We start from the raw sequence: 269,233 nt of genomic DNA, 5'->3' as shown, positions 1-269,233 counted from the left end.
AGAAATTTTAACATCAGAAATAAAGAACATACATCCTTTTCATATGTCTCTGAAAAGTTTACCAAATTACTCATGTATTAGCCACAGTGGAAATTCATAAATTATAAAAAGCAGAGATTTTACAAATGACATATGCACATCATAGGTCAATGAAACTAGAAATCAGTAAAATTGATCCTCAAATTCCCTCAACTATCTGAAAATTATGGAACACTTTTTTAAAGATTTTATTTTTTATGTGAGAGAGAGAGAAAGCAAAAGCAGGGGGAGCAGCAGAGGGAGAGGGAGAAGTAACTCCCCAATGAGCAGGGAGTCCAATGTGGGGCCCGATCCCAAGACCCTGGGATCATGATCTGAGCTGAAGGCAGACGCTTAACCAACTGAGCCACGTAGGCACCCCTATGAAACATTTTTCTTTTCTTTTTTTTAAAAGATTTTATTTATTTATTTGACAGAGAGAGACACAGTGAGAGAGGGAACACAAACAGGGGGAGTGGGAGAGGGAGAAGGAGGCTTCTGGCAGAGCAGGGAGCCTGATGTGGGGGTCGATCCCAGGACCCTGGGATCATGACCTGAGCCAAAGGCAGACGCTTAACGACTGAGCCACCCAGGCACCCCATGAAACATTTTTCTAACATAACTTCTAGATCAATGAGAAAATTGCAATTAGGATAACAGATTTTCTAGAAAATAATGAAGTGAAGAATACATCTAAAAACCTATGCATTATAGTAAAGATGTACTCAGAGGAAACATGACCTCAAATTCTTTTTTGTTAAATATTATTTTTTAAATTATTTAAATTCAATTAATTAACATATAGTGTATTATTAGTTTCAGAGGCAGAGTTCAGTGATTGATCAGTCTTATATAACACCCAGTGCTCATTACATCTATTTTTTTAAGATTTATTTATTTATTTGAGAGAGAGAGAGAGAGAATGCATGTGAGTGAGGGGAGGGGCAAAGGGACAAGGAGAGAGAATCTTAAGCAGACTCTGTGCTGAGCATGGGGCCTGACTCTGGGCTTGATCGAAAGACCCTGAGATCATGATCTGACCTGAAATCAAGAGTTGGACGCTTAACTGAGCCACCCCTGTAGAGTCTTGCTTTAAAATTTTGTTAGGTCCAGAGGAGGGTCTTGCCTCAGCAGTAGGCCAAATTTAAGTTAGTTTAAAAGCTGCTCTGGCCCTCATGAATTATGAGGTGTTCCACTCTGGCTGTGGAAAACAGGTATTCTGCCCAATCTTGGGTGAACCATGGGCACTGTTTTCTCTCATCTTTTTTAGGTGGGTCTTTTCCCCAAGCTTTTGGTAGCTTTCTTACATGCATGCACTGATTAGTATTCAGCTAAATACTCGAGGGGGGACTCTTTGCACATCTCCAGAGTTCTATATACAGTTCTCTCCCCTCCAGTACTCCACCTTCTTGGATTCTCTTGACATGAAGCTTCATCTTCTCAGTTCTGGCAATCAGTGGACAATACCCACAACCCGCCTACCTGCTCTAGGGCTGAAAACTTTTTCTAGACAGCAAGATATGGCAACAGTAGAGTTCACCTCACTTCCCATCTTTCAGAGATCATTGTCCTTCTTTGCCTGATGTTCGATGTCTTGAGTGCCATTGTTTCATATATTTTGTCTGGATTGTAGTTGTTTAAGGTGGGAGGGTATATGTATCCAAGTGAGAGGATAAATCCAACATGTAATTTCATCTTGACCAGAAGCAAAACTCCAAGTACCTCATAGAACTTTAGTGTAATTATACAATATATTTTTAGTGTAATTTAGTGTAATTCTGTAACTGAACTTGTAGTCTTTTAAATGTTAATTAGTAAGCTATGAATTAGTGATCATTATGCAATTATTAAGGGAATATATATACTTTACCTGTGGCAGTTCTCAGGGCTTATGTCCCAGAGGAGTCTCATTATAAGCTTTCACATTTCAACTAAGAAAAAAATGTACAGACAGGAATAAAGAGAAAATCCGTGACTAGAAAACAAAGGAATTCTAAACTCTCAAGATTTTCACTGAGAATGTTAAAGCTCCAAAAAGTTCAACTCAAATCTCAAGAATAAGAGCAATAATTCATTTCCCTTTGATAGTAAAGGGCTTATTTCTGGCAAAGTAAAAGTAGGGTGATTAGTTTTGAAATATGCTTTAAATCTCTCTCTGAGGTTTTGCCTTCACTTGATTAATAGAACAGACAATTTACATTAAGACACTAAAAACAGGAAATATCAAAATTTAGAGAAGGGAACAAGAAAGAATACATATCCAGTAGAGGTGCTCTCTTAATGCTGCTTGTCATTCCTTTAACCTGTTCTGTGGGAAACACCCTACCACTTGCAGTTCTACTACCTAAGAAGTCATGGCTGCCTGAATCAGAGGTGGATACCTGAATCAAGACAGTTAACTCATCTTCTGAACCAATCTGTATACAGGAAATTGAACAATGATTACTGAAGGCAGAGCCATAAAGATGCCATGAGGTGGAAATGGGGCCTTGGGAAGCAAGGCACAATTACAAAGGACAGAAACTAAGAAGATGATAGTTGCTAGAGAGTGGGGCTCAAGACTCCATAACCAATCAGACTAATCAGATAACCACCACCACAACAACTACAACTAATATTAAAAACTTGAGGGCGAGACACTAGGCTAAGTGCTTACTTTCATACTTAATTTAGTCACATAAAACCCTAAAAGAAGAATGCTATTAAATCCTAATGTTACAGATGAGAAAACCAAGACTGATGAAGATTAACTTGCCTAATATTGTGCAGATAAATTGTAGGTTCAAGATTTCAACACACGGGGTGCTTGGGTGGCTCAGTCAATTAAGCGTCTGCCTTTGGCTCAGGTCATGATCCCAGGGTCCTGGGATCGAGCCCCATGTTGGGCTCCTGGCTCAGCAGGGAGCCTGCTTCTCTCTCTCCCTCTGCCTCTCCCCCTGCCCCTACTCTCTGCTCTCTCTCTCTCTGTATCTCTGTGTCTCAGAAGAATTAAAAAAAAAAAAAAATCTTTAAAGGAAAAAAAAAAAAGATTTGAACACACAATCTAAGTCCAGAACTGGCTCCGTGGAGTAGTGATGTCTTTTTTTATTTTTTTTGAGTAGTGATGTCTTAATGATCTCTTCAGTTGGTTCCAAGCGCTTTGAGCCCTATTTTTGGACTGTCCTATACCCCACCCTTTTGGTCATAATTAATCTCTCTCTACTTCAAGTAGACTGGGTTTCCATTATTTAAAGTCAAAACTATTATTACAACCAATTTTAAAATATTTCTTTAAAATGTTGAAAAATAATGACCATTTATGGTAGCTTTCACACACTAAGAGCCTCTCCATTTTAGGACAAATCCAAATATAAGTTCACTTAAATGACAGTCTGTTGCTCTCAATAAACACTAAGTCATCCACCACAAAATGTTCATATCAAAGTGTTTTTACAGGCAAGTATATTATCAATGACACCTGTTTTTAAATACCTTGAAAGACAGGGGTGCCTGGGTGGCTCAGTGGTTAAGCATCTGCCTTCGGCTCAGGTCATGATCCCAGGGTCCTGGGATCGAGCCCCACATCAGGCTCCCTGCTCAGTGGGAAGCTTGCTTCTCCCTCTCCCACTCCCCCTGCTTGTGTTCCTCCTCTTGCTGTGTCTCTCTCTGTCAAATAAATAAATAAAATCTTTAAATACCTTGAAAGACAGAAGTCATCATTTTGGTGATTTGGGATACAAAAGTCATGCTCATGCCCCATAAAAGACAAAACTTAAAACTAACCTACACAAAAAAATTCCAATATTAAAGCTAAAACCTTATTTTGTGCTCAATTTTGTCCCATTTTATCTGGGGGGGATTAAATTTATCTCACTTAACATTAGAGAAATCTTTGGTACTTAAACCAAAATGAAAAGTGAATAAGTATTTTAATCAGTAATGTCATTGACCACCTCTGATGCAATGGACAACTCTCTTTGTCATAAAACTGGACAGTTAGTAGAGCTTTTATTTTGTTTGGTCTTCATCCCAATTGATTGAAGCAGTAATTGGTGGATTAATTTTTTAAATTAAGTACTGAATAATAAGAAGTACCATAAACATTTTAACCTCAAATGTATAAGCTTTTCTTTATTAACCTTTTGACATAGGGCCAAGACTTTTTCTTGAGAACATCCATGATGGGATTTCCATGCCATATTTTTTATATATATCTCACTGACTGTAAAACACTGTCGATAGCCCCAGTTTTAGTTTCTTTAGTGGAATAAAACTTTAAAATATTTGTGATGAAATCTAAGTGCAGAGTCTCTCCAGATTTGTGGCCTTTTTTCCAAGACTTTTATAAGTATTTTATAAGTATTGCTACCATCTAAATTGGCAACAATTTTTAAGCAAGTCATGTTTATTGATTCTTTGTAAAGCACCAAACTGAATTATCAAAGAAAATGCTCCATCCACACCTATATTTCATTAGGAAACATAACAATTAATTATCTTATATAAGTACAATGACAAGCATAGCTAGAACAATCAACTTTAGAATGGAACACCACTGCCTCTTGGAGAGCATACCACACTGGGGGTGGAGGAAATTCAGCAGGTTATAAGAGAATATCTAATGGTCTGAGTGTTTTTCGTGCTGTGGCCAAAAGTCAGTCTGTTTACAGAAGGAAGGGAGAGTAGCTCCATAGATCACTTAGCAAATGTTCTACTTCACAAATCCAAGTCAACTTTAGAGAATGAATTTTTAGAACACTGGTAGGGTCCCTCACACCCACAAAATCTTTACCACTCAAGCCATAGTAGTACCTGAACTCTACCAAAGAAATTAATTATTGAATTAAACATTATTGTGTTTTGTAATTTTTCTTCAAATAACTGAGAGAAAAAATTATTAAGCCAGTGGGGGCAAATTGCCTGTTGTTCTCCAATTCCCATTCTCCCATTCTTCCTTAGTACAGAATCTTGATTTTTAACTGGTCACCATGAGGGCCTTAACATTTTTCTCAGCTTGACAAACTTTAGACAGATTTCTTCCTGACTATAGACCCTTAACCTCTTTTTTTCTAGGGTATTTCCTTTAAAACAGTTGTAATTGCAAATTATTCTTCTGCCTCCTTTGAAATATACACAAATTCCTTAAAAGCCTCTTGGCAGTTTGATGACCCAGGGACCTGGCAACCATCTCTTTGCAATGTGAACATCAAAAGAAAATATGCCACTGTTTCCCAGTGTCCATGGGAGGGTAGAAGCTTAATTTCAGTGGGTACCTTTCTAAAGTTGTAAAACTATCCCCTGCCACAAAGATAAGAGAAAGTTGACTTTTCCTTCGAGTAAGACCAATTAATAAACACAGGTGGCCTAAGGTTACCTCTACCCAGCTTTTAAAATCTCTCCAGCTTTTTGGTTCAGTAGAGTGGAGTTCACTTTCCCTCCTTTATTGCGAGAGTCCTGAATAAAGTCTTCATTGCCTGTTTAACTTTGTCCAGTACAACGGAAGCTGAAAGCATAGCTGCAGGAACAACATTCCCCCTATAGCTTGGTGTGGCCTTCTTTGGCTCTCATTTCCTCTAGCTGGAAGAAAGACATGTTGACTGAATTTAAGCAGCAATATTAGATCACGGGAAAGAAGCCATAGGCTGGGGATGGCAGAAGAACAAGATAAGAAACGCCTCCCTCCCTCCCACGTGGAACACCACACCAACCTTGGACCAACTATCTGCAGCTTTTTCAATGTGAGAGAGAAGTTTCTGTGTTATTTAAGCCATTGTTATTTGAGCTTTCTGTTACTTGTGGGTGGACCTAATCTAGCTAATATGCCCACAAATATCTTGGTTTCAGTTTTTAGTTAACTTCTCCCCAAGAGGTAAGAAGTCATGCTAATATGACATCATGAGGTGTGCGGTGGGGGTAGCAGAGTGGAGTCCACAGACTGAATCTATTCTACACTGCTCAGAATATTCTTAGAAATGTTTAAAAAGCCAGTTTGCAGGAAGATGGGTATTAAAATTCCTCACAAATGCATAAACTTATTCCTCACCATTAAAATTTAGAATATATATATGACGATGGAAACTAAATTTGCATCATTATTAATTAATATATTCACCAATTCAGAGGACATACAATCAAAAGAATCAAATTGTGCCTTAAGGAGATCCCTTAAAATAAAATATTTGGCAAGATGTTTACAGATACTTTAAGTAAATACAAAACAACCAATTTTTAAAAGACCAACAATTAATCCCTTGGTTATTTATACTTCATTCACTCTCTAAATCTCACTATCAAATTGTTAAGGACAATATTACTGGCTGTAGTTTCAAATGTCCCGTGGATATTAGTCTGACCTAATTCACTCAACCTAGCAGGCCCTGGAAGACATGTCTCCAGCCATGATATAAATCAAGTGGCCTACGGAGTTCAACTCCAATACAGGGGAGAAGAAAGGCATGGAGAAGGGGGACAGTCAGATCCTAACCAGGCGGCAGGCCTGCAGCCTCTTGTTGTAGGGCACTTGGGTGAACAAAGAAATGAGCCCCTCTTACCAGGAGTGCTTCAGTGTCCCCTGCTCTGTAAATTTTAAACCTTGGATTACCTTAAGAAGAAAACACCTTTGCCTGCCGATTTTGTCATTCTTGCAGTCATTGCATTCAATGAGAAACAGCACATTCCTCATTTTTTTTTAAGTTATTTATTTATTTATTTGAGAGAGATCATGAGCAGGGGGCGGGGTAGAAGCAGGCTCCCTGCTGAACAGGGAGCCTGAGGTGGTACTCAATCCCAGGACCCTGGGATCATGACCGGAGCTGAAGGCAGATGCCCAACTGACTGAACCACCCAGGCGCCCACATTCCTCATCTGTAAAATCAGAATGTGCAAGGTCACTTCTGGATGCACCTTTTTTCACTGTAAATAAGTAAAATCCTATTCATCCTTTATTCCACCTCTGCAAATAAGAATGAGATCTTTGGCCTGGTTTTGACTTTCTGGGCTAAGTAATGAAGTTAGCAGAGCCTCACCTAAAGAAGAGTATAAGTCTTCACAATTAACAAAAAGAGTCTAAAAGAGATGAAGAGATATCCCCTCTCTCCTGAAGTTCCAGACAGAGATTTCTGCGTCATAAAACACATTTAAGGAGTCTGATCTGATAAGGTATTAAATTGAGAACGCTCACAAGAATATCAATCTTATTTCCTCTGTAACAAGGAGACTTGTGTGAATATTCATAACTGTTACCAACTTGTACTGTTCTTCCTATTAATATAAATTTGTCCTTGGAAGTATCAGAAAAGATTCTTGTAACACTCTGTGACGACTTTAGAGATTATTACCATACCCTGTAACAATACTAAAAGAAACTTACAGTTCTGCTTGGTTATCTCACTTGACCTGATATTATTATTGTAATTGATATCTCAGTGCTTTTAAACAACATAAATACTTGGAAGATTAGTAGGTCATATTGGAAAAGAATCACTGGCATGACAGAAAAAGTTAAAGCCTATGACAGCAGCTTTCTTGTTTTAATAAGAGATGAGTCTATCAACTTATCAGGAACAATATTTCACAAATACTGTGAAAATGGACGAATAGCCCACCTCTCTGCTGCCTACCAGTAGTATGTCTAAAATATAAGGATACAAAAGTTGAAAATAAAAGGATGAAAAAAATATAATAAGCAAATAATATAAAAGAAAGTTATACTAATGTTAGGCAAATGGACATGAAAACAGAAAGCAATACTAGAGATAAAAGGGTCACTGCAATTAATGAAGTTAACATTAACTAGGAATATTTAAGAATTCAAATTTGTATGTACGTAATACCATCTATAAAGCCAAAATTTACAGAACTACAGAGAGAAAGTATAAAAATAATAGACTTAAACACAACTTTGTCTGGAATTAATAGATTAATACACAAAAGAATCAGTAAGGCTTTGAAAGATTTGGAAAACATAGTCAATATTGACCTAATGCAAAACTTGTAAGCCGCTGTGCTCTGGCAAACTGTTATATTGTGAAAGGGTTACAAGTCAGACCGGACCTCACTGCCCCTGTTCTAGAGAGAGCTGACAGCGGGCTGGGGGTCTCCACCCTGACAGATCTGTCTCACCCAACCCCGCAACCAACCTCATTCATTTACCCCAGTAAGACATGATCAGAAAATGTTTGTGAGGAACTGGATAAAGGGCTTGTATAGAAGACTGTATTCAGCAACTGGACATTACTTTCAAGAACACATGGAACCTTTATGAAAATTATTGACCACATCCTAAGCCATAAATAAGTCTCAATATATGTCAAAGCATCAGAATTACACATATTCCTTGACAATGAAACTAAGTTAGAAATCAATTTTCAATAAGAAATACGTTTAAAAATCCATAAATTTGGAAATGATAAAACATATTTTTAAGTAACCCATGGATAAAAGAGGAAATAATTAAAGTCAAAACTGAAAGCTAGGGGCGCCTGGATGGCTCAATCGTTAAGAGTCTGCCTTCGGCTCAGGTCATGATCCCAGGGTCCTGGGATCGAGCACCGCATCGGGCTCCCTCCTCGGCAGGAAGCCTGCTTCTCCCTCTCCCACTCTCTCTCCCTGCTTGTGTTCCCTCTCTCGCTGTGTCTCACTCTGTCAAATACATAAATAAAATCTTAAAAAAAAAAAACTGAAAGCTAAATCCGAACTATAATTCCACTTCCTGTCAACTGTAGGTAAATGGAAAGCCTTGAACGCTTATGTTAGAAAAAAAAGAAGGGGTGAAAACGGAAGGGTAAAATATCAATCATAAAAAGTTGGAAAATAAATATCAATCAATCTAAACTGGAAAAAAAACACAAAGGTAAGAAGAGCAGCAGAAAGGAAAAATAGAATTAACAAAACCAAAGTTCATTCTTCAAGAAGGCCTAATACTGCCAATCTTCTAGTATCAGTGGTTTGCCACCGAGAACAGTTTTGCTCCCTGCTCGCCAACCTTTCTTTCTCATTTGGCAAAGTGTGCAAACTGTAATTGGAAATACAACCTGGGGTAGGGGGCGCTATGGGCATGTACTGGGTCCAGGCCAGAGATGCCACCAACCACTCTACTGTGCACAGGATCACCCCCAAAGCAAAGAATCATCTGACCCAACATGACAAGGTTGAGAAGCCCAGTCTCGCTGAATGGATTAAGAATAGAGAGAGGCATGAGGAAACAATATCAGGAACGCAAAGGATGTTCTCATGACCACAAATACAGAAAGAGACTTAAAAGGATAATAAGAACAAACATATGCAGACAGAAAAAAAAAAAAAAAAAAACCAGAAAAGTAGAAGATTTTGTATCACTGTGGAAGAAACTGACTCCATAGTTTCCAATCTCCCTGCGGAAAGCCAGACTCTCCTACACAGCGGAGGAAGAGTGTGGGGGAGTACACGTTGGGGGGGCATGGGGGAAACACTTACAAGAATTACAAGTGTGGGGGTGCCTGGGTGGCTCAGTCGTTAAGCGTCTGCCTTCGGCTTGGGTCATGATCCCAGGGTCCTGGGACCGAGCCCCACATTGGGCTCCCTGCTCAGCGGGGGGGCCTGCTTCTCCCTCTCCCACTCCCCCTGCTTGTGTTCCTGCTCTCGCTGTGTCTCTCTGTCAAATAAATAAATAAAATCTTTAAAAAAAAAAAGAATTGATTCTGTGGATACATTGGTATGTTCACAAGGATATTTCCACGCGACATACAGTGAGGCATCATCTGCAGTAGTGAACATTTGAAAACAAGAGGAGTCTTGTTCCTGGAGCCCTGGGACTGCCACCAAATGGAATACCATGAAGGCTCTAATGAGGAATAAGGACATGCTCTGTACATTGGTGTGGAAATGTTAACATTTTTAAAAAAACACGGTGTATAAGTGTGCATAAAGTATGCTGCCTTTTGCATAAGGCAGTCCAGGTGAAGAAATAAGAATACACATATATTTGCATTTACTTGCACTCCCTCTAGGGAGGTGGAGGGGCCTCCCAGAACATACTCAGAATTGAATTTCACACAACCTTGACAAACGAAGGCATGAAGCCAGAATTAATTTTATTTACCTGAATAAAACAATATACCTTTTCTGGTCCCAGAGTCTTGTAGAACAAATTCATCCCTTCTCTACCACAATGGTTGGTACATTAATGTTTTCAATAATTGATTGATTTTGCGTCATTTTATTTGAAGACCAGCCCTCCTTTGGAGTATGCAAATAAAAACCTCAAGAGTGAAAGAGGTTCATATTTTATCCAATCTCGTGTAGTTATTACTACCGCCTGCAGAGACCCCTAGTTAGACCGTCTGATCTACTCAGAAACATCAGCCCTAATGAATTGGGCTTCTCACAGAAATACATCACACCGTGCACTTTCTTACAACTGCCCTACTTTCCAGCAGTCTGATTCTGTACCAGAGAGTTGACATAAAGTAAACCTTTCTTGATGAAGGGTGTCAAAAGAGAAGACTTGAGTACTATAATATAGAATAAGAAATAGAATTCATCCGACATGTATTCACTTTCGCCGAAACTGAATTGTTTGCCTACAATGTGACAGGCACCGTTCTAGGCACTGGGGTTATGAAGAAGGAGGAGTCCCCACGTTCTCTGCCCTCAAGAAGCTCCGTGCAGTGCAGTACCATCCACTCTGCATTGCTGAATTACATCGAAGCCTCGGGTGCTTCCTTAGCACAAGGGGGCAGAGTCGCATTCTTCTCTCATTCTGTCTGCTGGGCAACTTGGGGTTTCATTTCTCAGGAATTTATAGCCTCGAGGTATTATTAGAGCCAGAGGGAAGGGGAAAAGGCAAAAATATGGAGCACGACCTCTTTCAAGGCTTTTGTTTAACGATTGCCCCAGATTCACCATCCCTCAGATGGCTCTGGCAATCCGTGTGCTAAGTATTAACAAAACAACATTATAAAACTTTCTAAATGTTGACATTGTTGTGTCCTGATTATTTTATTTGGCTGCGGTTTATCAATATAAGCTGTACTAAAATGGTACAAATTTCTGTCGTGAAAATTTTATTGGCCTCATTTTCTAGCGAGGATAATTAAACAAGTGAAGATAATTGGACAAATAAAGATGAGAAAAGCATGGCAATCGCTTGTCATTCTATTCTCATCAGCAGATAATTCATCTAGCTCAGACATGCTGCTATTTAATCTCTCTCCTTTCAATTTGGGTAATGTTGCACTCTAATCAGGGGAATTAAAAGCACACTCAATTATAAAGGAATGTTCCATAAGATAGAACAGAAAAAGCTGAGCTATCTCTATATGCATTTGACTTAACGACACCTGCTTATGTTTGGCAAAAGGCAAACTCTTTGACTCTACTTTTGGAGGGGTTTGATGAAAAGCAAATAAATGTTTAATACTCAATACCTTGTGTTCAATAAGGAAGAGGGAAAAATTCTGAAGAAAAGTGAAAACAAAAGCTTCTACTGAAGTTTGAAATTGGTCCCATTTCTCCAAAATTAAATATATTCATATTTAAACATTCCACTGATTCTTTGGGCTTTAGTAATTTTTTCACATTTTATCTATAATAGCTTTTTCCTTTCAGTTTTAGATATAGGGGACAACCCCCTCAAACAACATAGTAACCAGCAGCTGTTAGATGTGATAGGAATTTTCTAGGGAAGAAAATATGCTTAATTTTTTTCATCTTTTTATGTGTGTGTGTTTCGAAAGCTGCTTGTCACAGAACAGTTTGTTTACAATGTGTTTATCCTGTTATATGAAAAGTGAGAGGTTATACAATGAGTCCAGTTATGCCCTGTATGGTGGAAACAGTATTTCCCTGAATTGGGCCAGAAAACAATTCCTATGAAAAGTCCAAAATCCACACCGATTCCAAACTGCCGTCCCTTAACCTGTCATGCTGGGCTGGAGTTGGTTCTGATGTTTCTCTTTGTTTTTGTACTCTTCAAGACAGCTCAGAAAAGCACCATAGTAGGGGTACCTGGGTGGCTCAGTCATTAGGTGTCTGCCTTCGGCTCAGGTGATGATCCCAGGGTCCTGGGATCGAGCCCCATGTTGGGCTCCCTGCTCAGCAGGGAGCCTGCTTCTCCCTCTCCTGCTCCCCCGGCTTGTGTTCCCTCTCTCGCTGTCTCTCTCTTTCAAATAAAAAAATAAAATCTTGAAAGAAGAAAGAAAGAAAGAAAGAAAGAAAGAAAGAAAGAAAGAAAGAAAGAAAGAAAGAAAGAAAGAAAGAAAGAAAGAAAGAAAGAAAGAAAGAAAGAAAGAAAGGAAGAAAGAAAGGAAGAAAGAAAGAAAGACACCATAGTAGAGCCGTAATATGTGAGACATAGCACCTAAGAACTTGCAAGGGTTTTGTGGGCCCCTCCAAGATATGCAGCAAAGCAAAGGGTTTTATCTCTTTTCTGACAATGTATAAACCTAAGAGGAAAGCCTTTCTGTTTGTCTGGATTGAAATTCAATTTCATTTCAAAAATAAAAGCTGAGTTAAATGAAACTATTTGCTATTTCTTGCATAGATTCTTAAGTTCTTCAAGGAGTTCAGTCCTCTCCTGGACAGAAAGTCAAAAAGGTCAGGGATCCCTTTGATAAACGGTGAGTCATGATTTTGTTTCCACCTTTCTAATGTGTAGGCTGAGTAGCTTGTCTACAGATATCACAGTCAAAAAAAGAATTGGAGGATTTTATATTTAAATCTATAAAAATTTTTGCAAATCTACAGAGTTGCCTAGCCTATTAGAGAAGAATCTACTCCTGTCTGGGCCTCTGCCTTATCAACTTGCTGCTTTTGAGAAAACTGCCTTAGATGATTGATCCAGCAGAGGTAGTCATGTACTATACCCCTTGACCCATGGCTGACCCAAGGGTATTCCATACCTGCTGGCCTACAATGTGATCTGTTATAAGGATTTTGCCAAGGCATGATGACAATTCACTGGGCCAATCAGATTCGATCTTGTCATTTTTTTTTTTAGAAATAGAGAAAACCATATAATTGATAGAGAGTCTAGAAAGGGAGAGGCAGAAAGACACAGAGAGACAAAGAATATCAAACAAATATAGTGACACAACACTAGAACAGAGATCCATATATAAATGCATCTAGAGGAACATCTACTAGAATTTACCTTGTGTCATCAGAGCTGCTGTCAGTCAGATCATCAGAGCTTTGGCTGTTGTGAAACTGTTTCTGTCTCATAAATCCTGGATATGCAGGTAATTTCTTCATTCAACAGAAATGTATGGAGCAGTTAGTATATGCCAGGAACTGTTCATGATGTAGAAAACAGCAGTGAAATAGTGTAATGAGACAACTTGTCCCTTGTGGGGTCTACATTTGAATAAAGAGAGACAGAACATAAACCAAATAAATAACTAACTTATATGGCAGAACAGAAGAAAAATTGCTATGGAGAAAATAAAGCAGAAGAGGAGGACATGTGGGGTTGAGGGAGTGATGGATAGTTGCAGTTTTATTTTTCTTATTTGAGTATAGATGACACACAATGTTACATTAGTTTTAGGTGTAAAGCTTAGTGATTCAACAAGTTTATACAATAGGCTATGTTCACAAGTGTAGCTACCATCTATCCCATTACATCGCTACCATCATGTCATTCACTGTATTCCTTTTGCTGTGCCTTTTATTCCCATGACTTATTTACTCCATAATTAGAAGCCTGTACCTTCCTCTCACCTTCACCCATTTTCCCCAACCCTCCAACCCCTGCCCTCTGGCAACCATCAGTTTGTTCTCGGTATTTATAGGTTTGATTCTGCTTTTTGTTTGTTAATACATCTGGTTTTCATTGTTGTTGTTGCTGAAGATTCCATTTATGGGTGGGATCATATTGTATTCGCCTTTTTCAGTCTGACTTATTTCATTTAGCATAATACCCTCTAGTTCCATCCGTGTTGTCTCAAATGGCATGATCTCATCTTTTTTCTGGCTGTGTGATATTTGATATATACACACCACATCTTCCTTATCTTGACTAATGCTGCAATAAACATCGAGGTGCATATATCTATTTGAATCAGTGTTTTCATTTTCTTTGGGTAAATACTCAATAGGGGAATTATTGGATCATATGGCATTTCTATTTTTTAATTTTTCGAAGAACCTCCATACTGTTTCCCAAAGTGGTTGCAAAAATTTACATTCCCACCAGCAGTACACAAGGATTCCTTTTCCTCGGCATCCTCACCAACACTTGTTATATCTCGTCGTTTTGATTTTAGCCATTCTAACTGATGCAAGGTTCATCAGTTTCATTGTGGTTTTGATTTCCATTTCCCTGTTGATGAGTGATGTTGAGCATCTTTTCATGTGCCTATTGGCCACCTGTATGTCTTCTTTGGAAAATGGCTATTTAGGTCCCTGGCCCACTTTTTAATTGGATTATTTTTTTGGTATTGAGTTGTATAAGTTCTTTATATATTTTGGACATTAACTCTTTATTGGATATGTCTTTCGCGAATATCTTCTCCCATTTAGTAGGTTGCCTTTTTGTTTTGTTGATGGTTTCCCTTGCTGTATAAAAAGTTTTTATTTTGATGTAGCCCCAGTAGATTACCTATGCTTTTGTTTCCCTTGCCTCAGGAGACCTATCTAGAAAAATGATGCTATGGCTGATGTCAGAGAAATTACTACCTGTGCTCTCTTCTAAGGTTTTTATGATTTCACGTCTCACATTTAGATCTTTAATCCATTTTGAGTTTATTTTTGCATATGATGTTAGAAAGTGGTCCAGTTTCATTCTTTTATCAGCACCATTTATTGAAGAAACTGTCTTTTCCCCACAGTTGCAGTTTTAAACATGGTAATCAGGGAAGACCTGAGGAGGTAACATTTGAGAAAAGATTTACAGAAGATGTCAAGCTATCCATGAGGATATCCAGGGCAAGAATGTTCCAGATGAAGGAAACAGCAACTGCAATAGTCCTGAGTGGGAATGTGCCCAACACGTGAGAACAGCCCAGAGGCCACCATGGCTGCATCAGAGTGAGGGGAGGAAATGAGTCAAAAGAGGTAAAGGGGATGCAGAATGTATAGGGTTTTGTAGGCCATCATATGGATTTTGGCTCTAGTGATGCAGAGCCCTTGGAAGATTTTGAGCACAGTGATCAAACTACAGCTTTAATAGAGCCACTCTGGCTACTGTAATGAATATAAATAGTAGGGACCAAGGGGAGAAGCCATCATAAGATTACTGCAATAATTTATATGGGAGATGGTGATAGTTTGGACCACAATGGTAGCAGTGATGAAGATGAAAAGTGTTTGGATTCTGGGTATACATTTTGAGTGTGCCCATGTTCCTTTCTGAGTTATTTAGACTCTTATTTACTGAAATCAAGAAGAGAGAATTTGAATGAAAATACATTAATCAAAAAAATATACTGACTTCTGCTTCTAGGAAGATGGAGTAGACATCCTTTTCCCTGTTCCTCCTCTAAGTACAGTTAACTTCTAGGCATCATACATAAGACAAACGTAAGATCTGAAAGGTGGAGAGAAGAAACAGGCCAGCTAGGGATCGAGGGTCCCAAGGGAGTTCCCTGGGTTTTCTTTTTACCACGTATATCCCATGCTCGGAACATACAGAAGCCAGCAACCTGTAAATGCCAACAAGCACAAACAGAAAAGAAAATAAAAGGAGTGAAAGGAAAGGAAAGAAATGAAAGAGAAAAAAAAGAAAAGAAAAGAAAAAAGTCTGCTTTCTTTAGCCAAAAGACCAGGGAAGGGTCACCTTTGGGGCACAGAAAACTTTTAGACAGTAACTTCTCAAGTCCAGTCTAATTCCATAGAGAAAACTGTGGCCCGTCTCCACTCATGCAATCAAAAGTGGAGTGAGAAGTCTAGATTTCTATACTCATGAGGTTGTAAGAGACATCCCCAAACCCCCATCAAAATGGTGCCCAAAAAAGCCAAGTAAGGAGCTAGGATTTTGTCTCCTTACCACTCCAGCTGGTGATGAGGTCCACCTCCCTATTCCATGGTATCGGTGAAGATCACTTGGGGAACCTGGACTTCCATCTCTCACTCAGCCCTAATGAGGCATTCCTACCCCTCACCACTTGGGGGAGGGTCGGTGTCTGAGGAGGCTTGGCAGAGACTCAAGACATTCAGCATCACCCAGCAGTAATTAGACCAAACTCACCCTCGTATCAATGGAGACCCCAAGGGGAGCCAGAACTCTCACCTAACCCAGAAGCGATAAGGGCTCTCCACCCACCCTCAGGTGTCAATGGAGGCCAAGTGGAGAACCTAGACTTCTACCTCTACCTAGTGGTAACCAGAAAATGCCCCTCCCCCAACCCTTGCCAGGGCAGAGAGAGAGAAAACCAATTAAACAGAAGGTCAAAACAAGATCCAGAATCTCATACCATGATACAAAAATGTCCAGGTTTCATTAAAAAATCATAGTACCAAGAGCCAGGATGATTTCAGTTGAATGAAGTAAAACAAGCAATAGATGTCATCACTGAGATTAGAGTTTTTAAAGAACCTGCCATACTGTTTTCCAAAGTAACTATACTAGGTTACACCTCAATGAATCTCCAGAGAATTTTGCTGAGTTTAAAAAGCCAGTCCAAAAAGTTACATGTTGTATGATTCTGTTTATATAACATTCTTGTAATGGCAAAATTATGGGAATGGAGAACAGGTTAGTGGCTGCCAAGGGTTAAGGAAGAGGTAGCAGTTGGTGGAAAGTGGGTGGAGCTATAATTTGGCAAGATGAGAGATCCTATGTTAGCATAAATATTCTGTAGCCTGACTGTATCAATGTCAGTGTCCTGGTTGTGATACTGTATTATAATTTTCAAGATGTTATCATTGGGGAAACTGGCTAAAGGGTATTTTTCTTACAATTCCTTACAATTCTGTGTGAATCTACCATGATCTCAAAATAAAGCTGTTTAATTAATAAAAAACAAGTACTATGTGAATATCAATATGGAAAAAGAAATGAAGTGGTGGGTGGTATCCAATATGATTCCAAGTTTTGAGAAGTTGTGCTGTGCCCAATGCAAATAATTTTAATCAATTAAAAAATAAAATTTAAATATTTTCCTTCCCCCAATTTTTATTTTATTCCAGACAGTAGCAAATTTACATGATCCCACTTCCTTGTGTTTTTGCACCAATTCAATCATGCAGCCTTCACATAGACAAGGAGAGACAATAACATATACCCTTTCCAAGATCTTATAACGTATTCTGAAAGTGGCCAATGTTCTTCATGGGCACCAAACAAGTAATGGAATTACCATTGTTTATAAAATCCTGAGCTGAACGGGCCTTCCTCTCTTTCACACTCTTTGTCAAGAGTTGCAATTTTATCCTCATAATGTAATTTATTTGGTTAACACCTCCCACTGGGCTTGTAAACCCCAAGAGGGCATGCTCTGTGTCTGTCTTAGTAACTTTGCCTCCTTAGTGTCTGTCTCAGAGTCTGACAGATAACAGGTCTACAATGGACACCTAATGAACTAAAAAATACATTACTGAATGACTCTGTCTCTGCCCACTTCACCAATTCCCCTTTTCTAGCAGCACAGAGCCTCATGGACTCATCTGTCCACCTAGAGAATTCCCTGGGTAGTAGTCTTGATGCAGGCTACGGTTAGAGAGAGGTGGATTCATCTTTCTCACTTCACTTCAGTTCAAAGGGTAAGGGGTGTCCAGCTGTCCCTGAAGTGATGGATGCTACCACTGTCTTCTATTCCTGCTAGAAGTGGTTTAAAAAAAAATGAAACAAAGGGAAAAAAATGTAGTATCTACTCAGCAGGAAATAATGTAATTGTGCAAAATAACTCTGTGCCCTAGTTCATGCAATTTAGATTTGGTTAGAGATTTCCTTTTCTTTGAGCCTGCAAGGCCATTAGTCTGGTTTTCCTTAGTACTTCTTCAGTCAAAAGGTCAGCCTAACAAATCACAGAGAAGACAATTGATCTTCTACTCTAGTACCTGTATTTTAATGTTTCATGATCCCAAACACGTCACACATTCCATTGTTCTCACTTGATAGGGCCTTAGCATTTGAAATAGCTATTCAGTCAGTATACAAGGTAGACTCGCTATGACCACACTAGCTTTGTTGAAACATATTTCTGCCTTAAAATATGTCGCTGGAAATACTAACTGTTTTAATGGGCAATCTTGACCTATATAGAAAAAAATGATACATTTCCTAACTTTACTCAGAACAGGGAGCAGTGTGCAGAGCTACCTAATGTCATTTGTATAGACACCAATTGTTTTACAGAGAGGTCATTGAACTATCCGAAATATGTTCATTATGTTGGGCATTCATGGCTAAGGCACAAATTTCGCTTTTTTTTTTTTTTTCAAAACAGGGAATGTGGGAGCAAACAACAGGGAGAAACAGCAATTTCGTTTTTAATGTAGGAATTGCATTTCTTAACACAATTACCTTGATTGTCATTGTCCCCTCCAAACTTTCCACTGTGCCCCGCCTCCAAAAGCCCACTCTCCTACTTCTGGTGTTCACCTTGATCACGTGTTCTCACCCACCTCATAATGAACTAGAGGAGAGATTTAATAAAAAGAGGGGGGGGGAGATGCAGTCCGTTTAGGCCCTCAGAATTTATGACTGGATCACAAACTACCTTTACAGATTACTTCAAGAGAAACCCAAGTAATAGAAACAATATTTCAAAGTCAAACTGTTTTGCTTTCAACAGCATCCTTCTCAAATCAGTGCTGAACAAAATCACTGAACAAATTGCCATTGCTTCTTTATGTTTCATATTTTTTTTTTGCTTAACAAAAATAGAAACCATCAAAACAGACTTTCCTTCAAATAAACAGTATTGGAAAAAGATTAAAGTGACCAATCCTTCAGATGGTGATTTTATGCCTTTTCAATTTGTTTTGCGTAATTGAATTATTTGCAGTGTTCCATATCCATACTTGTATGTGGATTCTTGATCACATGGATTGTGTTATCATGAATAAAATGCCTGTATCATAAATCTCTGCCTCATTTACTTTTTTTGTTCCGTTTCAAATAAACTTGCTTTTAAAACTGAAGTCTGCCTTCGGCTCAGGTCATGATCCCAGAGTCCTGGGATGGAGCCCCACGTCCAGCTCCTGGCTCGGCGGGGAGCCTGCTTCTCCCTCTGCCTCCGCCTCTCCCCCTGCCCCTACTCTCTGCTCTCTCTCTGTGTGTCTCGAATGAATAAATATAAAAAAGAAAACAGAAACTTAAAGTCATCTTCCTATAAATTTTTCTTACTTCTTATCTTTACCATATTTAATTATAGCAAACTGTTCATATCCAAATCGCCATCATTTTTCAAGCTTAAATTTGTTTTCTTTTGTTTCATTTTTGTGACCAATATAACAAGATTAGCACTTAAAATCATGCCAAGTGAATGTCTAATCATACCTTCCTAAAGAGACAACTGGTCAGAATAAATATTTCCTGAATATTAGTTCTTGGTAGGGTTTCTAAATGTGTTGTGGGAAAAAAAATTATACTGGAAAAATACCACTGCTTATATAATCAAGAACTGGTTTAAGCCTGCCTTTGATGTTCAAATTGCCATATCTGATTTCCATGAAAAATGAAGATATATTTCAACAATGTTTTATGTAACTTAGTGGGCTGCATCTGAAGGGAAGTTGTAAATTAAGGGATCTGTAACAATATCTGATCTGAAGTATGCTACATTTTAGATAGAGAATATGAACAAGAGCAGAGGTTGTTATTATAAACTTTTAAAAAATATATTTTATTTATTTGAGAGAAAGAGAGAGTGTGTGAGAGAGAGCACGCAAGCGGGGAAGGGAAGAGCAGAGGGAGAAGGAGAAGCAAACTGCCTGCTGAGCAGGGAGCCCGACGTGGGGCAGGACCCTGAGATCATGACCTGAGCCAAAGGCAGACGTTTAACCTAATGAGCCACCCAGGCGCCCTTGTTATTATAAACTTGTTGAGAACCTTTCTTCCATTAATTGGTAGAATGAATGACAAGATACATTGTAAATGTTACAAAGCAATATAAATGACTTTTGGGAAAAATTTTCCCTGGATTTCTTTCATTCCCAGCCCACCCTGTCTTTTTTTCTGCAACCCCTCCGCTGCCATCCCTCACTCAAACCCTGGGAAATAGTATTTCCCTGCAGATTCCTGTTCCTCATTAAACAAAGTCTAGCTGACTCCATAGAATAATCATCACCACAGCCTGTAATTGGCCTTAAGGAAGAAAAAAATACACAGATTTAACCATCTCTTTGATTCCAGTGCTTGCTGGAAGCAGGCACTGCAATTAAAGAGGAAAAGGAAACGTGGAGCTAAAGAGAGGCAGGAGAGAGCAGAGAAAGACCTGCTAAGTGGGTCCATACATACAAGTATGGACTTTTCATTCATTCATTCAGAAACTGTGTGTGACTGAAACTAGTAAAACACTAAATGTTAACTAAATTGAATTTAAATTGAAAATTAAGAAAAAACGATTTGTGCAGCTACCATGTGTCAGCTGGATGATAAACCATAAGGATAGAATAAGAGAAATTAATAATCATACAAAGAAGTATAAATCAGTGACTCTAAAAGAAAAAAAAAAAAAGAAATAAAGGTTCTCATTAAGGAACTTGGGGAAGCTTCCCAAGGATAGATCATTTGAGCTAAAATCTGAAGGACGGTAATGCTGGGTAGAGAGGAGAAGAAAAATCTTTTCTAGGAGTGGGTACAGCAGGGCAAAGGCCTGGGTCACAAGGAAGCATGGTGAGTGAAGAGAAATCGAAACCACAAAGTGTCCAAGATGGTGAGAGGACAGTGGAAACAGCAGGGAAGAGGCTTGAGTCACAAGCAGAGCTGGACCATGTCCGGCTCCCAGAGCCTCGTGTTCATTATCAGTGGAGGGTTTCCAATTCCAATGACCAACGTGTTACCTCTCGCCAACATGTGCCACTGGGCTTGGACACCTTTCATGGGCAAAGGAATCATACTGATCAAAAGCTGTTTGCCCAGACCAGGAATTTCGGCTTATCAGGAATTTCGGCAGGAATTTGGATGGCAGAAGAGCTACACAAAATGCTGTGGTTCCCAAGAGTCAACTTCTATGTACTGCATGTGGTCCTGCCTTTGGGTGACTAAGGGGGGTGAACAAAACAGAGTATCTGAAAGGAGGTCTGGAGAGAAGTGATAATGCAGGAGTAACGGGTTGCTTTCTTTCCTCTTTATTTTAATATTCTTAGGAAAGTTATACAGAGACAGATTTCAGACCATTATAACAAAGAATTTCCTAAGAGTGTGGCCCAAAGCTGGGGGATTCTCAAGAAGGAAGACTGTTCTCGTGCTTGAGATGTCCTTGTATAGACTTGACAGATGGGTCAGAAGCCTCAAGCATAGACAGTGGATATTGAAATATACAGTAGCCAGTAAGTTTGCCATTCTTGATATATATATATATATATATATATATATATATATATATATATATATATATTTAAACCAGAACACTTATTGTGCAACTCATCATTGAAATCCTTTAGATGAACTGGATGCCACAACAGCAGCCCTCTTGGGGTGAGGTGTGGTTCCTTCATGGAGTCCAGGCCTGAATCTATGGCATACCATTTTTTTGTGCCTCACAAGGCCGATCCTGGTGGCATTTCGTCTCTTAGCCTTGGCCCTCCAGGGACACCTTCTGCTTCCACATTTGCCACAGGTCCACTTCTAAAGGTGGTAGGCCTTCATGTGTGTCTTATTGTGACACTTTCCAAATGATGATGGCCCCTTGGTCATCTCATTTCTGTGGCTAAGACCAAAGAGGCCAGAAGAGAAGGCATCCATCCTTGATATTCTTTATTATGCTGTGAACATTCTCCTGCATATTGGGCAACATTTGTTGCCTCGGTAGGTATGAAACAACAAAACAGTAGAAAAAAGACCCCTGATTGTCAACAACGAAGGCAAAGATCCCTGAAGGACTCAAACCATAAAATTTTTGTCCTAAACAAAATCTGGGGAATATTTGAGAATATATATGAAGAGCCAGGCTACAGTGCCCCCTATTAAATATTCTTTAGATTCTTTAGGAGGAGAAAATTTAACATAAAATCAAACTAGAAGCTAAGATTTCTGAAAATTATCTGTGTCCGACCATTTTGAGTGCCTGATCCTACCTGTAACCTGATCCAAACCCAACTTAAGCCCCTCCTTTTGTTTTTAAGATTTTATTGATTTATTTGATGGAGAGATGGAACACAAGCAGGGGGAGAAGCAGGGAGAGGGGGAAGCAGGCTCCCTGCTGAGTAAGGAGCCCAATGTGGGGCTCGATCCCAGGACCCTGGGATCATGACCTGAGCTGAAAGCAGATGCCCAACAAACTGAGCCACCCAGGCACCCCAAACCCAACTTAAACCTTGATAATAAAGGGAAAATAAAGAGCAGTGTAGCCCTCTGAAATCAGCTCCCCTCCCTCATCCAGTTCTTGAGTAGAATCTAGGAAGATGCAAGGCCCATAATTTCCCCATGTGCTAACGAGCAGTAGAGAAAACATAGTTTCCATGGCCCAAAGTGGGATGAAAGTAATCTAATATATTTAATGCTCCTGGGAAGCACTTGGATGTGGCACAGAAACTTGAAGAGGCTTTTCTATGGGGACAAAAGGCCATAGCAGTGGTTTGGGTGAAGCAACAGTTGAAGACCAGAAGGGCAAGGTCACTGGTATGTGCTGTTCACTTGTACTAATTAGTTACTATAGACATCCATTTTGATTTCTTGTGTCTGTGCCATTTTGCTTTTTAGATATTTTCAATATATTTTGATGATTATCCCTGATCACTACAGAAGTCAACTTGCTATGCGACAATACACACCTGATTCCATGTTCCTATACTGTGGCACTCAGTAAGTTTTCTAGACAGGTGAAAGAGAGAATGAAATAGAGCTCATAAATTGAATTTGCATTTCCATTACCAGAAGAATGGCAATCCCAAATGGATTTAAGTTCAGTTATAGAAAAATAATGTTGCACTCCCTACATACCTGATGGTGTGGACTGAGTCATATATATGAATGAACATTTTATACACATGTGTACACACACACACACACACACACACAAACACACACACACACCCTAAAATCTGTAGCAACATGTGGTAATGGCCATCTATGTGGATTCACCTCTTGTGACACCTGTCAATAGGAGACAGGAAGTACTAAATCAGAACTTTTTCATCTAAAACAAAAATCTCTTCCCCTTCGGAGAGGAAAAATTACTTAACTGAAAGCAAAATAAATTCAAAATATAAATATAGAGAAGTCACAATTAAAAAACACTGAGGCCAATCAACTTAAGAATTCTCCTGATAAATATCATCTAGGTGTCAGGATCAGCAAGGATGTTGTTGGTTTTATACAACATTTCCACAAAGTCACAGCCCAATTCTCACAGGCATCTCAAGCCTAATGAACTGCTCACTAGAGCACAACAGTCTAAATGCAATCCTTTTAAAAATCAACTGGAGTCCCTTCAAGTCACTGAACATTGGCAAGTTATGCCCTGCCTCAGAGCCTGGCTGTCAGAACCGTTTCAACTAAAACACATCAACGAAGCAGGTACACACATGTCTTTGTCCACATCTGGTTGGTCTCTGATGCATGCTTCTACTGTACTTCATATTTATTCTCTTACAGTTAAGTGCTGGGGGAAGAAGTAGGAGAAGAAGCTGTAAAAGTTAAAATAGGAGGCATTTGGTGAGGTTGGTATTTCAGGAGTACCGGCTGGTTGGTAGTGAGGGAGCAACAGAAAGTTGCATTCATCCATCTTGCTAATTTCACATTCAAGTTATCGACTTTGCCCTTGGAGACCACATTGTAGGGGGCAGGGCTAGGAATAAAACCCAAGTCTTTTGACTTCAAATGAAGGTAATTGCTACTCCATCAAATTGCCTTTAATCATGCTGTGCAATGTGGGATCCTGGAACTATTTTGGGAAGCCAAATAAAATGGAAACCTCACTCTGCCTGGTACATGTTTTTCACCAAATGAACTGAGAACACAAGGACAGTGGGTAAGATTAACTCAGTGGATGGCAAATCAATAAACCTACAAATAACTAAATGGACAGAGAAATTCTAATTACAGGGATTAGTGTCCAAAGAGGGGCAGGAACTTGAAAAAAATTATGTTATAACTATTAATTTCAAGTTTGTACTAAAGTATTGTTTGTTCTTTTTTTTTTTAAGATTTTATTTATTCATTTGAAAGGGAGAGAGACTGAGAGAGCACAAGCAGGGGGAGAGGCAGAGGGAGAGGGAGAAGCGTGGAAATCATGACCTGAGTGGAAGGCAGATGCTTGACCATCTGAGCCAGTCAGGCCCCCCAGTATGTTCATTCTTATACTTAGTTTCCCCTTTCTTCAGTATCCCTCTTTCATATAGATACATTTTTAAATTCAATGCAGCTTTGATCTAGCTGGAGATAGCATCAGATTCCACAGGTTAAGGGCTCAGTCCTACAAGGCTGCCTTCGCCCCCATTCAGATCCCAGTTGCAAACCCCAGGCTTTTACCTCACTGCCTACACATGGGAGATGTCAATAACCACTCCCTAGGTTCAATTAATTTGCTAGAGCCCCTTACAGAACTCAGGAAACACTTGCTTACATTTACCAGTTTCAACAGCCAGATGAAGAGAGGAGTAGGGCAAGTGTTCCACAAGGGAGCTTCTGTCCTGGTGGAGTTTGGGGCCCAGCTTTGTGGCACTCTGGAATGTTCTGGTTCCTCAAGCATGTAGCTCTCTGTCAAAGGCCCAAAACGCCATGATCTTGGGTTTTTATGGAGGTTCCATTAAATAGTCATGACTGACTAAGTCACTGGCCATTGGCTGATTCAATGTCCAGCCCCTCTCCCCTCCCCGGATGTGGGGCATGGGGGCAGGGGAGACTGAAAGTTCCAACCCTTTAATCATGTGGCTAGTCCTCCTGGCAACCAGGCCCCCCCCACCCTGGGGTGGGATCCAAAAGTTGCCTTTATTAATAGCAAGACATTCATTTCACCTTTGTGGCTCTGAAGCATCTTCAGGAGCTGGGAATGAAGAGCAAATATATCTGAGAAATCTATCTGGGTCATTTGAATGGCCAAATATATATATTTTTTATAAATCATTCTATCGCAAATCATAATAAAGCTTTCTTCACATAGCTTCTGTGATGATCAAATAGATGACAAGTGAGAAGTTTCTTTTTTTTAATTGGAATGCCCTATACAAATGCTATCACTTGTTGCTAAATTGAATTGAATCAATTCCCTTTCAAGGTATTAATTTTGCCTTCATGGAGAAGAGAAGCACTGAAATCAGTGTGTGCCTTTTTATGGCCCTTTGATTGTCATGGGAAGTCTTGTTAAAGGTGTGATGGACATTTTATCTACAACTATGAGTATATATGCATCAACATATTTCTATATCTATATGGAACCTAGCATCTCTATGACCTATTCTGACAGTCACTCAAGAAAGATTTCCATGCAGGGGAAAAGGTCAGGATAATAAACACTGTGACGACTTGTTAACAAGTTGTTAACAACTTTTTACTGCAAGACCTTTATCCCAGTGGGGAACCCAATTTTAATGAATTAAACTATGTTCTAGAGAGACTTATTTTCACCCAGTTTACAAGGAGGCTTAGCACCTAGAAGTGGCTGTAAACTCAAATGCCCAGAAAGGCTAGGCAGATGGTTTTGATTAGTGAAACTGTCTGCACATACTAAGAGAGTGGTGAAAACCAGGACAAACCGAAAAGCACATTTCTTGTAGAGCACAGAGCTGCTACTCAACAGTGGCTGATTGATTGCTGCCCCATATTTCCCCAATCTTCCAGCTTTTCAAGAGAAGATAAAAATCCAGATTTTTATGATTTTATTTCGATTTTTAAAATATACCATGAATACCATAAATAATTCAATCTAGCCCATGAACTTCCTTGGAATTCATGGCCTACTACCAACTCATACAGAGCTCCTTTCTTGACCATTTTCTGTAAGGCCATGATTAAATCTTAGTTCTTTGTGTTTTAAGACGCCCCCCCCAAATGGTGAAAGAAGGACTGTCTAGGAGGAGTCAGCATGCAGGCTGCCCATCAGCTGAGTCAGCGGTACCAACCTTGGCTACACATTGGAATCGCCTGGAAAGCTTTAAAAATACTGAACCCTGGGTCCCAATCCCAGAGATTCGAGTTCAGGTTATAGCCTGGGCAGCGGAACTTTGAACAGCTTCCCAGGAGATTCTAATATGCAGCCGGGTTGTGGTCACTAAAGTGATGGGAAATTGAGGGTTTGCCCAGAGCAGTGATTTTTGGCCACCTGCTGGGAGTACATTCTTCAGCCTGCAGTGGGAAAGTGCTGACGTCTTATGGGAATCACATCAGCAGTGGAAATAGTCTTAAGCACTTACAGATTAAAATCCTAAATAGAAAAGGATTTCTACAGTGTTTTTAGATTATAAACTTCTCTTATTTTTCAGGCAGTGCTTAAGATTTACATAGATTCTGCAAGTTTTTGTTTTTATAATACTTCATAAAAGGTGTTCTACCTTACTTTGGCATGCACTTAGCTCTCTAAAGGAGAAGTGGTTGGACACTGTCACGCATACACGAAGTAAGCCCAGGACTTTTGTAACTTCAGGATGTTATTCTCATCTGCCCAGCTTTTCTTCCCTTTTGGAAACAGAACTCCTCTCTGCTGAAGGGAACCCATTCTTTTTTTTTTTTTTTTTTAATTCCAGAACAGTTGACATACAGTGTTATATTAGTTTCAGGTATACAATAGAGTGAATCAACAGGTCCATACATTACTCAGTGCTCATCAAGATAAGTGTACTCTTAATCCCCTTCACCCATGTCACCCATCCCCCACACACCTCTGGTAACCATCTGTTTGTTTTCTATAGTTAAGAGTCAGTTTCTTGGTTTGTCTCTCTCTCTCTTTTTTTTTTTTACTTTGTTCATTTATTTTGTTTCTTAAATTCCACATATGAGTGAAATCACATGGTATTGGTCTTTCTCCCACTGGCTTATTTCACTTAGCATTATGCTCTCTAGATCCATCCATGTTATCTTGCAAATGGTGAGATTTCATTCTTTTTTTATGGCTGAATAATATTCCACATCTTCTTTATCCATCATCTATCAATGGACACTTGGGCTGCTTCCAATTTGGCTTTTGTAAATAATGCTGCAATAAACATAGATGTGCATGTATCCCTTCAAATTAGTGTTTTCATATGCTTTGTGTAAATACCCAGGCAATAGACACATGAAAAGATGCTCAATATCACTCATCATCAGGAAAATGCAAACCCAAACCACAATGAGATATCACGTTATACCTGTCAGAATGGCTGAAATCAACAACTCAAGAAACAAATGTTGGCGAGAATGTGGAGGAAAAGGAACCCTTGTACACTGTTGGTGGGAATGCAAACTGGTGCAGCCACTGTGGAAGAGAGTATGGAGGTTCCTCATAAAATTAAAAATAGAACTATCCTACAATTCAGCAATCACACTGTAGGGAACCTACTCTTAAGATTCAGATGAGGCTGATGATGGTCCCTCCCCCAACCCCACTGCCTGCCCTTCAGTATATACCAATTCAAAAAGGGTCAGTCAAGTCTTCCATCCGCCTGTCCACAGTGATTGGTGCAGGAAATGACCCAAGCAGGAAAGTCAGTCTTCCCTCAGATTTGATATACGGGTGCTAAAGGGAACGGGGAGGGAGAGAGAGAGAGACCCTCTTCCTCTGGAATGGAGAATCGTAAGAATAATTTAGGTCAAATTCATCTGTGGCCATCTATCCCAGCCTCAGGGAATGTATAGGGAATGTACAGAGACAAGCAGAGATAAGAGATCCAGAGAGCCGATAACATCCTTTGAGCCCTGTATTTAGCTGTCTGCATGTTTATGTGAAGAGTAGATTCCCTTTTCGACTGCAGCTATTTTGAGGTAGGTTTCTGCTGTTGACTACCACATTGGAATTAATCCACATCCTCTACTCCTAAACAGAGTCAGCATAAGCAGAGTCATCAATTTACACTACACCATGATACACACACCTGTTAAAATGGGACTTGGTTTAGAAGACACAAAAACAAGCTTTGTTTTCCACACCAGATTAAAATATTATCAGAAGTGAACACTCCAAGTAGAAAAATTGGCTGTATACCCATCAAACAAGACAGTAAATCTGGAGGGATCCAAGCTCTGATCAGGTCCAGCTTTACCTCATACTCAGGACCTGGGAGAGGAGCTCAGGGAGCCTTAACAGAGGCAGATATATACCCAATATGTTGTTGGTATAGTCCCTACCTTGCATGGTTAATTCTCCCCAAGCTGACCTATAAATTCATTGTAATTCTAATGGAGAATTCCAACAGTGATTTTGCAGAAATTGGCAAGCTGTTGTTACATTTTGTATGGAAATGCCAAGGGTCAAGAATAGCTGAGATAATTGCAAAGAAGGCAGATGCCAGATACCAAGACTATTGTTAACACTATAATCATTAAGGGAGTATGGAGTCAATGCAGAGATAGACAGAGCAATGAAACACAACAGAGCATCCATCTTTTTTTTTTTTTTTTTTTTACTTTTGGAACTAATTTTAAATGTATGGAAAAGTTACAAAAATAAAAGAATTCTCTTGTATCTGTTATCCCATTTCCCCTAATATTACCATCTTATGATTGAGTTTTAAAAGAAAATTTAAATTTGATATGTGCAACTGTTTCTAAGTTTTGTTTTAATTTGTGGTGGGCTTTTATTTTTCCCTGTTAGTTGTGACTTTGAAAAGTCTTTTTTGTGTTTGTTAATTAGTAATCAGTTGTACTCGTGCCTTTGTAAATTTTCTATCCTGATAAAGCCCCATTTTTGGAGTCTTGGTGTTTTTTTGTTTTTTGGTTTTTTTTGTAAATTCATCTGAACTTTTATATTTTAGATCTTTGTCACACTTGTACAAATAAATTCAACTTATTATTTGCCTTTCAGTTTTGATCCAATAGTTTAGGTGTTTTGTTTTGTTTTGTTTTAGATTTTTAAGTATTTAAAGATCTACTCATATTTTGAGAAGCATTTTGTTCTCAGTGATGGCATATTATTCTACTCTTTGAGAATATCTTTTGAATTCTGAAAAGAGCCAGAAATCATTTGTAGTCAAGTCAGGTAACCAAAGTATAGATAAAAAATATCATTTAGGTTACAAAAATGGACAAACCACAAAACAAAACCATCAGCCAGCTGTGATGATAATATGATGATAACGTCACAATTTTCTTGTGTGATCAAGAAACTACTTAAAAGTCAATTTCAAAAGCATTTTTTTAAAATGGCAGCTTCAGTTAGATGATATGAGTTCCCATGGAAACTAATTTGAAGGATAATAAAAATTATTTTCCCTTTATGACCTTTATGACATACTGAAGGGACACGTGGACTCGGGAAAGACAGCAAAGAGACTGAAGAGAGCTCTGTTGGCTCCATCACGATTGAGAAGCGTATTCATTGGCAAGTTTCACAGTTCTTCTCTTCATTCAAGAAATAGTTGTTGAGCACTTGCTGTGTGCCAGGCTCTGTCTTCAGTGTTGTATGTTAATACGCCAAGCAGCCACAAATCTTGGCCTTGTGGAATTTGTGTTCTAATGGGGAGAGGCAAAGAAAAAATAAGCAGAAAAGGGGCCGTGGGAGTGTGGGGGCAGAGAGAAGGCATATTTCTGTTGTTAAATAGGTGGTAGGGAAGACCTCACTGAGAAGGTGACAATTGAGCAACAGCTTGAAAGAGGTGAAAGAAACAGCCATATTGACATTTGGGGCAAAGCCTCCCAGGCTGAGAGAACAGCAAGAAGGACGTCCCAGTGGAGGGCTGGTGGCTGGTGTGTTTTAGAAAGAGAAAAGGGGGGCGCCTGGGTGGCTCAGTCATTAAGCATCTGTCTTCAGCTCAGGTTATGATCCCGTGGTCCTGGGATGATCCCCGCATCAGGCTCCTGCATCGCGGGAAAACTGTTTCTCCCTCTCCCACTCCCCCTGCTTGTGTTCCCTCTCTTGCTTATGTCTCTGTCAAATAAATAAATAAAATCTTAAAAAAAAGAAAGAAAGAAAGAAAGAAAGAAAGAAAGAAAGAAAGAAAGAAAGAAAGAAAGAAAGAAAGAAAGAAAGAAAGAAAGAAAGAGAAAAGGGGCCATCATGGCTGAAATTGTGTGAGTGAGGGAGAGTAGCAGCAGGCGAGGTGAGAAAGATGAGGAGAGACGAGAGGGGCAGATGAGGTAAGGATCCCATTGGGGGTTGGAATGACAGGATCTATCCTTATGCATTAGTTGGATCCCTCTGGCTGCTCTCCTGAGAGCAGACTGTGGAGGGACAGGAATGGAAGCCGGGAGACTAGGTAGGAGGTTGCTATAATAATCCGGGGGAGAGACAATGGCGGCCGAGAGCGTGCTGGTAGTGTGGGGGATGATAGTTTGGTAGAGAAAGAAGTCAAGTTCCAGATATATTTTTACTTAATATTCTCATATATATTGTTCTAAATAATACAGATTAAATGATGATCATAATATCCAAATTACATTAATGAGTTATTAGTTTTTATATTATCTGTACTATAGTATAGTTTTTTATATCACATTTCTTAAAGTGCTCATGAAAAGTGTACATGTTATAGAAATGTAAAGTTTCTGAGCAAAAAGAATGAACATACATGCTGGAGCAGCAACCAAGTATGCAGTCTCATTAGAAGATTTTTTTGCCTGAAAATGGATGAGGTCTCCTTGTCTTGTTAGGAGCATGAAGAAAATCTTAAGGTCTGTATAACTGACAGTTCGAGGGTCCATTCCCTGTGGGCACTTTAAAGATTTTGCCCATTCAGAGATAATAGTTTGTAGATAATTGTTTTCTCAGACCTCATTAGAAGGGCCAATTAAATGTGACTTGAGAACTGAAAGATTAAAGTGTCTGGGACAAGAATGTAGCCTCCCTCTGGGTCAGAATGGAAACCAGTCCCTAAGAAATAACCTTAGCTCCAGGTATCTAAGCTTTGAAAAATGCAAAAGGTTAAGGGAACAAACATGTACTAAGTATGTAACATGCCAGGCACTGCGCTAGGTGCTTACATATGTTATCTCATGTCATGTGGAAACTCAGACTTACTGGAGTAAATGATTTATCAAGGTTAGTATAGTTGAGTGAGTGATGGAAGCAGGAATTAAAATAGTGTGCATGCATACAAGTCTGTGACCTTTTTGCTATATCTTACGAATGAAGTATGCATGCGTAACTCTAGGGAACTCAAAAGGTCAATGCAAGGAGAAAGAGTATAGATGGACACTGGCCTTTTTCAGGGTGACCCTAGAGAAGGGTCTCTCATAGAAGACATGTGAATGGCTGTGGTTTTTATACCTGGCCGTGCATTAGAATCACCAGGAATGGGGTGTCTGGGTGGCTCAGATGGTTAAACATCTGCCTTCGGCTTGGGTCATGATCCCAGGGTCCTTGCTCGGTGGGGAGTCTACTTCTCCCTCTGCCCCTTCCCCACCCCCCGGCTCATGCTCTCTCTCTCTCATGCTCTCTTTCTCTATCAAATAAATAAACAAAATTTAAAAAAAAAGAATTACCAGGGATATAAATTTTTTTTATTCTGAAAAAGACTTTCAAGTGACTTCCAAGTAGGAAGTCTATCACTAGCCCACTGCTCTATGCATGATGAAGAACCACCCAGAATGAGGGGTAGAGACAAAAATAACTGGAGACAACATAGAGCCTATAGGTAGCAACCTGAAACTCATTGGCCATGAGTAAAAAAATAATAATAATAATCTGGGCTTCATGCAATTTGTATCAAATACAAACAGTTTGTTCCATAAATTTTGTTTCTAAGTAACTAATAATCTTTTTGAGGTACTGAGGTGTCATTCCCTGCATTATGGAGGTTTCATGGAATCCAAAAAAAAAAAAAAATGGAGATGGAAGGGACCTCAGAGATTTGTCCCCTCTCTGGAGAGCTGAGGAGGCCAAGACCCAGAGGGGCAAATGTCTTGTTGGAGGTCCCAGAAATCCACACGTGGTCTCAGTCCAGCGCTGACTCCATCAAGCAATTCTGCCTCCCTAAATATCTTTCTCAATGTTGTCAGTCATCCTACTGGTAAAACTTGGTATTCTCTGGCTTTTATTTGAATGTCCAATTTTGCTTACCTACAGCTATCCCCAGAAAAAACTGTATTAAAAAAGTTATTCCCTTTCCACACAGTTTTAATGATTTAGATTTCTTCAGCAAGCATAAGACCCTAGCTTGGTTTTAAATGTCAAGACTTGTCTGTATTTCATTTTCATGTTTAAAGGTTATTCTAATATAAATGGAGGGTGGGGGGTAGGCAGAGCAGCAGGCTGTCTCTAGCCCTCATGTTGTTTCTTTAATGTGCTAATCCTTCCTTTAGGTCTCTTCATTTTGCGTCTCAGTCATATATTTAATTTTAAACAAACCACTTTTCTCATTTAATTCCCCATTACATTTGTGCCAACACATTTTGGAAAGAAAAATAAAGGAAATATTTGCCCCACTTAAACCATTCTCCTGCCCCCACAGCGTACCCTTGTGATCTAAACCCAGTTCTCTATCAGCAGATATTTCTCTAGATGGAATGTTCTGTGTCCCTGCCAGAAAGAGCCAAGGCTTAATTGAAGGAGCAGCTGGTCACCAGCCACTGATTTGAAGAGAAAGAAATCATATTAGAGCTTGTTCTTATCTGGACCAGCTGCCATTCATTTCTTTTCCTCTTTTTCTTCCTTTCTTTCTCAAGACTTTGGACCAAAGATGCAGGCCATCTTCCTGATGCATCTTCAAATCTGTAGAGAGATGTAATATGACTTTAATCTCTTGGGGGGGAGTGTCAGTTTTATAAGGTTAAGATGATCAAATCTTTTAATACTTTCCATCCTTCTCTCTTTTTAAAATAGTGTCTTTCCTTCAAAGCATCAAGGCATTGTAGGAACAAAGAGAAAAATGTGTTGGAGGATGTTTGTTCTCATTAGATGGTTATAATTTTGGGTGGATCACTGCCTTTTGGTAAATGGGAGTGATAGTCTAAACATTAACCTAAGGTTGTTGAGGTTCTTCAAACACTAGGACCTACTTGTCATAAAATTCCTTACTTGAAATTTTACTCTAAAATCATTGGGAGGAAACACATGGAATTCTGTTTAAATACAAAAAAAAAAAAAAAAAAACTACCTGAAAAATAAAATAAAAAAAGTTACTGGGCAGTAGGCTCTACTTAAAGCTTATCATCCGAAGAAGGAAGGAATTTATTTAAAAATCTCTAGTTCATTCAAGTAATATGACTTTGTATGTAGATTAGGACTATTTCCTGGACCAAGATCATGTTCCTAAGCTGCAGAGGAAAGCATGGAGAAGGAACATGACCTTGAGGAGACTGACCTTAAGAGATGGAGACTTGAGGGGGGCGCCTGGGTGGCTCAGACGGTTAAGTCTCCCTCTTGATTTCGGCTCAGGTCATGATCTCAGGGTCATGAGATCAGCCTCACATTGGGCTCCACACTCAGGCAGAGTCTGTTCCAGATTCTCTCCCTCTGCCCCTCTCACTTGTTCTCTCTCTCTCAAATAAATAAATAAATCTTTAAAAAAAGAGAGAGAGAGAATGAGAGAGAGATGGAGACTTGAGGGAAAGGATGTAGTTCTGTTTTTCTGGCCTCTTTTTTTCTATCTCACCTTACCATGAATTAATCTAAATTCTTTTGTACCTGAATTTCAGACTTTTCCCCTTCTTAGGACTACGCTCAGCAAAACTATGAAGTAGATTCTATTTTATTATCTGTTTTCTTATGACAAGCAACTAGTATCTTCACAGTCTCTGTACCCGCTAACACTTTTCCCTGAGAAGCTAACAAAGGCGTACTATGTGGGCCTGCCTGCCCTGCTTACAGATGAGGCTCTTCTTTGAAAAGGGAAGGGGGTACCTCTCTTGCCTCTCCACCACAAGCCCTGGGGTCAGCAGGGGAGGCATGAGCATCAGGTAAAGTGCATGGAACAGAGACTAGAAATCTAAGAGGCAGCATCCAGGAAAAAACCAAAACCTAACCTGTGTATACTAGACAAATCAGTCATGATTCGAAAGGGGATGATGAGTGGAGAAGGTTCCAGGTAAGAGGCAACAGGGTGAGTGGAGCCTGGGGAAGCCAGATGAGAATTACAAGATTCAAAGCATAAAGTGCAAGGTGGGGCTTGTGGTAGTACAGAGCTTGGATGCTCTGAATATGGAAACTATGGGAGGCAAGGCATTCCTAAGGTGTCTACTTGGCTCACACCACCTATCCCAAATGTGCTGATAAGCTATATATGCTTGGCTCCAACTTTGTCCTTCCATATTTCACTCTGTGATGCTAGGTTGGTGTCCTACTCAGTACGCTGCTCCTTTGCCGGCTGTTTCCCTGTTAAGCTCAGCCCATAGGTGGTGCTCGAGGGACACTACCAGGCAGGGACTCCAGGAAAGTGGTATCACTTCTTTGAGTCCCAGCTGCCAGACATAAAGTGGGGATAATAGCCACACCACTGGGCCATTAGGATCAAACAAGCCCACTCCCAGCACAGTTCCAGAGCAAGTTTCAGGGCATGCAAAGAAGGGGGTGGTTGCCCACCTGAATGAGGACTGACCCTTCAGTCCATCAGGGTGCAGACTCAGTCAGGATCCAGTCAGGGAAACAGAAACCACACTGATTATTTTAACAGCATTAATATAAGGTATGAGTGAGAAAGACATTGGAGGAGTGAAAAAGCAAAGGGGGGACACTGAAGAAGGAACACAGAAATGGCTGGAAGCAGCTACCCTCCTAGGCTGGAAGAACAAAGGGAAAAGGTTGGAGTTATTAGGACATAGAAGGTTGGAAGGGGGCACTGGGACCCAGTTTTCTATGGAAAGGACACTAGGTGCCTCAGAGGAATGTGGGGGGTGGGGCATGAAATCAACTGCCACCTGCTAGGATGGGGCTGTTGCTGGGGCAAGACTGTCATGATGTTTTCCTTTTCCCTTCTACTGCTGGGAAGCTCAGAGTCCACTGTCGGCAAGTGAGTAGAAATTTGTGTCATTATGGCTGCAGTGATTTTTCTTTTTTACTTTATTGGCAATACTTTTATTTCAACATATATTGTGTACTTCTTTGCAAATCTCCTCAAAATCTTTTGGAAAACGACTGAATATTTCTATGTCCATCTAGACTACCTTCATCTGCATCTTCATCTATACATTCATCTAAAACTTCTCTACTTCCATTTATACTTCATTTCTACCTCCACGTATGCCTCGTCTATACCTCTATCCATATTTTTATCCACATCAGTAACCATGAGGGAGACAGGGCCATCCAAGTCTGTCTTTGTAGTTTCAGTTGTGTGTGTTTAGCCCAAAATCTGAATATGAAAGCATAATTAGGAAGGTCGTAACATGAAGATAGCTCCCATCTGCTCTTCAGCCTCTACTGTGTTTCCATGAGAAAGCCTTGCATTGACAGATGTACTAATGGGCCTGTGATACAGAACCCAAAACTTAAAAAGTTCTAACCCATCAAGAAATCTCATTCATCATTTCATTTTTTGGAAAGGATGTAAAAAATGAAATGTCAGAGCTATAATGTCAGGACCGTTTAAAATGTCAAGTGCTTGTTGTTGCATAGCCTGGCTGTCTCCTCTTCTGATCAAACCCCCAACTGGCATAATAATTATAGATGATGCATCGCATTTTCATGCACAACTGGACCCAGATTTATAACAAATCAGCGGAAACGTTCTCATTGCCCAGCCTGAAATTTTCTCATTTTACTATATAGCTTAAGACTTTTCCTTTGGAGCAGAACATTATTACTGATTCAAGACAGGATTCAGGGTAAAGAATACGGGAAAAAAGGGAAGAAGAAAGTTTCTCCACAGACCAGAACTCGGTCATTTATAATACAGAGATACAACAGGAGCCAAGAGGCAGCAAACACATTTGCCGAACGCATGTTAAGAAGAATATTGAAGTATGGAGACACTGCCCAGATCATCCAGTTCTATTTCAAGACTCAGATTAATTTAGGTGTGCAAGGAAACATATATGTGAGTTCTCTTTTGAACAGATATGGAGACAATCCTTCAGGTTAATCATGTTTTAATCTGCAGAGAAAGCACTAATATATAGACAGAAAAGCAACAATTCTTTTGTCTGCAATCTTTATGGAAGTCTCCATGGGACTTAAGTGATGTATTCACAAGCCAATACCAATTATAATAAAAACTTGAAATCAATAGCATGTACGTGGGAGAATTTCATTTCTTCTCAACTGAAAGTCTTGTATCCACTGGAAGTCGGAAAAGGCATTCTCACGGCTCACAGCTGCTTCATTTCCCCCTTCCCTAGATCAGTCTTCTCACGTGGTTTGAAGGAAGCCTCCCTTCTGTGTCTGACTGTTTCTCATTATAGATTACTTTCAGTACGTTGGAAAAGTCAAAGCTCTTGGAAACAATCTCCAGAAGATCCTGATCTTTTTCTGTGCCATTGATAAATTCTTCTAAAGTCAATTCTCCTAGAAAATAATAAATGAACAATTAACAAGAGGCTTTGTTCATACCAATCACTGGTGTATACAATATATTCCCTGATATTTCTCTTGATATTCTGACATTTTTTTCACCTCAACCAGACTCTAAATTCTTTGAATATCCTTATATAGAAAAGCATTCAATGGTAGGGTTGCCAATGAAAATGTAGATGACAAAAGCAAACTGTTTTTTTTTTTTTAAGAGAGAGAGAGGGAGGGAGGGAATACAAGTGGGGGTGGGGGGGGCAGAGGGAGAGAGAGAGAGAATATCTCAAGCAGGCTCCATGGCCAGCACAGAGTCTGATGCGGGGCTGAGATCATGACCTGAGCCAAAATCAAGAGTCAGATGCTTAACCAACTTAACGACCCAGGTGCTCCAAATACAAACTATTTTTAGGTTGAGAACATCAGCAATGCATTTGTGTTCACATACACATTCACGTCTCTACACAGTATTGATTATTTGACCTTTAATCTTGAAGATATGACCAAGTGATAGGAGCATGAATATTGCTAATTTCTAAGATCAGGAGGAAATGACTATGTGCAAGGCTGTTTTCAATATTCTTCTCTCAGGAAATAATTTCAGGGACTGTCCAAAGCTGTGAGGAGGGTTAAACATTTTTTTTTTTTTTAAGATTTTGTTTATTTATTTGAGAGAGTCAGAGACAGAGAGCACGAGCAGGGGGAGGGAGAAGGACAAGCAGACTCCGCACTGAGCGTGGAGCCTGACTCGCGGCTCAGTCTCAGGACCCTGAGATCATGACCTGAGCCGAAACCCAGAGTCACACACTTAACTGACTGAGCTACCCAGGCACCCCTAAAAAGGTTAAAGATTTATTCATTCCATGTATAATTATTGGACAGCCATTTTCTGATTTTTTTTTAAGTAGGCTTCATGCCCAACATGGGGCCCAATGTGGGACTTGAACTCATGACCCTGAGATCAAGACCTGAGCCGAGATCAAGAGTTGGATGCTCAACTGACTGAGCCACTCAGGCTCCCCTCTCATTTTTGATTCCTAATTTCATCAGCTTGACTTAAGCCATGGGCCCATGCTGGCGAGTCCAGGGCTATAAAATCATTGCCTTATACCCATGCACCATGGCTGCTATGTTTTGCCACTACCATCATCCTACAAGATAACTTTTCAACATTTTGAGGGGATGGAGGAGTTCTCTGCTGACTCATTTGGATTGTAGTTATGAGCTTTATGGTACACGCTGGATAGCTAGTTTGTATAAGCATACTCCAAATGCCCCTGTTAATCGCTATCTTCAAAATGTAGAGATCCCATCCTCCCTCTATATTCCCACCAAGCAGAATGTGCAGTGGAATGTGTTGTTTAGTGTTCAAGGTCAGGGGCTCTGGGGATGGCCACCTGGAGTATCTCCCCTAAAACAGTGTCCAAGTGGAAGACCTTGGTTTCCTTAGAAGTGCTGTCCATGCAAGGAGGGGAGGGGCCACTGATTGTTGCTAGGTTAAATTGCTGTAATACTAAACTTGCTGCATATAGATGCCAAAAGCAGATGCTCTGTCCAGTTGGCCACTCCTAGATTCCCTGTACATAATAAGTTCCTCTGATAAACCTATGTCTTGCCCCACATCAGGCTCCCTGCTCAACAGGGAGTCTGCTTCTCCCTCTCCTTCTCCCTCTGCCCCTCCCCCCACTCAGGCTCACTTTCTCTCTCTCTCTCTCTCTCTCAAATAAATAAAATCTTAAAAAATAATAATAACCTATGTTTTAATCATTGTCTCCAGGTCTTTTCTTTGGCCTCACTGGACCACCACCCACCCTAGGCTTAGAGTCTGCTGGGACTTGGCTGCACATGAGTGTCTTCAAGTCAAGGGGTATAGATGTAGTTCCTGATCTCAAAGCGACTGTACCAAATAGGTTTTGTGGCTAGGTAGAAGGGCAGCCAAAGATGAGTCAAGAACATTCAGTAACTAGAGAATGTATATCTGGGACAGAAAGTCAGCAGGACCTGAAATACTTTTTAGTGGATAAAGTCAAATATACAAAACACCATGATAGTGACTCAAATATAAACAAGCATGAATCATCACATTCTCGTAAGATACCTTCCCTTTGGTTTCAATGGCAAAATTCTAAAACATGCTTTTTAGAGGGAAGTTGAATCTTTGTTCCTTACGTTTTCCTTATGCCAAAGAAGTTTGTGCAAAACCCACAGGGTAGGCATGGAGTTATCTATGTCTCACAGGGAATGAAACCATGGAATGAAAAAAAAGAAAACTGAAAACTGAGAGAAAACTGAAAATGAGGAGTAGTGAGTGTGGGGTTGGGGACGGGCACATGGTGTGGAGTGGTGGGTCACAGAAACCATAAATAACAACAACAAAACAATCCTATGTTTTGCAAAGGGAAATCATAGCTGCTAAATTCCTCACACAAAAGTTTTTCAAGTTTCTAGGGACTTCACATGACCAAAAGGGAAATGAGAGTGCAGATGGGGGAACAGAAGTGCGTTTTGATTGCTCAGTTATAACACTTGTCGGTTGTCACCAGTACTGGTAGAAGGAGCTGTGTCTGAGGGTGTGGAGGGCAGAGTCACCATGTCAGGTGAAAAGCAACATCAGTTACTGGTGTGGCAAAGAGAGAAAAGATGGAATTTCTTTAAAAAACATTTTTTCTAATTGAGATAGAATTGACATATAACATTGTTTCAGTTTAAGGTATACAACATAATGATTTGATACATGTATATATCGCAACATCCATCACCTCACATAAATACACTTTACACTTTTGTTTTTCTTGTGATGAGAGCTTTCAAGTTCTACTCCCTTAGCAACTTAGAGGATGGAACTCTTCACTGTTGGTGTTTTTTACTTTTCTCAAAACCTGTGTGAACTCTGCACATTTGTTTTGTTCATGTTACCTAACCAGTTACCATAAAAAAAATTCTTTTTGAAATTAAGCCAACTTCTACCTATAGCAACTTATAACTTTTACTATTTCTATTTAAAGTACTTACCTTGAAATTTTCTTCTTTTCCCTCTAGCACTTAGCATTCATTCATTTATTCATCAAACATGTATAAAGCCCCAGCTACAAGTGCTGTTTCTTCCAACACTACGGTGCTGGAACGTGACAGGTGCTCAGAAAACGTGCTGACAAATTGCTTCCCTTTATCTGATGTTCTTAAACATTGTTTCCTAATCCCTTTTAATTTGTCTGTGGATTTATGCCCAAACAAATTAAAAGGATGGTTTCTGAATCTGTCTAGAAAGAATCGCCTATGCAGGTCTAGAAGCTTCCCCTCAAAAAATCTACCAGTAAAGAGCCAAAGCCAGTAAGAGGTGACTCAGCTGGAGATCACAGGGCTCTGAGGGATCTAAACCAATGGTTTGAGTTTGTATTATTTTGTTGTATATTTAAAGATACATTTCAGTATTTGTAGGGCACAATTCAGAAAGTACACAGTTTTATTTTTATATGTTGAAATATACATATACTCACCATTTATATCTACATGATTTAGTGTTGTTTGTTGTGTTTGCAGATACCTTCTCTCCCCCTGGGGACCCTGAAGGTCAACGCTCTCCCATCACTCCCTACTAATTTCAGAACTTCATTGATGATAGAGGCTACCTGTGGATATTTTCTTTAGCCTTGTTTTTGCAATCTGGTTATCTTGTTGATATTACTGGGTCCTGTATTTCTTCCCATTAACAGCTTTTATTTTTTTATTTTTTATTGTTATGTTAATCACCATACATTACATCATTAGTTCTGGATGTAGTGTTCCATGATTCATTGTTTGCGTATAACACCCAGTGCTCCACGCAGAACGTGCCCTCCTTAATACCTCCTTAATCATTGGGCTAACCCATCCCCCACCCCCTCCCCTCTAGAACCCTCAGTTTGTTTCTCAGAGTCCATCCTCTCTCATGGTTCGTCTCTTCCCATTAACATCTTATATTACCTTTCATAACAAAACAAAAAATGACTTCCTACCCCCCTCAAAAAAAAAAAAAAAAAGCCAAAACTTACTGTGCGTGCTCACATTATCATTTTTGCTCTAAAGAAGTCAGCCTGGTTTTAGAAGAAACCAGCCTGCCTAAAAGATTTTTTTGTCAATTCTTTTAAATTAGAACGTGGTGAAACAGTGTAGCGGCACTAGGAAATTAGCAGAGACGGGGATGGGGGATGGGTCTCAGGAGATGAGAACGAACAGATTTTCAAGGGCAGAAGCCAGGGAAGATTTTACACGACACAGTTTTGCAGTCGTAAGCAAGGTGGCACGAGCAGCATTTAGCAGCATTTTATAGCCGAGTTTTCAGGTGCAGGAGTTTCTTTTTTATACGAGAAAACCCAATCCTCCCTTCTCCCCTGGTAGTTGTGCTTCTCAGTTTGAGTCACGGTGACTCTCGGGCTTTTCACAATGTCCCTCCCGGGTAACTGCTCAATAAAATGTCTTCATGTCCCGTCCCTGTCCTCTTTCCCCCAAAATATCTGCCCAATAATCACCTCTTTCATTTCGTCTTTGGCCTTGTTCTGTCTCTTTTCACTTTCATGGTGTATTATTATGAGCCACTGAAGTCTCTCCCCTGCCCCTGCGCCATTTGGCACTGGGTTAAACCTACCCGGACACTTTCCGCGCTTGATGTTGTGAACAGATTCTACAAATCTTCCCAAACCACGTCAAGAACGACTCCTGGACGGTGCATGGTAGAACATGGTTGCTATTCTTCCTGCAGGAAAGGCTGCAGGATCCCATGCTTAATCATTTATCCTGACTTGTCTTGCTCTCCCGCCTCTTTTCATTCTTCGGTAACATTGAATATTGAACTGCAATCCTCTCTGTGATTCTCTTCAAGTTTTTCTTCCTGATGCTTTTGTTCATAATATAAGGATAAAAATAGCTTGTTGAATTATTACAATAATACATGCTCATGATATAAAACTTAAGCTCTACCAAAAAGTGTAATGAAATGAAAGAAGTCCCCTGTAGCTTCTTTCTGTCCCCCCGTTTCACTTTCCATTGGTAATTAACTCCTGCTAATCAACTGCACTTATATTTTGTGAGGTGGCAATGCATATGCACATATATGTTAATTTCCAAAATAGTCTAAACACCTTTCTTCCTACAGATAACATTGCACGTTGTGGGGCGCCTGGGTGGTTCAGTCGGTTGAGCTTCCGATTCTTGATTTCGGCTCAGGTCATGGGATCGAGCCCTGCATTGGGCTCCCTGCTCAGTGAGCAGTCTGCTTGTCCCTCTCTCCCTCTGCCCCTTCCCCCACTATTTTGTGTGCTCTCTCTCTCGCTCTCAACTAAATAAATCTTTTAAAAAAGTTGTACGTTGTACTTGTTTCTTTTTTATATCTTCCTTCACTTTTCATTACATCTTCTTACCAGACACTCATTCACCTTACAACTATTCATGGAGTAACCGCTATGTGCCAGGAAGTATGAGCCTGCAAGAAATACTGAAGTACATAAAACAGAAATAGTTCTTGCCCTCATGGAGTTTGTAGATACTCATTTTTTTATTTCCATAGCATTTATCCTGTGCCTCTCTTTTGATTAATCTTCTAACTTTGATTTGCTAACTATCATGATAATCATGTATAGAATACTTCATAGCTCTGTGTATTATTTTTGTGCCAACATATTTGATGTTAGTCATTCTGTAAACAATTTGCAGTTAAATTGGGATGTTCATATATGTTCCTAAAGTTCTATCCTGTTGTGTTGTGATCTTCTTCATCTTTGGTTTCAATATTCACTGGATTATCAGATACCAATAGTAAGCTTTCTTTTCAGTTTGAAAAAAAACTGGCACATAGTCAACACCATTCTGTTATACTTGACTGAACATCTCTATTTCTACCAAACTGATGTTTTGATAACAATGATAATCAACAATTTAAAAAATCTTATTCGAGGTATATATACTTAGGTTTGTACAAAGATGAATATACATTTTCCCCTGTGGTGCTTGCTCCCCTTTTATGTGTGAGTGAAACATTTTATTTTCCTGTGTCAAATACTGGCAAAATCCTTTTATGCTTCCACAAATATCAGCCTTCTATGTCTTCATTACTTTCTCTTGTAATGCCTTCTACTTCTCAATCGAATTGCCTTCTGGTGCTCTGGGCTGTCTTTGTCCAACAGTAGAATTTTAGCGTCCTTTTCTTGATATAGGGAATGACTCAGCTGTCTCTTGATGAGATGATAAAATGATCTCCAATAATTTGCATATAAAAGCAAATTCTATCAGTTTAGTTGTGTATATGCATTTGCCAAGAAACAGTGGCTCACTGTTGTTCCAAAATGCAGCTAGTTTATTTGATATCATCATTGTAAAGGCAATGATATACATCTTTTTTCTTAAATACAAGTTTCCATCAGAGGAAATGATTTGCATGATTAGTTCTGTAAGCTATTCCAGAAACCATAATGTATTCTCTCTCTCTTTTGACATGTTCTTCCAGGTCAAAGAGCCCATTTCCTGGTCTGCAGGTATCCTTAGTTATTGCCCAAGAAAACACCTTCACTCTTCTAGATTTGCATCCTTTTGCAACCCCCTCTTTCTTTTTCTAGGGCCTTCCAACCACATTCCCCCATTTTATTGGTTCTATTGTACTTGGTTTGTGAGGAAACTGTTTAGACAATAAGTAGTGAGTCCTGCATCATTTTCTTGTTTTCTGGAACACATTATCTGTTCCCCCACACTAATAGAAATCGAGCTCCTTCTTAAGGATACCGCAATCCTCACACTTCTCCAGTAGAGGTCGCCTTTCCTTTCCTCCCACTTCCATCCCTAGAAGCAGGATCCAGAGATATTTTCAACATTCTTGACCTGCCCTTTTGACGTTCATTGTATTACTAAGTCTTAAACATTCACAATATCCCATCTATTTCCAGGACACTTGTCCTTTAGTCAACGATTTCAGCCCCAGCCTGAAATGTTTTGTCATCTCTATTCCAATCCCTGCCATACTCCAGTACTTCTGATTAAAAATTAAAACAAAACAAAACCAGGGCGCCTGGGTGGCTCAGTTGTTAAGCGTCTGCCTTCAGCTCAGGTCATGATCCCAGGGTCCTGGGATCGAGCCCCACATCGGGCTCCCTGCCCGGTGGGAAGCCTGCTTCTCCCTCTCCCTCACTTGTGTTCCCTCTCTCGCTGTGTCTCTCTCTGTCAAATAAATAAATAAAATCTTAAAAAAAAAAAAAAAAAAAAGAACAAAACCTACAGCATTTGTCCTGTTTGGTGATCAGAATTTTCAGCTGCATATTTCAAATAAAATTTTCATTGACCTTCTAAGATCTTCCACTCTCCATTTCTCTAGTCCTTGTCTAAACTTCACTTAGTTTCCTTGTCCATTCTGGGTTTTGCAAGCTTTCACGTGAACTTATTTATTTTATCCTCGATCTATATAGACCCAAATACAGGTGATTACAACCAAATGGCTCTGATCTTGGTCAATTAGAAAATGAGCATTCTGAATTCGAAATTGAGGTGAGGCAAACTAGGACTGGGTCCTAAGAGGGAGATTGAGGCTATTGATACATTTCCAAGTGCTATTCTGAGATTTATACTCTTGTTCAGTCCTTTGGCTCATTCATAATGGCGATTTCATGTGAACTCCCTCCCAGCCTCCTCACCATCCCATCCTGCCAAACTGAGTTGCCACATTAAGACTTGGGCAAACTGCCACACTCAACATGGATGTCTACTGCCCTCTAGTGTCCATTACAAGAAGTGACCTATGGCGGGCATGTTGGTTCTGTGGAAAGTTACCTCGGATTGATGAAAACCATGGCTAGAGTCCCAGTGCCTCATATCCATCCCTTTTCCCCCCTTAAATCACTTATTAACATCATATTTTCCACAATGTCAAACTTTCCGTTTTCAAGGAACATTCCTAGATACGCTGCCTCAATCTCAAATCAATATGCTCCCTTACCAGTTTACTGAGATCAAAGCCATTTGGTGTAAGCACTCCCCCTTCTGGAATGTCTGTGTCTTCCCTTTCACTCAGCTTCTGAAGAAGTGACCTTCTCTGAGCTAAAGAGGAACCCAGATTTTAGGGTAACAATAGCAGATGGAGAAATGAGCAGACAGAGTAGAAATGTAGAAAAGGTACAAAGAACAGAAATGAAGGCAAGTACAACTCTTCCCAGAAGTGTATAGTCAAAGGGAAGGAAAAAAATCTGATAGTAGAGGAAAATCACGCAATTGAAGAAATGATTTTTATAGTATGGAAAACTTGAGTTTATTTGCAAGTTGATGAGACACCTCCAGTAGAAAGGAATAATTACTAGAACATAACCCAGAGTGGACAGCATAGTCCTTCATATCATATTCTTCCACTTTTCTTTCCTTGTACCTCCCTTTACTCTTGTTCATATATCCTGAAGTGTCAAGCATCATGAATTGAATATATGTGTGTGTGTGTGTGTGTGTGTGTGTATGGTCAATAAATACTCCATTGAATTGTACTGACTGGAGAACATTGAATTGGCCAAATTATGAAGCCCAAGTGATATCACAACTAGGATTTTCTTGAAAGGTTCATATTTTTGCCTAAATGGCATTCCCACACCCACCATCTCCTACTTTGAGATGATGGTTTAAATTAAAAAAAAAAAGAAAAAAGCCCAAGGAGAGTAATTGCCTTACCATCATTGTTTATATCGATCTTATGAAACACCAAGTTAGTAAATTCTTCAGGACTCAGAGTTTGCTGGCCATTGAGGGCTTGTACAGCCTACAAAGAGAAATCAAATCAGACAGTTCAACTTTGCTGGAAGCAAATACATTTTGTGACATTTCTACCCTCAGTGTGACAGAATTTGAGGATATGTTCATGTCATTTTGGCTGCCCAACCTGTTCTAGTTGTTAAAAATAAATAAAAAGATTATATGTCAGTTCAGGGTAATGAGATTTAGAAATTTAATTAACTGAATACAATCTGAAGTTTGATATTATATGGCACGAAGGGATCCATTCAACATATTAGGTCACAAAAGATGCAAAAAAGCCTACTGCAGAAAAAAATTGTAGCGGCCACTGTCATAAGAATTCTGGACCTAGAAAACAAACAATAATCTCAACTTCAGACCAGTCATAATTGATCTTATGGAGAAACATGAAAGGATATTCTGTAAGCATCTAAGGCTTCCCCTCCAGCTTCTGACACTGGCACCTCTGATCTTTTTTGCCCTTTTGTAGAATGATCGACTGGGAAGACAGATATGTATGCCTTGGAAGGACACTGAATTTCTCTCACATCCTGCCAGCACCTTTTCATCATAAAGGCCGTCAGGGGACCCAGAGAAAATGACATTTCCAGCTTTCCTAGAGGGAAAATTTAACCATGCTCTCCTTCTCCCCCACCTCCAGGTGATTAAATTAAATGACCAATATTTGGTGTAGAAATTCATAATAAAATGAAAGAGAGACAGAGAGAGAGAACGAGTAGTCATCTGGGAATTTGAACATAACTATCTTGACTGAACATGAAGGGATCTTTAGAAAAACCGCTGACAACATATTTCAACTGAGGGCACGGTCTGCAATAGGACTATCTCTTCTGCTGCTTCTCAAGCATTACTGAAGCTGAAGTCAGGATCAGTCAGAGCGAACAGTGGTAATGCATCACTCCTGGCCTTAGCAAGTCGAGGTCTCACAGTTAAATACAGGGGAATACTTAGAATAATGGTTACATGCATGTAGTATCCTATTAGATGAACGTTTTTAGTGTTTCTCGGTGTCTTGACAGAGGTCCCAAAAGTCTGGAAAATTTGGCTAGGCATCCAGTATTCCCACAGCCTGAAGGGATACTAGACCACATGGATACGTCATAATAAAAGATGATGCAATTTCTAGGATTTGTCTGTCACCTATCACTGGGCAATATAAGTGAGACTGAAGGATTGATGGGAAGGTTGATGAAGCCTGAAGGGGTATTCTCAGAGGGAGTCGTCAGTGTTTCCTGTGTTTTCCCTCTTCTTACAGGAGAAACATGGTTGGGGGATGGACCAGGAGGCCTGGGTTGTTTCCTTCTTTCCTCCCTCATTTAGTATGTCTGCACTTTCTCCTGCATTTTGATAATCCCCTCTCTGACCACTTCTGAGCGGGAGCCGGAGGAGGTAGGAGCGAAGGGGGAGCAGGACACCTCTGACTTGGCAGGCACTGTCATGGCTACTGACTGTCAGAGCTCTCTGGATGGCAGATGTTGGAAATCCCCTCTTTCTCTGAGACCATGCTTCCCCTCCATTACTGAGACTCCCCTGCAATTCCCTAGACGTGCATCATGCATTTTGATTCCAGCTGACCCCTCGAGGCTCCTTCTACATGTTCTGGGACTGAGTTTCTCAACACCTACACAATTGATATTGCAGACTAGACAATTCTTTCTTGTTCAGGATTGTCCTGTGCATTGGAGAATGTTTAACAGCCACCCCTGGTCTCTAAACAATGGATAGCAGTTGCACCACACCCTCCTCCACTCACTGCCCAGCTGACAACCAAAATATCTCCCAACATGGCCACATGTCCCCTGGGGGAGGAAGAGTGCAACCTCGCTCCTGGTTGAGAACCACTCTCTAGTTCTACCTCCAGCTCCCTCCCCTTCTGAGGTGCCCTCACTTTTCCAAGTGGCTCAGCTGGACAAGATCCAAGACAACTCCATGTCAACTTCCCCACCCCCCATATCTGATCTATGAAAAAACTTCCATCCCAACTAATTCTAGGCATGAAATACTTCCTAAACGGCATCCCTCCACTCCGCTGCCATGGTCTGTTTCATAATGATTTCTCAGATTCAAACACTGGAGCACAGTGTTCCCCAAACCTCCACGGTCTCCTTAAATTCCCGTGCCATGGACTTGAAGTCTCTTACCCAAGAAATCCTCTCTAATAATTCTTTTCAAAAATTCTCCTGACCATTTTATGCCTTTGAAGTGAAATTAAGATGTAAACATCTTTGTGAATTTTGCCTATAATCTAGTACTTCCTTTGGATCTTTTGATGGTTGGGCTGTATTTTATTTCAACATCCTGTTATCATGTACTGAGAGAACTTCTATTAAACAGCATGTATTATTCATTACCCTATTTTTTTCACTTGCCACCACAAACGTTTGTTGATACTCATTGTTTGTAAGTACATATTCCATTGCATTAATTTAAAACTTTCTTTTAAGTCACTTATTTTTAGTATCTTAAGTGTGATGTAAATGATAGAACTTTTATCTTTGATGATGTTAATGATTGTTTGTCCTGACCAGAAATGTTGACTCTAAAATAAACTTTTAGCCTCTTGATGCAGATTACCAAATTTCCAGGAATGTCCTATCCATTTATACTCCCTCCACAGTGTGTAAGGGTGCTCTTCTTACAGTGCCCTTCCCAGAATTAAATCTTATTCTTGTTAATTTTTATTAATTTCATTGGAGACAAGTAGTATCAATTATTAATTTCTGCCCTGTGCTCTTATTATTTCAGTTTCCTTATTTCTTTTTGTTCTCTTTTTAACACTTTAAGAAAAAAACTCAATTAGCTACTTAATATTTCTCTTTTCTTTACTCATTAACAGAAGTTACACATTTTAACTAATGAAACCTGTGCAAAAATTTCCATAAGATTTAGACAAAATCATTTTATCCTTTCGTTCCTCCTAATTCTTTTGAGAATTTGATGACCCTCTACCTCCCCCACCAAAAATGGATAACATACAAGAAAAATTTGCACTCCATTTCATGGTCTTCAAGGACTCCCAAAGGCCACAGATCCATATCCCAGGATATGAACTCTTGCTCTGAGTACTGCTTTGGAGGCATCCCCCAATATTTGTATGCTACATTACATATTTAATTTTTTTAAATAAATTCGAGTATGTTTATTTAAGAGAATATTCTAAAATTTACATGTGGTTGGGCAGTCTCTAGAGAATATTCTGGATTCCTAATTTTGTGTTGCAATATGTAATATGTATACAGAATTTCTGAATTTTAATGCTTACAAAATTCAATTACAAAGTGCATCTTAGCACTTTTTTGTGAGTTACTTGTGTGAGATTAAAGTGGAAGCAATATTAATATTATCATAATCTTAAATTCTTTGCATATGTTGGTTAACTCTACATTTGATAAATAGTTTTAAATTTTAACAGCTTTGTCCATTTGTTGAGGTGTTTAATTATAATCGTAGTTCTACCCATTTATTTTTCTTTATATTTTTGCTAATATTATACTATATATTATGTTTGTAACTCAACTCCTTCATCTATAAATGTAAGAATTTGGACCAGATCATTTCTAAGACCTCTGATTCTAATTCTGACTCTGTGTTACAAATTCACTATATCGCATTCATAATGTTTATTTTACTTCCCATTCTCACTTAGGTACAGTGTCCCATTTAATTATTTACTCTAGGATCCATTTCATCTCATACCTGATGAGAGTGATAATAAGTATTCCCAATTCCGTGATGGGGGGGTGAGATTTATAAAGGGACTCATTGAACTTTAGAGCTGGAAAGCACCTGGGATCCTTGAACTACCTATTAGAAATACTTTAGTCCAGCCCCCAGAAAGATTGATCCTCAGCTACCTTTGTTCTTAGTCCATGGCTCTTGCTATACAAACCATCTAGTATTTTAGCTGTTCCTCAGAAAACTTTCTGCACGGATGCAGACAAAAAGATAAATTGTTTTAGAATATCATGTTTATTTCATTTTTCATCTCAGTACTCTGCTACATCTGTGAATTTGGACACCAACAAGAAATGCTGGTTTGCAGGTGCACACTCAGTAACCAATAGCATAGCGAAACTTACATTGCTCCAGTGATTCCGAATGTATATCCCAAGAGTCACCAACCACATAGACAGCTGTTACCAGTTCCACAGGGAAGAAAATTACATTAACTATACAATGTCCTACAAAGTTCCTTCATTACTTCACTTACCACGAAGATGTTCAGTAGAGTCTTTTTTGTCAGTAGAACCATTTCCATCAGCATCATATAGTTTAAAATACCATTTTAATTTTTGCTCCATTTTTCCTCGTATAACTAGATTTATAGCAGCAATAAACTCTAAAAAGTCAATAAATCCATCCTATGGAAAGCAAGGTGGAAGAGGAAATCAATATCTAAGAAAAACAATTGTTTTTTATTTGAGAAGTCATGGTTCATGAGCAGGACCATTAGCACAAATTAATACAACCCACAAGATTTCAGCATAGAACTTTTCCTGGCACTTTGTTAAGCAAACAAACAAAAACATGGGTGATGTGTATAGAAATAAGTAACTTTAAATATATAGGTAAGTGTCTTTTTTAGAGAAAATATCTACTCCTTATGTCAAAAAAAAGGAAAAAGTTCTGAAATGCCATGAGGGAAGGCTGTGTCCTCACCACCAGGCATCCTACAAAGGCTGTCTTCTCCTGAATATCTTCAGGTCTTGTCATCTACCCAGGAGAAGATGAGGTACCAGTTTCTAGTAGAAAGGAATTACCAAGGAGCTAAATTCTGTACTCCTTTTTAGAGAGCCCGGTTGATCTTTTTGGAATGCTAAACTCCACGATTCCTTTTAAGTACATCATTTTCAGTATGAATCAAAATTTTTGAGCCTCTTTTCTGTAAAGGTTTTGCCATATTTAGTCAATCTTAGAAGACTGTTTTCTTTAAATTTTTTTATTATTATGTTAATCACCACACACTACATCATTAGTTTTTGATGTAGTGTTCCATGAGTCATTGTTTGTGCATAACACCCAGTGCTCCACGCAGAACGTGCCCTCTTTAATACCCATCACCAGGCTAACCCATCCCCCCACCCCCTCCCCTCTAGAACCCTCAGTTTGTTTTTCAGAGTCCATCATCTTTCATGGTTCGTCTCCCCCTCCAATTTACTCCCCTTCATTCTTCCCCTCCTGCTATCTTCTTCTTCTTTTTTTTTTCTTAACATATATTGCATTATTTGTTTCAGGGGTACAGATCTGTGATTCAACAGTCTTGCACAATTCACAGCACTCACCATAGCACATACCCTCCCCAATGTCTATCACCCAGCCACCCCACCCCTCCCACCCCCCACCACTCCAGCAACCCTCAGTTTGTTTCCTGAGATTAAGAATTCCTCATATCAGTGAGGTCATATGATACATGTCTTTTTCTGATTGACATATTTCACTCAGCATAACACCCTCCAGTTCCATCCACATCATTGCCAATGGCAAGCTCTCTGATGGCTGCATAATATTCCATTGTGTATATATACCACATCTTCTTTATCCATTCATCTGTCGATGGACATCTTGGCTCTTTCCACAGTTTGGCTATTGTGGACATTGCTGCTATAAACATTGGAGTGCACGTACCCCTTCGGATCCCTACATTTGTATCTTTGGGGTAAATACCCAGTAGTGCAATTGCTGGATCATATGGTAGCTCTATTTTCAACTTTTTGAGGAACCTCCATACCGTATTTCAGAGTGGCTGCACCAGCTTGCATTCCCACCAACACTGTAGGAGGGTTCCCCTTTCTCTGCATCCCCGCCAACATCTGTCATTTCCTGATGTTAATTTTAGCCAATCTGACTGGTGTGAAGTGGTATCTCATTGAGGTTTTGATTTGGATTTCCCTGATGCCGAGTGATGTTGAGCACTTTTTCATGTGTTTGTTGGCCATTTGGATGTCTTCTTTGGAAAAATGTCTGTTCCTGTCTTCTGCCCATTTCTTGATTGGATTATTTGTTCTTTGGGTGTTGAGTTTGATAAGTTCTTTATAGATTTTGGATACTAGCCCTTTATCTGATATGTCATTTGCAAATATTTTCTCCCATTCTGTCAGTTGTCTTTTGGTTTTGTTCACTGTTTCCTTTGCTGTGCAAAAGCTTTTTATCTTGATGAACTCCCAATATTTCATTTTTGCCCTTGCTTCCCTTGCCTTTGGCGATGTTTCTAGGAAGAAGTTGCTGCGGCTGAGGTCGAAGAGTTGCTGCCTGTGTTCTCCTTTAGGATTTTGATGGACTCCTGTCTCACATTTAGGTCTTTCAACCATTTGGAGTCTATTTTTGTGGGTGGTGTAAGGAAATGGTCCAGTTTCATTCTTCTGCATGTGGCTGTCCAATTTTCCCAACACCATTTGTTGAAGAGACTGTCTTTTTGCCATTGGACATTCTTTCCTGCTTTGTCAAAGATGAGTTGACCATAGAGTTGAGGGTCCATTTCTGGGCTCTCTAGTCTGTTCCTTTGATCTATGTGTCTGTTTTTGTGTCAGTACCATACTGTCTTGATGATGACAGCTTTGTAATAGAGCTGGAAGTCTGGAATTGTGATGCCGCCAGCTTTGCTTTTCTTTTTCAACATTTCTCTGGCTATTTGGGGTCTTTTCTGGTTCCATACAAATTTTAGGATTATTTGTTCCATTTCTTTGAAAAAAGTGGACGGATTTTGGTGGGGATTGCATTGAATGTGTAGATTGCTCTAGGTAGCATTATGGAAAAGACTGTTCAAGGCTCTCAAGCTTAGGCAGTTCCCCTCATCCTGTTTTAAACTGGTAAAACACTCCCAGTTGGAACAGAAATAGTGGGTATCATTCTTAAGACTCATACCCTTCAAACCTTGCTCAGCTAAATGCTCAACCATCTTAAGAAAGGTGACCAGCTCTAGGGAGGTGTGTGCAACCCACTCTCTGCTATGTTCCCGTGGGAGTTCAGATGCCAATGGTAGCATATTCAGCCCAAGAAAACATGCTGTCAGCTGCATTGTCCTTGGAACTTTGGAATGTAGAGTCCTAGTTACAAAACAAGATGTGACATAAAGTACTCCCTTTCCCTTGGATATAAAGGGCTTGAGAATTATCGGCCTGTAAAATGGTATGTGTTTGCTTTGAGGCTCAAGCTTTTGTGTCTAGCCTATAAGAAAAGCAAACGAAAAATCACCAGTAGTTCTGGATGTGAAGCAAAGCCTGCTTGCTGGTTAACAGCTTTTTGTTTTATTTTACTTTGCTTGTTTTGTATGGTAGACTACTACAATATCTTGGCTATTAAAAGCCAATGTGCTAATAACTATAGCATTGTCTTCAAAATGTATTATTTTTTTAAAATTCTCTATAATATATAATAAAAATATCATAAAATATTTTAAAATTTTACTACATGTATTAGATTTTTACATTTTACAGCTTAGATATCTTCACCCTATCAATAACTTTAATACTTCTTATAAGCGATAAGACTTCAACTAACAGTTTTGGAGTCTGGTTGAATGAATCTCCTGAAGGAAATTTACTCGTCTACAAAACAGCTGGTTTTACCTTTTCTCCATCAGCCTTTCTTACTGCTCGTTACCACTTCTCCATATTAATCCCTAGCCTACTATGGCTGAGAAAGGGAGATACGTTATCATAGAGTGGAAATGTATTTAAGATGACATCAAGATATCTTCCGATTTGGCAGGATATGACCATTATTTTTCGGTGACGAGACCAGCGGGTGCAGAGGATAGAAGTTGGGTAGACAGTATACAGTCAGGGCACACTGGCTCCCAGGTCTTCCTCCTGCGTCTCTTAGGGCTAACCAATCAATACAACTGTTTCCTGGGTAGTTCTTATGCGTGTTTGCCCAAAGGTTACAGAAGCATCCTCCCTGAGAAGGCTGAGTTGGCTTGCTATAAAGTTTCCATAAAAACCTTTATTTTGTGAGGGATGTTGACTTTAGAACATTTGGTATTTTATGATTAGGCACAGTGGGGAGGTGGCCCTAACTCCTTCCAAACCAGACTGTGGAAGCTCTGAGCAAACTATATCAGGAGATGAGCACAAATATTTTCATTGTATGGCTTTAAAATGGACAATCCTGTTAATCTACAACCAAAGTTGATGGTGGGTAAGGAAGGAAGCCTTTTCTACTTACACAAGTGCAGCCTTTGGCAAAATCTCCTGCAAGCAAAACATTTTCTGTCTTCATTTTAGCATTCCGTTATGTAATTAGACAAATTCTTAGCAATCTACAGCCAACACTTCTTTCCAATTATCTTTCTGGTAAGATTTGTAGAAATTTGCATCAGTGAGACAACTCTGGTGAATGTGATTTAATGGCTTGTGTTAGTGTTGGAGAGAGTTTTGGGTGATGCCTATTCTGTAAACCAGAAGATAAGGTAATTATTGCCTTTGGTTAACCTCTAGTTTTCAAGCCCAGGATGGGGAGGTGGATAAGAACGACAGAGAAGGTGAGATGTTCCTGCAAATGTGACTAGGAAGAATGCAATAAAGGATGTTGAAAGACTTTTCTTTGAGGCTATCCAAGGGAACACTGTTAAGTTCACATTGTTGTATTTGAGCCACCGGAGTCCTTGTGGCACATAGAACTGACTGGAGATGTCTGATACCGATTGGCCTTGCGCCAGAGTAGGGTTCATAAACTCCCTGCATCAAAATCACAAGGGGACAAAGAAATATGCAGACTCCTAGAGCCTGACCCCCAAAGAACACCATCAAAACTACTTGGGTTGGGGCCCAAGAGTCTGCATTTTAAAATGCTCCCCAGGGAAGTCTGATGTATCTGAAGATTTGGGAACCACAGACCTAAGCTGTTTTTCTTATAGATGTCTTTTTTTGTAGGCAATGTTATCATCTAGGTATCTGTCTAAGTGGCTGTGCTAATTGTGACTTATTCTCACTTGAATTTAAATAACCTTATTAAGACTAATTAGAAAAAAATATGACCCACATGGTTCAGTCTCAGAATGACACAGGCATACAAATCCAGCCCAGCAATCAAAAATTAATTTCAAAATAACAGCAAGTCTTTACTTTCATTTCTGGAACAAACACAAGTTGTGAGAAATGTATGGATTTCTTCACAACACCCCCTTCCTCTCCCATCTGCTCCCGCACATATGTCCTGCTGCTCAATCTTCAGCAATCTCCACTGCCCGGTGCCTTCACAGCCAGCCTGAGCATGAGAACACTTCCGCCTTTCACTCTCCCAATGTGTCTCATAATTCTGCATCAAAATCCTAAAACATTAGCTTGGCAATGGCAGGATCCTCCTTTGAGTTTGAGGGCAGGGAGGAAATTGGGCGCACACAAAGCCATTCTCATGAGCCTCAGAGAAGGAGAGTTTGGGAGCATGTGTACAAAAATCATTTGAATCCCAACATGTTTATAGATGTATACATTATGTTCTTAGGGTGGAGTGGGCTAAAGGGAAGAGTTAAACAGGGCCAAGATATGGAAGCATGACAGTTTCTCGGGCTCCAAAAGGAGTTTGGTCCATTAACACATTATGAATCATTTTGTAGAGGGGGGTGAAAACAAGAGAGAGAAAAAATATATGGAGACTTTAAATCCAAGCTTTCTCGTGGTTTCTAAAATGTATGGGAACTATAAGGCATACTTTTTACATCTATAAAGAAAGTATAAAAAGGTAAAAAATATATGACTTTTTGTTCTTTCTACCATTAAAGAGATGAAATTTTAGAAGTCTAATACATTAAAAATAAGGAAAACAAAATCTACTCTGTTCTATTCAGCAGAAAATCCACAGGTGGAATTATGTGGTCACCAGGCAAGGTTCACAACATGCCATAAATTACAGGTGCTTTCAGGATATGATCAATTTGAAATGCAGATAGAAAGTTAAATTATAAAACTTATATGCATATGAAACAATTATTTTATTATTTATTACTAAGTATAAAAGCTATAAAATATATTGTATATATATTTCAAGCACTGTGCTAGTCACTTTCCAAGCATTATCTCTAATTCTAACAGCAACCTGACAGGCAGCCTTATTATTCTTAGCTTACAGAGGAGAAAATGGATTTTCAGAGAGCCTAATAGACGACTTAAATAACAAAGTTAGGACATAGGTGGATCCAGGATTTAAATACAGTCAGCCTTACTCTAAGGCTTTTGTTCTTTGTACCACCCAGTATTTATTGCCCTCAAAACGCATTACAGCCGAATTCTTCTGGAAGAGGTGTCCGTCCATACAGATGGGACACATTCAGTGCAGCGTGTTGTTCTGGATTCACATGTGTAGACTATTTGGCAATACAGTCATATAAAGTAAGGTGACCCAATGTCTGAAGATACTGCACCTTGGTACCTGTGCTTCCTTCATACCCGGTGCTGCCCAAGGGACAGCTGGCCTGTGTGATCTGAGCTGCTTTGTCTCAGGGACACTGTGAGCCCAGAGAACTCTTGGGGCCACCACTTCCAGACCTCCCTCACCTGGCTTGCAAAACCATCTGGCTCAGCAGCACAAAAAGTGATCTCTCTCCTCTTGCCTCTCCTGCTTTTTGCTATCTTTGATGAACACTTCTGTCTATTTTGGAATCTTTAGCCCCCTCGCCCTACCCAAGGATTTAGCCTCCAGCACCCCAGAGACAATAGCCCTCCTGGCCTATGTTTCCCTGGAAATTTCCCCACCTGCCCCTCCAGGACCAGAAGCCCACACACTGGTGTAGCTAACCCTGTTGTGTCTTCACCTCCCCTCTTGGCTAGGACTCTACAGTGTCCCTTTGCTGTGCAGCTGGTGCTTGCTTTGGCTCAGCATTTCCCCCTCTTCAGGGCCTCACACCTGCATTGCAGCCCTGACTAACCCATCCATTCTCCCCACTTGGTAAAATACCCAGGTAAGATATCACCATAGATATCATCTGATATGCCAATGTGGTCCTGCCATCACTCTCCTCGAGAAACAGATATTGAAATGTCATCTCAATATATTTTGAGACATCTGCTTTGGAGTTTTGTCCCAGGGATGGAGACACAAATTTATAATCTTGGTAATGTCCTTGGGGGAACTTGGCTTCATTTCAGGGATTCAAATTGTAGAATTTCAGTTCTAGAAACAGTCCTTCATTTTGCAAATAATAGTAAAAATAACAATCATAATAACCATAATGACAATGACAACTATTTTCTTTTGAAGGAGATAGAAGTCTATTGAATACACTGCAAAGGAGCAGGGGGGCGGGACAATAAGGGAGAGGCTGTCTGCTATGAGGCAATGACGGGGGGCTGTATTTAAAGAGGGAAGGTGAGAAGGTCTGGGAACAGATGGAATTTTCCTTTTTTGGTATCTGTGTCCTGGTGTATGTAACCCATTTATTAGCTACGACTTATGGATATTTTGAGGTGGGTCCCACCTAATGGGCCTGTTTGTATCCAGCCAGGGGGTTGGGGATCACTGTGGGCCCTTCTACCTTACTCAGGTTTCCATTGTCCAAGTAGATTGGATACAAGGGGCCTCTACATTCCCCACTGACAGATCGACAAGGACAAATCTTTGGCATTTGAGTGGAGGTCTTGTCTTCAGTAGCTGCTTCATGTTGAATGAAGGGTGTAGAGATGCCCCTACCTATGGGTCAACATTGGTCAGTTGGGAATTTAATAGAGGTCATGGAAGACTGAGGCAGCTGGGTCTAGAGTTGCTAATATACGGGCGTTTCCTTGAGCAGAGAGGATCATCCACCAGCTTCAAGTTATGGCAGTGAGGGAGTCTCGACACCAGGTGGGGAGACACCAGTGTCTTGAGTCTTGAGTGCTGCTGGTGAGAAGATTTGTAGATGTCAGGCTTAAAGCATCCTTGGATGGAGTGGGAACAGGCAGCAGGACTCAGATGGGTTTTTCTGGTTTATAATTCACATGTCTCTGCTGATCCTTTTGAATGGCCCTTACAGCCATATGCACAAAGATCATCTATACGTGAGTTTTGTAGCAGTTTCTCCAAAACTGACCTCAAGTTGCCCAGCATCAGTTTCTAGGGCTTCTCTTCCAGGAAGCCTCCTCAAACGAGGACAATGACAACTATTGATGCTGATGTAAAAGTTGCTACACACACAGGCCAGGCATTGTGCTTTTCACACCTGAATTCAGTTAACCCAAAAAAGGCCCTAAATGGTATATGCCAATAAGCACAATGTCCTGGGGTCTAGTGACGCCAAGACCATAGGAACAGGATTGTTATTACAACTAGGGGTCAGACCCCATATGTTCTAGTGCACCCTCTCATTCAGGAAAACAAATAACCTGAATCCAACACAAATCTTCCAAACCCTCCCCCAGGGTAAAACTACCCCTTCTCACAGCATTAACGTTCTGCTACTTTTCACAGAATCGCTACCTGGGAAGAATTCACAAATTTCCACAGCCCCTCACCTGAAGACATTTCGATGTTTCCATTCTTTCACATGTGACACTTTCCAGTGGCATTTTACCAGCTGTGGCAAGTCAGCAGCAACACAGGAACTGAAATGTCTGCCTGGAAATGGTTGCTCAGATGGTCAGGGTAAGGAAACCGAGAGAGTTAGTATAAGCACATTGTATGATTGATCCATAATTGTCAGTGATATTTAATTTGCATTTTAGGAGCTGCAAAAAAAACTAGGTAACATAAGGACCCTTTCAATTTTGTCAAACATCTATGAATACTTTTTTAAAATAGTTTTGTGAATTTTTGAAATCTAAAAGTTATGTTCAGCATTTATGACCTAGCCCCATTTTCACCGACAGACACTTACATTAACAACAAACATAGTCTCCATCAGCCATGGAGTTTCTGGAATGTCCTGAAAAGAGACTCAGCTCTTTAAGATGAGAAATATACTGCTGGCTTGGTAGGTCGGTTCTATAACATGATCTTTACGCAGATCAAACACAGTTGTTCTTGACCACGACTGTACAGAATTCAAGTGTTCTGGGACAAAGGGTTTCTCACAGTACTTATCAAACAAGCTCACAGTTCTGAATAGGTTTCCTGGGTATCAATCAGGAAGCCCTGAGCATCTGTGCCCAGCATGTGCCCAGCTCGGTGGTGTCTGGACCACTGTGGATTAGAAGCCAGTCTCAGGTGCTCTGGGGGAAGGCAAGACAATTGTCTGAGTTGGGTCACTTCTGAATGGGCTAACTTTGGAAGAGCCACCTGCGACTATAGCAATGGCAGCCTTTTGCAAGAACTTCCTTAGGTAGCCAATGTGTCTCCTTAAGCAGTATTGTCACAGATAAAATAAAATCCAGTCTCACCCTAAGTCAGACAGCCTGTTGTCTCCTCAGGGTGTTATTTCCCGTGGAAGAGCCTGGATCCTTGTCTTTACTGAATAAAAGAGGTAAACAGAGATGGACCAGATGGTGGAGCATATAGACCTGTAGTACTTGCTTCAAGGCTGTTTCTCTACTATGATGTAACTAAAAGAACAGTCAGAGGAACTGCCTCCGAATTAATAGATTTGGACCCAGAGTCCCTTTTTTAAATGTATCCATGCTACGAAGCTCTTTGGTAGCAAAAATGGGCTTAGAGCCCAGCTTTCTAGCACTTTGACAGTGGTCTTTTTGGCATAACTGTGGTGTTCCTATCTGGATGCACAGTCAAACCACCTGGCAGTTTAAAACAAACAAAACATTGTTTTGATTCGGTGGGGCTAAGGTGGAGACCCAGCCAGGGGTCACTTTAATAACACCCCCAGGTGCTTCTAATATGGAGCCAGATTTGAGAACAACAATTCCAACAGATTTTGTTCAAATACACGAGTTACAACAGCTTACGTTTCAATGTATGTCAGCAGGCACAGTTGATGTTTTTAACGGGTAAAATTCTGTGAGAAGCTCAAGCAACATGTTGATAAGTGATGTTATACATGAAAATGTTTTGTAAATTACAAAGTGCTGACCAAAGATGAGGTGTTTTATTATCACCAACAAATGCTTCCTGAGAGCTTCTGAGTCGGTCGTTCAGAAGCAGTAGGCTCGGTCTTTCCCTTTAAGAGATTGCAGCCTTGTGGGCTAGAGTAGATGGTCATGTTTCCAGTAATGTGTCTTACGAAGAGCGGCAGTAATGGAGGTCACCCTGCAGGCCAGACAACCTGATACAGTGTCAGAAGCTGCAGGGCAGACAGGGGGTTAATGAGCGGCAGCAATTACGACACAAGTTAAAAGCCAGGTTGCCTGCTCCATTTTTCAAGGGTTCTCACACAGAGGGAAGCTAAGGAACCAACTAACCAGAGGTCACCTGTGAATTTCAAGTAGAGCCAGCGCTCCCGTGCAGCTATCCCGGGTTGAAAAGACCGTTGAAACTCGAAGATGATTCCCATTTACTTAATTTCATTCTGTGAATGGCAACCATTTGAAGGGGCCAATGTGCCCCCAAACAGCACAAATGACCATCTACAGCACTGGGGTCAGTTAAAGAAGAGAAATGGTGGGCAAGCAGCCTCTGCACCTGGAGGTACACCCTTTCAATCAGAAATCGAATTTGAGCTTGATAAAGAATAAAGTTAATCTTCACTGTTATCAGACCCGTGGGGGCTGAGATCAGAGTTAACTGCATTTTACAGATAAACGCACCATCCCTTGGTGGGCTATCGTGCACATTTTCCCAGTTTTCTCCTATGTTATTTCACATGAGCTCAGGGATAGTGTGGGCGGGCTAAGTCTTGTCTCGGTTTTAGAACTGACGACCCTGACACACAGAGGCTATCTGAGCCTTGTCCGAGATTACACACACAGTAAGGGTCAGAGCTGGGACAGGGGCCTGGCAGCCTCACCCCTCCTGTAGAGCCTCCACCGCCCTGGGGGTGGCCTGGGCTTCGTGGTACAGAGATTCACAGAAAGGCACATTAAAAATAGCAAGGAAGCTAACATTGAAGCTAAGATTTGATTTGTGAACATATTTATAGGTAAACTAGCACATATATTGTAGTAATCATCTATTAGATCCCCCAGCTTGCTACTTACCCTCACTTCTCTTTCTGTAACAGTTATCACCCACGTTTCTAAGAAATCATTTGCCTTCCCTCCTTGATTCCCAGGATTTTCTGAGGAGGTGAATTTAAATACCCTGAAAACTTGCCCTGCTGTTTTGTTTTCTCCTAGCCTTTAAACGTCCCCTAGGGCTCACAACAGCTTTTCTGGCTTAAACCATCACTCCATTTATGGCTTGAGTTCAAACCCACAAGTTCAGAGAAACCATTTTCTCTCACTTGTAGACCTCAGAGTCTTACAAGGGGCAGAGCACTTTTGATCTCGGAGCTCCCAATGGCACTCTGTTTGGATAAAGCCCAGATGCCTAGATGTGGCCCAGAGTGCCATCCATTCACCTTCACGCCTATCAGAGAGAAAGAATGTCACCGGCAGCCAGAGGGCCGAGGGCTCACTTTCTGCTCTGAGATTCTCCAGGCAAGTCACTACGGGCTTCTCGGTGCTTGGCGTGCCTCATTGCTCAGCTGTGACGTAAGAACACACGCAGTGGCAACAATGCGCTGTCCGGACATGGCAGAGACACAGGTGAGACAGCCGACATGTTTGGTCGCCAGGGTTGCTCTAGCAGTGACCCTCTGCCCTGGTGAGTTCCCCACGTACCCTCCCCTCTCCTACCTGGGAGAGAGCTGTTCTCTTCACTGAAATTCTCAACTCCTCTGTTAAAGGTGGAACACCGTAGCAATTTACGGGGCAGCCCTTGGAGTCAGACCGCCAGCATTCCAATTCTGCTGTGTCGTTTCAGAAGAGTGACTAAACCTCTCTGTGCCTCAGTGTCCTCATTGGGAAAATGGGAATGTGAATGTGAAAAATGCGAATGTGAAAAATAGTAGCTACGTATATAATATTTCTGTGAGGAATCCAATGACCGTGAAGTGCTTAAAACAGTGACTGGTACAGAAGCATTCAGTAAGTGTTAGCATTTACGGGTAATAAGTCAAGTTCTTCCCTTCTTCTAGAGTCCCAAAATGCCTCAACTTCTCCAAAAGGCCTTGCCTAATTCTACATTTTATTTTTGTTTCATCTTTGGATCCCAATAAATGTACCTTGAATAGTGCAGTCCTGCTATAGTTTGTTATGCTGCCTTATTTTATGCTTTGGGCATTTAGTCACCACATAACTTTTATCCTCAACCAGATTCTAAACTCTCTGGGGGTATAGAAAGTCATGTCTACTACCTACCTACCTACTCACCCCCATCCTCACACCACTCCAAAATGTGGGTGTGCTTTTTCTACCATGCCTGTCCTGCTGGGATAGCACTGGAGAGTCTCCTGCCCCCCATCCAGCCTGCCTGTCTAGGGAGAAGCTGGTCCATCAATCACATCCCCGCACAGGGTTTAAAACCAGCCTAGAGTAACTGAGACCCATCTAGAATCTTGCAACTAAATAGTATGCTTTGCCCTCTTCAGTCTTCGATTCTTTACTACCTTTTATTACTTGAGGAGGCATTTGCCATCCCACGAGATTCTAAACTCCTTTGAGGACAAGGAGGTGCTCAGTAAATATTTGCAAATGCAGTGGGATAATAATGGGGTGTATTGAGGATGTGACTCTTCTGCTAATCTCTTCTTTTTCTTTAGTTTATTTTTATTTATTTTTTACAAGATTTTATTTATTTGACAAAGAGAGACACAGCGAGAGAGGGGACACAAGCAGGAGGAGTGGGAGAGGGAGAAGCAGGCTTCCCGTAGAGCAGGGAGCCCAATGCGGGGCTCAATCCCAGGACCCTGGGATCATGACCTGAGCCGAAGGCAGATGCTTAACGACTGAGCCACCCAGACGCCGCTGCTAATCTCTTCTATCATCTAGCCCTCCCACAGTCAGTGAAGATTTTCGTTGCCTAAGAGTTAAGTCACTGTAGCAAAAAAGAGGAAATCAAGTTCATTCTTAGCTCCTGACTCTCAATAGTTTAAGCCATTTAGGATTCAGAGCATAAAATTTATGGCATAAACAAAAGATTGGAAAGAACACGTAATTAGAGCCAGTTTTCTCTAGTTTCTCCTGGGTCCTTCCAAACTAGATCAAGATTCCAGAGGCTGGATTCGGGAAAGAAGAGAGAATTACAAGACTCTGGGGAACGGGAATGGGGAAAGGGCACTGCTCTATGAGGTCCAAGCATGGCTGGAGGTCTGGGTGACAGGAAATATACCAGGTGGGTGTGGCGGATAGAAGAACAGAAGCACCCGTGGTTCACTCACTGGGCTTGGGAAGAAGGGCTGGATGGAGAATCTGGTCACACAGTCCTGAGCCAGCCGAGGAGGCTTCTGTGCCTAGGAGAATGAGGAAGCTCAGAAAGAACCTGACCCATGAGGCCCACCGGGCAGACAGGGGCCTTGCAAGTGGGGCAGGAGGTGAGGAGAGATGCAGTCTCAGCAAATACCAGTGTGAACAGCTGCCCCTCTGCCCCGGGTTAATGCCGATTTCGATGCACCCATGGGCTTTACCTGCAGCCCTGGGTAGGGGGAGAACTCCTTGGTAAAATGGGGGCTCAAAATGTAAATTAACTCCATTATGGAAAACTAAAGTTACATTTCCTGAATGCCTGAGTGTGTGAGCTGAAATTCTTAAAAGCTATGGGGCAGAAAAGAAATTTTAGAATTTCCCTTGAGATAATCACTCTAATTGGGAACTAGGTTAGACTTTGGAAGACATAGTGGCCCTCCTTGGGATAAATATGAAAAGAAAAGGGAGGGAAGGAGAGAGAGGAATGGAAAGGAGAAAAAAGTGCAAATATGAGTGAGGATACTCCTTTTGTCACTATTTTATTCAATCACTCAGTAAATATTTGTTCAACACCTATTTAATGCCGCCATGGTAGGTTCCTGGTCTGGGGAAGCATGCAGGATCTGAAGGGGATGATTAATGTGTTTTTATCGTTCATGTTTTGCACTGTTGTTTCACAAGGATGAATTCACGCACCACTTGCACTTAAAAAGAGAGAGGAGAGGTGCAGAGCAAATGGCAGATCTCGTGTGAAGAAAGTAGGGCAGCCAGAGTGCAAAGGTACAGGATGCACAGCAGTGCTGGGCGCTTCTCTCATGGCTGGATCTCAGCACAGCCCAAGTTAGTTCAATTTTGTCTGTATGCATAGAGCCCAGAGTGTAGGTTCATGCCTTGGATGGGAGGCAGTTTCCCAGGAACTGGGCATTTTGCATCCATCTCCAGGTGAAGCCCACGGGTGCTGAGGCAAGAACAGTGCCTTGTAGGAGCCAAGAGCCAGCAACATCATCACTTTCACAGTGTTTCTTGTTTGTGGAATATCTGTGCTGGCCCAGACCCAGCTGGAATGCTCCCCAGCCTCTCATCCACTTCGGGAGTGGGGCACCGTCCCCAGCAAATCAATGGCGCAAATGGTGGGGTGGGGGAGGGGAGGGTTAGGGGACTATTAAAGTCAAGGTGACACTGTCAGTGCCGGGAGCCCATCTAACTTCAAGTCCCGCCGTCTTACCCTGTGCGGGTTTAACACAGACCACAAGAGCCACACACTTACACCGTGTCGTACTTTTTAATTAATTAAATGAAAAGGTGTATAATGTAAAACTTTGAACTTTCTGGTTATTTTTTCTAGCCTTTATTTACATCTTTGTCATGATGGTTATTCTACTGATGTTTTAGACATTCACACATAAATTAGACATTTAGACATTAGACATTTAGACATTTTAGACCTATCAATTCTAGACATTATCTGTTTAATTTCCTGTTATAGCAAATGACAAGTATTTAGTTCTATGACCCCATATATATCCAAGTAGTGTCCTGGCACCTACTCTATCTGCTGGTGCGAGCTGATTGGTAAATTTTCAGGAAGTTTGCAGACCAACTATTAAATGGTTGGTAGGTTGAAATTGGCCATGGTGGGAGTATTTACACCATGGAAATCAGCATAGGTTACCAGGGCTTCCCCCACCCCCCCAGAGAACTAGTTATTAAACATTTCTGAGCACACCATAGTTCTTCCTCCATATTCACAATTGTAGTCAAGAATTTAATTTTAATGACTAGTACATTTTGTTCTCCGTATAGCCCGTTGGTGTACCAAAATTATGGACTTCCTTATTTTACATGGAGTTCATAACTGCCTCATCATTATCAGGCTGACACCTCCTGAAACTAATGGACAATCCAAGAAAAGTGTGACAACCAGTAATTATGCACTTACAAAGTATTTTTTGCCAAGCAAATGAATCTGAATCTATTCAAGTTTCTATGGATATGAAGAATAGACAGCTTGATAGCACTAGAAAGCTAGATAGCACAAGAAAGCAATCAACTAAATCCAAAATGCAAAACATTCTACAGAACCAATGACTCACTTTCTCCAGCAAATGAATGGCATAAATGGGGGGTGGGGGAAAGGAGATGGTTAGGGGACTATTACAGAAAAAAAACAGACTTAAGAGTCATAGCCACCCATTTCCACCTATGGACCTTGTTTGGATGCAAACTCAAATCAAGGAACGATAAAAAATATGCTTAAGAGATACACGCATCCTTATGTTTATAACAACATTATTTACAATAGCCAAGATATGGAAGCAAGAGTGTCCATTGATTGATGAATGGATAAAGATGTGATATATATATATAATTTTTTTCCTTCTTAGATTTTAGGATCTTTTTATCTCTCTTTAAAAAAATTTCTCCATGTGCACTGTAGGTTGATGTTCTATTTATTGTGCTGGGCCCTTGTGAAACATGTGTCTAATAGGTCTGGGAAATTTTTCTGGTTTGTTTTGTTATAACTACATTTTCTCTGGGCTCTTTTCCTGTGACTCTTATTCATTGGATATTAGACCCATTAATCCTAATTTAAAGATCTTATTTGAAGAAATGCTATTTGGAATGAAACAGGAAGGAAGTCAGGAAAGGTTGAAGGAGCTAACCTGACCCAGCTGAAGAAGGGTGTAAAAGAAGTTTGGACGGAAGTGTCCTAGACACTCCCGAAACCAATGGTTTGACAAAGCCACCAGGGAATCCTTGAGTCAAAGCCTGCTGACAAAGGAATCCTGTGTCTTAGAAATGGGTTAGCCTTATTATTTCTGCCTCACTCAATCATTGGTGGTAATCTAAAACCAAGCATGGACTCGATGCATGCAGTGAAGGATTTCAAAGCAATGCACCTGGGGTCCTGGTCAATTACCTTCCGGTTAGATCTGAGGTGCCAATGTCATGGCCGCTACTGTAAAGTAGGTTCTATTATCACTGCGATGTTGAATGCGTTAGTCTATGTACCGTCCCTAGAACACCATCAGACACATTTCAAGCATTAACTATGGTTAATTAACTACCGTTGAGGAGTGACAAGGAGATGCCTGCAAGGGTGTGTGATTAGCCACAGGAATTGTTATAAACCTTATGCTCTAAACTTTAGGATCTATTTATTTCTACTTGAAGCATGATTCCAACAGGTTTAGTTAACTGGAGTACATAACAAAGCCAGGTTAGAAATGACAGTGTAAAAAGAGATTGGAAGCTCATTATTATCAGAACAATCAGAAAGCTGGGAAAGGTGTGTCCGACAGCAGGGAAAGAGAAAAACAACAAAAGGCAAACACAACAAAAGCATATATTTTCATGATTTTCGGCATCAGGAAATTTAGCCCCAGCAACTTCAGTAGGCATGGGTGCTTGGTGGTATTTCAAAAATGTAACAACCAATGTTCATGATAATGACTCTGATATCAAAAAACGTTTCACCAGCACTTTGAGGAGTCAGGAAAAGTATGAAATGCATTTTAGAATGATTTCCATCCAGAATAGTTAAAACCGTAGAGAAGCTCCACAGAAAGAGTAAATCCTCCAGGATTCTGGACAGCTGATAGTTTTATCGATCTAATTAAATATATGGCTTTTTTTGTTTTCCTGTGCATAACTGCATATCATTTCACTTGATAACGAACAATCCTCACTCTTCTCATTTTACAACCTGATTCTATATCGAGATCCCCCACACTTTGTGTGGCATCCGTCATCACCGCCTAGATTCACTTGCTCACTAAGCAAACACAAAATCTCTACGGTAAATCACGAACACCAGCAGAACTTGCGAGTCATTTAAATTAAGTTCCTGGGGCGCCTGGGTGGCTCCGTTGTTAAGCATCTGCCTTCGGCTCAGGTCGTGGTCTCAGGGTCCTGAGACCGAGCCCCCGAGTCGGGCTCCCTCCTCGGCGGGAGGCCTGCTCCCTCCCTCTCCCACTCCCCCTGCCTGTGTTCCCTCTCTGCTGTGTCTCTCTGTCAAATAAATACGTAAAAATAAAAAAAAAAAGAACAACAACCACAAAAAACTTAAGCTCCTGAGGTGGGCTTGGCCAACCCCGGGCTGTCACGGAGAGGCCATTCCAATGGCGCATGCGCAGACTGCCTGGCTGACCACTGCCCCTGCCTCATTTTGACAGCACTTCTTGTTTCTACCCAGCGCTCCCTTTCCCGCGTTCCTGTTCTCACCCGGGAACCACCGACACGCAGTGCTTCCAGAAACACTGGGCTAACAACAAAATCTCTGGCCTGGGATAGGTCACCAGCTACTTGGAAGAATAATTGAGAAACCCTGACAACAGGTCATCTTCTAACCTCCCAGCAGGACTGCCGGAGCCTGAGAAGCTGCCTTCTAGAACCACAGACCTCCGCTGTGAACGAGGCGGCTTTCAGCGGGCACAGTGGGATAGCAGCCGCCACACGAAGAGCAAAACATGTAGGATGGCGGAGAGAAGGAGCTGACACACACACACATAGGCAGAGACACACAGACCACATGCCAACATGAACACAGTTCCCTGTCTGGGTCACTTCGGGCTGTTGTAACAAAAATACCATAGACTGGGTGGTTTAAAGCACTCAGAAATTTATTTCTCACAGTTCTCTAAGCGAGGAAATCCACGATCAAGGCTCAGGCTGGTTCCCGGTCTAGTGAGAGCCCACTTACTGGTTCATAGACAGCCAGTCTTCTATGTCACTCTGGGGTCTCTTTATAAGGTCACTAAGCCCATTCGTGAAGGCTCTGCCCTCATGACCTAATCACCTCCCAAAGACCTCCAAATGCTATCATATTGGTGATGCGGGAGGGAGGGGGGTTCGATTTCAACATACGAATTTGGGCGTGCGACGAATAAAAAAGGAAAGCTCATTTAGAATGGAGTCAGGATGCCAGCAGGGGGCGCTCTCAGGCCCTACCACTTCTAGTTAATTGCAGACCCACCCGGAAGAGACTGGATCTTGCCTGCGGATACTTTACTAGCCCAGCAGCAGGAAAAGAAGCGCCCCACCCCCACTCCGCAGCCGTCCAGCCCATGAGATACCATCACAATTCAGACAATGAAAAGCCGTTATACTTCAAACTCCCAGTTTACTCCAACCGACTTTTTGTTTATAAAAGTCTTCCCAATCGCACCCTTTCCTCTGTACAAGAGTGTTCCTCTCCTTTGTTCTGCAGACATGCCTGTGGTTCTGCCATAGCTTGGTTGTCCAAAATTGCAATTCTCTACTATTTCCAAATAATCCCATTTTTGCTGGTAAAAATAACTGGCAGTTTTATTTTTAAGGTTAACAGGGGGGACACAAGCATTCAGCTTATAGCCTATCTAGAACATAGTTCAACGTTAAGAACAAAAGCAGAATCTGTCTCATTTTCCCACTGATTTGTAATCTCCTTGGGGGCAGAACTGTTGTTTGTTTGCATCTACACTAAGTAAAATTTATGAGGAGGGAGACCCTGTCATGCTAAGCAGGGAGTACATCATTCATGCTTGATAACAAAGAACATGTCCTTCCTATGCTTCAGAGTCTCTTATTAAGGGTTTGTCTCCCTCTCTGGTTTCATCTTGTTTTATTCTTTCCAGGTTTTTCGTTTTGTTTTGTTTTTACTAACCAGAATCATGCTGTATGTATTGTTCTTTGATGTGCTTGTTGGAGATGTTCTCAGCCTAGCACACTCCTTTTATCCATTCTATATTCCACAGAAATAGATGTTTGGGCTGCTTCATTCTGCTGTTATAATTATGCCCACTTATGTGCACAAACTTGAGCACAGGGGGTGGAATTTGAGGGGAAGAGTGTCAATTTGAGCCCTTGGCAATCTGAGGTGAAGGCGTGTTGACTTGGCATTGAGCAGGTGGCAGGCCGTGCATGCTGACTCAGGCAGGAGGGCGGCTGGACAGTGAATTTGGGACTCACAGGCTGATGGCATCGTGTGCAACAGGGATGTGGCTGGTTTTGCTTTTAATTTTTGTTTTTCTGGGAAACTCGATCTCTCCCTCTATTCTAAATGAAAGCCTTGCTGGATAGAGTATTCTTGGCTGTAGATTTTTTCCTTTTAGCAGTTGGAATTTATCATGCTGCTCCCTTCTGGCCTGCAGAGTTGCTGCTGAAAAACCCATTGATAGCCGTATGGGGTTTCCCTTGTATGTACCTGCTTTCCTTTCTCTTGCTGCTTTTAAAATTCTCTCTTTATCACTACTTTTGGCCATCTTATTTACTTTGTGTCTTGGCACAGACCTCTTTGGTTGGGGGCTCTCTGTGCCTCCTGGATCTGGATTTCTCTTTCCTTCCCCAGATTCAGGAAGTTTTCCGCTATTATTTCTTCAGACAAATCTTCTGCCCCCTTTTCTTGCTCTTCTCCTTCTGGGATCCCTATCATGCGACTGTTAAGCTTGACAGTGTTGCTGAGTTCCCTGGGTCTATTCTCATTTTGCGTATTTTCCCCCCTCTCATCTGCTTGGCTTGATTACTTTCCATGACTCTGTCCTCCAGGTGGCTGATCCTTTCTTCTACTTCCTCTTACTTGCTATTTATTCCAGATGGGTTGCTGAAGGGGAGATGAGGGAGAGGGAATGGGGTAACTGGGTGGTGGGCATGAAGAAGGGCACATGATGGAATGAGCACTGGGTGTTGTATGTAACTGATGAATCACTGAACTCCACCTCTGAAACTAATACACTACATGTTAATTAATTGACCTTAAATTTAAAAAAAAAGGAAACCCCCAAAACAAACAAAAAACAAAACAAAAAAAACAAAAAAAAACAAAGAACATGTCCTAAAAGAAATCTGTTCCCAACATTATTACTAGAACCAAAATAGCTGTTAATTTAGCACAGGTTTCATTTTCCCCAGTTCCTGGCTATTACCTCCTTTTAAGTCATCTGCTGTTTTGGTTTGTTGTTGTTTTGTTTTTGTTTTGATTTGGAAAAGAGCTCAAAGGGCTGTGCTAGACTCCATACATCCCAATGGACAGCCAATTGTTTTAATTGTATTGAATTATCACTTCTTTCTCATCTAGTCTCACACACAACCTTCTAAAGTCATCTATTTTTCAATGAGCAATATTTCCCCTTTCCCTTTCATTCTAGATGGCATCAGCCCATTTTGAAATATACAGGTAAAAAAATAACTAAAAGGCACAAGGAAAATTAGGCAGGAAGAATTTGAGCCTGCTAGGTCAGATTGTTACTTTTTTGGCTTATTTTTTTCTATACCCAATTTTTTTCCCCTCATCTTTGTATTTTTACAAGTCTTGAAAATTAAATGTGCAGCAACTCCTCAGGAATGAGTAAATTCAAGACAATAGTTGAGTCACAATCTTTAGAAACTAAAATTTATCTGAATTTAAAGCTAAATTGTTTTGTTTTTTTCCCCCAAGTAAATTGGTCAGATATGAAAAAGTATTCCAGCAGTCCAGCTTCTGAGTACAAACAACATGTTGGCGAATTTGTATTGATTTTACCTGCCAATCTAGATGCAATCACACTTTTTAAAGCAGATTCCTGTAATTTGCTTTTCTATAAAATGTCACCAACGCATTAAATACTTTGAAAACAGTCTTTGTAAATCAATCTGCACTTATTAGATTTATTTAAACGATAGCATTAGAATTCCATGCCGAGATTTAATTTGGTGTTAAAATAACTCCCTACATGCAGAACATTTCCAAGGGCGGAGAGGCTAGTTCCCAATTACTTTCATGCCGTCAGTGCTAAATGTGTTTAATGACTCACTCACCAACAAGCTGTGGGTTCTCGGAAGAGCTCCCTGTTCGGTGAGATGCACACATTTTACCTCGGGCTATTTCGAATTTTCAAAAAGAGGACAATGCAGAACCATAGCCAAATAAAAAGTAAAGGTCTTACCTTGTTCATGTCAAAGGTATTATAGACTTGATCAACATGTTGGTTGGCCTTTGAATTCAGACCCTGCAGACCCAAGAGTGTCTTAAATTCATGCAGTGTTTGCAGGTCGGATGGATATTCCCTCATAAATTTTCTGTACCACACATAGGTCTCTTTAGCAGGAACTGCTGTCTGACCACCAGCTATGGATTTGCTATTTCCCATTGTGATTCACGGTCTTCAGCTTTTTCTCAGGTTGTTTTCATGTAAGGTTCCTACCGATTTAGTTCCTCACTCTTCACTAAAACTGGAGGCTAACATATGCCTTTAGAGAGTTACTCTAAACCTCTGACAGCTATAGGCTAAATAAGAATAGAAAGCCAGTGAGATTAACTCATCTGTACAGTTTTAAGACTAGGTCATTTATCGCTAACTGATGGGATTGCACTTACTGCCATTCAGAGATACAGTTTTCTGTGAAGAGCAGAGGCAATATTTTAAGCAAGTAATCTTTGCCATATTGTCAGCCATAAATTATGCCTACATTGTGGAGTGGGGTCTCATGGAAGGAACTCTTGAGTTGCAATCAGGAAGCCTGGGCTCAAGGTTTTGTTTGCACTTACTGCACTGAAACATTACAGGCTCAGTGTTCCCATCTGTAAAATAATAGTAAGAATATTGCCTTCACATAAATATTGTGAAGATAAATTCATATGAAAAAAATCTTAAATCACAGAAAAATTATACATCTGAGTACAGTTAAAGTGTAAAGGAGGTCTACGTCCAGACGAGGGAAATGGGTAGAAATAACCATATTAGTAGTAGTAAAAACGTTGTAGGTGCGGTAGGCAGAAAAGTGCAGCCTGCAGATAAAAGGACACAGTAAGCTGTGTCTTCAGGCATTGTTCTTATCTTTTTTTTTTTTTTTTTTTGCTGTTCCTGTCTTTTACCCATGCCCTCTGCCTGCTCCTTTTGTCCCACTCCAGTTCCCAAGCAGATCTTGTCTGAGTCAAGCCCCAATTGCAAAGGACTTGAAAATTGAGTGAATGAGCCTAAGAACTATATCCATGGTCCGGTAATGGAACTGAATTGTCCTGTGTGGTCCTCAAGCCAATCTTGCTGCCAGCTGTACAGAGGAATAACAGACTTCCATTATTTCCACCTGGGGGTCATCTGGTCCCAAGCCTGGTTCTCCTCTCCTAACCTTACTCCATTTTCCCCCCAATTCTCATATTGACTCAGTTCCTAAGTCTGGTTTCTGCCTTAGTCCCTATTCCTTAGTCCTAACTGATTACCTCTTTAAAACCCCAGGTTCCCCAAGAACTGGAGCCTTTGGGGCCTAAATGAAGTGCCTTGACAGGAGGTGGCGGTAGTTAGAGTATATAGGATTGATTTTGTTTCAAACATACCAATGTAGACTTTAAAATAGAAAAATGTTGATTCCATAATGACAGTTGAATAACAGGTGTTCAATAAGGTTATAGAAATGTGGAACTCATTCACTTGGAATGGGTATTTACCCCAAAGATACAAATGTAGGGATCTGAAGGGGTATGTGCACCCCGATGTTTGTTACTTGAATCCATTAGAGTAGATGAGATTCCTCATGTGGAGGACAAAGAAAGAAGATGAGCTGATCAGGATTCAGTCCTGATAGGAAATATAAGGAATATCCTGTTAGGATCTTCAAAGACCATTCTCTGGGGAAGTTCCTGTGCAGATTCTTTCTAAATGTCTGCCAAAAGGATGTTCAGAGGCATTGACTTCTTATCACCATTAACATTTATTAATCACCAATTTTTAGATTAAGAAAAGAATGGCTGGTGATGATGGAAGAGAAAGATAATGAAAGTTTTCAAGGGGCAAAGGAAATCTCTTGTGGAAGGAAGATTTTTGGATAAATCAAGAATACGAGGACCTGAGGCCCAGAAACTGTATTTCTTCATATAAATGATGCTTTTTTAAAAATCTGCATAATGATTACTTGCTGATACAGAAAAATATTTAAAACTATTACAGATAGTATAAGGATTCTTATATTGGATACAATATTGATATCCCAAACTCAGAAAAATATATAAAACATTAATCTGCTATAAGATAATGGGAAAAAGACTTCATTTCTAAAAGGTCAAAGAATATATCTAAATTACAATAAATTTAACCAGAATGTGCTGGACGTATATGAAGAAAAAATTTAAATGCTAATACAGGGCACCCATAAAGACCTGAACATACAGAAAACCATATTTTGGTCCCAGTAGAAAGACTTGATATTAAAAAAAGGCAATTCTACCTTAATCTATTACACCACCACACACCAAACAAAATGCAAATAAAGTTTGAGGGGTGGGTGTTGACTAAAAATGCTAATTCTAAGTCTGGATAAGAATTAAACATGCAAAGATACAAAAGAAAATTCTGAAATGTAAAATTATTGACTACCCCTACCAAAACAACATGGGTCCAACAACATGAGAAAAGTTGGAACAATCAATGAAAAGTAATAGGAAATTTTTTTTTAACTTGGCCCAAAATGCAAATAGGAATTTAACATGCCATAAAGATAGCACTGCAGATCAGTGGGGAATAGATTGGTTATTCAATGAATAGTTTTGGGACAAAACTGTATCTATCTGGAAACATAGATTTTTAGCTTACTCCCTTCACGAAAATAAATTCTAGATGAATCAAAGATTTAACAATTTAATGATGAAAGTCATTATAACAAAGTAAAATTTCCTTATACTTTTAACATTAGAATGTCCTTTCTAAGTATGACTCAAAACCAGAAAAGGAGATTAACCCCCTCCCCCCAATTTTTTAATCCCATATGGCTCAAAACACCATAAAATTTTTTTCAATAAAAAATTAGGAGATGACTTCTTGGGAAAAATGTTTGTTCATGTCTTCTGCCCCTCAAAAAGTTGAAAATAGAGCTACTATACAACCCAGCAATTGCACTACTGGGTATTTACCCCAAAGATACAAATGTAGTAATCCAAAGGCGTATGTACACCCTGATGTTTATAGCAGCAATGTCCACAATAACCAAACCATGGAAAGAGCCAAGATGTCCATCGACAGATGAATGGATAAAGAAGATGTGGTATATATATATACAATGGAATATTATGCAGTCATCAAAAGGAATGAAATCTTGCCATTTGAAATGATGTGGATGGAACTGGAGGGTATTATACTAAGAGAAATAAGTCAATCAGAGGAAGACATGTATCATATGATCTCACAGATATGAGGAATTCTTAATCTCAGGAAACAAACTGAAGGTGGCTGGAGTGGTGGGGGAGGGAGGGATGGGGTGGCTGGGTGATAGACATTGGGGAGGGTATGTGCTATGGTGAGTGCTGTGAATTGTGTAAGACTGTTGAATCACAGACCCGTACCTCTGAAACAAATAATACATTATATGTTAAAAAAAAAAAGATAGTAGGAAGGGTAAAATGAAGGGGGGGGAATTGGAGGGGGAGACAAACCATGAGAGACTACGGATTCTGAGAAACAAACAGCGTTTTAGAAGGGAGGGGGGGTGGGGGGATGGGTTAGCCTGGTGATGGGTATTAAGGAGGGCATGTACTGAATGGAGCACTGGGTGTTACATGAAAACAATGAATCATGGAACACTACATCAAAAACTAATGATGTAATGTATGGTGATTAACATAATAAAATTTAAAAAAATTAGGAGAAAATAGCCATAACACATATAATATAAAAAAGATAATTTCCCTAACATAAAAATAGTTCCTACAAATCAGTAAGAAAATACTTACCACCGGGTCATCTGGGTGGCTCAGTCGTTAAGCATCTGCCTTCAGCTCAGGTCATGATCCCAGGGTCCTGGGATCGAGCCCTGCACTGAATACCCTGCCCTCTCCCTCTGCACCCCACCTCCACTCATGCACGCTTTCTCTCTCTCTCAAATAAACAAAATCTTAAAAAAAAAAAAAAACACCAAATAGAAAAATGGAAAAAAAGCCAAATTTAAAAATTCAAATGAATTTTAAACATGAAAAGATGCTCAATCTTACACATAGCATAAGAAATATACATTAAAGCTACAAGGATATACCACTTTTTACCTACTTGGGTCAGCAACATAAAAAAAAGTTTGATAATTCACTGGGTAGGTGAAGGTGTGAGGAAACAGGCACTCATGTTGCTGTGGGAATGTATATTAATAAAATTTTTATGGAGTACTACTGGGCACTATCTATTAATAATAAAACATACATGCCCTCTGACCCAGCAATTCATCTTCTGAGATTTATTTAACATATACCTGCACGTGTGTGAAATAAACATATTTACAGAGACCTGTGCATATAAACCCAAAAGAATGGGAAAAAATCTAAGGGATCATCGGTAAGAGAATAATTAAATAAATTCTAGCATGTCCACAGAATCGAATAATAAGGAGCAGGGAAAGATAATGAGAGACTCTCCATGTACTGAGCCTGACATGGAATGATCTTAAAGGTATATTAACTGTAAAAAGCAACAAAATCTTGGATGCCATTACATTTGTATTTATACCTGTATAAGGACTTATATGGTTTTATGGACATTGATTGTTTTTGGATGGATTCATAAGTAACTAGTAAAAGCACACCTCTGGGGAGGAGTAGTTAAGTGTCCAAGACAAGGATGGGGTGCAGACTCTCCACCATACCCCATTTCACACGTTCTGAATTTTGTACTGTATGTATGTACGTAAAATTAAAATTCTACAATTCCACCAACATTAAATGTTTTATTGCTTTTTTCCAAAATGGCAGTTATTTCTAAACAAATAAAAATAATCTGTTAGCAAGGAAAATACAAAAACAACTCTTACGTATGTGTAGTATGTGTTCACACGGTCCTTAGAAGACATGTACTTGTACTAGAACTCAACAGTAGGATTATCATATAAATTGTATCTTATAGTTTTTGAGGATTTATATTTTCTACTTTACCAAGTACTGGCTGTCATGAACATAGTGTCTTTCTGTTACAACATAAGTTTTAAGAGGAGGTGATTCTGTACCCTTTGTACACTGATTTTGAAAACCACTGTTTTCTAGTTTTTATAGTCTTTTAAGTGAAAACAGAATTTAAGCCTAACTGACATTTCTGTCTTTCTTAGTAGCTCACGTGGGAATTGGAGAACTCTAGAACAGTGTCTGAAATAACAGGAAGAGTTAGGGAACCGACTGCAAATGTGCACATTGTAAATCAGTCTCTATTTCTAAAGTACACAATGTTCTTAGGATTAAACAGGACAAACCGTACAATAACAGAGTACAAAAGGAAATATGTTTTGAAAAGAATCTTTCTTTGTCTTATTAACATTTTGAAAGGGAATATCTTTTCTGACTTCTAATTTTGAGAATTACTTTCCGCTTTTTTCTAAAGGGAGACCATGTCCCACATCTGTAGTCACTTTATTTAAAGCATTCCGGAAAAGGGGATTATCTTCTTTAAGCAAAGCTTCTAAATACCTGTCAATCTGCTCCTGGTCTCCTGCTGGACTACCCTGGAAAAGAGAATCAACAATCAGAGCAGGCCAAGAAGCTGCAGGCTGCACCCCTGTAATATGGGTGGCCTCAGAACAGTCCTCCTTACGGTTCCTGCAGCAGCAAAACCCACCTTGCCCTGGAACAATGCCTTTCATCTTTTAAAATATTTTCACCTTTAACCTCATTTTGTGCACACAAGCAGTTAGGAACTTGGGTCATTTCTTTTTCTTCCTTAGTGGAGATTAGACTCAACTGGCTTTCCATCTATTTAATTACTTGTCATATTCCTAAAGCCACTCCGCCTCCACCTTGTCCTTCTCTGTAATAGACTCTCGTCTCCCCATTTTTTTTAATTTTATTTTTTTATTCTTTTGAAGATTTTATTTATTTGTCAGAGAGAGAGAGAGCGAGCACAGGCAGGGGGAGGGGCAGAGGCAGAGGGAGAAGCAGGCTCCCCACTGAGCAGGGAGCAGGATGCGGGGCTGGATCCCAGGACCCTGGGATCATGACCCGAGCTGAAGGCAGATGCTTCGTCAACTGAGCCACCCAGGCGTCACTCGTCTCCCATTTTAAAAGTTCATGCATCTGGAGTGCCTGGGGGGCTCGGAAGGTTAAATGGCTGCTTTCAGCTCAGGTCAGGTTCCCAGGGTTCTGGGAGCCCCATGTCGGGCTCCCTGCTCAGTGGGGAGTCTCCTCTCTGTCTCCCTTTGCTCCCCACCCCTCCTTGTGCTCTCTCTCTCACTCAAATAAAGAAATTCTTTAAAATAAAAGTTCATTATTCTTTAGCCTTCTAGGCAAAACAGATGAGTAGGCAGATTTTGATTTCTCTGCCGTTTCTCTTCCTCTGCAGCATCTTTACCCCCAACCCTTGGCTTGCCGCCCTCCTCTGTCTCCTTTTCTCTCCTTTCCCCCAGTTCTCTATTTGGGCAATTTCATACTCTCCTTCCCTGGGCTGCTTAGTCCAGGAACAGCTGGACAAATGCTCCCTCTTTACAGAATTAAATCTCACTCCCTCAAGCCCAGCCATGGGCTTAACCTGCTCTCCAACCTGGGCTGATGGATAAGAGAATTTTGAGAAAGGACCTTTCAGAAACAATTCCAGTTTTATGTTGTTCCCAGTCAGTGGCACCACCATCCTAGCTTCTCCATCGCTCACCCGGTTCCATCAACTGTGCTTCTGCTCGGCTCCCTCTGCCCTAGGCCTCAGACAAGGCTGGACTGTACTGAGTCCCAGCTTTGTGACTGGGGCCCTGTACCTACAGACAAGCTCACCTGATAGTCATGTTCACCTAGATTTTCAAACACTCACTGGCCCTGAGCAATGAATGCCCTGTGTGACCCCTTCTGACACTGACAGCTTTCCATCTGCTCAGTTGAGTCTAATCCTTTGACTCTGCTCTGTGCCTGGCAAACCAGACTTCCTTCTAAGGACTTCCGGCTGGTTCTGTCCCCAGCCTCTGCATGGGCCTGCTCGGTCCATCTGCTTTGGGTCCCCCTCATTTCTCATCTCTGCTCTACACCAGTGTAGTTGCTCTGGCAATCAGAGGCAGTAGAAATTGAAATTTGAAGTCAAGGATGAGAGTAAATCTATTTGGGCAAGGAGTCCTTTGAGTACCTCTCCAATGATACTAGATATACTCTACGGGCTAAAGCCCCCTTGCCTCCTTACCAAACTTTGTGAATAAAACAAATTAGTAGAACTTCTCTGGCTACTGTGCAGGAAACCCAGGGGTTTGGCATAGAAGGAAGAGCAAATCATTATTCTTTCATGTTTTTCTCCTAGCCATACTTAGATGTGCTATTATGAAAACCAATAATTTTTTTAAATTTTATTTTATTATGTTATGTTAGTCACCATACATTACATCACTAGTTCTTAATGTAGTGTTCCATGATTCATTGTTTGCATATAATACCCAGTGCTCCATTCAATACGTGCCCTCCTTAATACCCAAAAACCAGTAATTTTTATGAACTTTGATATGGAGTAGTATTCGATTTTTATGATACAGAATTTCTTTGGTCTCTCGAGTTTTTGTTAGTAGAACAACCATCATCGCTGAAACTGTACCATGGTGCCAAGCTCTGTATCAGACCTTTCACACATAAAAGCATTTGCCACCCTTTACAGCCATAAGAACCACAAGAGCTGTTGCCTAGGCCACCTAAGGCAGGGGGAGGGTGGTATCATTTTTGCTGTATACTTAAATTAAGCAGAAATATTTTCTGAGTTTCATTTTGTACTTAATAATATACAAGAAATCCCAAAGAACCCAAAAGACGTATATTTTGTGAAGGAGAAATGGATTTACCTTGAAATGTTCACAGCCAGTCGACTGGAACCCAGGTGGCCTGGCTTCAAAGCCCATGCTCATCACGCACTATCCTGATGTGTGCACGTTTCCTGGTCTCTCCCTAACTCCCTTTCCTGGGCAAGGTAACCCTCCACTCAGTCAGGGCTCTCCATGGGGCACTCAGCTCCTGCCCTCTCACCTTGTATGGCCCAGGAAGGCCCTGTCTCCTGTCCCAGACTCAGGGCCTGTGTCTGAGTACAAAATACCATGTGCTTCCTAGGCTCACTGTTGATTTCTCCATTTATTTCTAGCATCTACGGAAAGACTCTTCAACCATGGCTATACATATTTTAATTTTTTATGGATTATATCCAGCATTTCTACATGCTGTAGAAAGAAGATGGACTTTCCCTCATTAGCTCAATCCATCACAGGAGGCCTGTTCTGTATGCGTTCGTCCATCCAAACAAGATGAACAGCATACTTACACAATGTTTCCTGACCTCTCTAACCTCTCCTCAAAGACTAGAAGAGCCCATTTTTAATTATGTATTGAGATAAAAATTAAAATGCTTTGCTGACTGATAAAATTAGAAAAAATTTCCTACTGGAAATACACTGTTGAGGAGACAGGGTTGATCAAACTCTACCAACAGCACAAGCAAAAGTTCTGATTTTTGTGAGAGAGAATAACAGACCTTTTAAAAATGTTCTCATGTGTACTTTCAAAGTTCATTTATTTACGATTTCAATATCCTTATAGGGAGAGCAGGGCTATGTTAAATGACCTGACCGAAACCAGCAGGTGGATGACCTAGCTTAGTGCTCTCTCCACAAAGTACATTCCTACTACTCCAAATTTTGTTACTTACCAGCTGGAGTTTCTGCAATAGTGCGGCCAGTTTTACCCGAAGATTATTCAGTTTATCTTCAGTAATTTTTCTTTTTTCTTCACATTGTCCCAGAGATATTTCATTAACCACTCCTCTCTGATTTGTATCATAGATAATGGACTGCATTTTTCTCTTTAGTTCTCTTTCATATTGGACCATGTAAACATTCTGGATCTGGGAATGTTTTTAAAAACAGTTTTAGTATATTTTTCAAGTATTACTTTTCCCCCTAATATCAGAAAGTGATTTCATATTCCAGTTCTGCACATATGTACCAAGTGTCGACTCTACACCTGTGTATGAAATTTAAGACACGGAGACACCCTGAAGGAACCTGCAATCTGATGGAAGAGGAAGAAAGACCAGGAAAAACGTCTGATACTCCAGTAACTATGAGGATGGGAGAAGTACACCACGGTGAGCTTGGAGACCCTCACTTTGAAATGGAAAAAGAATCCAGTCGTGGTTGGAAATTTCTGCCCACCAGTGATGTCAGAGTGTAAAAGGCACAAAGGGGGTGGCTGGTAGTGACCCCCTCTCCACAGCATCAGAACTCACAGGCAATGACAGAATGGCAGGCCACACAGGGCTTTGCTGGCAGATGATGGCGTGTTATTTAGAACTCATGTCTGTAGCATCTGAAAAGCACAGAAGCTACAGTCAGAGGAATTCCCGTCCTGTCACTTTCTTTGGGTCCCTTGTCCTGATGCAAAGAATATGGTTGTTGACATACACATGTGACCCTTGCTAATTCGAGTCTTGGTTGTTTCCCACGAGTTCATGTTGTGACCAAGGCACTCACAGAGTAAAAGAGGGAATGGAGAAGCCAAACGCTCCAATTTCAAAATGACATGAATCGCTTGTGTCAACATTTGGAGAGGGCCGGGGGATATTCTGAGAAAAGAGATACAGAGCAAATCCTGTTTTGATACACGTATGAAGGTTTCTGAAATAAGGAGATTGTTGTGTTCTGATATGACTGGGCTGCTAGGAAAACTGTAAGATGGTCTCCTTTGTCTTCTGGGTCTACCCTTGCCCGCCCCCATCACCATATTCACTAATACCTACAGACCCCTCCCAGACACTGTCCTTATCAGCCCATTTAAACATCCATTTCTCCTCTTTCTATAAAATCCTTTAAACAAACAAAAACCTCTAAATATACTGAATTCCATTTAACATTCACGAACCACCTCCTAAATTCAAGGCACTGAATTTTGTTATAGGTGACACAAAGATACAGAAGATCCAGTCCTTGGCCTCAAGAAGCTTCCAGTCTATAGAATGAGATAATATAAGTATGCAAATATTGTGTCTTATGGGAGAAGGTGCAAGGTGCCCCCAAGCAAGGCACAGATATTATTAGAGTTGAGAGAGGGTACGAATTCCCCATTAAAAAGCATTAAGCTACTTAAAGTACTTGACTTTATTGGATTAATATCAGTACCTTATCCTCCAATTATTTATGCTTTTTTTAAAAATATTTTTATATATTTATTTATTTGAGGGAGAGAAAGAACGAGCAGGGGTAGGAGCAGAGGACGAGGGAAAAGCAGACTTCCTGCTGAGCCTGGCCCTCACGGACTCAATCGCAGGACCCTGATGTCATGATCTGAGCTGAGGGCAGATGCTTCACTGACTGAGCCACCCATGAGCCCTTATTTATGCTTTTCATGTGTTATTAATTAAGAGGAGTAATTGGACTCTGAATGTAAATGGGCTAAATGCCCCAATCAAAAGATACAGGGTATCAGATAAAAAACAAGACCCATCGATATGCTGTCTGCAAGAGACTCATTTTAGACCCAAGACACCTCCAGATTGAAAGTCAGGGGGTGGAAAACCATTTACCATGCTAATGGACACCAAAAGAAAGCTGGGGTGGCAATCCTTATATCAGACAAATTAGATTTTAAACCAAAGACTATAATAAGAGATGAGGAAAGACACTATATCATACCTAAAGGGTCTATCCAACAAGAAGATCTAACAATTGTAAATATCTATGCCCCTAACATGGGAGCAGCCAATTATATAAGCCAATTAATAAGAAAAGCAAAGAAACACATCAACAACAATACAATAATAGTAGGGGACTTTAACACCCTCCTCACTGAAATGGACAGATCATCTAAGCAAAAGATCAACAAGGAAATAAAGACTTTAAATGACACACTGGACCAAATGGACTTCGCAGATATATTCAGAACATTCCATCCCAAAGCAACAGAATACACATTCTTCTCTAGTGCCCATGGAACATTCTCCAGAATAGATCACATCCTAGGTCACAAATCAGGTCTCAACCAGTACCAAAAGATTGGGATCATTCCCTGCGTATTTTCGGACCACAATGCTTTGAAACTAGAACTCAATCACAAGAGGAAAGTGGGAAAGAACTCAGATACATGGAGGCTAAAGAGCATCCTACTAAAGAATGAATGGGTCAACCAGGAAATTAAAGAAGAATTTAAAAAATTCATGGAAACAAATGGAAATGAAAACACAACTGTTCAAAATCTTTGGGATGCAGCAAAGGCAGTCCTAAGAGGAAAGTATATAGCAATACAAGCCTTTCTCAAGAAACAAGAAAGGTCTCAAATACACAACCTAACCCTACACCTAAAGGAGCTGGAGAAAGAACAGCAAATAAAGCCTAAACCCAGCAGGAGAAGAGAAATAATAAAGAGCAGAGCAGAAATCAATGAAATAGAAACCAAAAGAACAGTAGAACAACAGATCAACGAAACTAGGAGCTGGTTCTTTGAAAGAATTAATAAGATTGATAAACCACTGGCCAGACTTATCAAAAAGAAAAGAGAAATGACCCAAATAAATAAAATCATGAATGAAAGAGGAGAGATCACAACCAACACCAAAGAAATACAAACAACCAGAAGAACATATTATGAGCAACTCTATGCCAACAAATTAGATACTCTGGAAGAAATGGATGCATTCCTAGAGATGTATCAACTACCAAAACTGAACCAGGAAGAAATGGAAAACCTGAACAGACCTATAACCACTAAGGAAATTGAAGCAGTCATCAAAAATCTCCCAACAAACAAGAGCCCAGGGCCAGATGGCTTCCCAGGGGAATTCTACCAAACACTTAAAGAAGAATTAGTACCTATTCTTCTGAAACTGTTCCAAAAAATAGAAATGGAAGGAAAACTTCCAAACTGGTTTTATGAGGCCACCACTACCTTGATCCCAAAACCAAAGACCCCATCAAAAAGAAGAATTACAGATCAATATCCCTGATGAACATGGATGCAAAAATTCTCACCAAAATACTAGCCAATAGGATCCAACAGTACATTAAAAGGATTATTCACCACAACCAAATGGGATTTATTCCTGGGCTGCAAGGTTGGCTCAACATCCACAAATCAACCAATGTGATACAATACATTAATAAAAGAAAGAACAAGAACCATATGATCCTCTCAATAGATGCAGAAAAAGCATTTGACAAAGTACAGCATCTTTTCTTGATCAAAACTCTTCAGAGTATAGGGATAGAGGGTACATACCTCAATATCATAAAAGCCATCTATGAAAAACCCACAGTGACTATCATTCTCAATGGGGAAAAATGGAGAGCTTTCCCGCTAAGGTCAGGAAAATGGCAGGGATGTCCACTATCACCACTGCTGTTCAACATAGTATTAGAAGTCCTAGCCTCAGCAATCAGACAACAAAAAGAAATCAAAGGCATCCAAATCGGCAAAGAAGAAGTCAAACTCTCACTCTTTGCAGATGATATGCTACTTTATGTGGAAAACCCAAAAGACTCCACCCCAAAACTGCTAGAACTCATACAGGAATTCAGTAAAGTGGCAGGATATAAAATCAATGCACAGAAATCAGTGGCATTCCTATACACCAACAACAAGAGAGAAGAAAGAGAAATTAAGGAGTTGATCTCATTTACAACTGCACCCAAAACCGTAAGATACCTAGGAATAAATCTAACCAAAGAGGCAAAGAATCTGTATTCAGAAAACTATAAAATATTCATGAAAGAAATTGAGAAAGACACAAAGAAATGGAAAAATGTTCCATGCTCATGGATTGGAAGAACAAATATTGTGAAGATGTCAATGCTACCTAGAGCAATGTACACATTTAAGGCAATCCTTATCAAAATACCATCCACTTTTTTCAAAGAAATGGAACAAATAATCCCAAAATTTGTATGGAACCAGAAAAGACCCCAAATAGCCAGAGAATGTTGAAGAAGAAAAGCAAAGCTGGTGGCATCACAATTCTGGACTTCAAGCTCTATTACAAAGCTGTCATCATCAAGACAGTATGGTACTGGCACAAAAACTGACACATAGATCAATGGAACAGAATAGAGAGCCCAGAAATGGACCCTCAACTCTATGGTCAACTCATCTTCGACAAAGCAGGAAAGAATGTCCGATGGCAAAAAGACAGTCTCTTCAACAAATGATGTTGGGAAAATGGGACAGCCACATGCAGAAGAATGAAACTGGACCATTTCCTTACACCACACACTTTAAAAATAGACTCAGAATGGTTGAAAGGCCTAAATGTGAAATAGGAGTCCATCAAAATCCTAAAGGAGAACACAAGCAGCAACCTCTTCGACCCTAGCCGCAGCAACTTCCTCCTAGAAACATTGCCAAAGGCAAGGGAAGCAAGGGCAAAAATGAACTATTGGGACTTCATCAAGATAAAAAGTTTTTGCACAGCAAAGGAAACAGTGAATAAAACCAAAAGACAACCGACAGAATGGGAGAAAATATTTGCAAATGACATATCAGATAAAGGGCTAGTGTCCAAAATCTATAAAGAACTTACCAAACTCAACACCCAAAGAACAAATAATCCAATCAAGAAATGGGCAGAAGACAGGAACAGACATTTTTCCAAAGAAGACATCCAAATGGCCAACAGACACATGAAAAAGTGCTCAGCATCTCAGTATCAGGGAAATCCAAATCAAAACCTCAATGAGACACCACCTCACACTAGTCAGAATGGCTAAAATTAACAAGTCAGGAAATGACAGATGTTGGCAGGGATGTGGAGAAAGGGGAACCCTCCTACACTGTTGGTGGAAATGCAAGCTGGTGCAGCCACTCTGGAAAACAGTATGGAGGTTCCTCAAAAAGTTGAAAATAGAGCTACCCTATGGCCCAGCAACTACACTACAGGGTATTTACCCCAAAGATACAAATGTAGTGATCCAAAGGGGTATGTGCACCCCGATGTTTATAGCAGCAATGTCCACAATAGCCAAACTGTGGAAAGAGCCAAGATGTCCATCGACAGATGAATGGATAAAGAAGAGGTGGTGTATATATATACAACGGAATATTATGCAGCCATCAAAAGGAATGAAATCCTGTTATTTGCAATGACATGGATGGAACTGGAGGGTATTATGCTAAGCGAAATAAGTCAATCAGAGAAAGACAAGTATCATATGATCTCACTGATATGAGGAATTCTTAATCTCAGGAAACAAACTGAGGGTTGCTGGAGTGGTGGGGGGTGGGAGGGATGGGGTGGCTGGGTGATAGACATTGGGGAGGGTATGTGCTATGGTGAATGCTGTGAATTTGTAAGACTGTTGAATCACAGACCTGTACCTCTGAAACAAATAATACATTATATGTTAAAAAAAAGAAGAAGATAGTAGGAAGGGGAAAATGAATGGGGGGGAATTGGAGGGGAAGACAAACCATGAGAGACTATGGACTCTGAGAAACAAACTGAGGGTTCTGGAGGGGTGGGGGTTGGGGGACGGGTTAGCCTCGTGATGGGTATTAAAGAGGGCACATATTGAATGGAGCACTGGGTGTTATATGCAAACAATGACTCATGGATCTATAACAGCATCAAAAACTAATGATATAATGTATGGTGATTAACATAATAAATTTTTTTAAAAAAAGAGGAGTATTTGAGAGCAGGAACCCAAATACCCTTCCAGAGTGGCAAACACTTGCCAATATGTGTGTATTCACAAACACATATACCCACACACACAATGTATTCCATTAAAGGTGAGACTTAATGGTGAGATTTGTGGATTGCCATGAAAGAAATCTTAGATTTTTAGAGTCTCAAACTGCCTGGACACTTGTGTGGGGACACCAAGAATTAATGCGATGCTGAAATCCTTGGCCTGCCTCTGCCAGTTCTTACCTTATTTCCCTGAGTTGTGGGCCTCATTCTTCCAGGAAAACACCAAGCTCATTCCTGCCTCAAGCCCTTCACCCTTGCTGCTTTCTCTGTTCAGTGAGTTCAAGCCCAACCTCCACAAGGCTCACTGCTTGCCTCAGGTCTGTGCTAAAACATGGCTCAGGTACCGCTTGCTCTGAAATAGGCTGCCCCTTCCCCAACATGCACCGTCACAGTCTACCCCCGGGCCCTGCACAATTATTTTATGTTTATTTACGTGTTTAGTAGCTATCATTATGTGATGTTACATTATGGTCTGTTATCTGTCTTTCCTCTAGAACGTAACCCCAATGTAAAAAAGCACTGGTTTTGTTCACCCCCTGTATTTCCCATGTGTGCCACACTGTTGGCACTAAATGCGGAGAATTAGCAGAGCAGATGTGCAGCGTTCACAGCAAAGGGGTTTTAAGCACACAGGCCAATCCTGACCTGAAATCCAGGCTATGTTCTGAGATCTTGGGGGGATACCCACTTTCAAACATCCTCAATTCAACCCACAAGAAGTTGATGACTTCTGGGCATCTGGGTGGCTCAGTTGGTTAAGCATCTGCCTTCGGCTCAGGTCATGATCCCAGGACCCTGGGATCGAGTCCGTGAGGGCCAGGCTCAGCAGGGAGTCTGCTTCTCCCTCTCCTTCTGCTCCTTCCCCTGCTCGTTCTCTCTGTCCCCCAAATAAATAAATATATAAAAATCTTTTTTAAAAAAGCATAAATAATTGGAGGATAAGTTACTGATATTAATCCATGTACTTTAAGTAGCTTAATGCTCTTTAATGGGGAATCCTGCATCGGGCTCCCTGCTCAGCAGGGAGTGTGCTTCTCCCTCTGACCCTCCCCCCTCTCATGCCCTCTCTCTCAAATAAATAAATGAAATCTTTAAATTAAAAAAAAAGCTGATGACTTCCAATTAAGGCAATAACCACCTCCTCCAGGAAGCTTCATAGATACTTCCGATGGCGGCTTTAGTCAACCCCAGGGAGTGCTGTCCCCCATGGCCAGAAGGTGGAGTAGGGTAAATAATTCAAGGAGGACAGAGTCATAGATAGCTCAGACGTCACCAGTCACACAGAGTTCTTAGTATTCAAAGCTCTAGAACTTCACAGCTTTTGCCACCTGAATGAAAGCCAAGGAACACTTTTTGATAAAAGCAATAGTAGTAAGTAAACAAACCAAGACAAGTAAAATTAAAAAGAAATCTGAAAAACAACATTATTCCTTATCAGCAATAAAAGGAACGTACTATTGATAACACTTGAATGGATGTGAAGGGCATTATGCTAAGTGAATACAGCCAATCAGAAATTGACACATACTATATGACTCCATTTCTACAGCACGACTGAAATGACAAAATGATAGAGATGGAGAACCAATTAGCGGTTGCCTGGAGCTGGGGCACTTGTTTGTGTGCAGTGTGACTATAAAGGAGAGAACCGGAAGATCTCTGTGGTGGTGGGAGTCTGGATCCTGGTTTTGGTGGTGGTTACACAAATCCACACATGCGAATAAAATGAGACACGTATTTCACCAACTTCAGTTTTGTGGTTTTGATATTCTACTATAGTTATATAATTAAGACATAAGCATTGGGAAAAATGGAAAGGTACATGAGACCTCTCTACTGTTTTGTAATTTCCTGTGTGCCTAGAATTACTTCTCAATAAAAAGTTCAGAAGGCAACACTGTTCATACAGTATGACATTAAGGATGTTTATATAGCCCACTATTTTCAAGGTCATACTTAGTCTCTCAAAGTTCACAGCTTTGTAACCAAGCAAACTATATTTCCTTCAAACACTACCAGCCGGTTTCCTGATTTATTCTTCTGCCTTTCTCAGGCTAACATTATCAAGAGGTCTCTATAAAAGGTAGCAATTTTGAGAACTTTCAAAGCTCAATGTAAAAGGACTTTTGGTTGTATTAACCTTGTAATTAGGAGTAGAGAATTGTAACAAGATGAGAGGCTTAGTTCTGCTGGTTAAACCTACTCTTGTAGAGGTATTTGAGGCAGATCAAAAATGGAATTCTTTCCAAACTCCATTAATTCAGAACAGAATTAGGATTTGAGATTTTAATTTTGTGCCTTGAATTTAAAAAGTCAGAGTTCTAGCAGCTCTGGAGCTCCAGAATCCTAACAAGTTAGCACAAAGAAAGTCTGGCCTACAAGATCTATAGATTTTTTACTCTACTTATAGGTATGTGACATGTGTTTATGTGGGCAGGCACTACAGCAGAAACAATCAATCTTGATTCAATGTACAAATGGTAGGGTCTAGATGCATTCAAAGGTACTGATTGAATGCTGGCAGGATACAGAGTTTGATAAGAAAGAATTGCTAACTTCAAGGATTCTATGATCTAGTTAAGGAGAAAATAAAATACAAGAAACAACTACAACACAGGGCGGAAAATTTAATTAATGCTAAAAAAAGTTTTAAGTTTCTCTCAGAACACAGAAAGTCAAGATTAAGTTCACATGGACAGACTGAGGAAGGCTTGAAGTGGAAGGTGACATTGACCAGACCCAACATCGGGTGGGCAGGATTTCAAGAGCCCAACTGCAGACTGGGAGAGTAGACAAGAGTGCTCTGGGGGACAGCATGGGGAAAGGCTCAGAGGTAGGCCAGTCTGGTAGACTGGAACAGTTCCATTTCGGATGGGGCAGATGGTTTGTGAGAGGAAAGAATAAAAGACGGTGGTTTAGGCAAAGTCGTATGGGACCACCTATGTGGTCACAAATCATCTACTATTAATAGTAGTTATGGAAACCAGGGCAAGGTGACCAAAGACATCCGTGACTTATCAAGGATCCTCCTGTGCTTTGATGCAGCTGTCTTTATTAAAAGTACGCAGCTTCAATCAAGTTGCATAGATCTGTCCTCTACATGGATTTCAAAAAAAATGATTTTAATAGTTTTTATAACCATCCACTTAAAATTACCAATCAATAATAAAGTCCTCATGACCAAACAGTTTCACGTTGGGGAAGTCATGTTCACAATGATTCTGTATTTTGCTTGCAACAACATCTCTGTTTCAACAGGAAGTCATGGTCTCCTGACGGTTTATCTGGCTTTGATTCTTTGAATCCCACTTGCCCTAAACATTAAGAGGATTCTACTCATCATTTCTGCTAACACGGTTCACCTTGCGTAAATACTTCCCTTATTCAGTCTGGTCTCCAAACCCAGCCACAACCTGGCTCCGTTACTGATCATACAGATACCAGAAAAATATCACTTAGGAACAGACGTGAAAGACACACATAAGCCTGGATAAACTAAGGTGCGTGACAACCTAATTCTTCGCAAATTTCTAAGTTTCATGGTGTTGAGTATTTAAGTCAGAGATCCCTAACCAGTAAATGAAGATCTATGGGAAGATCCAGGAGCCTGACTAGTAATTCTTGGAACTGGCTGCCACAGACTTCCAGTTGGGACAATTCCTGGTGGGGACACTAAACAACCTGCCCACCATGCACCCCCCCATTCCACTGTCAGCAGCCCCCCATATGCATCTCATCATGCCACATCAAGGTCTCTAGTAAGTAAACAATAATTCTTTTACACCAAAAGGCTGAGAAGCTGTGGTATACATATGGTAAGTTACACACGCAGACCCTGTCACAGGATGAAGGAGGACAGTCTGGGTAAGAGGAAGATGGAAGACAGTGATGCAGAGAACGAGCATGGAGTTGGACACGTCTGGGTTACAATCCTGAATCTGTTACTTACTTGCATCTCGACACTGGACTATTACCTTGCTGACTCTCTCGTTCCTCACTACTAACATAAGATAGTGGCATCTACCTCCCAGTGTTTTGAGGGTTAAAGAGGTATTGGCTTATACAAAAGTTTAGTTTAGTGTCTACCTCTACTGGCCCTTGATCAATCCCTGCTTTACATTCATGGATGAAAATAAGATAGTGCTAGAAATAGGATCAAAAATATATTGAATGAAAACTCTGTCTTGTAATCTAGTTAGGAAATGTGGACAAGCATGTCTTCAGGCTGAAAATGTTCAGTGACTCCTTTTCAATGGACATTATTCAGGAAATAAACTCGCTCTTCAGTTGAACAGTGATGGGAAACCTTCATTTCCATCTGTTTATCACAGTCCAGTAGGCACTCATTCAGAATCATCAGAGGCAAACATATCGACGAGGCTGTGAAATTTAGGCACATCCTACACTTCAAATACTTTGTGATGCAGCCTTTCTAAGAAGGAGTCTGGTTTAGGTTCTAATTTTCATCTCAAGTTTGTCTGGTTATATATCTTTGGGAACTTACTTCGTAGTTCTATTCCACTTATGAAACAAGAATATCCAAATCTATTCCATTCCCTACAAAAGAGATGAGGCGGTGCCCTTCCTTCTGTTTCTGCTTCCCATGATTCCAGGGGTCACCACGCACCTCCTAGTCTTTATAGGTTTGCATGTTATTTTTAGTTTTCCAGAAGATGGCTGTAAGCATAAGTACTTTTAGTAGTATTGCTTTTATAGCTACTTTTATAGTGGAAAAGTCATAAACTTAAAAAACTGTTGACAGGATACTAAAAAACAACAAACAAACAAACAAACAAAACCCCCCTGAGATATCAAACTGTCCAAAATAATTAAAAACTCTAATCTGCAAACGATTTCTGGTTTAGTCCAGTGTCTCAAGGACTTAACCTATTTCTTAAAAACACCGAGCATCATGTATTCTGTTCAAATATAGTCTACTTCCAGTGTCTCATAAGCTTTTTGCTGTGGAAACATTTGCATTTTAAAATTCAAAAAGATGTTGTTTTGTGACATCTGATATGCCACCCATTAATCTTAGTCTTGATAAGAGAATGCAAATTTGATTTCCTTCCCAACCTAACTTTTGGAAATGGGTATTATTTCTCCTTTGGAATATGGGATCATTTAGAATATAAAGGACCACATTTATAAAAAACATTAAAAAGCTTACCTGGTTGAAGCACATTCTCAGCTTTTTGTTTGTCTGCTCCGGGCATTGCTCCAGCTGTTTTTGTAAATAGTAACAGGACAGGATATTAGCTTTTAGAGAATGAGCTGTCCACAGTGGAGCTGGAACGTGCAAGTATCTAGTATAAAAAAACAATCAAAGCCTAGAACTGGCCAACATTGGTACTGGGGGCCTTTTAAGCCTGGGTCCAATTAAATTAATTAAAGTATACCTCACCTTATTCCAAAAAAAGATTAAGGCAGTTTACATAATTAATAAACAACATGGTTAAACAATTGCAGAAGAAAAAAAAAAGTGAAGGAAAAGTAAATGACAAAGATTATTCAAGAGAATGTCAAGAAGGTAGCTGGAGTCTGGGTCTCTGGAATGGGAACACCACAGAAATAGACTGGGGTACTACAGGCATATGGGATAGTATTTAAAGTCACAGACTTGTCTAGGTCACCTGGAAACAGCACTGAACAAAGAGAAGAAAATGGCCCAGCAATGGGCCCTCAAACGTGCCAACATTTAGAAACCAGACAGAGGAGGAACTGAGTTGCCAGCAGAAAAGACGGGAGGAAGGAAAGCAAGAAAATGGGAAGTGTGTTGTCACGGAGGCGACACAAAGAAAGCGGTTCAAGAAGAAAAAATTGGTCAAGTGGGTTGGGCTCTCAGAGGTCAGGTAAGATAAGAGCGACCACTGCATCTGTTAGCCTACAGGTCACTGGTGGCCTCACAACACAGTCCTAGGGAAGTAACAGAGTTGGAACCCTGGCAGGGGGGTGGGGAGGGGCAGGAGGAGGAGGTGAGGGTAGAAGGCGAGGGAGCAGAAACAATAATTATCCATTAGAAAATTAAGGGTTTCTCCCCAGGATCAGACTAAAGCATAAGTCACCTCTGTCAAATAAATTATTTGGTGTTCTTTTCACTAACAGCCTTTCCAGGTATATCCATACTCGCCACAAGCAATGCTGAGCATGAAGGCAGAGAAAGCATCCTCCCACCCTCCTGTACCCCAAGGTTCTTCTGGGCTCCAGGGAGCACCTTCTGGCAGCCCCAGGCCTGCACAGTTCACTCAGCCTCACCACAGCCTGCAGTGACTTAGAGGCCTGCAGACAGCCCGTATGAGCCCAGGTAGCTGAACAGAGTTTTCTTTCTAATCCCATATGGCACTGTCCCTGAAAGGAGGTTTGGTAAATAGAATTTTCTTCATCATTCCCTGTGATGTGTTAGTGATTTTAGTAAGACTAGTGCTCTGGGCACCTGACACGGCTGACCCACCCAGTCCTCACCTCAGCCCACCATAACGGGTGGTTGAGGAACTTGTATCCAAACAACAGAAACTCTTATTTTTGGTGTCATGGAGGGAAGTCAGGGACCATGTCCTGTTTCTTTTCATCTCTGCAACTTTCTGTTCTCAGTAAGATCTTCCCAAAGTTTATCTGAACCTTGGCCACACTGGTTTTAAATGCAGTTTGCATTCTGAGTCATCCATGTGATATAAAGATCCCCATCTTCATTCACTTAAACCATTCTAGGTCCTCCTCCCAGTAACACTTTACAATGTACCTTCAGTGAAGATTAAGGTCAGGCTATTCTGTCATTCCCTCAAAGTTCCAATAAAGCTGGCTTACCTCAAAACTTGCTGCAAGTTCCTCCACAGATGTGTAGCCAAATTCTGACGGTAGCTGATATTTAGGGAAAAAGTACCGAAGAATCTCCCTAGGAATATGAACAGAGCAGAGATGGTGATATACAGGGAGCAAGGACGAGCACTCACCTGTCAGAACTGCTGGGGGTTAAACGTCTTGGCAAAGATGAACATTCACGCCCACCAAACTGTTTTTACCCCTGTCATCAAAGTCTTCCCCAAGAAGCATAGACTGGGGAAAGGGACGTGGGCGTGGCTATAAAGAGGCAACAGGAGGAATCCTCGGGGTGAGGCGACTGTTCTGTATCTTGACTGTGTCCACGCCAACATCCTGTGATAGCGTTACCACCGGGTAAAAGTAGGTAAAGGGTACAGGGCATCTCTCTATATTATTTCTTACAACTTCTTGTGAACCGATACTTATCTTAAAATTAAAAGTTTATTTAAAAAAGAAAGGAAGAAAGAGGAAGAACAAAAGTAGAAAGAAAGGAAGGGAAAGGAAGGGAGAAAGAAAGAGAAAGAGAGAGAGAAAGAGAAAGAAAAAGAAAGAAAGGAAAGGAAAAGAAAAAAGAGAAGAGAAGAGAAAAAAGAAAAGAAATAAGAGTGAGAGGAAGGAAGGAAGCAGGCGGGCAGGCAGAAAGCAGGCACGGGCTCACAACGCCCAACCATAATCAAGCAGCCCAGGAAAGCCCTGCACCTACTTGAGTGTTCTCCTTGCAGAAAACTCAGCATTGCAAAATTTCTGAAGGAAAGACATTGTCTCCTGACATCCCCCCCCCCCCCCCGCCAAAGAAAGCCAAAGAATTCAATTCTCCAGAATAATTCCTTTCATCTGGGGCTCTGCGGCTACTCTTAGAAATCATACATGGACCCTGTTCTTTCCAAACAGTGACTGGCCATCGTTCTGACAGGTGCTTCATCTTGCCAAGAGGCAGTAGCGCCCCGCCCTTGTAGGGTGACAGTTTTCTGGGATTAGTCACCCAGATGATACATATCTCATTCCTGGGAGAATATGAAATCTAGAAATTTATAGTTACTCTATCTTAAAAGTGCATAGAGTGTTTTTGTGTTGAAGGGTTCTAAGAACCTCATGTATATCATCCAAGGGATTTACAAAACTTTTCAACTGTAAAATAATATGGCACACAAAAGATAAAATAGCTGTTTCTTACATAATTTATATTCCGAGTTTTTTAAGAATATTATGTTTTAACATTCATTTATAGTTTCAAGGAAATTCAATTCAAACATTAAAAATCCTCAGCACTACACAACGTCAACTATAACACACACATTCACACTCCTCAGAATTATTTGCCCGGTTAGTAAGAAGGTGAGTGAATTCTGGGCATTTGAGATGAGCAGAAATCAGATGGGATGGAGAACAGAGCTGCAAGTGGAGTCCCGAGCAATGGTGACCTGTGGTCACCGCTAGGGCTGGTTTGGTGGGGCAGAAGCGGGGAGAGGTCTTTTACACAAACCAGCCCCTTCTCTCTCTAACTCCAGCCTCCCTTCCCCCAACACATGGTTCGAGCCTCTCCTGAGCAACAGTCCTTGTCATGGTGGGTATAAATGCTTTGGGGTTTAGATTCAGAGCATATCAGCCATCTTCTGAGGAGGTGCTTCCAGAGAAGCAAATTTTAGGTGGTGGTAGCACTGGGTTGGGACTGAGAGAGGGTGAAGGGGCAGGCTAGGGGAGAAAAAAGTTCTGGATTAGTTCTGAATTATTCTCAACCTTGGCAATCTCTGCATCAGAATTTACACCACACATCATCTATTGTCTAAATAATTTCTCACACAAACATACTAATATTTCGAAAGCTAGATACCATTTTAAAATAAAACACAACTTTATATAAAAGTTTTACAGCTTCTGCCATGTTGTATTTTCTCAATACGCTCAAGCCCGATAGTCCCCCAGATATTCCCTGAACCCCACCACCACATAGCTTTTACCCGGTGGCCCCTGCCAGAGCCTGGCATCTGCCCCCATGCTAGGAACCCACATGTTCTTATTTCCTGGAATCCAGCCTCATGGGAATGCAGGCAGGGAAGTAAGCTTTTCTAGGACAGTGTGATGAATGCTGGGATGAGAATGGGAATGCAGCGCTATGGGCAAGGAGATGAGGGGCCCTCCCCATGATGGGGAGCCCCAGAGGAGGAGGAGGACTTAGCCAGCTGTGGGGCAGGAGGGTGGGGGCGCAGGAAGCATGCATTCCCGGCCACTGCACTACATGCTGGGGACAAGTATTTTCTGGCAAGAGTGAGCCCCCTGGTCACATTCAACCACTCTTTATAAAGTGCTGGAAGTGTACTAAGTGCTACTCTATGCTTGATATATGTAACTTCATGTCATCTTTATGGAAACTCTTTGGTTGAGGAGTTATTCTTACTTTGAGACTCTCTGGTTTCCTGATGATTAAGGACCTCTCCCCCACCCCCCGCAACAGGCCCTAGCAGGTGCACTCTCCTTTGTCTCTCTCTCCCCCAGGGTCTCTGCTTTCTGCCTTTGACTCTCTCTTCCCCAGAGCTGCTGCTAATTAGCTTTTCCCTCGGGGATTCTGTCCCATAAGACCGACAAGACAGAGGACAAATTATACAGCTCCTGCGGTCTCCAAGCACAAACACACGGACCTTCCTTTTCCTGAAAGATTAATTCAGAAAAACCTTTAGATGCTGTTAGGAAACTGTAAGACACCAAAAATGGCAGAAGCAGGGTCTGAATGTAGTTAAGAACTCTTAGAAAATTTCTTCATGTATTGTCTTGAGTCCCTTTCTTCACTGGCACCCCTTGCTGGTATCTTCTTTTGTTCCTGAGGGTGTATCAAACCTCCCTCCGCTCACAAACTTCAGGTTTCCCTTAGGACATAGTGATCCTCTAATCCAGGGAACGTGCTGCCAGGAGTGTGCCAGGAGGCGTTCAGCACCAAACTGCAGGAATAAAGTGGTGTCTGTTCACTGGTAGCCACTGAGTCAGATGGATACCGTGCACATGGGGGATTCGTGAATCACATGCCACCTTCTCAACAGGACTCTTGTCCCACAGGAACAGCCCTTCTTCCCTTGGAGCATCTACTCACAGCTCTGCTCTCAGACTTGATAATAAAATCAGGAACACGTCTTTGTTCCTCTGTCTCTCTTCTCAAGACTTTAAGAAAGAAATAGCCTAAAGATCTTCCAGAGCTGTTACTAGCATCCAGGATTATAGGAGGTCCTCGGCTAGGATGCCCATCTCAGCTGAATTCCTATAAAATCCATCCCCAAATCTGCAAGTCCAAACTGGAAGTTTTTTAAAGAGTTCAACCAGGTGAGCTACAACCCTGAGTCAGCGCTGTTTCTATCCGTGATGGCCAAGCTTGGAAGCACTGCCGCTGAGGGTCATTTCCTTTTCACTCTCCAGTCCCACTCCCTTCCCAACAGAGTAGCTTTTTATTAAGAAAAATCTCCCACTTGCATTAATACAGCTCCATTCCCTCTAGACATGAGCAGGAAAACACCGAAGTACCTGGTCATCCAGCTGCTCTTTTTAAAAAGTAACCAAGTTCACAAGCCTGGTCTTGGCTAAGAAAAAGAGCAAGCCTCTTACTTGAGGTAGCTTGAAACTCTCTTCTCCAACCCAGTAAAAAAGAGAAAGATGACGATGAACAGAAATGGCATAGCTTCATTTCGTAAAACCTGGAGTCAGATCACGTTTTTTGACAGACCCCCAACTGCTCGTGTATTTACTCTTGTGGGTTTTTTTCTTGCTTCAATAACTGGCAGCCACCTGTAACAAGGGACTTCCTTTTTAAAACTTATTTTTGATACTTTTAAAATTTAAGCTAACACAAAGCATGTTTGGGCTTTTACGGAGTTGAAATAAATGAAGTCTGCCTCATTATCAAGTCTACACACACAACAATGAACTGAAACAAGGCATCGGAGGGTTAGCAGTTCAAAGCAAGGACTGGGAGACTGTCAGGATTGAAATTCCAGCTCTACCACCCAAGAGTTATGTAATGCTGGGCAGATTACTCAACCTCCACCAACCTCAATTTTCTCATCCGTAAAATGGGGATAATAAAAATCTAATTATCAGGTTGTTGAAAGGTTTAAGTGAGTTAACATATGCAAAGCCCTTAAGACAGTGCCTGGCACACAGGAAGTGCATAATAAATACATATTATTATTGTCATTACCATTGAGAGTGACTTGAGATTTAATACTACTCTAATTTTAGGACCATCTAATACAATTTAACAGTCTGGATCTGAGTTTAGCTCATCTACCTCTGACTTAACACAACTCAGTCATACCCCATAATCTGAAAATATTTTAACATCCAGCAATACTACTCACTGCATTTTACATTAATCCCTCTCAACTTTATGAAAAGTATTCTTTGAGGGGCCCTTGGATGGCTCAGTCAGTTAAGAATCCGACTCTTGATCTCAGTTCAGGTCTTGATCTTAGGGTCATGAGTTCTAGCCCTGCACTGGGCTCCATACTGGGCATGGAGGCTACGAAAAAAAAAAAAAAGGTATTCTTTGAATACCTACTAATATACGCTAGACACGGTGTGGAAAATCCAATCTGTTTTCAAAGATGTTACTATATTTGGGGATTAAATAAACTAATACACATAAAACAAAAAGTAACATAAGTCAGGAAACACTAAACTGAGCATGATCAGGTAACGAAAATGAACAATGAAAACTACTATTTTTATTAATTTATTCCATTAACATGACATAAACAGAAGTGGCGGGACTCTACTTTGGCAGTGTGGAAAGGGATAAGGCTGAGGTCATGTCCAGAGTGAACCATGTGGAGGGAAAGGGCTCTATCGACTCTCTTTATCATGTGACAAGCCAGGCAAATCTCTTGAGGGATGGTCAGTGTAAAGCACATGCAACCCTCCACGTTCTACACAATCACAATCAGCCACAATCCTCATGCCCTGAGACATGTGAAGCCTAGTTACACAAGGAATAACACGTGGACCAGATACAGAATAGTGCAGCACAGGGGGTAAGAATAACAAAGAAGATAAGAAATCTGTTTCATCAGTGAAATGTGAGAAAACATACTACATGCTGCTAAAGGTGAAAGAGAAGATTGATAAATGAGGAGCTCATTGTGTTCCAGTTAAACTTTGTGTTCTGTACAATTCTTTTTCCACTTAATATTTTTGTAAAACAATCACCACAAAAAAATGCAAGCCAGTACCAAAAAGAGCTGATTTATTAATACATTTGGCTTTCAGAGTGTTCAGTTGATAATAGCGTGATGATTTCAAGCACCAAAAATTCTACACGTTCATTAGGGAGATGGTTTCCGGGAAATTTTAATTTTCTAGTGATGCCTAATTATAGAAGTGAATGTACTTTAATGTCTTAGTACACTCAATCACATTATCCCCTTTTTGATCGCATGTAACATTAAAATTAATAGTAATGATACACTTAAATGCAAGAACAAAGATGAGCCAAGGAAAAAATTAGGAAAATGATGATACACAGTGGCGCACCCAAACTCTGCTGCAACACCACCAGACAAGGCTCTGCAGATCTCAGTGTGGAGAACAGCGAAGGGTGTGTGTGTATGTGTGTGTGTGTGTGTGTGTGTGTTAAAATGTATACATGTATACAAACACACACATATATATATACACATACATATATACGTTTCTGTATGTATATGCACCTGTGTCTGTGTGTGTATACAGTGGTTCAGAGCACGAGACGACAAATCAGGGAGCCTCGGCTTAAACCCAGCCCTGTCCTAGTAGCTGTGTAATTGTGACTTTGGGTGTATTAGTTTCTCTAAGCTTCAGTTTCTTCATCCATTTAAAAAAAAAGAATAATATCAACCTCGTAAGTCTGTGGGAGTTGGGGGCTAAGATATACATGATACTTGGGTGAGCCTAAAATATAATAACAGCTCCAAAATGATAGCTATTATTATCAAGAAGCAATATCCCAGTCATTGGACATGTGGGCACATTCCTGTATATAATTTATTGCATACCACCCGGTGTTAGCGCTCAACTGACATGCTTGAATCTTGGAACCAGTAAGGAAAAAACCAGGATTCAAATCTACGGCTACCCTACTTCAAAACTGAGGAGCTTACGTATTACTTCTGGACAAATGCTGACAGAACTGGCTGGAGAATCCCATTCTTGAGGGACTATACCATAGACCATGTCAGTATGAGACTGAATATCCATCCAGATCACTGGATTAGTGGCCTTTTTCAACTTCATAACATCTGTACAACACTGAGGTCTGACCTGCTTCCATCCCATCCCCAGGCTAGTGGAGGCTTGCCAACTCAGGTACCAGGGCAGATTTAGTGATCAAAACTTAAATGTTAAGAAATGTAGCACTCCAGCTTCATTTCTTGGTCAACAACTTGTCTCTGGATCCCTAGTATCATTAGTGAAGATGTGCCCTGATGCAAAGTCCAAGCAGATCCACCTATGCATAAACAAGAGTGCCTCCTCCTTTCTCCTAGGGCAGGACAGATGCTGGGAGTGTGTTTTTAAGGGACAGGGGGGACCTTCATGTCCATGTATGCAGAGCCCCACAGCCCTGGATGTTGCCGCAGAAACTTCCATAAAGTCCAGGACAACTGCAGAATTGAGTTCAAGGCCTATAGTGGTTTGCAGTCTCCTTTCACACACAAGACCAAAGCCTGGGCCTGAGTGGAAGTTGTAGTTACCTTTCTCTTTGCCAACTCTCTAATTCCATTCTTTGCCAACTCTCTACTTCAGGAAGTTTTTGCAGTCGCTCACTGATTAGAAAGTCAAAGTCACAGTCCACACGGAAAATACGATTCTAGCTAGGGCATGTGGTGTGTTCTCCTTGGCCAAAAGCCTCTTACTTTACAACACAGGACACTCGCAGGCTATGAACCCTAACCAAACCAACTGGCTCCACTAATTCCGTGGTGCTCTTCCTCCCTTTCCCTCTGTTACCTATTTTAGAGCACTCTTGTGTATACTAACTTCTTTGGCTTCCTTTCATTGGTCCCTAGTTGGAAAAATTCTGATTCCTGGACTTTATTCCATCTCTGTCTGCATCCTTTGAGAACTGAGATCCAAACATCTAAATCCCTCATTTACCCTGCCCACAAATGTTAACCTCCTACACGGAGCCAGAAAGTAAAACTCAATTTCCCTCGGTAAGTTTAGTATCGAAAGCTACTTTAGTATCTAAAGTATCCAAAAGGAGACTTTTCAGAAGGCCATTACAAATGTCATGAGGGTCCTCACCAGGCAAAAATCAAAGAAATAAAAAACAAAAGAGGAAGGAATGGAGGGAGGGAGGAAGAAATTCAGTTAGAATTCTTCATAACATCCAGGAGAGAACTAACATTCCCCCATCCTGCCAGACCACGTGACAGGCCACCTGCGGACGGGCAGTTAGTGCCTGTAGTTCTATTTCAAGAGACATTTAACCTGTGGTATATCTGTAGCCGTATAGTTAGGAGACAAGTCATAAAGTCATTCTATTGACTCTTCTTGATAACTTTACCACTCCATGGGGCGGGGGGAGGAGAAAAAAGACCAGGAGTCGTCACTGCTTAGAACGTTCAACAAAACGCATGGGAATATGTTAGCAAATACCTTTACCTTAAATTAGATGCCAGTTTTCTTACAGTTTCCCTGACAGATGTGCTTTGAGAAGACTCTCTCAGTAAAGCAGCAACGTGACAATGTCCACTCACAGAGAAGCTGGTGTTGTGTCCAGGACTTGGACTTAAATCTTCCATCGGTGCACTGTGCAAAAAACAAACCGAGGCTTATGATTTCAAAGCAGGAATCGTATTAGGTACCAATGAATTCAGAAACATTAATAGATGACAAATGAAATGTTAATACACAACAAAAAGGAGAGCAAGGCCATAAATGTCATGCTAAAAACTGTCATTTAGGGAGTTATAGAAAATCCATTCTCAACTAGAAAAATTACTATTTATTCCTGACAAATCTTGTTTCAAGGTTTTTGGGGGAGCCACAATTAAACAGAATTGGCGATAATGTATTCTTTTTTTTTTTTAAGATTTTATTTGTTTATTTGACAGAGAGAGAGAGAGAGAGACACAGTGAGAGAGGGAACACAAGCAGGGGGAGTGGGAGAGGGAGAAGCAGGCTTCCCGCTGAGCAGGGAGCCCGATGCGGGGCTCGATCCCAGGACCCTGGGATCATGACCTGAGCCGGAAACGACTGAGCCACCCAGGCGCCCCGCCGTAATGTATTCTTAACAACAGTAGTCACATACTATTTGTCTCATTTGCTGAAAGAGGCTTTTAAACCAAAGCTCTATGTTAGCCTGGGGGAAGGTATATACAGAAATAAAACAAAAAGGGGCAAAGTCAGTTGAAAGAACTATTTAGTCAAGATCTAAAGGAAAAAGGGTGTTCCAGGTGAAGTGTAGTGATCCTGGGTAGAAATGAAGCAGGGCCGCTGGGGTGGAGTGTGTGGGAAACGGGGCGGGGTGGAGGGGGAGGTGGCGCTGGCGCCCTGGGCCAGGGGCGGGAACTGGAGTTTATTCTAAGCAGAGCAGGTACTACCATTGAAGGGTTTCTTGCATGGAAGCAAGGTGATCTGCTATATGTTTTAAAAGTATAACTGGCTGCAGCATGGAGAGTAACTCACAGTGAGGATGCTCAGAATCGTGCAGTGTGTTAATGAGACCCAAAGCTTTCAGTATTGTGGGAACAAAACATGTTCAGGAGGGCTGGGGGACTTGCAATTTGGGAGACAAAGCTGTGTAGGCAGGTAGGGTCAGATCACGTAGGGATTTGCCTGTCAAATAAGGAGGGGGGTTTTGTAATCCTTTCATGCTAAGTGTTAAGAGCACAGCTCTGGAGAGTTTTATATGTTCATACTGTATGGGTCATTTAAAAATTGGACAAGAGTTAATATCAAATCGAATGTGCTTCTACTGTCAACAGCTTTTTGACATTAATTCTCTTAACTTCAGCTGATATTTTATTTAAGGTTAAGAACATTATAACTAATGCTTGTCTCTTAAAGAATACTTATACAGTATCTGAAGCCTATTAACTGTAACTTCCTTTATGCTGAAATTTTATTAAAGTAGTCCTCTAAAATTTTTTTTTTTATCATTTTTTGGGGATGCTGAAAAGTCATGCTGGTGCTGGGGGATAAAAGCTAAAATGCACTACACCTGAGCACAGAGTCCTCTCTGAACCTGTTTCTCTTCCTGCCAAATAATAATAGTGCCGACCTCCAAAGGAAAGGGAAACGAAAGTGAAAATGAACTTTTGTGACTTAATCAAGATAAAAAGCTTCTGCACAGCAAAGGAAACAGTCAACAAAACAAAGAGGCAATCCACAGAATGGGAGAAGATATTTGCAAATGACACTACAGACAAAGGGCTGGTATCTAAGATCTATAAAGAACTTCTCAAACTCAACACCCAAAAAACAAATAACCAAGTCAAAAAATGGGCAGAAGACATGAACAGACACTTCTCCAAAGAAGACCTACAAATGGCTAATAGACACATGGAAAAATGTTCATCATCTTTAGCCATCAGGCAAGTTCAAATCAAAACCACATTGAGATACCACCTTCCACCAGTTAGAATGACAAAAATTGACAAGGCAAGAAACAACAAATGTTGGAGAGATTGTGGAGGAAGGGGAACTCTCTTACACGGTTGGTGGGAATGCAAGTTGGTACAGCCACTTTGGAAAACAGTGTGGAGGTTCCTCAAAAAATTAAAAATAGAGCTACCCTATGACCCAGCAATTGCACTCCTGGGTATTTACCCCAAAGACACAGATGTAGTGAAAAGAAGGACCATATGCACCCCAATGTTCATAGCAGCAATGTCCACAATAGCCAAACTGTGGAAAGAGCCAAGATGCCCTTCAACAGATGAATGGATAAAGAAGATGTGGTCCATATATACAATGGAATATTACTCAGCCATCAGGAAGGATGAATACCCAACTTTTACATCAACAGGGATGGGAATGGAGGAGATTACGCTAAGTGAAATAAGTCCCAAGCAGAGAAAGTCAATTATCATATGGTTTCACTTATTTGTGGAACATAAGGAACATCATGGAGCACATTAGGAGAAGGAAGGGGAAAGTGAAGGGGGGAGATCAGAGGGAGAGACGAACCATGAGAGACTATGGACTCTGAGAAACAAACTGAGGGTTCTAGAGGGGAGGGGCTGGGGGGATGAGTTAGCCTGGTGATGGGTATTAAGGAGGACACGTTCTGCATGGAGCACTGGGTGTTATACACAAACAATGAATCATGGATCACTACATCCAAAACTAATGATGTATTGTATGGTGACTAACCTAATAATTAAAAAAAAGAAAGAAAGAAAGAAAGAAAAGCAGTGGCAATGACCCTGGCTCCTTGACACTGTGCCTCACTTGATAGCCCTAAACCAGCTCTTTCCAGGCTTATTTTACTTCAGAGAAATAAATTTCTATTGTACTAAAATAATAATAATAATAATAATAATAATAGTGCCGACCTCACAGAGATGTGCTGAGGATTAAACAAGACATACAAAGAATTCAGCCCAACCCCTACACTTAGTTAAGTGCTCAGTAAATAGCACCTAATCATTATTGTTATTATGGTCATCTTTATCCTCACTACCACTATTAATGAGTTTGATAAGATTCTTCCACGAAGACTGTTTTAATCGGACCACAGTTCTAACATTTCATGTTGTAGATACAATTCAAAGATGATTTAAAAAAAAAGACACACACAACCTCATATAAACCTGAAAGTAACATATAATACACACACACACATATACACATACACACGCACACACACAATGTGTTTTAGTTTTCGGATGAATTTCAAACTTTAACAAATAACTCTAGGTTAAAGCACTGTCCATAAAATGGCATAGCAACAACATGGGGGAGGGTGGGGAAACTGCCTCATTTAGTCAATCAACAAATATACTAACTCTGAATCAGCTGCTATTCTGGACACTAATGACACAGAGGTGGGCAAGACAGTCCTGCTCTTGTGGAGGGAATTAGCTCCTATGAAAAAGATAGAAAATAAGCAAGCTAGAATGTAACACATTAAAAGAAACAGATGAGTCAATAAAATACTTTAAAATAGTAATAAGTACTCTGAAAAAAACCATGCTATCAGATACTAAGATCTGATAGTATCCCTATCAGGAATGGGACAGGCTATTTTGGATGGAGTACTATGGGAAGACCTCTCAGACAGCTGGAGTTATGACGAAGAAAAGATACGGCCCCCGTCCTTATAGGAAGACAGACGTTCAGATGGACAATTCCACTTGACAGTGGTGTATCAGAATACAGCTGATATTTAACAGATAATTATTTTTTAAAGATTTTATTTATTTGAGAGAGAGTGAAAGTGAGAGAGATCACAGATCTCCAGAGAGGGAGAAGCAGACTCCCTGCTGAGTGGAGAGCCCGATGTGGGGTTCGATCCCAGGACCCTGGGATCATGACCTGAGCTGAAGGCAGTCACTTAAATGACTGAGCCACCCAAGCGCCCCGAACAGATAATTATTGAAGTTGAAGGAGTTATGACCACTCTTATCACTGCGTCAGTGGCTCTCTGAAACCCCGAGTTTGCTTGTGAGAGTTGGGGGCCCCAGAGGAGAGAACACTTGAACTCGAACTTGAAGGAAAGAGTAGTAGACTGGTGTACAGCTTGCGGAGGGCAAAGGAAGCAGTGTGGACAGAGAGGCAAGTGTGATAAAACAGGACTCAAAGCAACTCAGAAATTCTGGGAAACAAAGTGGGGGCTCCAGGAAAGGCCAGGAGTGAAGGGGACTTGCGCCATGCTAAGGAGTTTGTAACTTATCCTGCAAGATATCCTGCAAGATGGGGCCATGAGGGGTTTCTGAGTAGAACAGTGAAGTGAGGGGATTTGAGTATCAGAGGGACTCCTCTGTCAGCAAGTGCAGAAAATCAAACTCCTCTCTTTTTTTCCGACACTCAATTCAATGCGCTCCTATGCAAAAAGAGCCCAAAATTTGGATTCACAGACACTGGGTCTAAAGGCCTGGAAAGCACCTTTGACAAGTTTGTCTAAGTGAGGGTAAGAGTTTGCTTCCTTGAAAACGTTCTTTCTGTTTTATTGGGCATCCAAAATATTCAGCTGATTTTATGTTAAAAGTGACAAAGTCTCATGTCAAGAAAATTCTAGCATGCAATAATTATCATAATTACATATACGTATAACAATAAGATAATGAGCCACACAAAAAAACAAGTTTCCTGATTGCATATTCACACCTTATACACATGTGACATTTTCAGTTCTTTGACTACATTACAGTAATTTGAATTAGTTGCTCGCTGTGAGTAGGAAGTTAAGCCTGTTCCATTTCATTATCCCCAAATCCTCACAAAAGAAAATAAAAAGGTTCGGGAAAAAGGTAAGAAACCTAGCCGTATTCTATTCTTTCTTGTCTCCTTTGCAAATTTGGTTCCATTCTTAATTGCCTTTGCTTGTTGCTATTATTTTCTTTCTTCTTGTATTTAAACACTGATAATTACTTTGCAACAGTATAATTGCACTCACTTGGAATTTGTGTAATTGCAGTACACTCACCTTTCCCGGTTAGATAATGAAGAGTTTCTCTTTATTTCTGGAGTATCACTGCACGGCTCCTGTTTTTCTTCAAAAGACGGACAAAATGAAGACAATCACATTTTGATGATCACACAATAACGTGAACTGAAAGAAGTGTCGACAGTTTATTAACTACTTATAGATAATTTGGCTTTGTATTCCAAACATCCTTTTGTAAAAAATGCACCAATATGTTCTTTATGCAACTTATAATAACCTTTTAATAAAGTGTGGATGGTGTATCTAATAATCCAAGAGCCTCTGTAACTTGTTTTTTTGTAAGTTCTTTTTCATGATGCTTATTACCTGTGACTGGTGTGCACGGGGTGACTGCTTGGGGCCGTCAGACTCCCTTCTCTCACCAGACTCTGCCCAGACAACCTCTTGTCTTCCCCCTAGAATCCCACTCTATTCCATTTTAGGTTCCAGTTCAAAAATATCCTAACAGATCCCAACCCCAAACATGTCTCTAGTAAAGAGTCGAACTCTAAAGCAGGAAGAGACCTGATGTCATCTAGTCAACCTTCTCACTGAGGGAATCTCATTATTGTATGTTCAGAGAGGTTAGTGATTCGTTATAGTTCACAGAAGAGTAGAAATGCTCTGACTCCTTGGACTGGTTTTAAGAGTGTCTTGGAGGCAGCAGACGCAATAAGTCAATGTGTCATTCTTCCACCTGTCTCTAGAATTCGTTGTGGTAACAGTCCACATATCTTATTCCACCAAGTAAAGCCTTGGCAACAAGTTGAGGGCCATCAAAGGCCAAGTGGAATAGCATAGCGACAAAGGAAGTTTTAATGGTGGGTGAATGGCTGAGGATCCGACTCCTTTAAGTACATATAAAAGAGAAAACACAGAGGTTTTCTAATACTGCAGGTGCCACTGGTTTTACTCACTGGCTTGCATACAAAGTGAAATTTTTTAGCCCAACGGCCAACTAATCTATAATTACAGTCATTTAAAATCATTTCACAATTTGTTCTTTCCAAACCCAGGATATTTGAAATTAAATATTAATTTTAGGATCAAAATTGTATTAATAATTTTTCCATTATGATTTGGAAATCCAACAGGCACATACTTGAAATCATGTTAATACTTTAAAACTTCTATAAAAGACTGGCTTTAAGATTAAGAAAGCCTTACAAAAGAAATCCTGATTGTGGAATTGCAAATTAACCTAATTAAGATGAGAAATAAAAAACTGTGATTTCTTAGGGACCTCACTAATGGGTTCAAATATAAAGATGTGCGTGAATGGCTGGTTATGTTACCTGAGTAACAAAGTATGAAGGGAGAGCTTACGACCAAAAGTGGGCACAGAGTGAGGCCATGGACCAATACAAGGACTGGGAATGATGAAGCCAAAAGGAGCTGAGGCTGTCAAAGAGGCTAAGAAAATCTTTAGAACTTATTTCAGAATAAGAAGAGGACCATGAAAATGATGGGCTTGCTGCTCAGGCCCAATGGTAGAATATTAAAAGAGAGAACGGTATGATAATAATAACACATAATAAAGGGGTTGGTCATAATAATGAATGGATGCTAAGAAAACAAAATTTTCTGAGTCCGGTTTGCTTACAGTTTCTCTATCCAAAGAAATCGTTTTTGGATTGAATATTATAAGATGGTAACTCTAGGTTTAGAAAAAGCTCAAGTCTCTCACTTGAGACAAAAGATGTCCCATGGGGATAAAGGAACTAATGGATGTGTCTGGCGAACTGGTCTATGGGGAATCATGAGAAGCAGGAAAAGGACTACATAATTGAAGATCGAGAACTGTCATCATAATTTTCAAAATACAGTCTGAATAAAAGAGCCCATATCAATCTACTGCAAATTTCGAAACAGAATTCAACACAGAGAGTGGTCCAAGTCTACTGCTGGAGACATCAGGCCGCGTGTGGCAGAGCTGGGGGGACTCTCCTTGGGAAGGGAGTGTCTCTTGGCTCCTCCAAAACACACGGGATCGGCGGCTCACTCTCCACCCAGCCCTCCTCCCACTTCTGGAACAACACATTTTAACTTTTAAAAATCCAAACTGCTACCAAACTTCTGATCTATATCCCACATCAGATGTGCCACGTAAGTCATACTGAAAACAATGCAAACATCACAGCTAATATAGGTAAACTGAATTTTTTTTACCTTTTTTCATAAGAGAAACTTCCTTTTTTTCTTGTTTCAATGAGACCTCAGTGTCACTTTTATCTAAAACCTGAAAAATAAGCTGTTTACTTAAAGCTGCACAAAAATATAGGCTACATTATAGGGTGCGAAATGACCTGAGTATCAGTGGCCCTATCAGAGAGAGGCCGGAAGTAGAGTTTATGCACATTATGGAGACAACCGTGCACATTGTAGAGAAGGATATTGATGTGCGTCTCCAGGAAGGTTATGTCATAATTGTCATATTTACTTTTACCATTTATCAGGATTTTTATACTTCTATCAATATTTGTAGAGGTATTTTTAAAAATCCGTATCTTATGTGGATGTAACAATGACTCCAACAAATGAGCCAGGTATTTGATTCACCAGGAGCAACCATGGAACCTGTGCTGTTTTGAGGAGGCTGATCACACCGGTGGTCGGTACAGAGCAGACATGGAGCATGAGCTCAACCTCAGTGCAATGAAAACCTTGGGGAGGTTGGGGCCTGGGGCCTAAGGCCCCACAGCATGATGGGGAAGAAGACAAGGATAGAAATGGGGAGTGTACCTGGGCCAACCAGGGGACAAGGTTGGGACACCTTGTCTTTTGATAAAATCGCAGGAGATCTGCATAAAAGGGGTTACAGAGCCTTAATGTGTTGAATGCAGGAGCCAAGAGGGCTGGTGGCCCCTGAGAGTGAGTGTGTGTGTGTGTGTGTGTGTGATGTCTGGGGTGGGTGGGCGGAAGTGGGGGTTGGAAGAGCTGGGAGGTGGGGAGAGTGGGCCATCAGAAGCCATGTCTACCTCAGCTTTGGGAGGCCTGAAGACCCATTTTGCAAGGCCCACACAAAACCAACTTACATTTTGGAAATGTATTTCTTTAGATCAGGAAAATGGACCTAGAATGTTCCCTTCGTGTATTTTGTAAGTCTGTGAGAAGGTGGGGGAACAGGCACTAAAAAACAGAAATGGAGAAGGCAGGGGTAAGACCTGACCTGACCTGAAGACCCTGCAGCATGCCCTGAGATACAACCGTGTTCCCCACTTCTACGACCTGGGGGAAGGCGCGGAGCTGTGGGTTCTCTGGAGCTTGCCCACTGTGTCTGTACCCTTCGCCTTTCAAGCCCGCTGTGCCCTGCTTAACAAACGTGGGAGGGAGAGGCGATCACCTCTCCTTTTCTCCCCTCCCAGGAAACACAGGCATATATTTTACATGGCATTCTAGAAACTGTGCTCCATCAGGAAGCAGGTTAAATGGGCACACATGTAGCCTAGCAACAAAAGACCTGTATGGCTGTCCATCACTGCTGCTTCTGTTTCACTCAAAGCCGTAACAAGGAAAGTCTCGTTAGGTAGGCGGAAATAAAACTGATGCTGGGGCGCCTGGGTGGCTCAGTCGGTTAAGCGTCTGCCTTCGGCTCAGGTCATGGTCCCAGGGTCCTGGGATCAAGCCCCGCAATGAGCTCCCTGCTCAGCAGGAAGCCTGCTTCTCCCTCTGCCCCTCACCCCGCTCTTGTGCACACACACACACACACTCTCTCTCAAATAAATAAATAAAAATCTCAAAAAAAAAAAACAAACCCTGATGCTAAGCTGCTTTGTTCATTTCAGAACAGTTTTGTACTTATACTATAAATAAATTCCTGCCCCAGAAGTAAATAAAGACCATGTATTTTTTAAAGTTCATTTTGCAAAATGACCTTACAATGTACATCTTATTTCTCTCTATCATAAAACTTACAGTTTTCTTCTAATATGCTGATACATACAGGAAATCCACATGCCTTTTTAAGTGCCTCTAACTTCGAACTAAATATTTTTTGACCAGTCTATAAGCAGCATAGACTATTTCCCCCAACAGTTAACAGCAACCACAAGATAAGCTGACAAGAGGAGCTATTTAATGCCTTTAGTTACAACCACTTTGTTGTAATCCATGATGATCCAGCTCAGAATGTGTTCCTTTTCTTTGGTAACTCTTCCTTGTGATAAAAATCAGACAAGATGGAAGCAACCAAGATTAATCAAAATGACAGCACTCTCGGTAGGGAACTTTTGTTGGTGGTGTTATTAGCACAGCCTCGTGAAATTAACCGTTTTTGCATTTTATTGTTTAGTTCTCTTTGAGCCATGCCATATAGAGGTTGTTTCCATGAGGGTGAGATGTGTCCCCTCACTCCAAAAATGGTACTTACACAAAGCTTTCCCATCTATATTGCAGGAGAGATTATTTCTTTTCCTTTCCTGTATTTTCTTTATTCTTTGGCATACAGATGTTTAAAAGATTTTGGATAAACAATTCACAGCTACAGTATTCCCTTCTAAGTAACACTGTAAATATCTGAGTTCATAGGATGCTCTTTTCTATCACAATACACTTGCGGCTTTGAAGGTCTGAATTTCTTCAAGCTGAGACAACAAGACATACAGCTGTCTTTTCAATTATACTATTTGTATATTTTGATACTGCTTACAACGCTCTTTCATATACATTACTTCATTTCATTACAGAAGTGTTCTTCAGTCTCTTAGGCTTAACTGTGTTTCATACTCTGCAGTTTGGGGATATCTCTTTCCTAAGATTTTACCTCAGTCATGAAATAGATAACACCTCCCACACAGTAAATGAGATTATAGTCAAGTTTTAACATGCGGTTTTAGATACCTTAATTAAAATTATGTTAACAATGAGCAGAGCGGGATTTGTCAGTTCTCCAAGGGCTGCAATGGATCAGCATAATATCCACAAGCTCAATTTTGTGAAGTATCTATTTAAGAGGATAAATAAATCATAAATAAGTTAGAGAGAGGGGGAAAAAACATACCACAGTCAGCCGCGTAGCACTTCTCTAATTCAGCTGTTGTTAGGGATGCGTTAAGAACTGGTTGGTATCACTTTACCTGCTTTCTTTCCTTCTATTTCTTTGCCCCTCTATCTCCACCTGTATTATTATCAAGGACCCAAAAGGGCTACCAGACCAGTAACGCCTTCCTGCCAAACTCAAAGGGCCTTTCTATTTTCACTCTTCCACAGTGAACGTTATGTTCTAGGCTCCCCTCTCTCATCCATAAATTTATTCCCTAAAATTGAGTTCCCAGTATGGGTCAGACGCTGCTCTGATAAAGAACGCAAAGTCCCGCCTTTATGGAGCTTATTTTCTAGTGAGGGAAAAATAGATGTTAAGTAAATAAAAAGATGGATATGTGATATGATGTCAGGTGACATTCAGTTCTGTGAAGAGAAGTGACACAGGTAAGAGACCAAGAACAGCCTAAATCCCCGCACCGAGCCCAGCTGCCTGTCTGGGCCTCGCTGTTCCCACCCCTCCATGTCTCCTCTCCACCCACTTCTCCACAACCACGCCAGGTGCCCTCCTCTCCCAAGGTTAGGTTTGTTTGCTGTTGATCTACTTGTTCTTCCAATTTTTTTCTAGTTTTTCTTCACACATCCTTCACTTGGGCCTTTCGTGCCAACTCTATACAGAACTGTACTCACCTCACCCTCACCCTCACGCTTCCTCCCCCTTTCCTCTGCTTTCCTTTCCTCCTGAGCACTTGCCACCATCTATCCTGCAACACAGTTTACTTATTAGGCTTGTCTGGGGTCTGGCTCCCGACTGGAATGGAAGCACCAGGAGGACAGGGAGCATTGTCTATGATCTTCTCGTGGTATCTCCAGTATCGACGACAGTAACTGACACTCAGTTTACTCACAGAATCACAGAAAGTCCTGACCAGACATGCATGTTGCTGGGGGCTGGGGGGGAGGGGAATCCAGGAATTACAAACATCCAAGGAAAAGTCAGGAAAGCAAAAATAAGCTCGGGGTGTTGGAGGCCAAGGAAGGCCAGGGTGGCCACGGTGAAGAGAAAGAAGGGATGAGTGGTAGGGGATGAGAACTCAAAAGAGGTCAAGGCCAGGTCACCTGGGGCCTTGGACGGCACAGCAAGGACGCTGAATTCTGGTCGAAGTGTGAGCAGAAGCCATTGGAGGGTTCTCAGTAGGAGAATGGCATGACCTATCTTTTGGATGAAACAGATTTTTCGACTGTGGATGCCAACAGAAGCAGTGAGATCATTTACAGGGCTATTGCTGTAGCCCTGACGAGAGATGTTGGTGAATTCGCCAGGGTGGCGGCTGTGGAGGAGATAACACAGGTATACGTTCAAAGGTTGACTGGGCAGGACTGGCTGACAGGGTGAGTGCCGGGTGTGAAAGAAGGAGAGGAATTCAGGATGCCTCCTAGGCTGGGGCCTGAGTAGCTGTGAATGGTGGTGCCATTTATTGAGATGAGGAAGCATGAAGAAGTCTCTTGCTGTTCCTTCTTCCCTTGAATTCTATAATCTTCTGGGTCCCAAATCTCCCGGGATCTTTATTTTTCTGCCCACACTTTATCCTTCAACAAACCTATTAAAATTTCAGGGGTCCAACCATTCCCCTTATGCAAACAATGGCCTGATCAGCATCACCAACCTTAACTTTCCACCTTTGCTCCAGTTTGCTTCCAACAGACTGCATGACACTTGCAGGTTTTGCTGGAACTTCAAATCTTCAGCCCCACGGGTACCCACTCCGACCCCCCGTCAGCTCTTCTCTTCCTGCTTGCAACAGCATGCCGTTCCTGGCTGCCATCTCCAAACTGCTCTCCCTGCTTCGTCTTCCATGCTCCCCTCCAGTGTCGGCTCTGCTTTCCTCCAAATGGTTCCATTTTCCTTGTCATCCTTATACTGCAATTCTTAAGCAGCAGATCCTACTTGATTTTTTGGTCTTCTTCTCCTCCGTCCAGTACAACAGCATCACCCCAACTCGATTCATTTTCCTACACAAAATCTCCATGATCCAATGTTCCTTCTCAAAACGTTCCCACAGGTCCTGACTGGTTACTACCTCAAGTACAAACTCTGTATCTGGCTTTCAAAGCCCTTCTCAATATGATTCTAAGTTATGTGAACATAATTTCAGTACTTCTTAAAAAACACCCTCTGCTCTAACCAGAAGGCTGTCCTCAGAATTCCCTGTAAGCACCTCCACACCTTGGCCCGTGCTGTTCTCTCTACGTGGTATGCCTCTCTTTCCTTCCCTCTTGTGTTTCACACCTTTCAAGACAAGTATAAGGTCTGCTCTTTCCAAAATGTCCTTTTCAGTTACTCCAGACCATACTGATTTCTTCCTTTCTCTGAAACACTATTACTAGCAAATTGCAAACAATTTTTTATTAGTATTAAGAGCCAAGCATCTTACCTATGTAGCCCAGATAAGACTGGGATCCTACAGCGGCCTTGATTCTTACATGATACTTCAGAGCAGAATTTGAAACTTGGGTCCACCTCCCCAAAACAAATCCAACGCTACAAAGCACTAATAAATGTGCAGAATTTACTAAAGACATGTATTGACAAATGGCAGACATGTTTACATAAGGCAAAAATCTATTTCAAATAACCATGAAGCACCTCTATTTCTATGTCTTCGACTGCTGGCTGCCTGCTCACCTCTCTCCGCACACTGCCCCCTCCAGCCTCTCCAATTCTGCAGTACCATGTTTTTTGGCTTCCGGGATGCCCTTCCTCCTTCCCCCAACCCCTCACATGCACCCTCCCAGCTCTCCCTTTGCTTCCACAGAACAATTTCAGTCTCTCAATTTTCATTCTTTGCTCCCATGTCCTGGCCCAACCAATAAAGGCTGAACTTGCCCTCTTCAGAATTACAGAAAATGGTGTTTAAAAATGTTTTTCATAACACAAATAATTATTTTCATTCTGTCACATATCATCACATTAATTCTCATAACAATCTTGAGAGTAGGTAAGATTATTTCCATTTTATAGATAAGAAAACAGAAGACCATAAGTTGATACAACCGGTAAGTGGCATGTAGGTCTGACTTTGAACTTGGGTCGGTCCGTCAGAGCGCAGTCTGTCAACTTTCTGTAAAATAATGTTAACAGGTGGTTTTGTAAAAATCTCTTGCAATTTTCCTGCTCCTTTAGAGCAAGGATCATATATATATATATATATATATATATTTGGTGTCTCTCAGAATCTGATATAGTATTGTTTATACATTTGTCTTAATTGGTACATGGTCGCTGGTAGTCCACACACTGGCACTTGAATATTCGGGTTCATAAGTTGCTCCCGAGATCGTCCTTTGGGTCAGGGGCTGTATCACATGCTGTCTCTGTGTCTGTTGTAAGTCTGTAAGTCCACTGGTGAGCTGATGAATTATACTGTGGAGAGTGAGTACAGCCATTTTTTCCTCTACAGCCCTTAGGGCAGCTCTGGTTTGTATCTCCTAAAGGAGTTGGCTCTACCTGTGAAATTTCTGATACTGTTAGCAACAATCACAGCATTATGCAAGTTCAGAGGCAATGGTAACATCATCAGCCAGGAAAACTTAAGAAATGGCCTGCTTTTGAAATTAAGGCAACTTCGATCATCTGAAATCATGTTCTTGCAATACCATTGCAGTTTCCCCTTAAAAAAACAATTTCTGTTAGGAATTGAAAAATGATGCGTATTTAGGGCGAATGCAGCTGATTTAGGGACTGGTTATGCGGGTTACTTGCTTTCCTTCCTTTTTTAGCCGCACTTGGGTTACTGAGTCATCTTTTAACTTCATTGTCATATAGTACTGATGCCAAAACAGAGGGCTTATAGCTGTTTTTTCTGGGGGTTGTGGTGTGGTTTGGTTTTGGCTACCACAGAGCATAGACCCAGACACTGGAGACTCATCAGCTATTCCAGGTGGCTCCCAGCTTGTCTGACATACCACAGAGACCCTGTCAGTGGCCCTAGAGATTCAGAACTGGTTGATGACTTCCCTGAGCTGGATTCAGCCTCTTTTGAAAGATGTCCCCAAAGAACTAACGAGGCATAACTGTAATAAAGGACTTCATTCTGAGACAGGAAGATGGTTCCATCCACTCATTCCTTTATTCATATGTCTTTCCTTAGCCCCACAAAGTTCCACATTCTGGGCTAGACACTGGAGGTTACATCTTTCATAGCAAATACAGAGACTCCCCTGCCAAACTCTTAAAATACATCTGTCAACGATCTGGTCATCAATTTTTTTAAAAAATATCTGCAGATTGGGAAAAATGAAATGAATCCATCTGCCAATCTGTTCCCGAGACCAGGTGCAAGCCAAAAAAAGGCCCACATGACCACAGTGGGCAAAAAGGCTCAAGTCAAGCCAACCAAAAAGGTAGTAGGGTTTCTGCTTACTAACTAAGCAGGTCTAACCCAACTTGAAGTAACCATGACGGGTGTTCTTTCACTGTCTTAGCAACCTGGGTTTGCCACTGATATTCAGAGCAGAAAAAGAAAAAAAGATTATTATATAATTCAGAAAAATGACAAATACCAGTATTTAGGAAGAAGGTAAATGTTGCTTCCTATCAGAGTCAGAAAATATGCATAATGTCAATTTGGAGCACATGATGAATAAAAGCATGCACAAGGGCAACAAAAAGTTGATACTTTTATGCTCTGACTCCAGTCTCAGAAAATTATTTCCACTCAACTCAACTTCTCTTACTGTTGGCATTGGTAATGTTATTCTCCTGGTATTCCTGAATTTTGAATCTTTCTTCAAATTGATCATTTGCTTTTCTGACCTTCTGCTATAGCCTAGCAACCTAATTTTCCCAGTCCCCTTTCAGAACAGACCCCCTAGGACATCTAGTCTGTACAGTCTCTTCCTATGGCTCATCTGGTGACATAACTTGAGACTGTTACCTCTTTGCTAGGATGCTCGATAATCTAGTCCCACTGTTTTGCTTTTATTTTTATTTCTTCTATTAAACACGGTGCAGTGCCAGTTGATCAGATGGCTTGATTTTGAGGGACACCAATGTGGTATGGGGCTCATAAGCCAAATTTTTGCCTGGAGTAAAGTTGAACTGCCAATATATCACACAGCAGTGCGCTCGAGTTTTGAACTGATCTTAGACAAACTCTTAATTATAACAGTACCACAGGGCAATGCTCTAGTAAAGCAGAACTGTAGCAACCTTCACTCAGACATTGATCCCCCTGACAGAGGCTGGTGCATCTACAGGGGGTGACCTAAAAGAATTTCTACTTCCTTCCCATCTGGGGTTAATGGGGACAAATCTGAACTTTACACATGGGTTTGGAAATGCCTGAGACAGAAAGAGTTCAGAATCAGAGAGGGCAGGGTATGTGTTTTGAACATGGAAGATGAAACTTTATTGGATAGGTCAGATTTAGGGTGGATAAGGGGAGACATGAGCTAAAGGGAAGTTAGCTTAATGTGGGCAAGGACTGTGGACTGATTTTTTAAAATAAATTCAAGACTCTTGCCCGGAGAAGGCCCATCTATGGAATTTAGGAAACCAAAGCCAAAATGCTGAACGTTATTCAATGCGGTATCTATTTGTACCTTGAAATCCTCGCCCCTGAGTAAAGTCTATCTGTGTACTCCAACCAACCTGTGTGGAATGGGCTGGGTGAACAGACACGGAGGACAGTGCAGGGAGATGGAGGATAAAGGGAAAGTCATAAGGAGACGTGGTTAAAAAAGTGGGAGGTCAAGCTCAACAGCTAGGGTTCAAGGTGACCACTTCCTGGCAGTGTGACCCTGAGCAAGTTTATTTTCCTCACCTGTAAGATGGGGATGAAAAGAGAATTTAACCCCTCAGGTTAAATTCAGAAAAATCAGATGAGATGATACACATGAAGCATAGTACCTGAATTTCATCATGGCCACAAAGAAAGAGGAAAGGCTCACCCCACTAACAGACACATACATAGGAACACACACAGAAGAATTTCCGAATAAAGTTTTACAGGGTCAGAGATAATAAATCTGGATCACATCAGTTCCCCTGAAGGTGTGGAGGGGACTGCACCCGTGCTAACGAGATCATGAGAAATAACGAAAGAAGTTTGCTGCAGTGCAAACGGATAGCCCCACACGTAATGTCTCCAAGGGTCCAACAGGGAGGCTACCTAGGGCATTTTGAAGAGGTTTAAGATGTTCTTTAAAAACTCCTCATTATTTTTACAACAGTTTTTTAATCTCTAGAAAATGCCTAGAGTTTTAACTGAGTCCCAGTTGGAGACTTCCACGGTGCCAAATGACAAGCAAGGTCTGACCAAGAACACTCTCACCGCATGGACTTTGAAAATGAATGTACTGTGCTGGCTAGAAGGCCAGGTAGAAATTAATATCAAGAAGGAAAAAAAATGCCAGAAGCAACACCAGCAAACTATGGGATCAGAAGCAACTGGAGAAAAGGAAAATGAAGCCCAGTGCCGCATGGAGGATCCAGGAGCATGTTGAGTGTGAGACATGGTGTGGAACAAAAAAGACAAACCTTAAAAATGACTAGAAAATGAGCATTATCTCAATAAGAAAAAGAAATAAAACAAAAGAATATGTTTTTCTTAAAAAATAGCTTTCAGGGGCGCCTGGGTGGCTCAGTCGTTAAACGTCTGCTTTCAGCTCGGGTCATGATCCTGGGGTCCCGGGGTCCAGGGATCGAGCCCCGCATCGGGCTCCCTGCTCCGCGGGAAGCCTGCTTCTCCCTCTCCCACTCCCCCTGCTTGTGTTCCCTCTCTCGCTGTGTCTCTCTCTGTCAAATAAGTAAATAAAAAATCTTTAAAAAAAATAGCTTTCATAGACCATAAGCCTTGGAGAGAAAAGAAAATGAAGAACATTCAGTCAAGAATGGGGCGGAATGAAAGGAGGAGGTACTTAGGAAAACAGGTCCAACTGCTGTAACCCTGAGCCACAGCAGACAAGATGATCTAGGAGAATGAATGATACCATGGCGGCAGTCACCAGCAGCGGTCAGATTCAAGAGAGATCTGAACAGCCACCAGTACTCTCATCATTTCAGGCGAAGTTGCACAACTCTCAGTAGGACAGCCCGAGGGAGTTGTGCCCGGAACTTGGAAAAGAGAAAAATGAAGTACACTACTATGAAAAAAAAAATCCATTCAAAAGGCAGACAGACAGACACGGCTAAGGAAAGAAGGCACTTAAAGGAACAGACTCGTTCCCCATTCAACGTGAGAAAGATACGCTCCTAGGAGCACAGGTGGAACAGGGCCTGGGAGCTGGGCCAGTGCCCCGTTTAGTGGTATAGCCAGTCACGTGGGTAACATCGTCACTGTCATGCTTTGGGGGGAGGGTGCCACGGCAGCCTGTCTTAGCTGGAAACCTTTTAAATATTCAGGCACATAACTCACCAGCAACCGTCAGCCCATAATTGGGCCAGCCCATGCAGGTTGGCACAAAGGGAGAGAATGCACGGTGTAAGTCAGCGTGTGCCTTCCAACTGGATGGAGGCGGTATTTATCTTTCAAATGACCCAGCTGCTATTATGATATTATACAACGGTCCCATCAGTTTGGATAATGTGAAATCATCCCTGTGATGTGGGCTTTCTTTGATGTGCTGAACCTATATTTCTCAGCCTATTACACTTGAAAATAAGGCCCTGGGTCGCAGTAAATTCACCAAAACAGTAAAAACCACCCGGTTGCAGGGACATGAGAAGTGCCCTGTGTAGTAGCTAATTCTGCTTCTTTAAGTGATAACCTCTTGCAGCACCGTTGGTCCTGAGCGCCTTCCTTCTTGAAATGAGACAGGTGTGGAGTCAGAATTAAAGCATATGTGCGCAGACACACACAACGGAAGCACCATAGGGAGACAAGAATTGGGTAGAAGGCCAGGGGTTAAGAAGAATTATTTTTAATTTATGAGTTTAAGAAAGTACAAACACTCAGAAGCAATTATTTCCTACTGGAATTACTGCAACTACAGCCAAACACAGAAATTAATGCGCATCTGTGGATAATTCATATTTATCGAAATAAACCAGGCACCCTGAGTCTGAGAACAGACTTCCCACGAGGATCAATGGGGCACGAATACATCCTAGCCCACCCCCCAACACACACACAAGTAACATAAAACTTGAGAACTATTACATAAAAAGACAACAACAATTTGAATATAAATGTCATATGTAATTTATGAAAAAGTTCTTGCTAAAAGCTGTATGCAAAGCTTAGGGAGGTGACAGAGGGAGGGCTACGTGAAAAACATGCCACCAGGATTCTAGAAAGCAGGTGGGGACTGACATGGCTCACAGGGGCAGCGACATCATGTTCTCTACAATACCAGTTGCATTTCCTCCTCCTTTCTGGTTGCTGATTAAATTTTGAGTCTTTTCCTTTTGAAAAATACTTTGGTGTTTCCTTTCTTCACATCCTGGATTTACTCGTTCCTTTTTGTCACTGTGCAGGTTTTTTCCTGCTCCCTTTCACAAATGACTCCTAGACCTTCTCAACATCCCTTCAGATGGCCTCTTAATGCAATGACAGTTTATGGAAGAAGCCATGTGATGCCTGGGAGTAAGGGGGCAGGCAGGGAACGTGGATGAGATAAAACTGGCTGGGAGTTGGTCCCTGTGGAGCTGGGAAATGGGCACACAGGAGCTGATGGTTCTATGTTTGAAATATTCCATTATGAAAAACATTTTTTTAAATAAAACCTCCGTTATTGTTATACTGTGTACCTTCTGACAATGATTTTCTGCTGATGGGCACAGACATTAGGCTGAAGTCAGAAGACATATGGTCTTTATTGGCTTGCTGGTAAATAAAACCTAATCCACAATTCCAAATAGCGTTTTGAGATACCTCACCTAAAGACAGGTACAATGAGACCAGGCCCTTTCTTCTTTGGAGCGGCAGGGGGGGGGGGGGGTGGAGAAAGAGAATGCACATGTGCACTGGGGAGGGGGGCAGAGAGTGAGGATCTTAAGCAGGCTCCACACCCAGCATGGAGCACGACGCAGGGCTCGATCTCACGACCCTAAGATCATGACCTGAGCCAAAATCAAGAGTCTGACCCTTAACTGACTGAGCCACCCCGGCAAGGCCAGGCCCCTTTCTAAATACCCTCCCATATATTATCATGTCAACAAACAGCAACCATTTAGGTGACTATAGTTATTCTTATTTAAAGTTTAGCTATAAGCTTCTTGATGGTCAAAGTAAAAAGAGAACTCTATAGTGAGCAATACAATTCATATTCTAATAAAAAGGAAGCAACAAGTAGATTTTTTCCTGACACTAAATTCTAATGTCTAAATGAAGTTTTAAATTACAGTGCAAAGAACACTAAGTAGCATAATGGACAATGTCTTTAACATGGCTTCACAGATGCAGTGTTCCTCACATGACCAGTCCTTGAGTCAATTCTTCCTAAATACCAAAGGCTTTCTTTCACACGTGCATCAGTGAGGCAAAGTGAGTCTGCTGGGATCTACAGGTCAGATACAAAACTCTCTGGTAGTGACTACCAAAGTTAGAATCAGGGGTACACCTGATTTCTTGAGCAAACAGAAATACATCTGTATTTCTTGAATAGACTTCTCTAGGGCTTTTGGCAGCGGCCTAACATAAGTCAGTTGAGAATTAGACTTTCTGGTGGGGATCCATATTATAAATTACAGAAAGGGTCATATGCTTTGGATTTGGGCATGTAGGTTTCAAGCTGACCTTCAAGTTATATACGTATACATATCATTTATATGGATTTGCATACTATTGAACTTTCTCACCATGACAACTAAAATGAAAAGCTTCATGGATTAGTAGTCAGGACATACAAATCCCAGTTCTATTTTCACTAGTTTCTATAGTCTTGGATATGTAACTAACTTTTCTGAGTCTTGTTTCTTCACCTAAAAATTAGGTTATTTAATTAAATGTTTCAGTTACTTTGAGGTACTAATATGACATGCTTCTTGAATTCCTCTAACCTTGAATTCCTCTAATCTTCATGAATGTGAATCAATCTCAAGGTGCCATTTAGCCTATGAAATTTATCTCACCAGGATTATATCTGGACAATCGCCATTGCTAGTTTCAACTTCAATCAAAGCCTGGCATTCCTGCACAAGGTTTTGACTCTGCTTCCTATTCATTTCCCAAGAAGAGGCCTATGGCAAGATATTAACAGAAAATATACAAGGGTTAGGAGAAATCACTGGTACACATTAAACCACATTTATTCAGCCTCTATTCAGTTCTGTACACAAGCAAACTTCTGTAGGATAAACAGGAAATCCAATTTCTGATCTTTGCCCTCAAGAAGTATATTATTTAGATAAGCACTTGCAAAAGTTAAGTAACAATACACAACAATAAAATAAGAGAATCATAAAGCAAATTAGATGTGAAACGAGTGCTTCAGACCATGGGCCTCACCAGTGAATCAAAGGGCTGGTAGTATTCTGCAAACGATCTCCATGAATTACTGCCCATACACTGAATAAATAACATCTCATATGGATATACACATTGCTCTTAAAATTTATGTAGATGTTGCCGTGAGGACATAAGATATTCATTCATTTCAAAATATCTATGATGGCTTTCTCTTACATAGTTCTTAATCAATAGATTCCAGGCATGCCTAGTATTACGTGAGATGTCTGTGTCATTTTTTAAAAAAGATGTCCTCATACTTGAAAAGATGGGAAACAGCGGTATGAAAAATGTATGATGCAGGCAAAGGTCTCCTTTGATTGGAATGGCTACCAGTAGACTCTCAGCTTCTCAGGAGCAAGAACTATGTCAATCTCTGAGATCTCAGCGCCTGGCCCAGCATAAATGCTTAGTATATGTGTGTTCAGTGGAATAAATTAACAAAGGACACTGAGAGAAAATTAAAGGGAATTAAAAGCTGCAGATGTAGGAAACAATAAGAATATTATTTTTACTGGGAGCCCTGCTTTCAGGAGATGGGGGGAAAGTTGTTGAGGATAAAGAAAGCGGAACCTTCTGAGAAACACAGGGTGTGATAAAAACAATTCTCTAGGAAGAATAATTAATTAATTACCTGTGTTAATAAAGCTGAACTGTGGTACATTTAAGTTAAAACATTAGCTAATTCCCAGAGCCATTGTTTTGGTTTTTTTTTAAGACTGTATATTTAAGAATTTTATTTATTTATTTTTCTTTTTATTAACATATAATGTATGATTTGTTTCAGGGGTACAGGTCTGTGATTCATCAGTCTTACACAATTCACAGCATCCAGAGCCATTGTTTTCAAGCTTTTGGAGCACATTATAAGACTGACTCGGGCATATCTGCCTTCCTAATTCCATCTACTTAGGCTATGTTAAAATTAGTAACACTTCCCAGGCCTCCTCTGGCAGTGGTAATGCCCAGTGTGCTTACTGGATAGAATATTAGAAATTTACTGCAAATAATCCTCAGGTAATTGAAAGTTTTTCAATTGCAGTTTAAAACTTGGTTAAATTCATTTTTCAAATGTTCGGGAATTCCAGAGTCTCCTGATCTATCTGCCCCAATTCTAGGTTTTTGTACAGAACATCTTCTGAAGTGAAATTATCTTGTTTTTCCAAGAGTTGACATACAACCTGTCTCCATGTCTTCACCTTCCACTTGCAGTCAGTCCATTCTAATCTCGTTTCTACCCCCTTCACTCCAACAAAAACAATAAAATTCTTTCTAAGACCATCCCTCTTACCTCTAAGTCATTAAGTAAACGGACTTTTTTAGGCCTTTCAATAGAATCTAGCCTCTCTGACTAACTCTACTTGAACTGACATTTTCCCCTCTTGGCTTTAATGAGGAAACAAGCGCCCGGTTTGCCCTCTTCCTGCCCAGTCAGTCCTTCACCATCACCGGGGCACCCTGACCCCGACAGCTAGCCATTAAGATGGTAAAATCCCTCAGGCTTCTGTCCAGTCTTTCTTCTCTTCTTACCCTTACTCCCCACTTGGCATGTCCTCTTCGAGGTGTCAAACTATGGAAAGTGATCTCCCCCCCAAAAGACCCAGCCACCTTCTAGGAGGCTCCATTTCAAAGAATGGAACCACCATCCAACCAGGTGCAAGAGCCAGAAATTCTGTAGTCCTTGCCATTTCCCTCTGCTTCTCCTTCTATACCCAATACATCGCCGACACAGGTCAGTGTCTCCTCCTCAAGACAAACACACAAGTAACAAATGCACCCACTCCTCTCTGCTTGTCTGCCATCCCCCCAGCCCCATTGGCCAGTGTTTCCCCAGGAGACCACTGTTAACAGCCCCCTGACTGCTCCACCTGCATTCACAGCAGGCATCCATACTCAGCCAACAGTCTTTTCTAAATGAAGATCTGATCACACCACTTCCTTTCAACGGTGTCCCACTGCTTTTAGGATAAATGAACCCCTTGTCAAAGCCTATAGGACCTGCATGGTTCTGGGCACTCCCTACGCACCTCACACCATAGCCCCTTTCCATCTCTCTGCCCTGCCCGAGCTTCCTTGTCTTCTTAAGGTACTCTGAATTCACCAGCATCCTTCTTTAGCACATGTCTGCATTGTCTGGAAATGCTCTTCCTCTCTTTTACCCATTTAATTGGAATTCAATCCTAAAAAATTCAGTCATCGTTTTTTCAGGATTTTTCATCACTTTTTCCCATTCAGTCCTCCCAGGAAGGGTCAAATCCCCTATTATAAGTACTCATGCCATTAAGTCATTAAAAACTGCCACAGTAGCAGTTTACATTTGTCTAATTATTGGATTGTCTGTCTCTGTGGAAGTTTAATGCAAGTAGGGACTCTATATGGGTTTGCTCACAGTTAAATCCCCGTAGTTGGCTAGCATACGGAGTGGCACATAATAGATGATTTTATACACACACACACACACACACACACACACACTAAGTGAATCTTTATAGTTAAAGTCTAAAATGTGTTATTTTAACACCTGGGCACACTTCAACTTCTCAACACTTCTATGTTTTCAGAGCATACAACCTACTCATAAAATATGTCAACAAATCCCAAATCTTGAAATTGCCCAGTTAATGAGTGGAAATCAGGCTTAAAGGAGATATGACTCTAAAATGATATAACTACCTTTTATATTATATACATGCAGTACTTTAGACACAGCAAAGGTTAAATAAATATCTTCTGAATATACGAACTTATATGTATATAATTCAAAGTAATTATGACAAATAATTCTGTCGATTGTAGACAGTTTTTTTCTATAGTCTTGAAGAAAGATTTAGGGCCCAAACTTCAAAATTACAGGGAACTGAACTTCAAATATTTTAAGAGAATGAGCTACTCAAAAATAGAATGAGAAAGGTTACCTTAGGAGGTAATAGTTTTTTGTCACTGAAGATTTTCTAGAAGAGTCTCTACACCATTTGCCAAAGATTTTACAAAAGAACACGTGAGATATTTCTGCAGTGTAACAATTGTTCAGAATAATTCCTTTTGAAAGAACCATGCCTAAAATATCTTGTCTTCCCCAATGCTTAACACAGTAACTTTACACAGGGCAAAGTTCTGTAGATATTTGCTGATCAAATTAGTTTACTGTTTTCAGAGCCTATGGCAATTTATTTGAATATTTTCTCTGGTGGCCCATCTCTACCCTTTAAGGGTAAATTTCATTTGGGGAAAAAGTAAAAAGGCATTAGAAATCAAATTTGATGAACAAGGCAGATAAACTAGGCAATGCATTTCAGCTTATACAAGATTTTAAATGGTGGTGAGATATTGTCTGTTATCACCTACCACTGAATCTGGCACGGGGTAAATGACCACTGAACTGCAGGTTTTCTTATTATTATATGCTAAATCTGAAAGCAAGTGCTCAAAAAGGAATTAAATAAGAATAATATTGTAAGAATGAAAGTGCAGTGATTCTTTTAAAAGAAACAAACTCATTTGGAAATTGTGCGGTGGTACATTCGTTAAAATCAGTCTCACCACTTAACTGTATTACCAAGATTATATCCCGTTTTCCCTGCACTACAGGGTTAAGTACCTATTGTAAAATTTGGCTAAGCATTTTTTCTATAAAGTGTTGAATGCAGAATCCTCAAGATTACAGGCTCATCCTATATGAATATGTTTCTCTTAAATACAGATTTTAAATCCTTTTCCCATACAGGCCTTCTTTGGGGCCTGTCAGTTGGTTGAGCATCACACACTGCACTGCTGTACTGATACTAGCCTCTGACATTTCCTCCAAAAGAGAATAGAGAAGAAAAAATAGAAATTGGGACCTTGTCCTGGAAACTCAGATGACAATGAGCATGCTATAATTAGAGTGCTTTAAAAACGTGAAAATGAAGCAAAACCTTTGCCCAGTGCTATTTCTGGAATAAGTGAATGACTATACATTCTGTGAATAAGAAAAGAAAAACACCTGGGACCTCTGAGCTAGACTGATGTTTGCCGGCAGGGCGGCTAGACGTCTGTGCCGTTGAGGCTTCGCTTTCTTCTGTGGAGACTTCTTCATAATTTTATCCTCTGCAACACACTCCACATCAGAGTCTGTCCCTTCTGGGTTCCTTTTCCAGCCTCTGTGGCTGACAGAAAGCTCAAAGGAGGCAAGAGATTCCTGCTTCAAGTTATCGCCCCAAGGCCTGACTTTCTGAGTTTTTGTATTTTCCTGGAATAACAAAGAACATGTTTTCATTTTTGGGGAGCCAGCTTATTTATAATTAATTATCATTTCCCTCAAAACCTTATGACATTAGGCGATACTTATTACTAAAAAACACTTTAAAAAGCAGCAGTGTGGAAAACAGGCTTTAGCAAATATCTACCACTGTAATAGCTCATTCATGAATTTCGTTCAGCAGAGGAGGCCTGAGCCAAGAAATCTTCTGATTCTGAGGACGCAGAAGACTACAGACAGAACATAGTATGCTTCCTGACTTCCTCGCAACAGAGGTTTACTTGCTTTTGGTTCCTATATGTCAAAAACCTGGTGCATATATGTCAGTAACCTGGCTAAAGGTTGGCTGGGGTATGTCAAGCCTATCATCTGCCCATTAAGAAATAAGAGTAACTAAAATTGCAGAGTTTTCCGTGTGTGTGCACTCACGTTCGTGTGTGATTGGTTTAAGTGAAAAGCCCTAAAGGTCAAAAAATATTCTCTCTAAAATTTAAATTTTAGATAATAACAGACATTGGAGGAATATAATAGGACATATAGGAAACACAAGAAACAATGTAGGAATTATATATACAACATATTTCTAGGCAAATATAAATCTATAGACTGAATCAGTCAATGTCTCTTTCTATATATATGATTACATATATACATATACACATATATAACCAAAGAAAATATGGAAAATACATTAAAATATTTAAAATGGTCATCATTATGTAATGTATGGTGACTAACATACTAAAATTAAAAAAATAATAAAAAATAAAATGGTCATTTCCAGAATGTAAAACAATGAGTGATTTAAATTTTATTTATCTCTTACTTTATTTTCTAAGTTTTTCCTAATAAACATGTATCTAATAAGACAAAAAAATAATGGCAGTTAAAAACATGTGTCAGTGCTTCACTCTCTGAACCTCATTAACCATGGTGACATTTGGCCCTTGATAAAGTCTTACCCTTCATATGGGAAACATGACACAAATGGCTAAATCCTACTTTAATTACTCACCTTAGATGCTGAAGTTTGGCAGGAAGTGGTGAATTCAGTGATCCTACTTGTTGGTATAAACTGAGGCTTTTATGGAAAAAAATCATTAGATAAATGTAAGTAAAAATAACTTTCAACTGGAATATTACAATAATCCAATAATCTTCATTTCTTAAAGGAGTTTCAAGGTTGCACACCCTCACTGGTAATTGGTTAAGGGGTCCGTTTAGACACACTGCAACAACGTTCTGATGAGTGGTGAGTGGGTAACATAAAAGAATGCAATGGTTTGTCAAAGCATTATAGATCAGACGTCTCATGAGCAATTTCAGGGAACTGCTGTATCAAACATGCCTCCAAGCCCCTGTCTGTTTTTTCTGGAGACCCTTTGTTCCCCACTTGCAGGTCCCAGCATCTGGAATGAATCCTGACCTTCAGCAATAGCTCTGTCTAGTTCAGAGCTCGGGCCAGAGCTTCAAGGGACTTTTGAGGGTAGACTGGCCTCAGCGGTATGCCTAATACCTGGATGATGCTTGTGCTCACAGGCACAGCTAGAGAGAGAGGAAGGATTTGCTCTCTCTGGAAAAGAAGTACCTTTTAGACTAATATTTTGATGTGATGATGTTCATGTTAAAATGATGAGATGTTAATGAAGTACAGCGAGAGAAGATAAAGAGTAATACAGGCCCTGCACCCCAGACTCAGGTTCATTCCCCTTGGGATGCGAGCCTGGTTAGGGGACTGCTTGGACCTCCTTAATGGTAGTACATCCATTCATATTTACTGTGCCACAAACACCCATGCGGTAACCAGCTCCGTGGCCAGATTCTCTAGGACATAAAATTTATTTTCCTCTTGTAAGTACCCTACCCCAAAAACTGGAAGTCCCAACTGATTAAGGGTTGGTTCTGCTCTCTGCCGAGAACTTTTCCAATGTGGATGGCCTGCATAGATTTTGAGATGGTGCCTTTTCCTCTGTTCTGAGACCCAAATGCCTCTTGGAACGTCCTATAAAATGCAGGTATCTTTCAAGACAATCTTTTCAAAACAATTATTTCGCTGCTATAGCTGCACCCGCCTTCAACTAGTATTTCCTAATGCATTCCCTCTCCTGACTAGTGATGTCACCAAACACCTAGACACCAAAGCTACGTTAGCTTTAGTCCAACATCACCCTCAACCCTCTCCACCTAATCAGTGATGAACGTGTGGATTTCTCCACTTAAATCTCCTTTAAATTCAAAATTTTCCCTAGCCTCATGTCACCATATTGTTTTAAGGTTTTTATCATCTCTTGATTGAACTATTTTCTATAATCTTGTTTTTCTTGCTTTCTTCCCTTCCCCCTGAACCCCCAAAGGAAAATTTCTTTATCTTCTATAACCCCATAGCATTGTTCCTTTTTAGATGTTTATGCAGATAATATATTCACATGGAATACACATTTTTTTTTTAAGATTTTATTTATTCGACAGAGAGAGTGAGAGAGTACAAGCAGGGCGGAGTAGTAGAGGGAGAGAGAGAGAGAGAAGCAGGCCTCCTGCTGAGCAGGGAGCCCGACACGGGGCTCGATTCCAGGACCCTGAGATCATGACCTGATCCAAAGGCAGACACTTAACCATCTGAGCCACCCAGGTGCCCCGGAATACACATTTTTAAAAGTATATTTTTAAAAGGCTCCTTACTACTCCATTCTTCATTTGCCCAGTTCACATTCCACTGCTATTATTTTTCTGTTTATCTTTCCAGAGATACTGTTTTAATCTCATACAGAAGCATATATAAGTAAGTTTTTCCCACCTTTTCTGAGGTAGGGAAAAATGGTAGTATATTACACATGCAGTCTGCATCTTGCTTTTACACTAAGGATACATCCTAGAGATCTTTATTAGTACTTAAAAAACTTCTTCATTTCCTTTTACAGATGCATGATATTCTAATGTATTGTTGTACAAAAATTTATTTAACCAGACCCCCTGATAAACATTTAGGTCTTCTCAATACTTTACTCTACAAAGTATTTTGTAATGACATGTAAAATAGGTAATTTTGTAAATAAGTAATTTTGTATTTGTGTATGTCTATATAATCAATTTCTAAAAGTGCAATTTCTGGATCAAAAGGTATATGCCTTTGTAATTTGGATAGACACTGTCACATTGTCTCCATCAGGCTTTTTGGTGGTTCAGCATATAGTCATCCTTGTGAATATTTCAAGAGCAGTGATAAAAAAGACATTCTCTATTTTGAGAGTAAAGAGTATATATCAATTATATATACATTATTATTATATATTATTGGCTGTTTAGATATTCCTAGGTTGAGGGCCAATTAAAGTTTCCTATTACCAGCATGACTGACTCTTTTTCCATGTATCATTTGTAGGTTTTTGCTTTATGGAACTCAACGTTAGCTGATATGAGAGATTCATAATGGATACATCTTTATTATAAACTGAAGGCTTTAGCCTAATTTAATGCCCTTCCTTGCACATTTAATGTTTTTTCCCTTGAATTCCAAATTAATGTTAGGCTGGACCCCATTTGATTTTTGTACATTTGTTTGAAATCACATGTTCAATCTTTCTGAAATGCCATTTTAGATGGGTGTCTTCTAAACAGCACAGGATCAAGGTTTGCCTTGTGATGCAACCTCAAGTTCCTTGTTCTTTATTAAGGTAAGGTTTAGGCCATTTGCATTTATTGATACCATATATGTGGTTGGTATTAGCTGTCATATTACTTATTTTGTTTTTATAATTTCTCTTAAGTTTTTAATGATACAGTCCATTTTCTTTTCTTTTGTGTGAGTACCTCTTCTGATACTATAGAGAGTTTTCCTTTTCCCCCAAGGGGCTACCATTACAATGATAATTTTATAAAACACTTATTAGTTCTTTCCATCTTCAGACAGTATCTATAAGTTTCCTACTCTGGATGATAAAATTTTTCTCTACCTTCTTTTCTTCCACTGTCCGATATTTACTGGTATTGTCTTTCTCCATATTTACATCAGTACCAAAAAGTATGCTTAAATTGCTTCAGTGATACCTCTTGATCTCTTTATAGATGAGGCAAACACATTACCTTTCACCTTCTCTCATCCATGACTTCTTTTTTTGTTAGTTGAATTATTTCTACGTTGCCAGGGAATTTACATTCAGTTTGGTACCTAAGGTTACATATGGTTTAGACTATAGTTTAACTACAGTTATAGCCTATAGTCTATAGTTAAATATAGTCAATGCCTATTTCCAGTTTTTTTGCTGTAGAATTTTCAGGTATCTCTTGGCTGGCTGAAGTTTGATCTTGTTTTCCTCTAAAAGGGATTTCTGGGTTTTTTTCCTCTTTTCAAAACTATTTGTTTGTAGGCTTTTTATTTGAGGGGTGTTGTGATGAATATAAAATTTTGGGTTTATACCTCCTTTCCTTGAAGGTCTTATAGTTCTTACTTTACTATCACCTGAGCAAAGTTTTCTGTAGAAAATTTGAAGCCAATCTGATTTTTTTGTCTCTATAAGTGATTTGATCTTTATGCCTACTCATCAAACATTTTACCTTTTTCTGTACAGTTGAGTAACTTTTCTAGTGTATGTCTTATGGCTGACTATTCTTGGGATAGTCTACGCTAAACATGCAGTGTACCGTTTCAAATATGTAGCTTCAAGATTTTTTGTTTTTAATTCAAAGTTTTCCTGATTTATACCTTTATTTTTTTAATTATTTTATTATGTTATGTTAGTCACCATACATCATTAGTTTTTAATGTAGTGATCCACGCTTCATTGTTTTCGTATAACACCCAGTGCTCCATGCAGTATGTGCCCTCCTTAATACCCATCACCAGGCTAACCCATCCCCCCACCCCCTCCCCTCTAGAACCCTCAGTTTGTTTCTCAGAGTCCATAGTCTCTCATGGTTCATCTCCTCCTCCAATTCCCCCCCTTCATTTTTCCCTTCCTTCTCCTAATGTCCTCCATGCTGTTCCTTATGTTCCACAAATAAGTGAAACCGTATGATAATTGACTTTCTCTGTTTGACTTATTTCACTTAGCATCATCTCCTCCAGTCCCATCCATGTTGATGTAAACGTTGGGTATTCATCCTTTCTGATGGCTCAGTAATATTCCATTGTATATATGGACCACATATCTTTAAAAATGTATTCTTCCCTTACTTTTTCTTTCAATATTCCAATTATGCAAATACTGAATCTCCTTTTCCTACTTCTATTATCATTTTCTTTTGTAATTATAAGAAGTCCTTCCTAATTTCTATTCATTTTACTTGCTTTTTATCCTCTATAGCAGGAGATAGATAGCAAATTTTTTTCTGTGAAGAGCTAGACAGCAAATATTTTAGACTTTGTAGACCACATAGAGTCTCTGTTACATATTCTTCTTTTTTCAATCATCCAACAATGTAAAAATCATTTTTAGCTTAAGGGCCATACATGAATAGGTAGTGGGCTAGATTTGGTCAATGGGTAATAGCTGACTCCTGCTCTATATCCCCATTGGGTTTATCAGAGTGATAATCTGCCTTTGTATTCTTTCCAGTTGTGTGATTTATTTTTTCTATTTCTTCCTTGAGTTCTACCAAATCATGTTTCATTTTCATTGTCTCAACATCTCTTCCTAAGTCCTTATATTTCTTCTTTGAGGTCTTCCTTCATAAAAATAACTTTTTTTTACTAAGTAAAAACTTGTTTCCAAATGTGTATGTAAAACTTCCTTCTGATCTGTCAACATTTCTTTTTTTACATTTCCAGCTGTACTGAGATAAAATTGACATACAGTTCATTGCACATAACTCAAGTGTACAGTTTGATACGATCTGACATATGTATAAAGTCATCATAATAATCAAGATAATGAACATATTGATCATCCCCAAAAGTTTCCTTGTGCTCCTTTGCAATCCCTCTCTACACTCCTTCCTACTCCCTGATCTTTCTCTCAATATAGAATTTTCTAGAATTTCTAGAATTTTCTAGAATTTCATTTTCTAGAATTTTCTATTAAGTGGAATCAGATAGTATGAAATTCTTTTCTGGTTTCTTTCACTAGGAAGAATTATTCTGAAATTAAACCATATTGCTATGTCAATCAACAGTTCATTCCTTTCTATTGATGGGTAGTATTCCACTGATTGGCCAGACCATAATTTGTCCTTTCACTTATTAATAGTCACTTAGGTGGCTTTCAGTTTTTGGCTATTACAAACAAAACTAATATGAGCATACAAGTTTTTGTGTAGACATATGCTTATTATGTTCATATGTGTATTTGCTTGAAGTATCTGTTCAAATAATTGCCTATTTTTAATTATGTTGTCTTCTTACTGAGTTTTTAAAATTCTTTACATATTCTAGATACATGTCTAGTGTCAGATATTGTTTTTATAAATATTTTCTCCCAGTCAGTGGCTTGCCTTTTCAATTTCTTAATTGTGTACTTTGAAAAGCAAAAGTTTTTTTTTTATTATGTTATGTCAATCACCATACATTACATCATTAGTTTTTGATGTAGTGTTCCACGATTCATTGTTTGCATATAACACCCAGTGCTCCACGCAGAACATGCCCTCCTTAATACCTCCTTAATCACTAGGCTAACCCATCTCCTCACCCCTCTCCCCTCTAGAACCTTCAGTTTGTTTCTCAGAGTCCATCGACTCTCATGGTTCATCTCCCCCTCCAATTCCCCCCCTTCATTTTTCACCTCCGGCTATCTTCTTTTTTTTTTAAAACATATAATGTATTATTTGTTTCGGAGGTACAGGTCTGTGATTCAACAGTCTTACACAATTCACAGCGCTCACCATAGCACATACCCTCCCCAATGTCTATCACCCAGCCACCCCATCCCTCCCACCCCCCACCACTCCAGCAACCCTCAGTTTGTTTCCTGAGAAAGTTTTTTAATTTTAAAGAAATCCAATTTTTCAAAACTTTTTTTAGAGCTGGTGCTTTTTGTATCATATTTAAGAAATCTTTGCCAAACCCTAGGTCACTGAAATGTCTCCCTATATTTTATTCCAGAAGGTTTATAATTTTAGCTTTTACATTTAAGCTATAGTCCATTTCAAGATAATTTCAGTACTGAGGTAAGAGTCAAGGTTCATTATTTTGGGGGATATATGGCTATCCAAGTGTTTTGGTAACATTTGTTGAAAGGTTATTTTTCCTCCCATTGAAATGTATTGGTCTCTTTACTGAAAAACAACTGAATATATATGTGTGAGTCTATTTCTGGACTCTCTATTCCACTGCTCTCTAGGTCTCTTTTTACACCAATATCACACTGTCTTGATTACTGTAGGTTTATAATAAGTCTTGACATTAGGTAGTGTCGGTCTACCAACTGTTCTATTTCAATGTTATTTTGACTACTGTTGGCACTCTATATGAATTTTAGAATGTTGGCAATTTCTACAAAAAAAATCTTGCTTGAATTTTGACTTGAGGTTGGGTTAAGTCTGTAGTCCAGTTGGGGAGAATGACATCTTAATAATATTGAATCTTCAAGCCCATGAACATAGGTTATCTCTCTGCTTACTTATTTCATGTAATTTTTTCAGCAATGTTTTATAGTTTCTAGTCTATAGGTCTTGCATATCTTTTTGTTAAATTTGTCCCTAGGTATTTCACATATTCTTTATTTTTTGACTGTATTTCCTATAGTATTTCACACCTTTTAATGCTATTGTAAATAGTATTTTTTATTTTAGTTTTTAATTGTTTGCTGCAAGTATGTAGAAACAGTTGATTTATACATACTGATTTTGTACTCTTGCACCTTTGCTAAGCTTATTTCACCAGTTTTAGTCACTTTTTTATAGATTCCATCTGATTTCCTACCTGGACTGTCACAACTAAAAAGAAAAAGTTTACCTCTTCATTTGCAATCTGAATGTCCTTTATTTCTTTTTCGTTCTTTCTTGCACTTGTCTAGAACTTCCCGTACAATGGTGAATTGAAGTGGTGAGAACAAACCTCCTTGCTTAATTCCCAATCTTAGGAGAAGAGAATTTAGTCTCTCACTGTAAGTACAATTCTAGCTGTAAGTTTTTTATAGATTGCCCTTTATCACACTGAAACACTGTTCTTCTGCTCCTGACTGGATGTGAGTTTTTATCAGAAATGGATGTGGTTGCTTCTTGTCATGTCATTTGTATTTTACTGGATTTTTTCTCTCTTTTCTTATGGAATCTTATTTTTATGTTATATATTTATATGGTACCTTGTTCATATTTCACTGGAATCTTTTTTTTTCTTTTTGTAGGATGCCTTTTTTAGCTGCTATGCTAGTTCATTTCTTAAACATATAAGAGTTAGGTTTTCCAGGACTAGCTCTTTGTCAGTTTTCTATCAGAAGGGAGGATAGGATTCTAGGCAAGTTTTTTTTTCCCCCACAAGCCAAAATTTCTTCTCATCTCTCTTTACACATACACACACACACACACAACCTCTGCAAATATGACTTTTTGAGTACTTTCATGTGCATTCCACATCACTTCTGTGAACCAGAGTAAGTCCAGTAGGGCTCCTGTTGCCTCCTAGCTAGAGCAGACAGTGGTGATCACTTCTCCATCTCCAGAAGTTCCCTTCTTCACTAAGTGTGTTTGTATTAATTCTTTAGATGTGCTATTGCTGGGCTGTTTCTTGCATTTCTCTCCCCTGCCTCCTGTGGAGTTCTTGCATTATATCTTGACAGCTTTGAGCGGCCCTGAGCAGTATTTTAGTATATGTCTCTTGGTAGGATTGAAATTTGAGTTTACATTTTTGTTGTCTGTTTTGCTTGTTGTCCTTAGAAGACTTTCAGAAAAAGAATGGGAAAATGCTAAGTCTGTATAGCCACATTTATACTAGAAGTCTCCTATTAGAACACTTTTACCTCTCTTTATTATGGTATGTATCACACTGAGAGTTATATATTAACATGTGTGTCTCTCTCAAATAGACCTTAAACTTCCAAACTCATTTTTTATCTGCGGTACCTAACACAGTGTTTAGCACTTTATAGGTACTCAGTAAGATGTTAATGATTGAAAGGATATATAGATGTCCCCAGAGCCTATGGCTCATCTATTCCCCACAACTGAAACACTGCCACAAGTATACTCTGCATACGTAATGTGACTACTTCTCCACTCCTGTTGGATTATTATCACATCTTTGAGATGCTTTGTATTAAATGCCAGTATATACTCTCCTCCAATGCTTGCATCACCCTGGGACGAGCTTTGTTCCTGACACAGCAAAATGGATTGAGCCTGGCCTAGTAACAATATATGATACAGTTCAATTATGTGGGTTTGCATCATTTTGGGTACCGGCTTAAAGATAAAGACTTTTGCTACTTAGTTTTAGTGTAATGACTTTTGACCTGTACTAATCACCCCACTAAACTAGAATTGTGGGTAAATAAAAGATTTATAAAGTCCATAAACTTTCCTCTTCTGCATTAATTTCAGAGTGGTGTTTCTACCGAACTTCACACAGTATAGAAAAACAGCAAAAATTAAAGTGACTCAACTACATTTTGAGCAGAAAAAAAACATCAATAATGACAGTCAAAGAAAACATTTTAAGGCAAGACAGAAGCCAATACCAGACACTGAGACGGCCTTCAGACATCAGGAATAATGCCTCCAGATGAAGGCAAAATTCACTTATAATGAGAAGAACACCAGCAGTAGCTGGGAGAGGAGGCCTGCAATGACAGCCGTACTGAATACATTTCCCCATATGGTTCCATAACCCAGAAAGGTTCACTACAGTCAATGAATAATTTCACTATATCTACAGTAAAGGTACACCCTATCCTTAATCATATTGGACCTGATTCTTTGACCTCTCTGAGTCCTGTTCATCTTTCCCCTTAATTTCATCACATGCTTTCCTTCACCTTGTAACTCCAGGGATTGCCCAAGGTAAGTGAACTGACACCAATCTTCCCGTCTCTTAAACCCTCTCTGGCTCTGCAGTCCTTTTACTTCCTTATAACTTACATTTCTTCTAATTCTCTCAGGATTATCAATGCTCTTCATAGCTATTGAAACTTTTATTCTCCCTCAGTTCTTGTCTCTTCTTTCACTTTATCACACCCCCTCTTGGCTTCCCTTGCATTCCCCATTCTGCCTGAGAACGACAGTTCATCACTTCAGCTGTGCTCTGCCACACCCAACATGACAAACCCCAGCCTTAAACCAATCAGATCATCGATCATTTTCCCTGTCCGCCCAGAAATTTCAGGCTGCTAAAACTTGCATAACTGTTGAACCCACACCATGAAAAATGCATTGGTCTCATCCTCTCTGGATTTATTCTTTTACTTATCGTTAGTTAGCTTCTGTGCCCCTGACAAAGGTTTTTCCAAATCTTCATTATGCCCTGTACACAAAGCTTGCCTCTCACCATCGGTCGATGGCCCTGATTCTTCTTTAGAAGAAACAAAACTAGATTAGTAGGTTTGTATGACTCCCACCGGTGACATCCCCCCCCCTCACCGTTTACCTTCTCTCCCACAGCCCCAGAGGGAAAAAATGCCCCTCCTCTTACCCTGAGTTAAACTCTCTAACTGGGTCCCACTAATCCTTCCTTCCTGTCTTTGCTGGAATCTTTCTGTACCAGTCAGGACTCATCTCTGCTGTGAAGTCTCCCCGATTTCACTGGCTCCCTTCTCCTAGTCCAGAAACACTGTCAAACCTCTCCCAACCACAAATTTACCTCAACCCTACCACCTAACACTCTAGTTACAAACTTACCTTTCTTTCTCCACTCCTTCAGTACAATTTAAAAGTAGCTTATTACTCATGGCTCCCACTTTACTTTTCATTGACCCCTCAACCCACCTAGCTTCCTCTAGGAAACTTATCTTGCTGATCTGAGCAATGGCCTTTAAGTTATAAAAACCAGTGGGATCAAGACAATGAGAAGGTAAGGCACAGACTAGAAAAAAATATTTGCAAAAGAAACATCTGATAAAAGGATGTTTATCCAAAATATACAAAATAAAAAAACCTCTTAATAGGTTTTCAATAAGAAAACAATCAAACTGATTTAAAAATAAGCCAAAGATCTTTTTTTTTTTTAAGATTTTATTTATTTATTTGAGAGAGAGAGAATGAGAGACAGAGAGCATGAGAGGGAAGAGGGTCAGAGGGAGAAGCAGACTCCCCGCTGAGCAGGGAGCCCGATGTGGGACTCGATCCCGGGACTCCAGGATCATGACCTGAGCCGAAGGCAGTCGCCCAACCAACTGAGCCACCCAGGCGCCCATAAAATAAGCCAAAGATCTTAACAGACACATCACCAAAGAAGATACACAGCTGGAAAATAAGTATACTAAAATACGCTCCACATCATAGGTCATCAGGGAAATGTAAGTTAAAACAATAATAAGACATAATAAATAAATAGCAATAATAAGATACCACTACATATCTGTTAAAATGGCCAAAATCCAAAATATTGACAACACCAAACGCTGGTAAAGATGTGGGGCAACAGGAACAATCATTCGCTGCTGGCAGGAAAGCAAATGGTACAGCCACTCTAGAAGATAGGTTGGCAGTTTCTCAGAAAGCTAAACATACTCTTACCATTTGAACAAGCAACAGCACTTCTTGGTATTTACCCAAAAGAGGTGAAGATATAGGCCCACACAAAATTCTGCACATGGATGTTTATAGCAGCTTTATCTATAACTGCCCAAACTTGGAAGTAACCAGGATCTACTTTGGTAGGTGAATGGATAAACTGGTATATCCAGACAATGAAATATTATTCAGTGATAGGAAGAAATGAGCTCTAAAGCCATGAAAAGATATGAGGAACCTTAATGCATATTACTAAGTGAAAGAAGCCAATCTGAACAGTCTAAATGCTGTATGACTCCAACTATATAACGTTCTAGAAGAGGCAAAACTATGGAGACAGTAAAAAGATCACAGGTTGCCAGGAGTTGAATGGAAAAAGATGAACGGAGCACAGAGGAAGTATTTTTACGGCAATAAATATATTCTGCATGATATTATAATGACAGATATATGTCATCGTACATCTGTTCACACCCATAAATTGTACACCAACCGTGACCCTAAGGGTCTACAGTCTTTGGGTAATCATGATGTCTCAAAGTAGGTTCATCAGCTATAACAAATGTACCACTCTGGTGAGGGATGCGAATAACAAGGGAGGCTATGCATGTGTGGGGCAGAGAATATGTGAGAAATCTCTGTATCTTCCTCTCAATTTTGTTGTGAACTTAAAATTGCTCTAAAAGAAATAATAAAGTCTTAAAACAAAATGGACTTAGTGCAATGCCCAGATCCTAATAGACACAATGGTAATATTTGCACACTTGATTTAATAATCCAGCAGAATTAAATCAATCAGATTACTGATCATTTTCCCTGTCTGCTCAGAAATTTCAGGCTGAGCTGGGGAAAGGGGAGAGACCAAAACCAAAACACTATAAAGCAAGATTAGAAAGAAAGTTTTCTGAAGCACTGAGACAAAAAGTAGGGTATTTCAGTTTTACCTATTGAAATACCTTCTGTGGAAACAGGGATGACATATAATTAGTGAACTAAAATAAATTGGCCCATGTTAAGTGTACTAAATGAAGTTGACCTTAATGAAAAACGTTACCAGTTTCTCCAAAAGTGTTCCCTTCTTAATTAGAGACAGATATTTCTACTGACAGATGCATTTCTACTAATGGATGAAGATTAGTCATGGAGCTGGCCTATACTTTTTTTAATAGTTTTTTTTAAATCATGTATATGCTTTTTTTATTTGAAAAACACATTTTTACATCTTTAATTGCATATTCTGTAAAACAGAAATCTATGTAACTGTTGATATGCTTCGAATCCAGTCTCATTTAATTAAAGAGTAGTTTCCTAACAACAGCATGTTTTTTATCATCACCATCATCTTCAGACTTCAAAGAATCATCATCACCCTAGAAAGCTTGCTAATACCAGCATTCATTTTTCTAGGACACTTATAAACTCTCCCAGAAAGACTCTTAAATTTCTTTACATGATTGGGAAGTCCTGAAAATCACAGACTGAATCAGCAAAAGCTGCATCAGATGAAGTATCTCCAGCAGCAGAAGAGCTGAGTGATCCCCAAGCTGGGAGGATTTGTGGTACATAAGAATCATCTGAGGAGTGAAGTAGAAATGCCAAGATGCCCAGGCTTCAGTCCCCAAGACTCTTGTTCAGGCAGTCCTGCAGATCCCTGGTAATCTGTGTTTTTACAAACCTGTGACATTCTCATTTAGATGACCCAGTCATCATAGAGTCACTGCCCTGGAAGGCAGGGGGTTCTCCCCTCTAATTGTATCTGTGCTTTGTGATACTAGAGAGAAAATACTTCTAGGCATGTATACCATTAGGGCTTTCTGAGCAAATTTTACTAAAACTTGAGACCTAGAATAGAAGAACCTTGGAAATTGATTTATGACTAATTAGTAGTGAGAGAGCATCTGAAGACATTACCTCCAGAGAGATTTACCTCCTTGGAGGTATATGTTTACATTTTAAGGGAAGAATGGAATTTGAGACCATGAGGACATTGCCTGGTTTATAAAGCTGGAGAAGCTAGTCTTATCTTCCCCTAGAAAGATATATTTATATTCTAAAGGGTAAGAGTAAGAATGCAGGATGCCTCCCAAAGAGCAAAGGGTTATGTGCGTATGGAGGGGAATAGGAAGGTGGCTGTCCTTCTCCTAGATAAACATCCAGATTCTTTTCTTTTCTTTCCTTTTCTTTTTTTCCTTTTTCTCAGAGTTCTTTACCAGTAGTACAAACTCTGGTATATATAGGACAACATCTAATCTGACTCATCTCATCCATTGCCTCAGGGATACAAATCAGGACAAATGCGAATCAGCACAATTATTTGCTATAATTAAATAATAATTTCCTTTGCTCCAGAAACCTCATGTTTATATTCAGAATAAAATGAACAAATACAGATATTTAAAACTTAACGGCTTATAACAAACATGGGCAATATTCACAGGTTTTAAAATTTCTATGGGTCTTTGTAAACATCTAGTTTAATCCCTTTCTTTTTATTATTTATTTGAGAGAGAGAGAGAGAGAGAGAGCGCAAGTGTGGAGGGTGGAGGGAAGAAGAGAGAGAATCCCAAGCAGGCTTCACGCTCAGCCTGGAGCCTGACGCAGGGCTCCATCTCACAACCCTGAGATCATAATCTGCATCAAAATTAAGAGCTGGATGCTCAACTGACTGAGCCACCCATGTGCCCCTAATCCCCTTCTTTTTATTGGGCTCAGGGATACTAGGATCAAGCAGGCCTGAGGTCTGCTGCCCATAAACAAGAGCTGGGACCTGCAGCTAAGGATCCTGACACCAGGCCAGCGCTGTTCACCACATTCAGCTGCCTCTACCATCTTTCAGAGTCCCCCTAAGCATCCTCCCTCCGTACCGCCTTCCAAAGAGATCACTGCCCTCCATATCTGCCTAATAGAGACAGAGCTCCTCAAAAAGAAAAATTATGATTGTTGCTAGCTATTAATTTCTCAATTTCTCCCACACTGAAGAGCTATCAATCTAAACTGAAAGTTAAGACATCAGAGTAGTTCAAACAGCTTTGAAATAAGAATCAATCTCTCCTCTCCTGTTTATGTGACTTAAGCCAAGAGAGGGACACGGCTTAATAACAGAGGGAGGGGTCTGGAGCCTGACTGTGTCAGAAGACTATGTTCTACAGTTAACATCACTCTTGGCAAGTTACTTCTCTGGGCCTCAGTTTCCTCTTCTATGAACGAGGAATCATAAAAATCATAGGACTGTATAGGGTTTCAGTGAGTTGGTACTCTTAAGGCACCTCTAACAGTGGTACATTCCAAGCAGTACTGTCATTTAATCCTTCCATTCAACGTTCTCCTTTAACTCCTCACCTACAAGAGGGAAACAAACCATAAGAGACTCTTAACTGTAAAGAACAAACTGAGGGTTGATGGAGGAATGTGGGTGGGGGATGGGCCAGATGGATGATGGGGATTAACGAGGGTACTTGTTATGATGAGCACTGGGTGTTGTATGTAAGTGAAGGACCACTGAATTCTATTCCTGAAACCAATCTTGAACTGTATGTTAACTACCTAGAATTTAAATAAAAATCTGAGGGGCACCTGCATGGCTTAGTCGGTTAAGCGTCTGCCTTCGGGCTCCTTGCTCAGCGGGAAGCCTGCTTCTCCCTCTTCTGCTCCCCCTGCTTGTGCTCTCTCTCGCTCTCTGTCTCTCTCTGTCAAGTAAATAAATAAAATCTTTTTTAAAAATTAATTTAAAAAATTTGAAAAAGAAAAAAATTAATAACATCCTCATCTACAAAATACATACAGTTAATCACTCAGGGTAGTTTTTGAATTCACCAAAATATATGTGGTTATGGAAATTTCCGGGAAGAAACTGGAGAAGAGAAGGGGATTGGAAACATGAAAAATATGCACTTATCTTTAATACACAAACCCCTGTGGAGATCACATGGCCCAGTATATGCAGAAACAAGTGGCAGATAAACCATGGAACAAATGAAGCTTTGGCTTCAAGACCCCTCCCCAACACAGGCCCCCTCCAAGGCTCTGTCCCCAACTTCATACTTAACGAATTTTGCAGTTTCTCTTTGGATGGACAAAACTGTACATACTTCAAGGTCCAAAACATCTAGATCTGCCCTTGTTAAGAAACATTTTAAGTAATACTTATTTTCAAATACCAGGAATTATTACTAATAGTCTTGGCTAGAAGACCTCCTTGAGGATTCTCTGAATAAAGGAAAGGGGATTCTAGACCATTAGAAAGAAAAGGTCATGGGCAAATAACAGTTAAGTCTCTGTGTCTGGATTAGATCCCTCAGGTCTGTCAGGAGACTGCCCTGTGTTAGAAGGTTGGGTCCGGGTGAGCAAGAGTGACGGAAGGAGCGGGGCTTAAAGTGCTCGCTGGTCAAGGACAAGGTGGAAAATAGAGATTGCGTATGAACTTCACTCGAGCCTACAGGAATTAGGACACAGGAAGGAACCAGACTCAAAGTAAGAACACGATCAGGTGGCAAAGGCTTAACAACGTTAAATCAAGAGGCACAAGTTGTGGGGTTTGACTTCAAAATCAGAACGATCAGGAAGTACAGATCCTTAAACTGAACTGAAAATGTGAAGCTCGGTCCTCAGTAAGAGGGGAGATGAGGTCTAACAAGATGAGACACGGAATTCGAGCTTCGAGGGGAAGACTCAGGAGCACCCGTGCTCAGTGATGCTCAGCGGTGCTCAGAGGCACAGTGTTCCTTTAGAAGGGACCAAGGAGTAGCCTGCTTTGGAAGGAAGCCAAATGTCTGAACCTTACTCTGAGCACTCAGGAAACGGGTCCCACTGTGCTTCCAGGGTACCAGGCAGCCTCTGGTCATCCCTAAAGAGCATGCACACTAGTGGAGAACTGGTTGTACATGCAGTTCAGGTGCCCAAGGAATTTTTATAGGGCAGAGATCTACTAGGTGTACTTGCATTGCAACCCAAATTAGTATTCCCTCCAGTGAAAAGCATTTCAGACAACACACCTGAACTTCTCCTCCCTCCATCTCTGTGGAGGTGAACAGGAATGACCGACTGACATGCAGAGTGAGGGATGTGCTGTGGCAAGACTGCTTGCCTCTGTCAAAACTGCTTCTGTCCTTCTTGGAGGACGGGCGAGTTCCCTCTGGACCCCCGTTCCTAGTGGCCCCCAGCAGCTGCCCTGGGGCCTGCTTGGGACACCCAGGAGCAGAGAGCAATGGATGGAATCTCTTGGTCCCACCCTCCAGGGCAGAACAGGGTGACTCATGGAGCCAGGAAGAAGGACTGCCCTGAGCCCCTCATACCCTGCGGGCTTCTGTTCCGGGCTGTTCTGAGGCGCCTCTAACTGCTGGCACTGGGCCAGCTTGTGCAGTAAGCCACGAACAATGCTGTTCCGGCAGGGAGTGTGACGTCTGCTCCTCAGGAGAGGATGAGTTAGAAGGTGCACATCTTCCGTGAGACATCTACTGTGCCCGACACTGAGCCAGGCATGGAAGTGGGAGGTACAGGAGAAAAAGAACACCTGATACCCACCTCTAGAAACTTCTAAAGTGCCACACAAGCTATTTGCTTCATGTCTCATTGGCTGTACTGCGACCACGGGGCCCACAAGTGTGAGTGTATTACACATTAGCCCTTTTGGAAAAACAACGCATCACTGCAGAGAAATGGGATCTTTCTCGCAAGAGTAATAAAGTATTTCAACCACAGCGAAGGTAATAGCTTCTTGTTAGACAAGGGTCTTTAGGTGTCATAAATTTTCGATCACGGCAATTTATGTAAGAAGGCTGAAAAATACTCTCGATGAATAAATATATTTTCTAAGGCATCTGTCTCTGTGGTTTACACAGATTTGAAATCTCAGCATCCTACCCAATAATGACACATTTAAAAGATTAAATTCTAAATGGGGAAGTGCATAGTCTTCATTACACAGTTGTATTCAGATATGCCACTTCAATTTGAAAAACACAGCTAGAAGTTCAGAAAGTCTTCTTTGCTCTACATTTACTGCTAAAACAACCAATGTGGGAATTGTCAGATGACACGCTCTCCTTTTCTGTGTCCACATGAGAACTGCAAAAGAACAGAATGCTATTGCTGGAAACCCTTTTCCACAGGCACGATATTTTACACAGGCTCTGCACTTGATGCAAAGACCATGAACATGACAAAAGAAATCCAAATATAGTCTCCATACTCCCATGCAAATGCCACACCTTATTCTGACCAAATATAAGAACACCTTGGTCTCTGATAATATATGCAGAAGGTGTTAAGTCTAACCTTTGCAGAGTCAACCAATTCAGTCAAATGAAAAATATTTGTTTTTGTACCTATTTTGTGAGGAGTTCTGCATAAATCAAATTATGCCTTCAATCTTGCATTCACTGTTTGGTAAATACTTATTATGTGAAAGGCCTAGGTGTTTGAGGAATGGAAAGATGAATAAAAATGGCCTCTTCTTTCTAAACATTCACAGTCTAACATAGGAGACAGAACAGTTACACGAGTAACTATCATACCAGTTAGAGAGTAAAACATGTTCTAAGAAAGACCCACTCAGGACAAAGAGAACCGGAAAGAACATGACATTTTCACAGGTAGGAAATGAGAAAAAACTTCATACAGGAATGACATTATTTTTGGATCTTGAAGAACAGGAAAAGAGACAGAGACCACTCCAGACACAATGGAAGGAACAAAGGCACTCAGAACAGCAGGGCGAAGGAGAACACACCTAAAGAATAAGGCAAGGCTCAGGAAGATTCCTGCAGAGGGGAAGACACTGCAGATGACCTTTGAACAACATACGTATTGGGACCCCAACACTTGCAGAGCTGAAAATCTGCATACAACTTTTGACTCCCCAAAAACTTGACCATTAATAGCCTATTGTGGACCGGACGACTTACTCGTAACAGTCAAACACTTATTTTGTATGTTAGATTGATTACATACTGCATTCTTATAATAAAGTAAGCTAGAGAAAAGAAAATGTTATTAATAACATCATAAGGTACATTTACAATACTGTACTGTCTTTATCGGGGGGGGGAAAATCCACAGAAGTGGACCTGCACCGTTCAAACCCGTGTTGTTCAAGGGTCCACTGTAATGCCAGAAAGGCAAATCGTAGCGGATTAGAGAGAGCCTAGACTGTAGGATAAGAAATATTAACCAGAAAGGATGAACCCAGAAAGACTCACAGGATACATAAGTGATACAGCACACACTGTAAAAGCAGGGATTATATAAATATGTACCCATTAACATTACTTCTGGAGAAATGGGTAATAGAGTAGGCTTTATTCAGGGAATCAAGTTCCGATCTGTTTTATAATGACTAAGGGCTTTAAGTGGATTTAAAGTGGTACCAAAACACCCTGAACGAGATGCACCTAAACTATGTGCCATGTGCATGATTATGACGCAATCATCCTTGTCATACAACAGAAGGTGGATGAGAATCTAAGTCGTGAGTTAACTGAGAAAAGGGCAAATTTGAGGACTGGAAAGTTCCTGGAATGCAGAGAAATTGATTTTGTAACTCTACTCTATGGTTTTAAAATTACTGTTTAGGTTTACTGAAAAACAGGATAACAATTATCCAGGTAATATGCCACTTAGTGGCTGAGCAGTCAAGAGTGGCGCAATGAAAATGAAAATGCTTCATCGTGTGGCCAGCAGGTGGCACTTGTCACTCGGTATAGAAAACAGCAGGTCTTGAGGAATGAATTTGAAATGTGGAGTGAGGAACAGATTATTCATTCATCTCTTCAGAAAGGAGAAAGACTGGGGAATGGGCTGTTTCAGAAGCACAATTTACAGAGAGGGTCTTGGGTTGCTTATCAATTACATCTTGAAATTGAGCTCTCCTATCAGGTTACCGAACTTCAGTATTTTCCTTAACAACTAGGTTTTGCAGTGTATCAGTTTGTTGCCTTTGTAAATGTTCTTAGGTCCTTTCTGTATTTACCCTTATGAGACTGTGAGCAGATCCGTGCTGAAATTAGACAAAAAGGAAACAAATTCCAACTTCACCATTTAAAAATGTGTGATTGTGATTGATTCAAGTTATTTAACATCTTTGAACTTTACTTCCCTCTTTTGCTATAACTGATGTAACTGTTCTGTTTCGGGGATTACATAAGATACCATCCGTGGAAATGACAGCTTTGGACCTAGCTACCTCATTTTCTCCTGGAGGACCAGATCTAACCACTGAGATACCTCTTTCACCAAAACAGCTCCCTGACTCACTGTAAGCACTGTCTAACCAGGGCATCAGGTAGGTGGTGCTCCTAGAAGTTAGCCACTCCACACAGCAGTAGGGCGCGTGAGGGGTGGAGAAGAGGCTGTAGCTGCCGACTTCACATACTACTACCATAATACTCTCTCTCCTACCATTATTCCGTGACTCCTGCTTGTCTGTAACACAAAGCCCAGAACCACAGAATCTAAGATCCAGAAAGGTCTTTGATGAACGTAGTCATTTCCCAGATCAGGATGCTTTCAGCCATGAAAGATGAAATACGAGAGAGTAAGAAATGGGATGTGCAGATTTAGGTCATTTTTATATTTGTTTCCCAGTCTAGTCAATGGATAAGTAAGTAGGCACTGGCAGAGGGAGGCAGAGAGAGAGAACCAGAGGGGGCAGACCATAATTCCATGGCAAGCACCTTATTATTTCCGGATATTGGGAGAACAGGCACCACCAGTAGACATGGTGAATCATGGTCACACACTAGCCAGTTCCCGATTTTCCAGTGGTATCTACCCTGCACCTGAATCATGTCTGCACTGTGCCTACAGGGCACCAATGCCCTACTTCTCTGGCTTTCCCAGCCTTGCCTGGGTTGTACTCTAACAGAGCTTCTTTTAAAAGGCAGTCAGGAAGAGAGTAAATTCACAATGAATACTGGATGGTTTTGAGTCTTGTTTCAGCATCAGGCAGCTATCACCAAAATACAGTTTTAGAATACTTTCATGGGTTATTTTTGTGAAAGGGGGATTGAGGTCACCTTCCAGAGGTCTACTAGTTAACAATTAACATATTTTATAATGAGTTACACGGTCTTTGAAAGAGAGATGTGTCACACAGATGCTGAGCCTGTTTTTTTTTAAATACGTAAGTTTAGCATGTAATTTGAAGGATTGGCACCGTGAAGGAACAAGTCAGTGCTGATCTCCAAGTCCCCTTTTATAATGTTTTTCTCACCTATAATGCCTGCCCTTTCTCCCAATAGACTTCAAGACACAAGCTAAGTGCCACCTCTTCTGTGAAGCCGTTTTTTGACTAAAGCGGCCCTCACCCTCTCTGTATAATAAACAGTTCTGGTGGTTTCAGCTGTGATCAGACAGATACTGAACTAGTATCGCGTGGCGGTGGTCACTAATTTTCAAATAGCTCTAGGCTGGGTCCATGAAAAGACTTTATTACCTGAATGCATGTTCTATTTATTGACCCAACAACTACTGAGTACATACTGCTTGCCAGGCACTGTGTAAGGTAACAGATTTACACTGAACAAAACCAAGATTATCCCTGCACTCACAGAGCTCACACCGTGGTATGAGAGTGATTCCATCTTCCCTGCAATGCCCAGCATGGGACAGACCCAAAGGCAAGTATGTGCTCAATGACCACCTTAAAATTAACTGATTGCCTGTGGTTACGGAACTCTAAACAAAGCTTTCCTTGATGACACAGAATTAGGGTCAGTTCAGGGCACTGAGTACTGGGAGTTGAAGATGCTAGGATTACCTACCTTCACAAAAGGGGGCAAGGGAGGATTCCTAGGTCCTTTGAACTGATGGGAGCTAGTCTCTAGGCAAGGACTGCTAAACTTCTTTGTTTATACGTCAAACAGACTGAATCTATAAACCTGGCTTATGAAAATCTCAACTACCAAGAAAGAAAGAATAAGCAGAACGGATGGCCCAAATGGGTTACCCCAACAGCTACCATCAAAATCTCTACCTGAGATGAATAAAATGAATAAAACACCCAATACTAAACAAACAAAAAGGTAATCAAAAACCTCGTGATTGGCACTATTACCATCCAAGGGTCAGCTCTGACCTCCATAGGAAAGAAAAAAGCATTCAGAGACTGCAATAAAGACAGAGGCATTTCAGGAGACACTGTCTGCCTTCGCAAATCTACAGGGAGTGGCAAACAAGAAGCAAAAAATCAAAGGAAGACATTCCACGTTGGAAAGATCTGACTTTACCTGCTTGTTTATTAAAGAAACTTCAGGCTGTGATATCCTTACTTCTGACCCGTGTTATCAAACCCACAACTAGAGGCTCTAAGAACTATAGAAAGTTTCACCAATCTGGGGGGGATGGGGAATGCTTAAGAGAATGTGTTTGCAAAGTGACTCTCGGTGTCTTCCCCAGAGACTCCAGACTAAAAACGAGGGTCAGGTTTCCTTGCCTGGGATCCCAAGTGGTGGCTGACTTGCATGGCAGACCCCTAGCAAAGTGGGAGGGGAAAAGAAGAAATGAGGTAGAAAAGAAAGCTGATCTTCTAAAGGCACAGGAATACACATAATAACAGTAAGGTATTAAGCCCGAGACTCTTTATTCCTGCTCCATAAGAGAATTTTCTATTCAAGTATTTCATTTCCCGACATTTACAGAGGAGTCAACACATTTGGACATATGCCGCTGACCTCCTCAAGTTCTATTTGAGGAAGCTGATAGGCTCTCCAATTCAAAATTGCTGAATTCGGGTATTAAATCTATAAAGTAAACAGAGATCTAATTACTTTATTAGTTAAGAGATTAAAACAATATTTCTGCATATCACTTTGTCTTTCCCTTGAAAATGTCATGGTTCCTTATGTTTACCGATAGTTATGTTTTATTTATAGAATTTCCTTAATAATTGAGTGACACTGACTTTCTGTATTAATAGGCTAATATTTTTTAAAAGAACAACTCTTCACCTCAAAAATCCACCCTCAGGGAGGAAGCCCAGTGAACCCAAAAGAGCCTAGCCTTTGGACACATACCGACGTACGACCCAGTCTTGACCGTGTCACCTGACAAGGCTCTCTGTGCACCTGCAGGGTGGAAACAAATCGCCCTGCTTCTCTCATGCACTGTTGTGTAGATGGGCTTAAATATGACAGGTAGCTTTTTTTTTTTTTTTTCCTTCAATTCTTCTCCCTTCCTGAGCCCCTGGGGCACTTGTACTTGTCTTAGAACAGTCCTTAGAGCCAAAATTAAAAGTGATAAAAAAGGATGGAAAAAAGAAGCTACACAATTTACAAGGGTGAAGCACATTAACTGATTCCCACACATAAAACGAACAGCTCTGGAGTTCAAGTAGTTTCTGGAAAGAATAACAGCTCACCTGTGGCTGCGGGTCTGCCAGTCGACTGTGATACCTCTGGATCGCCTCTCGAAGTTGTCTCTCTTTCTCAGTTTTTGATGGTGACACCGAGCTCATGGTGCCCAGAGGGATGGAAGGCAGGCGTTCTGCCTGATGACAACTTCACAATCAACAGGAGACATCGTCAGGAAGAAATATAAAACTATTGTCTATAAAGGATGATTTACTTCTATAAAAAGATACTCTTTATGCCTTATATCCAAAATTTGAATACAAAGGAAGAGCAGTGTATTGATGACCTGAGGTTAACACATGACGTTAAATCTCCAGTTCGTGCGGAAAAGAGCTTCAGGGGAAATGTGGAGGATGGTATATTTACAGGAATGGGAGCATATATTCATTCTTTTACAACTGCTTCATTTATCCTGCGCGATCACGAAACGAGGCCTTTTGCAAAAACGCTTTTAGATAATTGGAGCTTATCTCATTATTGCTAAACATTTTTTTTCCCCAAAAAATGTCAGGTAGGAATCTATAGGTCTCTGTAAAGGACACCAAATAATTCTGCTTCTGAAACACGTGGATCCACTGTGAAGGCTGAGTGTAAAGAGCAAGGACCCGTGGGACGGGATGCAGTGCTCAGTGACAGCCTTGCAGGTCACCGCACCCCGGGCAGCCCTTCATCACGGATTAGCCCCGTGATCCAGGGACAGCAGGTGCACATCCTTCTCTCTCCAGCTGCTGGCAGCCACTGTGCTTCCCAGGCTTACTGCTGTGCTGTTCCCACATGCTATATAACCAAGTAGAATTGTATGTAGATGCACAAAAACCAGACTGTGGATGAGAGCCTCCCTCGTTATAGTGACATAAAATACTAACGACTTTTGAAACATATGGCTCAAGAGGCTGGAGGTCCTTTTCTTCCCCCCCCCCCCCGCCCCTACTTTTGGTTCCCTGGCTATGTTCTGGGGAGCTGAGTTAGCCAAACTATCAAAAAATTGAGATATTACATTGTTTCCCTTGGTATCAAGGCTTGTCAAGGATAAGACGCTGGGCTCCCCCTGGGCGTGGCGCTGTTCAGAGTATGGCTGGGAAAGTTCCGGAGTGGAACAAAAGGTCAAGGTCAATTCTAAGAGCCTGCTTTACACACGGGTTTTTCTATTATTGACTGGAACCAAAAAGAGGGGAGAGGGACAAAGTTTGTATGAAATAAATGTGTTGTTAAGCTAGGACAGGGACAAGGAGGTTGAGCCTAGAAAGAGGACTTTCTCCCTTCCGAACCAGTGCAGGAAAAAGAGCAGACCAAACCCATGATTCCTGTTTTTCAGGACTGCAGGGCATGTTTCCCTTCCCCCTAGCAAGAGAGAAGAGTGAGGAGCTACAATCAGATTCAAATACGACTGTGAAAAAACACTTAATTCCACCCACATATGGTATTTGTTGTTACTATCACTTTAGAAAATAAGGTGGTAGAGAAACCAATCAGGGGGCATCTACGATAAATACAGCCGCCGGCGGTATGGATTCGAAGACATCTGTGGGGTGGTACCTACAAAATGAACGTTAACTTAAAAACATTGAGTTTTTATTCAGAAAAGAGAAACCTCGAGTATTTTAATAAAACACACAATCCATTCAATGATCTTTAAAGATTTTAACTTGCAATACGACCCATGGATATTTCAAACATCCTTCTCACAATTCAGACTTTTTTGGTGTGATCAAATGATCGGCATCCTTTTTACCCTGCTGCTGATCCCTATTTCCAAATGCAGATAAACGCATAGCATGGATACAGCGGAAGTATATTGATACCTATTTCTCAGGTACTATGATAAAAAATGTCTAGCCTCCCTCTGTGTTTAAAGCGGAAAAGGAAAAAATGCTCTGGTGGTCCAAAGAAGAATGGCTTCATTTTACCCCACCGGGGTGACCAGCTCGGAATAACACTACCATATTTGTCAGATGGTGCATTTTGTCACCCCATAGCATACGACTGGCATGAGGCTTCCTGAAATGTAAAAGGGGGCTTTCGGAATCTAAAAAACAAAACAAATGAATAAACAAATAAAAAGCAGAATTAGACTTATTAATACAGAGGTTGTCAGAGGGAAAGGGGTGGGAGGATGCGCAAAATGAGGGTGGGGGAACAGCTGATACAGGCTTCCGGCTGTGGAATGAACAGGTCACGGGGTAAGAGGCACAGCATCGGGAATGTAAAAGCCTCTGCGTGGTGACAGATGGGAGGTTCCCTTGCGGTGAGCGCAGCACAACATATACAGATGCTGAATCACTGTGTTGTACACCTGAAACTAATGTAACATTGTGTGTGAACTACAGTCGAATAAAGAAATTTAAAACACACACACGGGAGAGGATGCCTTCAGAGAGTGGGTGTGGTAAGGCAGAAAGAGTACAGGTTTGCATCCAAAGGCTTGGCTTCAAGTCTCAGCTCTAGGGAGGCATCCTGGACAAGTCACTGGGCCTCTCCTGGCCTCACTATTTCCCCCTCTGAGAAACGATGCAAGTTCGTATGGTTATCGTAAAGAAGAAATGAGATAACATACGTAATTGCTATGTAAGAGAAAACTGTAATTATGTTTCCTGCCTAAATTCTGGTTACACAGGCATTGTTCATCTAAATGCTGTTCACTGGCATTAACCCTGCCGACAATTGGCAATTAACTGCTGACAATAACACTATACTTTCTGTAAATACAGTCAATGCCACGTTTTACCCCATTACTCAGGCCTTCCATTCACCGAATGTTGCCTAATAACTATACTGTATTTCTCATCACTTTCATACACTGATTTTATGGGATTCTGTCCGAATCCAATGGCATAGGGTCTTGCTATTTCATGGCATGTTCTCAATGTACACACGGTCCATCCTACCATACTGAATTAGAGCTGCAATGACCTCCAATAAGGGAAGTGTCAACTCTTAAGTAATTGCCCTCATAATCAGGAGTTTTTCTTTACACGTCTCCTAAATCTCTTGCTGTCACATTAAGCATATTTTTTGTCCTAATCTTTTCAGTGGAAATGAAATACACCTGGTCAAAATCATGTCATTGTATTTCAAGAATCAAGGACTTAAATTATAAGACAACGCTGCATTTTAAGCTTCTAAGGAAAACCATCAGTTTTCTGTCGACGTGGCTAAATTTCTCTTGCCTGTCATCACCGGGGGCACTATTTGATGTGTGAAAGAGACAGAATTGATGCAGCTTTGAAACTAATTTTGCAATGCTCTGTGATCGCACCCCACCACTTTTCAGGGAGGAGAGGGTGAGAGTGTGCCAATTCACGGGCAATGGTAAGCTGGAGGTAAGGAAAACCGTAGAGGATAGAAACCAGTTCTGTGGGTCCAAGAATGCCCCAAGACTGGGCTGAGAAGTCACAGGCATATGTTAGATCTGTGGAAAGGGACCTAAATTCTCATGGCTTATAACTAAGAAGCTCCCAGTATCCAGGAACTTAGTAAACTTAGTAAACTGTCTTTCTAATGGGCTCAGCTGGACCCAGAGAAGACGCATAATGTACTAGGATTGCACCCCATTCTAAGTGATAGAAAGCCGAGTGAAAGAGAGGTTCTGTCACCTATCCAAGATCTCACAGCTAATGGAGCCAGGGGAATCAAACACAGGCAGTCTGGCCCCAGAATCAGAACTCTAAACGCTCTTCTAATGCTGCATGAAAAGTTCTTAGCTCATAGGAAGGGATCAATATTCATAACTATTCTTAATATTGAAACTAAGCCAACCCTTGGCTCTTCTGTGGGGGATACTTAAGTTTCAAGCCAGGGCTAGAACCCAGCGAGGAGTCAGAGACCTTGGCCAGTAGCCTCACGAACAGGTACCTTAGCCCCCACTGGGCTTCAATTTTCACTTCTCTAAAAAGAAGGAGTGAGGCTAGATCAGTATTTTGTAATCATGCTCCCCGGAGCTCCAGGCTTTTTAAAGAGGACAGCACAGAAATGAGAAATGGAGTCTGATTCACACACATCCCAGCTTCCAATTTAATCAGGAAAGTTCTGCATTTATCTTATGTATTTGGGGTCTGAACAAATTTTGTTTGGGGAAAATAGGTTCTGCTGAAAACCAAGAAACAAGACTAAAAACCCCTGGGCCGTGAGGAATCTAAGAGGCCTCACCACCTCTGGTATTTTCCTTAGTCTCTAAATATGGGTAACTTGGGAACTCCAGGTGGAAATGTTGGTGTGTGTTTGTGCTGTTTATTTTTTTTAATTTTCTTTTTTTTTTTTTTTTTTTTTTTAGGGCTGGATAAAAACAACCACACAGAGGTTATTACTCTAATGTCTGTATTAGCAATATTGATCCACTTATCCAGGCCAAAGAACTTAGAACAAACTCCACAGAGAAGCAATGTTTGATTCAGGGGTGCCTTCATTAAGGGGGGGATACTCATTCTTTCCCTTCCCAAGGAAAATAATGTAAGCCTAAAGGGTCTGTCATAACACTGACATGCATCAGTACTTAATCGGTCTTTTTCCTGTTTTAGTCTGAACTTCTTCCTCCAAGAGCACAAAGCAATGAAATCAATATGTGACTTAAAGAGAAAAAGCACATGGTCTAACAGGTTAGTGCCCCAGGAGACACCCTCTGGATAAGACTCCTTTACAGTAAGGCCATATGTTGTATGAAAATGAACTAGAAGGCAGAACTCCAACACTGGGTCATGGTCTCCTGCCAGTGGAAGCACAGAGCTACACATCCCAAAGTTTGCAAACAATTACACGCAGGTCTCCTTCATCTTGACGGGAAAGCACACTAATGAAGTATATTTCCACAGGTGGTAAGGAGCCAGAAAGAGTTCACAAGGATGACCGCTATTGAGCTAAAGTGTATCTATCGCTGACATTTCCAGTTTCACACAAATGCATTTTGGGAATTAAAAATAGATAACGAATTTTAGAAAACTATCAAAAACTACCTGTTTTCCAAGGGGTTAGGATTATTAGCACAAATCCAGAGGTCAAAAAATTCTTTTTCCTGGTAAGTAACAGAAGAAGGCAAGATTCTCCATTTAAGGCAAAGATCTGGTAATGAAAACAAAATCACACACAAGAAAGAGCACAGTCAGAAGTGAACATAGCAAGTAACGTGTCTGACTGCACACACCCAAACGATGATGTATCTTTCAATCCAGAGACAAGTGAATCCATAACCATGCACCTTTACATCTGATGGCACACCTAGTCTAGGATTCTACGAGCTACCCGGAGACACCACCAATGAATTGTTGTTATTAGCGTTGTTGTTATTGCTTAAGTTCTTTCCAGTTGGTTCCTGCTCCTTTCAGCCAGAAGAATGTTGGTTAGGTCCCTCCCCATCTCTTCCTGAACCACAGGAAGACTTCTAATGACTCGACTCTTCCATTTTCTCCGACCTACAATCCCTCTGTTGCCAACACTGCTTTCCATCTCCAACCACTTGACTAACATAACGAGCAAAATCAAGCTCTCTGAACCATTCACACAGTTCCTCGCTCTGCACCTCTCTCCTGCTCTTACCCCACCCTCCAGCCTACGATTTCTGACTTCTTTTTTCTATTTCCTCCTTTCATTCCTTCCCTACCTGTAGAACCAAGGCACTCCAGTCTCAAGGCTATTCTCAACTCTAATCCTGAATTCTATCCACATACACAGCTACTGGCTCTTAGGTAAACATTCTCTCTGTTCATCTAAGATCGAGGCAGTATGCACATTGGTTCAGAACACACAGTGCTGAAGTCACAGTAGTTAAGAACTGGAATAGCTCTACCAGTTACTACCTCTATGATCTTGAACAAAGTACTCCTCTATGCTTCAGTATCATCATCTGTAAAAAGAGATTAATATTAGCACTTACCTAAAGGGAACGTTGAGGATTAAATGACATAATAATGATAAAAGCCAACATTGCTAGGCATTATTTATGACGGTAAATTTTATGTGTCAGTTCGACTGGTCCATGGGTTACCCAGATATCTGGTCAAACATTATTCTGAGTGTGTCTGTGAGAGTGTTTTGGATGAGAATATTTGCACTGATAGACTCAGTAAAGATTACCCACCCTAACACGGATGGGCCTTATCCAATCAGCTGAAGTCCTGAAGAGACACAAAAAGGCTTACTGTCCTGTAAGTAAGAAGAAACTTTTCCTTCCTGACTGTCTTGAGCTGAGACATCAATTTTTTTTTTCTGCCTTCAGACTCAAACCAAAGGATCAGCTCTTCCTGAGCATCAAGCCTGTCAACATTCAGGCTGGAACATCATCACTGGGTCTCCCAGTTCTCAGGTCTTCAGACTCAAACCAGAATTCGGCCAGTGGCTCTCCTGGGTCTCCAGCTTGCTGACTGCAGGTCTCTGGACTCTTTAGCTTCCTTAATCACGTAAACCAATTTCCCAGAATTAATATCTATCCGTCCATCCTATTACTTCTGTTTCTCTAGAAAATCCTAATACACCATCCTAAGCACTTAGTAAACTTTACATGTGTTAATTCATTTTTTTTCACAAAACTGTATGATGTAACTACAAATACTAACTCCATTTCATAAGTCTGAAAACTGAGACTTAAAGAAGTTAGGGAATCTGCCCAATTTCATACAGCTTTCAGATACTGGAGATTGGATTCTGGCAGTACCTTGCACACATCAAAAACACACAGTAACTTTTAGCCTTTATTGTTATCATCCAATAGGTTGTTGCATAGAGTCATCAATTTCCTCAATTATTCCTTCTAAATGTCTGGCGTGCAGGTTCTTCTGAAATTGCACAGCCATGACTTTCTTTGGACTTTTACGATTTCTCCCCTGGCTCCTGGATGATGCCAGTAATCTCCTCACAGGTCTGACCTCAACCATTGCGCTAGCGCTCCTCCAAATCATCCTGCACTGAGCAGCCAGAACTACCTTACTACAAGTTACATATGATGCTCAGGTCCTCTTTGGACCACCCCAGGGACAAGGTGGGACAGGTGTTCCCTGGGCACTGTGTAAATAACTACTATTGTGTGCTTTTTTGTTTGCCTGGTTGCCTTCCCCCTGGATGGCACATTCCTTGCAGATAGCAGAGAATGTCTTTAATTCTCTAACCCTTTATATGGTGGCTAGAAGATGTATCGGAGGCACACAATCATAAGTGCTAAATGCTTGAATGATGTTCTCCTACTGAAAAACTGCCAAAGCCTTGTCATTACTTATCAAAGGAAAAACTCCTTACTCTGGCATTCGAGGCCCTCTAATAGGTTTACTCAACCTAAACACTCTTGTCTTTTATTACTCATTCATCATTCATCCAGTAGTCAATTACTAAGTACTATATATTTAACACAGTGCTAGGTATGAAAATAAAAAAATAACTGTGTCTATTATTCTATCACAAAAATTTTAGCTGAAGTGTACACTTGATATTAACACACATTCCCCACTACATCTCTGCCTCTCAAAATTCTACCTCGAGAGACATAGAGGAAGATGGTGGCAGAGCTGAAGGAGTACAGGCTCACCTCGTCCCACGAAGACAGCTAGATAACCATCACAACATCCTAAATACCCCAGACATAGACCTGAAGACGGGCAGGACAAACTCCACAACTAAAGGGAGAGAAACAGCCATATCGAAGAAGGTACCTCTATCATGAAGTCTGGCCTCAACTCGCACCACCTCCCTTTTATTGAAACCTCAAATAACTTTATGCCTCTTTGACCCCATTTACCTAATTTTAATCTCTATTACAAGTAGTTTCATGCATTTCTGAACCTTTCCTGGACCCTAATCTCCTTGAAAGCAAGCACCCTGTCCTACCCACCTCTGTCTCACTCACAACCCATTTTTTAGCACAATGACTTGCTATTGGGAACTCACTAAATGTTTGCTGATTGGAATGGAATTCAACACTCACCACACTGAATGATGAATGGGATGGCCATGGCTTGTCGTCTCTGATACTGAACAGAATCTAAAGATTTCTCCATGTCCTTGTCATTCTGATATCCAAATTCATTCCAAAACAATGTTAGATTTCTATTACCTTAAAAAAAAAGTAGGCAAAAAATAATAAAAGAAAATTAAATCAACAAGATCAGGATGATAAGCAAAGTTTGAGTATAAGCACATGTATATATAATATGATCTCAACTATGTAAAAACTACTACATATACAGAAATAAGAAACAAAAATATTAATATTAGTTTTCTCTGAGTATGGGTGAAATTTGTCTTCTGCTTTATACTTGCATTTTCCAAACTGTATATATATTATGATTGCAGTATTTTTATAACAAAATTAAACATAATAGTAGTTATAAAAATATATACATATTGTAACAAACTACATTGACATTTAAAACTTTTTTCTTAAATACTCCCAGAAGCAATTGTACTGATTAAACTTAAAGGCCACCCTTCAGACTATTGATACAGATATTTATCATCTTGTCTCACAGCCAGTTTCTTCGCTGTTATTTTATCTCTAGTCCCTTTCCTGCCAGTGTTTTATGCCCTACCCTTGCCCCAGATTCTAAACTCGCTCCTTGCTTAGAAACGGCACTTGTCATGGAGGACCGCTAGGAGTCCTTCGTAAGAGGCTGTGCTCCTATCCTTTGATCCAGCAATTGCGCTGCTAAGACTCTTCCCTACAAACATACAAAACAAAGACTATATATATCACAACACTGAACAGAAAAAGAAAAGAAAAGGAAACAACATAAAAACCTGAAATAGGAAACTGATAAATTCTATTTCCAAACAAGGGACACGAGGCAACCTTTAAAACAGGTTTAGAGCTAAATGCATAGTGTGTCAAGACCTCTTAGAGTTTTATAATACTTTTTTTTAAATATGAAACAAAAAGAGACAAACAAAAAGATATGAAACAGAATACCTACTATAGTCATTTTTATAATTTATAAAAAGTTTATACATATACAATTTTGATGGGTATGCCTTCCTATTCCTGAAAGGAAATAACAGAAAGTTTTAAGAGTAGATGCCATTGGAAAGAAGGAGAGAAATTGAGAAGAAGGTGGGGGGAAGACACTTCCACTTTCATTTTCAACCTTTTGAACACTTAGAATATTTTTACATGTACACGTATTACTTTAAAAACATTTTTTTTAAGGAAAAGAAACCAAGTTTACCATTCTGTCCAATATGATAACCACCAGCCACATGTGGCTACTGAGTACTTGAAAGATGGCAGATATAAAACATTTCACCAACGTACAAAGTCAAACAGTGAGAATCTAACATACACACCTTGGAAATAAAATATATGCAGTAGGGCCAGCCTTCCATCAACCTTAACATATGACTGAATAATCCATGCAAACTACAAATAAACATCCTCATACTTTACTATTCCTGTTAAAATTTAGGTTCAGAATGCTATGTGCCATTAAGACAAGCAAGGAAGGAACTCCGTCTTCAAAAAGAAGTATGAAATTGGGCCAGGCTGAAAACGGCCCTCACAAATTCCCAACTCTCCTACCTTGTCTCTTCACAAAACTCCTAGCAGCTCTCACCTCAAATTTCCCTTTGGACTCTGCTTTTTGGGCTTCTCTCAACTCAAACTCTTGGCTTTCAGCCAATTGCTCAGCATTCAGTCTTGGCCCGTCCCAGACTCTACTTCTTCACTGCACACCAGACCCTGAAATATTCTTTGGTGTTTCACAAATGGGTTTGTGAAACCTCATTCTCTGATTGCCACATGAACTACTCAGTTCTTACTATGTCAAAGTAAGAGGTGTTGCAGATTAAAGTCAGGTGGCTTGGACTGCTGTCTCTGCCACACATTAGTTGTAGAACTACTGAATTTTCTTATCATAAAGTGTTTATAAAAACTTGCCTTACAGGGTTATCATAAAGAATAAATGTGAAGGTGTATTAAAAACTATAATACTCTGAAGAAATTTAAGTTGCTTCTGTATTATATTTATCCTCTCTCTAAATATTGCTTCCCCAAGGATACTGTACCTTTTCAAAGGAGGAACTGCGCTTTATAACTTTGCATGCCCTCAACATGGAGCTCAGCATCCTGCACGTAATAAGCCCTCAAAAAAAGTTGCTCCTAATCTTGACAAAATACCTTATTAACGTGCTGTGTGGGTTAAGATGAAGGTGAAATCATGTCTCTCCATGAAACATTAACTAAACACACTTAACACAACCCACCTAACTTCTCAAACAAATATAAACTGTGAACCCCAACATAAACACCTTAAGGGCGGTAAAACTACTAGGATGTTAGAAACAGGCACATACCTCTCAAGGGTGGGATGACCTCTGCTCTGTGATCACACCACTCTTTAACGCTTACGCATTACATTTTAGTTTACTTTATGCCTATTTTTCCCTCTAGATAGTGAAATCCTTGAAGACAGTGGCTATGTTAGGATCTTGTTTTTCAGAGGCTGACACACAGAGCTTAATGTTTACTTGTAAGACTAAATAATACCAAAGAATGACTGGCTATCAAAGCAGAAGAGAGGATATTCAGTAGCCGAAATATCACGAGCAGACCTGATAAAAGATACTATACTATTCAAAGCAGGTATCAGGACAAAGAAAACAACCAGAGTTATTCACTCTGGAGGTCAGAAACAGCTTTTTCTAACTGTCAAGAGAAATTCAACTTTGTTTCTCCAGATAGAAACTACTCCAACATGCACAACTTACATGTTATTAAAACAAATTTCCAAGGACTGGCCCGGGAAGACTAGGCAGATGTTTAAGCAAGCCAGAGGGATAACAGCAGGAGGAAACATATCGTGCCAGATTCTATTTTCTTTTATGTGTTACTCAGTCTGTAGACATTTATACAAGATACCCTGAAAAAAGTTCCTCCCATATAAGGGAACCTCCACCAAGCTATCAGTGGATTTTTCAGCAGAAACCTTGTAAATCAAGAGAGTGTGGGATGATATAATCAAAGTGCTAAAAAAACAACAACAAGAACACCACCACCTGCCAACCCAGAATAATTTACCCGGCAAAGATGTCCTTCAGAAATTAAGGAGAAAAAGAATTTCCCCCAAAAACCTAGGGTTTTTCATTACCACTAGACCTACCTTACAAGAAATGCTACAGGGAATTCTTTAAGCTGAAATGAAAGGATACTAATTAGTAACTTGAAAACATGAAAATATAAAATTTACTGGTAAAGGTAAATATATAGTCAGATTCAGAATGCTCTAGTATTATAATAGTGGTGTATAAATCATTTAACCGTAGTATAAAGGTTAAGACAAAAGTATTAAAAATAAGTATAGCTATAATAATTTCATAGTGGATTTACAATATTAAAATGTGAATTCTAAATTGTGAAATAAAAAAACAAAGAATGTTTGTGGGGAAAGGGAGTAACAAGGTAGAGATTTTGTCTGAGATCAAAGTTAACCTGTCATAAGCTTAAAACAGACTGTTGTAACTAAAGCATGTTTTATGCAAGCCTCATAGTAACCACAAAGCAAAACCTAGGATAAACAAAAGTAAAGCAAAACAAACAATAAAGCAAAACAAAAGATAAAGAGACAGGATTCACAGCATTACACTACAGAAAATCATCATATTGCAAAGGAAGACAACAAGAAAGGAAGAAACAAAGGAACTAAAAAACAGCAATTAAAACAATAAGATGGCAATAATAAGTCCTTATCCATCAATAATTATGTTAAATGTAAATGGATTATATTCTCTAATCAAAAACATAAAGTGGCTGAGTGGATTAAAAAAAACAAGACCCAACTATATATTGACTATAAGATATTCACTTCAGTTTTAAGGATATAAATAAGCTCAAAATGAAGGGATGGAAAAAGATATCCTATGCAAATAGAAACTGAAAGAAAGCAAGGATAGCTATACTGGTATCAGACAAATACGCTTTAACCCAAAAAGTGCAACAAGAGACAAAGGAAGTCATTATATAATGGTAAAGGAGTCAATTCATCAAGAGGAAATAACAATTATAGATATAGATAGATAGATAGATAGATTTATATCTATCTATCTATACATCCAACATCAGAGCACCTAAATATATTAAACAAATATTGACAAATCTGAAGGCAGAAATAAATGAAAATACAATAATAGTAGGAGACTTCATTACCTCACTTTCAACAATGGATAGATTAACCAGAGAAAAATTATAAGGAAATAATGTACATGAACCATACTTTAGAGCAAATGGATCTAATAGACACACAGTATTTCACCCAGTAGCAGTAGCATACACATTCTTCTCAAACACATGTGGGACATTCTCCAGGATGGATCATGTTCGATCACAAACAAGTCTTAACAAATTGACAAATATTAAAATCATTATCAAATATCTTTTCTGACTATAGTAGTATAAACTAGAAATTAGTAATAGGAGAAAAGATGAAAAATTCAAAAACAGGTAAAAGTTAAACAATATACTCTTAAATAACCAAAGGGTCAAAGAGAAAACCAAAAGAGAAATTTAAAAATATATTGAGATAAATGAAAATAGAAACAGCATACCAAAATTTAACAGATGCAATAAAAGCAGTTCTAAGAGGAAAGTTCATAGTGATAAATATATTAAAAAACAAGAAAGATCGCAAATAAACAATCTTTCCACCTCAAGGAGCTAGAAAAAGAACAAATGAAGCCCAAACTTAGAAGAAGGAAGAAAATAGCCAATATCAGTAGAAATAAATAAAAAAGAGAACAGAAAAACAATAGAAAAGATCAATGATACTAAAAACTGCTTTTTGAAAATATAAACAAAATTGACAAACCCTTAATTAAACTAAGAAAAAGAGTGAAGACTCAAAATCAGAAACCAAAGAAGACACATTACAACTGCTACCCCAGAAATACAAAAGATAAGAGACTACTCTGAATAATGATATGCCAACAAATTGCCTAATCTAGAAGGGGTAATTTCCTAAAAACATACAAATGTATAAGACTGAATTATGAAGAAATAGAAAATCTGAAAAACCTGTAACTAGTAAGAAGATTTAATCAATAATCAAAAGTTTCCCAACAAAGAAAACCTCAGGACCAGATGGCTTCACTGGTGAATTCTATCAAACATTTAAATAACAATTAATGCCTATCCTTCTCAAACTCTTCCAAAAAATTGAAGAGGAGGGCACATTTCCAAACTCATCTTACAAAGCCAACATTATTTTGACTCCCAATCCAGATGAGGACACCACAAGAAAAGTACAGGCTAGTATCACCAATGAATACAGATGGAAAACTCCTCAAAATAATACAAGCAAATAATATTTAACAGCACACACAAAAAAAGCATCATAAGCTATGATCAAGCGGGATCTATCCCTGGATGAAATGATGGTTCAACATACACAAATCAACAAATGCAATACACCACATTAATGGAAGGAAAGATAAAAAAACATATGATCATCCCAATACATATAGAAAGGACATCTGAGGACAACTACATGCAAAAGAATGCAACTTACACCATATACAAAAAACAACTCAAAATGAATTACAAACTTAAATGTAAGACCAAAACCCATAAAACTCCTGGAAGAAAACATAGGCAGTTGCTCTTGAACATCAGTCTGAGCAGTATTTTTTTGGATCTTCTCTGGCAAAGGGCAACAAAAGCAAAAACTTAACAAAAGGGACTACATCAAACTAAACAGCTTTGCACAGCAAAGAAAACCATCAACAAAACAAAAAGGTAATCTACTGAATGGGAGAAGATATCTGCAAATGACATATAGCCAATAAGGGTTAATATCAAAAATATTCCACAAAAGATCCCAAATAGCTTTTTCCGCCATCTTGGAGTCTGTGGAGGCCTGCTGGGAACAGGACTCCTATAGCACCAAATAGTGTCTGGAAGGCTGTGGTCCAAGGCCATTTTTGCTGGCTATAAGCGGGGTCTCTAGAACCAGAGGGAGCATACAGCTCTTCTTAAAATCGAAGGTGTTTATGCTCGAGATGAAACGGAATTCTATCTAGGCAAGAGATGTGCTTATGTGTACAAAGCAAAGAACAACACAGTGACTCCTGGTGGCAAACCAAACAAAACCAGAGTAATCTGGGGAAAAGTAACTCGTGCTCATGGAAACAGTGGCATGGTTCGTGCCAAATTCCGAAGCAACCTTCCTGCTAAAGGCATTGGCCACAGAATCCGTGTGATGCTGTACCCCTCAAGGATTTAAATTTATGAAAAGTAAATAAAGGTGTAGAAAAAAAAAAAATCCCAAATAGCCAAAGCAATCTTGAAAAAGAAAACAAAGTGGGAGGCATCACAATTCTGGACTTCCAGCTACATTTCAAAGCTGTAGTCATCAAGACAATGTGGTACTGAAACAAAAAAAAAGACACATCAATCAATGGAACAGAACAGAAAACCCAGTAATGGACCCACAACTATACGATCAACTAATTTTTAACAAAGCAGGAGAGAATATCCAATGGAAAAAAAGACAGTCTCTTCAACAAATGGTGTTGGGAAAACTGGACAGCAACATGCAGAAGAATGAAACTGGACAACTTTCTTATAGCATACACAAAAACAAATTCAAAATAGATGAAAGACCTAAATGTGAGGCAGGAAACCATCAAAATCCTAGAGGAGAACACAGGCAGCAACCTCTTTGACACTGGCCATAGCAACTTCTTACTAGACACATCTCTGGAGGCAAGAGAAACAAAAGCAAACATGAACTACTGGGACTTCATCAAGATAAAAAGCTTCTGCACAGTGAAGGAAACAATCAATAAAACTAAAAGGTAGCCTACAGAATGGGAGAAGATATTTACAAATGACATATCAGATAAAGGGTTAGCATCCAGAATCTATAAAGAACTTATCAAACTCAACATCCAAAAAACAAATAATCCAATTAAGAAATGGGCAGAAGACATGAATACACATTTCTCCAAAGAAGACATCCAGATGGCCAACAGACACATGAAAAGATGCTCAACATCACTCATCATCAGGAAAATACAAATCAATACCATCTCACACCTGTCAGAATGGCTAAAATTAACACCACAGGAAACAACATATGTTGGTGAGGATGCGAAGAAAGGGGAACCCTCTTACACTGTTGGTGGGAATGGAAACTGGTGCAGCTACTCTGGAGAACAGTATGGAAGTTCCTCAAAAAGTTAAAAATAGAACTACTCTACAACCTAGCAAATGCACTACTAGGTATTTCCCCAAGGGATACAAAATTACTGATTCAAAGGGGCACTGGCATTTTATAGCATCATTATCAATAATAGCCAAACTATGGAAAGGCCCAAACGTCCACTGACTGATAAGTGGATAAAGAAGATGCAGTGTGTGTGTATATATATATATATATATATATATATATATATATATACACACAATGGAATATTACTCAGCCATATAAAAATAATGAAATCTTGCCATTTGCAAAATGTGGATGGAGCTAGAATGTGTTATGCTAAGCGAAATATGTCAGTCAGAGAAAGACAAATACCACATGACTCTACTCATATGTGGGATTTAAGAAACAAAACAGATGAACACAGGGGAAGAGAAAAAAAGGGGGAGCAAACCATAGGAGACTCTTAACTATAGAGAACAAACTGAGGGTTGCTCTAGGGTAGGTAGGCAGGGTATGGGCTAAATGGGTAATGGGTATTAAGGAGGGCACTTGTTGTGATGAGTACTGGGTGTTATGTAAGTGATGAATCACTAAATTCTACTCCTGAAACCAATATTACACTATACGTTAACTAACTAGAATTTAAATAGAACAAAACAAAAATATATAAAGAACTCACTCCGCTCAGTATTAGAAAAACCAAACTAATTAAAAAATGGGTAGATGACTTAAATACACATTTCTCCAAAGAAACACATATAGCCAACAGACACATGAAAAGATGCTCAACATCATTAATAATTAAGGAAATACAAATCAAAACCATATTAAGATATCACCTCATAACTGTCAGAATGACTATTATCAAAAAGACAAGAAATGACAAGTGTTGGTGAGGATGTGGAGAAAAGGGAGGCCTTGTGTACAGTGAGTGGGAATGCAAAATGATGCATCCACTATGGAAAAAGTATGAAGTTTCATCAAAGAACTAAAAAATAGAACTATCGTATGATCCAGCAATTACACTTCTGGGAATTTACACTAATTCGAAAAGATATATGCATCCCTATGTTCATTACAGTATTACTTACTATAGCCAGGATATGGAAACAACCTAAGTGTCCATCAACAGATGAATGGATAAAGAAAATATGGTCTACATATACAATGGAATATTACTAAACCATAAAAAAGAATGAAATTCTGTTATTTGTGACAACCTGGATGGGCCTAGATGATAGTAAGCTAAGTGAAATAAATCAGACAGAGAAAGAAAAACACCATATGATTTCACTTATATGTGAATCTAAAAAGCAAGACAAAATAGAAACAAACTCATAAATAGAGAACAATCTGGTAGTTGCCAGGGAAGATGAACAAAACAGCAGAAGAGAATTAAAAGGTACAATCTTGTAGGGGCGCCTGGGTGGCTCAGTCAGTTGAGCATCCAACTCTTGATTTTGGCTCAGGTCATGATCTCAGGGTTGTGGGATCGAGCCCCACATTGGGCTCCACGCTCAGCAGGGAGGCTGCTTGAGGTTCTCTTTCTCCATCTCCCTCTGCCTCTTCCCACTATGCCCTCTCTCTCTAAAATAAATAAATGAATCTAAATAAATAAATAAATAGTGCAAACTTCCAGTTATAAAATAATAAGACATGGGGATACAATGTGCAATATAGAGAATATAGTTAATAATATGTAACAACTTTGTGTGATGACAGATGACAGCTAGATTTATCATGGTGAGCGCTCATAATATGTATAAATGTTGAAACATGTTGTACACTTGAACTAATATAATAGTGTATGTCCACTACATGTCAATTAAAAAAAGAACACTGACAAAATTCATTATATTTTTAAGATAAAAACTCTCAATGAATTAGGTATAGAAGGAATGTACCTCAACACAATGAAGGCCATTATGTCAAGCCCACAGCTAATATCATATTTAATAATGAAAAGTTAAAAGCTTTTCTTCAAGATCAGGAAAAAGACAAGGATGTCTACCCTCATCACTTCTATTCAACATTGCACTGGAAGTTCTAGTTAGAGCAATTAGATATGAAGAAAAATAAATAGCATCCAAATCAGGAAGGAAGAAGTAAAAAAAATTCTGGTTTGCAGATGACATGACAGTATATATGGAAACCCTAAAGACTCCACCAAGAAAACTGCTAAAACTAATCAACGAATTCAGTAAAGACAAAGGATACAAAATCAACATACTAAAATCAGTTGCATTTCTGCCACTAACAATGAACTGTATGAAAGAGAAATTAGGAAAGCAATCTCATTTACAATAACATCAAAAACAGTAAAGTACTTAGGATTAAATTTAACCACAGAGATAAAAGTCCTATAGACTGAAAACAATAAGACACTGATTGAAAGAAATTGAAAAGATACCAAATAAATGGAAAGATATCCTACATTCTTGGGTTGGATGAATTAGTATTTTTTAAATGTCCATACTACTCAAGCAATCCACAGATTCAATGCAAAAGAAGTACAAAAAACAATCTCCAAATTTGTATGGAACCACAGAAGACCCTGAAAAGCTAAAACTCTCCTGAAAAAGAAGAAAAAAGCTGGAGGCATCACACTTCCTGATTTCAAAACATATTACAAAGCTATAGCAATTAAACAGTATGATAATGGCAAAAAAAAAAAAAAACAAAACAAAAAAACCAGACACATAGACCCATGGAAAAGAATAGAAAGCCCAGAAATGAACCCACTCATATATGGTCAACTAATCTTTGACAAGGGTACCAAGAACACACAATGGGGAAAGGACAGTCTCTTCAATATATGGTGCTGGAAAAATTGGATATCCACATGCAAAAATATGAAACTGGGCCCTATCTTACACCACTTATAAAATTAACTCAAAATGGATTAAAGTCTTAACTGTAAGTCCTGAAACCATAAAACTCATAGAAGAAAACAAGGAAAAAGCTTCTTGACACTGGTCTGTTTTGGATATGACATCAAAAGCACAGGTAACAAAAGCAAACAAACAATGACAAAAAAAAATCAAACAAAAAACAAGTGGGACTACATCAAACTGAAAAGCTTCTCCACAGCAAAGAAAACAATCAACAAAATGAAAAGGCAACATACAGAAGGAGGAAATATTTGCAAACCATATATCTGATAAAGGCTTAATATCTAAAATATGCAACTCACACAAGTCAACAGCAAAAAAACAAAAACAAACAAAACTTACACTCTGATAATAAAATGAGCAAAGGACCTGAATAGACCATTGGCCAAAGGTACATGAAAAGTGCTAATCATCAGGGATATGTAAGTCAAAAGCACAATATCACTTCCCACCTGGTAGGATGGCTATTATCAAAAAGAGAAGAGATAACAAGTGTTGATGAGGATGTGGAGAAAAGGGAACCATCACACACTGTTGGTGGGAATGTAAATTGGTACAACCACTATGGAAAACAGAATCAAGGTTTCTCAAAACACTAACAATAGAACTACTGTATGACCCAGATATCTTAAAGAGATACCTGCACTCTCATGCTCACTACAGCATTATTCAGAATAGCCAAGATACAGAAATATGGAACCTCTAGGTCCACTGATGGATGAATGGTTAAATATGATTAGATAATGGAATAGTATCCAGCCATAAAAAGCTGGACATCCTGCCATCTGCAACATGAATGAACCCGAAAGCCATTATACTAAGGGAAATAAGCCAGAGAAAAACAAACACTGTATGGTATCATTCATACGTAGAAATCTAAAAAAATAAAGTTGAGCTCATAGAAACAGCAAGTAGAATGGTGGTTGTCAGTGGCTGTAGGGTAGGGGATATGGGGAGATGTTGGTCAAAGGGTACAGGCTTTCAATAATAAAGTGAATAAGTTCTGAGGATCTAATGTATGGCATGGCAACTATGACTGGTAGTACTGTATTGTATACTTGAAATTTGCTAAGAGAGTGGATCTTACACATTCTACCTCCACACATATGCAAAAAGATAACTGTGTGAGGTGAAGGATGTGTTGATTAACTTGAATGTGGTTAAATATTTCACAATGTATATCAAGTCATCATGTGTACATTTTAAGTATATACCATTATTTTCTGTCAATTATATCCTAATAAAGCTGGAAAAAAATTATCTATCCCAGTCTGTCAAGAAACAGTAAAATTAATAATAATCATCCATTATATTAAGTTGGCTTTGGCTAATGGTGTGGTATGTAATTATGGACATTTGGTTATGTATGTGGCTTTAATAACTGATGTTTTGTTAATGTTTTGTTAATGTCTTGATGAGGGTTTTTAAATTGCCCTTTCATCTAGAAATCAATTAAAAGAGGTAAAATTTCAAAATTTGAAAAGTACTTGGTTTTTTATTTCATTATGTTGTTAATCACCATACATTACATCATTAGTTTTTGATGTAGTGTTCCATGATTCATTGTTTGCGTATAACACCCAGTGCTCCATGCAGAATGTGCCCTCTTTAATACCCATCACCAGGCTAACCCATCCCCCCACCCCCCTCCCCTCTAGAACCCTCAGTTTGTTTCTCAGAGTCCATAGTCTCTCATGGTTGTCTCCCCCTCCAATTCCCCCCCTTCATTTTTCCCTTCCTGCTATCTTCTTCTTCTTTTTTTAAACATTAATGTATTATTTGTTTCAGTACTTGTTTTTTTTTTAAAGATTTTATTTATTTATTTGACAGAGAGGAAACACAAGCGAGGGAGTGAGAGAGGGAGAAGCAGGCTTCCCTCTGAGCAAGGAACCCAATGTGGGGCTTGATCCCGGGACCCTGGGATCATGACCTGAGCCAAAGGCAGACGCTTAAGGACTGAGCCACCCAGGCGCCCCGAAAACTACTTGATTTTTTAAAAAATATATCTTAAATATTTCCACCCACCTATAAAGAGTACTATGAAGATAACCCAAACTTTATTAATTCCAAAATTATATTAATATCCTCAAGGTATTCTGATCTAAAATTTCAGCTTTTGTAAACAGTCAAGATTATGAAAGAATACATATCTTGAGATTTTTGCTTGAATAATCAACAAGCCTGTTAAATTAGTAGAATAATCAGGGATTGATGCACACAGAATTAAAGTCTTAGTTTCTAGAACGAGTATCTGAGAACTGAAAATTTAATTTACCGCTAGCTATATATACTTTATTCAGAAGATTCCACATGTTTAAATTAATCTGATTAATTTTTTAGGAGCCTTTTAAAACTCGGTAAAAATAATGGGAACTGCTGCAATAACTTACTAAACATTTGCCAAACACCAGTAAATAAAAGAGCAGTTTACAAAGACCCTGCCTCCTAAAAGGAGAAGAAATGCAACACCCTCCTAGATGTCAGTTTCATATCTATTCATAGAATGTATACAAAGACATCCAGGGAATCAATTAGCCAAGAGGAGAAGTAATAAAATTCAGTAATAAGTTACCAAAGCAAAGCTTTGATAGTTTCAATCAAAATAAGGAAGGCTAAAACAGTTATGAAATCAAAGTACCAGGAAAATCATAAGATGAAGGTGCTTAAATCAGGTCCCTGACTTCAGGTAGTTCTGCAACTAAATAGATGATTATAGTCTATTTTTAAAGATCTCCTGAGATAGAAATTACATATCCGTTCTCAGGGGATTATAAGTCATGCCTCCTGCTCTGTTGAAATTGTCCTGTTTATCATTACCCCTCATTCTTAGCCAAGCCAGACATCAGACCTTTCCTAAGCGGATCCATGTGTTATCACTGATCATTTATGTTTGTGATGGAGTCACTCAGTTAGAGATGGCAAACTGGTTTCAACCAACATGCCAACCCCAATCAGTTTGTAGTGAGACCTGTACACTCTTGAGGAGGATTGTGAAGCTAATGGGCACCTGATGAGAGCGGCTACAATAACCACTTCCCCAAGGACTTCAGTGCTGGTGAAGCTGCTCACAGCCCTATTCCTTCCCTCGGCTCCTGGGTGGAGTGGAGTGGGTTGGGCAAGTCACACTTCACCAGGATGGTCAGTGGCAGAAGTAGGTGAAAGGCACGGCCAGAATGTTTTCACTTCACTCTACTGTGAGCACAGCAAGCTCCAGGGCAAAGCTCCAGGAATCTGAGGAATTGGTCCAACTCCCTGGAAGTGTCAACTTCATTACCTCAACTGGCAACAGAGCATCATTTTCTCTCGTTCCGTCTCAGTGGTTTCCCAGGAGAGGCTCCTTAAGCCGCAAAATAAGTTCCAAACCACTAACCCCCCTCCCTCTACCTGAGAAAATACATGACAAAAAAATAAACTGAATTCAGGAACACTTCTGTGTGATTCTAGATTTTACTAACCAACTACATCTATACATATTGGAAAAAATGTAGCATATGTATGCATAAGGATTTTAGACAATTACTGGTAGATTCAAAGATTCCACACCATACTCTAAGGTCCCCTAGGGCTGCCTGGCTCCCAGCTCAGAAAAAGGCCATTGTGTGCACTGGGCACTAGAAGGAAGAGCGTTAGGGGCCCCATGACAACAAACCTTCAAAAACAAAACTGACGAAAGTTAGGTTTCTTCTGTGTCTTCCCTCAGGAAGAAAGAAATTTTGCTTTCTTTTTTTAGGTTATATTTTTATTTACTCATTTTCACTGCTTTTCTTTGCATACTGTCAACTTTGCTAATTCCCTCTATAATGGGGAAATTAAAATTAGACATAATAATCTAAAGCAGAGTCCTAGAGTTCTGTGTCATTATGGGCAATTGCCTAGCTGGCCAGCTCACTCTCCCAAATATCTGGGTTAGCAAAGTTTATCCTTCTACCGGGACTTACTTTATTCAGATATACACAAAACCTGAGGACTTAATGTCCTCAGAAATCTAAAGATCCAAAGTTACTTTTTTCCCCCTCATTTCCCCGACCTCATTCAGTGGCACATTCACAGTGGGGTGGGGGAAGATACAAGATGGGGACTGATCTGTCCTGGAGTCCCAGGGGCACCACACACCATGCACTACGGATGGGAGGGGGTTCCAGGGGGCTCGGTGGCTCCAGCAGAAGCCTGTGTACCAGGGAGGAGGCAGTCAGTGCCTGGGTCCCCCTACAATGGGAGGGGCTAATACGGGACTGAGGTTGAGGGGCAGGGTTGGGGGCACGAAGTGTCTGCTCCAGAGGGTCTAAGTGGCCAAGCCCTTACCCAGGGCACAAGCCCACAGGGCAGGCTGGGGGACACTCTGGATGTAGGGCTGTGCCACTCTCCCATTTCCCCTCTTGTGAGGGAAAGGAGGGTTCTGGGCTGGGCCAAGCAGCTACCCTGGCTGGCCCCATCGTGTCCTCGGCCGATCAGAATGGTGATGGCTGCTTGACAATGAAGCCTTGATATGCCAAGTGTCTTCATGACGTTGGCGATGTTCTTACAATCATCAATGCCTGTGTCTTACAGGCTGAGGCCCTAGTTCATGTCTAGAAGTCCATTCTTGGGCCAGCAGCCCATGGTGAAGCTGCAAGCCTTTTTCAGATTAATCCACTGCTTGAAGTAATCTGCCACTGGCAAACCCAAATACTGGCACTGGCCCAGGAGTGTGACTTTCAAGTCCCAGTCTCCACAGGTGACAAAAATTGACTTGACGTTTGGATGACTCTCTCCAGTACTTGCCGCAGGCTTAGCAGATTATCCACCATGCTTGAATAATCCCAGAGAGCTCTGGACAGAACGGAGTAAGCTGTGGATGCACTATGGGCTGGACATGACCAGTCTCCATGATCTGACCATTTAGCTTCAGGAGGGAGAACTCGATGATTTCCTCCATGCACTCTAACCCTGGCCGATGCAATCTACTTCTTCTGTTAATACAACTTATGTTTAATTCTGACTGCCCTGTTTCAAATTCAGTCATTAAGGTGCAACCTACTCTTCTTTACTAAGGCACACATAAGTGCACTGATAAGAGTTTTGAGGTCTTGCTTCTGGTACGGCAGGGGAAATCAGACTCTAAGAATAAGACTGTAATTCCAGACAAAAGAAGGCTCCTAGGCTTTTTAGTATTTTATTTGCAATATAGGTAAGATCCTCTGAGATATTTTAGCATGAAAATTCATTGTAGATGTAAAAAATGTCATTATCATGATAATAATACGAGTGCAGTCAGAAAGAAAAGGAAGCATAAGTACTGTTAATGGTGATAATTTCAATTACCAGGTGAAAGCAGTGTAAATGGATAAAATCTAAGAATGTGATTTTTTTTAAAAAACAGAAATCAATTCAATGAACTCCTGAACCATCCTGCTATTTGCAGAGAACTGGCATGAAGTAATGATTTTAAACAGAGTACATATTTATGCCATATAAGTCAGGTAAATGTCTATATCATTTTTATTATTTAATTTTACCTCTAATCAAGCTTTTATTCAATACAAGTTTTTTATCAGTATAGAGCTCTATGTTGTTTCTGTCAAACAGTAAAATACAAACCAACATAGGTGACCAAATGGAAGATGAAACAAGTTTTTCTTTTAGAAGTATTAAAGCTAATAAATTATAAAAATATAATAGAATCAAAAAAAATATGATAGAATCAGAATAGAAGATTTTGGGACTCCTAAGGAATCTGAGCATTGATCATTAACTGCTAATATCGTTAAAAGAGAATCGGACAACCTGACGGTAGAACACAATACTACCTATGAAACATCTTGATAAAAAACAAACGAAAAAACACCAGGTCTGAATTTGGTCAAACTGTTAATCAATTTTACCAATTTGCAGAAAAATCAACAGAATGAAGGAAACTGTTAAACCACACCCAGTAAGGCAGCGCGCAAAATTTAGAGCCTGTGAAAACTATGAAACAACCAGCCCAGTTTTTCCTACAAATAAATTGCAAGGAAAAACAAGGGAAAAAGAAATATGGGGATGGGTAAGGTGGGTGAGAAAGACCTTGAATTATATTATGACAGGAGATAATTAGAAATGTAACAACAGACTGGATATTTTATGGTATTAAGGAAGTATTGATAATTTTTTAAGTGTTATATTTGTACGGTGATTATGGTTTTTTTTTTTAAGATTTTATTTATTTGACAGAGAGAGACAGAGAGAGCAGGAACACAAGCAGAGGGAGAGGGAGAAGCAGGCTTCCCGGCGAGCAGGGAGCCCGATGTGGGGCTCGATCCCAGGACCTTGGGATCATGACCTGAGCCGAAGGCAGGCGCTTAACGACTGAGCCATCCAGGAATCCCTGTGATTATGTTTTTAAACAGAGTTCTTTCTTTTAAAAATACATGATAAATATATTTGATACAATTGTATAGTGTCTGGAATTTTCTTCATAATCTATCTAGTTGTCGAGGAGTAGGGGGAATACAGATGAAACCAGTTTTCCCAGGAGTTGAGAACTGTTGAGGTTGGATGATGGATTTACGGGTTTCATTATAATATTTTCTTTAATTCTGTCTAATTTCACAATTTCCTATATATATTAGTTTGCTAGGGCTGCCATAACAACAACAACAACAAAAACCAGACTGGGGGGCATAAACAACGGAAACTTATTTCCTCACATCATCTATTCTCTGTGCATGCCCATCCCTAGATTCTCTCTATCCAAATCTCCTCTTCTTGTAAGGACACCAGTTGGACCAGATTAGGGCTCACTCTAACGGCCTCATTTTAACTTAATCACCTTTTGAAAGGCCCTGTCTCCAAATACAGTCACTTTCTGAGGTAATAAGGGTTAAGACTAAAACATACGAATTCTGACAAAACAATTCTGTCCGTAATACCAAAATTTCAAAATAAAACATAACATATAAGGGGCGCCTGGGTGGCTCATTCAGTTAAGTGTCTGACTTCGGCTCGGGTCATGATCCCGGGGTCCTGGAACCGAGCCCTGGGTTGGCTCCGTGCTCAGCGGGGAGCCTGCTTCTCCCTCTGCCTGCCACTCCCCCTGCTCGTGCTTTCTCTCTCTCTCTCTCATATAAATAAAATCTTTTAAAAAAATAACATATAATATTGAAAATATATTTTTTAATGAAATAGAATACATAAAATCTGTAACTTCAAAGACTGAATAAAAAAAGAGATATGAATTATTTCTTGACCTGCATCTCCAAATAAACTTGTCTCATAGTCTCACCTTTTAATATTTATATAGACCTCTTCACTCAATATGTATCCCTAGCAGAAATGTTGCATTTCATTTTTCTTGCATTGCCTTTCTGAGATCTCATAGACTGAAGCACATCATAAGAGAAACAATAGTTGTCATGAGTAGCTAACTGTAGCTATTAAAGTGTTATGGACTGAATGTCTGCATCCCCACTAAATTCATATGTTGAGATTTTATCCCCAGTGTGATGGTATTTGGAAGTGGGGTCCTTAGGAGGTAATTAGGTCATGTGAGTGGAGCCCTCACGATGGAATTAGTGCCCTTCCAAGAGGCCAGAGAGCTAGCTCACTCTTGTTCTACCAGGTGAGGTTATAAGAAGTCATTAGTCTGCAAACTAGAAGACAGCTCTCACCAGAATCCGACCATACTGGGACTCTGATCTTGGACTTCCAGCCTCCAGAACCGTGAGAAAGGTATTTATGCTGTTCATTAGCCACCAGTTTACAGTATTTTGTTATAGCAGCCCAACCTAAGACGTAAAGCATTATCTAGTTTTTAAAAAACTATTCATGTAACAAAATATTATCTCTCATTTTCAAAATTACACACAAACTGAGAAATTGATGTGAGCAAGAGGACAGCCTAACTAGGAAGATTTGTAACTGATTAATTTATTTATCCAGTATCCCATTTCAATCTCACCAGAAGTCGTCAGTTGAGGGCCAAGTGCTTGATTTTTCTATTCTATGCAATAGGATTTAAATGAAATCATAGAGAAAATGCTGGCCAAACTTATCTGGAAAAACAGCATCTTAGTTAGAAGTCAATAAGAGATTCCTGAAAGGATGGGCCTAGTAAGGTGATAGCATTTAATAGGACTGAATGTATGATTCTAGTCTAGGGTCCAAAAACAATGGAAAAAAATATAAGAAATGTATGGCTTAACAAGAATACACATTAAAATTTTTATTAAGAATTTTAATTGGCAATAAGGACACTGAAAGTCAATAATGTGCTTACTGAGAGTTAATATAGCAGGTTGCATCAGTAGAATTACAACAACTTAAGAAGAAAGAGATGATGATTCCATTTTATTCAAGGCTGGGTTTCATCTGAAATTTTTATTTCTACGTGACCAGCACACTTTATAAAGTATTACATTAAAATGGCAAATATATTTAACACCCATCAAATGAAAAATAGCAACAGAACTTGGAAATGTTAGGATAAAATAAGGATGAAGAGAGACAGAAAGGTTGTCTTCAAATACCTGGGGGGCTGTCATTTGGAAAGGCTTTAGGCCTATCCTTCCTGGCCCCAAGAGGGAAAAATTTTGTTGACCTGGCTAACTCCTCCTCATCCTTCAGGAAACATCACTTCCTCAAGGAGGCCTCTCTGGCTCCTGAGCACTGGCTTCTTCTCTGTTGGGCACCAATCCTATTTCTAATTGTCAAATGGTGTTAGCCTTGCTAGACCACAAACTCCCAGAGAGGGTGGACCATGTCTGATCCATTAGCCCTATAACACGCTGTGCCTACCACAGGTGAATGAATGAAACAACGTGCGAGAAATAGATTTGACTTTGATATGGAAATGTATTTTTCTAATGCAGAGATTCACAGGCTAACTCAAGAAGTGGCAGTTTTTCTTTCACAGGAAACCCTCGTTCAGGCTTAAAATGGTGGTCCACTTGCCTGGGGCAGGAGTGGGTGAGGTAGGGATTAAAGTGTCAGGGGGGGTGACCGGCTTATATGCTTTTAGCCTCCTTGCCCCCCTGAAGCCCTATCGTTTGATTTCTGCTAGGAGAGGTTATGCTTACTACGTCCCACATTTCACTTAGCACATCAGATATATTTTGATCCATTTTAGAAAATTTTAGTAATAAATTTCTATGTAATTCCTTCTGTTCAAACCCAAATTTCATTTGATGTTTTTTTTCTATCTTTTCCTTCTCCTTCTCTCCCTACTCCAGAAAGCTGATGATCAATATTTCCACTTCACTTTAAGAATGCACAAACCTTCAGGACGCCTGGGCGGCTCAGTCGGTTAAGCATCTGCCTTCGGCTCAGGTCATGATCCCGGAGTCCCGGGATCGAGTCCCGCATCGGGCTCCCTGCTCAGCGGGGAGCCTGCTTCTCCCTCTGCCTCTCTCTCTCTCTCCCTCTCTCTGTCTCTCATGAATAAATAAAAAATAAAATCTTTAAAAAAAAAGAATGCACAAACCTTCAGGAAACATAGTAGCAGACAATGAGGTGAGGTCAGACTAAAGAGAAATACTTCTAAGGTTCTTAGCATCAACTGTGCCAAACATAAATGCAGATTTGATAAATGACACAAAGTCATTACTTCTCCATTTCCCTTTCTGTGGATTTGATTTTTACAAGGCCTCAATTTTCCATAGAAATGGATCAGATTTATAGCAAATACAAAGATTTCATCTTTTATTTATAAGGCAATAAACTACCCAAATACTTTTCATTAAAACTGTGTGCCCTATAATACTGGTTTTTAGAGTCCTAGGCAAGCATTAGATAACTTTGGTTATTCCTGTGGGAATTAATACACAAAGTCTTTGAAGGTCTCAGCACAGTTCCTGAGACTACTGATTCTGACCTTGATTACTTGATTCCATTCGTTAAGGAAGTTTTGGGATGAGGCTGTCATATATGTGAACAGATACATATGCTCGCTCTCCTATCTCACTCCCTGACTTCCTTCTTGAGGAACACCATTTGTAAAAGTACCCCCAGCCTGGAATCAATTCATAGGCAATTATAAAACTAGGAAAACAACATGGTATTAATAATAATAATTAAAATACAAACCTAACTTTTTTTTTTTTTGCTTTAAATATCTTGAGGGGGGGAAAGGACACCACACTTCTACTCAATTCAGAGAAACAATTTTTCAGTCTTGAGGTCTTTTATTTTCTTTACATTTATCATGCCATGACTTCCTAGGGATTGGGTTCCAGCAGTTCGGGTTCCTTTTCATCAGTTCTCACCAAGTGTGCTTCTCCGGGTGGGGCAGGCTGGCACTTCTGTTGACCCCAAGTACCTTTCTCTTTGGCTTCCTTCTTTTTCTGATCATTTTCCTTCACCTGCTTCAGGACGCTATCTCGGCTCCTTGAGTGTTTCATATGCTCAATGCACACATTAATTCTCTTGCCCTTAACTTGTTTGTTTACAACCATGCCAACAGCATGCTGAGTAACACTGTAGACTCTTCCAGTGTTGCCATGGTGACATTTGTGGGGCATTCCTTTTTGAACAGTGCCCATTCCCTTGATGTCCCCAGTATCACCTTTCTTGTAGATTCCCATGTATGTGGCCAAAGGAACAACACCATGTTTTCTACAAGGCCTAGAGAACATATAGTGGGTACCTCTCCTCTTTCCCTTTGTGTTGGTCATTTTTGTCGAATTACTGGAAGCTGGCATTTCCGGCCAAAAGGCCAAACCAAATTTATTTTGAATCTTAGTACATCCACTGAGAAGTTTCTGAAAAAATTAGGTTGAGATAGGGATGAGGAGTTACAAAGAGGGGGGGAAGCAGGCAAGCGACACCCAAGAGTGGAGAGTACAGTTGTTAGGAGGGCACCCCCACACGAGGAAAAAGGGCTTCAAGAGAGTCCCCCCCAGAACAGTACTCAATACGACTGTCCTGAGGAAGTGTGGGCTGGATGGAGATCATTCCTATCACCTTGAAGTTTCATGACTCTTTCTGAGGTTCCTCCTTATCGAAAGGATGAGCAAGACAAGGAAGGTCACAGAGAAAATGTGAGGAGAATGGAGAAGTCACACAACTTTCAAATGCTTAATGTTTTTTCTTTTGTACTATCTCACGCTAGCATTTCAAGGCGAGAGGGTCGATCCTTGATTTATATCTCACTCTGCTTAGCCCTCTGTTTTCCATAGCTGTAAGCACAAACTGCCAAATAAGGTACTTGTTCCTACTTTCAGTATGACTTCAGACATGTCTATGAGAAAAAAAAAAAATACATGTGGAAAAAGTCTGTCTATGCTAAGCAAGTATTACATGGATATACTCTTCAGAGCAGTGCTTCTCGAACTCAAACGTGCCTACAGATCACTGGCACTCTTGCTGACATACAGAGCGTAGGCCAGCAGGTCTGACATGCTGCGTGTCTAACGAGCTCTCAGGTGATGCTGATGCTGCTCACTCTGAGTACGTGTGAGACCAGGACATGAAAACCCCGCTTTGGCAGGGAACCCGCGCCTGCACCTTCATTCCCACTCTTTCTTTTCTCCCCCGAGTTCCTGTACTCTTTCCTGTTTCACGGCTGTAAGAAAATTTCAGTGCTGAGCTAAGTTGAGTACAAAAGAAAAGAAAATATTCTAAAATCACAACTTCAAGTAGAGCAGTAAGACTTAAGTTGTCTCAAGGGGAGAGGCATAATTTTTGATATGCATGAATTATACATACTTCATGAAAATCATCGCACAAACACAGTAGCCTATTTCTTTCCATAAATGAAGCCTTATGTCTGCATAACTTAAAGGAAGTTTATTTCATTAATGCACAGCACACCATCTCATTGTTCAGGTATCTCTGGAGAATGAAGTGGTCCGAATAAGCCGAATTTTCCAGATAACTAAAGTTTATCTTAAGTTTCTGAATATATGGGCACCCTGCTCACCTGGGAGCCTGTTTCTCCCTCTCCCTCTGCTCCTCCCCACTGCTCACGCATTTTCTCTCTCTCTCTCTCTCATCAATAAATAAATAAATAAAATTTAAAAAGGAGGGGGGCACCTAGGTGGCTCAGTCAGTTGAGCATCTTCAGCTCAGGTCATGACCCCAGCGTCCTGGGATCGAACCCTGCATGGGGCTCCCTGCTCAGCTGGAAGCCTGCTTCTCCCTCTCCCTTTGCTCCTCTCCCCTGCTCACACACTTGCAGGGTCTCATAAATAAATAAATAAGATTTTTCTTAAAAGTTTCTGAATATATTTATTTCAGTGATTTTTTAATCGAAATCTTCATTAACATATTCTAGACTTGTTAACCTTACAAAACAAGGTTTAACACACATCTACGATTATCCAGGGTCAACAATGATTATGCTACGGCATGACATAACAATGCTAGGGGAGCTTCTCAAGTCTGTATGGAACTATGTGCTCCTTCCCACACAGTAGAGTCTCGGAGTGGCCCCCTAGGCCTTCCTCAAGCAAACTTCTGCTTCCTTCCTCCATGATCAGCTCTCTTTCTACTGACTGCCCTCTCTTACAGTTTTTACTCTGTTGCTTCATTTTTCACATAATATTCTGGGAAAGATTCTGAGACTGGCTCCTTTCTCATTTCTCTTATTTATTATTATTTTTAAAAGATCTTATTTGAGAGAGAGAGAGCACTTGACAGGGAGAGGGACAAACAGACTCCCCACTGAGCAGAGAGCCCAACATGGGACTCGATCCCAGGACCCTGGGATCATGACCTGAGCCAAAGGCAGACTCTTAACCAACTGAGCCACCCAGGCATCCATATTATTATTATTTTAATAAATAAAAGGAGCTCTCTTTCAGGGCTTTGGGCTACCAGTTGCTTAAATCAGTGCAATCATTCCAGCTTAAAGAAATCACACAAGTTGACTCTCGATTAAGTATCTCTTACTGTGACCATTGAATACTCACTGATTCCGGTGTCCTTACAGTACTGGACCAAGTACTGCCCCATGACCCTTAGTAGATGATTATACTCTTGGACATTGAGAAATTCCTGCTTATTATGGGATGGCTCCATGATCTCCAAGGGTATATTAACAATTCCAACCACGCCTGCACCAAGTCTGGGAAAATACATAAATACATAAGTAAATTCTGCAAAATTTAGCTAAGGAAAAAGAAAAAGCAAATATACCTTGGTCTTTTGAAATCAGTTTTTTGTTTGTCTGTTTTTTGTTTTTTCTTTTAACAAATAAGCTGATTCACTTTGTCTAGACCATGTCAAAGTTTAACAAGTTAAAACTGTATTTTGCTACATAAAACTATGGTAATCTTAGGTATGTTTGGTCTCATAATAAAAAAAAATCTCTTAATGCACACTGTTACTAAATTAATCTGACTCCTTTTTCAAACCTAAACCTTACATGGAAATCAGGGTGGGTGGGAAGAGGAGGCCTTTTAGCATTAGAAACCTCTAACAACGTTTTGCTGAAATAAACTGACATGACCCTCTTAATGATCTGGCCAAAGAGTCACTTTCTCCATCCTCATTTCATCTGTCAGGTTGGATTTTTCCTCATCATTGCAGAGGTCTGTGGGGTGCTTAGTGAATTCTACTAAAGGAACATAGGGCTGGATTATTCTGGAAAGTAACAGGTATCTGTCAGTGACTCTGATGGATAATTTTTTTTCAGATTTTTAGCAGCTTACAATGTATGTAACTTGGATATTTCTGCTTAGTGACAAAATATTCTGGTTATTTTCCCTGTTTTGGGAATGAGTATCCAGTTATCTAGCTCTCCCAACTTCCCTTGGCAAGGCACACAAACCAAGCCTTCCCATTGCGGAGCTGCTGCCTATGATGTTTTCCACTACTTTCCCCTTCCACACTGCCCTCCCTTCACTATTCATTCTGTAAGTCTACGTTTGGGCATCATTTCTTCCAGGAAGCCTGACTCAACTTCCCCCAGTTTGGCTGACTACCCCTCCCAATGCTCCTTCTGCACCTGATACTTGCCTATATATTCATCCATCTATCCATCCATCCATCCATCCATCCATCCATAGCACCTGGCCCTATTCCAGGAACTAGGGATGCAGTATTGAACAAGAAGGTCCCTGCTTATAAAGTTCCTCTTATATTGAAGGGTAACAGGCAGTAAGGGTGACCAGATCATTTCAGATGGTGTTAAGGGGTAGGAGGAAAATAAAGCAGGTGCTGTAACACGTGAAGAGTGGTAAGGTGGAGGGGCTGATGGTAGGGGCCAACTTGAATTAGACAGTCCAGGAAGATTTTCCTATGGAGGGAACTTTAGAGTTGGTGCCTAAGTAACACGCCAGGACCAGCAGTACAGAGATCTGAGGACAGAAGGTTCAAGGCAGAGGGAGGGCAGGCGCCAGGCACTAAGGCAGGAGCGAGCTTAGGATATGTGAGAAAAAGGAAGCTGCCGGTGTAAGGAGAAGGCTTGAGAAGGTGAGTAGGGCGGGGGCTGTCACGGGCCTGGCAGAGGCCAGATCACTGGAAGACCATGGTAACCAGTTCTATTCAACATGCAGTGGGGTTTTAAGCAAGAGAGTAAACGAATTTTTTTTTAAAGATCATTCTCACTGTTTCCACAGAATATAAAAAAATATGTATTTATATACTGTCCCTTTCCCTGGATTGTAAGTTTCTTAGCAGAGGGTGGCAGGTGTTCCCCAGCTTGTCTGCAGAGCCTAGTACACTGCCTGGCACATGATACTGCAACATGAGAGCCTGCAGAATGAACAAATGAATGAACTTCTAATTCCTCAAAAGTGAGAAATAAGATGAAAAATGTTCCCTTGAGCCATTCTACTAGTCACAATTATTGTGTTTGACCCCTAAGCCATTTTACTGGTCACAATTCCCTTGTCTGACTCTCTACATAATTGATGAAAGCAGCCCGTGGAGTTTCAGACCATCAGGAAAGCACCAGAATGTATTACTCTGGAAGCCAACTAGGCTGGAGAGTGTTAATAATACATGCTCATGAAGGTACGTGGCAAGAACTCACACGTGTTAAGGGTTGTACAAAATGTTAACAGGGTTGCTTTATAAGACTATGGATTTTTTTTCCTAAAATTTCTTTATTATGCTTGTATTATTTTTAAATTGGTAAAATATTAAGAACCTAACCTGAGTAGATGGTGCTAGAAACGGTAAAACATCAAGTTGCTCAGGAAATGTACTGAAAAAATTTCCCAAAGTATGCTTTTGCCTTAGGACAGGCATGCATCTCTGCCAATATTATAAATTAGGCAGATTAATGCCTGCATTTTGATGGGAAAGGTGACCAGAGGACAGGGCACCTGCTCCCATTATGATTAATCACTCATTTAACTCCACAGACAGAATCTTACTGCAGCCTCCCTCATGCTGCCTATGCCTCTGAAAACAAAAACATACTTACAAGGACTTCAGTTTCAACTGTGGGCCCACTTTCTCATGCATTTTGATCAGGCGGTTATTACTGTAAATGAACATCCCAGCTTGGCTTCGATTTTCTATGTTCACCCCAAAGAACAAGCACAGTGTCCTGGCTTTTTTTAATTCTCTGGCATTATATTTAGAAAAGTTAAAAAAAAAGTTTTTATTAAATAAGAATATACAATTTACAAACTGCCAATAATTAAAATGGGAAGGTAAACATCAAAGAAACTATATATAAAATACCCAGGTATTTTGTTACTGGGGTCATGTTAACAGGGTTGCATTTTGTTGGTCAACATGCAATGGGGTTTTAAGCGAGAGAGTAAACTAATTTTTTTTTTAAAGATCATTCTCACTGTTTCCACAGAATATAAAAAAATATGTATTTATATACTGTCCCTTTCCCTGGATTGTAAGTTTCTTAGCAGAGGGTATGTGTTCCCCAGCTTGTCTGCAGAGCCTAGTACACTGCCTGGCACATGATCCTGCAACACAAGAGCCTGCAGAATGAACAAATGAATGAACTTCTAATTCCTCAAAAGTGAGAAATAAGATGAAAAATGTTCCCTTGAGCCATTCTACTTGTCACAATTATTGTGTTTGACCCCTAAGCCATTTTACTGGTCACAATTCCCCATGCATTTTGTTACTATATATAAACTACCCAGGGGAAATGTTACGGGCTCTAATATGTATGTACACTGCAGCATTTTTGAAATATGATGATTTGACTCTTTTAAAATTTAGTTATTTTTAACACTGGATGTGATTTCTAACTTTCAGCATGTCCTCAAGCCTCTCAATATCCTATATAGATTAGAATGTGCCAAAAGATATTCTGTAGTTTTCTCTCCTTCTCCAAAATCAAAGGTAAATCAAAGTTAATAAGGCAAGTTTACAAGAGCAACAGACATGAGCTCCTGTTTTTCGGACTCTGTCCTGTTATCTTATGTTTTATGTAAGTTTTCTATTAAAAGTGGAAAAACAGAAATTGAGACACAGAAGAATATGATAGAAACAACCGTAGTAACAGGAGGCTGCTTGGAGCCATGAAAAGTGCCTGGATGTAAGAATCGGAAAGACAGGGCGCCTGAGTGGCTCAGTTGGTTAAGCGACTGCCTTTGGCTCAGGTCATGATCCTGGAGTCCCGGGATCAAGTCCCACATCGGGCTCCCTGCTCAGCGAGGGGTCTGCTTCTCCCTCTGACCCTCTTCCCTCTCATGCTCTCTATCTCTCATTCTCTCTCTCTCAAATAAATAAATAAAATCTTTAAAAAAAGAATCGGAAAGATGGAGCTGGCTTCAAATATAAGCTCATCTCTGTAATAACCGTGTAATAACTATGAATGAGTCACTTCAACTGTCTGTCTCATCTGAAAAATGCATACCTAGCCATTTTGGATGCTGTGAGGACTAAAAGAGAGAATGTTAAGTATAAACCTGGAACACAGTAGGTGCCTCATGAGCAATGTTATTTTCCTTTCCCTATCAAGAATGCTAATATAATTCTTCCCCTCTACACATTCTGTAGCTCTCCTCATTCCACAAAAACAGCCTTTTCTTTTCAAATTTACGATAACGTGCCATTATGACTGACATAACATGCTTACTGGACTGGTTAAATACATCTATCGTTAGTGGGCAAAGAAAAAGTCCTAATAGTTCTTCTATCTAGACAGGATATACAGAGTACATTAGACTTTAAAGGAAGTTATTGACTTGGATTAACATAGTATATATATTTTTTAATTTTATTTATTTTTGAGAGAAAGAGAATAACAGAGAGAGAGAATGAGAGGGGGAGAGGGGTGAGGGTCAGAAGGAGAAGCAGACTCCCCGCTGAGCAGGGAGCCCGATGCGGACTCGATCTCAGGACTCCGGGATCATGACCTGAGCCAAAGGCAGTTGCTTAACCAACTGAGCCACCCAGGTTCCCCAACATAGTATTTATTTTTTAAGCACATACATGTTGGGTCAAATAAATACAAATCACACTTTTTCCCACATATGTATACCAAATATTAAATCCTTACTCTTCAATAAAAAAGAATACTGACTATGTAAGGGACCCCAAAACAGGGTGTTGCAGGATATTACATAATCACTCTGCAATAGTAAGTGGCATACTGATTGTCTTTAATTTTTTTTTAAAAAAAGCATTTTGGGAGCACCCAGTTGGCGCCATTGGTTTAAGCGTCCAACTCTTGGTTTCAGTTCAGGTCATGATCTCAGCGTCGTGAGATCAAGCCTGGTGTTGGGCTCTGTGCTCAGTGGGGAGTCTGCTTGAGATTTTCTCTCTCCCTCATGCTTTCTGTGTGTGTGTGTGTGTGTGTGTGTGTGTGTGTGTGTGTGTGTGTGTGTTTCTCTCAGAATCAATAAATCTTTTAAAAAAAGCAATCATAAATTAAAAAGCATTTTGTTGTAAAAGCAAGTTCATACCAACTAACTGGCATTGTTATTAATTAAATGTAGATCAATCACCTTTCATGCATATCAATGTAACTACAAATAATTCACAAACCAGATTTTTCTTTCTGAAAACTTTAAAGCGGCCTTTGCTATGGAAACAGCCCAAGCATCCATCAATTGATGAATGGATAAAGATGGAGTGTGTGTGTGTATACATATATATATATACACACACACAATGGAATACGACTCAGCCACAAAAACAGTGAAATCTTGCCATTTGCAACAGCATGGATGGATCTAGAGGGTATAATGCTAAGTGATATAAGTCAGTCAGAGAAAGACAAATACCATATGATTTCACTCATAAGTGGAATTTAAGAAACAAATGAGCAAAGGGAAAAAAAGAGAGACAAACCAAGAAACAGACTTTTAACTACAGAGAACAAACTGATGGTTACCAGAGGGGAGGGGGTGGGGGATGGGGGAAATAGGTGATGGGGATTAAGGAGGGCACCTTCTGTGATGAGCACCGGTGATGTATGGAAGTGCTGAATCACTATATTGTACACCTGAAACTAATATAACATTGTATGTTAACTAACTGGAATTTAAATAAAAACTTTTAAAAAATAAAGAGGACTTTGCTTTTTAATAAAGATTTCTATGAGATTTATTTAGTATTTATTTTTATAAATGCATAGTTAACATTTCAAATTTCAGTTTTGAGGAAAGTTATGGTTATATAGCACTCCATAGTTCACAAAAGATAATTCTGTAAACTAGTAATACTTCCTTAAAAGTATGTTTCTCAAAGTTATCCCAGTTTTCAGAGTCTGACCTTACTTAGACAACACTGAATATTCTCAGTTTAACTTCTTTAATACCCGAGCCGGAGACCAAGTCAACTTTACAAATGGAAATAATGGTTCTGTAAGTTAGGCTTGCTATTTTTATTTTAACTATAGTGATATATTTATTTGAAACATTTTCAATTTTAAATTTTAAGCAGTACTAAAAGTGAAAAGAAATGAGGACCAACCCTCCAAAGGCTTGTATCTGCCAAAGGATACAGAGAAAGTAGTCAGCTGATCCTCTGGGCAGAGTTACTTCCTCAACTGGACACTGAGCTAATTTTTCACTCTGTATTCAGAAGTTTTAACATTATGTAAACACATGTATGCACGCAAATATATATTTTATAAATACTCTCATTGATTATGTGGTTGGGGGATTTTGACCATATTATGCTTCATATAATAACATGTCATAGGCTGAGAAAGAGACGTTATCACATTAACCACCAAATCTATCTCCTCAGAAATCAGAATTTGTTTTATCAAAGTGCAGAGGATTCTGGTGAATGGAAAATCTTACATCTTACCTCTGTTTCTCTTTAAGAATCTTATGCTTTGCTTCTACATCTTCCAAAGCTTTCTGTAATACGTCCTGGAGAAGTACATTTGGTTAGGAGAGAACATAATTCTATTAAATTAATGAAAGCTGAGCTGATATTTATTATCCTATTATCCAAATGTTTCACAAGGGTAATAGTGATAGGTCACATTGCCTAATGCAATTGTACCATGGTAGACACTCAATAAATACTTGATAAATGATTCAGTTCCAGTAGCTAAGAGCCACACCAAATCCTAGCCCATGGTTCTCTTTTTGCATATATTCCAATGTTCTCTCTCTGCCTTTTAGAAAAGAGCCATTGCTCCCTGTAAGATCACACTGGCTTTCACACAAATTACACAAAAGCTTAGCAAAGTCTGACTTTTGTCTGTGAGAACAACAAAAAATGCTAAATCACGTGATCAATCACTAAAGCTTCTTCAGGAAAAACAAAGTTGCTATTAAAAACTTCTGTCAATCACCATAAAAAAAGTTCTCCTTTATATCAAGTTCCAGATACCCCGAATACTCCCCAAGCTGTCCCTTTATAGGACAGCCCAACCCTAGGCGTTCTCCCTTTCAGAGTACCTCAATATCAATGCCCACCTCTCTTTCTTATCTTGTCTTTTAATTTGATCTACTGGCTCATTCACTGCCCTATCTCTAGTATGCTCTAACCAGGAGAAAAGAAATAAGGCATTGTTATTATTTCACAAATAACAACAGATTTTTAATGTGCTCCATCCACCTGATGTGAAAGTTGGGCATCTCATTTGGTGAGTATACCACTCACTGAACATTATTCTCACTGACTTTAAAGTAAAAGCAAACGGTAAAATGATTGTTATTTCACTTCATCACATGCAACCATTCAACTGCCTCGAGAATTTAAGAGGTTGGAAGCCAAGGTCATTCTGCTTTGCTCTCTTTGCTGAGCAACAAAGCAAGGTGGTCAAAGACTTCCCCACTCCTCCTGTCAATGCACTCAGAACACAGAGCAAAGAGGCAGTGAGAGGTAAGGCTAAGGCAAGAAGAAAGCAGGGTCCTGACCCATTAGAGTCTGTTTCTCTTGTCTCTCAAATACATAAAGCCAAGGAAATTGATTTCTTCGAGACAAAATTTAAAAAACTTAAGCCTTTCTTTAAAAGTCAATAACAGTAAGATAGGTCTATGTTTACCTTAAAATAAGAATTGAAAAGAAAAAAAGTTAGAGAATTTTGGGAAAGCCATAGGGTAACTTTGGGGCATTACCAGGTGCTACTCTTTGATTTCATTCCCTATTCATGATCTTTAGATATGAGGGAGCTCTGTATCAGACACAGCCCTTGTCCTTGAAAATTCAAGGGCAAACCACAGAAAGGATTCATATACTGAGTCTGCAGAAAAGAATGAAGGAAAGGTGAAGTGAGGTATTTTTTTCTCCCTACACCTTGGTATTCCTTTATATACAAGCAAATAAAAGGTTGCTTCATAATTCACCATGGTAGAAAGCTTTTACCACATTTTTGGTAAAAGCTGGCAAACTTACAATTCATGTCCTGCAGCAATATTCTTTTCCTTAGTTGCCATACATTGTAATTAATAATAATAGTTCTTTATAACCTATCTTACTCATGGGCGTATTGCAAGGATTACAGAAAATGTTTATGAACTGTGTGGAGCAACTCATAAGAAAAGAGCTTTGTAAGCTGGAAGTACTGTTATTAATATTCATAATTATAGCACATAATTCCTAGCACCAGAAAAAAGGATGGCTTATTAGTCTTCTCCTTGCTTTCCCCATTTATTCAGGTCTGTAAGGAGCAATAATTTGAAAAGATATTTTCAAGGAAACTTGATAGGCTAGTTTTCTCTGCTAGTTTTCATTATTTTCTCCTTTTCTCTTATTACTTTTCATTTTAAAGAAATAAGCTGCGGTACTCGTCCCCACTGTTCCAAATTCACCCCACGTTGCTTATCTTTGCTCTCAGACTCAGCCTTCTCTCACTGCTGACGCTTCTCTCCTTTCTCTGCACGCCTCTGTTCTGTTTACCTGGGTGAAAATCAGCTTAAGCTTCTGAGCTTGTCTGTGTTTATAAGTTTAGGAAGTAAATGGTAAGAGACAACTGTGTGCAGGAAAAAGCAAAGGACACTTTACCATTTAAGAAGACTATGTGTCATACCTTGGCAGAAGACAAAGAAGTCCTGTCAGGCCAGTTTACTGTGATTTGTGCCTCTTTCAACACGAGTTCAGCTGGAAGCAGAAGCAAGATAATTATAACACCAGGAAATTCCTACAATTTTAAGTGAGTGTTATATATATGTACGTACACACACACACACACACACACACACACACACACACACACCCCTTATGGCTGTGACCAGTGAGAATGGCTTATAGACAATAATCCCAGAAAATCCTATATTCCTTCCATAGCTCTCACACCTGCCAGGTGGAGGCAGCCACACTGGGTTTCCTCTTAGACATTACAGTTGACAGGGCATAACTTTATACATACAAATTAAAGAGTTATGACTGAATGTTTGGCTGACTGAAAATTCTCTAAAATCCATGAAATATAGATTAAAGTTATTCCTTGCTCCTGGACCACTGGGAAAGCATGGCTTTGTCCTCATTGTGACCAAGGCGGGGGGGTGGGGGAGGGAGTAGTGAATGTGTAGAACATTCCTTCTTAAAGTACATGTAATGCTAGTCTCTAAAATGATCTAACTCAGCACCATGCCAACCAGAATTTCTTATATCAATATACATCAATCTCGTTCCAAGTGTGTACTTGGAATAATAGTAAATAATAAGATATAGCAATATATATTATAATAATAAATAACACCATAATTAAACAAAGCTAGAGATAGAAAAATGTGTTATGAAGTTCCTGAGAGGCAGAAATTTGATTAACTGTGGTCATTCCTACAATGCTAGAACAGTACATATCTCAGAATAAGTGCACATACCAATCTTGACTGCTTCTTCTGCCTTTTTAACTTCATTTTTAAATGCTCCTTTAAAAGAAGATGTGACATATAGATACTTTCTGAAAAGAAAAAAGAACATAATCAAGTCAGATTATCATTTTTAAGTACATAATACTTAGAGAATATTCTTCAGGAAGAATATATACTCAGATATATATAATTATTAAGAAAGATTCATAGAATAAGTTGCATCCAACTGATAAACCAGCAAATTTTATACCTAGGAAGAAATTCCTTGCCTTTTAATACTTGGCAATTTTGCTTTAGTAAGGGAACTTCAGGAGAGAGACAACAAAATTTCTGCCCATACAAATGTTCATTTATACATATAAAATAGGATAATTTTCTTAAAAAGAAAAATTTCTATGTAACAGATCCATTATCAAAGCTTCTAGTTAATATATATAACCCTCTTACTCAGGTCATAGACACTGGATAAACCAGTTCTCCCAGTCCCAAACAGCTATCTTTAACTAAAATGTTCAGAAACACACATTACCATTGTAAACTACCAAAACATATTTTCTACTTTATTGCTCAAGAAGCTTGTTTTCAAAGCCTGTTGCTTCAGTGAGAGCAATGGTACTCTAGAACAATCAAGGAAAAGGAATAAACAAATAAATACATTAAAAACAATTATATGTATACCTTATCTGTATACCTCATTCTGTAACTTTTGCCTTTTACCCCTATAGACCCTGGAGCTCACCATTCTCTGATACGTTCCGTGTTTAGAAAGGTTCAGCCAGAGATGGAGAGAGACCTGCAGATCATCCCTGGAAGCCAAAATGTCTTCAGACATCTAAAAAGAGGCATTTGCTCAGGCAGAGGGAGAGTCTAAATCTATATGCCCCTGGGGCACCTGGGTGGTTCAGTTGGTTAAGCATCTGACTCTTGATCTGGGCTCAGGTCATGATCTCAGGGTCTTGGGATCAAGCCCTGCATCAGGCTCACTGCTCAGTGGGAAGCCTGCTTCTCCTCTCCCTTTGCCCCTCCACCTGCTCTTGCACGTGCTCTCTTTCTCTCTCAAATAAAATCTTAAAAAAAAAAAAAAAAAGAAAGAAGTAGAAAGATAAATTCCTTTTCTTAAGTCTCTGAAGGATTTGTTGAAGTTTGTCCAGTTACCTACATGAAAAGGCTTAAATGTTAAAAAAATAAATGTCATCCTATATTCATCTACTTAGGTGGTTTAATGAACAGTTCAAGTTATAATAACTAGTCTCTTTATGACTAACTTTAATGTTCATTTCTGATGAAATTATGGTTAACCACAAGAAAGGAACACCCACAAAATCTACGGTAAAGTAATTCTCAGTTTTTTCCCTTAATTTTCTTCTAAAATGAACATTATTCATTTAAGTCATAACCAAGGTATATTCCAAATCAGTCTCTATTACACTTAGAAAACAGCAAAACCTAGGTTTTGAAGTAAAAAATTATTGGTCTCTATCTACTGGAATTACCATTTTTTTAAATCACATATTAATCACATAATTAATCTGGTATGAATCACTCATTTTAAATCATTTTTTAAATAAAGTGAAATTAAGGAGAAACTTTGAACAATGAAGTGATCCTTTAAAAATGTTATAAACTATTCAAGCATTTTATAGACTCTGTGTTTATAGCCCTAGAAAGTAAAAGTGTCACAGAAGGTACCAACTACGCATTAGTGCTTAATTTTAAACAGCAAACACCAACACAACATGTGCTTCCTTCGTAGTCTGCGTCACTGAGGCAAACTGGTCCCAGATGATCCAGAACATCTCAAATGATCTGTATACTTTCACAATTTAAACTTTACAATTGTTCATAACAATTCTAAAAAATTAACAAAGAAATATGTGTACTTGTGGAAATTCAGTGTAATGAATATGCCCATCCTCATAAGAGAAGAATTTTTGGTCAATCCGCATCCATAATCAGGAGTCTACCTCAGCTGAACACTTCTAATTTTTCCTACTGGTGGACTCTTGCCTTTAAAATAAAAATGCCTTTAAAAGCCAGAGCAATGCATGCCCTGGGGGACGAGGGAGAAAATCCATCCAGCTGTCTACTCCTCCTTCCTTGCTGCTGAGGGCAGGGGAAGGGCCTCTGGGCCTCCAGTTCCTCAGGGGTTAGAACCCTTTCCAAACCCATCTCCCAAACTTCACCTTTACTCGACACTTCTGCCCCCGATGCTCAGCTGCAGTCTTCACCCCCATATTATTTCTGCCTTCTCTCTAAACCACCACGTTCTGCCACATTTTAGGCCTTCACTCTCCCTCACCTATTTCACCTTCTACCTCCCTGTTTCCTTCCATCAGTGAAGTTGCATTCAAATATTTGATGTTCACTTTCTACATAAAACAATTTATTGAAGACTTTCTTCTGAAGAAGCTGAAAAAACATAAGGTCAATGAAAATATTGAGGGAAATGAAAACTAAAACAATATAAATGTTTTGCTCCTTAGAGTGGTAAAAATGAAAAAAAGAAAATATTGTTAATAACAAGTGTAGATTTGGAACCAGACAAAAGGGCACTTGGTGTAAGAATCTTGGGTCAACAAAACCAAAAGACGACCGACAGAATGGGAGAAGATATTTGCAAATGACATATCAGATAAAGGGCTAGTATCCAAAATCTATAAAGAACTTACCAAACTCAAAACCCAAAGAACAACTAATCCAATCAAGAAATGGGCAGAAGACAGGAACAGACATTTTTCCAAAGAAGACATCCAAAGGGCCAACAGACACATGAAAAAGTGCTCAACATCGCTCGGCATCAGGGAAATCCAAATCAAAATCTCAATGAGATACCACCTTACACCAGTCAGAATGGCTAAAATTAACAAGTTAGGAAACGACAGATGCTGGCAAGGATGCAGAGAAAGGGGAACCCTCCTACACTGTTGGTGGGAATGCAAGCTGGTGCAGCCACTCTGGAAAACAGTATGGAGGTTCCTCAAAAAGTTGAAAATAGAGCTACCCTATGACCCAGCAACTGCACTACAGGGTATTTACCCCAAAGATACAAATGTAGTGATCCGAAGGGGTACATGCACCCCGATGTTTGTAACAGCAATGTCCACAATAGCTAAACTATGGAAAGAGCCAAGATGTCCATCAACAGATGAATGGACAAAGAAGATGTGGTGTGTATATATATATATGTATATGTATATACATATATGTGGTGTGTATATATACATATGTACATACATATATATATATGTATGTATATACACACACACACTGAATATTATGCAGCCATCAAAGAAATGAAATCTTGCCATTTGCAACGACATGGATGGAACTAGAGGGTATTATGCTAAGCGAAATAAGTCAACCGGAGAAAGACATGTATCATATGACCTCACTGATTTGAGGAATTCTTAATCTCAGGAAACAAACTGAGGGTTGCTGGAGTGGTGGGGGGTGGGAGGGATGGGTTGGCTGGGTGATAGACATTGGGGAGGGTATGTGCTATGGTGAGCGCTGTGAATTGTGTAAGACTGGTGAATCACAGACCTGTACCTCTGAAACAAATAATACATTATATGTTAAAAAAAAAAAAGAAGATAGTAGGAAGGGAAAAATGAAGGGGGGGAATTGGAGGGGGAGACGAACCATGACAGACTATGGACTCTGAGAAACAAACTGAGGGTTCTAGAGGGGAGGGGGTGGAGGGATGGGTTAGCCTGGTGATGGGTATTAAAGAGGGCACGTACTGAATAGAGCACTGGGTGTTGTACGCAAACAATGAATCATGCAACATTACATCAAAAACTAATAATGTATGATGATTAACATAACATAATAAAATAAAATTTTAAAAAAGCATAAATTGGGTCTTCTTTTTGGAGGGCAAATTAATGGTGCACCCATCAAAATTAATGGTGTACCTATCTTCTAACTCAGAAATTTACTTTTGTAGTCTGTTCCATAGAAATAACGGCATATTAGCATAAATATACATCTGACCAATGATGCCCAAGCATGTCCAGTTTAGCGCTGTAACAATAAAAACTCTAAAAATCTTAAATACATACAGTAAAGCTAAATAAGCCATAGAGTACTATATAATACATTTAAATAATGACAGAGAAAGGTCTCCAAGAGATAATTTTTAAGTGAAAAGAGCAAGCTGCATATGAATTTTATGTTTTAAAAAAGAATTCTATGTATAAATGTGTTTGTGCACACACACACGTATGTATGTAAATGTGTGTAAGACAATCTGGAAGAGTAGTTATTAAACTTCTAGCAGAGGTTCCCATTTGGGGAGATTATGGATTGCTAGAGCACAGAGTGAATGAAAACTGGTAAAGGGGGATTTTAGTTATTTGATTTTTTTTCCCCAATAATCTAACTGTATTTGAATTTTTATTAATTTCACACTTTTAAGAGCAAAATAGTACTCCTCCCCCTCAAGAGAAATAAAAATATGAAAACACAGAGTAATTTTTAAGGTTTTATGTTGCAGATGTATAGAGTATAGCATAATAAAGCATTTTGAGTGACTATTTCAATCATAACCACCAGCATAAATTAGAACTTTTATTGGCATTAATATTCACATGTACAAAATTTGTGAAAGACATTTTGGCTAATACAAAATATAGCATTTTAAGTTTCTGAGTTGGTAAAACAGACTACAAGTAAAGAAAACTACAGTTCCTAACTTTTATAAAATGCAGAAAATATTAGTCCATGGTTAACTATGTTGCAGTATTCATGATCATATTTACTCCCTTTTTAAAAATTATGTGAGTTTATCTGGTTTAGTCATACTATAAAATAGTTATAGTCCTTAATTATTCATCAAAACATGTAATGAGGCATGATCAAACATTTTCTGGCCAGTATAATGTTGATAGCTAGACCTGGATGTCAAATGGACCACTCAAACTCAGTACGTCCACAACGGGTAGACAGAACCCCATTCACCATCACTGTCCCCCCTACCCAGCATCTTCCCTATCATTCCTAAGATTCTGCTCAGGCAAAAAACTTAGAAGTCATCCATGACTCCTCCTTTCCTCTCCAGTCCACATCCAAGCCATCAGCAATTCTTGCTAGCTCTGTCTTTACAGCACATCTATAATCTGAACACTCACTCCTCATGACTCCACCACTACCACTCCAGGTTAGGCCACAGTCATTTCTTACCTGGAATACAGGAATGGTAGCCTACGTCAACTCCCTTCCTCCTTTCTTCTCCCATAAAATCAGTTCTCCACTCAGCAGCCAGAATAACCTTTTTTTAAAACATAGATCAAGTAATGCTGCTTTTTCTCAAAACTCTTGACATTCTCAATGCAACCACTCCTTGCCATGCTGCTCAAGGCCCTACAGGATCTGCCCCCATCTACCTCTTCTCTTCCCCATCACCATGCTCTAGCTATACACACCTTCTTAGCCTACCTTTACACTTAACTCTCCTCTCTTCCTGGACACATCTTCCCATAAAGTTCTTGCATGACTCACCATGGTATCCACCCTCCAAGACGACCTTTAAGCATTTACCCCCCAGGATTCATGCCTTTGTGTAGTGCCCTCCCACGCTGAATCCAGGCTGGCCAGTGTGACCAAAAGAACATGGTAGAAGTGATGGTATGTGACTTTTGAAGCTAGGTTCTAAAAGATGGCAGTTTCTACTTTGTTCTCTTGAATTACTCACTCTGGTAGTAGCCTGTCCCTTTGCCATAAAAACACTCAGGAAGCTCTGTGCAGTGGCCCATTTAAAGAGGAACCAACCTGCCAGCCATGTGAGTCAGCCACCTTGGAAGCGTATCCTCTAGTTGCCCTCAAGCCTTCAGGAACCCCAGCCAAAATGTCTCAGCAACTTCATGAGGGATCCCAAGATTAAAGCACCCAACAGAACCACTCTCCAATTACTGACCTATAGAAACCGAGGAATAACTAATGGTTACTTTTATTTATAAGCCACTAAATTGAGGGGTGATATGTTACACAAGGGTAGATAACACATCCACTCTCTCAGTTTAATGAGCTCTCTGCTCAAAGGTTACTTACTTAGAACTAACCCCTTTCCTTGATTTCCCATCTAGAACAGTTATCCGACACCTCCCCTCTTAGCTCTTTATTTCCTCACCTACATTGTTTCTTTTCGTAGAACTTAGAATTGCCCATTATTTTATTCATTTTTTATTTATTGTTTGCCTATTGTTTTTTCTCCACTAGAATGTAAGCTTTATGAGGACAGGAATTTTCTGTCGTTGCTTGTGCTGAATCCCAAATGCCTACGACATTGCCTCGCATAGGGTTGTCATTCCATCCACCTGTCATTATTCATTTGTATAGCAACAACTAATGTTGAATGTTTATTTGCAAATATGTCAAAAACTGCACTGAGTATTTTCATGTTTAAAACAAAACCCATTTTTATTTCAATCCTCACCACAACCCTAAGTGGCAGAGGAATTCCCAGTGCACAGTGGGGAAGAGCCAGGCTTAAGCCATTGCCAAAAGTCCACAACTAGTAAATGAAAAAATCAAAACTCACATCCACGTTTGGCTGATCCAAATTTTGTTTGCAACTACTACCATATACCAAACATTAAATAATTAAGATTATACAAATTCATGAAGGGACACATAAGATGCACAATTTGCAAAAGAGATACTTTTAAAGTATTATTAATCTATTTAGGTGGGTGGGATGTGAGGGGGTAGGACGCATCCCCCCAAAACTGAAAGACCATCCAACAAGCATAGTAGTGCAGAGCAGTCAACAACAACCCATAAACTTAGTGTCCCTGAATAACTTAGAAAGAACAATGCTGCTCCTACGAAAGCTCAGGATGACTCCAATTCCATGTCGTTTGGGCTCCTTTCAGTGTTATGGGTCTATGGCAAAACAGTTTTAATGAAGAATGAAGATCTTCGGACACTTTAGCTCTGTCTCCTTTAAAGAGCTTTCAGAAGTGACCATTTTACATCTGTCTTTAGACCTAATGTGCAGAGATAATAATGCCTGTATAAATCTGAGAGCTATCTCTCTACTAAAGCTGAAGAATTCAAAGCCAAAGAAAATCAGTACTAAAATCAAGTAACATGGCCATATATTGTCTGTATTATACAAACAATAATTAAGACTTCAAGAAATACAGACTTACAAAACCTTTAAGTTGAAAAAGACCTGAGAAATCACCTAGCTAAAATTCTTCCAAAAGTAATAATTTCTTCTATAATCTTGACTCTTCCAGGGCAAATCTGTCCTTATCTTGGGTGGGATTACCTTCCACTGTTTAAGAGCATGAATTTTATTAATCTCATGCCACATTCAATGGCCTTCTCTGAGTTGCTATACCTCATGCCATGTGTATCTGAAGAAACTAAACTTGGTGTCCCAGACACATTAGATTAGTCTTCTGGGTATTAAATCTTCTCCTAGCTAGACCAGACTGATTGGTGTTCCACCACAGGAAGTTACATGAGCAATCAAACCCCTCCGGGTATGTCTTGTTCCCAAACTCTGTCCAGTAGGGAAGTTTTGAATTTGATGGCAGAAAACCTACTCTTAGAGAAGCAAGTGCTAGGTACAACCCGCAGACAGAGCTGAGGAAAGCCTGGCTGTATCCAGAGCAACACTGGGCTGCTATTTCTTTTCTCCAGAACACTTCTCCTGGAAGCACTGAGTCAAAGGCGGCAGTGAGGCAGGTGTCATGGCTCTGTTCACTTGACTTCTCTGAATATCCTTATACTGAACACCAATGAAAAAAGGTAATCTGTGTCTTTTCCTTGCAAAAACAACCCAACGTGGTCATCATGCTGAGCTAGACTAGCTCTATCTTCAACTTCTATCCAAACATCCAAGTTCTGCGCTCTGGAGTTCCAGCTATCACATGATAAGGCTAACACATTTTCATTCAGGCCCTCTCTCCTCCATAAAATGACGGTCAATTCCATCAATGACCCCCTACCAAGAAGTACATTTCCTGTGAGCTAGTAAATCCATGTCCCTCCCAAAGCATCCCCAACTGAACATGGCCCTCCAGACACAGTGTAAGCAGGATATGGTTTATCAGTACTATCACCATCTTGTTCCGCTAAGTTCCATGAACATTTTTATCAACTCTGTCTCACTATCAGCTTATCCTAAGCGGGTGGTCAATTAAGACATCTATGCTTTTTATTTTTTCCCATGTAAATCACTTTTAAGTCCATGCTTATACGATAGATTTTTTAAACCTAAACTCAGGTCTGTACATTAGTTATACCACATTTATCTTCAACTCTTTCATATCTTGTTTCTGTTATGCCTAATGGAAGATATTCCTCTTAGTCCAGGGTCTACTATGAATTCAAACATGTTTGTTTTTTATCCAAGTTACTGACAAAAAATATTGAACAGAATATGATCAAGGAAGGAAACCAATGATATGACACCAAAAATTCCTATCTAGTCCTCTTCTGAACTTGTTAGAGATCCTGGGATAAAAGTAGCTAAAGCAACTGTAATTTTACCCACAAGAATAAAACCCAATATTCTTTTTTCTGTTTGCTATAAAAATACAGAAAATGACTAACCACAAAGTATAGCCATGTATTCTTATAAATAATACTTCAGTGTTCATTTCTAGAAGTTTATTAGAGCCTGGGTGACTAAAGTGGACAAAGTATTTAATCACTTTTTAATAGATCAAATAGGGTCATTTCCAGCTCTTAATCTGTTCTGATGCAACCATGCGAGCTATAATGCCTTTCAGGAAAGAAAGGAAAGGAAAAAGGGAAAAGGGAAAAGGAAAAAGGAAAGGAAAGGAAAGAAAGGGTTAACCCACTAGGGATGAGATAACATGGAGGAACTGTACAATTTCTTACACAAAAATTCTGCCTCCAGAGAACCTGTGAGGGACGTTATATGCAAGTAAATTCGGCAGAGAGAGAGGTAAGCCTAAAAGATAAAGCTATAAAGGATTAAATCTGTCCACACTGTAAATACCAAATATCAGATTTGACAGTTTATCAGAATCCCAAAGGAAATTTGGCAAAGGTGCAGGCCTCCTTAAATATCTCTTATGGGACAAAATAAGCATTTGTACTATCTCTACTTCCTTGTAACATATACCTGAGAATATCACTTTGAAAGGTGAATAACAAATATACTAGAGTGGGAAAGAGCTATCACTCAATACCAGTAATTCAGGTAGATGAAATTCAATTTACTATAATTCCCTGAGAAAACAGAGACAAATCCACATTTTCCTTTGGCTTAAACCATTTTTTACCCAAACCTAAGAGAGAAATAATTTAATTTGAAAAGATCAGCTATATCGATTGATCCAGGAGACCCTTGGTACTTCCCAGAAGAATAAGACTGAAGGAAAGAATGCACCACTTTGATATGAACTGGGAAACAAGTAGAAAATTTATGAAGAAAGTCTCGGGCATGATATTCTTCACTTTTCAACTATGATCTGCACTATAATTAGAAATCAAAAGTAAAGCAAGGAGACAGTCCAAGATGGTAGCGTAGGAAGACCCTGATCACCTCCTCCCATGGATACACTGAATCTATACCTACATATAAAGCAATTTCTCCTGAAGAAGAACTGACAGCTGACTGAAACAGCTTCTGCACAACAAATACTAGAGGGACCATAGACAAAGGTTAGAGAAAGAGAGACAGTAACAATGGGAATCCCACCCCCCATGTGGCAACCTGCCGCAGGGAGGGATATCACTGAGAGGCCAGCGCACAGACTCACTCACCCTGAGGCACAGTGAGAAAAGAACAGTTTAAAGGGCAACAAGACTAAGAGTGAAGGAAATCCGTTTGCAAACCTTAGATCATCTACCAAATGGGTGGAAACTCCTGGTACTTCTCCAAGGTCATAGATACCTGGATGAGAACCCCTACACCTGGAGAGCACAAATAGAGGCAGGGTTCGGGTACTCTAGCCAGCCTACTACGGTGTGTGTCCCAGGCCCCTGGCCCATACTAGCTTCAGCCATGGGCCCCAAGGCAGCCCCAACATGGTCTGGGACCTGCCCAGCCTGTGCCTGATCCAACCACCCTGCCAAGGCAGCCCTGGCATGGCACAACCCAGCCCACAGCCTTCCAGCTGGCCTTTCAAAGCCACACCTACACAAGGCCACTACTTCAAAACCTGGAGAGGTAGCTGTTCCATATAATTCGTAGAAATAAACACAGAAAGTCAAAGAAAATGAGGAGACAAAGGAGTACATTCCAAATGAAAGAACAAGATAAAACTCCAGGAAAAAAAACTAAAAAAACAGAGATAAGTAATTTATCTGATCAAGAATTCAAAGTAATGGTCATAAAGATGCTCACTGAACTCAAGAGAAACACAGTGGGAATTTCCACAAAGAGTTGGAAAAATATAAGAAATATAAGAAAAATAAGAACCAATCAGAGCTGAAGAATATAATAACCTCAATGAAAAAATACACTAAAGGGAAGTCAACAGCAGACTAAATGATACAGAAGAATGGATCAACAAACTGAAAGACAAGATAGTAGAAACCACCCAATCAGAACAGCAAAAAGAAAAAAGAATTTTTTAAAATGAGGATAATTTTAAAAACCTCTGGGACAATATAAAGTGTACTAACATTCACATTACAGGAGGCCCAGAAGGAAAAGAGAAAGGAGCAGAAAATTATTTGAAAAAATAATGGCTGAAAACTTCCATAACCTGCGGAAGAAAGCACCGAGAGTCCCATGCAAGATGAACCCAAAGCGATTCACAGCAAGACAGATAACTAAAATGGCAAAATTTAAAGACAAAGAGAGAATGGGGAAGAATGAAGGGGAGTAAGTCGGAGGGGGAGAGGAACCATGAGAGATGATGGACTCTGAAGGACAAACTGAGGGTTCTGGGGGGGGGGGAGTGGGGGGATGGGTTAGCCTGGTGATGGGTATTAAGGAGGGCATGTTCTGCGTGGAGCACTGGGTGTTATGCACAAACAATGAATCATGGAACACTATATCAAGAACTAATGATGTGATGTATGGTGATTAACATAACAATAAAAAATAAAAAAAAAGACAAAGAGAGAATATTAAAGGCCACAAAAGAAAAACAGTCACATACAAGGGACATGCCATAAGGCTATCAGCTGCTTTTTCAGGAGAAACTTCCCACGCCAGAAGAGAGTGGCAGGATATATCTGAAGTGCTAAAAGGAAAAAACCTACAACCAAGAACACTCTACCTGGCAAGGTTATAATTCATAATTGAAGGAGAGACAAAGTGTTTCTCAGGCAAGAAAATTAAAAGAGTTCATCATCACCACTAAACTGGCCTTACAAGAAATGTTAAAGGGTTTTCCTTAAGTGTAAAAAGAAGAGACCATAACTTGAAATAAGAAAATATATGTAAGAAAAAAATCTCATTGGTAAAGGCAAATATATAGTAAAGCCGTGGATTAGCCACTTTAAAAAAACAGTATGAAGGTTAAAAGACAAAAATAGTAAAATCAACTATAACTACAAGAAGTAGTTAAGGGGATACACAAAATAAAAGATATAAAATATGCTATCAAAAACAAAACATGGGAGGTGGGTAGAAATGTAGTGCTTATAGAATGCATTCAAATTGAAGTGCCCATCAGCTTGAAATAGCTACATATATAAGTCTATATATATATATATATATATATATATATATATATGGCTTATGGTAACCATAAAACCTGCAATAGAGACACAAAAAATAAAGATAAAGGAACCAAAACATAACACTAAAGAAAACCATCAAACCACAAGGGAAGAGAGCCAAGAGAAGGAGGAAAGAACAGAGAAGAATTACAAAAATAACCAGAAAACAACTAATAAAATGGCAATAAGTACATACCTATCAATAATTGCTTTAAATGTTAATGGACTAGGGCACCTGGGTGGCTCAGCTTTAAGCATCTGCCTTCAGCTCAGGTCATGATCCCAGGGTCCTGGGATCGAGCCCTGCATCGGGCTCCCTGCTCAGAGGGAAGCCTGCTTCTCCCTCTCCCACTCCCCCTGCTTGTGTCCCCTCTCTCGCTGTGTCTCTCTCTGTCAAATAAATAAAATCTTTAAATAAATAAATAAATAAATAAATAAATAAATAAATAAATGTTAATGGACTAAATGCTCCAATCAAAAGAGAGACTGTCTGAAAAGATTAAAAAAAAAAACCAAACAAAAACATCTAAATGCAGCATACAAGAGACTCACTTCAGACCAAAAGACAGATACAAACTGAAAGTGAAGGGATGGTAAAAGATATACCATGCAAATGGAAACAAAAAGAAAACGACTATAATACTCATGTCAGAAAAATAGACTTTTAAACAAAGGCTGTGACACAAGACAAGCAAGGGCATTACATAATAATAAAGGGGGTCAACCTAAGAAGAGGGTATAACATTCGTAAATATTTATGCACCCAACACAACTGCACCTAAATATATAAAAGCAAATATTAATAGAAATAAAGGGAGAAATTGACAACAATACAGTAGTAATAGAGGACTTTAATACCCCACTTACATCGATGGACAGATCATCATTCAGAAAATCAGTTAGTAAACATTGGTCTTAAATGACGTATTAGGCCAGATGGAAAGATACAGATACAAAGAACAGATACAAAGAACATCTCATCCCAAAGAGAAGAATACACATTCTTTTCAACTGCACATAGAACACTCTCCAGGACCGATCACATTTTAGACCACAAAACAAGTCTCAATAAATTCAAGAAGACTCAAATTATATCAAGCATCTTTTCTGGTCACAAGGGTATTAACCAGAAATTAATTACAAAAAGAAAACTGACAAAACACAAAAATATGGGTCAGTGAAGAAATCAGAGAGGAAGTTTTAAAATACCTTAGGACAAATAAAAATGAAAACTCAACTCGACAACATCTACGGAATGTACCATATGTAGCTGTAAGAGGGAAGTTCACTGATACAGCCCTACCTCAAGAAACAAAAAAATCCCAAATAATCCAACTATACACCTAACGTAACTAGAAAAAGAAGAAGAAACGAAACCCAAGTTAGGGTAAGGAAGGAAATAATGAAGATCAGGGTGGAAATAACTGAAACAGAGATTTAAAAAAACAACAGAAAAGATCAGTTAAACTAAAAAGTTGCTTTGAAAAGATAAACAAAATCAATAAACCTCTAGCCGGATGTCAAAAAGAGAGGAAAAGGGTGTGAAAGAGGACCCAAATAAATAAAATCAGAAATGAAAACGGAGAAGTTATCACTGACACCACAGAAATACAAAGGATCAGAAGAGACTACAACACAAAATGATACGCCAATAAATCGGAAAACCTAGTAAAAATAAATTCCTAGAAACCCACAAACTTCCAGACTGAATCATAAAGAACAGAAAATCTGAACAGATTACAAGTAATGAAATTAAATGAATAATTTTAAAACTCTAAAAAACAAAAGTCCAGGACCAGACAGCTTCACAGGTGACTTCTACCAAACACTTAGAGTTAGTACCTATCTTTCTCAAATTATTCCAAGAAATTGAAAAGGAAGGAATGCTTCCAAATTCATTTTGTGAGGCCAGTATTACTCTGATACCAAAACCAGACAAAAACACCACCAAAAAAGAAAATTGCAGGCCAGTATATCACTGTTGAACATAGATGCAAAAGTCCTCAACAAAATATCAGCAAACCAAATTCAAAAATACATCAAAGGATCATATACCATGATCAAGTGGGATATATGCCAGGGATGCAAGGATGGTTCAATATCCACAACTCAATCAATGTAATACACCATGTTAATAAAACAAAGGATAAAAATCAGATGATCACCTCAATAGGTACAGAAAAAAGCATCTAACAAAATTCAACATCTATTTACAATAAAAATTCTCAACAAAGTGGGAAGAAACACACCTCAACATAAAAATAGGACAAACCCACAGGCAACATCATAGTTAATGGTGAAAAGGTAACATCTTTCCCTGTAAGATTAGGAACAAGACAAAGATGCCCACTCTCACCATCACTTTTATTTAACATAGTACTCGAAGTCCTAGCCACAGCAATTAGGCAAGGAAAAGAAATAAAGACATCCATATTAGAGAGAAAAAAGTAAAACTGTCACTATTTACAGGTAACATGATACTACATATAAAAAAAATAAAGAGATCACCAAAAGACTATTAGAAGTAATATATGAATTTGGTCAAGCCTCAAGATACAAAATTAACATACAGAAATTGGTTGTGTTTTAAAGGGAAAAAGAGGGAAAGAGAGAGAGACAGAGAAACAAAGAAATAGACACTTAACCATAGAGAACTGATGGTTACCGGAGTAGGGGGGGAGTTGGGTTAAATATGTGATGGGGATTAAGGAGTGCACTTCTTGTGATGAGCACTGGGTGATGTATGGAAGTGTTGAATTGCTATATTGTACACCTGAAACTAATATAACAGTCTAAAATTAATTAATTAAACAAAGAAGTTGGCTGCATTCCTATATGCTAATAATGAGCTATCGGAAAGGGAAATTAAGCAAACAATTCCATTTACAACTGCATCAAAAAGAAAAAAATACCCAGAAATAAATTTAACCAGTAAGGCACTGATGAAAGAAACTGGAGAAGACAAAAATCAATGGAAAGATATTTCAATGTCATAGACTGGAAGAATTAATATTAAAATGTTCATACCACACAAAGCAATCTACACATTCAATGCAATCCTCATCAAAATAAAAATAGCAATGACATTTTTCATAAAACTAGAACAAAGAATCCTAAAATTTGAATGGAACCACCCCAAATAGCCAAAGCAATTTTGAGGGGAAAAAAACAAGCTGGAGGTCATGCTTCCAGATTTCAAATATACTGCAAAGCTATAATAATCAGAATAGGATGGTTCTGGTATGAAAACAGACACACAGATCAATGGAAAGGAATAGAGAGCCCAGAAATAAACTCATACATATGTGGTCAATTAATCTATGATAAAAGAGGCAAGAACATACAGCAGGGAAAATACAATCTCTTCAATGAATGGTGTTGGGAAAACTGGACAGCTACATGTGAAAGAATGAACTGGATCACCATCTTATACCATACACAAACATAAATGCAAAATGGATTAAAGACTTGACCCTAAAACCTGAAACCATGGAACTCCTAGAAGAAAACATAGATGGTAAGATCTTTGGCATCGGTATTAGCAATATTATTTTAGAACAGTCTCAACAAGCAAGGGCAACAAAAGCTAAAATTAATAAATGGGTTTATATCAAACCAAAAAGATTTGTATAGTTAAGGAAGCCATGAAGAAAATGAAAAGGCAACCTACTGAATGGGAAAAGATATTTGCAAATCAAACAATGAATAACAACTTAATATCCAAAATATGTACAGAACTTATACAACTTAGTATCAAAAAAACAAAACAAAACAAAACAATAACCTGATTTAAAAATGGGTGAAGCACTTTAATAGACAATTTTCCAAAGAAGACATACAGATGGCCAACAAGCACATGGAAAGATGTTCAATATCACTACTCACCAGTGAAATGAAAATAAAAAGCACAATGAGCTATCACCTCACACCTGTCAAACTGGCTACCATCAAAAAGACAAAAAATAATGAGTGTTGGCAAAGATGTGGAGAAAAAGAACCCTTGTACACTGTTGGTAGGAATGTAAAATGGTACAGCCACTGTGCAAAACAGTATGGAGGTTCCTCAAAAAATTTAAGAAAGAGGGGCGCCTGGGTGGCTGAGTCGTTAAGCGTCTGCCTTCGGCTCAGGTCATGATCCCAGGCTCCTGGGATCGAGCCCCGCATTGGGCTCCCTGCTCCACAGGAAGCCTGCTTCTCCCTCTCCCACTTGTGTTCCCTCTCACTGTCTCTCTCTGTCAAATAAATAAAATCTTAAAAAAAATTTTAAGAAAGAATACCATACAACTCAGCAATTCCACTTCTGGGTATTTATCTGAAGAAAACAAAAACACCATTTCAAAGAGATCTATGCACCCCTGTGTTCACTGTAGCATTATTTAGAACAGCCAAGATATGGAAGCAACCTGTGTCCATCAACAGATGAATGGATAAAAACGATGTGGGGGGTGTGTACGTGCAGATGTGTATGTACGCATATACCTAAACACACACACACACACACACACACACACACACACACACACACACACACACAAACAAATGCAATATTACTCAGCCATAAAAAAAGAATGAAATCTTGCCATTTGTAAAAACATGGATGGACCTACAGGGTATTATGCTAAGTAAAATAAGTCAGACAAAGAAAGACAAAAACCATGTAATTTCATTTATATGTGAAATCTAAAAAACAAATGAACAAACAAGAGTAAACAGAAACAGATACAATAAACAAAATGTTGATGACCAGAGAAGGGACAGGTTGGGGGCAGGCAAAACAGGTGACAGGGATTAAGAGGGACAAGCTTCCACTTATAAAATAAGTAAGTCATGAGCATGTAATGTATACAATAGGGAATACAGTCAAAATATTGTAATAACTTTGTATGGTGACAGATGATAACTAGACTTATTCAGGGCATATGATAAAGAGATCTATAACTTTAATATTAATATTGAGATGAGTGATTGCAATGACATTTTTCATAAATGGAAAGCTACTTTTTCATGAAAAAAAGACAACATAACAAATGTAGGTCTATTATAAAAAGTTAGTGTGGTATAGGGGAAGAAGAAGTGAATGTGAAATGGTAAAGAATCTGAAGCCAGAATATTTGAGCTCTTGTCCAGTTGTGACATTTCCTTATCTCTGAAATGGTGATAATTAAACATGATCCACAGAGTCACTGCAAAAGTCAAACACAACAATGCATGCAAAAGGCATATATAGACAGCATACAAGCATTAAGTGTTTCTCTCAGTAGATATTAAACTCCTCAAAACCAAAACTAATCTTATCTTTCTTATGCTTTAAACCTAGCACAATCTTAGGACTCACAGAAGACTTCGATAAATGTTTTGGTGGGTAAATGAATTATCATCCAGAAACAACACACACACACACAAACACACACACACACACACACACACACACACACACACACACACACACACACACACACTGGTCTGACTGCATGTATAGTTGGGCAAGATGAATTTTATAATATGCAAATGTCAGCTTAAAAAAAGTTTATGCTGGTACAAACTTCTGGTTTTAAAATAATTAAGTCATGGGTATGTAGTGTATAGCACAGTTAACAACACTGTATCACATACTTGAAACTTGCTATGAGAGTAGATCTTAAAAGTTCTCATCACAAGAGAAATTTATAACTATATGTGGTTATGTATGTTCACTAGACTTACTATGGTATAATAAAAAATTTCATGCTAAAATATAAGTGAACCAAATTTGTGTTTGTAAATATGTTCATTCTACACATAAAATAAACCTACACATATACGTATGATTTAATAGTTCAAATATCTTGTGTAAACAGAACACATAAGTGAATTGTGATTTTTGTTTGTTTGTTTCAGATTTTATTTATTTCAGGCCTCCTGCCGAGCAGGGAGCCTGATGCGGGGCTCGATCCCAGGACCCCAGGATCATGACCTGAGCTGAAGGCAGATGCTTAACGACTGAGCCATCCAGGTGCCCCCAGAATTGTGATTTGTTTAATGGAACTTATCGCAATCAAAGCACCTAAGATTCAGTGGAGTGAAAAATAAATTCTTCCTTGGAATGATTCTTTAATTTCAGAATGTTCATGGCAGTGTGTTGCTATTATGGCCAAATATTTGTTACACATGATTACTCTTCAGCAAACCTTTCAGAAGCAGTCTGAATTTTATTTACAATAGTAAAAACCTTACTATCAAATTGTAAAAAAACCTTACTATCAAATCATTTTGACAATTTGAGGGAGAGGGGCATATTGATTTTATAAATAAAAACTCTATGAAGTTAATTGAAAGAAGATGAGTTACCTGGGTTTGTAGAGGCAGTAACATAGGTGTTTTGTTTTAACTCTTTTGGCCTGAATGAATATTCTCATCCAAGGTTCAAAATACAGAACAGATGTGTAGGCTCTGAATGACCATCTCTCTGGAAAACTAGAATAGAAAATATCAAAGGGCACACTGTAGAGGATGCACCAGCAAATCTTGCAACACTCACATACCTCATTAAGCAGGCCTTTAAATACAAAGGGCTACATAAATCACCTACCCTTTGATTAGAACTGAATTTTTGTTGGCAACTGATGCTAAGTAGACTTACACCAGCAATAGAAAATCCACTTTCCATTAAAGCTATTGGATCTGAAGGACAAAACCAAGTCAAACAAATAAAACTATCCCCCTGCTCAAACATAACAACAACAACAAAAATCTAGACCCCCATGAATAAGAAACATTCCCATGAAATTACTGTAAACAGAGAAATACAATAAAAATGTTTCATTTGCATTAGAAATTATGAACAATAAATATAAAACTTCATTCTGTAAATGCAGTTAAGTATTAAGTATTTATGGCCAACTGAGGGGAGAAGTCTGACAACCTGGTAAGTGAGAGGATAAAGGAGAAAAATGAAGGACAGAAGGGCAATAAAGTGGGAGCAGGCACAACGTAAATAGCCTTATGAAGAAAACTACCCTTGTAAAACTGCACGTTGCTGGGAAGTCACAGTGTTGCCATATACTAACTCCAGGGACCTTCTATATTAGAGGCCATTTATGAACTGTAAATCCTCTCCAATTAGACGAGAAATAAAGATCAATAACAAGCCCAGCTACGCTGAGGAAATAGCATTCTTTACCTACTGGGCTCCAGAAAAGGCTTCTCTGAAGGTCAAATAGAAAGCAGGGAGCCCTATGCCCACCATGTTAACAGTCCTACCCCAGTCCAAAGGGAGACAAAGATGATGGAAAGGAAACAGAAAGCCTGTCTAAGGCGGGACAGCTCAACCGAGTCGCAGACCACTGCCAGTTACTTCATGAGAGAGGGCAGAGCTCCAAGGAATTTACCCAATTGAAGATAAAGCCTGTAAGAAATCCAAGGATTCTGGGCTCCTGGGTGGCTCAGTCATTAAGCGTCTGCCTTCAGCTCAGGTCATGATCCCAGGGTCCTGGGATCAAGCCCCACGCTGGGCTCCCTGCTCAGCGGGAAGCCTGCTTCTCCCTCTCCTACTCCCCCTGCTTGTGTTTCCTCTCTCACTGTGTCTCTCTCTGTCTCTGTCAAATAAATAAATAAAAATCTTAAAAAAAGAAAGAAAGAAATCCAAGATCTCCTGGTTGGCCATAAGTTCCTCCAGGATTTCTTTTAATTGTTTAAAAGAAATTCTTTTCAAGTAAGACTTAGTAGAATTTCCCAATAAAAGATATAGGAAAGTATCTGGTCCGTGGATATCATTCTGTAAATACTAATGCATCTTTAGCATGGCCAGAGAGGCCATCTGCATTACGGTGTAGCACCGTAATGCTGTGGGTGACTGTGAGCACACCAGAAGCTGCACAATCAAGTAAACCCCCACCTGTTCAAAGAAAAAGGAAAAAAAAAACAAAGCTACCTTGGGACACTATAAATATTCCAAGGACTTCAAATCCTTTCTGGATCTGTTGATTAAAAATTGCCCTTAGAGCCAGTAGCTTTCTTTGACTCTCCTAAAAGCTAACACGTTTTTGTCATTTGAAAGTAAAAGTCGAAAGTAACTCAGAGCCAAGTTTGAGAATTTGAGAAATAATGACGAGAGATCAAACTGGGTTAGAAGAGTTTGGATTTAAAAATATATATACGAAAACAAAATAAGAAAACTGGTACTTCTACCATTTGATAGCTCACGTCTTGTCCTCAGCCAATAAATATCTATAGGTAAACAGTCATAGAAGGTGTGTTGGTGATCTTCAACCTCCTCTACGCTAGGAAATTCACTGGAAGGGCTCACGGGACTTAGCACAGAGTTGTACTTATGGCTAAGTTTTATCACAGTGATGCAGTAAGGATATACAGTGGATCATAACAGGGAAGACAGGTGGGGCCTGGAGGAATCCGACTGCAGCTTTCTTGTGTGTATTCCCTCTCGTGGAGGGTCAGAGCACATTCTTCCCCCACCTATGGAAATGCAGCAACATGTGTGTGATGTTTCTGCCTAGGGAAAGCCCATTAGACACAGCACTGAAGGGTTTCACTGGGAGTTGGTCAGCTAGCATGTACCAAAATTCCGGCATAAACCATACTGTTTGCATAGTCTAGATATAGTGCGCCAGCCTTATTTGTTAGGGAAAGTTTGCTATCAGTGTGGGAGACTTGACCAGCCAAGGGCCAACCTTGAGAGCAGGACTTTCTGTGGACGAAAGCCTTCCATGTTAACCCTCTTATATACACGTGCCACTTTCGAACGTTCCTAGTTATTTGTAACAAACAGAATGGCAATACGTCTTATGTTATTGTGATGTCTGTGATGGAAAGAAGACAAAAGTGGCTAAATATAAAAGCTACATATGAAATAGGTAACCCAAATATAACTTCTGAACTTCTTCATGTGATGGATAAGGTCCTTCATGATCTGGCCACCACTTAAGTCCCCAGCCCCATCACTGGCCAGCCGTAGTTAGTGTGGGCATCGAGGACCATGCTCAGGTCTCCAGATATGGGTCATGCTTTCTTATATCCAGGCCTTAGCACATTCAATTCCTTGGCCATTTTTGGTTAGCTCCTTTTCCCCCTTCACAATGCAACTTGAGATCTCCTGTCCTCCTGAAGCCTTCCCTCACTCCCCAAGACTGGGTGAATCACGTGGCTCTGGTGCTCCCCTTCTTCTGTGGCTCCCCATCACAGCACTTGCCACCTAGTGATGTCTCTGTCTTTATTTATCTGTACCCCCTTCACGTTGTAAGCCCCATGAGGCTAGCATCCTCATCAATAAATATCTGTTGAATCAATGATAATTTTTCAGGACTTCCTTGGCTTAACTTAGAATGAACAACAGGGAGTTCCCTTTACAAGAAAGACTCTTTAATGACTGATCATCTTCCATGGTGATGCTTTCAATCTTTATAAATAAAGCCATTCATTTAGCAAACTGAAATACAAATGGACTAAGTTATCTTCAAAAGATCTAAGAAAAAAATACTGTTATTCCCCACCCACCAGGAACTACTCCACATATTTTTTTTCAAGAAGTGTTCTCTTGTTTACCACTAAATGTCTTTCTTTTCTGTCTTGGACTTTACAGAAGTGCCCATATCTCTATCTTTGCCTGTATCTCTCTCTCTCTCATTTTCTGTTTAACTGGCTATAATAAACTAAAGAAAGGAAAAGAGAGTCCCGCCCAACACACACACACACACACACACACACACACACACACACACACACTCACACACGCACGGCAGATCTGGGGAAAGAAGAGTGTTTTAAGCCAGAAACTGGTTTGAAAGTTTGTGGAATAGCCTATGCAGCTGTCTCCAGCTCAGCATCTGGGTATTCTTATAAAGGCTCTAATTCTGCCTCCCACTGTGGCTGTGGCCTCATGTGGCCTCTTTCTCCTCCCAATTATGCACATTGTTCTGCTGCTGTTTTAAGGGTTGCTCTATACACAGCATATCGTGGGTAGATCGGTGGGGTCACCAATCTGTTAAGGACAGGAGAGGGGCCCAAAAGAGAGGTCCTCTGGCCAGCATCCTATCTCGTTTATCTACCAATTCAGGTTCTCTGTGGCTGGAGTCTGAGAATGTAAATATTTTAAAGCTACCCAGGTGATTCCTTTAACTCTGAAAGTTTTGAGAACCACTGCTTGATAGACCTACCAGACAAGGAAGTATGTAAGAAAGGTTGCCTGAAAGAGAGAGGCGGGTGTTTGGATGCAGGACGCCCTTTACATTTATCCACAATGTGTACACAGAAAACGGACTCCCACTGAACCGCCCTTGTAAGGTCCACAGTTGAGAGAATGACTCTAAACTCCAGGCACTAAATTAGATTCCTTTTGGAGTATCTCAGAAGTGCCATATTTTTATTCATGAAAATACTGCATATTATAACCAAAATTGTTTTCTGAATTTATTGCTAAAGTCCCTACAAAATCTCTGAGGAGTTCTTAAGGTTGAAATTAACAAAGCCTATGTTATCTTGAATATAAAGAAGTGCATAAAGGTTTTTAACTAGTTTAAATTCTGAACTATGAAGGGGCTAACCAAATTTAATCTTAGGGTGGATCATACCTAAGAGAAATGTCAACTCAAAGAGGTAATTTCAAAGAAGAGTTATAAGCTACACAAAGTAAGAAAAGTGCCTCTGTCACACCCGCGGCATAGCAAGCAGCACATTACAATTTGAAGCTATAACTTTTGATGTGTTCCCAGCCAGCTCAGTTAAGACATAAACTAGAGACATTATGGAATGCTGCCCAGTGCCTGTCAATTTAGGAACACACGGGCAACGTGGCATCTAATTTCAAAACATTACTTAGCACAAAGTTTCAACGCCATTATTCCATATTATATCACCATTCCCAGAGCTGTTTTTTAAGATGGGTTCCCCTAGCTGCCTGAGATCCTAAGCCATGATGGATTCCGGGGGTATGACAGGCCCCTTCGATGACAGCCAATTCCATGACATGCCTTTTTTAGGAGAGAGTGTGCTTTCTTGTGTTTTCTCATAAAGTTGAATACATAAAATATTCATAATGTTAAAAAGACAAGTCACAAAAGCAACATGGCACAGGGAAATCACATGTATAATAGAACAGGTGCAATGCTCACATGGTCTCAACCCCCAAAACGGGACTCAGGAAAAAATGTCAGAGGATAGATCAAGTCTTCACAATATGGAACTGAAAAGAGATTTCAAAGGTAATAGAAGCACTTTACAAAGTTTTCTAAAACTCCCTCTCCCCTCTCCAATAAAGAGCCCCAGTGATCTTCAAGGATGGAGCACAGAAGCCATGACAAAGAGCACCAGTGTCTTCTGACGAAAGTGTCTACATATCCTCAGAAAATTACCTGCACACTGGCATTCAGCTCAGTTTGTTGCCTGTTATGTATCAGACAGTGGGTTAGTTTACAGAGCACTATAATGGTAAGTGCTAGAAAGAAGTGTTGTGTTGTAGGGGAAAGCAGCATGAAGGGAACTGAAATGCACCCAGAACCTCCATGTGCCGGGTACTGTGACTATTCTAGTTCTACAACGTTCGTACTAAGCAGATGACCTTATATACAGCCTCATTTTGTAGATGAAAACGCTGACGTTCAGAGACCACAGAGAACTTATCACTAGAATGAAAGCTCTCTCAAGAGAATTCAAGCCATGTGGGGGCAGAGATATTTGTGTCTTATTCCCTCATATATCCCCGGTTTCTAAAACAGGGCCTGACACTCAGTAAGTATCCACTGAAGGAGTGAACATAAAATGAACCCATCTACAGTCAGGCAGCTACTCGGGGGGAAGAAGCAGGATTTGAGACCCGTTCTAAGCAACTACAGAGTCCATGCTTTCTCTGACGTAATGTCCAGGGATGACTGGCCTAAAGCAGGGCGCTGCAATGTGACCTGGAGCAGGAGTCAGAAGTTGGACTGGGCAGCCCCACCCCCCATAGACCCTGCCTGCCTGTGAGGCTGAGGTTCTGGTTCCTTCAGCTTAATCCACAGAACTGGACTCAAGGGTCTGGTGTCCACGTTTTCTAATTTTGTATGTACCTTACTACATACAGAAAAAGTTAATATGGCAACAGACTGCAAATGCCCCCCACCCCACCCCTGCCATCTTCAATTAACCCTCTTGTCTCTGCTGACAGACCATGCCATTATGTAAAGGACTATTTTTTAAAAAAATCAAAGACAGGCTGTGGTGCTATGGTGAGCGCTGTGAATTGTGCAAGACTGTTGAATCACAGACCTGTACCTCTGAAACAAATACATTATATATTAAAAAAAAGAAGATAGTAGGAAGGGAAAAATGAAGGGGGGGAATCGGAGGGGGAGATGAAACATGAGAGACGATGGACTCTGAGAAACAAACCGAGGGTTCTAGAGGGGAGGGGGGTGGGGGGATGGGTTAGCCTGGTGATGAGTATTAAAGAGGGCATATTCTGCATGGAGCACTGGGTGTTATACGCAAACAATGAATCATGGAACAGTACATCAAAAACTAATGATGTAATGTATGCTGATTAACATAACAATAAAAAATTTAAAAAAACTAATGATGTAATGTATGGTGATTAACATAACATAATGAAATAAAAAAAAAAAATCAAAGACAGGTTGGTAACTATGAATACATATTCGTCTCCTGCTGAAACCCAAGGAAAAATAGTAAGGAGGCCCCTGTGCCTAAAGAGGAATGGGAGAAGAAAGGAAGTCAGATATCACGCGGGATGCTGCAGAGCATTATGAAGATCTCCATTTTTCATCTGAGTGTAATGGGAAGTCATTGAGGAATCTTGTACAGAGAGTTTTTAAAAGACTGCTCTGGCTGCTACAGAGCGGCAAGGGGGACAGAGTTTTCACAGGGTGAAGGGTGGAAGCAGAGAGACCTGTGGCTTGGCAGGAGGCTTTCTATAACCCCAGGGAGACATGACAGGGGCCTGAACAAGGATCATAGCAGTAGAGGAGGTGATAAATGGTTGGGTCTGGATCTAGTTGAAGGCAGAGCCAATGTGAAATAAGCAAGTTAGAAGTGTCCTCCAAGGGTCCTCGGGACAAGAGTCCTGAGTAGGAAGAATGTTTACAAAGTCAAACCTCACAGATAGACACATTGTGCAATTTTATTTGAGGTTAAGAGAACTCCTAAAAGCTATCCAAGGGGGTAAAATTAGCAATTTATAAAATTTAGTAATCACATCTGGGTCAGACTTCTCATTAACATCATGGATTCAAGAAGTCAAATGCACAATAAGTTCTGAGGGAAACTTTTTTTTTAAGATTTTATTTATTCATTTGTCAGAGAGAATGAGAGAGAGAGAGAGAGAGAGAGAGAGAGAGAGAGAGAGAGAGAGGCAGGCAGAGGGAGAAGCAGGCTTCCCGCTGAGCAAGGAGCCCAATGTGGGACTCAATCCCAGGACCCTGGGATCATGACCTGAACTGAAGGCAGACGCTTAACCAACCAACCAACCACTCAGGTGTCCCGGAAACTTTTTTTTTTTTTTTTTTTAAGTAGGCTCCATACCCAGCGTGGAGCCCAATGCAGGGCTTGAACTCACAACCCTGAGATCAAGACCTGAACTGAGATCAAGAGTCAGACGTTTAACCTACTGAGTCACCCAGGTGCCCCTGGAAAACTATTTTTTGAATCAATGTTTCTTCATTCATTTAAACAAATACTGAGGAGGAAAGGAAAAATAAAGACACTTTTAAGATACAAAGATTCCAAAAATTTACCTCAAATGGACTTCGAAATAATTATTCAAGGATATAATCCAGCAAAGGAACTAATGAGTAAATGAAAAAGATAAAGGATGGAAGATGCTGTGGTAAGCAAAGAAAAATAATAAATCTTATAATTTAGTCTAAATATCTATGCAGGCTGTGATATAATATTGTAAAATGTTATAAAGAAATCCAAACACAATAATCAGAAAAGGTGGAACTGGTATGGGCGAAAAATAAAGCATATTAAGGCCTTGACTTATTTGTGAGATGAGATAGATATTAACTCTATACTTTGATGTGAAAACTAGTTTTAGATATGTTTATTTAAAATGTAAAGGTAATCTACGGTAAAAAAATAGAATGGAGCAAATAATTTTCAAACTACTGGAATAGAAAAAAAAAAAAAACGAACCTTCCTTCCTGGTTAAAAAAAAAAAAAAAATCACAACTCAACCAATCTCACAAAAGGGGAGAAAAAATAAGGCAGAGCAAAATTAAACAAACAAACGCAAGTGCAAACCAATGACAACAAAGAGGTAAATTAAATACAAAACATGAAATGAGAAGGCAGAGTAAGTCCAGCTATAGCAGATGTCCTAAGGGTAAACTAGATAAATTTCCTATTAAAAGATAGAAGCACTTAGACTGAGTCACAAATCTAGTTATATGCCATTTATAAGAGACAAACTGAAAATTAAACAACACTGTTGAGAATAAAGCAGTGGAAAAATATATGGTAAGAAAAGTTAATCAAAATAAAAAAAAATCTAACATAGGTTACTGTTAGACAAAAATAGAAACAAAGTTATTAGAAAGCATTAACTGGAACATAAAGGGATACTTTATATTAATAAAGGTTCACTTAAACAAAATGTGTATGTGCCATAAATCTAATGACTCAGAAACAGATACAGCAAAAATTAGAAGAAATAAATAAACATGGACAAAACCATAGACACTGTAAGATATTATTACTGTTCTCAGAAATTGAGGGATTGGTGGGGGGAAGAAATGGAAGATCTAAATAATAATAAAAAGCTTGATGTTACAGAATCTTTTTCAGAGATTCACAATTTTTCCAATGTTTTAAAACATTAGGCCACAAGAAATCTCAACAAATTTCAAAGAGCAGATATAATGCAAACTACATTCTCTGGAACAATAAAAGCATATTTGACACCACCCCCAAAAAACCTATGTACTTGTAGATTTTTTAAAATACTTTTTAAAAGTCATTCCTGAGCTAAAGAGAAAATCAAAATGGAATTTATAAATTATTTACAAATAAGCAATAATGAATAAATCCTAAAAAAAAAAAGCGGGGTGGGGGGCACCTAGGTGGCACAGTTGGTTGGGGGATCAACACTTGGTTTCAGCTCAGGTTGTAATCTCAGGGTCATAGGATTGAGCCCCGCATCGGGCTCCATACTCGAGTCTGCTACTCTCCCGCTGCTCCTCCCCCCCATTTGCTCTGTTTCTCTTTCAAATAAATAAATGAATCTTTAAAAAAAGAAAAAAGAAAGAAGCAATAATGATAGTTCTATTTTTTAAACCGGTAGAATACAGCCATAATGAGGGGGGTGGGGCTGGGAGGATGCATAAAAGCCTGTTATTTAGATTAGAAAATGAGATTGAAAATAAACTAATAAAAGATAAACCTCAAGGAAGCAGAAAAAGTAAAATAAATCCAAAGAACACAGGAGAAAATAAAGAAATATATAATTAATATAAACCTAGTAGACTTAAAAAGAACCCAAAATTATTTTGTTTTTAAAGACAGTTGAAACAATTAAATCTCTCTGGCAAAGAAAAAGAGACAGCATAATATGCAATAAAAGCAGTAAAAGTGGACACAACTATAGGATTGGGGAAAACAGAAATTTTCTAAGAATATTTTATATAAAACTCCTTATCAACAAATTCGCAAATCTAAATAAAATGAATGCTCTTATAAGAAATTATAAATGACAAATTTGACCCCAAAATTTAAAAATCTGAATAGATTAACAGTTATAGCACAATTCAAAAGTAATTAAAGTAAAAACAAAAACAAAAAAGTGATAGGACCACAGATTTTACAAAGAATTTCTACCAAACCTATAGGCAAAGACTCATTTTACATAAATACTTCCAGATCAACGAAAGAGGTGAAAAACTTCTCAACTCACTCTACCATAATCTACACACCAATACTAAATAAGGTAAGGATAATAAAAGCATAATTATAGCCCAGTCTCACATGTAAGCATAAGGGCAAAAAATATTAAATAAAATACTAGTGAAATTAACACAGTGAATACTACATCATAAACTAGTTGGGTTTATTTGAGGAATGGAAGAATGATAGTTCAATATCATGAACTTTACTAGAATAATATACTACTTTAACGGATTAAAAGAGAAAAACAAAACCAAATCACCTCAACGGATGTCAAAAAGCATTGACGAAAACTTAACACCAATTTCCTGATGTGAAAAATAAATAAAGTCACTCAATAAACTAGAAATAAAATAACTTCCTAAGTTCAACAAAAGGCATTGATTAAAAGGAATAGTAACTAGAATAAATATCATACCTAATGGTCAAAGATAAAAGAATTCCATTAGACAGAAACAAACCAAAAATCACATCTGTCATTATCACTCTTAGTTAACTAGTTAAAACAAGAAAACAGAATGAGTAATAGAAATGAAGACACAAAACCATCACTATTTGCAAATAAAGACTAAACAGAAAATCCAACTGAAAACTATTAAAATAAAAGAATTCAGTAAATGGCAAGATACAAAATCCACAAAGTCAATGGTTCTGGGAGGCCTGGGTAGCTCAGTCAGGTAAGCGTCCAACTCTTGATTTCAGCTCAGATCATGACCTCAGGGTTGTAGGATCAAGTGGAGTCGGCTTTACAGACTCTCTTCCTCTCCCAGTGCCCTTCCCCCACTCGCTCTTTCTAAAATAAATAAAATCTTAAAAAAAAAAAAGGTCAATGGTTTTCCTATCTGCACATTAACAAATAAATAATTAGAAAAAGCAATAGAGAAAAAAATCTTATTTGAGTGCCAAGAAGAGTCATAATACCTATGAACTTAACAAGAAATGTATAAGTCCTAAGAAGATATAATAATATCCAAAAATTACTGAGTATGAACTCTGTGCCAGGTAGTGGTCTAAGCACTTTTCAGTTCATACATCATGTAAGCTTCACAACAACCCCATGATATATTACTATTAACACTACTACTATTATTATTGCCATTTTTGGATGAGAAAATTGAGGCTCTGTAAGGTTAACTACCTTTCCCATATTAACACAGCTTATAGAACTATAAATTGAACTCATACAGTCTAACTATCAAAGTCTTGTTCTTAACTACTATGATACTATACAATGATGTAAAACTCCACTCAACTATATAAAAGACTGAAGAACCAAAACATAAATATGTCAGTTTTCCCCCCAATTAATCTATAAATTCAATGGACTACCAATCAAAATCCCAAGAGCATTTTTTGTAATAAAATTTGGAAAGCTGGTTTTGAAATTCATATGGAAAAGAACATCTGCAAGAACAATCATAATATTTTTAAAAAGCACAGTGAAGGAGAACTTGCCCTACCAAATAGCAAAACACATTATAAAGGCTCTAGCAATTAAAAAATTTTAATGAAGTGACAATAGAAAAAAACATATGAAAAGAAATAGGCCATCTAGAAACAGATCCATATATGACAAGAATTTAGTTTATATTAGTGATGCATCTCAAACAAGTAAGAAAGGCTGAACTATTTTTAAAATGCTATATCCATTAGAAAATATTATCTGTCCTCCCCCATGTACATGCTATGTTCAAAAAACAAATTCCAGATAGATTAAAAAGCTACAGAAATAAACTACTAATATTAAAAGAAATAAGAAAATATATTTGTTAAAGAATACCTATCTGAGTCTAGAAATGTGAAAGAAACTCATAAATATATTGCAGATTTGACCTCAAAATATCAAAAACTGCTATTAGACAAAGGACAATACTAACAATTTTAAAAGTCAAGTGGGGAGAGAGAAGGGAGGGTGTATGTATAGACTATAAAAAGGAATAGGGGGGTGCCTGGGTGGCTCAGTCCTTAAGCATCTATCTGCCTTTGGCTCAGGTCATGATCCTAGGGTCCTGGGATCGAGCCCCACGTCGGGCTCCCTGCTCTGCAGGAAGACTGGTTCTCCCTCTCTTGCTATGTCTCTCTCTGTCAAATAAATAAAATCTTAAAAAAAAAAAAAAAAAAAAGGCCCTGGGTGGCTCAGTTAAATGGGGCTGCCTTTGGCTCATGCCATATCGGGGTTCCCTGTTCAGCAGGAAGTCTGCTTCTCCTTCTGCTGCTCCTCCTGCTTGTGCTTTTTCACTCACGCTCTCTCTCCCTCTCTCAAATAAATGAATAAAATCTTTAAAAAAAGAAAAAAAAAGAAAAAGGCAACAAGAAGGATCCTTGTGCTGATGTACTGGTGGATTTGCACCAGGCTAGGTAGATTGCATCAATGTCAATATCCTGGTTGTGATATTGTACTCCAAGTTTAGCAAAGTAACAGCAATGGGGAACCTGAGCAAAGGGTACACAGGCTTTCTCTCTATTATTTCTTATAACTGCTTATGAGTCTACAATTACCTAAATACAAATTTTAATTAAAAAAAGATCAACTGCCGAGGCAGCTGGGTGGCTCAGTCAGTTAAGCAGCCAACTCTTGGTTTCGGCTCAGGTCATGATCTTGGAGTCCTGGGATCAAGGCCTGTATCAGGCTCTGCGCTCAGTGGACAGTCTGAGATTCTCTCTCTCCCTTCTCTCTGCACCTCCCTGCTGCTTGCCTGCTCTCTCTTTCTCTCTCTCAAATAAACAAAATCTTAAAAAAATATATCAGCATTGTTCAAATAGTGAAAAAGTGAAGTCAAACTAAGTTCCCATCATCAGTAAGGGAGTATTGATGTACAATATATCAATGTAAAAATAACTGAATATTATGCAAAAACTGTTATACAACAATGTATAGTAATTTATTACTTTACAGACTTTTTTAAAAAATCATTTTAAAAAATGAGGACTACAATTATCCAATAAAAGAAACCAGGATTCCTTGGAGAAATGGCTGATTGCATTACAGCAACAGAAGAAGTATAATATGAGCCTGGAACACCTTATGATGTCAGAAAATGTTTAAAAATGATGGTGATATGTCAAAAGAACACAAAAGCCAGGCTGAACCACATGCAGAAGAATGAAACTGGACCATTTCCTTACACTGTACACAAAAATAGACGCAAAATGGATGAAAGACCTAAATGTGAGACAGGAATCCATCCAAATCCTTGAGAACACAGGCAGCAACCTCTTCAACTTCAGCTGCAGCAACTTCTTGCTAGATACATCTCCAAAGGCAAAGGAAACAAAGGCAAAAATGAACTACTGGTACTTCATCAAGATAAAAGGCTCCTGCACAGCAAAGGAAACAGTCAACAAAACCAAAAGTCAACCGACAGAATGGGAGAAGATACTTGCAAATGACGTATCAGATAAAGGGCTAGTATCCAAGATCTATAAAGAACTTATCAAACTCAACACCCAAAGAACAAATAATCCAATCAAGAAATGGGCAGAAGGCATGAACAGACATTTCTCCAAAGAAGACATCCAAATGGCCAACAGACACATGAAAAAATGCTCCACATCACCTGACATCAGAGAAATACAAATCAAAACCACTATGAAATACCACCTCACACAAGTCAGAATGGCTAAAATTAACAAGTCAAGAAATGACAGATGTTGGCAAGGATGCAGAGAAAAGGGAACAGAACCTTCTTACACTGTTGGTGGGAATGCAAGCTGGTACAGCCACTCTGGAAAACAGTATGGAGGTTCCTCAAAAGTTGAAAATAGAGCTACCCTACGACCCAGCCATTGCACTACTAGGGATTTACCCCAAAGATACAAATGTAGTGATCTGAAGGGGCACATGCACCCCAATGTGTATAGCAGCAGTGTCCACAATAGCCAAACTATGGAAAGAGCCTAGATGTCCATCAAAAGATGAATGGATAAAGAAGATGTGGCATTTATATATATAATGAATAAAGAAGATGTGGTGTGTGTGTGTGTATATATATATAACTCAGCCATCAAAAAAATGAAATCTTGCCATTTGCATTAACATGGATGGAACTAGAGGGTATTATGCTAGGTGAAATAAGTCAATCAGAGAAAGACAATTATCATATGATCTCACTGGTAAGTGGAATTGGACAAACAAGGCAGAGGATCACAGGGGAAGAGAGGAAAAAAATAAAACAAAGACAAAATCATAGAGGGAGAAAAACTATAAGAGACTCTTAATCATAGGAAAAAACTGAGGGTTGCTGGAGGGGAGAGTGGTGGAGGGGCAGGGTAACTGGGTGATGGATGTTAAGGAGAGCACGTGATGTAATGAGCACTGGGTATTATAGAAGACGGATGAATCACTGACCTCTACCTCTGAAACTAATAATACACTATATGTTAATTAATTGAATTTAAATTAAAAAAAATAAAAATAAAAAAGACAGCTTGAACAGGCTCCCACTAGCCAAATCTAAGACAACTTTAGCCACAAAATACTGGTAGTGACAGATTATTACCCTTAAAATTAAAAGGAATGCATGGATCCCTACCATGTACAAAGAGAAGGAGAGGGAAAGGAAGAATGATAAAACAAGTGTGAGAGTAGCAACATCTGCGGAATCTGAGGGAAAGGTATATTGGAATTCTCTGTATTGTCTTTACAACCCTGTTGAAAAGTCTAAATTACATCAAAAGAAAAAGCTAAGAAGAAAAAAGTGTGACTTTAATAGAAACTGACAAATACTGAAAAATCTAGATGACATATTTAAAAAACCCAAGTTGCAGAATGACTTCTATAGAAGAGAGACTGGGGGGAGGGCACGCTGGGGTAGAGAATGAGAAAGCACTGTTACACTGATTGATGTATTTATGCACGTTTGAGTCGTTTTCAATCAACTCATATTTGTGTACTACAGAGGCCCACTCCACCCACTGCCCCAAAGATTACTGTCCCAGGTAGACTACAATGAAGAGTGAGAGACAGGAGAGCGTGAAGAAAACTAACACTTGGATCCAGGAGTTGGTGGCATACCTTAAATGAAATTTCAAGATCTCAGTTATGAAATTATAATTCCATGCTGGTATCCACATAAAGAATTCTATGTCCTATGAATGAAATTTAAAACATCTGAATGATAGAGTAATTCCATACCTGCTATCTACACAGACTCTCTGGGTACGGAATACAGAAGGAGAATTACAACCCTGTCAATTCTGCAGATGCCAATTGATACTGACCACATGTGAGGCATTTCATACCCTCCCCTCTATGACCTGTCACCTTCCATTTGCTCAGTGCTACTGCATTCAATCAATAGAGGACCTCTGCAAATCACTCTGATTTTAATCATCTGTGTGATTGTAACTAAAGCTTACTAACAGCCACCAGAGAAGGAGAGAACAAGTTAACCCGATTTTGTTTTGACTAATTCAAAGGAAAAAAAACAAAAACAAAAACAAAACCTGGGTAGGGGTAAAATTTGCAAAAGTTTGAGATGTGGGACTTAGTCTGGAGTTCCAAAAAATCACCACAACATAAATTAACAAACATTGTCTAAGCCGGCTCTGAAGAAACCTCTTATTTCCTGTCCTTAGTTCACTATTATTTTCATTCATATTCCATATTCTCGGCCCTTCCCTGGCCTCTTTGTTCCAAAGTCTTGACTTTCTTTTGATCTCTTACAAAGTTATTTTTCATATTGTCATCTTCCCTTTTAGGGCACTTTGCGTAAATTTAACATAGCAGATTCCTTCCCTGCAGATATAATCCACTTTCTGCATATCACCCTGCAACTATGTATGATTCTCTGGCACTCTCCACATGCCACATTCACAGATTCAAATTCTGATTTTATATATCACATGTTAAATGCAAACTTCTGCCTCATCTGATTGTGAAATTCTGAGATGACTTATCTATCTACATTTTTTTTTTTTAATTTAAGTGACAACAGGTTGTCTTTAGATTGATATTGCCAAAGCACATGCCACTGCCTGTGTACTTGAACATCACTCCTAATGAAATTTTCATGAGGTTATTGTCATCTTGCAACAAGGCCCTGCTGATGGTTGGATTACGGTTGTAGAGCCTCAGCCCAAAGCAGATAAAGGGTTTTGACTGCAAAGTTTAAAACTGATACCAAATATTCACAAGAACTATATGAAAGTCCAGACACTTTGACTCAATAGTTCCCTTCTTGGGAATTTGTCTGTAAAAAAAAAAAAAAAAAATTCTGGGGCTCCTGGGTGACTCAGTCATTAAGCATCTGCCTTTGGCTCAGGTCATGATCCCAGGGTCCTGGGATCGAGCCCCGCATCGGGCTCCCTGCTCAGCGGGGAATCTGTTTCTCCCTCTCCCTCTGCCTCTCCCCCCTGCTCATGGGGCTCTTTCTCTCTCTCTCTCTCAAATAAATCAAATCTTAAAAAAAAATTCAAAAGAATAAAAAAATCCATCTGTATGAAAATGCTTATTTCAATATTATCTATAAATAATGTGAAACACTGGGACCAATGCTACTATCCAAAAATAAATGGTTATAAAAACTATGATGAATCAATTCAATGGACTACTGTAAAACCACTTATCAAGAAATCATTATGAAATGAGACTTACCAAGACTACATAATAACTTAAAGTTCAGAAGCAAATCATAAATGAAAAAAATGAGAAATCACATTTAAAAAAACACTAGAATTGAATAACAAAAATTAAGAATTATGATATGTAAATTTTCTTTAAAAATTTTTAAAATATTGTTTCATTTTTTATTTTATAATAAATAAAACTGGAAAAAAAAGTGTCAGAAAAAAAAGCCTGAAAGCTTGAATTTTCCTATTTCTATGGAGAAAATTAAATTATTTTCAAAATCAGCAGGACCACACCATCTAAGACCAAAGGTGGAAACTGCATAGTTCCAAGGTTTGAAACTTGTTTTGAACAGAGGAAGAATACCCAGCAGCTTTAAGGGGGACACCATAACCACAAGAAAAAGAAGTGGCAAAGGAGTTGTTACATTACTAAACCACTTGTTTTTAAAACCAAGATTATGTGAACTGTTCTTGGTTAGCAGTTCAAGTCTCAGAAGTCATAAATGTAAGCACAGTCAGAAAAAGATCCGTCTTCCACTAGAGGATTCGTTCAGCTGCAAGAGTTAACGTTTTCCCAGTCCCTTAATTAAGAGGAATTGGGTGTTAATGTCAGAGCCCACTGACTTTTCAGAGGGGAAAACTATACATCATCCCCGCCCCCCAGGAGGCGCACTGCTCTCCCTCCTTGCACTATTGCGAGACTCATATCAGAAGCTATGAAATGTACAGATAGCACCCTTTCTGGAGAAATAATGTCTCCTGTACAATTCATCCTCATAAACCCTCCACCCCGTCTTAAAAAGGCCTTTCTTATGATTAAACTACAAAAAAATGTTGTTGAAAAAATCAAACAAACAAATCCAATGTGGTCCATGTTCCAAAATTAAACTATACATATCATGGATCTGATCCATTTTCTTCATTCTGTGATTAACTGTTTAAATGGCCTAAGAAGCTTCTGACTTCATTAAACAATCTGGAAACAGTAAGAACTTTTTCCCAAAGAAATTAGCTGTCAAATTATTCCTCCACTAATGTGTTTGTTTTCTGATGCTAGTGCTGAAATGCCAAGGCACTCTGACAGATAACTTTTTGAAAATTTGGGCTCAGAGCTTTTAAATAGCATGAGATATTGGTTTTGGAAGCAGCTGTTAGACAGAAGGGCAGGACCAGGGAGAAGGGGGACGTGGTAATGGAGGTGCTGGTAACAGTTCTGGGCCTCCTTTCTGATATCGGCATGTTAATGTTGCCAAAAGGGTTCCCAGCATTTGTACAACAGTAATGAGGCTGGATTTTTTTTCCAAAAGAAAAAAAAAAAACCCTCATTTCTGTGTAAATCAAGAATTATGCATTAGAATGAAATGAAGAAAAATATAAATTAGAAAAAAGTAGAAAAGATAATCTAAAAGTACATTATCAAACATTAAATTTTCTAACTGGGAAGGGCCCTTCAAATTTCACCTCAAAGGCAAAAGATAAAGAAATTCTCTGTTATGTTTATGTATTTACTTGGGTCTCAATCTCTTAATCTAAAATTGCACTGTCCAATATGGCAGCCACTGGCCAAATGTGGCTGTTGGGCCCTAGTCCAAACTGACTCGCACTATCTGTGTAAGACACACATGAGGTTTCAAGGATTTAGTAGGGAAAAAAGAGTATAAAATGTCTCATTACTATTTTTCATATTAAAATTTTACTTTACATATACCAGATTAAATAAAACATTATTAAAATTAATTTGACCTGTTTCTTGTTACTTTTCCTAATATGGCTACTAGAAAATTTAGATTTCATATAGGGTTCATATTTGTGTCTCTCATTACATTTCCACTGGACAATACCAGTATTTAATTAAAATGAATCGGAATGAATTTAATTCCTTCAAAATCCCTTCTAGCTCCAGAGTTCTGACACTAAGAGACTGTGGGCTCAAGCTGGTAAGTTTCAAATACGAAGTTATTCTGGAGAAACTTAGGTTCAGTCACTATTTCATTATTTCTCCATACTTTTCACTCATGCTCTCCAATGCTTCTTTATTCTGTTTCCTACGGATCCCTAATAGCCAAGAAAAATGAATGTGTCAATTTATTCACTTATAAACTACAAGTATGAAGTTCATAAGGTCATTCTGAATTGTCAGCTGGTCGTATTTCTTTTTGCTTCACACCATACTGATGCCCATTTTTAATGATATGTAACGGATAATGAACTCTGAGGGTTTTTTTTCAGTTTTAATATTCATAAAATAGGAGTTTTGGAATTAGAGAAGTTTAGAGGTGCTATGCCAGTGGTTCCCAAATGTGCTGCCACCTCGGAGTCACATGTGAAAAATACTGATTCCTAGGCCTGATATTGGGAGATTCTTACTCAGCAGAGTCTGGGATAAGATAAGATCCTATGCTTCTTAAGAAGCTATCCAGGTCATTCAGAGGGTCAGCCTGGTTTGGGAATCACTGGTCTAGCCTAACTTACTTCATCTGTAACTGGGATAAAATGAATTGTCCTAGAACCGAAGGACAGGGGCCTTAGACCTAGAACTAGGATGCAGAGCTCCAAAGCCGGCTCGCTGTCCTTACTGACACACATTCTGTCAAACACACACACTACTCACTCCTCAAGAGCTCCAGCCATCAGTATATCTTCTTTGTCAGTCTTGACATCCAATTCTGGTTCTCCACTAAGCAAAAGCTTCAAGTTATAAACAACCAGCAAAGTACCTAGTAGAAAAAAAGGACGTTTGACTTGTCAATACTTTAACTACACTAAATATTAGTCATGGTGCTATTATCTCATCTGTGGAATTAAGCCTACTCTAGACCAAATTTCCTTCTGTACTTCAGTAAATAATGTGCTTGGATAAGTTCCAAGATATAAGTCTCAGGGCAAATTCCACTCTCTGCCAAAGAGTTTTGAGTTTCTACATTATAGTGCTTATTCCTATTCAATTCATTGTAAGTCTCTCAATGTGGATTCTTACACTTTGGCACTTTTTCATAATTTGCTTTATGAAAATTGTTAGGAGTCTGAGCTAAATTTGTATTGTGGGTAAAGGTCTCATTAATGGAATCGATGCACAAAAGAACAAAGATGAGTTTTAAAAATTTGTACGAATATGAAGAGTTGTTTTTAGACCCCATAATAGGTGTTGTCAGACTTTTTCTGTAAAGGGCCAGATAACAAACATTTCAGGCTTTGCAGGCCAAATGGTCTCTGTCACGTTTACTCACAACTCACCTCCATCACTGTAGCATGAAAGCTGCCACAGAGAATATATAAATGAATGAGTGTGGCTGTATTCCAATAAAACTTTATTTACAAAAACAAGTATGGCTGGGTTTGACCTGCAGGCCACATTTGCTGACCCCTGCTCTAAGGCATAGCTAACAAAATAATCCAAATTCTTTACAAAACTGAGTATGGTACAAAGACAAACAGGACTGTCAGAGAAAGTAAAAGAACAGCCAATTACACCTCTCTTGGTAGTACTAAAACTCAAGAGAGAACAAACAGCACAGTGACTAAGAATGCCTATATCTAAATCCTGCATCAACCATTTACCGGTTGCAATGACCTTGGATAAATTTCCTAACCTCTTTGAACCTAATGTTTTCTAATCTCCACAATGGAGCACATGAATTATTTTGAGAATTAAATGTGTTAATTTTTATAAAGCACTTAGAAAAGTATTCAAGAAACAGTACACCCTTTAGTATTTACATGAGCATTTCACAGTTAAAAATCAACTAACAAATTAACGTTAGCTGTCCTTAAAGTATGTCACGTATAGGGGCGCCTGGGTAGCTCAGTCGGTTGAGCGTCTAACTCTTAATTTCGGTTCAGGTCATGATCGCAGGGTCGTGAGATGGAGCCCCAGATCAGGTTCTACACTGAGCATACAGCCTGCCTAAGATTCTCTCTCTCCCTCTCCTTCTGCCCCTCCCCCACAGCTTGCACATAATCTCTTTCTAAAAATAAAAAAAGGTATATCATGTACACATTAATAAGACTAATATTTATTGAATTGCCACTAGTTTTCTTCTAAAAGAAAAGGGGAAGGATGAAAAAAATCATTTTTAAACAAAATGCCACAAATTAGAGAAGAAATTTTGGAGGTAATACAAGCCAAGTCAGAAACGAATTTCTCAGAATTTCACTAAAACATTATATAAAACAAGGAGTTGCAAAAAGGAAAATGCACATAGCTTTCTCTAGAGTAGGATTCTTATTTCTAGATATGAAAGGTGGACATCTGGAGAAAGATTGGCACTGGAAAACGTTAGTAGACACAGTGCATTCTACATGTTGAGTAGAAAGCCAGTGCAGGTTGACAGAAATAAAGAACATACAGAAAGATCTGTTAATGTGGAAAATGTCCACAAAGCTTTTGCTAACTCTTTGCCTCAGAAACCTGGATTCACTGGCTTATAAACTGCTGTCTTACATACGTAAGATCATCTAATCATAGACACTACAGTAAACATCTCCTAACTCTGCTATGTAGTACAGGAATTATGGATTCCCTATGGTCACAGACTATGTCATCCTCTCTGCATCCAGTCTTCACCAAGCTCGTGCAAGTACAAGTCTTTCTCCCAGTATCAGGGACTTAGAGCTATTTGTGTTTGGATTCACTTAAGACAAAATTCATGTGGATATAATGAATAACTGCCCCCATGTGAGATCCTGCATGGTATCATAAATAGAAAAAATCTAAAAGCGTATGTAAAGTATCTTTTGAAAGACACTAAAAACAAGTACTTCTAACAAAACTTCAGAGATTTGATGATCTTACCACATTTCCCATTGATCAGATCAAACTGCTGCATCAGTTCGGCTTCATTTCTAAATGGAGAGTACTTAAAAATTATAGACAATTCTGTTGAGAATTTTTGAGGATCATCTGTGACAGATTTTCTGGTTCTTGTTAACCATGAAGGTATTGGAACAATAACCTATTAAAAAAACACACACATCAATTTACTATGAAGTACACAAATAAAAACCATCATCCTTTCATCTGATCCTAATTCAGACCATTCATCATCTAGCCAAATTACAAAACACAAAGTTAAAGGTTTATTTCCCCCTGTATGCTAGTTTTATAAGAAAAAGACACAAAACAATTATGTATACTCAGCGTTTTATATTAAAATGCTCCATTGTCGAATGTGGGGACAGATGGAATCTACTTCAGCCCCTAATGAAATACGGGTAGGACGGCAGAAGGAACAACAGTATCAGCACTTTAGAAGTTGAACAGTACATGACAGCAAATCCAGGAAAACCAATCTGAGGCCCACGCCGGAAGAACCAGCCTGTTTACAATTTGGAATACGCTAAAAGGCTCAGAGATTGATGGCATGAGTTCACGCTGGGGGTGGGATAAAGGGGGAAGTGAAATAGAAGTAGCATCCAGATCCCCATCTGGCACCAGCTCCCCCACCTCCACAGAGACTGGATGCTGCTTCTCTGGAAAGAGTACAACAAAGCATTTCTGGATTAGAGGATATGTCAGGCATAGTTGTCAGGGGGACCTGACAGTTGTCAAAGGGATTAAGGTACACATAACTGGATGCTGAGAACCCAGATCTCTTCTCTCATTTGGGTCCCAGAAAGCTGTCAGCTAGGCCTTCAGGCAGAAGACTGTAGGAGTCTTCTCTGAGAAACTGGACTAGCCCAGAAGGAAAGACATAAAGAAAATTACATTGAGGGTTTCCCAATAATCAGCTCAGCTAGGGCTCACTATTGTGACACTCATAGCTGCAAAGCGCCCCACCCCCAACCCCACCCTCTCAGAGCTTTCGATCGAAATTGTATTGGAATACTCTATTTAAAGTATTCAGGATTGACAGCCATCAGAGAAAAGCCTCTAATATGATAAATACAGACCAAATAAACAAGCACAAACAAAGCAACTCACTGGAAACAAAAACCATACAAGGAAGATGAAAATCTCAAGGGAACAGAAAAGTCAATCATTGTTAATATCTTCAGAGAGCTAAAAGGAAATATTGTATCCATGAAACAGAACTATATGTCTTTTAAAAAGAATACTGAAAGAATTTAACACACTTCTTGGAAATGAAGAATATGACTACAGAAAAATATTTATGAAAGGGTTGGAAGAATAAATGTTAGAAAATCTCCCAGAAAATAAAACACAGAAAATTGGAGAGGGCGCCTGGGTGGCTCAGTTGGTTAAGCGACTGCCTTCAGCTCAGGTCATGATCCTGGAATCCCAGGATCGAGTCCCACATTGGGCTCCCTGCTCGGCGGGGAGTCTGCTTCTCCCTCTGACCCTCTTCCCTCTCGTGCTCTCTATCTCTCATTCTCTCTCTCTCTCAAATAAATAAATAAAATCTTAAAAAAAAAAAAAAAACAAAAGAAAATTGGAGAGAAAAGACAAGAAAATTTAAGAACCAGTTCCAGGTGTCCAAGATCTAAGAACAGAAGTTGCAAAAACAGAGAAAAGAGAATATGAATGAAAGAAAATCATAAATATTACAGAAAACGTTCCCAACCTGAAGAACGTGTATTTCCAGATTGAAAATGTCCAGTAAGCAACCAGCACAATGGATGCAAACAGACCCACCCAAAAGCAAAATACTTACATCAGAACATTGAAGACAAAGAAGATTCTACTGCTTCAAAGAGTAGAAGGGGGGAAAAAAAGAGTAAGTCACACACAAGACTCAGAAATTAAAATGGCTTCAGACTTCTCAGTGACAATGCTAGAAATAAGAAGATAATGAAGCAATGGCTTCCAATTCCTGAAAGAAAATTCACTCCAACCCACAAATAACACCAAGCTAAACTATCACTGAGTGTTCAGGTAGGATAAAAATATTTTCATGCATGTGAGGTCTCAAAATACTTGACTTCTCATTCATCCTTATTAAGAAAGCTAACAGAAGACATGTTGGCCAAGGCAGATCCTGGGAGCACAGCAGAACACCAGCCGTGGACAGCAGGAGTGAGACGCAGCAAGAAGATTCCAGGGCAGAGTCTTCAGGAAGATGGGACAGAGAAGAATGGAGCAGGAGACTGGGGTTAACATAGTGATTAAGACAGAAAACCAAGCAAATACTCAGGACAGTGCTAAGTACATAGAACACTAAGGAGACAATTACTAATTCCAGGGAAAAGAAAAAATTATGCAGAAAAAGGAAAAAATTAGTTTATGACAGGATACAGTGTGAATAGTGTTTATATAGTCTTCCAACGTAAATACTGAACATTAGCATAACTAAAATGACAATGGAGCTACCTTGAGGGTAGAGAATTGGAAAGGTATGTATGTGTGAAACAAACAGATGAAATAATAATATATAAATCCTTTTATAACGAGCAATCAATACATAATACATCAAATCAAGAAGTAGTAATACAAGTATGTTATATAGAGATATGCAGGAAAATAGTGAAAAAAAATCAGCTAATATTGTTGAAAGAGATTGCCTGGGTTGAAGTAGAAATGGGAGGGGGTTGCTGGTTTTAGTTTTTTGGTTTTTTTTTTTAAAAAAAAAAAAAAAAGGAAATGGCCCATGTTAGTTAGGAAAGCTATAACCTCAGCTTTGGCCCAATTTTCCATGCCTTTACATACATAAATGGCAACATAAATGCTTAAAGCATTGCTTTTCTTTCTAACAGTCTCCCACTCAGCTACTCCCTATTGCCTACAGACTTGTTGCTTAGCCGGCCCCACCCCACTGTGGCCGGTGGGCATGCTGCACCCTTGGGGGACAGCCTCACATCCCCACTGTCCTTCCAACCCCATACTCCTGTCCAGGTCTGAGAGTTGCTGCGTACCACTTCTTTCCACATACCAGCCTTTACAGCTGCAAGTGGTACTCACTGCATAAAACCCTCATCAACCAATCGAGGCTCTCTAATCTCTCCATCCATACCATTGCTTTTGACAATTTTGTAACAGCAGAAATGCATACTCACTGAACAGCATTCTTTTTAAACACCCTCATTTTGTTAGGTATCCAATTCACAGGTGTTTGCCTATATTTCATGACCCCTTTGATGGTCAGATGATCTTCTGCTGGTTTTCTACCTTCGACAGGGTCTAACCAGTGCTGGGTCGTTCCTTAACCTGCATCTACTGTATTGAATTACACTGACATTGTGAATAGTAAAACTCAGACACTGGAAAGTAATAAAGCGTAGCTAGGTCATCAAATGGAGTTGAAATTATGGTTACTGGGGTTACAATTTTAAATCTATTTTGCACTCAGTTTCTTTAGATTTTGTATTCCAAGTCTTTTAATCCAATATTTATTTTTAAAATGATAATCCATTTATGGCACAAATGGTGGAAATGTTTTGCAGGCTCCTTCCAAAAAGGTCACTGTGCCAAAGGGAGCCTCTTATTCTGGGAGATTCGGGTACATGGATAATGAAAATAACATTCTGAAAACTGCCTTGAGTTAATAACCCACTCAAGAATGGTCAACAGGGGGGGACCTAGGTGGCTCAGTTGGTTACACACCTGATTTGGCTCAGGTCATGATCCCAGGGTCCTAGGATCGAGTCCTGCGTCGGGCTCCCTGCTCAGAGAGGAGCCTGCTTCTCCCTCTTCCTCTGCCCCTCACCCCCGCTCATGCTCACATTCGCTCTCTCTCAAATAAATAAATAAAATCTATTAAAAAAAATGCTACCCAAGAAAAATAAGTGGCCATAGATTCTTAAAAAAAAAAAAAATGGTCAACAGGACATGCCTCCAATGACCCCCCCCCAGAATGTCCAGCCACCCTCTCTCCACTTCCCAAATACATTCCTAAATTTCTAAATCATAATCAGAAAAGAACTGTTATAGACTTCACCTCCTGAGATGGTAAATGAAAACAACACTGTTACCATGGAAACCAAAGGAAAATCTCAACTCTTACCTCAGTAAGACCTTCTCTTTCACAGAATGTCTGAGAAAAAAACACACAGGTCATCGTTTCTTCCTTCTTTGTAAAAAGAATAAAGTCTTTCCCAATCCTCATGGATCCACTGTATTAAAAAACAAGAACATACTGGTTTACCTCTCAAACACTGAAAAGAAAAAACAGGCGGGCACGAATCTGCACTGTAATGAATTGTTCTTTCATAGAAGTAACTCCCCTGTTTTGCTGACCCATCACCAAAAGGGTGAAAATATTATTTTTTTTCTCAAAGTAAAGCAGATGGATTTGAACCAATCCAGCTCCATACCCTTGTTTGAGACAGGACAGCTAGAAATAAGGGGTTGTCCAGGACTCAAGAAAAGAACAATCATCTGTCCATAGCAGGTGTCACACGGGTGACGATATACCCTTGAACTCACCTTACACTGAGGCAGACTAATAAAATAATAATTATGGACACATAACTACACCTGCACTAACCTATGCTCTGAAAAACAAGAGAAACATAGAGATTCAAGGAAGCTCTGAAGTACAGGGCTTCTGCTTCCTGAGAGACGATTCATCCCCGATGTGAGAATTAAATTTACAAATGTAAAGATTCAAGTCAGTTATCGGTATGGAAATCCCAAAACAAGGCAGGACTCTCCAGTTTATATATATGTTTTGAGCTTTACAAACCTGATCATTCTGTATAAGATTGCCTTTAAATAAATATTTTTCCCAGTATCAATAATACATGCCTTAAAGGAAAAAAAAAAATTCTCACCTTTTAAGACCATTACCATATTGCCCAATAAACTTCAAGGTTGATGACCGTTTCTTGGATGTTCCGAAGTAAATGATATCTGAAGCTTCCTCTATAATTGACAAAGACATATAGGTGGTTAGAAATTATGAATCATTGGGTGCCTGGGTGACTCAGTTGGTTAAGCGACTGCCTTCGGCTCAGGTCGTGATCCTGGAGTCCTGGGATGGAGTCCCACATTGGGCTCCCTGCTGGGCAGGGAGTCTGCTTCTCCCTCTGACCCTACCCCCTCATGCTCTCTCTCTCTCTCTCATTCTCTCTCAAATAAATAAATAAAATCTTTAAATAAAAAGAAATTATGAATCATTGACACTGGCCACAGGTCCAGTTGTCAGGATGTCACACATATCTCAGGACATTAGGGCAAATCCATACCTCTTGGGTCAGCCCAGTGACAAGGATTCTTGTCAGGCTCCATGATCTCTGACCAGGATCTTAACCGTAATATACTGAAGGAGGTCAGACAGACCTAGCCATATGACCTTGGGTAAACAGAGTATAAACTCCGAGTCTTAATTTCCTCGTCTCTAAAAGGGAACTACGAAGACCTAGATCACAGGGCTGTTGATGAAGACAAATACACTAAAGGAGATCATCTGTTTGTGAAACCCTGAACACAGTACATGCCACTTGATAAGTGCCAATACATTATATGTGTTATAATTATCTGTACCACTAGTCATTTTCCATGAATTTGGCCCTTAGCCAGCTCCATGGAAGACCGAGCAGGGCAGAATGGCTTCAGGTCTGACGCTCCCTGGGGAAGAAGGGCCACTTGTTCCAGACTCTCAGAGTCATTCTCCAGATCTCTCCAGGGCATTCTGAAATTCTAGAGAAGAATCATCTGAACTTCAAAATACACATACCCCCAGAAACCAGAATGCTCCTAGGGACACAAGGAAAGGTAGAAATGGGTCTCCCAGTTGGCCTACCTGAATGCATGCTCTGGAACTCTGGAAACCAGTGTCAGTCTGTGCGCAGACTTGCACACCTGGTGTGTGGTGTGTAAGGGCTACCAGACACTCTGCTTATCTGAAGCCAACTGGACATTCTATCGCATGTTCTTATAAAGGGCTGGGTATTAGGTGAGGGTATCCATAATAACAACATTAGCTACCATTTACTGTTTAGTATATGCTAGGGACTATATCATATACTTCACATGCACTGCCTAGTCAATATTTATAACAAACCTACATAGTAGATACTATGATGATGATCTCCATGTTATGGATGAGGAAATTTAAGTTCAAAGAGTGTATGTAACGGTGTCCAAGGTGAAACAGCCTATGAATGCTACTGTAAGCATAACAATCCACAAAGTTGTCAGAAACCACATCCCGTGGTTTTCAAAGCACACCTCACAGACTCCCACATATGGTGGCCGGAGTTCTGGGCACAGGTATAGAACACTGACATGACCCCTGCCCATAACAATTTATGTCATGGTAGGAAAAACAGATTAGAAACAAATAAACGAAATAATTTCTAAAAGCATTAAGTGAAGAAAATAGAACCAGGATAATGTGATAGAGAATTAACAGGAGTGTGGCCCTCAGACAGAATGATCAGGGAAGACCTCTTTCATAAGATGACATCTGAGATGAGCTTCAAATGAAGGGCCAGCAGGTATGGCTGGAGTGTTATAAGCAAGGGAGTAAATGCCATGAGAAACAGCCAAAGAGGTGGACAAAGGCCAAATAATGCAAGAAACTGGAAGCATTACTGGGAGTATAAATTATATCCCAAAGTACGGAAAACCACTAAGGGCTTTAAAAAAAGGGGAAGGATATGACGTGATTTATATTATAGATATCTTTTTTTAAAAGATTTCATTTATTTATTTGACAGAGAGAGAGAGAGCACACAAGCAGGGGGAGCAGCAGAGGAAGAAAGAGAAGCAGGCTCCCCACTGAGCAGGGAGCCCGATGCGGGACTCGATCCCAGGACCCCGGGATCATGACCTGAGCTGAAGGCAGACGCTTAACCAGCTGAGCCACCCAGGTGTCCCAATTTCCAACCGATGTTAACAGGAATTGCTCTCTCAACACTAGTAGGCTTTTAAAAATAGTCCTGTATATGTCAGGGCACCTGGGTGGCACCCCACATCGGGCTCCCTGCTCGGCGGGAAGCCTGCTTCTCCCTCTCCCACTCCCCCTGCTTGTGTTCCCTCTCTCGCTTTCTCTCTGTCAAATAAATAAATAAAATCTTTAAAAAAAAAAAATAGTCCTGTATATGTCAACTGATGTATGAGTTCCTTCTGAAGATCTGAATATTTGCCACTTTTCTGTGTTTTCGTCATTTTGCTTATGGCTGTATTATAAAAGGAGTTGCTTCTTTTTCTTTTTTTCTTTAAGGAAATGCCTTAGGATATATCAGATATTCTGTTACTTAAACATTCAGGAAAATGAACTAAATGGTCAGCCTAGAAGTGAAAAACAAAACTGTTTTTTCATCATAATTTTCTCACAAACTGTCTTCTTTCTCTTATTTAAACACTAAGGAACCAAAAAAAAGAACAAAATAAATAAATAAATACACAAAGAAACAAACACTAAGGAACCAACAATACTTAGAGTCAAAATCACCTGGAAAAATCAAAATTATCCTGACAAAGTCAGAACAAGACCTGAGTAAGAGATTTCAGCATTTTCTAAACTTCCTAATAATCTCCGACTATTCATACCAAGGGAGCACTTCAGAGACTAGCAAGAAGATAACTGCTTTACGTTGTATTCTGAGCTTCCAGCAGTGATGAGCATCCTTTCCGCTGGTATAGAATAGACCAGAACTGCTCCCTATTACTTGAACTCCCCTCACGATTTTTTTAACCTAGTGGTCAAAAATCCTGTTTTGTGGGTCATAGACAAGTGTTAAAAAGAATTCAGGGATAAGCTATCCCAAATGAGTCAAAGCCCTTATTAGAGGGAATAACATTTCAATTTCACGGGATGCCTGGGTGGCTCAGTTGGCTCAGGTCATGATCCCAGAGTCCTGGGATCGAGTCCCACACCGAGCTCCCTACTCAGCGGGGAGCCTGCTTCTCCCTCCGCCTGCCGCTCCCCCTGCTTGTGCTCGCGCTCTCTCTCTCTCTCTCTCTCCCCCTCTTTCTCTCTGACAAATAAACAATAAAATCTTCAAAAAAAAAATCAATTTCACAGTAAACTGGTATTGTGCACCTACTGTGTGTTGTGTTTTGGCTAGCCTTGAAGGTACCAAAAAAAAAAAAAAAATCATGCAATGAATTGTAGATGTGTTCATTATGGTGAGAATAGCTGACTGAAGCTACTAAACCTTTGAACATGCTGAGAAAAACCAAACAGCTAAAAACAAGGAGAGGTAACCTCTTCCTCAAGGTTAAGCAGAAAATTAAAAATAGCCTGAAGGCACTGGAAACTGCCTCAGGGCTCTTGCAAGCAATACCTGAAGGGGAGGCTCAAACAATCTCAAAATCCACCCAGTTACCCCACCTTTTCCATTCATTCCCAGATGTTTTTTTCTCACAAGTAATCATACCTTCTTCTTTTCATCTTTCTTGCAATATTTATCTGCCATTCCCTTTTGGTCTTGGCTTTGATGATTACAATGAATTTACTCTGTCAGCTGGAATATTTAAATCCAGAAAGTTCAACAATATGTTAAGTCTGGGGTTTATTTTCCCTTAATAGCTCCATACCTGTTTTTGCATAGATAGCTCAATTTATTTTTATTTATTTTATCGGTTTTCTGACTGTTTCCCAGAACAGCCAGTGAGGTATCTGGATAATTAACTTACCAGGGCTCATACCACATCCATCATCCAGGAAGCACAACATGAACCCACCCTGCAGTTTTTCATTATCCACTGTAAGAGAAAGCAGTTATTACTAATAAATATTGGCCAATTTATTCATCAGAAAGTCATGCTGCTTACATAATTATCTGTCCTCCTCAAAGACAGCCGTGGAGTGACAGAGTTAGGGCACAATAATGGCACCCAGAAAGGTGTCCTGGCTACAGTTTCTCAGGACACTGCAGGAGGAAGACAGTCATGCACCAAGAAGGCTTTAAATTAACATAAAACCTCTACACATTAATAAATTATGTATACAGTGGGGCATGCCCTGCTCCTGGAATCTGACTGGCCTTTAAACTTCAGGTATTTTCCACCCTGGGGGCAGGAATAAAGGGAGATGGTGATGTGACCCCAGGATCCCTCTCTCCCACTGATCCACCTTTATGCCCTTCCACCAAAGCACTAATTCTAAAGCCAATCCAGGCCATTCTTATTAAATTCCTCAGGCTCTCCTCTAAGTAGTTAATTCCCATAAGAGCCATTTGTGTGTGCTTCCTAGTGGCAGCAAATATGTGCCTCTTGAAAATGCATTTGATTTTTGAAAATGGCTAAGTTATTTGGAATCAATTTTGGTGATTAAGAGATATCATTAAGATAACAGAAAATAATCTCTTGTTTAAAAAAAATGGAAAGGTGTAACTAAAACTAATGAGACTAATTTTAATGCTTAGTTTGTGATCTGGCTCTGAGAGGAATTGCAACATTCGGATCTATGACTTCTACCACCTCTCCCTCTCTCTCTCTCTCTCTCTTTTTTTTTTTTTTTTTGATAATAGCTTGAGAAATAGCTTACACACACACAAACTGCCTATGTGTAAAGTGTACAATGGGATGAACTGTGGCATATGTACATACCCATGAAATCATCATCACAATCAAGGCAGTGAACATACCCATCACCTCAGACATTTCCTCAGGTCACTCCACAGTCTTTCCCTTCTGCCCCTTCCATGCCCATCCCCTTACCCCAACCTCAGGCAGCCACAGATTTGCTAACTCTGTACCTATAATTCAGTTGTAGCTCATTTATTAAGTCAACTGTGTTCAACGGTCACCCCTAATCTACATTTTAAAAGTTAAGTAATGTTCAAGATAATCTATAAATACATATCTAAAATACGTACCTAAGCTTTCCGGGTTCATAATTTTATGGTCACATGCCCACTTCTAATCCCCTACCACCCCTACTAATTCCCTCCCTGTCTATAAGCACTTTGGATCTTCCCTACCATTTCATTTTCCCAGTTCTTCTCTCTGCCTGGTCATCCGGAGCGCTTACCTCAACTCCTGTATCAAAATATTCCTCCCCCATTGTAGGTCTTTGCTCTGTGCAACCCCCGCCTCTGGCAGAGGATGACATCTCCGCTATTCAACAAGGGGAAACCAACACTTGTGGAGTTCTTTGCACAGTGTGGTAGTTCTCAACTGTGGCTGAACATTTTAACTGCACAGAGATACCCAAACTAACTGGTCTTGGGTGAGGCTCAGGAATAAACATCCCCTCCAATTATCCTACTGTGTATCAGCACTGGGAACCACCTGATCCAAGCCTCAGGTGGCTCTGCATAGATGCAACAATTGATTTTGCAGCTCTTGGAATAAAGTTCTCATGCAAGGAGCTTGCAGAAAGAAGGGCATTTCTTTGGTGAATAAGTGGGAAAGACTCAAAATTCTCAAGAGACGTATACAGTGCTTACTTTTTCTATAAACTCTAGTGAGGGACTACAGACGATCATAGCCTCGAAATGTAATATCCCCCTACTGTCTACCCTGAAGTTTGGTCTTGTTTATTTCAATTCCTTAAAACTAAGGATTCCAGATAAATTTCTATTACCTGTTAAATATGCACGTCCAAAACAAACCCCAGCACCTTCTCCCTCATCACGCTTACTTCTGATGTTTCCTGTTCAATAAATGGCCATCACTCTGCCATTAGGCTTCAGCTGCCCAAGTCAAAACCTCAGGATTGCCATATGCCTTCTCAATTCCGCCTCCTTAATGCCTCTCAAGTTTGACCACTTTCGCTACCACCATGACACTGCCTTAGCTCAGGAAACCATCATCTCTCTTGTCGATTACAGCAACAGCGGCCTCACTCCTTGCTCCCACTAAGAGCAGAGTGACGACCAATGTGCATTTCACAATAATTTTATGTGTCAACTTGGTTAAGCTCTGGTACCCAGCTGTTCAGTCAAACATTAGTCTAGACGTTGCTCTGAAAACATTTGTGGATATAATTAACATTTACAATCCTTTGACTTTAAGTAAAGCAAAAAAATTCCATAGTGTGTATGAGCCTCATCCAATCAGTTGAAGGCCTTCAAGGCAAAGACTGAGGTTCCCCAAAGAAGCAATTTTCTGCATCAAGACTGCAACTCAAAAGTTGCTCTTGAGTTTCCAGGCTGCTGGCCTACCCTAAAGATTTAGAACTTGAGACTGCAACATCAACTCTTAGTTGGATTTCCAACTAAGCTGGATAAGTAAGTAGGGCCAGCTGCCCTACAGATTTCAACTGCATCAGCCCCCACAATCATGTGAGCCAATTCCTTAAAATCCCTCCCTCTCACTCTCCCCAAACATTCTATCAATATCTATAGATGTAGACAGATACAGATACATATCGATATAGAAATACACATACATAGCTAGAGTGGAGGGAGGGAGGCAGATCATATCTGTCCATCTATCTGTCTGTCTACCTCTGTCCATTTAGCTATCTCCTACTGATTCTGTTTCTCTGAAGAACCCTGATGAATACACTCTCCAAGCTCACCTCTTGTCACTCCCTCCCCACACCCAAACTGCAACCTTCCATTTCCATGCAAATATTCCCTTTAACTAATCTTGAGCATCTCGAACATTTTTGCAACTCCATCGGTGTTCTACGTTCTCTCCATATTCAAGCCCCTGCCTATACGGCCCCTTTTCGCTCTCCACCCCTGATTCACCAGGCAGAAGCCTATTTCCCCTTTAGGTCTTTAGATCCAGTAAGGTTCCTTCTTGGACACCTTCCTCATTCCTACACATCATCGGGTGCCCACAATGTACATTTTCTTTGCAGTTTGTGCTTCCCACCTGTCCGTGTATCTCTTTCCCTTTCAAACTAGTGGCTCTTGCTTTTTAAAACACAGTTGCCTCAGAGGTATGGTGAAAGCTAAGGGCCCTCCTCCCATGAAAGTGAAGATATACACTGTATTTTCTACAGAACCCTGCACTAGGATGCCAATTTCTTAAGAGCAGGCACTGTATGTACTTAACACTTAACCCAGTCTCTGCCACTTGGTAAGCACTTAAAAAAAAAAAAAAAAAAAAGCATTGAATGCAAATCCATGTTTACTAGAACCAATACATATGAACAGATAAAACAAAAATGGCCAAACATGTTTAGTTTGAATTTTATAGTCCTCCCTCAAGTTACCTGGAGAAAACTTAAGATTGGAAAGTAATTCAGGGGCCTCAGTAAATAATTTGAAAACTATTTATTTTTATTTATCCCCATATCAATTCTATCTATTGCTGCATAAGCCTGACCCTGGCTTATTATTTTTTTAAGAAAAATCAGTTTGCTAAGTTGATAGCCATATTGTGATTTGCTGCAATAAAACAGTTTATAACATGAATAGGTACTTTTTTTATGAATAGGTAATTTAAAATCAAAAATCTTAAGTTCAGTTTTTCACAAAACACATAACCTAAATAAAGAAAGAAGTGCCATTTTGAAGTCAAATGGCAAAGACTGTTGTGTGTGTGTGTGTGTGTGTGTGTGTGTATGCCAACTGCTAGAAAAAGTTGGGGAAATGAGTACTACCATGCCCTGCTGGTGTCCTGCCATAAACCCAAAAGAACATAACAAGTGAATTTCAATGACATTTGTTGTACTTTGTGATTTTGGATAATTCTTCTTAACCCGTTGACCCTTCATCAATAATATGTGTACTCTGGGTACACTTCTTTGGGGGCACCTGGTTGGCTCAGTCAGTTAAGTGTCTGCCTTCAGCTTAGGTCATGATCCCAGGTCCTGGGATCGAGCCCAAGTCAGGCTCCCTGCTCACTGGGGAGTCTGCTTCTCCCTCTCCCTCTGCCCCTTCCTTCCCCCCGACACCATGCTCGCTCTCTCATGCTCTCTCTCTCACACACATAAATAAAATCTTTGAAAAAATATATATATACATGCTCTGAATGAAATGCAACTTAAATCATTTCCCCTTCTCCATTTCTAGGACCACTGCCCTAGTTCAAATTCTCACTAAATCTTCCATAGGTCATTTCCATAGCCCCACACCCCTGCTATCCCTTCACTCACACTTCTACAGACCATCCTACATGCTATGGCTGGAGAAGCTTTCTTTGAAAAGGGCACATTTCTAATTTGCCAAATGATATTCTCAAAATTCTTCAATGGTCACTGTCTATAGAAAAAAATCTTAGCATGGCATTGAAGGTGTTCATCTACTTGGCTCTAACAATTAGCTTTAGTCAACCTAGCCTACTCATTGTTCTCTGACTGCTTTTTCTCCAAATATCTACACAGCTCGCTCCCTCACCTCACTCAGGTCTTTGATGGTACATCACCTGGTTAGAGAAACTCTCCCTGCTCACCTCATGAAAAATAGTATACCCTGCCAATCACTCTCTGTTCTCTTTTCCCATTTTCTTTTTCCTCTTAGCACTTTTCATTGCTTGGTGTATCATTTGTTCACTTCCTTATTGTCTTTCTCTCCCCCGTGAGAATGCACATTCCTGAGAACACATATTTAGTCACACATGTTGCCCCATGCTCTATCCCTAGCACCTGGAGTAACTATTTTGTTCATTCATGACAGACACTCAATAAACTGTTATTGAATAAATGAATCTCTGAAATTATCTACCTCCATCCTCTTTCTCACAATAATTCCTCAGACAGGGATATTCTTTTTTTTTTTTTTTTTTACACTAGACAAAAACCACATCTATATTTTAGGCCCTAGCTCTTTAATATGAGGTATTCTTTCTCTGTGTTCCTACCATATTTTGAGTCTCTCCTGAGCAAGAAACACTTATTCTATTTTACACTATCTGATGGGATACGTAAGGGAAGACCCATTCTTCTCCACTACTGGTATTTCCTTCCATGTGGAATGGAGTGCCATTAATATTAGTAAAGGGGCCCTTCTCTGTCCCTTGACTCACTTATCACTCATCTGACTGGTAATCTAGGGAAGAATCACCTAGGGAGGCTCAGTTCAGAGCTCTCCTGTTCCCCCTTGGGAGTGAGCTGCCTGCAGAGTGCATGAGCTCTGCTCCGCTCGCCCCAGGCAGACCAGTGTTGAGGGGAAGCCTGACTCCACAGGTTGGGCAAGTATCTGATTCCGGAGTATAATCAGCAAATCCACTGGATTTCTCACACTAAGCTCCATTTTTGGACAAATGAATCTAGCATTTTTGAATGAATAATAAAGACTGACCCTCTTGACCTTCTCAAACTTTTCAGAACCTGAAGAGTAGAAAGGGAAGAACATTCATTTATTATGTTTTCTCAGATGTCTCGAGATGTCCATGTCTCTCTGCCTTATGAACCAGAAGCACCCACCTAACACAGGATCTTTTTTCTTTTTTTTTCTTTTTAGAGTATGCTTCACGCCCAATATGGGGCTTGACCTCACAACTCTGAGATCAAGACCTGAGATCAAGAGTCAGATGCTCTACCAACTGAGCCATCCAGGCACCCCACAGGATCTTAAACACTTAAAAAATTGAATTGAACTAAGCTGCTTTTTAATTATAGATACAGATTTACATCGTGGACCATATCCTCTTGCTTGTGTTCAACAGCCAATGTTTTCAGGACAGCTGACAGAATCAGAGTTGGGGATCAGTTTTAACACTGCAGACATTTATCCAGGTAGTCATTAAACACAAGACTGGATCGCAGAACCTAAATTCATTTGCATCATATTCTAATGAAATGAACTAATAAGTACAATAAATATTTGGTGACTAAAGATGAAGTCAGTGAAGAAAACATATCTTGTTTGAATTTTAGAACTCTCAAACATTCATACTTCACATTCACTTACACGCTTTAAAACTGTGATAAGTTGAGAATGATGTATACTTAATTATGAATAACCATTAAGTTAATGTGCTTTTTAAAATAAAACTGTTTTCTTGTGGCAGGCAAATTGATGGTTCCACATCACTCTGATGCTTTCACAAAACCCTGGAAGATCTAATTTTGTAAATGGGTCCCCTAACAAGTGAACAATTCCACTCTCAGAGTATACTTTTCTCAACCTGGCTCCCCATAGGGTCACTGTACTCACAAAGCACTTAAATTACATTAAAAATCTATAAAAAGTGCTTCGATTTCATGAAATAAAATAAAAGCAAAATAACTATAGGCTTTTCCATTAGAAGGAAAAAAAAAAAGGAAGAAAACAAATATGCTCACCTGAAAACACATCAAGTCTTGCAGCCCCTGCATCTCTGGAAACAATATAAAAATATCACTGCTTCAATATGAAATTATGTTTTAAAAAATTACCTTAATCTGAATTGCTTATGTGAGAGGTATAACCTATTGTCAGATAGCTAACAATAGAGAAATCCACTTAAATTGCTTCAAAACAATTACTAAAATGTTTTGCTCTACATTTATGTACTAAGACCTATGATCACTCATCATTTAAGAATGTTACAAAACCCTGAAACTTGGAAATTTAAAAGAAGAGATGGAATTTAGTGGTACTTACACAAAAAGCTCACCAAAAATGGATATGAATATTAAAAAAAAGTTAGTTGGCTAATAATCCATAAATTGCAGAAAGAGTTTCATGATATATTTTAGTCCCCCAAAAAATGAAAAGAAAAAGCAAATTACTAATTGATATGTACTGTATGATCACAGGTTTTTAAAGATGATATACAAGTCTATATATGTAAGGAAAGAAATCAAAACAGTGCTTTTCTCCAGACCAGAGGTTGGCAAATTATGGACCAAAAGCCAAATGTGGCCCACCAACTGTTCTTGTAAATAGTTTTATTGGAATACAATCATGCCCATTCATTCACATATTGCCTATGGCTGCCTTCACACCACAATCGCAAAGTTGAGTAGTTTCAACAGAGAACACATGGCCTGCAAAGGGGAAAATATTTACTATCTGGTCTTTTACAGAGAAGCATGCTGATACCACCTCCCCTGTGCCATGTGATGAGACTACTGATGACTTTCTTTTTCTTATTATTTTCTCAGTTTTCTACAACTCACAGATATTGTGTATTTTTTTAATTTTTAAGTAGAAATTTTAGAAGAAAAAAAACAAGAGCCAAAAGACCCTGGTTTCAATGTGAGGGATGAAGACAACGAGGATGGCAGTCTTAGCTGATGCAGAAGTGGTTGTGTTGAGTAAGGGAAGCTCAGAATAATAACAACCATTGGGTCTCTAATCGCGAAATTTGAGTCTCTCCCAAAACTTCCTCCAATTCCAACCCAAAACTACACCAGATGAGTCTGAGTAGGTACACAAACTTGTTCTACAAGCCTTCAAAGTTGGCCCCTTAGCTCCTTCCTCCAGCCAACTGCTCTTTTAAGCCCTTCCTTTATGGAAATTCTGGAGGCACTACTGCCATTTCTTGGAGCATTTTCTGTGTGTCAAATAAGCACTGAATGAAGTATTTTTAAGCCTTTTCTCCTAATCCTTACCACAATCCTAGGACATATAAGTATCATTGTCTCCATTATATAATTATACATTATACAAAATACCATGCACACAATAGGTGCTCAGTAATGCCACTGCCCCGAAATGGAAGTTTTCAAAGGAAGAGTTTCTTCGTAGAGAAATGCCATGGGATAAGATATAGAAAAATCATTCACCTCTACAGCATATTAAGACATCTTATAATAAGCTTTGTGCTTTAGCCCCGGTACTTTCTCTCTGATCAGCTGGCATATCAGGTAGAGGCCCTGAACCATCTCTTCCTATACTGCCACATTTTTTTCCTGCTGTCTACAACATTCTTTTAATATCCTCCAGCTTTAATTTTGACAACCACAGGAAACCATCAAACTCTTAAATGATATAAAATAATTTCTTAGAATAACACAGGGACTTTATAAAGACCTTCTTCATGAGAACAACTAAGCATCTTGAGTAAGTCTATTAAACAGCTTCATGTGATGTCTACTAGCATCTGAGCAGCCTTGGCAAACTGCAATGTCTGCTGCAGACAGAGGAACTGAGGAGTTCAGGCTGGCTGTGGGGGCCACCACTGGGAACAGCAGAGCTGAAGGCACAGACTAGTCCCAACAGAGCACCTGCTATGTGCCTGAGCCCACTGAGCAACCTCAAGGCTGCTACTTCTAATCTTTAAAAAAAGGGGGGGGAGGGAGTGAGGGCAGGAGACCCAGATTTCTTGTGTGGCACCTCCTGTTCCTTAAACTTTATAAACAATCCCTTCTTTGCGTCCTTTTCTTTATAACTCCCATGTAAACTCTCGCCCTGTGTCCAAAAAACAGGAAACAGGCTAGACTTGGTCAGAGGCCTGCCAGTTTACAGATGCTGCTCTGAGAACTGTTTTATTGATCACATTTCTCTCACTCCCCTGGGTCTGAAGTCAAATTTTCCTTGCCAATCTCCTTCTACTACACAGAGGTGGTTTACAGACAAGCCTTACCTTGCATTGTCCAGCAATTCGGCCAGCGCTCCAAAAAGGAAACTGTGCGTGGTGCTGATAAAGAAAGAGGGAAAACCGAAAGTTAAACCAACTCTGTAATCAATGTAAAAGCTTCAAGATAACTTGCAGACAAACGTACTCCAGTTCAGGACAGATAATCAATTAAGGACTTATTCTAGAAACAACTTTCTCAGCACGGTCAAGATTCTGAAGTAGATGCGGTCTGTTACAAAGCCAAGGCTAAGAACACGATTGCCAAAATAGCCTGTCTGTTCCTAATAAAACAAAGACTTCAAGGACTTTACTGTACTTATAGCATTGATGTTTTAAAATTGCTTTATAAGCATTTATGCAAGGTTTTTTGGAGAACTTGCCATTAAAATTGTCTTATTTAAGGTCAAATTATTTCTGAAAGATCTTGATCGAAATCCTGGTATACCAAAAGGCCCTAAGACTCCATCTGTGGGCACAGGCACCGGCAGGGGACCCCTGTTTGCCCCATTAATCTCTATTTTGCTGTAGGCCCTTTTCTCCCCTGAATTACCTGTGGTCACTCCTCCCTGTACCCCTTCATGCTAGGACCTGCATGACAGAACACACTGGACAGCCCTCACTACTAATGCTCTGAAGGCTGAATATTCACCTGTGGGTGAAATCAGGCTGCCTTCAGGGGCCCACACTTGCTTTTCATTTCTTGATGTGGTTATTTCAATCAGCAGCTTTATCACAGCATTAAGGGAAGATCTGGTCTGCAATTTTCTTTTTATATTTAGTAAACAGGTAGCAGAAGCAAGAGAGACCCATTTATCAAAATATATCTGCTCATATGTCGAGAAGAAAGATCATCTGCACTGGCTCAGAGATTCCAAAAACCCCAGGCCACAAGACAATACATTATCTGAAAGTTCATTTTATTTTAAGATTTATTTGAGAGAGAAAGAGAGAGCGCTAACAAGCAGCGGGAGCGGAAGAGGGAGAGAGAGAATCCTCAAGCAGACTGAGCAGGATCCAGCTGGATCTCCGATCCAGCTCAGGGCTGGATCCCAGGACCCTGAGATCACAGCCCGAGCCAAAATCAAGAGTTGGAAGCTTAACCAACTGCACCACCCAGGTGCCCCTCCATTTTGGGGGAATTTTAACCTTTAAACACATGCTGATGTGGGGTCTCTGGACTCAAGTCAGCTTTCCAGTTTATAATTTAAAAAATAACTAAATACAATTGCTGCGAAAAGATGGGGGGACTTCACTCAAAAGAAATCTAGTGTATAAAAATCTAAAACAGAGCAGAAGTGAAGGTTATATGCTTTATGAAAGCGTCACTTGAAACCACAAGACTTTCTAGTGAATTTAAAACACATGATTCAATATACAAAAATTCAACATAAACAATACTTCAGGAAAGTAACTGTAGTCATTCTGACCAAGAAGTGCCATAGAAGTGTCTATATTATTTCACTCAAGATTTTAACACACTGCCCGCCATGTGCCAATGTGCACAGAGAAGGTCTTGTCTGTCTGAGTCCCCCTTGGGACTCAAGCCAGTGGAGGGATATAGAAAAACATACAAGTAAACAAACAAAGATGATATAGCAGATCATGGTTAGATGCTAGGAAGGAAGGGTGATGAGGAAGAGTAATGGTAAGGAGAGGACACCGTGATCAGGGAGAGCCTCTCTTCATAGAAGACATTTAAATTGAGCCCTGAAGGCTGAGAACTCAGCTCCTGGCAGAGCTGGAATGGAAACTCTGCAGCGAGAGAAGCAGCTGCAAAGACAATGACGCAGAAAGGAGCCAAGGAGGCCAGTATGCTCTGGCTATGTACGATAAAACAGGGAGATGATGCTGAGATGCGGGGTGGCCGGTCATGCACTGCCCTCTACTCCATGCTCAGGAGCTCATACTCAGCCTACATGTAACTGGAAACCACGGTCATGTTTTAAGAAAAGCGACATATCTGTCTTGCTTTTTAAAAATCTCACTCGGGGGGGGGGGGGGAGCCTGGGTGGCTCAGTCGGTGAAGCGTCTGCCTTCAGCTCAGGTCATGATTTTGGGGTTCTGGGATTGAGCCCCGCATCGTTGGGCTCCCTGCTCAGCACTTCTCCCTCTGTCTCTGCCCCTCCCACTCCCCAGATCGTGCTCTCTAATAAGTAAAATCTTTTTTAAGAAATAAAATAAAAATCTCACTCTGGAAGCTCTCAGGAAAATGGACCATCGGGGAGCAAGAATGGGAAGCAGAGAACCCAGTTTAGAGGCTACGTGGAGCATCTAAACGGCAGTTTAGTGTGGACCGAAGTTAATGGCAGGGGCAATGCAGAGGAATGGATGCATCAGAGACATAGTTAGAGGCAGGGCGAAGAAGATCTGACGTTGAATTGGATGTGGGAGTGAAACAAGAGAGAAAAAAAAATCACTCCTGCCTTGACTGAGGGAATTTGCAAACAAAAATCTATCTGGAGGGCGCCTGGGTAGCTCAGTCGTTAAGCGTCTGCCTTCGGCTCGGGTCATAGTCCCGGGGTCCTGGGATCGAGCCCCGCATTGGGCTCCCTGCTCCGCGGGAAGCCTGCTTCTCCCTCTCCCACTCCCCCTGCTTGTGTTCCCTCTCTCACTGTGTCGCTGTCAAATAAATAAATTTAAAAAAAAAAAATCTATCTGGAGAAGCTGAGAAGATACCAATTGGTATCTGATTTTGTGGTTGTTGCTTCACACTGCTGTCACTTTTGTTACTAAGTTATCAGGCCACCAACTGATAACGCGATGCAGGCAAGGCGGAACCTAGTAGGACAAGAAGCGCCTGGGGAACAGCAGCTGCGGTAACAACACAACACTGAGGCTGAGGAAGTTTCCCGAGATAAAATCCACAGTCCTTCCAGCATTCCACCCGTAATTTTTCTTAAACTCTACTCGAAATTGCTCTTTTGTCATTTGTCTTCCGCCTCAGTTAACCTTTTAAATATCTGTTCCAACCTTGCCAGCTTGAAATTATTCTCTAAAGATTAAAAAAAAAAAAAAAAAGCCCTAAACACCTGCCGAATATTGCCCATTTGACTTTGTCTTCTGTAAAAATTACGTGTTTGTCCCAAGCAGCAAGGCTGGCCTTGCCTGGCATTCTTTACACTTTCGTTTCTGTGGTTTCAAACCTGGGTGCATCCCTCGTATCAGTGGGTACCTTTCCTAACTCCGAATTACTCAAAGACTCCAAAAACACCCACACAGCCATATGAGTTAGGCAGCACTCACTGCTCTGTGCTGTGTTGGGAATGACAGATGGGACAGGAAGCCTCTGTCATCCGCCTCTGCAAGCTGAAGATCTGAAATTAACACCTGATGAGTCCGCAAAACGCACCTGGGCCTGACAGAAGCCGAATGCTCTAGCAAGAACCAAAATGTGAGGATTCTTTGCTGGGACAGGTTACATTTTTGCAAGGACTCAGGCCACAGAGGCTGGAATCAATAAATACAAATTACTCTCTGGAGGACAAGCTTAATCTTTAAAATGTCAGTGTGCTGGGCAGAGAAATCACAAGAGATAGGCAAGGTTGGTAGAATTAGGGTTCTGCTAACCTCCAATTAAATAGTTTGTTAAATGTGGAGCCTTCTTACCCTGGTGTTATTTTTAAAACAACAAAAAGGTTTATAATCTAGCCCAGAATAGGGGCGTCTGGGTGGTTCAGTTGGTTAGGTGTTGGACTCTTGATTTCCACTCAGGTCATGAGCTCAGGGTCCTGAGACTGAGCCCCATGTCAGGCTCAGTAGCATGGAGCCTCCTTGAAATTCTCTCTCCCTCTGACCACCCCACCCGAAAGCCAGCACACTGGCACAAGAGCTTGCTCTCCCTAAAAATAATCATAATCTGGCCCAGAATAGAATCTTCACTACTTTTTCATTATTTTTTAATACAAAAACTTTAAATAAAATTTCCATAAATCAATGATACCAAGTTCATTTTTTTTTTTTTTCAAATTGGGTACTTCACTAGGAGACGAACCAAACTCTTCTCCACTAGTGGGGGCCCTCCCTCGTTCACGCTTCACCGGACACTTACGAGTTGGCGTGGATGAAATCCAGATGCAGCTGGGCCCGCCGCAGACTAGCATACTTGTCGCCCATGTCCTCGAAGGCGACCCGCCGCAGCCCTAAGACACACGGACCACTGCTTACCTCCCCGGCAGCGGCCCAAGCCCTTGTCCCCGCCCACGTGCTCGTCCCACCCACGTCCGCTTCCCTACCCACGCCCTCGTCCCCGCCCATGCCCCAGGGGACGCGGCTCTGCAAACACCCACTCCCCCTGCCGGCTGGAGGGTGAAGTTCACCCTCCACTGTCCGCCTCGGTATCTGGCCAAGGTAAGTCTTTATTCTTCGTCTTGAATCCACTCTATGAGAATGAGGCGTCCGAGCTAGACTCCTCTTTCCACACTGAGATTTATTTAACCTTCCTGCACAGTTGTTCTATCATTCCCCAGATGGGAAATGGAGCCCAAGCCTAGGATCAGAATTTGATCAGAAATGATTGCACACACACACACACACACACACAAAGAAATGTGAAGAAGCTGGGTCTGGAGGTTGGGGGGGGTATAGGGAAGGAAAATGGGTAGTTTTCCTTCACTTGCATAGTTTGTTCCACAGCACCAGAGGTAAAGACATTTGTGTTCTAACCCAGCACTTACCTTCCTGTGTTTCTTGGGTTGAGACTATTTTCTCCCATCAAAGAAAAGAAAGAAGGAAAGATCAGCCAGAGAGAAAAAGGAAGGACAAAAGGCAGTCAGAACAGAATTTGGACTTTGCTGTGATGTGGAGGCTTGTGTTCGTGAGAAACTTTTTCACCTGTCAGCTGATAGTCAACGATTTTATGTGCTGGCCCAGCTCAAAGAACAGACATTCTGTACTGTTCCAAAAGATAGAACTGGACAGGTAAAGGTTCAGGGGAAGGAGGGGGTGGGGGTGAATGTAAGGAAGGACTGTGAGCACCAGCTGTCCAAATGCTGTTACTCACAAAGCACTGAGTTCCAAGTCACCAAAACCCCAGCTGAAACACGACTCGTCAAAAATGCTTTCTGGATAGGTCCTGGTGGTGATGAGAAATTAGGTAACCTAACTGACCTCTAAAAAATCTTCAGACTCACTCAATCTAGGGCTATATGACTTGCAAACTAAAGTAGTTCAATAGCACTCAGCAGAGATTTTGTCATAGTTTTAAAATCAGAAATGAGGGGCGCCTGGGTGGCTCAGATGGTTAAGCATTTGCCTTCAGCTCAGATCATGACCCCAGGGTCCCGGGATGAGTCTCACATTGAGCTCCCTGCTCAGTGGGAAACATGCTTCTCCCTCTCCCACTCCCCCTGCTTCTGTTCCCTCTCTTGCTGTCTCTCTCTGTGTGTCAAATAAATAAAAAAAATCTTAATAAAAAAATCAGAAATGAGTGTCTATTGAATAAAGAACTTGAACTAGATGTGTTGTGATTTCCGGGCATCATACAAGCAATGAGGTCTCAGAAAAGAAAAGAAAAAAAAAATTGTCAGTTTTGGGATAGTCATTTTACTTCTTAAAAAAGTAGTTTATCAGCTACTACATTTATAGGAAATCAGGAGAGGAAGAGAGAATTTGAATGAAAACCCAAAGGAACATGATGCTCTACTTTAATTTGAAAACTGGAAGTAAACATAAACATTTCAAGTAATTTTCCTGATTGCATTTTTGTTTTAACAGTGGCTGACGTGGTGGTGTTTTGATAGGAAAATTCTCTTTACTAAGCAACTTGAGCTATCTTTCCAATTTCTCCTTCTGTAGAACTTCAGAAGTATGATATTTATTTTCATTTTATGGACAAGAAAAGCTTGACAAGCCTCTTCTGGATTTATTTTACCCCAACTTCCAGCTGCTATCTTAAAGCAATTTACTATTGGGAGGGCACTGGGGCCACTCGCCTGTAATTAGTAAAGGCTGTAATATCTAATTTCTACCAGAGGGAAGGGTGTGATATCATAGAAGCAGGTCTTCTAATAATATGAGCAGAGTAAGTGGCCAGCCCCAAAGCACTAGATGCCTCTGATTGGCCTGGATAACAGGCACTCAGGGGGATCTGTTAGATATGCTAAAACAGAAACCTGAGAGTCATTGCACACAACCCCCAACAGCCGTTTCCCTTCACCATTTCAACTCCACTTAGCCACTCTCCAGTCATACAGGTACATCTTGTTCCTCTTCAAGATACACTTTTGGGACACGTTTTCTTAGCCACCTCCCTCAACCCTTCCTCAAGATTCATTTTAACCTTATTTTATGATACAAAATATTGGAGAAATAGCAGGAAGGGGAAATTTAAAAATGAGAACATCAGGGGCGCCTGGGTGGCTCAGTTGGTTGGGCATCTGCCTTCAGCTCAGGTCATGATCCTGGAGTCCTGGCATCAAGTCCTGCCATCAAGTCCTGCATCGGCTCCTGGCTCAGTGGGGAGTGTGCTTCTCCTTCTGACCATCTCCCCTCTCATGCTATTTCTCACTCTCTCTCTCTCTCTTAAATAAATAAATTAAATATTTTTTTAAAAAATGAGAACATCATCTGCTCATCTTTTGGTTGATCCTGATTTTAAGGAGAGTCAATTGGGATAAGAGACTCTTCAGCTCTTCCTAACTAGACATTTCAGCTTTGCAACATTCGTGTACTAGTCACAAACAATGGCTCAAATCTTTCAAACTATACTCTCCCCCTTTCATTTAAATAACTTTGTATGGGGGTGCCTGGATGGCTCAGTCGTTAAGCGTCTGCCTTCGGCTCAGGTTGTGATCCTGGGGTCCTGGGATCAAACCCCATATTGGGCTCCCTGCTCTGCGGGAGGCTTGCTTCTCCCTCTCCCACTCTCCCTGCTTGTGTTCCCTCTCTTGCTCTGTCTCTGTCAACTAAATAAATAAAATCTTTAAAATAAATAAATAAATAAATAAATAACTTTGGGGGCATCTGGGTGGCACAGTCCATTAAGCGTCCAACTCTTGGTTTCAGCTCAGGTCATGATCTCAAGGTCATGAGATTGAGCCACGAGTCAGGCTCTGCATTAAGCCTGGAGTCTGCTTAAGACTATCTCTGTTCCCGAAGGGGGAGGAAAAGATGGCAGAGGAGTAGGGGACCCTATTCCAACCAGTCCCCTGAATTGAGCTCGATATCTACCAGATGACTCTGGACACCCACGAAATCAGCCTGAGATGTAAGAAGATATATCTGGATCTCTACAAACAGAATATTGCAGTGGTTGGTTTCGAGGTATGAAGTGGGGAGTCGTGATTCCACAGGCACATATCAGAAAATAAATGGAAGGAGGAGGGAGCCGTGGGGATCCTACACCACTGGTGAGCAACAGCCTCCCACGCTGGGGATGGGGCACAGACTCGCAGACTGGTAGTGCTGGGGAAAGGAATTTAGGGCAGCCCCCCGGACTGAAACCTGGAGTGGCAGGGCCTCACATGTGCACTGGGGGTGGCTGGTGGTTTTAGAAGCACAAAGGGCAGAGATGGGCCCCATGCCCCAACCTGGAAACGAGGACTGGGAGCCCTGCGGAGGGGCACACAACCCAGAACGCTGCAGTTTATAGCACCACAGACAAACGGAGGTAGTGTGGCCTGGAGAGCTCACTGAAGAACGGACTGCAATCTCTCTGCTCTGAGGCAGAGGGTTGGAAATGATCTCTTCAGCTCTGACTCTTGGAAGAGACGCAGAAAACCACCAAGGAAAGCCGCCAGAGAACTAAAGCCCCAAAAAACCGGTTTTCACTGAGCCCATCCCCCCCACAGGGGGCAGGGCAACCCAAACAGAGTTGCCTGAGTAACAGCTTGGCAGGCCCATCCCCCAGAAGACAGGCTGGCAGACAAGAAGCCGAAAACACTAAGTTCCCTATAAAACAGGTGCATCTTGCTTGGGTTGTGGTCAATAATTTGGACTCTGTACATTCCCTCAAAGACCCCTCAACAGAATGACTAGGAGGAGGAACCCCCAAAATAGGAAAGACTCAGAGACTGTGACTTCTGCCACAGATTTACAAATGGATACTGATATAACCAAGATGTCGGAGATGGACTTCAGGGTAACAGTTATGAAGACAATAACTAGAATGGAGAAACTGATTAATGGCAACATAGAGTTTCTAAGGGCCGAAATGAAAGCTGAGCTGGCAGAATTTAAAAATGCTATCAATGAGGGCGGAGGAGTAGGAGACCTGGATTTCGTCTGGTCTCAGAAATTCAGCTGAATAGGGATCAAACCATTCTGAACACCTACGAACTCAACAGGAGATCGAAGGAGAGAGTAGCAACAACTCTCTGAACAGAGAAGGGACCACTTTCTGGAAGGTAGGACGTGCGGAGAAGTGAATCCGAGGCGATATTCGGGAGGACAGACGGCGGGGGAGGGGGCCTCCGTCGGCCACTACTGGCAAGTGATAGAGCCGCGGAGCACAAAATCGGAACTTTTAGAAGCCGGCTCCACTGAGGGACATCACTCCAGTGGCTAAGTGGGAGGTGGAAACCTCGTGGTACAGTGTGGACTCAGGACCCTCGGGGTCACAGAAAGACCGGGGGTGCCTGAGTGCGGCAGAGCTCCCAGGTATTGGAGCGGGGAAGCCGGCTGCAGAGACGGAGCCGAGGCGTGGGCTTGCAGCTCGGGGTGGCCATAAACTGTGATTCCCCGGCCCACTCGGGCCACTGCACCTCCAGCAGGGACCCAAAAAGCAGCAGAGCCGGGGAGACTCCCCTTCCTCCCCCGGGAGGAGCGGCGTGGGAGCACACTGCAGGGATCTGCTGGGTTTGGAGACTCCACACGGGGTCGGGTGCCAGAGATAGAAACGCTCGGTCACAGGCCGGGTGAGCATGGAGTGCGGCCGGAGACCGGGGACACGGGAGTGATTGACTGCTTTTCTCTGGGGGCGCACTGAGGAGCAGGGCCCTGAGTTCTCAGTTCCTCCGGGCAGAGAGTGGGAGGCCACTATTTTCACCCTGGTCCTCCAAAGCTGTGCCGAGAACTCGCAGGGAACAAAAGCTCCTGAGAGCAAACCCAAGCAGCTTGCTTAGACCAGACCGACAAGGGCAATTCTGCCTCCGGCAAAGACATTTGGGAACCACGGCAACAGGCCCCTCCCCCAGAAGATCAGCACGAACAGCCAGCAAGCCAAGACCAAGTTTACCGATCAAGGAGAACGGGAGAACTCCAGCGCTAGGGGAATACTGCACATAGAATTCATGGCTTTTTTACCATGATTCATTAGTTTTTCAAAGTTAACTTTTTTAACAGTTTTTTGGGTTTTTTTTTTGAATTTTTCTTTTTCCCTTTTTTTAACCAACATCTTATCAATCCCTTTTTAAAAAAAACATTTTTTATTTTTCATTTTTAGAGTCATATTTTATCCCTTCATAGTAGTTACCCTTATTTTTGGCATATATATATAAATTCTTCTCTCTTTAAAATTTTGATATACAGTTTCTTCTAACAGATCAAAATATACCCTAAATCACTAGTGTATGGCTTTCTTCTAGTCTTCTGCCTGATCACAGTCTCTCCCATTTTTTTTCTTTTTTTTAAATCTTCTTCTTTCAAACAACTTCTTATCAATTCCGTTTATAAAACCTTTTATAAGTTTCATCTTTACAGTTATCTTCCATCCCTTCATTGTATCAACCCTTATTTTGTACATATATAAGTCTTTCTTCCTTTAAAATTTTAGGAGGCACTTTCTTCTAACAGACCAAAATACACCCAAAACCTAGTGTGTGGCACTGATCTATGCACTAGCCTGATCATATTTGATCATATTCTGTTTTTTTTTTGTTTTATTCTGTTTTTGTTTGCTTTTATCTTTTTCTTTCTCTTTCTTTTTTCTTTCTTTCCCTTTCTTTTCCCCTGGTTTCAGGTCTTTTCTGATTTGTATACAGTATATTTGCTGGGGACGTTGTTAACCTGTTAGCATTTTGTTCTCTCATTCATCTGTTCTCCTCTGGACAAAATGACAAGATGAAAAAAATCACCTCAGCAAAAAGAACAAGAGGTAGTACAGTCTGCCAGGGACCTACTCAATACTGACATTAGTACAATGTCGGACCTAGAGTTCAGAATCATGACTTTAAAGATACTAGCTGGGCTTGAAAAAAGCGTGGAAGTTATTAGAGAAACCTTTCTGGAGAAATAAAAGAACTAAAATCTAACCAAGTCGAAATCAAAAAGGCTATTAATGAGGTGCAATCAAAAATGGGGGCACTAACTGCTAGGATAAATGAGGCAGAAGAGAGAATCAGCAATATAGAAGACCAAATGATGGAAAATAAAGAGGCTGAGAAAAAGAGAGAAACAACTACAGGATCACGAGGGCAGAATTCGAGAGATAAGTGATACGATAAGACAAAACAACATTAGAATAATTGGGATCCCAGAAGAAGAAGAAAGAGAGAGAGGGGCAGAAGGAATATTGGAGCAAATTATAGCAGAGAACTTCCCTAATGTGGGGAAGGAAACAGGCATCAAAATCCAGGAGGCACAGAGAACCCCTCTCAAAATCAATAAAAATAGGTCAACACCCCAACATCTAATAGTAAAACTTACGAGTCTCAGAGACAAAGAGAAAATCCTGAAAGCAGCTCGGGAGAAGAGATATGTAACCTACAATGGTAGAGACATTAGATTGGCAAGAGACATATCCACAGAGACCTGGCAGTCCAGAAAGGACTGGCATGATATCTTTAGAGCACTAAACGAGAAAAATATGCAGCCAAGAATACTATATCCAGCTAGGCTGTCATTGAAAATAGAAGGAGAGGTAAAAAGCTTCCAGGACAAACAAAAACTAAAGGAATTTGCAAACACAAAACCAGCCCTAAAAGAAATATTGAAAGGGGTCCTCTAAGCAAAGAGAGAGCCTAAAAGCAGCATAGGTCAGAAAGGAACACAGACAATATACAGTCACAGTCACCTTACAGGCAATACAATGGCACTAAATTCATATCTTTCAATAGTTACCCTGAATGTAAATGGGCTAAATGCCCCAATCAAAAGACACAGGCTATCAGATTGGATTAAAAAACAAGACCCATTGATATGCTGTCTGCAAGAGACTCATTTTAGACCCAAAGACATCCCCAGATTAAAAGTGAGGGGATGGAAAACCATTTACCATGCTAATGGACACCAAAAGAAAGCTGGGGTGGCAATTCTTATATCAGACAAATTAGATTTTAAAACAAAGTCTGTAATAAGAGATGAAGAAGGACACTATATCTTACTTAAAGGGTCTATCCAACAAGAAGATCTAACAATTGTAAATATCTATGCCCCTAACATGGGAGCAGCCACTTTTATAACGCAATTAATAACAAAAGCAAAGAAACACATTGACAACAATACAATAATAGTGGGGGACTTTAACACCCCCCTGACTGAAATGGACAGATCACCTAAGCAAAAGATCAACAAGGAAATAAAGACTTTAAATGAAACACTGGACCAAATGGACTTCACAGATATATTCAGAACATTCCATCCCAAAGCAATGGAATACACATTCTTCTCTAGTGCCCATGGAACATTCTCCAGAATTGATCACATTCTAGGTCACAAATCAGGTCTCAACTGATACCAAAAGATTGGGATTATTCCTTGCATATTTTCAGACCACAGTGCTTTGAAACTAGAACTCAATCACAAGAGGAAAGTCGGAAAGAACTCCAATACATGGAGGCTAAAGAGCATCCTACTGAAGAATGAATGGGTCAACCAGGAAATTAAAGAAGAATTAAAAAAATTCATGGAAACCAATGAAAATGAAAACACAACTGTTCAAAATCTTTGGGATACAGCAAAGGCAGTCCTGAGAGGAAAGTATATAGCAATACAAGCCTTTCTCAAGAAACAAGAAAGGTCTCAAATACACAACCTAACCCTACACCTAAAGGAGCTAGAGAAAGAACAGCAAATAAAGCTTAAACCCAGCAGGAGAAGAGAAATAATAAAGATCAGAGCAGAAATCAATCAAATAGAAACCAAAAGAACAGTAGAGCAGATCAACGAAACTAGGAGCTGGTTCTTTGAAAGAATGAACAAGATTGATAAACCCCTGGCCAGACTTATCAAAAAGAAAAGAGAAATGACCCAAATCAACAAAATCATGAATGAAAGAGGAGAGATCACAACCAACACCAAAGAAATACAAACAATTCTAAGAACATATTATGAGCAACTCTATGCCAGCAAATTAGATAACCTGGAAGAAATGCGTGCATTCCTAGAGATGTATCAACTACCAAAACTGAACCAGGAAGAAATAGAAAACCTGAACAGACCTATAACCACTAAGGAAATTGAAGCAGTCATCAAAAATCTCCCAACAAACAAAAGCCCAGGGTCAGATGGCTTCCCAGGGGAATTCTATCAAACATTTAAAGAAGAATTAATACCTATTCTCCTGAAACTGTTCCAAAAAATAGAAATGGAAGGAAAACTTCCAAACTCATTTTATGAGGCCACCATTACCTTGATCCCAAAACCAGAGAAAGACCCCATCAAAAAGGAGAATTACAGACCAATATTGATGAATATGGATGCAAAAATTCTCACCAAAATACTAGCCAATAGGATCCAACAGTACATTAAAAGGATTATTCACCATGATCAAGTGGGATTTATCCCTGGGCTGCAAGGTTGGTTCCACATCTGCAAATCAATCAACGTGATACAATACATTAACAAAAGAAAGAACAAGAGTCATATGATCCTCTCAATAGATGCAGAAAAAGCATTTGACAAAGTACAGCATCCTTTCTTGATCAAAACTCTTCAGAGTAGAGGGATAGAGGGTACATACCTCAATATCATAAAAGCCATCTACGAAAAACCTACAGCGAATATCATTCTCAATGGGGAAAAGCTGAGAGCTTTTCCCCTAAGGTCAGGAACACGGCAGGGATGTCCACTATCACCACGGCTATTCAACATAGTATTAGAAGTCCTAGCCACAGCAATCAGACAACAAAAAGAAATCAAAGGCATCCAAATCGGCAAAGAAGAGGTCAAACTCTCACTGTTTGCAGACGATATGATACTGTATGTGGAAAACCCAAAAGACTCCACCCCAAAACTGCTAGAACTCATACAGGAATTCAGTCAAGTAGCAGGATATAAAATCAATGCACAGAAATCAGTGGCATTCCTATACACCAACAACAAGACAGAAGAGAGAGAAATTAAGGAGTCGATCCCATTTACAATTGCACCCAAAACCATAAGATACCTAGGAATAAATTTAACCAAAGAGGCAAAAGATCTGTACTCAGAATACTATAAAATACTCATGAAAGAAATTGAAGAAGACACAAAGAAATGGAAAGATGTTCCATGTTCATGGACTGGAAGAACAAACATTGTGAAGATGTCAATGCTACCTAGAGCAATCTACACATTCAATGCAATCCCCATCAAAATACCATCCACTTTTTTCAAAGGAATGGAACAAATAATCCTAGAATTTGTATGGAACCAGAAGAGACCCCGAATAGCCAGAGGAATATTGAAAAAGAAAAGCAAAGCTGGAGGCATCACAATTCCAGACTTCCAGCTCTATTACAAAGCTGTAATCATCAAGTAGTATGGTACTGGCACAAAAACAGACACATATATCAATGGAACAGAAGAGAGAGTCCAGAAATGGACCCTCAACTCTATGGTCAACTCATCTTTGACAAAGCAGGAAGAATGTCCAATGGAATAAAGACAGTCTCTTCAACAAATGGTGTTGGGAAAATGGGACAGCCACATGCAGAAGAATGAAACCGGACCATTTCCTTACACCACACACAAAAATAGACTCCAAATGGTTGAAAGACCTAAACGTGAGGTAGGAGTCCATCAAAATCCTAAAGGAGAACACAGGTAGCAACCCCTTCGATCTCAGCCACAGCAACTTCTTCCTAGAAACATCGCCAAAGACAAGGGAAGCAAGGGCAAAAATGAACTATTGGGATGGTTCATCATTCACAAATCCATCAGTGTGATAGAACACATTAGTAAGAGGAGAGAGAAGAACTATATGGTCCTCTCAATTGATGCAGAAAAAGCATTTGACAAAATACAACATCCTTTCCTGATTAAAACTCTTCAGAGTATAGGGATAGAGGGAACATTCCTCAAGTTCATAAAATCCATCTATGAAAAACCCACAGCGAATATCATCCTCAATGGGGAAAAGATGAGAGTCTTTCCCTTAAGATAAGGAACATGTCAAGGATATCCACACTCACCACTATTGTTCAACATAGTACTAGAAGTCCTAGCAACAGCAATCAGACAACAAAGAGAAATAAAAGGTATTCAAATTGGCAAAAAAGAAGTCAAACTCTCTCTCTTTGCAGATGACATGATACATTATGTGGAAAATCCAAAGACTCCACCCTCAAATTACTAGAACTCAGACAGCAATTCAGTAATGTGGCAGGATTCAAAATCAATGCACAGAAATCAGTTGCTTTCTTATACACTAACAATGCAACTGTAGAAAGAGAAATTAGAGAAACGATTCCATTTACGATAGCACAAAAACCATAAGATACCTCGGAATAAACCTAACCAAAGAGGTAAAGGATCTAGACTCTAGGAACTACAGAACACTCATGAAAGAAATTGAAGAAGACACAAAAAGATGGAAAAACATATGTATCAGAAGAATAAACATTGTTAAAATGTCTATGCTGCCAGAGCAATCTATACCTTCAGTGCCATCCCGATCAAAATTCCAATGACATTTTTCAAAGTGCTGGAACAAACAATCCTAAAATGTGTATGGAATCATAAAAGACCCCGAATTACCAAGGAAATGTTGAAAAAGAAAAACAAAGCTGGGGGCATCATGTTGCCCAACTTCAAGCTATATTACAAAGCTGTGATCACCAAGACAGCATGGTACTGGCACAAAAACAGACATACAGACCAATGGAACAGAATAGAGAACCCAGATATGGACCCTCAACTCTATGGTCAAATAAACTTTGACAAAGCAGGAAAAAATATGCAATGGAAAAAAGACAGTCTCTTCAATAAATGGTGCTGGGAAAATTGGACAGCTATATACAGAAGAATGAAACTCGACCGTTCTCTAACACCATACACAAAGATAAACTCAAAATGGATGAAAGACCTCAATGTGAGACAGGAATCCATCAAAATCCTAGAGGAGAACGTAGGCAGTAATATCTTTGACATCGGCCACAGCAACTTCTTTCAAGACACATCTCCAAAGGCTAGTGAAACAAAAGCAAAAATGAACTATTGGGACTTCATCAAGATAAAAACCTTCTGCACAGCAAAGGAAACAGTCAACAAAACAAAGAGGCAACCCACAGAATGGGAGAAGATATTTGCAAATGACACTACAGACAAGATCTATAAAGAACTTCTCAAACTCAACACCCAAAAAACAAATAATCAAGTCAAAAAATGGGCAGAAAACATGAACAGACACTTCTCCAAAGAAGATATACAAATGGCTAACAGACATATGAAAAAATGTTCATCATCATTAGCCATCAGGGAAGTGCAAATCAAAACCACATTGAGATACCACCTTCCACCAGTTAGAATGACAAAAATTGACAAAGCAAGAAACAACAAATGTTGGAGAGGTTGTGGAGTAAAGGGAACCCTCTTAAATTGTTGGTGAGAATGCAAGTTGGTACAGCCACTTTGGAAAACAGTGTGGAGGTGCCTCAAAAAATTAAAAATAGAGCTATCCTATGACCCAGCAATTGCCCTTCTGGGTATTTACCCCAAAGACACAGATGTAGTGAAAAGAAGGGCCATATGCACCCCAGTGTTCATAGCAGCAATGTCCACAATAGCCAAACTGTGGAAAGAGCTGAGATGCCCTTCAACAGATGACTGGATAAAGAAGATGTGGTCCATATATACAATGGAATATTACTCAGCCATCAGAAAGGATGAATACCCAACTTCTACATCCACATGGATGGGACTGGAAGAGATGATGCTAAGTGAAATAAGTCAAGCAGAGAAAGTCAATTATCAGATGGTTTCACTTATTTGTGGAACATCAGGAATAGCATGGAGGACATTAGGAGAAGGAAGGGAAAAGTAAAGGGGGGAATCGGAGGGAGAGATGAACCATGAGAGACTATGGACTCTGAGAAACAAACTGAGGGTTTTAGAGGGAAGGGGGTGGGGGGATGGGTTAACCTGGTGATGGGTATTAAGGACACGTTCTGCATGGAGCACTGTAAGTTATATGAAAACAATGAATCACTACATCAAAAACTAATGAATTATTAAATTAAATTTAAAAAAGACTATCTCTGCCCCTCCTCCTGCTCCCTCTCTTCTTTTTTCTCCAATAAGTAAGTAAATAAATAAATAAATAAATAAATAATAAATTTGTATGAAGCAACATTTTATTACTCTTCACAAACATGTCTAAACTCAAGACAAAATTTATTTATTATTTATTTTATTTTATTTTATTATGTTATGTTATGTTAGTCACCATACATTATATCATTCGTTTTTGATGTAGTGTTCCATGATTCATTGTTTTCATGTAACATCCAGTGCTCCATGCAATACGTCCCTCCTTAATACCCATCACTAGGCTAACCCATCCCCCTCGACAAAACCGTTTGTTTCTCAGAGTCCATAGTCTCTCATGGTTCGTCTCCCCCTCCGATTTCCCTCCCCTTCATTTTTCCTTTCCTACTATCTTCTTCTTCTTTTTTTTTTTTTTTTACATATAATGTATTATTTGTTTCAGAGGTACAGGTCTGTGATTCATCAGTCTTACACAATTCACAGCGCTCACCATAGCACATACCCTCCCCATTGTCCATCACCCAGCCACCCCATCCCTCCCACCCCCCACCACTCCAGCAACCCTCAGTTTGTTTCCTGAGATTAAGAATTCCTCATATGATACTTGTCTTCCTCTGATTGACTTATTTTGCTTAGCATAATACCCTCTGGTTCTATCCAGGAAATGGTAAGATTTCAGGGGGCTTTTTTGATGGCTGCATAATATTCCAGTGTGTGTGTGTGTGTGTGTGTGTGTGTGTGTGTGTGTGTGTGTGTATAAATATATATATATATATATATATATATATATATATATATATATATATATATATAATCCTGAGATTAAGAGTCTCTTATGGTTTGTCTCCCTCTCTGGTTTCATCTTGTTTCATTTTTCCCTCCCTTCCTCTATGATCCTCTGTCTTGTTTCTCAAATTCTTCATATCAGTGAGATCATATGATACTTATCTTTCTCTGATTGACTTATTTCGCTTAGCATATACCCTCTAGTTCCATCCATGTCACTGCAAATGGCAAGATTTTATTCCACTGTATATATATATATATATATATATATATATATATATATATATATATATATATATACACCACATCTTCTTTTTCCATTCATCTGTTGATGGACATCTTGGCTCTTTCCATAGTTTGGCCATTGTGGACATGGCTGATATAAACATTGGGGTGCACGTACCTCTTCGGATCACTACATTTGTATCTTTGGGGTAAATACCCAGTAGTGCAATTGCTGGGTTGTAAGGTAGCTCTATTTTCAATTTTTTGAGGAACCTGTGTACTGTTTTCCAGAGTGGCTGCACCAGCTTGCATTCCCAACAACAGTGTAGGAGGGTTCCCCTTTCTCTGCATCCCCGCCAACATCTGTCATTTCCTGACTTGTTAATTTTAGCCATTCTGACTAGTGTGAAGTGGTATCTCATTGAGGTTTTGATTTGGATTTCCCTGATGCCGAATGATGTTGAGCACTTTTTCATGTGTCTGTTGGCCATTTGGATGTCTTCTTTGGAAAAATGTCCTTTCCTGTCTTCTGCCCATTTCTTGATTGGATTATTTGTTCTTTGGGTGTTGAGTTTGTTAAGTTCGTTATAGATTTTGGATACTAGCCCTTTATCTGATATGTCATTTGCAAATATCTTCTCCCATTCTTTCGGCTGTCTTTTGGTTTTGTGGACTGTTTCTTTTGCTGTGGAAAAGATTTTTATCTTGATGAGGTCCCCCAATAGTTCATTTTTGCCCTTGCTTCCCTTGCCTTTGGCGATGTTTCTAGGAAGAAGTTGCTGCGGCTGAGGCCGAAGAGGTTGCTGCCTGTGTTCTCCTTTAGAATTTTGATGGACTCCTGTCTCACATGTAGGTCTTTCAACCATTTTGAGTCTATTTTTGTGTATGGTGTAAGGAAATGGTCCATTTTCATTCTTCTGCATGTGGCTGTCCCATTTTCCCAACACCATTTGTTGAAGAGACTGTCTTTTTTCCATTGGACGTTCTTTCCTGCTTTGTCGAAGATTAGTTGACCATAGAGTTGAGGGTCCATTTCTGGGCTCTCTATTCTGTTCCATTGATCTATGTGTCTGTTTTTGTGCCAAAGACAAAATTTATAAACATAAAAAAAAAGAAACAGATGCTTGTACCTACCATTATGCACAATGGTATGCCATTTCCTAAGAATTATAATTAAGAAATGACATTGGTATATTATGATAAATGCAGAAGCAAATACTATTGAGGTAATAAAATTGAAAGATGCCAATGACCCTCAGTGGATAATAGTGAAATATCTCTGAAAGGAACTCGCACTGGCTTGCCCATTTTCTTGCTTTTGTGCAATTCTGAACCCGGTTGGTGTGTTTTCACCTCTTCCAGTCTACTCCTTGTTGGAAAATGGTAAGGTTTTCATTACACTGATTCTCAGTTATCCACGTAACTGACAGTCTTATACTCCAGGTATGCAGTGCTATGGTAAGCATCTCTGGAGACTGTGGAAAATATGAGGCTTAGAGCTTGCCCAAAAGATAATGATGGTTATTAAATGAGTTGGAGAATATAGTAGTCATCATGGATTGGCTAACTCCTTAGTCATTTCCCCAACTTTCCTCTTTCCACTTTCAAAGGTGAAAACTTTCTTTCCCAGACTCTCTTAGAGCAAGGGGTGGCCATTTGACCGAGTCCTCATAAATCAGATTGAAACAGAAGTCTGCTTAGTGGTTCCAGGAAGGCTTTTGCTCTCCTGATAAAAGACAGAGGCAGGGCTGGCTCCATCTCCCATCTTTCTTGTCTCTGTCTTAAATATGGGCATGATACCTGAGTTTAAGGATATCATTTGCATCCATGAGGGAAAAGTCAAAAGAATCACATGAAGCTGTCCCAAAGCCAACAGTCACCCATCTCCAGATTTTTGTTATGAATCAAAACTTAACATTAATCTTTATTAGTTTAAGTAATTATAATTGGGTTCTCTTTTGCTTGTAGCCAAAACTATTCTTAACCAATAGTGACAGACAAAGAATAATACCAGAAAGCGCAGAAACATACTTTCTTTCCATCGTTGGGCATTAGCATAGAATTATTTTTTATGGGCTATGATTTAGAAGTCTTTTCTTGCCAGAGGTGGTAGATATGAATCCACAGGAAGGAAGACTTCACAGACAGAAGCAGCCATCAGAACACAGAGGTGGGGAAAGGACTAGGCATATGTATGTGTACAGAATATAATCACTAGAATCAGCAGTGCAGGAAGGAATGAGGTTGGCCTGATAAGGAAGGATAGAACTAAAGAAGAGTTGAAGTGTCAGGGTGAAGTTTACGTTTAGTGCGATATGTAATCTGGAGCCATTATGGGCTCATCCAATGAGTCAGACATCTGTCTGGTGAGAGCCAGCTCTATGGTAGTTTCCAAGAATATAAAAATATCTTGCTTCTGCCTTCAAGGGGTACAGTTTAATACAGGTAGGCAGTATCAGGGTTCAATGTAGGAAACAGAAACCATTCCAGGTATATCAGACACAAAGGAATATAATACGGGGAAATGGGTCTTTGTAAAACCTCTGGAAGGTATAGAAGGGCTGAAATCAGGGGCCCACCACTGACCATTGAATTCAGGCTCCCACCACGCAGGTGCAGATCAGATGGCAGCAGTCCACTGATGGCACTGCTACAATGGCCTCTAATTATCCATGAGGATGGTTTCCATGTACAGAAACACTGAGGTTGGCTGCTGCCTGAATATACTCACATCCCATGTCCTTGCATGGTAGGAGCAAAAAAAACAAAGCAATGTTTTCCATATCCAGAGCCTTGGCTGCTAAAGTGTCTCAGCATAGTTTCTAGTTTTCCAACCTCTCTAACTAGAGAGAGGAGAGAAGGTGCATGGAGATTGAAAGAGACAATATACAGTGTCTACCACATTAATGGACTTTAAAGCACCAATTAGTACAGAAAGGTGTTACAGTTCCTCTGAGAGAAATTGGGCTCCAAGGAGGGAGGTGGGTTAGGGAAGATCTCAAAGAAATGATGATACTTGAAAGATGAGTTTACATTTTCCGGGTGGATAGAATCAGGGTTGACATTCTAGGTGGAGTGCTGAGCTGAAAAAAAGGCCAAGTGGACATTCAGCAAGCAGCTTATCATGTGTGGAGTGTGGGAAGCAAAGTGGGGTAGAGGGGTGGGAGTGCAAGTTTAGAGAGGACTGAGAGGAAATGGGAGGCAGATGGTGGTGTGCCCTAAATGCTATGCTGAAGAATTTGGAATGTATCCCATAGGGAATGGGAAGCCAGAGTCAGGTCTGAAGCAGTGGAATGCCATGAATAAATTCATGCTTCATAAGGATCACTCTGGATACATGTGAATGCCGGATTGGGGGAATTCAAGACCAGAAGCAGGAAGTCCAGTTAGAACACTGTTGCAATAGAAAGTGAGGAATAGACTCTTGAGATGGGGAGAGTCTTGATGTTAAGGGGAAAGAGATCAGCTGGATGCCCTGCTAGCTTATTTAGCTGGAAAGGTCATCTCTAGAAGCCTTGCAATAAAGTGGAGTGGTGCCAATAAAGAGAAAGAGGCGAACATAAAAAGTCCTGGTTAGGAAAACTTGGGAGTTGGCATTTCTAAATGGAATCACCAGGTAAGGGGTACCACCTGGGTGGCTCAGTTGGTTAAGCTTCCGACTCCTGACTTTGGCTCAGGTCATGATCTCAGGGTCGTGAGATAGAGCCCTGAATCAGGCTCCGTACTGAGCATGGAACCTGCTTAGGATCCTTTCTTCCCCATTCCCTCTGACCCTCTCCACACACACCCCCACCCCCCACCCCACCCCCATGCTCTCTCTCTAAAACAAACAAAAGACAGGTAATAGTAAATGCAGAGGGGGGAAATACAAGTGTGAGTGGCTTACTTTAGTTCTTCAAAGGTCTGGGGAAGCAGAATAGAAAGAAAGGGCAAAAGTTGCTCCATGTTTTTAAGCTTGAAGTCCTGAGGAGATGGTATTGCCATTAATAGTAATGGGCAAGTCACAAAAAATTACCAGTTTGGAAGGTAGAAGACAGTGAGTTCATTGTTGTCACATTAAGATTTAGCATTAACAGCACATCCTAGTAGAGAATTGTCAATGTGCTTTATTTTTTTTAAGATTTTATTTATTTACTTAGAGAGAGAGTGACAGAGAGCACAAGCGGGGGAGGGGCAGAGAGAGAGGGAGAAGCAGGCTCCCTGTTGAGCTGGGAGCCTGACGTGGGGTTCGATCCCAGGACCCCAGGATCATGACCTGAGCTGAAGGCAGATGCTTAACCGACTGAACCACCCAGGCACCCCTGTCAATGTGCTTTACATATGTGGTTTCCCTAAATTAAAAAAAAAAAAAAATACACACACATACATGGTTTTCCTGTCTTCAGTAGTTAGCTAACAACAAGCTGTCATCTTTCAAGAAAATATAATCTTGTGTTACAGGAAAGAGTGAAGTTATTGAGCTTTGTGTATCTATGAAATCAGAGGCTGAGGAACTCATGAGAATGGGAGAAGCTGGTTAGAGACACCAGGAAAGAAAGACACACACAAGAAAATGTATGGGGAAATGCACATTTTGTGGATATAAGTTAATATTTGTCAAGACCGACCAAAAAAAATCTGCAAAGAAAATTTTCTGTACAGAAATTCCATTTAGATACTAATACCTAGTTTCTGAATTGAGGTTGTATATCCACTCAGTAGGCCGCCAAGAATTATCATACGCCAGCTTCGACCTGAAACCACAAGATGGTGTTTTCTGTATTTGTATTTTCTGGGATTCGTTCACAGAAAAATGAAAGGGGGCACCTGGCTGGCTCAGTCAGTGGAGCATGTGACTCTTGATCTCAGGGCTGTGGGTTCAAGCCCCACATAGGGTGTTGAGATTACTTAAAAATAAAATCTTTTTTAAAAAATGAAAGAAAATGAAAGGAAAGGAAAATAATGCATCCAGATTCCTCTCACACTGGTTCCACTTTCTTTCAACAAAACCCCTTCAAAAACCATTTCAAATAGGGGCGCCTGGGTGGCTCAGTCGGTTAAGTGACTGCCTTTGGCTCAGGTCATGATCCCAGGGTCCTGGCTTCGAGCCCCACATCAGGCAGCCTGCTTCTCCCTCTCCCTCTGCCATTCCCCCTGCTTGTGCTCTCTCTCTTTCTCTCTCTGTCAAATAAATGAATAAAATCTTTTAAAAAATTGCGAATAGCCAAATTTAGTGCATTATTAGAATGCAAGGTAATGAAATAAGACACTTTGATCTTTCGGGCACTCTGTAATAAAAGTCTTTTTAAAAGTTCAAAGGTGGAAAAAACCTCACACATGTAAGGAAGACTCATACCTTGACCTCTGCTCATAGTACTTACAGACGTGCAATGAATAACTGGTAATTCAAAGAAAGAGGTAAGCACATTTTTCCTGCTGTGGGGAAAAAAAAAACCTCTTAAAATTACTTAGTTAACTCAAATTGCAGACCTTTGAAATGAAACAGATTTCCTAGATGTTCTCTGACAGACAATTTTCAGTCTAGGGATCTTTCTTGCCCATAATTGCATTGTCTTTCCCTCATATCATAACACAACAACATCCAGAAGATGCCTGATATGTTTTAGACACTCAAACTTTTGTTTCTAATGTAAAATTTGCTGACTGCTATGTATATTTTTTACTATCATCATATCCCTCCTGTATCAAATTGCCAAAATTCTGTTATCTGAGTTAAGCTTAAAGAATCTTGTAATAAAAAAAAAAAAATTAGAGCAGGCACAACTTTTGTCTATAACCAAAGCTACACAACAGTTTTAAAATAGTTTTTGGTTTTATTTATTTTATTGTTTTTTTTAAAGATTTTATTTATTTATTTGAAAGAGAGAGAGAGAGCAAGAGAGAGAGAGAGCATGGGTGGGGAGGGGAGGGATAGGCAGGGAGCCCGATGCGGGGGTTCAATCCCAGGACCCTGGGATCATGACCTGAGCCGAAGGCAGATGCTTAACTGACAGAGCCACCCAGGTGCTCCTTTTTATTGTTGAATGTAAATTATCTGTGTTGCATCAAAATTATAACTTAACAATAAAGGAATGAAAAAATCCAACATGTGAAAGAAATGAGCCTGTGATATGATGTCAGGGATCTTCTGCCATCGGCCCAACACTCCACCTCCTTTTTATTTGTAGCCTGAAATTTCTTCAACAAGGCATAAAGACTTTCATTTCACAGATCCTGCTGGAAGAAATAATAGGATGCGGTGGAGAATTACTGTGAGCTGAAGGGAGAAGTAGCTACTTCCAAGTTGAAACGCTGATGTTATCTCTTGCTCTTCTGGCTCAGAGGCATTTGCTGGATGTTCCCACCTTGGATGAGGACTGGCTTAGTGTCCAGAGAGGGCAGCCTGCTCTCGGACATTATCCTCCTGGTGTGGTTAATGATGGAGCATCTTCCTGGGTCTAGTCTGTGATAGCGTTTAATGCTATTGGAAAATATCTAAACAACAACAACAAAAAATGCCAAAAGGCTTTGATGTGAAGTGTGCATATCAGGATTGAGAATCCGCATTTCTCAAGCTTCCAAATTCCATACCTTTTCACCCCAAATAGTTCAGTTTCGGTATGGCACAGGGAGGTTAGATGTGGAAAGTGAGTGGTTGTTTTAGAGACTGAATCTTTTCCACAGTAGCCTCCTGACTTTGTATCAGTCTCTGTAACATGCTTTTCTTGGTCTCTCTTTCTTTTGGGGGGCTATTTCTTTCTCCTTAATTCTCCCACTTGGCCCTCCCCATTCCTACAAGAAGCACTCTCTACCTTGTGATCACTAGCCACTGAATTGGTAAATCGGGTTGTTGTCTTATTCAGAACATCATTTCCTGCCAAAACTAATCACTCCATCATTTGAGAGACCCCTATCACTAGGTTGCCTCTCACCAATGAAGAGTGATACTTGGAGTAGATATCACCACTCCAGAGTGGTATCTCCCTTCCTCTTGTATCTAATTCTTAGAGATAAAAATCCCCATAAATACCAGAGAGGAAGAATAGTTATTATTATCAACTTCCCACTAGCAGGACTTTTCCCTAGAAAGAGGCATGCTATCATATGCGAAGGAATCAAAATGACCAGGCTCATTAGACTTGACTGGATTGATTACATTTTGCTCCCAGTTAATTTTATCACCTTAGGAGTTCAAAACTTTTTTCAAGACAGCTGGGTGCCTGATAGAATACTATATAGTTGGTCATATACCTACCCCTTTGGTTTTTCACCTTCTCCTGGTATACAACGCACCCCCGATCTCTGTCATGGTCTCATCTTTGTACCTGTTTCTCAATCAGAACCTGAAATACCTTTGTTTGATTATCTTGGACTGAGTCCTAATGCTGCTTATTCTTTCTGGGTTTATAGTCTCTTTTCCTTTTTCTCATGCTCCTTTTCAGGACTACCCTTCTATTCTTGTCTCTAACTACAGTTCTCTTCTTTATAGCATTAAATTATCGTCTAGAATAACCCAAAGAGTGATAATCCGGAGCAGAAGGTTTGGTGGTGACTGTAGAGAATATAGCATCTCTTGAACATAAAGAGGACATCAAAAGAGGCTGAGATTCTGTAACCATTATACCTCTATTAAAAGTCAAATGCCTGGGGCACCTGGGTGGCTCAGTCAGTTGAGCATCTGGTTTTTGGTTTAGGCTCAGGTCATGGTCTCCTGATCATGGGATTCAGCGCCCCCCCCAAGTTGAGCCCCTAGTCGCTCAGTGGGGAGTCCGCATCCCCTTTCCCTGTGCCCCTCCCTCTGCTCGTGCTCTCTCTCTGTCTCTCTCCCTCTCTCATGCAAATAAGTAAATCTTAAAAAAAAAAAATCAAATGTCTGCTCCTCATAGGAACCCTCTGTATGGGGATAATCACAATTACAAGAGCCTTGAAACATGCACTAGGCTTGATTCTCTAGTTCCAAAGGATCATATTCTCAGGTTTCCTTGAAAAAAAAAGTGGATAACAAGAAAAATGACTACAATAATGCATCTAATGTCTACTATATAACCAGGAATAAACCAAATCATCTAGTTTTAGGGCTCATGAGAAATTTGTGGATTCCATCTTAATAGCCGTCTACAAATGAAACCAAAGCTGCTGTGGTATAGAAGTCCTCCTGCCAAGTTCCTTAACTCACTCTTGCCCATATGCACCTGCCCTGTTACATCTTCCCTCCATGAGAAAAGGAATGAACCCATCAACTTGTTGGTTGACCTCAGTGGGAAGGAGAACTAACATTTTACATTAGCC

At 39.9% G+C, this 269,233-nt stretch overlaps 3 protein-coding genes and 2 pseudogenes across 4 annotated transcripts; 1 reads left to right on the top strand and 4 right to left on the bottom strand.

Moving 5' to 3' along the window:
• Positions 1-36,198: 36,198 nt before the first annotated feature.
• GUCA1C (guanylate cyclase activator 1C) lies at positions 36,199-70,689 on the bottom strand. 2 transcript variants are annotated; one of them, XM_027587016.1, is made up of 5 exons: positions 70,486-70,689; positions 49,558-49,705; positions 48,321-48,334; positions 45,261-45,348; positions 36,199-36,590 (listed from the first exon to the last, which is right to left on the bottom strand). In XM_027587016.1, the coding sequence occupies exons 1-5, from the start codon at positions 70,687-70,689 to the stop codon at positions 36,421-36,423; spliced, it is 624 nt and encodes a 207-aa protein (XP_027442817.1). In that variant the 3' UTR covers positions 36,199-36,420. The 2 variants fall into 2 exon arrangements, 1 of the variants encoding a protein (XP_027442817.1); XR_003518596.1 differs by lacking the exons at positions 45,261-45,348; positions 48,321-48,334; positions 49,558-49,705; positions 70,486-70,689 and adding an exon at positions 40,088-40,300 and having other exon boundaries at positions 36,468-36,590.
• Positions 70,690-75,838: 5,149 nt separating this feature from the next.
• On the bottom strand, positions 75,839-247,793 carry MORC1 (MORC family CW-type zinc finger 1). The gene is made up of 28 exons (XM_027581731.2): positions 247,662-247,793; positions 243,620-243,673; positions 241,392-241,426; positions 234,899-234,967; positions 231,085-231,175; positions 230,316-230,424; positions 226,211-226,370; positions 224,030-224,135; positions 205,309-205,434; positions 187,330-187,409; positions 186,534-186,604; positions 184,358-184,422; positions 180,546-180,689; positions 178,084-178,238; positions 155,123-155,251; positions 152,169-152,274; positions 147,231-147,369; positions 125,295-125,360; positions 124,025-124,270; positions 119,667-119,774; positions 106,781-106,850; positions 104,612-104,678; positions 102,865-102,876; positions 99,622-99,768; positions 91,987-92,074; positions 90,353-90,406; positions 79,153-79,347; positions 75,839-76,003 (listed from the first exon to the last, which is right to left on the bottom strand). Exons 1-28 carry the CDS (start codon positions 247,724-247,726, stop codon positions 75,860-75,862), a joined length of 2,901 nt encoding a protein of 966 aa, XP_027437532.2. The 5' UTR covers positions 247,727-247,793; the 3' UTR covers positions 75,839-75,859.
• On the top strand, positions 157,241-161,430 carry LOC113917294 (annotated as a pseudogene).
• On the bottom strand, positions 169,669-170,135 carry LOC113917297 (annotated as a pseudogene).
• On the bottom strand, positions 175,318-178,220 carry LOC113915814 (60S ribosomal protein L21-like). The gene is made up of 2 exons (XM_035722857.1): positions 178,084-178,220; positions 175,318-175,932 (listed from the first exon to the last, which is right to left on the bottom strand). Exon 2 carries the CDS (start codon positions 175,870-175,872, stop codon positions 175,390-175,392), a length of 483 nt encoding a protein of 160 aa, XP_035578750.1. The 5' UTR covers positions 175,873-175,932; positions 178,084-178,220; the 3' UTR covers positions 175,318-175,389.
• Positions 247,794-269,233: the final 21,440 nt, after the last annotated feature.

This window comes from Zalophus californianus, chromosome 1, assembly GCF_009762305.2.
Source record: "Zalophus californianus isolate mZalCal1 chromosome 1, mZalCal1.pri.v2, whole genome shotgun sequence".
Taxonomy (NCBI): domain Eukaryota; kingdom Metazoa; phylum Chordata; class Mammalia; order Carnivora; family Otariidae; genus Zalophus; species Zalophus californianus.
The sequence above is the reverse complement of the archived record's forward strand: the minus strand, read 5'-3'. Positions and strand labels throughout refer to the sequence as shown.

Excerpts from the sequence above, each read along its gene's own strand:
- MORC1 (XM_027581731.2), bottom strand. The coding sequence starts at position 247,726 with ATGGGCGACAAGTATGCTAGTCTGCGGCGGGCCCAGCTGCATCTGGAT. Across the intron at positions 180,690-184,357 it reads ATTCTTAAAGAGAAACAGAG|AGAATTAAAAAAAGCCAGGA; the intron begins GTAAGATGTAAG and ends ATATAATGCCAG. Across the intron at positions 178,239-180,545 it reads CAGTTGAAACTGAAGTCCTT|ACTTGGTGCAGGCGTGGTTG; the intron begins GTAAGTATGTTT and ends GTATTTTCCCAG.
- LOC113915814 (XM_035722857.1), bottom strand. The coding sequence starts at position 175,872 with ATGCCAGCTTCCAGTAATTCGACAAAAATGACCAACACAAAGGGAAAG.
- GUCA1C (XM_027587016.1), bottom strand. The coding sequence starts at position 70,689 with ATGGGAAATAGCAAATCCATAGCTGGTGGTCAGACAGCAGTTCCTGCT. Across the intron at positions 49,706-70,485 it reads ATACCTTTGACATGAACAAG|GATGGATTTATTGACTTTTT; the intron begins GTAAGACCTTTA and ends TGCTTTCCATAG. Across the intron at positions 36,591-45,260 it reads GATCGATATAAACAATGATG|GAGAATTGACTTTAGAAGAA; the intron begins GTAAGGCAATTA and ends ATTATTTTCTAG.